Source organism: Neocloeon triangulifer, unplaced genomic scaffold (genome assembly GCF_031216515.1).
Source record: "Neocloeon triangulifer isolate White Clay Creek 2 clone unplaced genomic scaffold, ASM3121651v1 ptg000017l, whole genome shotgun sequence".
In the NCBI taxonomy this organism is placed as follows: domain Eukaryota; kingdom Metazoa; phylum Arthropoda; class Insecta; order Ephemeroptera; family Baetidae; genus Neocloeon; species Neocloeon triangulifer.
The window spans coordinates 3759180-3973737 of record NW_026775559.1 but is presented as its reverse complement, the minus strand read 5'-3'; the positions used below and the strand labels follow the sequence as shown (position 1 = coordinate 3973737).

The 214558-nt window shown below is 37.5% G+C and overlaps 25 protein-coding genes, 2 long non-coding RNA genes and 1 other non-coding gene across 69 annotated transcripts; 14 read left to right on the top strand and 14 right to left on the bottom strand.

The window, feature by feature from the left end:
* Nucleotides 1–273: 273 nt before the first annotated feature.
* On the bottom strand, nucleotides 274–13064 carry LOC132203161 (rho guanine nucleotide exchange factor 18-like). Of its 8 annotated transcripts, none has more exons than XM_059630703.1 (27): nucleotides 12852–13064; nucleotides 10911–11063; nucleotides 8978–9154; nucleotides 8837–8919; nucleotides 8596–8773; nucleotides 8424–8544; nucleotides 8123–8360; nucleotides 7926–8068; nucleotides 7764–7817; nucleotides 7469–7579; nucleotides 7303–7372; nucleotides 7144–7255; nucleotides 6884–6957; nucleotides 6712–6815; nucleotides 5351–5416; nucleotides 5247–5293; nucleotides 5093–5184; nucleotides 4696–5036; nucleotides 4412–4643; nucleotides 4194–4351; nucleotides 3735–4135; nucleotides 3398–3418; nucleotides 2817–2998; nucleotides 2480–2758; nucleotides 2219–2421; nucleotides 1626–2157; nucleotides 274–1332 (listed from the first exon to the last, which is right to left on the bottom strand). In XM_059630703.1, the coding sequence occupies exons 2-27, from the start codon at nucleotides 10984–10986 to the stop codon at nucleotides 922–924; spliced, it is 4506 nt and encodes a 1501-aa protein (XP_059486686.1). In that variant the 5' UTR covers nucleotides 10987–11063; nucleotides 12852–13064; the 3' UTR covers nucleotides 274–921. The 8 variants fall into 8 exon arrangements, with proteins under 8 accessions (XP_059486686.1, XP_059486688.1, XP_059486687.1 ...); XM_059630705.1 differs by having other exon boundaries at nucleotides 7469–7576; XM_059630704.1 differs by lacking the exon at nucleotides 12852–13064 and adding an exon at nucleotides 12016–12171.
* A 189-nt stretch (nucleotides 13065–13253) lies between these two features.
* On the top strand, nucleotides 13254–16146 carry LOC132203164 (protein brambleberry-like). Of its 5 annotated transcripts, none has more exons than XM_059630716.1 (10): nucleotides 13254–13368; nucleotides 13691–13997; nucleotides 14052–14433; nucleotides 14492–14714; nucleotides 14768–14884; nucleotides 14933–15112; nucleotides 15174–15506; nucleotides 15551–15660; nucleotides 15731–15792; nucleotides 15856–16146. In XM_059630716.1, exons 2-10 carry the CDS (start codon nucleotides 13789–13791, stop codon nucleotides 15977–15979), a joined length of 1740 nt encoding a protein of 579 aa, XP_059486699.1. In that variant the 5' UTR covers nucleotides 13254–13368; nucleotides 13691–13788; the 3' UTR covers nucleotides 15980–16146. The 5 variants fall into 5 exon arrangements, with proteins under 5 accessions (XP_059486699.1, XP_059486697.1, XP_059486701.1 ...); XM_059630714.1 differs by having other exon boundaries at nucleotides 13356–13485; XM_059630718.1 differs by lacking the exon at nucleotides 13254–13368 and adding an exon at nucleotides 13376–13625 and having other exon boundaries at nucleotides 15557–15660.
* A 34-nt stretch (nucleotides 16147–16180) lies between these two features.
* LOC132203172 (protein SCO1 homolog, mitochondrial) lies at nucleotides 16181–17647 on the bottom strand. Its single transcript, XM_059630728.1, has 5 exons — nucleotides 17384–17647; nucleotides 17017–17176; nucleotides 16761–16958; nucleotides 16504–16709; nucleotides 16181–16452 (listed from the first exon to the last, which is right to left on the bottom strand). Exons 1-5 carry the CDS (start codon nucleotides 17543–17545, stop codon nucleotides 16303–16305), a joined length of 876 nt encoding a protein of 291 aa, XP_059486711.1. The 5' UTR covers nucleotides 17546–17647; the 3' UTR covers nucleotides 16181–16302.
* Nucleotides 17648–17666: 19 nt separating this feature from the next.
* Nucleotides 17667–22202, top strand: LOC132203165 (organic cation transporter protein). The gene is made up of 10 exons (XM_059630719.1): nucleotides 17667–18107; nucleotides 19613–20007; nucleotides 20230–20333; nucleotides 20386–20540; nucleotides 20601–20769; nucleotides 20821–21060; nucleotides 21118–21332; nucleotides 21387–21568; nucleotides 21624–21763; nucleotides 21815–22202. The coding sequence occupies exons 2-10, from the start codon at nucleotides 19633–19635 to the stop codon at nucleotides 21858–21860; spliced, it is 1626 nt and encodes a 541-aa protein (XP_059486702.1). The 5' UTR covers nucleotides 17667–18107; nucleotides 19613–19632; the 3' UTR covers nucleotides 21861–22202.
* Nucleotides 22203–22328: 126 nt separating this feature from the next.
* LOC132203167 (synaptotagmin-11) lies at nucleotides 22329–27233 on the bottom strand. The gene is made up of 8 exons (XM_059630722.1): nucleotides 27059–27233; nucleotides 25716–26031; nucleotides 25278–25514; nucleotides 24587–24803; nucleotides 24371–24526; nucleotides 24194–24317; nucleotides 23866–24059; nucleotides 22329–23773 (listed from the first exon to the last, which is right to left on the bottom strand). The coding sequence occupies exons 1-8, from the start codon at nucleotides 27111–27113 to the stop codon at nucleotides 23654–23656; spliced, it is 1419 nt and encodes a 472-aa protein (XP_059486705.1). The 5' UTR covers nucleotides 27114–27233; the 3' UTR covers nucleotides 22329–23653.
* A 1004-nt stretch (nucleotides 27234–28237) lies between these two features.
* Nucleotides 28238–30755, top strand: LOC132203166 (methyltransferase-like protein 25B). 2 transcript variants are annotated; one of them, XM_059630721.1, is made up of 11 exons: nucleotides 28238–28501; nucleotides 28599–28821; nucleotides 28887–29002; nucleotides 29092–29323; nucleotides 29375–29523; nucleotides 29595–29709; nucleotides 29762–29934; nucleotides 29980–30130; nucleotides 30183–30292; nucleotides 30346–30533; nucleotides 30589–30755. In XM_059630721.1, the coding sequence occupies exons 2-11, from the start codon at nucleotides 28705–28707 to the stop codon at nucleotides 30690–30692; spliced, it is 1455 nt and encodes a 484-aa protein (XP_059486704.1). In that variant the 5' UTR covers nucleotides 28238–28501; nucleotides 28599–28704; the 3' UTR covers nucleotides 30693–30755. The 2 variants fall into 2 exon arrangements, with proteins under 2 accessions (XP_059486704.1, XP_059486703.1); XM_059630720.1 differs by having other exon boundaries at nucleotides 28240–28510.
* On the top strand, nucleotides 30614–33086 carry LOC132203168 (uncharacterized). 2 transcript variants are annotated; one of them, XM_059630724.1, is made up of 10 exons: nucleotides 30614–30699; nucleotides 30925–31100; nucleotides 31149–31301; nucleotides 31352–31485; nucleotides 31537–31669; nucleotides 31722–31841; nucleotides 31902–31973; nucleotides 32026–32148; nucleotides 32199–32324; nucleotides 32381–33086. In XM_059630724.1, the coding sequence occupies exons 2-10, from the start codon at nucleotides 30965–30967 to the stop codon at nucleotides 32485–32487; spliced, it is 1104 nt and encodes a 367-aa protein (XP_059486707.1). In that variant the 5' UTR covers nucleotides 30614–30699; nucleotides 30925–30964; the 3' UTR covers nucleotides 32488–33086. The 2 variants fall into 2 exon arrangements, with proteins under 2 accessions (XP_059486707.1, XP_059486706.1); XM_059630723.1 differs by lacking the exon at nucleotides 30614–30699 and having other exon boundaries at nucleotides 30893–31100.
* Nucleotides 32489–35316, bottom strand: LOC132203171 (regulator of microtubule dynamics protein 1-like). 2 transcript variants are annotated; one of them, XM_059630727.1, is made up of 9 exons: nucleotides 34984–35316; nucleotides 34753–34928; nucleotides 34479–34652; nucleotides 34240–34366; nucleotides 34088–34187; nucleotides 33826–34040; nucleotides 33453–33692; nucleotides 33315–33382; nucleotides 32489–33256 (listed from the first exon to the last, which is right to left on the bottom strand). In XM_059630727.1, the coding sequence occupies exons 2-8, from the start codon at nucleotides 34926–34928 to the stop codon at nucleotides 33317–33319; spliced, it is 1098 nt and encodes a 365-aa protein (XP_059486710.1). In that variant the 5' UTR covers nucleotides 34984–35316; the 3' UTR covers nucleotides 32489–33256; nucleotides 33315–33316. The 2 variants fall into 2 exon arrangements, with proteins under 2 accessions (XP_059486710.1, XP_059486709.1); XM_059630726.1 differs by having other exon boundaries at nucleotides 32557–33382.
* LOC132203173 (uncharacterized) lies at nucleotides 34641–41356 on the top strand. Of its 5 annotated transcripts, XM_059630735.1 has the most exons (3): nucleotides 40603–40774; nucleotides 40866–41081; nucleotides 41139–41356. In XM_059630735.1, the coding sequence occupies exons 1-3, from the start codon at nucleotides 40770–40772 to the stop codon at nucleotides 41194–41196; spliced, it is 279 nt and encodes a 92-aa protein (XP_059486718.1). In that variant the 5' UTR covers nucleotides 40603–40769; the 3' UTR covers nucleotides 41197–41356. The 5 variants fall into 5 exon arrangements, with proteins under 5 accessions (XP_059486717.1, XP_059486718.1, XP_059486715.1 ...); XM_059630734.1 differs by lacking the exon at nucleotides 40603–40774 and adding an exon at nucleotides 34641–34673 and having other exon boundaries at nucleotides 40866–41356; XM_059630732.1 differs by having other exon boundaries at nucleotides 40603–40748; nucleotides 40866–41356.
* Nucleotides 35525–37950, bottom strand: LOC132203094 (CXXC-type zinc finger protein 1-like). The gene is made up of 9 exons (XM_059630562.1): nucleotides 37759–37950; nucleotides 37426–37559; nucleotides 37268–37358; nucleotides 37042–37201; nucleotides 36844–36983; nucleotides 36583–36789; nucleotides 36392–36529; nucleotides 36063–36335; nucleotides 35525–35948 (listed from the first exon to the last, which is right to left on the bottom strand). The coding sequence occupies exons 1-9, from the start codon at nucleotides 37786–37788 to the stop codon at nucleotides 35583–35585; spliced, it is 1539 nt and encodes a 512-aa protein (XP_059486545.1). The 5' UTR covers nucleotides 37789–37950; the 3' UTR covers nucleotides 35525–35582.
* Nucleotides 41357–47914: 6558 nt separating the features above from the next.
* Nucleotides 47915–70045, top strand: LOC132203618 (calpain-A-like). 3 transcript variants are annotated; one of them, XM_059631518.1, is made up of 14 exons: nucleotides 47915–48115; nucleotides 48627–48729; nucleotides 66350–66397; nucleotides 66458–66625; nucleotides 66926–67128; nucleotides 67190–67333; nucleotides 67388–67556; nucleotides 67617–67804; nucleotides 67871–67938; nucleotides 68017–68121; nucleotides 68176–68336; nucleotides 68390–68601; nucleotides 68655–68851; nucleotides 69475–70045. In XM_059631518.1, exons 3-13 carry the CDS (start codon nucleotides 66353–66355, stop codon nucleotides 68809–68811), a joined length of 1620 nt encoding a protein of 539 aa, XP_059487501.1. In that variant the 5' UTR covers nucleotides 47915–48115; nucleotides 48627–48729; nucleotides 66350–66352; the 3' UTR covers nucleotides 68812–68851; nucleotides 69475–70045. The 3 variants fall into 3 exon arrangements, with proteins under 3 accessions (XP_059487501.1, XP_059487499.1, XP_059487500.1); XM_059631516.1 differs by having other exon boundaries at nucleotides 67871–68121; XM_059631517.1 differs by having other exon boundaries at nucleotides 67871–68121; nucleotides 68655–68855.
* LOC132203616 (golgin subfamily A member 5) lies at nucleotides 70038–74805 on the bottom strand. Of its 2 annotated transcripts, none has more exons than XM_059631512.1 (13): nucleotides 74661–74805; nucleotides 74162–74326; nucleotides 73333–73830; nucleotides 73152–73279; nucleotides 72810–72973; nucleotides 72278–72490; nucleotides 71972–72226; nucleotides 71701–71829; nucleotides 71418–71644; nucleotides 71146–71365; nucleotides 70980–71093; nucleotides 70877–70927; nucleotides 70038–70761 (listed from the first exon to the last, which is right to left on the bottom strand). In XM_059631512.1, exons 2-13 carry the CDS (start codon nucleotides 74302–74304, stop codon nucleotides 70636–70638), a joined length of 2268 nt encoding a protein of 755 aa, XP_059487495.1. In that variant the 5' UTR covers nucleotides 74305–74326; nucleotides 74661–74805; the 3' UTR covers nucleotides 70038–70635. The 2 variants fall into 2 exon arrangements, with proteins under 2 accessions (XP_059487495.1, XP_059487496.1); XM_059631513.1 differs by lacking the exon at nucleotides 74661–74805 and adding an exon at nucleotides 74508–74526.
* A 31-nt stretch (nucleotides 74806–74836) lies between these two features.
* Nucleotides 74837–78025, top strand: LOC132203617 (solute carrier family 15 member 4-like). 2 transcript variants are annotated; one of them, XM_059631515.1, is made up of 7 exons: nucleotides 74837–74876; nucleotides 75073–75153; nucleotides 75477–76012; nucleotides 76193–76500; nucleotides 76560–76833; nucleotides 76888–77096; nucleotides 77168–78025. In XM_059631515.1, exons 3-7 carry the CDS (start codon nucleotides 75503–75505, stop codon nucleotides 77583–77585), a joined length of 1719 nt encoding a protein of 572 aa, XP_059487498.1. In that variant the 5' UTR covers nucleotides 74837–74876; nucleotides 75073–75153; nucleotides 75477–75502; the 3' UTR covers nucleotides 77586–78025. The 2 variants fall into 2 exon arrangements, with proteins under 2 accessions (XP_059487498.1, XP_059487497.1); XM_059631514.1 differs by having other exon boundaries at nucleotides 74870–75012.
* On the bottom strand, nucleotides 77856–94798 carry LOC132203613 (uncharacterized). 6 transcript variants are annotated; one of them, XM_059631501.1, is made up of 25 exons: nucleotides 94639–94798; nucleotides 89531–89718; nucleotides 89310–89462; nucleotides 88113–89256; nucleotides 86427–87850; nucleotides 85416–86268; nucleotides 84489–85068; nucleotides 84395–84432; nucleotides 83868–84060; nucleotides 83522–83812; nucleotides 83326–83456; nucleotides 83139–83273; nucleotides 82436–83080; nucleotides 82080–82379; nucleotides 81732–82024; nucleotides 81269–81674; nucleotides 80775–81208; nucleotides 80581–80719; nucleotides 80376–80519; nucleotides 80228–80324; nucleotides 80078–80171; nucleotides 79696–80013; nucleotides 79018–79615; nucleotides 78314–78826; nucleotides 77856–78257 (listed from the first exon to the last, which is right to left on the bottom strand). In XM_059631501.1, exons 2-25 carry the CDS (start codon nucleotides 89710–89712, stop codon nucleotides 78078–78080), a joined length of 9285 nt encoding a protein of 3094 aa, XP_059487484.1. In that variant the 5' UTR covers nucleotides 89713–89718; nucleotides 94639–94798; the 3' UTR covers nucleotides 77856–78077. The 6 variants fall into 6 exon arrangements, with proteins under 6 accessions (XP_059487484.1, XP_059487485.1, XP_059487482.1 ...); XM_059631502.1 differs by lacking the exon at nucleotides 94639–94798 and adding an exon at nucleotides 90016–91577; XM_059631499.1 differs by lacking the exon at nucleotides 94639–94798 and adding an exon at nucleotides 90098–91577.
* On the top strand, nucleotides 90820–96229 carry LOC132203624 (uncharacterized). 2 transcript variants are annotated; one of them, XR_009442453.1, is made up of 5 exons: nucleotides 90820–92419; nucleotides 93981–94140; nucleotides 94346–94672; nucleotides 94721–95058; nucleotides 95827–96229. It is a non-coding gene; the product is annotated as an uncharacterized LOC132203624 (long non-coding RNA). The 2 variants fall into 2 exon arrangements; XR_009442452.1 differs by lacking the exon at nucleotides 93981–94140 and having other exon boundaries at nucleotides 90831–92419.
* Nucleotides 96230–96327: 98 nt separating this feature from the next.
* On the bottom strand, nucleotides 96328–106446 carry LOC132203615 (eukaryotic translation initiation factor 4E transporter-like). 6 transcript variants are annotated; one of them, XM_059631511.1, is made up of 18 exons: nucleotides 106055–106446; nucleotides 101506–101680; nucleotides 101095–101451; nucleotides 100423–100847; nucleotides 100194–100372; nucleotides 99986–100136; nucleotides 99642–99934; nucleotides 99457–99516; nucleotides 99278–99371; nucleotides 99054–99220; nucleotides 98515–98884; nucleotides 98374–98457; nucleotides 97976–98105; nucleotides 97818–97921; nucleotides 97664–97759; nucleotides 97413–97610; nucleotides 97258–97359; nucleotides 96328–97204 (listed from the first exon to the last, which is right to left on the bottom strand). In XM_059631511.1, exons 1-18 carry the CDS (start codon nucleotides 106107–106109, stop codon nucleotides 97023–97025), a joined length of 3222 nt encoding a protein of 1073 aa, XP_059487494.1. In that variant the 5' UTR covers nucleotides 106110–106446; the 3' UTR covers nucleotides 96328–97022. The 6 variants fall into 6 exon arrangements, with proteins under 6 accessions (XP_059487494.1, XP_059487490.1, XP_059487488.1 ...); XM_059631507.1 differs by lacking the exon at nucleotides 106055–106446 and adding an exon at nucleotides 103537–103846 and having other exon boundaries at nucleotides 100194–100360; XM_059631505.1 differs by lacking the exon at nucleotides 106055–106446 and adding an exon at nucleotides 103537–103845.
* A 142-nt stretch (nucleotides 106447–106588) lies between these two features.
* Nucleotides 106589–108325, top strand: LOC132203622 (general transcription factor IIE subunit 2). The gene is made up of 7 exons (XM_059631524.1): nucleotides 106589–106789; nucleotides 106993–107116; nucleotides 107181–107288; nucleotides 107348–107510; nucleotides 107567–107776; nucleotides 107829–108002; nucleotides 108061–108325. The coding sequence occupies exons 2-7, from the start codon at nucleotides 107055–107057 to the stop codon at nucleotides 108202–108204; spliced, it is 861 nt and encodes a 286-aa protein (XP_059487507.1). The 5' UTR covers nucleotides 106589–106789; nucleotides 106993–107054; the 3' UTR covers nucleotides 108205–108325.
* LOC132203623 (transcription initiation factor TFIID subunit 9) lies at nucleotides 108227–110036 on the bottom strand. The gene is made up of 6 exons (XM_059631525.1): nucleotides 109883–110036; nucleotides 109340–109471; nucleotides 109154–109290; nucleotides 108952–109083; nucleotides 108699–108885; nucleotides 108227–108468 (listed from the first exon to the last, which is right to left on the bottom strand). The coding sequence occupies exons 2-6, from the start codon at nucleotides 109464–109466 to the stop codon at nucleotides 108332–108334; spliced, it is 720 nt and encodes a 239-aa protein (XP_059487508.1). The 5' UTR covers nucleotides 109467–109471; nucleotides 109883–110036; the 3' UTR covers nucleotides 108227–108331.
* A 208-nt stretch (nucleotides 110037–110244) lies between these two features.
* LOC132203621 (protein YIF1B-A) lies at nucleotides 110245–112418 on the top strand. Of its 3 annotated transcripts, none has more exons than XM_059631521.1 (7): nucleotides 110245–110406; nucleotides 111109–111294; nucleotides 111356–111573; nucleotides 111632–111771; nucleotides 111829–111984; nucleotides 112038–112131; nucleotides 112188–112418. In XM_059631521.1, the coding sequence occupies exons 1-7, from the start codon at nucleotides 110376–110378 to the stop codon at nucleotides 112350–112352; spliced, it is 990 nt and encodes a 329-aa protein (XP_059487504.1). In that variant the 5' UTR covers nucleotides 110245–110375; the 3' UTR covers nucleotides 112353–112418. The 3 variants fall into 3 exon arrangements, with proteins under 3 accessions (XP_059487504.1, XP_059487505.1, XP_059487503.1); XM_059631522.1 differs by having other exon boundaries at nucleotides 110264–110457; nucleotides 111205–111294; XM_059631520.1 differs by having other exon boundaries at nucleotides 110264–110457.
* A 569-nt stretch (nucleotides 112419–112987) lies between these two features.
* LOC132203620 (tubulin alpha-3 chain) lies at nucleotides 112988–118876 on the top strand. The gene is made up of 5 exons (XM_059631519.1): nucleotides 112988–113085; nucleotides 116726–116948; nucleotides 117173–117474; nucleotides 117538–118065; nucleotides 118287–118876. The coding sequence occupies exons 1-5, from the start codon at nucleotides 113083–113085 to the stop codon at nucleotides 118581–118583; spliced, it is 1353 nt and encodes a 450-aa protein (XP_059487502.1). The 5' UTR covers nucleotides 112988–113082; the 3' UTR covers nucleotides 118584–118876.
* A 653-nt stretch (nucleotides 118877–119529) lies between these two features.
* On the top strand, nucleotides 119530–128694 carry LOC132203748 (neuroplastin). Of its 2 annotated transcripts, none has more exons than XM_059631743.1 (8): nucleotides 119530–119620; nucleotides 124268–124540; nucleotides 125481–125589; nucleotides 125651–125856; nucleotides 125956–126066; nucleotides 126401–126577; nucleotides 126663–126798; nucleotides 126863–128694. In XM_059631743.1, the coding sequence occupies exons 1-8, from the start codon at nucleotides 119545–119547 to the stop codon at nucleotides 126912–126914; spliced, it is 1140 nt and encodes a 379-aa protein (XP_059487726.1). In that variant the 5' UTR covers nucleotides 119530–119544; the 3' UTR covers nucleotides 126915–128694. The 2 variants fall into 2 exon arrangements, with proteins under 2 accessions (XP_059487726.1, XP_059487727.1); XM_059631744.1 differs by lacking the exon at nucleotides 119530–119620 and adding an exon at nucleotides 122378–122623.
* Nucleotides 119682–122461, bottom strand: LOC132203749 (guanine nucleotide-binding protein subunit beta-5). Its single transcript, XM_059631746.1, has 8 exons — nucleotides 121875–122461; nucleotides 121664–121800; nucleotides 121457–121575; nucleotides 121273–121399; nucleotides 121072–121215; nucleotides 120880–121020; nucleotides 120564–120827; nucleotides 119682–120439 (listed from the first exon to the last, which is right to left on the bottom strand). Exons 1-8 carry the CDS (start codon nucleotides 122002–122004, stop codon nucleotides 120428–120430), a joined length of 1074 nt encoding a protein of 357 aa, XP_059487729.1. The 5' UTR covers nucleotides 122005–122461; the 3' UTR covers nucleotides 119682–120427.
* LOC132203746 (uncharacterized) lies at nucleotides 127550–134127 on the bottom strand. Of its 2 annotated transcripts, XM_059631742.1 has the most exons (16): nucleotides 134001–134127; nucleotides 131491–133411; nucleotides 131025–131104; nucleotides 130206–130446; nucleotides 129994–130149; nucleotides 129773–129898; nucleotides 129610–129711; nucleotides 129057–129547; nucleotides 128862–128999; nucleotides 128684–128808; nucleotides 128492–128616; nucleotides 128334–128431; nucleotides 128094–128264; nucleotides 127874–128041; nucleotides 127705–127815; nucleotides 127551–127649 (listed from the first exon to the last, which is right to left on the bottom strand). In XM_059631742.1, the coding sequence occupies exons 2-15, from the start codon at nucleotides 133364–133366 to the stop codon at nucleotides 127747–127749; spliced, it is 3966 nt and encodes a 1321-aa protein (XP_059487725.1). In that variant the 5' UTR covers nucleotides 133367–133411; nucleotides 134001–134127; the 3' UTR covers nucleotides 127551–127649; nucleotides 127705–127746. The 2 variants fall into 2 exon arrangements, with proteins under 2 accessions (XP_059487724.1, XP_059487725.1); XM_059631741.1 differs by having other exon boundaries at nucleotides 127550–127815.
* A 279-nt stretch (nucleotides 134128–134406) lies between these two features.
* Nucleotides 134407–137461, top strand: LOC132203082 (general transcription factor IIH subunit 1). Its single transcript, XM_059630543.1, has 9 exons — nucleotides 134407–134519; nucleotides 134770–134924; nucleotides 134982–135183; nucleotides 135239–135395; nucleotides 135453–135696; nucleotides 135808–135961; nucleotides 136019–136157; nucleotides 136211–136702; nucleotides 136765–137461. Exons 2-9 carry the CDS (start codon nucleotides 134774–134776, stop codon nucleotides 136888–136890), a joined length of 1665 nt encoding a protein of 554 aa, XP_059486526.1. The 5' UTR covers nucleotides 134407–134519; nucleotides 134770–134773; the 3' UTR covers nucleotides 136891–137461.
* A 154-nt stretch (nucleotides 137462–137615) lies between these two features.
* Nucleotides 137616–141739, top strand: LOC132203046 (FAM172 family protein homolog CG10038). Of its 4 annotated transcripts, XM_059630482.1 has the most exons (11): nucleotides 137616–137785; nucleotides 138088–138111; nucleotides 138431–138498; nucleotides 138555–138670; nucleotides 138732–138928; nucleotides 138978–139116; nucleotides 139178–139297; nucleotides 139372–139476; nucleotides 139594–139681; nucleotides 140834–141204; nucleotides 141323–141739. In XM_059630482.1, exons 1-11 carry the CDS (start codon nucleotides 137715–137717, stop codon nucleotides 141407–141409), a joined length of 1386 nt encoding a protein of 461 aa, XP_059486465.1. In that variant the 5' UTR covers nucleotides 137616–137714; the 3' UTR covers nucleotides 141410–141739. The 4 variants fall into 4 exon arrangements, with proteins under 4 accessions (XP_059486465.1, XP_059486466.1, XP_059486463.1 ...); XM_059630483.1 differs by lacking the exon at nucleotides 138088–138111 and having other exon boundaries at nucleotides 137617–137785; nucleotides 141323–141735; XM_059630480.1 differs by lacking the exon at nucleotides 137616–137785 and having other exon boundaries at nucleotides 137832–138111; nucleotides 141323–141738.
* On the bottom strand, nucleotides 139963–140049 carry Trnastop-uca (transfer RNA opal suppressor (anticodon UCA)). Its single transcript has one exon. It is a non-coding gene; the product is annotated as a tRNA-Sec (tRNA).
* Nucleotides 141740–147964: 6225 nt separating the features above from the next.
* LOC132203251 (steroid receptor seven-up, isoforms B/C) lies at nucleotides 147965–198549 on the bottom strand. Of its 2 annotated transcripts, XM_059630888.1 has the most exons (5): nucleotides 197959–198549; nucleotides 189581–189730; nucleotides 185599–185661; nucleotides 179418–179948; nucleotides 147965–149422 (listed from the first exon to the last, which is right to left on the bottom strand). In XM_059630888.1, the coding sequence occupies exons 1-5, from the start codon at nucleotides 198242–198244 to the stop codon at nucleotides 149148–149150; spliced, it is 1305 nt and encodes a 434-aa protein (XP_059486871.1). In that variant the 5' UTR covers nucleotides 198245–198549; the 3' UTR covers nucleotides 147965–149147. The 2 variants fall into 2 exon arrangements, with proteins under 2 accessions (XP_059486871.1, XP_059486872.1); XM_059630889.1 differs by lacking the exon at nucleotides 185599–185661.
* A 420-nt stretch (nucleotides 198550–198969) lies between these two features.
* Nucleotides 198970–199712, bottom strand: LOC132203477 (uncharacterized). The gene is made up of 3 exons (XR_009442441.1): nucleotides 199392–199712; nucleotides 199211–199285; nucleotides 198970–199149 (listed from the first exon to the last, which is right to left on the bottom strand). It is a non-coding gene; the product is annotated as an uncharacterized LOC132203477 (long non-coding RNA).
* Nucleotides 199713–214558: the final 14846 nt, after the last annotated feature.

Sequence of the window (214558 nt, the reverse complement as noted above, 5' to 3'; positions counted from 1 at the left end):
TCTCATTTGCAGATTTTTCATATTTTGTTTACCTTCAATAAAGAGATATGTATAGTCTAAAGTACGATCAATCATCTCATGTGACAACTTAATTGCTAAATTTGGTCCTATTTTTTGCACTATTTGTTGGCAAATGTATAATGTACCTTACCATTGAAATTTTTGCACACAGCATTACATGAGTTTAGACTCCAAGCCAGAAATTTGGTGTCCCAACCCAGTCGCAGACAATGTCACACAGGAATTAGGTGCATCAGAGCAAAACAATTATTTATATCTCCATAATTGTAATTTTTATTGGATTTTATTACATAATTATTAGTGTGTTGAGGGAAAATATAAATTAAATAATCGTAAATTAAGTGGTTTGAAAACAGTGGACAAAATGTAGCACATCTTGGTACATCTAATTATAATCAACTCAAATGGAAAGATTGTACAATTCTTATTTGCCTACGCTTTTCCAGTGAGGTTACACCTAACACTATTTACTTTGAACGGAATATGCTGGTATTGAGAAAGAGATGGCCTTTAAGAATTGTCAATAACATAATTTGAGTCATTTAAGTACATAATTATTATCCATCTCATATGCATTTCGCTTCATTTCCACGTTTATTGCAAGATTTTCTATATATGCATTTAATTAAAATTACACTTTTAGCCTTTCAATAGGAATTTCTACGAGCATGGTTTTTTTATTGCAAGGAAGATGTATAAAAATCTTTTTCATTAAGACAGACATGTTCTTCCTATTTGAAGAGATACTTTTAAATAAATATTATTGAATAATGTCAAAAGAGACTGGAATGTGTACCAAAACAATAGTGTACGATTGTATAATAATTGCAAAATAACATTAAGATTAAAAGCCACGAACAAACATTAGGCCTGTGTGAGTGACAAAATCTGCTGGAAGATTCAAAAGTAAATCACCTCCTCTTCATTAGACTTTTGAGTAGTTTTCGAGTTGGCTGGTAGCGTAGGGTTCTTGTCTGCATTTGACCACGGCAAGGTGCTGCCTGCCACTGATGGCACGCCGGGTTGGTGCGCCTGCATCATCGCCGGACTGCTGCCCGTTCGGACGTGCGTGGGTGCATTGGAAGAATGTGAGGCTGCCTCCTTGGGGCTTGCCGAGGCAGGGCCAAAGCTGTTTGAGCTGAGCCTGTGGTAGCCCCCTGGCGAAGTTGTCGGCTGCTTTGCATCGGCCTGACTGAGCTTCATGGGCAACATCTGCTGGACTCCATCACGCCCATGAGCGGGCAAAGAGGTGCTGCTCGAACTTGAGCTGCCACCCAATTTTGCCAGTTTTAACGGCAACTGCTGTTTGACCTACACATGAATTTGTAAATAAAATTTAATTTAATGGCTAAATCAATCATTTTTAAATTATAAACAGAAAAAACTGATAATTTAATTTATGAGCTTCCATGATTTGCAAGGAAAAAGTTGAAAATAATGTTCTTTTGAAATTTAAATATTATATTTGTAACAAGATATTTCTGGGAAAACTTCAGAGCTTCTATGCGTTAAAAATATTAAAATTAACAGAAGAATTAATAAATGATAAAGAGGAAAGAAAAAAATTATTAGGGAAAGTTCTCTGATTTAATTTGTATTATTACCTGCATGCCCTGTCCAGACTTCTGCATATTGGTGGCGCTAATCAGATTCAGCGGCAAGTTGCTTTTGCTCCCATTGCTTGGTGCCTGCGACTGCGATTTCCACTTGATGTCGAATTTCCTCCTCGACTCAGCAGGGGGTGAAGGGGTTGAAGCTGCAGCTGTACTGGCGTTTGAAAGATTTGAAGCATTTCCAGGTGACTCTGGTTCTTCAGAGTTGGCTGCAATAACCATAGGCATATTGGGGCTAATAAGGATGCCTTGGCTAGTGAGCATTTCCAGCCGGCGGTGCAGAGTTTCTCTCTGTTGTATGATGTCGGTTTGTTCTGAGTTGAGTCGGTCTTGCAGTTTAGTAAGCTCTGACCGCCTCTCCTCCAGGTCCCGTTCTTCGGCCTCCTTGACCCGACTCCACGCTTCTCGCTCTTGGGTCAGTTTGTCCTGCAGATTCCGCAACTCCTCCAGTTGCTGGTTGTGTCTGTAGACAGGCTTTTTGTCCTCCTGAGTGTGCTTGAAAGCTGAAAGGCTGGCTTGCATGCTGCAGAAATAAATGTACAAGTTAGTTTCATTTGCAAGTAATTATTAACTGTTAATTGTACCTATCTATGGTGGTCATTTGATGTGAAATTATGCTCAAAAGTGTGTACAGGTAATGGGACAGTCTGACTGCAGCCATTTGCTGCTCCTGACTCAAAGGCATCAGTTGGGGCATCTCACAAACACCGTCACTTGGTAGTTGGTTTGCATTTGTCAGCCCAGGCGTGACAGGCGAGAGATGAAAATTCTTCCACAACATTCGTTCCTGTTTTTAAATTAGATTTAGATTTAAAGATTCAAATATAAAAAATTTAACTTCTTACAGTTGGGGTTTTTTGTCCTTGAGGAGCAACTTTTCCTTCCGGAATGGAGGCTGAACTTCCATCGTACTGATCTTTTTGATTTTGTTTTTTACCAAACGCCTTATTTAAAAATGCTTGCAACTGCTCTTTGTTGGCATTGTCAAATCCTCCAAATGTTTCTGCCCGTTTTGGTAGTGTGGGCGAGATGTAAGCTTCGCTCTGGTGCTCACCCACAGAGCTTACGCTGCGAGAAAGGTTGGTGCCCGACGCATACAGGGTGCTTGCCAATTGGTTAACCTCCTGCATTCAATTGGTTATTTATAATTTATTTATATGTGATTACAATTATTTTTCGTACGTGGAAAGCAGTCAACACTTCTTTCCATAAAGCATTGGTGTCTGCATCTTCTGCAACGATATGACTGTACGTCGGAGGCTCGGGCAAGTTTTCCAAACCCGAAGCGGCCAACAGTTTCAACTGCAAGGCCATCTTTTCCTCAAGAATAAGCGCTTGTTCCAAATCCTTCTGCCTCAGGACGCCTGATGAAGCATTCAATAATTTTATAGGGAACATGGTTTATGAAAAATTGTGAAAACCCCACACTGCACCCCACAATCAAAGCAACATGCTAAACTTTGCTCATCTATGGTTAAGTTTCAAAAACAATGGGACAAGAATCTATTTTTTTTTAAACATGATATATTATGCTAATGAATCATGCGCTCTGAAATTTATTGTGTAGTTTAATCACTCTCACAAATCACAAGTATCCTAAAACCAAGTCCACTTAAACCACCAAGTACAAATAATTTGGAGTTGCTAATATTATTTGCGCACAGAATTAGGTAAAAATATTTTTTTAATTGCAATATTTCACATTCACTGCTATTAGTGTTATAGTGAATTTGTTAAAACACAGTGCTACATATAAAATTTACCTTCAAATCCTATACAGATGTCTTTGGATATACATATGAAAATGGGAAATGGCCATGTAAATATTTATGGTTGCAATAAAATGTACAAGCTTTGATTATTTAAATTCATACTATTTAGTTTTTTTGCGCTCTAATTTTAAATTAAATATTGGCAAAGCAAAATAATTCAGCGATCTTAGATAAAAATTATTTTTACTTCTTTTGTTCCCAGAGTAAGCATTTTTTATTTCATTTGGAGATTCAAAGATAATGATTAAATCTAAACGATTGATGACAAGACCGCCAGGACAGTTAGCATTTTTTTACAGCATCTAATTAAATTGTATATCCAACTCACCGACAATTTGCTGGATCTGCATTTGTTTTGTGTGGAGCAGCTTTTGCTTCTCCTCATTGCTAAGTGCAGGTTTCTCCTCGTCCTCCTCCGGACACTGCTGGACAGCTAGCCGGATTGCGTTGATCCATGCCAGCTTTTCTTTGGGCTTAATCACTTTTAGCTCAAACATTTCTGGGTCGTTAGGGTTTGATGAGATCAAATAAATGCCTCGAGACTCCTGGCCTGCCTTTTCACGGACCAGTAGTTTTTGCAGAGAGACAACGCCAGCCTTGTTGTCCGGCGTGAAGAATGTGTACTTGTTGTTGTTGTCGAGCAGGAAGAACAAGACATCAGAGAGAACAATAACCAGCACGAGTTGCATCTTGTTCCTCCCTTGCATCAGCGTTGCATAACCTTCAAACCTGAATTAAAATGAAGAAATAAATTATCATCTATCTAGGGCATGAAAACAAAACTCACTTTAATTTTCTGTTTGCTGAGAGAATGTCCGATTTTTTGAATTTTTGGCTTCCTCTATAAGTTGTAAAAGATTTAGCATCAATCCTGTTGTAAATCTCCAGCTTCCTGTCTTCCTTCTCCTTTTCTGCTACTTGTGCATCAACTTCAACTAGTATTTCCTGTGAAAATACGCAGATTGCAGAAAAAAGTATTGATAAAATGATCGACGATAAACTCACTTTGACCAAGGCTAGTGCCCTAGAGAGCTTCTCTTGCTCAGGCTTATTGTCTTTGGCAGTCTTGATGAGTGGTTCAATAAGAAGAGGGTACTTGGTAAGTCTTTGTGTGACAAAAAGAACACACTCAGGGATCCCCTTCTTCTTTAACAATGGGTTGGTCTGGCAATGCTTGACAAACTCTCCGAATCGCTGATCCTGGTGCAGGCAGTCCTTGTACAAGTCAACCGCGTCTCTGCAAATCAATAACAATAATGTGTGTGCGCTGCAAGAACAGCCGTTTTTACCTATGCCTGCTGCAGAACTCGCCGTAAGCCGATTTAAGCTTTGCAGCTTCCTCGCCTGAAAACTGTTCAAGTACAATGTCGGCAATAGACTCGATGACAGGAGTGCTCGACTTTTGTCTTTCACGCAATTTGTAGAGGAAGGAAAGGTGGATTTCTGTTAAATCTTGCAGACGTGGAAACATTCTGTCGACAAGGTTGCCCAGTTGGAAATACTTTTGCAGGCCCTCCACAAACACCTTTTGCATAACTCGAAGAGTCAAACAGTGTGTTTTTTCAGTCAGGATGAACTCGTAGATGTGTTCCTGTCTCTTAATCTCCTTATCTTTGAGTTTCCTAGTCACCTGATGACGGAATAAATGTTCTTTAAGAACATAAAAAACTTTTGCTATTATTTCACCTCCTTCCCAACAGTCGGTGTCCATGAGTCAGGCTCATCTTCATGAAGTCCAAGAAATGGGTCCGTCTCTAAGTCTTGCGCAGTAATTGGGCCTACGTGAGAGAATTTTTCAGTTCAAAATACAGGCTGCTTTGTGCTTATTTAGCAAACTTACTTTCATCTAAAAACTCAAAGTGAAGAAGCTGAGCCTCATCAGAAAAACTGAAATTGAAAATTTAGAACACGGAATCATTAAACTTAAAAATCAGGAAAACTCACTTATCATGGTGTCCGTGATGATGTCTGTGAAAGTGGTCTGCTTCCTTTTCCTCATTAATAATTTGGCTGTAACAAATTGAGCTCATTGCAACATCTTAAAATAAAAATTGCAATAACTATTCAGTAAATCTAAACTTGAAGAAGCATTAAAGAAAAATAATCATTAAAACAAGGTTATAACTTGTAATTATTCATTATTAATTAATAATTAAGATATTTGTGTGAGAATATGCATTGAGAATAAGTGTTTAGAACACGTTCTTCTAATTCTGTGGAATTTTGTATCTATGTCTTAGACTGTGTATGAAATAGAAAAATTTTAAATGCAATGTTGGATATTTTTTCAGTTCTGGTGCAAAGATAAATTGTGATTATAGTAGCTGCTGTTTATAATTTTCGTACGGGAATATTAGCTTTAAATTGCACAAAAAATAACTAGCATAATAGCAAAAGCATATCTTGACAAATTGCGCTTTTTATGTTTCCTAATCAATATTTCTTAACCCCGTCTTGATGTTAATTTTAGTTTCGGAAAATAATTAATTGTATGGAGCTCAGGGAAAAATAAAATTTAAGAGTTAGCGTTTGGAAGAGATGAAAAGTCACATGAACAAACGCTGATCAAAAACAATCAACAAGGAGAGATGTAATAAAAATAATTGAAGAGAAGAAGAAAAGTAGTCTTCGGATAGAAAAACTCTGCCATTGCTTTGGTTAGTGACTTACTTAACGCCGAGTTTTGTTGCTACTCTTCTCCACTGTGAATAGCAAGTACTTCTCCTATTTATCATGTGAGCATGTTGGAAAGCAACATAATTAGAGCACCAAAGTGGAAACTTATGTAACAAACAAGAACAGTCGCGTCTATTGAAACAAAGGCCAGACCGCTTTTGAAATGCAAAAAGCATGATCTCCTTAAAGAAAAACTATTCTTTTGCTGACAAGAGCAATTTTTTTTTGTATATTTGCATATGGCGCATTCTCTGCATCAACTTTTAAGCCCACTGCCAAGTAAAATTGCAATTTAAGCTGTGTGTGGCAAAATGATGTCAGTTTAGACAATGCTGGAAATTAATTTTTATGATTTGTGTGCAGTCATAATTTGCTGGGATTACCTACAGGTTTGTTTTAAATCTACTTAAAATTAGGGGAGTTTTAGTTTTAAAGACAAATCAACGGTAAAATTGCATTAAATCATACAACATGCAAAATAAATTTTTAAATATGCTAATAAAGGTGATTCCTCTAAACCTCAAAGTGTGCTGTGTTTTTTTTTTGCAAAAATTATTTTCAAGTTTCAAGTGAGCTGTAGCATGGTCTTACTATATATTATGAAAGAATAAAAAATAAAAAAGACCAACCTGTTGGTGTTTTGTGGTGGGGTTGAGCCTACGCTTCGCTTGCCTTGCATCTTGGTGCCTGGAAGATGACTACCTAAACCGCCGGCTACCTTTGCAAGGTTGCTCTGCAGACACGCACGACAAAATAAGTTTTAAGCAACCGAGGGGTGCTCATTTAATATTATTTGCTTACTTTTGTGGTTTTGGTCTTGGTACATTCTCCAATCTGGTCCATGCATGAATTTTGGTGCACTGTCACAGCACAGCCTAAAATTTCAACATAGTTAGACATAACTGAGAAACTGAGGCTCAACACGATTTACAGCAGGGATCCCGTTAAAAAAATGCAAGCGCTTGTCGGCTGATAAGATAAAAAGTTATTGGCAATTCAATAGCTCTCTATCTGCTGAGATATCTGAAAACTATTAACTTCAAATGGCATCCTACACTCACTTTCACAATATAGTGCTGGTTTGTTGGTAAGTACTTTTGAGCACCAGTCACAGCCATGTGGTGATCCATATGAAACGGCCACCCATTGATGCACAGTTTTTTTCGACTTGTCCTATTAATATTGGTTGTGAAAAATATCAAATACTAAGTAAGTAATACCTTTTTCTTTCTGAAGAATATGCTTCCTCTTTTTCTTTGCTTCCCTTCGTGAAGTTCAAAAGTTGAAGGTCTAAAATATGTTGATGCATGAATTAATAATAAAAAATAATCAGTTGAGAATTCAGAATTTGAATGATGTAAAAAGCTTTTACTAAAAATTACTTACTTGAGTGGATATGGAAACAATTTGTTGCTCCCAATATCCATTATAATATCACCCGGCACGTCCTCCTCTGTTTCACTCTCAGTACCGCTAGGCCTTTGTACTCCTCCACTACTGATCCAAAATAAAACAAAATAGCAACTAAAACTAAAATCAAATCTTACAACTAATAGCATAAATCATGCTGCTAGTAATTTTTCAAAAATTTAAGTTGCAAGACAAAAAGAGGAGAATGACTTAAAATAAATTCTTTAAAAAAAAAAATTATAAGCCAGAACCAACAGGCTATGAAACTTACTCATGCTTATCAGTAGGATTCAGAATGGAAGCATGCAGAGGCTCAGTTTTTTCACTGAAAATAATAAAACGAAAAAATAAAAACATAGTCCACGACAATCATGCCATAATCTTGCATTGGACAAACATAACAATTATTCAGCAGCTCTTAAGGTCCACTCACTCTGCAGTAGCAGCTGCTGCATTTTCATTTGCAACATCTCTGACAGCAATTATTGATGGTGTTGAAACTGATTTCTGCAGTGGAAGTCTGGCTGGCAACAACCTCTCTGCTTCTCTTGAAGCAACAATTTTGTTGAAGTCATTCTGCTCAGATTTAAAAAATTAGAATTTGACTGGCAACAAAAGCTAGAAACTTGCGAGAAGATCCTCCTCATTAAGGGAGTGAGTGGAGGCGCCACCAAGATTCCACAGGTTGCAGTTCACAGGACTCAAGGTGCCACTGGCGCGTCGATTTTTTGCGTTTGCAGTCGGCCTGATAAGTTTGGTGCCATTGTTGTTGTTGACCAAATACATTGTGCTGTTTGTAGCCTCTACTTCCGGTTGATCTGAGAACGGGTCATCCTGGTCCGAGTCCATGCTGCTCAGACTAATACTACTGCAAATCAAATTGAAAAATTCAAATTAAAAGTTAAATACAACACTTATAGTGTGCTCAAACCTCCTTTGCCTTTCAGTTTCCATTTTCTTTTTGTTAAAGTTAACATCACTCAGTGATGTCCAGCTCCTTCTCCTTTTGGGCTCTTCTCCATTCCTCTTTGTAAAAATTTCCTCTAAATTAACTGCAACAGAGAATGATTAACTCATCACAATATTGATATGGACCAGACTACCTCTAAAGGTAGATGAAGGTAATCCTTGTGGAGTATTATGTGCACTGCCAAACTGGCTGCCCGACTCCTGCTGGGTTGGAGACGAACTGACCGATGTTGTAAAGTCGGCCTCCGCAGTTCCATCGTTCAAAGTTGGGCACGACACACTCAATCGCGAGTACTGGTTCAGCTGCAGCATCTTTGATTACAAAACAGTGTGAATTTTCCAAGTGATTGGATCAGAAAAACAAAAAAATATTACCTGCTGGTTGAAGGCCTGCGCTGATGTCTCGCGCATTTGTTGAATGCACTCATGAATTGCGTGCAGCTGGTAAATATTGTCATCTGAGAAACAAATACACTTTCAATATTTTTTTTAATAATTAATTTTCAATAGACAAACCTAGTACAGGGTATTGCATTGATGCGGGAGAGTGTGGGGTGACGCTGATGATTGGCACCAGCGGCCCTGAGGTCTGGTGAGCCATGGCTCCGTCACAGCTCGTTGAGGCGCCCGTGATTGCAAGGTAGTCAGTGATCACGTCTTCATCACTATCGTCAGCACTGTTGTGGTACTCATCTGTGAACACAGATCAACAAGTTACTTTAACATTTACAATTAGATTAGAAGTCTGATATTTCCAATAATTTCTTTTAAAATTTCAAGACCCAAATCAATCAAATATGTAGTTTCAATTACTCAAAAAATAAAAAAAATAAATAAAAAAAATGGGAATCAAACGTGAAAAGATTTGGGAGGAGTGATATGTGATTTTGAACTAACAAATTTTAAGTGGAAATCTTATTGCCACATATGCTTGAAGTTCGACAAAGAGAAATTTTGGTAAATCAATCTATCTGGAACCTAAAAAGCATTTTATACTGTTCCGTTATTTGCAAATAATTTCAAAGACAACAATAAATTGGTTGTGAGTAATTTTCAATGATAAACAGCATGATGATTATATAAAACTCTATTCAGGAGTGAGCTTGCAAAAATTTTAACGCTAAACAATTGCACTTTTAAGAATGGTAATTAATTCAAATATCGATTTTTTTTATTCACTTGAACTAAAATTCAGCCCATACGGTCTTGAAAAATTTGCTTCTATTTTATATTTTAACTACAACAAGAGCCATTTGGCCCAAACACTTAGAAAGACGTCGACGCCAAGAATCCCTCCAAACAATTGTTGCCGAGAGGCACACAACGCTCTTGTCGTGTGTCACCAGTGGCTTGAACTGGCGCAGCCCCATTAGCGCGAGGAGAACGACCCTCTTGCCATCCCCACTGGCAAATGAACAAACCGGAACAAACTCCTTGACAAGGGCGCTTCCCGAAAAGTATGCAGAGCCAGCGACTCACCTGGGCTGGACACGGGTCGGCTGCCCTGCCTGAGCACCTTCGCCCCACCGACCGCGCTCTCGCTCTTCCTACATAAAGCCAAACGCGATCGATCTGCACCCTAAATGGTGCTTATAGCTCCGCGTTTGCAGCAACCCTTACCCAGAGCACGGCGCATGCCCGCACTTGTAAATCTTTAATATCAACAAGTGCATATCGTGCGACGAGAGCGGCAGTGCATCAAGTTGGTCCAAAGATTTGCATTGCGACGGAAAACACACGCCGAGAGTGGCCTTTGCTCGGCTTGCACTCAGCTCTCCACACAATTCCTCGTTAATAATTAAAAGTGCCTGCGAGGCATTTCTGAATGACACTCTGTTTGCTCCTTTAAGCATACAGAAAGAGACAATACATGAAAAAATATGCAAAATAATTAAAAATTTTGGCAAATTTCAAAGTTTTTCATTACGTCTTAAGGAATTTTTTAATCAATGTTTCTCAAATCAATTAAAATCACTCGCAAAATCTGACAAGTGGATCACCAATCACTCCCCCGGTAATTATTTACACTTGAGAAGTGCGATTAATCTATTAGCTTATCATGCTTGATAATGTGTCCAACGACTTCTGTTTTGAAGCTCAATACGCATTAGTAGGTTTTAACTCAAATCCTTTATTTCTTGTGAATATTTCAAAGCAATCCTCCATTCAGTTAATTTGAAAGTATGACTACAACCAGAACTAATACTTAAGCAACATGAAGCAAAGCTTCAAAGTGATTAAAAAAATTATATGAATCTTTTAGCGCTTAATTTTTGGGTCACAATGATAATTAAAATAAAAAAAAGCAAAAAAGATTACAAAAGAAGCCATGAAAGAAAAAGTATAAAAAACTAAAGAAACTCCACAACATATTTAATGAATTTTGTATTTTATCAATAGTCTTAAAAATCTAAAAAATTCATAAATAAACAAAAAAATGAAAACTCACCATTAGAAAAGGGATTGTTTTGCACAGAGTTCGCGTGCGCCTCGTTGAGGGCTGATGATTTTCTGCGGCCCGCCATCGCAGGTGCTGCAGTAAGACGGGCGGGCGCGCTCTTGAGCAGGACAGTCAGCCCCTGTGCCTCGATGTCACATTATCCTGCGAGACAAAGCAGCTGGGTTGAAAAGAGTGTCAAAGGTAAAAGGTGCTGCTGGAGCCCAGCGGCTCACCAAAAAGATAGCAAAAGTGAAAGGTCTGAACGCGCCTGTATAAACTCGGTATGGTAATCTTACAAGTGAGTCATGCGCTGAATTTAAATTCTTGTCATTTCCTGCCGTTCCCAAAAAGAGCAAAAATTTTAGTGACAAGAAAAAAACACAGAACGATCCTGGGAATTCAAAGTTGACAAGTTGGACATTTAATATTGACGTCAAACGAATTCCAAAACCGTTGACTGGTATCACGATGATGATGATGAATGCCAACATTTAATTAATCTAAATATGGATTGAAAAAAACACTGTAACTCTCAAGTTTGTAATTAATTATGCTATTTCTATAAATACAGTATTATTCGATAGCTTGAAATAAGGGCAAATAAATACCAAATATCCCAAAACAATTTGAAATTGTGAAATAACAAAAAATATTAAATGCTAAAAGACTTTCTCTTTTATTTTCAAAACACTTTTTTGATAGAACTTTCTGTGGATTAAAAATTATGTACCCGTCTTATCATAATGAAAATCTATACAATACCAAAATAATGAAGAGATATTTTTAGCATTACGTGTATTTATAACATAAACTGAATATTTTGAATTATCCCTAGAGTTCTAATCTTACAATTACCCGTTTTTTACAAAATCTTGTGCAGCTCTTTATTAAATTTATAATCTAATTAAATTTCTCATTACATTTTACTTTTCCAGTACAAAGTCATTAAAAATTGTCTAGAATGAAATCGCGATAAAAAATCTTCAACAAAAAATTTGAGAAGAAATTTATAGCGCATAGAATAATTAGCTAACCAAGCAAATAAAAATGTGCTGTTAATTTTGATTGATCTGCGTGGGTGGAAAGGCACTGCAACAACGTTCATATAGATCACCTTTGTGGAGCACACATCGTCATCATCAAACAGGTGGCCTCTTAAAAAGCTTAACTCCGACCCCGATCGTTGAAACGAATTCGCACGGCCGAAATTCCCGAGAGTTCGCACGAGAGGAATAATTAAAATGAAAGAAGCCCCGTTCTCCAAAACGCACGAACGCCTCGCCCGCTGCAGTTAAGGACTCCTTATTGCAATGCTAAGAGTACCAAGGAGGTTTTTTTTGATCGCACATATGCCCAATGTTATTTTTTTGCCCCATGAACCCTCAAATTTTTTCTGCTAATCTGTTTAGGGTCATTCGCTTATCATTTTGTGAAATTTTGAGCAAAAAATTTCGGGCAGTTTTTTTTTAATCACCAAAAACAAAAATTTCCATAAGACGCAATGTAAAAATTCAAAAAATCATATTTCAAGAATAATCGGCGCTACCCCCCATTTTTCTTTGTGCAATCAACTCTACTGATAGGTAGGAATCTATAAAAAAATCTGGGTCCAAAAATTTCGGGCCGATTTGCCGCAAATAGGAGTTGTAGATGTCAATAAGCAGGCCTTAAATTCTTGCTGACATGGACTTTAATTTTTGTAAACACGATTGACCTTGCGATAGTGCAAAACAAAACGCGAGGAAGACGATTAGAATTGTCTCGGGATATGAACGCCACGGATTCGTTTCCAGAAGAAAGTCTCAGGAGCTCAAAGACCGCGACCCCTTTACCGCAGGATTATAAATAATGATGATGTATACGCACTCACATAATCTCTTAATTGTCTCTCCACGGGCCGTAGCAAAGAGTATACGTGTGTTTGTAAAGATACAATTTACAGGAACTCACGGTGAAAGAAATCGAAGGCAGGGCACGTAAGAGGCGACGATCCCGTTCTGCTCCTGCGGGAAATGTCACGGAATGTTGTTTGTTGGCCACCCAGTGCTGATTAAAATCGCAACCACAAAGAGCTGGTTGAAGGAGCAGGCTCGGTTGGATGGGCAATGGCCGCGGCCGCTGGTGTAGCAGGTGGGAGATGGGTGGGAGGCCTCGTCGGCAGCAACCTTGGATTGGGAACTGCTTTTTAGAAAGAACAAGAAAGGGGTGATTCATAAGGAGGCACGATTTGTGCCCTCCTCCCCACACTCGGTTTTGGTACCGCGGAAATTTCAAAATTACTCTTGTCTTCAGAAAGGTAAATATGTACGTGACTCGATGAGGCGCCATCTTTCACTTAAAAAAATAATGAGAATTTAAATTTTGCGGGTTATTTTATGGCCATCGAGCGCATCTTGTTTGTAAAATTGGCTCTACTAGCTTTGTTTACATCAGTCGCATGGTGCTTGGGTTTTTTTTAGTTTTGCTGGTATTCGTTGAAATTTACTGCTGCAGATACCCCAGCTGCCAAAATCGAAAAATTATCCGGATATTACCCTCTCTGGAGAGGATAATATCCGGATAAAAGTCAGTTTTGGCAACTGGGGTATGTACTTTATTACAAAAATCAACTGAATTTAAGATCAAAAATTTTAACATAGTATTTTTGGGGATTTTCATGTGATATTTATATTTTATAATTTAAAATCTGCTTTCGTTACAAAATCGTCTCACCTGATTGAAGATGTGTGTTTTAAAAATGTTGCAATTTGATTATCGCTTGCTATTTTTAAATCTTTCGCAATTCTTAGGTAACCTTGGCCGTTCTCTTCGAGGGCAAATAAAATTAAATGCACAATCACAATCAACACCGTCACCACAGTAATCGGCATAAAGGGCGTGAAGAAAAATGCAGTCATTCTACAAGTTCCTCTTCTACCTATTTTTCACCACCACCTGTCTGCCATTCAGCACAACCTTCAGCATCGCAGACTGGATATGGGGTCAGAAAGGAGGATCGGGTCTGCAAGGATTTGATTTTGCCAGCAAGAATGTTGATGCTGAAAACATTGAGCTCCCTGCTGAAGTTCCTTTTGAGACTTTAACTGTTGACGAGCGGTAAAAATGTTAGAATTATTTTCTCATTTATTTTAATTATTTTAATTGTTGAAGATTTCTGCAAGAAGCACAATACTTTGGTTTGACGTTAGCCTCACCTCTTGAAAAATGTCAGCAGTCCATTGTTTTCAACCTCAAAACGTCCTGCTCCTCGCTAACAGAGGAACAGCTTGGCAAGATAAGTGTTGCTCTTCTCAATTGCCAGCTAGTTTATGAAGGACGCCCAGAGTTTAAATGCACTGATGAGATGAGATTGCGAAGATGCACAGAAGGAATGGACCCTGAGACGTGGAACACTTACCATCTGATGAATAACAGGGCTCGATCACTCTGTGTTGCAGCAAGAACGTCTCAGTTTAACGCACTTACTGAAATGACCATCAACAAATTGATGGCCTCAACAAAAGGACATATCGATTCACTTCAAGCCTTAAAGGTTGCTTTTATATTGCTATTTAATTGTCATCAATTCGATTTTATTATCCTAATTTTAGGCTGAGCAAGAGAAACTGGGCATCACAACGGATGAAATCGTTCACAAATTAGAAGAAGAACAAAATGCTTTTTTGCAGAAGCAGTTGATGTTAAAAAAGCTGCAAATGCAAACCGAGTTGTTTGTACAAAATAGGCTCCGTGATCTGGCCTACGAAAGGTCACTGCTTGTTTCGTTGCAAAGACAACTGACTGCCACTGCAAATTTGGTCACCCAAAAATTATGTAATGCTGCATATTTAAATGAGCTTGAATATCACAAGTATTTTTATTTTTAGATGACGCCAATGATGAGATTGATAAGCGCAACACTGAGTGGAAGTTTCACCAGGACTTGCTGGCTGCTGATGTGAAAAAGTTGCACGAAAGAGTGGCAGAAATTTGGAAAGAAATTGGTGAGAAAAAAAATGTTTTAAAGACAATTTTACTTCTTTATTTTTTAGATCAAGGGACGAAAAAGATGAAAAATCAACTCGAGTCAACTATGCACCTGAACGCGGCAACGCTGCAGAGCTTGCAGGTTATCAATGCTTCTGTTATTTACTTTCAAAATTTATTTTCTACAACGCACAACGAGATTAACATGAGACTGAATACTTTTGTTGAAATTTTGGGGGGATCAGGTATGTTGAATATTTAAGTAAAATGGTAAAAAAAATTACATTTTGTTACTTCAATTTTTAGATACTTATATTACTTCACTCATTCATTTGTGCTTCCTGCTCATCTCAATGCTGCTCATAGCCTTCATTGGAGCGCCATACTGCACAAAGGTACTCCTTGTTGTGCTGACCGCAAATAATATTTTTTTGCTCACAACGAATGGCGCCGAAGCAGCAATTCCATTGCCTGCAACTACGTTTTTGATAATTTTTGGATCACTACTGCACAAAATATTCATGCTTTTGCTGAGCTTGAGACCCAAATTGCCCAGTCAACCTCAACAAAATTTGACAAAACTCCAGTGGTATTTAAAACTGAAGAATAATGCGTGGGGAAAACTAGCACCATTTATAGGTAATGAAAAATAATGACTTGTATTCCGTTTAAAAAAATTTCAGCTTTAGGTGCAGGAAAGAAAGAAACTACTGCACAAAGAGTTGATGACTCTGATGAAATGTCAAGTGAGAGCGACAGTGGCTTGGCCGAGGAGACTGATAACTTGCCAAGCGTAAGTCAAGATTATTTTATAATTCCCATTTAGCCACTAAATGAGGTCACTGTTCTATTATTAATTCCAGATTATTAATCGTGAGAGCAACTTAGTCAGACGAGGATCTGTTTATTCCAGGCGCTCAAGAAAGTATGTCTTTATAATAAATTATATCCCGACTTATTGATGTGTTCTTTTAAACTACAATTTTAGCTCAACCCCGTCACGTTCAGGAACGCCTACAAGGCCACTGTGTAGCGCAAGGTGTGTTAATGGACAGCCATGTAGAATGTTTGCAAACACTTTGCAGGGTACTTGTGCTCGACATAGTTCCTAGCACCAATTAATTTAAAGCAAGTTATTTATAAAAAAAAAAAATTAACTTTATACTGTAACTGGAATTGTTACTATTTTAATCGATACGCTTGGATTTTTATGACCTGCCATTTTAAAAATGCTTCCATGTTTCAGATTATTGTAATAAAGTAGGTTAAGCCATGTAAATTTTAGTTGGATTTCTTTCAATTAGGCTACAAAATCAAATTTTTCTTGTTCTCATATGCATAGTTTTAATTAATTTGTTAGTTTCTCTCAGTGAATTTATACAGGAAATTAAATACCATCTCTGATATACAAGGCCAACAAGTAAATGCTAACAAATCAGAACCAGCCTGGATTATTCATTTTCTCATATTTAAGGGCATGGATATTTATGCTGTTGAAGATTTCCTCTGGCTTTCTGTTTTGGCCGTAATAGTCCACAAACTCTCCATCAGGATTGACTAAGTACATTATGATAGTGTGGTCCACCTTATTGAAAAGGATTTATAAAAAAAAATTTTAAATATTTGAAAGACTTACAATGTAATCATCTTCTTGATCTCGTGGACCAGCACTTGAATATACACGGTAGGCCTTACAAACTTCGTCAATTTGCTTTCTGGTGCCCGTCAATCCTAAAAGACGGGGTGAGAACTCTGCAACATATTTTCCAACTATTGCTGGCGTGTCTCTCTCAGGATCAACAGAGATGAAAATCGGCTGAATTTTTACTTGCTTTTCCTTATCTAAAAACATAATTTATAGATATTCAGGCTCTGATAATCTTAAGGCTTTACCAATTTTGTCAACAACGGCCACCATTTTCTCAATTTCATCTGGGCAGATGTCTGGACAGTGAGTGAATCCAAAGTAAATTAGACACCAGTGGCCTAAGTAATCCTCGGAGCTGCGAATTCTGCCTTTACAATCAGACAATTTGAATTTTCCTCCAATTGAGATCTTTCCCAAAGCTCTCTTTCTCTCTCTGGCGATCGCTACAATTTATATGATTTAATTTCATAATTAAAAATACTCATGTTTGAATTCACCTACCAAGTTCTTTTTCCTTTTTTATGTAAAGCATGAATGCTAAAAGTCCTCCTCCAATTACTGCAGTGATTCCAAATGTTTTCCACGTAATGATGCCCTTTTCCGACGCCTTTTCTCGTTTTGGTGGTTCAACATTTCTCAAGGCTGAAGTTGTGTTCAGTAACTAAAAGTTATATGAAAATACTAAATTAATAAGTTCAACATATATATATGTAATATTTTTTATTGTCAATGTATTACGTAAGATTTTTTAAGAATAATTAATAATATGTATAATAAATTTGAAAGCAACTATTTATTACGTTTATAAATTTTAATGATTTTCTTTAAGGGAACACGATGAAACAATCAAATATTTCCTTATCCTCACCCTATTAAACTTAAGCTGCCTTTGGAAGAATGCGTTCTGCGGTGTGATACCGGAGAGGTGAGCGAGGTTTCTTCTGCCCGTCTGAGCAAAATACGAGTCGATTACAAACTTGCTGCAAAGGCTGAACCTCTTCATTTCAAGCCTTAGGAGTGTAAAATTCATTTAAGGAACCCACGAGGCCAATTTCTCTCATGAATTTGGGAACCGCAAAATGTTCCTTGATGTTATTTTGATTCAAGCCAGACAGAAGGGGGCGTGTCAGCTGCACAAATTCTGCAACATTGAGGGCGTGGTACATTCCATTTTCGCGTAAACAGGAGTAGTCGTATCTCGCTGTAATACTCGCGGAAAACGTCGCGTTATCTGCTGTAAACAATTCCGCAAACATCGCCCGCCGATTTAAAACCACACGCGTGCAAATTTTTAAACATTCGCGGTGAAAAACTCGAGTACAAACGTCTCCTTTGCCTACACTATCTTGGACTTCATAAAAAGAGCCACAACCAAGAAGCCGGCATAGGCATACTCATAAAAGGGCATCGCCCGCTCATCTCATCTCAAAATCATACGACGAGCGGCTTCGAGTCGGACCGCTCAATATACGGCGAATTCCTTGAACTGAAATACACCGCACGCAGCGTCTGTCTGAAACTTTTTTATACTTACATCAAGCGCAAAATAAGTAAATTGCGCTTCATCGTCAACACCAAGGATCAGTCTTAAGGTATACATTTTAAAATCGCAATATTTTACTTAATACCAATTGAGATTATTTGACATTTTAGGCACTAAAGAATCAAACGATTTTTCACGATTTTTTTATTATTCATTCAGAAAGTGTATGTAGAGTAAATGCAATACTATTAAGTATGGAGGAGAAAAAAATCTTTTATAATTTTATATTATTCAACAAAATGCATAAAATATTGTTTTTTTCTATATTCTCATAATAATAACTTTACTTTATAAAGATGTTCAATCATACAACTTTTCTATCTTATAATTTTGTTTTGGAGAGTGCTCAGCAAAACCGCCGTTTACCCTTTAATCGCGACAGATTTCCGCTACGGGGGCCCCTCGACGACATTAATTTAATGTTTTAATATAGCTCAAGCCAGCAACTTGTGATGCCAGAGGTTAAGTGCTGGTTTTAAAATAATACAAGAAACAATTTTTATAAAAAAGGCATACATATTCTGACCTCTGACCAGGAAGTCAATTGATAACGCTTTGAGCCACAGTCAATTTTAAAATTTATGAGGATTTATACTTGGCTGGCCAATTAATTGATGACAAAATTCAGTCTCAATTCCTCTTGTATGTGTCAACATTTCAGGGTTTGAAGAAACTACCACCCATTTTTTGCAAGCGGGTATGAATTTGCATGTTTTTTTTTTATTAATTATGCATCATTTTTCTTCAAAAAGATCTTTTGAAGAGCGGATTTTTGCGAGCCCTGAAAAATTTTAAGGCCTTTTATGTATTACACGTACACTACAATAAAATACAGTTCAATTTATCTAAAAAGCTGAAACTTTTGGAAACTGAAGATTACCACTGATTTGACAGTATACGTCATAGAAACAGGATTGGATAAAAAAAACATAAAATGGGTTTGTAGATTAAGTCTTTATTTAGATTTAGGTTTCAAAATTGCGTGTTAAAATATAGTTGCAAATTAAATATACTAACGATTGAATTTTTATTCCTTATAATTTAGGATTAACTCAAAATATGAAAATTACTAATTAGTTGAAACTGCAAGCCCGATATATCAAATGTTTCACCTCTTTGACCTTTTCTATCAAATTCTGAAAATTTTAATACAATATCACGTCCAAAATTTGATTAACAAAGAAACATATTAATAAATTATTTGAAATTACTAAGACTTTAAATAAAATTAATTGGCTATGCTTCCTTTTCGTTTCTATTTACTTCTATATTAGACAAAATTCTTTTTTTTAGAGCTAGGTCCAAAAAATAGTTTTTAAACGTTATCGCAGGTCAATGTTTAAGCGTGAAGCATCAATGCTGCAGTGGTATTTTTATAGCGCGGCGCTCATTCGTATTAAATTACGTCTTTGAAAGTTCTCACATGAAAGTCAGACCATCTCATAATTTTTTTTCTTCAGATACACTATTATGTATCTAGATAAATGACTTTGTGCCCTCGTGACGACCATTAACAGACCACGTGTTTGATTGCATAAGTGCCTCTGTCTGCAGACCCGACCGACCGGACGACGATGGCGTTCGACGAGCTGCTGGTGCACCTGGGCGAGTTTGGCCGCTATCAAAAGCGGATCTACCTGCTGCTGTGCTTGCCGGCGATTTCATGTGCCCTCCACAAGCTGGCCTGGGTCTTCCTGGCCGCCAAGGCGCCGCACAGGTGCCTCATGCCCTTTGAACATGAGCGCAATGCCACCTGGAACGACATCAGCCCTCTATGGAACATGAGCTATCCGTTGGACTCGTTGACCCACACCTGGTCGCAGTGCCGACGTTTGGATGCAAATTTCACCGATGATTATTTTGAGGGAAACGTCCCAGCCACAAAGGAAGCGCCGTGCACACAATGGGTTTTTGACCACACAAAATATTTATCTAGCGCCGTTTTTGAAGTAAGTCAAACTTTTAGTTCCACTATATTATTTGCAAACGTTGTAACTTGTTTGTTAAACATAAACTATTTTTTTTTTCATTATTAATATTATTTAAAAATTAAAAATTATGCGGAGATTTAGGTAATTTAAATATTTGTTTAGCCTTCTGGTTGCAAAATAAATTGAAGTTAAAATTTTTATTAAAAAAAAAAAATGCTGATTACATACTTTTGGTTCCAGTGGAGTCTAGTTTGTGACAAGGCATGGGTTCGGTCAGCCGCAGACACAGTTTTCATGTTTGGCGTAATGATGGGCTCTATTGTTTTTGGCTACTTGTCTGACAGGTACAGTTCTGTTAACTTCCTATATTAAACCATTTAATTTAAAATTATGCAGATTCGGCCGAAGACCAATTTTCTTTACCTCCTTGGTTTTACAAGTGACGGGAGGCATTCTGGCAGGTTTGGCTCCAGAATATTTCAGCTTCGTGTTTGCCCGAATGTTAATTGGAGCAACAACGTCGGGTGTTTTCCTGGTCGCATATGTTATTGGTACAATAATCTGAAGTGTTTCTGCCTATCTTTGTAATATTGTATTAAAATAATTTATAGGCATGGAAATGGTTGGCCCTTCCAAACGATTTTACGCTGGTGTCGTTGTTCAATACTTTTTCACCTTGGGCTACATGTTGACCGCCCTCTTGGCTTACCTCATTACTGATTGGAGGCAACTCCAAATTGCTCTTTCCCTCCCTGGACTGCTCTTTCTGTTGTATTGGTGGTAACGATCAAATTATGTTATTTAATACTTGTGTCTATCCAGAAATTCAAGGTTCGTTCCTGAGTCGGCCCGGTGGCTTTTAACCAACAACCGAGAGGCTGAGGCAAGACAGGTGCTCAAGAATGCAGCAAAGGAGAACAACGTTGACTTGCCGGACGAAATGCTTGATAAATTCCTGAAGGAGGACACAAAGAAAGATGGGGATGAAACAACCGGAAAGAAGGGTTCATTGCTCGATTTGATGCGTTTTCCAAATCTGAGACGCAAAACCTTCATTATTTTATTTTTGTGGTAATATTAGTGCTTGTTTTTTTAAATTTGTATAAAATTCAGCCAAATTGGATTTAGGTTTGTCAACAGTGGCTCTTATTATGGTCTCTCGTGGAATACATCTAATTTGGGAGGCAACGATTTTCTTAACTTTTTTATATCCGGTGCTGTTGAAGTTCCGGCATATACATTCCTCTTGTTTGCACTCAACAAATATGGTCGCAAACTTACTCTGTGTGGCTCAATGTTAGTCGGGGGTGCAGCCCTCTTGCTCTGCGTCGTTGTTCCTGAAAGTAAGGATTTTTTTTTAAATTTGCCGAATGAAAATAAAATGTTCTCTTTGCTAGGCATGTCTTGGTTGTTGATTTCTCTTGCTATGTTTGGAAAGATGGCCATCACCGCTTCTTATGGAGCTGTCTACATTTTCTCTGCTGAGCAGTTCCCAACTGTGATTCGTAATGCTGGAATTGGAATCAGTTCAACCGCAGCTCGTGTTGGTGGAATGTTGGCACCGTTCGTTAACCAACTGGTAATTTTACTCTAATTACAATTTTCTGTTTCAATACATAACAAATTATCCTCAGGCTGATTACTGGAGGCCAGCCCCACTCATTTTAATTGGAGCTCTAGCATTTTCCGCTGGAATAATGTCTCTTCTTTTGCCAGAGACTTTGAACAAAAAGCTTCCAGAAACCATTGAAGATGGCGAGCTTTTTGGAAAAAAGTATGTCGCATATATAATTGGATGTTTTGATAATAATTTTAATTTTCAAAGGGAGGAAAAAGAGGAAACTAATAACGATGCTGAACTTCAAAATTGATGCTAGTCTACAACCTCAAAATGATGCCAACGACAAAAGCAGACGTCTTCTGCAACATTGACCTCACCATCTCTGCATGATTGCAAAGCCAAATATAAATCTCTAGCCTGGAATGCCTGGATTGGTAACTGCACGTGAGTCACTTGCACCGTTTTGTCCTTTTGGACCATTTCTATTTGCACTTCGTCTTTTTTACGCGCTTCTCTACTCATATATACCAAATTTTGAATCTCGTACTTTTTTTACTTTCAAAGTCAGTTATGTAATGACTGGAAAACTGTGTATGATCCTTGATCAACTCTGAATAAATATTGCCATTTTTATTTAAAAATTACAATTGAATCAAGGGAATTTGATTCACACGTCGAACATTTTAGCCACGATTTAGATGAAGGCAATGGACATGACGTCTCTGTGCGCCCGGTTGCATAGCCTTGCAAATCGCAGGCGCGCATGTGTTGTGAAGAATTTCAGAGTAGAAGTTCGTCACCAAAAGAAAAATTATATTATTTTTTGATGCGTCTTTATTTTGCACAGCTAACAATGATAGAGTAAAAGAAAAATTACAGTACCTTTGAGATAGCTAAAATTTGAGATGAAGAACAATTTTTAATGAAAAGTTAAAAAGACAGAGGAAACGCATTAGCATATTTTTTTTTTCAAGTAGAGTGGAAACAGTAAGAAACACGTCCGTGAGGTAGAAACTAAAGTTCTAATCAAGTGGCGCGTGTGCTTTTAATAACAGACTACATCATTGATTTAAGTTTTTGAGAGCCAATTTCTAGTTTGCACATTAAGTTGGAAATTATTTTTCTTGTTGAAAGAAAATAAATTAAAACTCCGCAGTGAGTCATATTATCCATATTATTCAAGCTCTTTAAAATATGTGGGCAAAAATGCCTCTTCTTGGCAAATATAAACTATAAAATTGCAAAAAGTAATTCTAGTAATTAGAAACTTTTTAATTGGAAAATTTAATTAGTTCAGAAATTTGAACGTAAATCAGATGAGATCTTTGTGATTAAAGTTAACACCTATTTCACACTGATTACGACAATAATGTGCAAATTCACTAAAGTTTGTCATGCGCTCTCTAAATGTATAGACGTGAACATAGTTTTTGCATGTTTATTTTTAATTGCATATTTTTTAAATTCAGTTTTAATAGCATTTTTAAATAGCCGATTAAGCGCTGCAGTTCATGAGCTTGTTTGCTTCCAAATACAATATCTTTGCAAATGATACTTTCCAACTGTCAATAATTTTACTTGCACTTGAAAAATGCAATAATTATCATATTTGATTTGCTCTGAAAATAATTTATACTTTTAGCAAAGCAACCTTAACATATTCAGCAGTTCTATGTATATATACCACCATTACGTGCTTATGATGATTATGCATCTTCTGCTCTCTCAGTATATATACATAACAATGATATCCTAACGTTAATATAATATAGAGCACTACTTTGAGATAAATTCAGCTCCTAAGATGTGATTTTCCATCCACCTCTCCATCAACTTATCAAAATATCAATCTCGCGTGTTTTAAATTTTTTTTGTCTCTTTTAAAATTTACTGCAAACAAATTCTGCGTTTTTCTGTTAACGAATTCAATCGCGCACATTTTCTTACTTGTATTTAATCAAATAGAGTGCATTTTTCTCATTAATTTTTTGTAAATTAGCTTGTTTGTTTGTACCAGCTTTTCGCCTTTCTTTTTCTTCAGTCTGCACTGCACGAAAATAAAGAAAGAAAACGTATCAAATTAAAGAATACGAGCGCTCGTATTTACTCTCGCAATTTGTGCCACTCTGCGATTTGTCGGCGCGGAGCGTTGCAAACCTCGTTCCAGTGGTGCAGTGCAGTTCCGGTGCTCTTAGTACTGCCCAGTTCCAGGCGACCAATGACCTGTTTAAGAAGAAAAATATTATTCCCTCTCAATTTATTCCCTATACTTATGATGAAATAATATAAATAAATTTTTGCTCTCAAATACGTACCTCATTTTTCGTTACTCTATCCCAGTCGAGCAGCATGAAATCGAGACTAACGCTGTCAAGTCCCTCGGCGCCTTGAGGGATGTCGAAAACAAAGCTCTCATTGAAGACTGGGTTCAGAGTCCGTTTTTTGACGTGGGTTTTCTTCTTAGCGATGCGTTGGTTGTTAAAAAGCAAATAAATTTTCACGTACGGATCTAAGTGAAAATAATTTAATGAATTAGAATAAATGTAAATTTGATTCAAGGAATTGTTACTCCTGTTAAATTCATTATTAACAGTAAGAACAATTGAGTAAATAACCAATTATTCCATTTTGTCCGTTAATTACCTGCCAGTCCAGTGACATCCATCTTTGGCAAGTTTCGGGCTTTGAGGACGACAACGGTCAGTCGGCTGGCGGCCGGCTGCCAGCAAAGAGAAACGAGCAGCTCTCCTCGTCCTTGAGAGCGAATCTGGAAAAAAAGTTGATTTTAAATTTGCACTAGATTTGGCTCTTGATTCTAACCTTTAAGCTCCTGGGTTGTATATTTCTGGTAAGGGACATCTGCTGACTCTCGGCTATCAGCAAATCTTCTTGGCCAAGTGGACAAAACAGTTCGCCGATGATGTCGTCCCGAGAGTACCGATCAAAGCTCAAAATCACGAAATGAAGCGTAATGGACTGAAACGTTGATTTTATGAATAGAACATAGTGGTCCCTTATTTCGATCAAGGATCAAACCTGCAATTGATTGAAACTAATGCCGTAGAAAGTGAAATCCTCATCGTAGACCGGGTTGTTGGTTTTGCGCAGCACGCGAGTCTTCACTTTGTGCTGCTTGTCAGGCAAAAGTTGCAGTTTTACGTAAGGGTCGCAACTGCCTATGTTAGGGTCGCGGGCCGGCAGATCTTGACATTTTACCACGGTCACGACCAACGCGTTTTTGTCGGACTTGTACCTGAAAGTTTATAAGTAAATAAATCTAGTTTTAAATTTATAATTGATTTGAAATTTATTATTTAATTTTTAATCGCAATTTCCTTATTTAATTAATTAATAATTTCACTACCGTATTAATTTAAATAACGTATATTGTTGCTTTAAAGTAGGAAAAAATTCCAATTTTAGAAAAAGAGCATGAAGATGGTGTTTATTTTCTTACTTAAAGAAATTAATAAAATCCATTACATTTTTTCAGCAGAATATTAATCATTTGCACGCTGATTGGCAATAGTTGGCAAATAATATTGAAATTGAAAATTTTAAGCCTCCCCACATGGAACATGAAAGCCATAAGTCTGTATTCAACGATGCGCCACACCAATTTCTGTGTTCTCCACATTATATTGATTGAATTTTTAGCTTTCTATATTTTTGCCCTCGCTTTTGTTTTGGAATAAACAAAAGTTCTCATTATGCGACTAATCAATACCTGAGTTTGAAAACAAGGGTCCCCAGCTTGGTGTTGTCCACGCCACCGCTGTCGTTGCGGACAAGGTCTGTGTTGCCGTTCACCAACTTTTCGGATGGTGCCGCTTCCGTCGAGGCCAGAATCTCGCGCTCAACTTCAACCATGCAGTTGGCCAGTAGTTTCTGCTTTTCCGAATCGTCCTTCTTAGCGTGCTGCGTGTCCACAAGCAGGGTTTTGTCCGATGCTACTGGACTTGTTCTTTTATTGAAAAATTAATAAAAATTAATAAACCCTTGTTTAAAACGTGGTTGAATAAATTCTATGGGAATTGTTACGTAAAAATATCTAACAATTTAATTAATATTATTATCCTAGCTGTTCAAATATTTCCCATCAATTTTAAGTAAAACCAAACCAGATTTTTTTAATATCATTTTTTGCATTGTAATAAAAAAGTACCTGCTGTGCCACCCCTTATTTCCGTTTCCATTCTCGAGCTCTGTTGGTGAAGATCTAGTGTCGCCGTTGCACATCCCCGGCGGTGCCTTATGGTCCGTCGGACTGGGGCTCTTTTTCAGATAATGAGTGGTGGGGCCGGAGCCAGGACTCTTGACCGCCGTCGGCTTGCGAAGGGTCACCGGCTTCTCGGTCCTTTTTGAGTACATCTTGGCGGTGTAAGGACTTCGGCGGCGGTAGCAGAAGCAAGTGGCCGCCGCCATGGCTACCAGGAAAAGGGTGGCCCCTAAGCAGATGCCCACTAGGGTGGGCGTCGTAACTGCAAAGGAAAAATAGAGAGCAAAAATTAATTTCTGCAGCTTTTGAAATTTAAAAATATTTTTAAGTCTTTCAATTTAGCTATTAGCTTATTTTATCATTTTTATTCCAATTGTTCTCAAATAATCAATAAGTCTTTCAGAGAGAGATAAAACAATTGTGTTGGTAGGGATAATTTTTTTAACAAAAATAATAAGGAATTTTGCATTGAAATTAACATATTCCATGATAGTTTTAAGCGCCACGAATTAGATTTTAATTTTCATCACTATTTTCCTTGCTTAATGATGAATTTTAAACTTCCATTTCAACTTTTACTATTTACTATTACATTTTACTAGTTTTCTGACATATGGTGCAATATGAAGAAGAAGGCAACAGAATCCTTTTAAAGAAAAGAAACGCGCGACGGTCTAATATTATTAGAAAGCCGATATTGCTGAAATTTGTGTTTTTCAAGTGAGGCGCGAGAAGGCAATTAAAAAGCGCTGCGGTGGTCGATTTTTTCCCATTAACCGTGTAAATAGAGAGCAAGCGTCCTCTTCTTTCAGTTGCTCTTACCCTCTTCTTTTTATGTCTTTGCGTATATACAGATCGCGAAAACGAAAAGTAGAGAAACACGTACCGTTGGCAAAAGAGGAAAAAAATAAAAACACCTCTCTTCGCTCAATAACCGAGGGCAAAAAAACATAAGTCCGCGCCTCAAAAAGAATATACATATAAGAAAAGAAGGTATCCTTCGCCGAGAAGTTTCCGCCCGCGATTATGCAAATTTTAGGGTTGACGTAAAAGTTAAGAAATCCAAAACACTTCTAGATTCCGACGAAAGAGAGTTTAATCTAGAAAAGTTTTGCAATAAACTGAGTCGGGCCGAATTGTCGATCGGCCATCCATCTTTTTTCGCAACCCTTATCGCCCACACACTCACGCTCGCACACATTGCGAAACGCACCCCCGTCCCTACTTGGTGTCGCGAATGAAATGCGTTTTTTTCGACGGCTGCGTTTGCTTTCTGCAAATCCACTTACCAGTGGTGCTGAGGACATTTTCGGCGGCCTCATCGCGCAGGGAGTCGCTGACCATAGTTGATTTCGGCCAGGGGCTGCGGGTCGGCCCAAAACTCTGACGCGTAGAAGAGGCTGCTCGAGTGCGTGCGTTCCTTCCTCCGTCTAACACCTACGACCACTCGCAACCTTCATTTTCCACTCGGCGCCGGGTCGATATTTATCCGGCGCCCGACTCGGCACGACCGACCCCGATTTCCCAACGCAAGGGAATTTTCCGCTTTTCATTCATTCATCTCCGCAAAGCGCGCCCACGCTCCCCAATGATATATGAGCCGACTTTACCTGAATCATATTAATTAAACGTCATTAATCGCACTGAAGCATTAAAAGTTCGGCCTATATGTCAGCAAAATTGATTGAGATTTTTTTTTTATAAATGCATTTTACAGAGCATATTTGTATTTTAGTGTATTTTAGGATGTTCTTTTCATATTTTTTAATTTCGGGAGTTAAATTTCAAATGGTAAGTTTTTATCAGGTTTTTATTGAAATTCTTAGTTGTGCGGATTAAAATTTTTGTAGAAAATTTATTTTTCACTTTTTTTAAGATGCCAATATTCAGGAAAAAAATTTAGATCATCTACGTATTCATGCCGTGAATCATGATTCTTTGAAAAAATCAACGCTATACAGATAATTTTTTTTAATTTATTGTGAAAAAAAATTAAATTAATATTTCGTTATTGTAATTAATTAAAGTAACCATTTTTAGAGAGAAAGAGGTAATTTTTCATTAAAACGGCAGCACCAGTGGCAAAGTTATATTAAAATACTTCATAGATATATCTCTGATATATTTTTATAAAAACACCCCATTTTTGTCGCTAAGTGAACCTCATTCCTATATCATTCAATTATTATTTATCTATAATTTAGCTTTATATATTATTTATATTGATATATATTATTTTACATATTGATGAAAATAAGAAAACCCTTTTTAATCTTTGTGTAACCTAATGGAATCGAATATTTATTATAAATAATTATTAATAATATATGAAAAAAATCTAAATATCGTTCAAGTAAAAAAAAAAATATAAATGCATGAAATTTATTTAAAAATAATAAATCTTGCAAGCTATTGAAATCCATTGGCAGCACAAAATAATGCACCATTTTTTTTAAGACGCTTAATTGAGAGGCACATTCAATAATTATTTTATGAATTATATTATGCGAGCCTGCGCGCCGCGTGGAAAGTAAATAAAGCCGCATGGATGGGGGCGTGGATCAGGGATCGGGGATCAATGAAATCGTAAACAAAAGGTCCACACTCCAAGTAAAAATTCAAAAAGTGCCTTTTATACTAATTCTATAATAACTGAGAACTGTGGGATCTGCACATAAGACAAAATATACTCTCATCAGTATCTCACCTTCCGGGTTCTTGGAAAAATGAAGGTGAGCCAGGTGAGGGATTTAACATTTTTCTAAAATTTTGTCAGTATGATTTATATTTGCATGTTACATATATGTGTAAACTTGATTTTTTTTCTAGTAAAATTCCTCTGCTGCGAGACGATTCAGGAGATGAGAGACGATGGCTCACAAAAGATTTTGCCATAAAAGATTCTAATTTGTACACGATAAAAAAATCTTAAAAGATGAGTTATTGCTGCGAGTGCAACGGTGCAAACGAGCCAAAAGTGATTGAGAAAACATTATTCAACCTTTTGGCCACCTGCGAAAAGAATGAAAATCTTCTAAAAGCTTACATGCTGGTATATGATTCTTTTGGACAATTAATATTAGTGAGGCACATTTAATTTTTAATTATCATTTTCAGGATTTCTTTGTGGAAAAGCATTGGGACATTTTGCCACAAAAATGGACCAAAGTTTTAGAAAAGCTTTCGCCGGAAGAACTTGGCCATTGGGTTTTGTACCCTGAGTTGTACAACAGGTACGCATTAAATAATATTTTTCTTTTCATTTTTTTACTAAGGCGCTTTTAAATTTCCCTACATAATATTGGATTTTTTTAAATTTTAGTTACAGTGACGTTTGGCCATTATCTTTGTTAGCACTGAGGAGCACTGTTCAGCACTTATCACTCGAGCGCCAGCCCTTGAAAGAAAACTGGAGCAAACCTCCTCTTGGATTTAGACAGAGCTGTCCACACAGAGACTTTTTGTTTAAGAGTAAGGAAGAGCCTCTGAACAAAAAACTTTTTTCCAAACACATCAAACCAAAGAAATTCCATGAGATAGAAATAATGGCCCAGGTAATAAATTATTGTTTATGGGGGAAAAATTTTAAGCCTTATTTATTTTAGATGACAGCAAATTGTGCTTCTCGACTTGGCTGTGAGTTTGTCATTGACATTGGTTCTGGGCTTGGTCATTTGGGTCGAATCTTGGCCTTCCACCATGGACTTCAAGTTTGCTGTCTGGAGGAGCAGAGGTGCCTCACAGAAAAAGCAAAGTATATAATATTAATCGCTATTGATAATCCTTTTTTGCATTTATTTAATAGTGAAACTTGTTTGTATTCAGAAAAATTGATGAGCAGTTAATAAGATGTCTTAAAAAAATTGAAAATGAGAAGAAACCGCCAGTGCACATCAATAAAAGCATCCACTCGGCACTCAACAAAGATGAATTGATAAAGGTTTTTTTAGTTAGTTTACTTATTTATCAATGAACTTAACCTTTATTCGCAGATTTTGATGGATGCTTTTGGACTGGAATCTGAAACAAAGCTGAAATTTGGCTTGGTCGGATTGCATCCCTGTGGTGACTTAGGACCTACCCTCATGCGGCTGCTTACCAATTGCGAAAATGCCGTGTTTCTAAATCTTGTTGGCTGTTGCTACATGAAGATGGCGGATCAAAAGTGTGTTTTACATTTTAAGTTTTTCAAATTATAAATTTAAAAAAGCAATGGTGAGGATATTCAGGGCTATCCAATGAGTGGGTTTGTTCAACACCACCCACAAAATATTTTGAGCTATGAGGCGCGAGAGGTTTCTTGCCACGCTCTAGAGATGTACTGTGACCGCCTTAAAAATGGATGTGTAGACGATCTGAAGGTAATTAACCATTTATTCTTTGTTAAAATGATATAAAAAATTAAAATTCTAGGTGCATTGTTATCGAGCTGCCTTGGAGTGTATTTTGGTAGAACGTATGCCCGAATTAAAACACTCTGGCTTGAAGAGCATTAAACATGTTCAGGAAATGAGCTTTGAAAAGTAAAAATTTCTTAAAAATAAAAATTGTGTTATAAACCATTCCATCTTTAAAGATACGCAGTCGAGGCAGTCGAAAAACTTAAAATCAAGTTGCCTGCTTGCGATCTTGACACTGACGATGTGAAGGAAAAATTGTCTCGTTGGATGAGGGTTGTTATTTTTTATTCTTTGCGGCTTTTGGTGGCCCCACTTGTTGAAGCAGTGATACTATTAGATCGACTTCTTTACATGGATGAAAAAGGTACTCTTTTTGTAATAAATTAATCAACTAACTTATATGACCAACGTTTTATCAGGGATGAACGCCATGCTTATCCCAGCTTTCGATCCGCGTTTTTCACCCAGAAATCATATTTTGGTTGCCTTGAAGGAAAAACAGAGCTCTCAAACTTGTGATTAATTCTTACGTCAGTTTAAAAAAAATTATATATATTTAATAAATCTGTTTTTAACATATGTGCTACGTATGTGCTGAGAAAATTAATTTGTTTGATCAAAAAGTTCAAGTTCGTCTGCGTCCTCCAGTTACATTTCAATTAGCACCTAAGTGAAGATGAGATAACTGTTATAGTTGCTCAGATCTTTGACACGCGCACATCCATGCTCATTTTCTTTTCTCCTTCGGGACACAGCAAAAGTTCAGAAAAGTTATCCAGTGAAATTCTAATTAATATGGATTACTTGGCTTTGATACTGATCACTGTTTTCCTCGGAGGCTGTTCACCCCTGCAAAACAGAGTTTTCCCAGAGTACCACAGCAAAAATCTCAACACTAGTGGGCTCCTCAATACAAGCCGGAGCGGAAAATGTAATTATTTCTAAATTGAACAAAAAAGGCATTAACATTTAATTATAGTTCTGCCATTTTACACCGTGGTGCGATTTAAGAATAGCGAGTGTGCTGCGACAAATGGCCTGACAGGCACATGCTACTTAAGATCTGATTGCCGAAACAAGCGAGGTGGTGAATTTGGCAAATGCTCAAAAGGATTGGGTACTTGCTGCGTTGGTAATTTTGCTGCATCTATAAAATTACCAGATCATCAATGAAATTTAAAGTTACTAGAAACTGTACCGGAACCGCATCTAACAGCAACAATACATATTTTCGCAGCCCTGGTTATCCTGACACGTACACCGGTGGCTCCGCTTGCACACTTTCCATAACAAAAAACAGAGCATCGGTCACCCACGTAAAAATTACTTTGTACAATTTAAGGACTACTTAAATATTAAATTTGCAGGTCCGCTTGACCTTTACGGAATTATCACTAGCTCAGCCAAATGCTAATGGTGTTTGCAACACTGACAAACTGTCCGTGTTGGGCGCTGATAATAATCCGCCAGCTATTTGTGGCGATAACACTGGCCAGCATAGTAATATATAAGTTATTTTCAGTAACAAATTAATAATAATTTTTTCTCCAAGTGTACCTAAAGTTTCTAGCGGATAGTTCAGCGATTCAAGTTGTGGTTGCAGTCAGTACAAGCTCTACCTTTAAAAGGCGATGGAGCATTTTGGTCACTCAACACGAACAAAACATGTCACGTAAAACATTCCAAGCTTCAAAATAAAGAGCCGATATGTTAAAAATAATTATTATTCCAGCTCCACCTGGTTGTTTGATGTACTTTACAGATAATGCTGGCCAAATTCAGAGCTTTAACTATGATGCTTCCGGTAAACATTATTGATTTAGAAAGTATAATTTTTTTATTTCAACATTACACAGCCACTGTCACAAGGCAGTTGACGGATTTGACGTACACCGCTTGCATCAGAACTAATGCCGGTTATTGCTCCATCGAGTGGACCAGAGCCGGCACCAATCAATTCTCACTCTCAGGAGATCCAGGTAAAGTAAATTAAAATAAAAATAATTAAAATCTGACACCAAATATCTAGCGACCGCCACAAACCTCCAAGGAAACTCATGCAATTCAGATTTCATTATAATCCCCAATGCACGTGTCACCTCTACAGGCACACGCAGTGACAGATTTTGTGGGACGGATTTCCTCACAACCCGAAGTAAAATCATATTTGCTTAAATAAACCAAATTATGATAAACATATATTTTCTACAGCCTTGCAAATGCCGTTTACTTTGGGTGTGGTAACAGATGGGAATGAAAATGGAGACAGAGCCAATTTGGGATTCAATCTGGCATACCAACAGTTACTTTGTCAGTAATGCAGCTTTTTTTTTAAAAAAAAAGGGATGCAGATTTTGGTGATGGGCGGTGAAGGGGGGTATTATAATATTGAAGTTAATTCGCAAGTAAAAAAGTAGTGTTTTTATTGTAAAAAATAAAAATATTTAATAATATATGTGTACACCTAAAATGGTTATAGCAGCACTAAATTTATCAACCAAAAACAACAAAAACAGACACCAGCTTCTTCAGGAAGATAAAAACGCAGCACTGCTTACAAATTAATTGAGCAAAATTTGCAACCCATGCAACTTAATCAATTTTAACGCTAGTGCTTTGTAAAAGGAACTTCTGCAAATTGTGAATTAAATTCAGAATTCAGTTAAATGATAATTGTGTGTCATGATTTCTTAGATTACTTAACATTTTGCAAAGATTATTGATTAATAAGCCAAAGTTGCAGAGTATTAAGCTGATTAACCACATTGGAGGTAATCTTGAAATATGACATTTAGTGTGGATAATTAACAAATTTTTGTATGGAATCAATATATTATTAAGTCACTCGTTTGAAACAACTAAAACAATTTCATTATTTTTTGCAAGTTACATATTCACTTGCTGTGAAAAATTATCATATTACCCACAATCATGTTTGTTTCTTGTTCCAAGTTCCAATATATATATCTCTCATATGAGACACTAGCTACATATAGCTGACATGAATGTCAATGCACTCAATTAAATGCTTGTCATAGCAACAAATTTCCAAGATCAATTTTTGTGAGGCAGGATAGGACTTGACGTCTTGAATATTTAATGCCTTTATCAAAATTTAACTCCTTTATCTTGGGAAATTTAATACCTTTATACTCTTCTGTAGCCTTCGTATTTAGTGAGCAGCCCATGGATTTCCTTGTCACTCTCCACATCCTTAAAAATTAATATAATAATGAAATCAGTTATAACCCACAAGGAAAATCAAGGAAAATGATGAAAATACCTCCGCACTAGTGTTTGACACAGCAGTCGCACTATCAAGCCACCTCACAGCTTCAGCTAAATTGTTCAGTTGGATGTGGCACTTGGCAATGAAAAGTTTGTTCTCCTTCCAAGGGTTTGACTCGCCCCGAAGTTCATCAGCCTTAAGGAAGTGTTGCAAGGCGCTGTCAAATGTTCCCGACGGAGGTGCTTGGAATAAGCTAGAGGCAACACTCCTTTCCAGCCAGGAGAGGTTTGCAACCTAAATATATTTAAAAATTAAATTATTTAGCAATATTTGAAGTGAAATAAAATAATGGCATCATTTCCTATTTTTTAGGATAGTAATGACAATTTCCGGTGGTAAATTTATATTAAATATACCGGAAATATACCTCAAATTCGAATCTTCCTAGCAAATGATAAAGAGAAAAGTCTGTCGGTCTGAGAGAGATGGCTTTGTCCACATGTGTTTTGAAGACGAACCCATTGCCAATTTTTTCTTTGATGGGCAGGAAGTCTCCGGAGCTGCCTAAAGTTATGGCATACCATTTGTGACAATCAGCGTTGGTGTCGTCCAATGCGAGTGCTTGCTTTGCATACTCGAGACCTAAATTTTTTTTCTTTCAACTCTTCATTTAAAATTTAGAGACATACCTTCAAATATGAAGTCCTTCTTTTTGTCTGCCTGGATGCTGCTCATAAAATGACAGGCTTTTGAAATACGCCAAAGTAGGTTGACGGGCGGGCGTTTTTCCTAAGAAATATTAATTATACACAGCGCCTATACTATATTTAAATTAACAAACCTTATTTCTCCTTTCATGCAGAATCTGATAGGCCAGGAATTTGTCTTCTGAGGTTCCATTGAAAAGTGTGTCAACCTGTAGCAGTAGCTCGTCTAAAGGTTCACTTTCCATAATGATGTCGTTTTCTCTATGAAGTTATTTTTTAAATTTCAGTTATTGTGAAAAAGGTGTTTGTTTTTTAATATCCAGTGCAAAAAAGGAAAGGTGCGGATAAAAACTAATTTCCTTTTCAATCATACCCCGCGTCCCCAGAGATCTGGATGATCATTTCATCATCGGAGATGTCAAAGAATTCACTCTCCTCATCATCCTCGTCAAGCTTGCTGACAGTCGAGAACATGTCCACATCTGAGAGACTGCGAGCTTCACTTCTGTGTCGACTTCTTGATGAACCACCTAATGGTCTGGACTCACTAAAGCACACAAGGACAGAGGTAAATACCAAAACCCTCAAAAAAGAATAAGTGACCCCTACTGCATGCAAAAAAAGTAGAAATAGCCTGTAAATTTCACCTCTTAAGTGTCTCAAGTTCTCTTCTGAGGAGGGACACGCTGGACGCAACTTTGTCCAGCCTCTTCTTCTCGGCCATCATCTGCTGGAAAAGCAAAATCCCAGCGGCGCCGATTAAAATTCCAGCCCCGACAGCAGCGGCGACCACCCCCTTTGTTCTGAACCATTCTCCGTTCATCTGAAATTTTCAAAATTGACCAAAATTTAGCATGCCACACAAAAAATTCTCTCACCTCTGGTTGTTATGGGTAACAGCAAAAGTCAGAAAAGGTGAAGCGGCACAGATTTTCCAAGCTCCACACAACAGGATATTATCGGCGCGTCTGTGACGCCACAATAATGTCAGTGTTGCTCCTATTTGCAAGGTTGCAATCGCAATTATGACAACGCCGAGGACTTCCCAAGCAATTTTTCATAACGGGGACGTTCGCCGCTTACCGCTTTTACGGACAGACCATCCACACACCACACACAAAAAAATCTGTTTTCTCTTTTTCTTCTGGCGATACCTGCAGCAGACAAATCTCTTGAATGTTGGCCAGCTGTTTGCTTGTTATTTTTTGTTATTTGCGAGTGTAAGAGAGGAGAGAGTAGGGGAAAATAAAATCCCCTCTTAGAGTTTTACGAGGGAGGAACCCCATCGTGAAGAAGAGGCCTAATAATCTAGTAAATCAATGGAGGAACCCCTCCACTTTTCATATGGTACTGCTGCCAATCTTGATAATCAGGATTAGATTATTAGACCAATTGTGTAAAAAATTACAGACATTATTAAATTATTTTTCACACCGATTTAGCAACTTACTTTTATTTACAAACTAAAAAAATAATTTTAACAATTCAAATTAGAATTAGCCGCTTTGTTGACTTCCTCTTTCTGCTGCTGAGCAAGTCTTTCATACAAATCGTGGTTGTACGTTGAATGCAGCATGAGTCCCAGCACGCCCGCTCGGCTTGACATGGAGTGTCGAATTTGCCGTTCTTGTTCAATCAACTCGTCAATTTTCAACCACTGCCGCACTCTTTCCATGTCAATCTCAGCCCTGCGCAGTTTTTCCCAGCAGTAGTGGCGCACACACTTTTTCTTTGCCACTCGGCAGAGCTCGCCAGATTCTTCAAAAACGTCTTTGACAAGGGGACACCCACAGACTTCCCAATCAGATAGTTTTGGGTCTTTAGCGTGCTCTGGGCACAAAACCTGCAAAATTCAGATTTTTTTTAATCAAGTTTATTTTTTTTCAATCATAATATCTTGATAAAAATAATAATAATAATAATTTTGAAAATAAATTAACATTGTTTCGGTTTGTACCTTGAGTCTTTTGCAGTATGTCCCGTTGGCCGGATTGAAAAAGTCGCAGAACATATTGTTGCCCTCAATTCGGGTTTTGTAAATGGAGCCAAAAGAGGCCTGGCTCTCGTACTTGTTGAAGCAGCGCTCCATATGTCTAATGGCTGTCCTTGTGTGGATTTCGTGGCCACAAGTGATGCAGTACATGCTCATTTCAGCCTCATCGTCGCCCTCACCATCTGCATCAGGGTCGAGCTCCACCATGCTGCCCTTTTCCAACAACCTATCCAGCTCCTTCAAAAGAAGACAATTATCATTATTTTTAAATTTATTATAAACAGTTAGCAAACCTGGTGCTTTTTGTCCAGTTTCTCCAAATTCTTTCTCACTTCCATTTGCTGTTTCCTGATTTTCTCAAGTTGCTTCCGGTTTCTATCGTCAGCAACACTTTGGGTCATATTCCACTCTTGAATTCTCTGGGGTAAAACCTAGGAACAAAATTTTTTTTGCAACAAAAAGAAAGATTTAACAGAAATTTTACTGAGAGAATTCTGTGGCTGGCCAGCGTAAGTCCGCACTTCTCACTGCAATATTTGGACCCAACGCGTGCTGCATGAATACACTTAGGCCCGTAACACTGCCGGGCTGATCTAGTGAAAAGTTTTGGATTGACCATCTCCCCATCACTGTCCGAGTCCTTTCTCTTCCTCTTTGGAACCACAACTTGGTGGTTACTCCATCCCTGACTCTGAAGAAATTAATTAAATTATGGCAATTCAAATTTACAATTCAAAGAACTAACCAAACATTGCCGTTGTCTGCACTTTTGTTTGAGCCTGGCCGGGCCTCCATACTTTTTCATGTCTTTACAATAATCACAACGCCCGCAATCTTCCTTTTGGCAGCAATTGACGCAGTTCCCACAAGAACGAGATTGGCCACCTTAAAAAATGTTTCATTAGCTCGTATTTGTCAATTTTTGAACATTTTTAATACATACACCCCTCAGCAGCCTTTTCCTTCTTTTTCTGTCTCTTCTCCTCATTTCGCTCATTGCGCTTTTTTGACTGAGATGATGACGGAGTTAGGGGTGTTGATCCCTTTTCCTTTTTCCTTGGTTTGTAGACAATTTTCAGACTTCCATCATCCTCTTGACAACGCTAAAAAATAAAGAATCAAATTTAAACATGAAAACCTTTAAAGCAAATCTAGGTTAGTTTCATTACCAAGCAAAAATATTGCTTTATGTACTTGGCATCTTTTTCCGAAATGTTAATGCAGTCCCCATGGTACCATTCCTCGCAGTTGTCACAAGCACTGCAATTAATTTAAAATAATTGTCGGTCTGATTACAACAAATTTGCAATCAATTATAATTATATACATCATAAAACGGTTGGAGTCGGAAGATCTGCAAATACAGTAAGCTTCCTTGGTATTTTCTTCTTGCTTCAACAAAGTTGCAATCTTCGACTTCCGCTCCGGAAGGTAATTGAACTGTCGGGCGATCTCTTCTTTCTGAAATTATCATCAAATAGAAGCTCATAAAAATTAAACCATTAAAATTAATAGTAATCATAGAGATGATTGATTTAATTCAAGAGTTTGCACAAGAGCTTGCGGCAGATAAATGCAGACGACAAAAGTAGAAAATACGTAAAAGACGCATTTTTACGAAAACATAATAAGTGGTTTTTAAAAAAGTTGCTGCACTTACAGATAAACCAGAATATTCTTTGTCCGTCATATTCCCGCAAAAAATTTCTGACGGTGGTCAATGCAGTACTCTATGCATTTAATACTTAAGGCTTTTCGTCTTCGCCTCAAGTTTTATTACATATATTGTTTGAAACTCTTTCTGTTTGTTTGGGGTCTCGTCTCAAAGGCCCGGGAAGCCAGGTTCAGAGCTTCTGAGGTTCAGAGATCGTAACAACAACCGGTTATCGGCCGATCGTCAATTGTTTTTTTTTTTAACAAAAGCAAAAGTACCGCAGGCCGCAGGCAGTAGAGCCCGCTGTCCGCTAGGCTGCAAGGATTAGATCGCTCGATCGCGTATATCATTAATATCATATTATATCATTCAATATATCAATAGATGATTCATATTGTCAAATTATTTAATTATCGACCTTTTAAAAGGGGCAATTGCCCCATTTTGGCCTTTTTGCGACTGCATTCTTTTCAAAAAGCATTATTAATTACGATTAATTATTCTCATAATTTAGTATTTAGTAATTTAAATTTTTCAAAATTCAAACATGAAAAAAAGCCCATTGCAATTGCGGAAAGCATAATGCAATCTTAATCTGAAATCATTTTTTTAATCCAATTAATCCTATAGCTCTGCACTCTGCGCGGTCGTTAAATTGCATAGTTGAAGCGAAAATCTTTATTCCCAAACTTTTATCAATATAAAGATTAAAGAAGCTAAAAATAGTAAAATAATTATTTATTTATGGGTGCCCGGTGCATCGTGGTTGGGTCAACTCGCGATCCGCGATGATAACACGCATAAGTTCAAGAAGCTAATTGTAAAAAAAATTCATAAATCTCAACTATATTTATTTTCCAATTTTAACTAATTTTAACAGCTTTTATCAATAATTATTTGTTAAAATTAAAATTATATATATTTTATTCTCATATTTATTTCAAATAAAGTTTGGAAAATTTAAACACGTTATAATTATTATAAATTCCTTATATTTACACTCACTTTTTTAATTATTTAAATATTTTTGTCACGATCGACCGCGACACAAGACGAGTGGCGAGAATCATACTTGTTTATCAGAGGATGGCCGCGGCCTCACTAACTAAACAGATCGGTCGCTTGCTGCTGCCTGCTTTGGAGATTTTTGTGGGGGTGGAAGAAGAGAAGGAAGCATGTCAGGTATAGGCAATCGTCAATAACAATAGAGAACACAAAAAACAGGTGATCCAAGGAGACTTAAAAATGTTGAAAATCTCACAAAGCGTATATACAAATAGCATGAGAATGCGCTCCTAACTTATTCTCCTAAATTATTTATTAATTTTACAAAATATAATTATGTGGGTGCACAATTTTTGATACGGCCAATATTAGGTTTGTTGAAATCAGCATTAAAATTGTCAAATTTTGATGAAAGTTAATTTGAAATTAAAAACCAGAGGTCAAGAGGGCAGCGGGTGACCTAGGGCACTTAGAGCTTTAACAATACCTTCTTGCTCTGGAGCTTAAAATTTTGAATCAACCATCGTTAGAATTATGCGATTCGGACCAGTGGGAGCAAAGTATTTGCGCTCGGCAGTTTAGTATGAACATCACATTTTTAAGAAGGTTGAATTAAATTTAAATTATTCTATTAACGCCATTGACAAGAACGCTTGAAGTGTTTTGAGCCAAGTCTTTAAGCAACTAATCATAATTTATTTGTGTTTTTTACTTGAAATCTATGTGCTGCAGTCAAAGTTGAAGTGGAAAAAACACTGTAATAATTTTGAATAGCTGTTTCAGAATCTGAATTCTCACAATAAAAAAACAATAGATGTATTTGAGCTTAGTTGTGAATTTTCTCAATTTTTACTTCATTAGCAGGCGAGATAATTAATAAAAACTCCGCGACCCGCCCCAAAAATTTTTGGACTAAAAAGCCGCGGTCGTCTCACACAAGAGAGACATCGGCGTTATTGCGCTGTTCAAGTTTCTGTAAAAACGAAAACTCAAAAAATCGTAACTTTGGTCCTATTGATCCGAATAATTAAATTTTTGAAATATATAAAAGATTTTTCAATCTCAAAAAATTGGTATCAACATTTGATTAAATATAAAAGATAACAAGGAAGCTATTAGGCAAATATCTCTTTTATGAATACATAGCTTGTAAAATTTAAAAAAAAAAAATATGTATAAATTTGTTCAGAACAGTGGAAAAAATTTGAGACTTAAACAAGTAAAAGAAGGAATCAATAAGGCTCTTTTAAATAATCATCTGTGCTAAATATGACCGTAATCCAAATATTAAAAAAAAATTATAATTATAAAAATATCAACTCAATAAAATTATAAAAATTTTACCTTCCGCGTTTGTGTTAAACCAAAACATTTTTATACTTTGATCTCATACAATACACCACAGCCTAATTAAAATGAATGCCCGTAATATTCTTATTTTATTTGGGTTTAATTCACTTATTTTATTTTGACCATGTTCGTAAAAATATTCTGCTGATAATTATATAATATTATTTCTAAATTTAAATTTAAGAAGGTGATGAAATATGACATATATTTTTTAATTTTATTAAATATGCATGCATAAAAATACTAGTTCCTGAGACGCGGAAAAGGTAGTACGCAGTGAACTATAAATTCCAGCTCGGGTGTCATTCGCGTGTGCTTTTGGATTCAAATTATAAAAATACGTCGCGCCACCCCGCTCCACAAACAACCGGTTACCGATATCCCCGCCCCCTGCCGGTATAACCGTTTGAACCTGTGAACCTGGCTTCACGCTCGCTCGTCTCAATTAATTTGCTGCAGTGAATGGGCGGTGGGCGGGTCGCGCTGGGCCGCGATCACATGACCTGCGACGTTACTGCCACTGTTGACTGTTCGCGAAACGACGAGACCGACGAGTAAACTCACTAAAAAACGCGCGCAAGGAGAAGGAAGGGAGCAGCAGGGAGCAGATTATTCTTTCTTAATTGTCGACCATAAAAACGGTTAGATGGACACATCATGTGATGACGTGATTATCTTTCAAATAAGATTTTGAGAATATAAACGTTCAAATTGTTTGACTTATGAATGAAAATATGTATAATGTATTATATTTGCAGAGTTCCTTCTAAAAGAAACATGGCATCGTCTTCTTTGAACAACCAGTACATCAACGATCAAATGGAGCTGGACGAGCTTGCTGTCCTCAACGATCTAAATGACATGAAGCGCACTTTGATGGACTGCGGCCACCGAAATGATGAGCTTCGAATAAAAGCTTCTGAACTTCTGGCAGAAATGGCCGTTCTGCATGACCCAAAAATGGACCTGAAAAGGTTTAACTACTTGGAATTCCTGGATGACATCGAAATTACTGCTCTCAAAATTGATAGCCCTGAAGTCCAAGCTGTCCTTGACGCTGAATCAAAGGAGGACCAAAGGGTTGGTTAGCCTGAAACCCTTGCAGCTAAAAAGGAGCTCTTTGAATTCAGGGTCCTTCCAACAATGGAGACAAAAGTCAAGCTCAGTGATTCCACTTCTTGAGAATTTGAGTTATAAATGAAAGCATAAAATTAATTATAAATTCCTTTGAGGATGTGCAGCCAATGAAGATATATTTAATTTTTAATTGTTTAATTTGACAGGTATATAAAATAAACTTATCGTTTGGTCCAATAATTATCATTTATTTGATTTTTGCAACATAATTATTTTATGAGAAATCTCTCGGTCACACAAATTAATTAAAATTGCAGATTTTAAAATGCATGCTATAAAATTTGAAGTGATGATAACCCAGATTAAAATAAAGCACCTCATAACGCAAAACTGCAAGTTTGATATTGATGGCCTGAGGATAATATAGTGAGGATTGATTGATATACTTCAAATCTAATATACAGGCGTTTTTAAAATGGTATTGAAATTGGGACACTCTTTTGCTTTAATTTCATCAGGAAGTTTAGGAACTTGACAGTACTATAATCTCTTTCAATTCAAGTATACTATATATAGTTGTGATAATAAATGAATAATTAGTATTAAATTGCACGTTGACATTGAGGAACCGTGCTGATGGTTTTTTGTAGCTCGTCAATATAGATTTACTGATAGTTTTCTTATACGTGTATTTTATACGTTTGCAATTTGCATCACTCCAAGCAAGTGAATACACAATAATGTAGAATTATAAATGTCGAAAGTTAAAAATCACGATTTTTAGGGGTAATGGTCCCAAATAAACACAAATCCAGAGGGTCGGCATTTCGAAATTCTCTTTATTTCTAATATTTACCCTTAATGTGCAAAAGAAACCTAAATCACGTGGAAATAAAAATCTAATAATAATATTGCTGGAGGGGTGGATCTTGAAACAACAACGTAATTTTAAATTTTTTCCATATTTGCTGCGAATAAACCATTCTCACACAAAAATCCACGTTATTTGGTCAATTTCTCGGCTTCTATGGGAGCTAATATAACAAACTTATTGGTGATTCTGAAGCTGATTTAACTTCCTATCTTTTTTTCTGCGCACACTAAGTTTCCAATAATGGCTGCAAAGTGAAGTAAAAAAAATACTTATTTTTCCCAGAAGTAGACCCAGAGAGGGCAGAGAGTATGCAACCCGCAACATAAATAAGTCGCTAAATAAGCTAAACTGTAGCATGTTCTTTGGCAAAAGACACCCCAAAAATTTCAAAACTTTTCTCCAGCCGTTTTTCCGCAATTGCAGTGTTTCCCGACACATTTTGAGGAAAGCAATACTTTTCCGGATCCGGAAGGTATACATGTCTGATACAACATTTGATTTGGCATATATCAAGGAGATGCTTTAAAAATCAACCTTCATCAAAATCGGATATATTCTCAAATTTTTACAGCGTTTTATGATAGGTTGAAAAATTATTAGATTTTAAAACGCTTAAACAAGTTGAAAATCGATTCGATTTGGAAGAAAATTGATTTTTAGCAGCTACTTGATATGCCGAATAGAATTATGCATGTATCTAACATACCTTTCCAGGAAAGTTATGATTTCCTAAAAAAGGGGTCGGGAAAATTGGCGATTGCGGCAAACAGCTGTAGGAAATGTTTTGAAATTTTTGAGGATTTTCTTGCCAAAGAACCAATATTTATTTGCTATTTAGCGATTTCTGTTGCGGATTGTCTACTCTGTGGAAAAATAAGGTAGTTTTTTTTACCTTTTTGCTAGTCTAACGATTTTCTTCAAGACCTGGTAAGACCCGCGGGAAATTGCGGCATTCGCCCCTAGTAATCACGAACGCTGTACGAACTCTATTTTGACGTTGCCAAACGCTATTTGAACGCATCAGCGTTTGACAGAGTTCCCCAGCGTTCAAACTTATGCCCCTTTTGACACGGGTTGAAGTGGCCGCTGGCCGCCCTGCCTTCATCAGCGTTCAGCAGCGTTCGCCAAAGCTTAGCAGCGTTAATGCTAGCGTTGTTTGGTAGCGTTCGTGGACATATTCGTCCCGGACAGTGTCCACCAACGTTTGCCAGCGTTCCGCAGCGTTTGCCAGCGTTGGTGCCTGGTGGACAAAATCGTCCCGGACGGAGTTAACTAACGTTTGGGCAGCTTTTAGCACCCCTCGGCAGCGTTGTCAAAAGTGTATATATATTATTAAAGAGTTGAAGTAATAATAATGTTACAGTGTACACGCTAATTGCGATAAAAGATTTTTTCTAGAACACATGAGAATAAATAACAATTTTTAAATTGCTAGGAAATATTTATTATAATTTTATAACAATTTTTATACTTTTGAGACTATAATTTTGTAAAAAAAAATCGTTTGAACCACGCGTCTTCACATAAAATCAAGTGCGACATTTTAAAGCAAATTTGAGTTATATAGGCAACTTGCGTGACGGCCACGTCAGACGTGTTAAATAACTCGTAAAAACGCAGACGCTTATTACTACACGAAGTGGAAAGAAATTTTTGTTCGGATAAAAAAGCCGCTCACAGAACTATATGTTGAATTTTAATTTTTGGATAGTTCTACAAAATTTCTGTGTTTTTTTTTTATGCTGCGCTCTCGTCGATTCTTAACTTTTGAATAGTATTTCTTGCTTTTAATAATATGAAGCGTTGTTCAAATATTATTTGATATTGTACGAATGATAGTTGATTTTTATAAATGAATATATATATATAAATGACATGTATTAATTTTAAACGTACATGTACTAGTTTTCGAACTAATAAATAAATATTAAATCAAATCAAAAATTAATCTACAATATTTTTGTATTAATAAATCAAATGAATAAGAGATGTAAACTTTCATCTCATTTTTTTTTAAATGCATTATTGGTTTTATTTTTATATTTCCATGTGTACAAATGTTAGTTGGGACTCAGCATTATGATTTGCTATATTAATGTCCATAATTTATACATGCAATTACATCAAGGTCTGTGAACATCAATAAATGTACATATAATCATATTGCAATATAAAAGAATAATATACATTTTACTTTGATTTTCAAGGATCTCTTTAACTATATAATAAAACACAAAACAATTCATAACGGTAAATGTTCTCATCAAATTTTAAAAATAAAAAAAAAACGTGAAGTCAAGATAATTATATTTTAGTCTCTGTCAAAAGGATTTACCAATGGTGAAGCAGAAGGCTAAATGCCACAATCAATCACAACTAGTTTTTTATCCAGGTCTTCAATTTTTAAAAACTCAATTTGTTTCTCCTCCACAATTTTTCTTATAAAGCGCGTCGAAACTATTCCTAATGCCTTGTCTTTTGCAAAAATTTTGTTCAGCAGGCGAAATGGGCGACAATTTGCTTTGATTTGCTTGATTCCTTGTTTTTCCAACACAAAAAAAATCTTTATTGTCACGAATTATCCTTGCTTTGTAGTAAATGCATAGTTCTTGCGACCTTTCAATTTCTTAGAGTCATGGGCTTGAATAAGTACCCAATCTTGTGTAATGACTTTTAGAAAAATGTCAACTATTACTCCCGCAGTTTGAGCAATTTCCTTCTCCAATACAAGTCTATCCGCCGAGCCCCCCGAATATGTGGCGGCTTGCGCGAGCGTAGGCAAGAAATACTCTGAAAATCGCTAAAAATGTTGATACAGTCATATGTATTTTAAAAATTGAAATTTGAGTCCTAGTTTTTTTGTTAGGTCTGGCAGGACTAGCATTCTGCCAAATTTGACCCAAGCAGTTAAACCTCGTAATCCTAAAATAAAACATTGATTAATATTTAATTCAAAAAATACGACTCTCGCCGTCTAAACTAAATGACTTGGGAATACACTATAAAAAATATCTTACAGTCGCGTATTTTGAAAATTGAAATTTGAGTCCTAGTTTTTTTGTTAGGTCTGGCAGGACTAGCATTCTGCCAAATTTGACCCAAGCAGTTAAACCTCGTAATCCTAAAATAAAACATCGATTAATATTTAATTTAAAAAACACGACTCTCGTCGTCTAAACTAAATGACTTGGGAATACACTATAAAAAATATCTTACAGTCGCGTATTTTGAAAATTGAAATTTGAGTCCTAGTTTTTTTGTTAGGTCTGGCAGGACTAGCATTCTGCCAAATTTGACCCATGCAGTTAAACCTCGTAATCCTAAAATAAAACATCGATTAATATTTAATTTAAAAAATACGACTCTCGCCGTCTAAACTAAATGACTTGGGAATACACTATAAAAATTTCTTACACTCGCGTATTTTGAAAATTGAAATTTGAGTCCTAGTTTTTTTGTTAGGTCTGGCAGGACTTGCATTCTGCCAAATTTGACCCAAGCAGTTAAACCTCGTAATCCTAAAATAAAACATCGATTAATATTTAATTTAAAAAACACGACTCTCGTCGTCTAAACTAAATGACTTGGGAATACACTATAAAAAATATCTTACAGTCGCGTATTTTGAAAATTGAAATTTGAGTCCTAGTTTTTTTGTTAGGTCTGGCAGGACTAGCATTCTGCCAAATTTGACCCAACCAGTTAAACCTCGTAATCCTTAAATAAAACATCGATTAATATTTAATTTAAAAAATACGACTCTCGCCGTCTAAATAAGCTAAATGACTTGGGAATACACTATAAAAAATATCTTTCAGTCGCGTATTTTGAAAATTGAAATTTGAGTCCTAGTTTCTTTGTTAGGTCTGGCAGGACTAGCATTCTGCCAAATTTGACCCAAGCAGTTAAACCTCGTAATCCTAAAATAAAACATCGATTAATATTTAATTTAAAAAACGCGACTCTCGTCGTCTAAACTAAATGACTTGGGAATACACTATAAAAAATATCTTACAGTCGCGTATTTTGAAAATTGAAATTTGAGTCCTAGTTTTTTTGTTAGGTCTGGCAGGACTAGCATTCTGCCAAATTTGACCCAAGCAGTTAAACCTCGTAATCCTAAAATAAAACATCGATTAATATTTAATTTAAAAAATACGACTCTCGCCGTCTAAACTAAATGACTTGGGAATACACTATAAAAAATATCTTACAGTCGCGTATTTTGAAAATTGAAGTTTGAGTCCTAGTTTTTTTGTTAGGACTGGCAGGACTAGCATTCTTCCAAATTTGACCAAGCAGTTAAACTTCCTTGTAATCCAAACAAATTTCAAGAAGAGAACCAAAGAAAGCAATTCATTCTTTTCTTGTTATTTACTCGCGTACCTCAGTAATTAGACAAAGGTCCGAGGGAGGTAAGTGGACATGAAACTTTATTCCTTGGTTGTCTCGCACATTTTCAATGTTCGATCCACGTAAAAATCGTTTTTTAAAAACAAACCCTGAAACCTGAAACTGAAATAACGCCAATAACGGTCAACAACACAACCATAAATACTTCTCTGAAGTACTTAATCAACCCTAAATTGAAACATTTTGAAAATTGGTGGAATAATAAAAAAACTTGTTTTTTTTTTTAATTTGATTTTTACGTCTAATTTTTGTTGACTCTTTTGGTTTTGCAAAGTAATAAAGAATTATAAAATTTCACTACAAATAATAAATAAACTTGAGAACTTTTTTGCAGTCTGGATATTCAACACGCATATAATTTCAAAGAAAAAAATAAATTAATTCGCCTATTTTGCTTCGATGAAAAGTTCTTTAAATATTTGTTCAAATAAAATATAAGAACAATTTCAAATTTAATTTCTCACAGATTTTTATGTTCGCTTTGGATATTAATTTTTTCATAATTTTCATATCCTCGCCAAATTCTGATTTGAAAAAGTTTTTTGTTTATTGCAATTGGCCGAAATTTAAAACGTTCACGACAGGTTCACGAGTTGTTTAAAAAAAAAGCAGCTGATTTGATTATAGTGCGGGCTAAATATTTATCCCGCCGACGCGGAGTTAAAAAGAAGTTATGGAAGTTATCTCGAGCAAAAAATTTAAGGCGGGATGAAAAATATTTAGTCCGGGTCGGGGAGCTAAAATTTATCCTGTCGGATTTATCCCAGGATAACTTTTAGACCAGGAGAACTAAATCAAGAGAATAGCGCCCATTAATATTGCAACCTCGGAAGTTTTATCAAAAGTTTTGCTAGTGGTGGTGCTGTTTTTCCAACAATTGCTTTTTTTAATTGTTTTCAATGTGATTAATGTATTTGTTACAATGTAAACGACTATGCATAATGCATAATGATAATTACAAAATTATTATATCATTTTTTTCTCTGCAAAAATAAAAGATTCAAACCCCGTTTAGGAAAAAAATCCAGTAAATTTCTAAAAATTCTCAATGACATATTATTATTCCATTTATTATATATTTTATTTTTATTTCTTTTTAGTTATTATTTATCATTCTTTTGTATTTCTTTCGCTTTTATTATTTTTAGTTCAACATTCGTTGCTGGAGCATCATGTACCAGCAAAAATTAATTATATTTTTACACCATTAAGCGGTTTGAAACAAAAGCATACATCAGGAATGTCTTTAATAGAGTAGCAATAAATCACAAAATATTTCTCCCGCCATGAAAATCAGAAAGAGTTTTCCTCTTTGGCGCGATCTTTCCGTTTCCCCCTCCACATTGTGCCAGTTGCAGCCATGCAGCCTGGAAGAAGTGGTGTGGTGGTCAGTGTGGTGCTAACTGCGAAGTGCGAGTCGAGGATCGAGAGTCGAGTCGCAGTGTCGCAGTCGCCGCTTGGATCAAGCATCAAGCAAGGACTCGCAGCGCTTCTCTTCTCTTCTTAGGCCGCATCCAAAACTGTCTTGTGTCGTGTGTTCTTTGGACGGCAGTTCAGAATCCGTAGTTTCTACTTCATCCATCTCGCGCTGATCGGTGATGTATCCGCGGCCTCTTCCGCCCTTCAAAGACTCATAGGGAAAAGGTAAGTGGCGGCGGCGTTCCCTCGTTTTCCAAATTTTTTACACACTTATGATGTTTGTATAACTAAATGAATGCCAAAATGAGGTTAAAATTTAACAGTCTAGTCTAGAGTGATTTAGGGCTTAAAATATTGCATTTCGTAGCTATGTTTTTGACACGTATGTACTTAAAATATGTTATTATTTATTGCTAACAAATTATGCAGCCCCGCCGTTTTTTCCGTTTGTCGGCTGTGCCGGCGGGTGGGGGCGCGAGGAGAAGAAGTGAAAAGGCAGATTGATCTTGTTTTGCTGACAATATCGTGTCTAGACAAGAACGTTCGTGTTAATTCCTGGTCTAGTCGGTCGCCGGCGGTCAGAAAAAATTGAATTTATTATCAATGGGAATGCACAGCATGGTTTGCTTCCGCATGATTATTCTCCATAAAATGCTAAAACAGATAAAATACACAGAACATAACACATTTTTATGGATTTTTTTTTAATGTTCTTTTCTTCTATGTTCACTTCCAGAGTTCTCTATTTCTGGTACCGCTGACTACCTGCTGCACCGGCGTCACCTGCCTGTTTCGGATAAGAAAGCTAGTTTGACAATAGACGAAACTCCTAAAATTGAGTGAGTACCACGGTATCATATTTATAATTCTGCTTGTTCTTCATGCATTTTTTTATTCGGATTATCGTTTATTGCCTATTTATTTTTTTAATTTCACATAAAATGGGTTGAAAACGAAAGCAAGACTTGAGCTGGGATGTTTGTGATGTGAACTGCTGCTATATCCAGCCTTCAAAAAAGAATAAACCTAAGTGTAGTTAACAAGTGGCTTCTTAAGTGCATCGTCATTAGCACTAGAAAAACTACTAAATATTTTCCGCAATGCAAAAATGTAAATTACTTGAGTTTTCCTTTTGATATTTTTTTTAAATGCATTTTTTTCCTCGGAATAATGTATCCTACACTTTCAGCTGCATTGCTTTTTTCATTAGTAAAATTGCTGTTGTTCATTCTGGTTAGGCCTAACGATTTAACTTTCAAGACCTGGTGAGACCCGCCGGAAATTGCGATAGTCGCACATTTTGAAAATTTAATAATTGAGCCACATTTTTTTTAGGTCTACGTGGTCTAGAAATTTTAAATTCTGTAGGTCTACAGAGTGAAAATGCTAGACCAGAGAGACCTAAAATTTTAATGGATTAATTTTCATTTTCAATAAATTTTAAATTTTCCGACTATTGCTTGCTGCCGTCTAACGATTTAACTTTCAAGACCTGGTGAGACCCGCCGGAAATTGCGATAGTCGCACATTTTGAAAATTTAATAATTGAGCCACAATTTTTTTAGGTCTACGTGGTCTAGAAATTTCAAATTCTGTAGGTCTACAGAGTGAAAATGCTAGACCAGAGAGACCTAAAATTTTAATGGATTAATTTTCATTTTCAATAAATTTTAAATTTTCCGACTATTGCTTTCTGCCGTCTAACGATTTAACTTTCAAGACCTGGTGAGACCCGCCGGAAATTGCGATAGTCGCACATTTTGAAAATTTAATAATTGAGCCACAATTTTTTTAGGTCTACGTGGTCTAGAAATTTCAAATTCTGTAGGTCTACAGAGTGAAAATGCTAGACCAGAGAGACCTAAAATTTTAATGGATTAATTTTCATTTTCAATAAATTTTAAATTTTCCGACTGTTGATTTCTGCGGTCTAACGATATAACTTTCAAGACCTGGTGAGACCCGCCGGAAATTGCGATAGTCGCACATTTTGAAAATTTAATAATTGAGCCACATTTTTTTTAGGTCTACGTGGTCTAGAAATTTCAAATTCTGTAGGTCTACAGAGTGAAAATGCTAGACCAGAGAGACCTAAAATTTTAATGGATTAATTTTCATTTTAAATTAATTTTAAATTTTCCGACTATTGCTTGCTGCCGTCTAACGATTTAACTTTCAAGACCTGGTGAGACCCGCCGGAAATTGCGATAGTCGCACATTTTGAAAATTTAATAATTGAGCCACAATTTTTTTAGGTCTACGTGGTCTAGAAATTTCAAATTCTGTAGGTCTACAGAGTGAAAATGCTAGACCAGAGAGACCTAAAATTTTAATGGATTAATTTTCATTTTCAATAAATTTTAAATTTTCCGACTCTTGATTTCTGCGGTCTAACGATATAACTTTCAAGACCTGGTGAGACCCGCCGGAAATTGCGATAGTCGCACATTTTGACAATTTAATAATTGAGCCACATTTTTTTTAGGTCTACGTGGTCTAGAAATTTCAAATTCTGTAGGTCTACAGAGTGAAAATGCTAGACCAGAGAGACCTAAAATTTTATTGGATTAATTTTCATTTTCAATAAATTTTAAATTTTCCGACTATTGCTTTCTGCCGTCTAACGATTTAACTTTCAAGACCTGGTGAGACCCGCCGGAAATTGCGATAGTCGCACATTTTGAAAATTTAATAATTGAGCCACATTTTTTTTAGGTCTACGTGGTCTAGAAATTTCAAATTCTGTAGGTCTACAGAGTGAAAATGCTAGACCAGAGAGACCTAAAATTTTATTGGATTAATTTTCATTTTCAATAAATTTTAAATTTTCCGACTATTGCTTTCTGCCGTCTAACGATTTAACTTTCAAGACCTGGTGAGACCCGCCGGAAATTGCGATAGTCGCACATTTTGAAAATTTAATAATTGAGCCACATTTTTTTTAGGTCTACGTGGTCTAGAAATTTCAAATTCTGTAGGTCTACAGAGTGAAAATGCTAGACCAGAGAGACCTAAAATTTTAATGGATTAATTTTCATTTTAAATAAATTTTAAATTTTCCGACTATTGCTTGCTGCCGTCTAACGATTTAACTTTCAAGACCTGGTGAGACCCGCCGGAAATTGCGATAGTCGCACATTTTGAAAATTTAATAATTGAGCCACAATTTTTTTAGGTCTACGTGGTCTAGAAATTTCAAATTCTGTAGGTCTACAGAGTGAAAATGCTAGACCAGAGAGACCTAAAATTTTAATGGATTAATTTTCATTTTCAATAAATTTTAAATTTTCCGACTCTTGATTTCTGCGGTCTAACGATATAACTTTCAAGACCTGGTGAGACCCGCCGGAAATTGCGATAGTCGCACATTTTGACAATTTAATAATTGAGCCACATTTTTTTTAGGTCTACGTGGTCTAGAAATTTCAAATTCTGTAGGTCTACAGAGTGAAAATGCTAGACCAGAGAGACCTAAAATTTTATTGGATTAATTTTCATTTTCAATAAATTTTAAATTTTCCGACTATTGCTTTCTGCCGTCTAACGATTTAACTTTCAAGACCTGGTGAGACCCGCCGGAAATTGCGATAGTCGCACATTTTGAAAATTTAATAATTGAGCCACAATTTTTTTAGGTCTACGTGGTCTAGAAATTTCAAATTCTGTAGGTCTACAGAGTGAAAATGCTAGACCAGAGAGACCTAAAATTTTAATGGATTAATTTTCATTTTCAATAAATTTTAAATTTTCCGACTGTTGATTTCTGCGGTCTAACGATATAACTTTCAAGACCTGGAGAGACCCGCCGGAAATTGCGATAGTCGCACATTTTGACAATTTAATAATTGAGCCACATTTTTTTTAGGTCTACGTGGTCTAGAAATTTCAAATTCTGTAGGTCTACAGAGTGAAAATGCTAGACCAGAGAGACCTAAAATTTTAATGGATTAATTTTCATTTTAAATAAATTTTAAATTTTCCGACTATTGCTTGCTGCCGTCTAACGATTTAACTTTCAAGACCTGGTGAGACCCGCCGGAAATTGCGATAGTCGCACATTTTGAAAATTTAATAATTGAGCCACAATTTTTTTAGGTCTACGTGGTCTAGAAATTTCAAATTCTGTAGGTCTACAGAGTGAAAATGCTAGACCAGAGAGACCTAAAATTTTAATGGATTAATTTTCATTTTCAATAAATTTTAAATTTTCCGACTGTTGATTTCTGCGGTCTAACGATATAACTTTCAAGACCTGGTGAGACCCGCCGGAAATTGCGATAGTCGCACATTTTGACAATTTAATAATTGAGCCACATTTTTTTTAGGTCTACGTGGTCTAGAAATTTCAAATTCTGTAGGTCTACAGAGTGAAAATGCTAGACCAGAGAGACCTAAAATTTTATTGGATTAATTTTCATTTTCAATAAATTTTAAATTTTCCGACTATTGCTTTCTGCCGTCTAACGATTTAACTTTCAAGACCTGGTGAGACCCGCCGGAAATTGCGATAGTCGCACATTTTGAAAATTTAATAATTGAGCCACAATTTTTTTAGGTCTACGTGGTCTAGAAATTTCAAATTCTGTAGGTCTACAGAGTGAAAATGCTAGACCAGAGAGACCTAAAATTTTAATGGATTAATTTTCATTTTCAATAAATTTTAAATTTTCCGACTCTTGATTTCTGCAGTCTAACGATATAACTTTCAAGACCTGGTGAGACCCGCCGGAAATTGCGATAGTCGCACATTTTGACAATTTAATAATTGAGCCACATTTTTTTTAGGTCTACGTGGTCTAGAAATTTCAAATTCTGTAGGTCTACAGAGTGAAAATGCTAGACCAGAGAGACCTAAAATTTTATTGGATTAATTTTCATTTTCAACAAATTTTAAATTTTCCGCCTATTGCTTTCTGCCGTCTAACGATTTAACTTTCAAGACCTGGTGAGACCCGCCGGAAATTGCGATAGTCGCACATTTTGAAAATTTAATAATTGAGCCACATTTTTTTTAGGTCTACGTGGTCTAGAAATTTCAAATTCTGTAGGTCTACAGAGTGAAAATGCTAGACCAGAGAGACCTAAAATTTTAATGGATTAATTTTCATTTTAAATAAATTTTAAATTTTCCGACTATTGCTTGCTGCCGTCTAACGATTTAACTTTCAAGACCTGGTGAGACCCGCCGGAAATTGCGATAGTCGCACATTTTGAAAATTTAATAATTGAGCCATAATTTTTTTAGGTCTACGTGGTCTAGAAATTTCAAATTCTGTAGGTCTACAGAGTGAAAATGCTAGACCAGAGAGACCTAAAATTTTAATGGATTAATTTTCATTTTCAATAAATTTTAAATTTTCCGACTCTTGATTTCTGCGGTCTAACGATATAACTTTCAAGACCTGGTGAGACCCGCCGGAAATTGCGATAGTCGCACATTTTGACAATTTAATAATTGAGCCACATTTTTTTTAGGTCTACGTGGTCTAGAAATTTCAAATTCTGTAGGTCTACAGAGTGAAAATGCTAGACCAGAGAGACCTAAAATTTTATTGGATTAATTTTCATTTTCAATAAATTTTAAATTTTCCGACTATTGCTTTCTGCCGTCTAACGATTTAACTTTCAAGACCTGGTGAGACCCGCCGGAAATTGCGATAGTCGCACATTTTGAAAATTTAATAATTGAGCCACATTTTTTTTAGGTCTACGTGGTCTAGAAATTTCAAATTCTGTAGGTCTACAGAGTGAAAATGCTAGACCAGAGAGACCTAAAATTTTAATGGATTAATTTTCATTTTAAATAAATTTTAAATTTTCCGACTATTGCATGTTGCCGTCTAACGATTTAACTTTCAAGACCTGGTGAGACCCGCCGGAAATTGCGATAGTCGCACATTTTGAAAATTTAATAATTGAGCCACAATTTTTTTAGGTCTACGTGGTCTAGAAATTTCAAATTCTGTAGGTCTACAGAGTGAAAATGCTAGACCAGAGAGACCTAAAATTTTAATGGATTAATTTTCATTTTCAATAAATTTTAAATTTTCCGACTCTTGATTTCTGCGGTCTAACGATATAACTTTCAAGACCTGGTGAGACCCGCCGGAAATTGCGATAGTCGCACATTTTGACAATTTAATAATTGAGCCACATTTTTTTTAGGTCTACGTGGTCTAGAAATTTCAAATTCTGTAGGTCTACAGAGTGAAAATGCTAGACCAGAGAGACCTAAAATTTTATTGGATTAATTTTCATTTTCAATAAATTTTAAATTTTCCGACTATTGCTTTCTGCCGTCTAACGATTTAACTTTCAAGACCTGGTGAGACCCGCCGGAAATTGCGATAGTCGCACATTTTGAAAATTTAATAATTGAGCCACAATTTTTTTAGGTCTACGTGGTCTAGAAATTTCAAATTCTGTAGGTCTACAGAGTGAAAATGCTAGACCAGAGAGACCTAAAATTTTAATGGATTAATTTTCATTTTCAATAAATTTTAAATTTTCCGACTGTTGATTTCTGCGGTCTAACGATATAACTTTCAAGACCTGGAGAGACCCGCCGGAAATTGCGATAGTCGCACATTTTGACAATTTAATAATTGAGCCACATTTTTTTTAGGTCTACGTGGTCTAGAAATTTCAAATTCTGTAGGTCTACAGAGTGAAAATGCTAGACCAGAGAGACCTAAAATTTTAATGGATTAATTTTCATTTTAAATAAATTTTAAATTTTCCGACTATTGCTTGCTGCCGTCTAACGATTTAACTTTCAAGACCTGGTGAGACCCGCCGGAAATTGCGATAGTCGCACATTTTGAAAATTTAATAATTGAGCCACAATTTTTTTAGGTCTACGTGGTCTAGAAATTTCAAATTCTGTAGGTCTACAGAGTGAAAATGCTAGACCAGAGAGACCTAAAATTTTAATGGATTAATTTTCATTTTCAATAAATTTTAAATTTTCCGACTGTTGATTTCTGCGGTCTAACGATATAACTTTCAAGACCTGGTGAGACCCGCCGGAAATTGCGATAGTCGCACATTTTGACAATTTAATAATTGAGCCACATTTTTTTTAGGTCTACGTGGTCTAGAAATTTCAAATTCTGTAGGTCTACAGAGTGAAAATGCTAGACCAGAGAGACCTAAAATTTTATTGGATTAATTTTCATTATAAATAAATTTTAAATTTTCCGACTATTGCTTTCTGCCGTCTAACGATTTAACTTTCAAGACCTGGTGAGACCCGCCGGAAATTGCGATAGTCGCACATTTTGAAAATTTAATAATTGAGCCACAATTTTTTTAGGTCTACGTGGTCTAGAAATTTCAAATTCTGTAGGTCTACAGAGTGAAAATGCTAGACCAGAGAGACCTAAAATTTTAATGGATTAATTTTCATTTTCAATAAATTTTAAATTTTCCGACTCTTGATTTCTGCAGTCTAACGATATAACTTTCAAGACCTGGTGAGACCCGCCGGAAATTGCGATAGTCGCACATTTTGACAATTTAATAATTGAGCCACATTTTTTTTAGGTCTACGTGGTCTAGAAATTTCAAATTCTGTAGGTCTACAGAGTGAAAATGCTAGACCAGAGAGACCTAAAATTTTATTGGATTAATTTTCATTTTCAACAAATTTTAAATTTTCCGCCTATTGCTTTCTGCCGTCTAACGATTTAACTTTCAAGACCTGGTGAGACCCGCCGGAAATTGCGATAGTCGCACATTTTGAAAATTTAATAATTGAGCCACATTTTTTTTAGGTCTACGTGGTCTAGAAATTTCAAATTCTGTAGGTCTACAGAGTGAAAATGCTAGACCAGAGAGACCTAAAATTTTATTGGATTAATTTTCATTTTCAATAAAGTTTAAATTTTCCGACTATTGCTTTCTGCCGTCTAACGATTTAACTTTCAAGACCTGGTGAGACCCGCCGGAAATTGCGATAGTCGCACATTTTGAAAATTTAATAATTGAGCCACAATTTTTTTAGGTCTACGTGGTCTAGAAATTTCAAATTCTGTAGGTCTACAGAGTGAAAATGCTAGACCAGAGAGACCTAAAATTTTAATGGATTAATTTTCATTTTCAATAAATTTTAAATTTTCCGACTGTTGATTTCTGCGGTCTAACGATATAACTTTCAAGACCTGGTGAGACCCGCCGGAAATTGCGATAGTCGCACATTTTGAAAATTTAATAATTGAGCCACATTTTTTTTAGGTCTACGTGGTCTAGAAATTTCAAATTCTGTAGGTCTACAGAGTGAAAATGCTAGACCAGAGAAACCTAAAATTTTAATGGATTAATTTTCATTTTAAATAAATTTTAAATTTTCCGACTATTGCTTGCTGCCGTCTAACGATTTAACTTTCAAGACCTGGTGAGACCCGCCGGAAATTGCAATAGTCGCACATTTTGAAAATTTAATAATTGAGCCACAATTTTTTTAGGTCTACGTGGTCTAGAAATTTCAAATTCTGTAGGTCTACAGAGTGAAAATGCTAGACCAGAGAGACCTAAAATTTTAATGGATTAATTTTCATTTTCAATAAATTTTAAATTTTCCGACTGTTGATTTCTGCGGTCTAACGATATAACTTTCAAGACCTGGTGAGACCCGCCGGAAATTGCGATAGTCGCACATTTTGACAATTTAATAATTGAGCCACATTTTTTTTAGGTCTACGTGGTCTAGAAATTTCAAATTCTGTAGGTCTACAGAGTGAAAATGCTAGACCAGAGAGACCTAAAATTTTATTGGATTAATTTTCATTTTCAATAAATTTTAAATTTTCCGACTATTGCTTTCTGCCGTCTAACGATTTAACTTTCAAGACCTGGTGAGACCCGCCGGAAATTGCGATAGTCGCACATTTTGAAAATTTAATAATTGAGCCACAATTTTTTTAGGTCTACGTGGTCTAGAAATTTCAAATTCTGTAGGTCTACAGAGTGAAAATGCTAGACCAGAGAGACCTAAAATATTAATGGATTAATTTTCATTTTCAATAAATTTTAAATTTTCCGACTGTTGATTTCTGCGGTCTAACGATATAACTTTCAAGACCTGGTGAGACCCGCCGGAAATTGCGATAGTCGCACATTTTGACAATTTAATAATTGAGCCACATTTTTTTTAGGTCTACGTGGTCTAGAAATTTCAAATTCTGTAGGTCTACAGAGTGAAAATGCTAGACCAGAGAGACCTAAAATTTTATTGGATTAATTTTCATTTTCAACAAATTTTAAATTTTCCGCCTATTGCTTTCTGCCGTCTAACGATTTAACTTTCAAGACCTGGTGAGACCCGCCGGAAATTGCGATAGTCGCACATTTTGAAAATTTAATAATTGAGCCACATTTTTTTTAGGTCTACGTGGTCTAGAAATTTCAAATTCTGTAGGTCTACAGAGTGAAAATGCTAGACCAGAGAGACCTAAAATTTTAATGGATTAATTTTCATTTTAAATAAATTTTAAATTTTCCGACTATTGCTTGCTGCCGTCTAACGATTTAACTTTCAAGACCTGGTGAGACCCGCCGGAAATTGCGATAGTCGCACATTTTGAAAATTTAATAATTGAGCCACAATTTTTTTAGGTCTACGTGGTCTAGAAATTTCAAATTCTGTAGGTCTACAGAGTGAAAATGCTAGACCAGAGAGACCTAAAATTTTAATGGATTAATTTTCATTTTCAATAAATTTTAAATTTTCCGACTGTTGATTTCTGCGGTCTAACGATATAACTTTCAAGACCTGGTGAGACCCGCCGGAAATTGCGGTAGTCGCACATTTTGAAAATTTAATAATTGCGCCACATTTTTTTTAGGTCTACGTGGTCTAGAAATTTCAAATTCTGTAGGTCTACAGAGTGAAAATGCTAGACCAGAGAAACCTAAAATTTTAATGGATTAATTTTCATTTTAAATAAATTTTAAATTTTCCGACTATTGCTTGCTGCCGTCTAACGATTTAACTTTCAAGACCTGGTGAGACCCGCCGGAAATTGCGATAGTCGCACATTTTGAAAATTTAATAATTGAGCCACAATTTTTTTAGGTCTACGTGGTCTAGAAATTTCAAATTCTGTAGGTCTACAGAGTGAAAATGCTAGACCAGAGAGACCTAAAATTTTAATGGATTAATTTTCATTTTCAATAAATTTTAAATTTTCCGACTGTTGATTTCTGCGGTCCAACGATATAACTTTCAAGACCTGGTGAGACCCGCCGGAAATTGCGATAGTCGCACATTTTGACAATTTAATAATTGAGCCACATTTTTTTTAGGTCTACGTGGTCTAGAAATTTCAAATTCTGTAGGTCTACAGAGTGAAAATGCTAGACCAGAGAGACCTAAAATTTTATTGGATTAATTTTCATTTTCAATAAATTTTAAATTTTCCGACTGTTGATTTCTGCGGTCTAACGATATAACTTTCAAGACCTGGTGAGACCCGCCGGAAATTGCGATAGTCGCACATTTTGACAATTTAATAATTGAGCCACAATTTTTTTAGGTCTACGTGGTCTAGAAATTTCAAATTCTGTAGGTCTACAGAGTGAAAATGCTAGACCAGAGAGACCTAAAATTTTATTGGATTAATTTTCATTTTCAATAAATTTTAAATTTTCCGACTATTGCTTTCTGCCGTCTAACGATTTAACTTTCAAGACCTGGTGAGACCCGCCGGAAATTGCGATAGTCGCACATTTTGACAATTTAATAATTGTGCCACATTTTTTTTAGGTCTACGTGGTCTAGAAATTTCAAATTCTGTAGGTCTACAGAGTGAAAATGCTAGACCATAGAGACCTAAAATTTTATTGGACTAATTTTCATTTTCAATAAATTTTAAATTTTCCGACTATTGCTTTCTGCCGTCTAACGATTTAACTTTCAAGACCTGGTGAGACCCGCCGGAAATTGCGATAGTAGCACATTTTGAAAATTTAATAATTGAACCACATTTTTTTTAGGTCTACGTGGTCTAGAAATTTCAAATTCTGTAGGTCTACAGAGTGAAAATGCTAGACCAGAGAGACCTAAAATTTTATTGGATTAATTTTCATTTTCAACAAATTTTAAATTTTCCGACTATTGCTTTCTGCCGTCTAACGATTTAACTTTCAAGACCTGGTGAGACCCGCCGGAAATTGCGATAGTCGCACATTTTGACAATTTAATAATTGAGCCACATTTTATTTAGGTCTACGTGGTCTAGAAATTTCAAATTCTGTAGGTCTACAGAGTGAAAATGCTAGACCAGAGAGACCTAAAATTTTAATGGATTAATTTTCATTTTCAATAAATTTTAAATTTTCCGACTGTTGATTTCTGCGGTCTAACGATATAACTTTCAAGACCTGGTGAGACCCGCCGGAAATTGCGATAGTCGCACATTTTGACAATTTAATAATTGAGCCACATTTTTTTTAGGTCTACGTGGTCTAGAAATTTCAAATTCTGTAGGTCTACAGAGTGAAAATGCTAGACCAGAGAGACCTAAAATTTTATTGGATTAATTTTCATTTTCAATAAATTTTAAATTTTCCGACTATTGCTTTCTGCCGTCTAACGATTTAACTTTCAAGACCTTGTGAGACCCGCCGGAAATTGCGATAGTCGCACATTTTGAAAATTTAATAATTGAGCCACAATTTTTTTAGGTCTACGTGGTCTAGAAATTTCAAATTCTGTAGGTCTACAGAGTGAAAATGCTAGACCAGAGAGACCTAAAATTTTAATGGATTAATTTTCATTTTCAATAAATTTTAAATTTTCCGACTGTTGATTTCTGCGGTCTAACGATATAACTTTCTAGACCTGGTGAGACCCGCCGGAAATTGCGATAGTCGCACATTTTGACAATTTAATAATTGAGCCACATTTTTTTTAGGTCTACGTGGTCTAGAAATTTCAAATTCTGTAGGTCTACAGAGTGAAAATGCTAGACCAGAGAGACCTAAAATTTTAATGGATTAATTTTCATTATAAATAAATTTTAAATTTTCCGACTATTGCTTTCTGCCGTCTAACGATTTAACTTTCAAGACCTGGTGAGACCCGCCGGAAATTGCGATAGTCGCACATTTTGAAAATTTAATAATTGAGCCACAATTTTTTTAGGTCTACGTGGTCTAGAAATTTCAAATTCTGTAGGTCTACAGAGTGAAAATGCTAGACCAGAGAGACCTAAAATTTTAATGGATTAATTTTCATTTTCAATAAATTTTAAATTTTCCGACTGTTGATTTCTGCGGTCTAACGATATAACTTTCAAGACCTGGTGAGACCCGCCGGAAATTGCGATAGTCGCACATTTTGAAAATGTAATAATTGAACCACATATTTTTTAGGTCTATGATTCATTTTTTCAGGGGCTGAAATTAAATTATTATTGCCTGCAAATTGTTTTCTGGTGAATACATTGTAGGATGAATATGTTGATGTTCTGATAAATTATTTCCGATTAAATATCTTTGGAAAAATAATGAAAACAATGGATGGCTTTTTTCAGTCCTTTTTTTTATTGTTTATCCCACTTGGGAATCTTATATGGATCTCCAAAAAATCTTCTAAATATCCAAAGTTCAAATTTTACAAAGTTCAAATTAAAATCTTATTTGAGTTCAATCTTTAATTTTATTATTTTCCCTTACAAAACGGTTATTATAAACAATTAACTCGTCAATTGAAAAGAGCTGGCGTAGGAATGACGTTCCTCTTCCAGCTCGAGTCCTGGCAAGAGGCGCTTATAGCCTCAATTTGTTTGGATTTGTCAAATTTAGCACATTTCTTCGGGACTCCTCCCAGAACGATGTCGTCAGACCCTGGGAAAACTCCGCCATATCAGCGTTTTTCTCATAAGGATGTTTTTGAGAAATGGGCGGAAATTCTCAAAAGAAATTGTTCATGAAAATTTACTCGAATATAATATTCTATGCATTTCCCTTCTGCCAAAAGTTGGCAGAGGGCAGCTTCAAAACCCTGTCGTAAAACACATGAACACACAATGCATCTTATTGCACTCAGGTAGCGCTATCCAGGAGGGATGCGCGACCCTTTCTCACAATCAGATAGACCGACGATTCCATTATTGGCTCTCGCGCGCGGCTTATTGCACTCGGCGCCGGCCGTCTTCCTTCTTTTCTCATGTCGCTTTTGCTGACCTCGCTCAAGTATTTAATTTTATGCAGAACCAATTTTTTATGCTTTGAGAAAAAATTCCTCCCGCGGCACATTCTATACTTTAATTTTGATATTTTTTCTTTGGGATTAAATTTCTTAATTGGTATATTTGTCGAATTAAATTTATTCTCATTTGATTAATATTGACTGATAAATTAATTTCACTGATTTTTTTATTTTTAGAATATACCCTAGAAGTGTATTGCAAAATTTACTTCACCGCTTTTCGCATCTCATGATTTACGTTATTCCTTAATTTTTGTACTCGTCAACAAGTTTTTTATTTGCAGAGTTATATTTCATCTTTTTGTGTAAACGCGTTCTCTCTTTAATTAGCTCTTTGTGTCGCGGTGTTATCCATAGTTTGTCCATTCTTTTTTTGTATGAAGTGTTTTTTTTTTTTTTTTTTTTTTCAAAAGTAATGACATCTTATAAATTTTTATAATTGTCGAACAATTTTTTAGCGTCTCGTTTTGGTTCTTTTTGATCACGCAGAGATTCCAATCAAAAGTTGATTAATCTTGATTTACAACTTTGAAATCAGCAAATGTATTTAAGCTTAAATTTTAGGTCCTACCGATTGGTCATAGACGAAAGTTAATTTCGTTTTGTGATCAGAGGCGTCTCACTCTATTTTCAAAACTATAAATTAATCCTGAAAAAATATGTTTAGGGTAGAGGAGGAATTCAAACCAAAGACGGCTTCTCTAGTTGAATGTTGCATTGTTGCATAAGTATTGAATGTAGAGTAACAACTAAGATTCCGGCATTTCTGGCCATTCACTTCACTCTTGATTGCCATTGTCAAAATATAAACGCCACCAATGTGATCCCAAGAAATTAATTAAATTGCACTGAAAGATGATTTTAAGAAAATAACACGATGTTTCCCCTTTTTTTCTTTTTATTAGAAGAAATTGTGTCTATACATTATGCCCTATCTCCAGGGTGGAAATTATTTAAGTCCGCCACCTGTGGGACAGGTATGCTTCACCGGTTGCATATCTTTAAAAATCAAAGTCAATGATCTGCAACTAGAAATGCTGAAGTAACACACTTGTTTAATCGAGATTTAAAATTTAATAAAATGTTTTTTTCTCACAATGCACCCTCCAAATTTTTAGCATTGCTTTCTAAGTGCAATTTTTATCGTAAATGATCAATTGATTAAAGCAACAACAACAAAATCGCTCTTAAGATCGCTTTGCTCTTAATCGTATTTTGGGAAAAACAGGCTTTTCCAACAAAATAGGCTTAATGGTCTAACCAGTTGCAAATATATCATTTTTAGATGTTTATAGACGCGCGATTTTGGTGAAGCAGCTGGCTTTAGCTGACAGCCGTTGTCAAAATTTTGCTTGATGGTGGAAGTTGGTGTGGCTGGTTGTCATAATTGCTGCTTTCGGCCAGCTAAAGAGGAAACTCTGTTTGTGAAAAATTCTTGAATACCAAAATTTAGTGACGAGGCTGTCCTTAGCAATACAACTGCATATACGATTTTTCCGCCTACAACCCTACAAGTGATTTTCTTTGAAAATTTAGAGATGAAATTTTCTTCTTAGTAAATAATCATCATTAAATAATAGTAAGGCCATTTTACAGTGGTGAAATAATGGCGATTTCTTGAGAAGAAAATTAAAAAGTTGACCTCTGCTTCTGTGAATTAAATACAAAATTCCTGTTTTGTTTTTTAAATTAAAGTTTGCCAGAACTATACCCTCTTCGCTCTCCAGACAAAAGAATTGTGCAGTAAATTTCATTCACCCTGAATAATAGCTTGACATCGGACTTTTAAACAAATTATAAAAGGTTAGATCTGATGGGTATTTCGCTGACGTTGAGAGTTTTCACAGGCGAGACAGGCTCAACGATCGGGAGGGTTGTTTTCCGTTCACGTCTCGGTAACATCACGGGTTGAGTTTAACCAGCGAAGCGCTTCACCCCTTAACTGCAAGTGAATTCTCCAAATAATGATTAAAATATAAATTCAAAGAAAAATTCCGCAACGAGCCTCGCTAACTGCATCTCCAATTAACTTCCAAAAGATAGACGGTTGCCATAATTCTTATTTCTAAATGATCTAAAAATAATTTAATTCAGTCAATGAGTGAGTTTACAAATGAAAAAGGGACATTTTGGTCTTGAGTTTTTTTATTTGCACGAAAAATTAGATACAAACATGCAAACGATCATTTATAAACTTCAAGTACAATAACTTGCAGGAAAAGCCTTAAGATGCATTACGTAATACATTATTTTAAATAAAAAAAGGTCACACGCGATTTCTCCTTAATCCTATAGGCACACCGCTGCCTGTCTCTGCGCCCCAAACGCGCGCGAGCGATGTCACTTGAGGCCAAGGCCAAGGACCTCCTTGCTTGAGGCAGCCCGGCAGTGCCCAACAGGGAGCTGGCAGCGGTCCTGGGATCCCGCAATCCAAGCTCGCTCTAGGCGGGCAGCAGCAACTGTTCCTTCACTTTAGCTTCATTTAACTTATTCACTCAAATTCAATTAAACACACCGACAAGCAACGGGCAACTACCAAAAGATGAATTAGTCCATCGAGTTTTTAAAAAATCGTCCCTTCCACCTTTTCTGCATCCTCACTTTTTCAGCGGTGCAAGGAGAAAGTGTCACGTGACCTCTGGTTGAATGTTATGTATTTTTTAAATTAAGGCTGCTTTGCGACAATTTCAAATCTGCAAAGAAGCGGTAGGACACGGTGGAAGATTTTGCTCGTAAATTTCAAGCACCGCCGAATGTTCCCCCGTAGATAACATGTATACGGGCAACAGCTTCTGCTTGGATCATGAATTATACATCAAGATAGTGTTTGTATGAAATTATATAAGACGGAAAAATAGTTTCGGGGAAATCATGGACACTTGGTGAAGTTGCGGCAACGTGCAAAGTCAAGGTGCCGCTGGCATATATCGATCCGCTCAGCAAAAATATTTGCCTGACACAAGTTGCTCTAAAAAACGTGCATCTAGGGGTGCACGCTCCTATCTCTTTCTTAGCTCGATTATACACAGGACATTAATGTATAATGTTGAGAAAGAAATCATTAGTCTGAACTGGATGGTTGATGTTGCATATGAAGAATATTTAATTCGTTAAATACAAATATTGTATTATAATATTAACATATAAATGTTATTCTCCCCAATTTTGCTATAACTATTCACTAATTTTTTCCGACTCATTTAGATTATTTTCTAATTTGAATTGATTTGAATTTTCAACTATCAATTTTCCCAGTAAAAATTCTTGGATAGCATGTTTCTCACGGAGAAATCTGCAGATTAAAAAATGACTACCATAAGTCAAAAATTTTTTTAATGATAACGCCGATAACTACCTGTCTATAGGTCACCCCCTTGAGGTTATAAAAATTCAAATATGTTTTGCATTTTTAAAAATTATTTTGGAAAATCTCAAGGATAGCGTTTTTAAATTTTCTTTTTCAGATTAAAACTTCTAAGTGAGGAGTGAGCAACTTTTCCATATCACTTTTGCAACGCCCGACAACTATCAATAGAGTGACAAAACTTGTAGGAACGTTTCTAGGTCATGCTTTGCTAGGTTTTGACTTTAAGTCAAATTTTCGAAATTTATGCGCCACGCGCCCCCCTTTTGATTTTTTGGAGGTATATGCAAAAATTTAGCCGGTCTTCTTTAAAATATATTATGGTGATTTACAAAAATGAAATATTTTTCATTCATAATTTATGATTAATTGATTCATACATGCGTGCGCTCAACAATTTTGCGCTCGCGCTCACTGGCAACAATGCGCTCGCGCTCAAGATTTTGAAAATGTTGCGCTCGCGCTCAATTTTTTGAAAGTCTCGCGCTTTGCGCTCAAAAATATTTTCAAGTAAAAGTGCGACTTTTCTACAAATTTTTAAAATTAAAAAACCCATCGGCAATTTGAAATGATATAGTTGAACTTAAATTACTAGAATTGGGATCAGTGATCAGTTTTGAAGTTTTTGGTATAAGAACACTGTTTTTTTTGTTATCAAGTTTCTAAATTTCTACTTTTGGTTTACGCGCAAAATGAGCGCTCACGAAGTCACGATTTTGAAAATCGTGCGATCGCGCTCATGAGCGCAGAGTGCTAGCGCAGATTGCAAAGTGCGCTCTGCCCATGTATTTAATGATTCATGATTATTTCCTTGCATGTATTCTGGAAAACTTGACGCAAAGTTTACCTCAAAGTGGGCTCTGCCTGTGTAATTAGTTCAGACAAATCATTGTTACTAAAGATCAAATATTAAACCTCAAAAATGTATCCGGTGGCTGGCGCCGCTGAGCCACAACCACAGCGGCATCCACGTTTGCTCACGAACTTTGAACTTACCAGTTTCATTTTTCTCAATTTTTCCCAAGCAAATATGATAAATTTTTTTTTTTTATAATTGAACTTCATCGCCTCCGCGAGTCACAACTTCTACTCCGCAGCTTAGCATTCTTTGAGACTTGAGACCTTAATTTCTTTTAATTAGCATCAACTTAAAAATTTCATTTTTAAGTGATTTTCATTTTTTTTTGTCTCACATTTGCGCAGCAGGAAAATGGTTCCCCTCTTAATTACTTTATTTTTAGGCTTATTTTAGTGATTCATTTGTGACGCTGTATTTTTCAGGTGTGTTTTTGTGTGAGATATAATATTACTTTTTTCACGTATTTTTTTTTTTTTTTTTTTTTTTTTTTTTTTTTTTTTATTAACGAATTGTGCATGTCATTTATTATGAATTTTTTAAACGATGAAATTTAGCCGCAAAGGCTGAGGTTAAAACCTTTTAGCCGAAAAAGTCGCTGCCAGATTACATTTTTGAGAGCGATATCTAAAAAGGGATAAAAGTTACAGTTACTGAAACTTTTTGAATTATAAATTTTCCATTATAAGATAATTTGGCTTTCGGCTTATCTCAACGCGGACCTCTCTTGAGGCCCTGCGTTTTAGCAACTTGTTTGCCAGAGGTGTTGCCGTTTTCATTGCATTTTTATTTGTCATTTTTACTTCTTTATTTTTGATGATTTGTGAAGAACTAACAACAATAATAATATTAATAATGAACATAACTTGAAACAAGATTTTTTACCTTTTTTACATTTAAAAAATGATGTTGAAATTAGAAAATTTATGTGCAGACTTGGAGTTTTGCTTTTACAATGAGCCAGTTTCTTTGTTATTTTTATTTTTGAAATGCGCAATACTAAAATTTCACCAAATTTGTTTCCAGGAAATGGAGATTGTCAAGTACAGGTCATATGAAAGAGTTGTGTATACGGTGAGTTGGCAATTTTAAAAAATTATAAAATTTATTTACATAGTGCTTTTTAAACTTTAGGCTGGTATTTGTGGTACTGGTAAAATCGGATGTAAAGTGCAAGTCTTTGAAGAAATTCAAAGAGAAAACTTGGCGCTACCTTATTTCTTTGATGATAAGGAATTTCATGCCGAGGATCTTCACTGCTTGGGGCCCCACATTGGCAACGTGTTCTTGAAACATGCTGTGGTAAGCATATAATATATATATATACATAAGTATGTAATAATATGTATGTGTGTGTGTCTATATATACATATTATATTATACATGGTCTGACTTGTCTTGTCCACAAGTGAACCTATGAAAGTCATCTAGATGACCTGCGGACGTCCTTGACAAGAGACGTACATCTCCAACCGGCCTTACGTCTCAAGGACGTCCCCAGGAACATGATTCTCTCTCCAAATTTTCACTATGCCCTGCAATATAAGCAAAAAAAAATTTTGAATTATTTAATGTGTCTATATATTTTGCGTGAACTTCCAGATGATCGACCCAGAGATGCGCCTTCGAGGTGCGAAGCCAAATGAATTTGACCGCGATCATTTTGCACAGGGCTTCGTAGGCAATTGCTGGCTTTTGTCAGCTCTGGCTGCTGTAGTGTCTGACACCGAGACCATGAAAACGATCTTCCCGGATTCAAATGCAGAAATTGGATCTGATTTGCACACTGGCGCTCTAAAAATTAGGTGAGACAAATTAATAAAAAGCAAGCAAATATTTTATTTGATAAAAAAAACTACGCTGAAGGGTGTGCGTTGAAGGCACCTGGGAGGCAGGCGTCGTTGACACCAAAGTCCTTAGAGCAGGAGAAGATTTTGTTGGTTGCCAACCAGTCCTCAAAGCTGAGAACTTAATTTTGTGGCCGTTGATGATCGAGAAGTATCTCTTTAAGTAAAGTGCATTTTAAATTTATTAAGTTATTATATAATGCTATTTTGTTTATAGGAGGTATGGGTTGTGCCTTCTGGACGGAGGGTATATGTGTGAAGGGTTTACCCTCCTGACAGAAGGCACCACCATCACCTTGAGGACATTCGAATCCTGTCCCATAAAACTGCTCGAGCTAATGCAGCACATGTTTGAACACAATGGTTTTGTCTGTGCTGCCACGGAAGTAAAAGATTATTTAAAGTAAATGACCACTCTTTTGATTACTAATTTTCTGCTGTCCCAGAATGCAGTAGAAGGCTCCAATTCCACCTCACAACTCACGGCTGGCCATGCATACTCCGTTTTAGGAGTATACTTTGTAGAAGTCCAACCTACATCAGAAATGAGAGACAATGGTTTCAAAGAAATTCTAATAAAATTGCGTGACCCTTGGGCGGATCGAGAGCCCAAATATCCTTGGTCTAAAAAGAGGTATGCTTATAAAATATATTTATGTAATTTTTGTTGTGTTACAAAATTATATTTTACTGCGCGCAGCGACCCTCTATGGAAGAGAGTTTCAGACGCAGAAAAACAAGAAATTGGATATTGTGAGCTTGGTAATGGTCAGTTCTGCATACCCTACAGACATTTCTTTCGGTTGTTCGAGTTTCTGCAACTATGTAACAGCTCTCTACCTCCAGCCACTCCTGGCATCTATAACAGATATGATGGGCTGACTTCTCAAGTGTTTATGTTGAATTCCCTCTGGGAACCAGAATATTCGGCTGGTGGAGACCGACGCTTTGGTATAATAACTTCGATTATTGCATTTTTATGTATTAAACATTCAATTATTTTAGAGACTTATTCTACAAATCCACGACTCTACTTTACTGTGCCCAAGAATGAAAATGGATCTACGTCTTGCACGTGGGTCCGACTGATTCAGCAAGGGCAGCGAGAATGCTCCAATAATGATCCCAACTATTACCAGTTTTGCTACGGATTCGACATTTTCCATGTTTGCTATTAATTAAAATTTTCCACTAAAGAAATCTGACTAAAATTTGATAGGTTGGGTCCGACAACACGATTGTGAACTCAAACTGGTTGCAAAACAACAATCCAGTTTTCAGTACAATCCCCGACTTCTTAAGTCAGACTTCTGCCATGGTTGAATTAAAACCAGGATACTACTTGGTCATCCCCTACACAGAAACTCCGGAAAGCAAGGCTTATCAGTTCTCCCTCAAGGTGGTCGTCGAAAGTGACAAGTGCCTCTCTTGGTATGTTCCCAAAATTATCAAGTATTATTTTCTTCAACTTTGGCAACTTTTAGCACAAAACTGGATGAGGAGTATTGGGAGTGGATCGAAGACCGTGTGAGTATGTATGAAAAATCCTCCAAAGCTGATGAGCACAAAGAGCTGGGCAAGTCTGACCAACGCAGAGCACACGATGAGCTCTTGAGAGCTAGAAGAAAGAGATGGGTCTAAAAAATGTCTACAAGATTTCTGCCCTCTGGAAGCTGCATTTGTAAGTACGTGTAAAACATATGTGAAATATCAATTTAATTATTTTTAATTGACTGCTACCTAAAAATTTCAAACTTTTTTTGTGGTTTAATGTGGTTTACCAATATAGAGAGTGAACCCATGCATGTTGATGGCTCAAAAAAAAAAAACAAAAGCAAATTTTGAACAATTTGAGGGAAAGCCAGACAAACTATATAATCATGTCCACGGCTAGGCAAATCTTGCAGTTACACGCTATTTTTCATTTAATATTTGCTCTGTGGTTAACATTTTCAATTTCATTTTTATGCACTTGCTCTCCATCCCGGAGATTGTGGGCTCGATTCCCACTCCAGGCGGATTTTTCTCGGGGGAACCTCTATGAGTGATTTCTCATGCTGGGACTGCGAGTGAAGGGTTGTTCTTTGCTGAAGTCGGCCGGAGGCCGCAGGATTTTGTGTCAAGAAGGGTACACTTGGCACCCCAGTTGTACGCAAAAGAGTTTATTACAAATATCCTTATTTTTTTTTACCATCAAAACGGTTAGATGGACTCATGTGATAACGTGATTATCTTCGAATAAGATTTTGAAAATATCTATCAAATTGTGTGACTTGAATGAAAATATATGTATTATATTTGCAGATTCTAAATTAAACATGGCATCGTCTTCTTTGAACAACCAGTACATCAATGATCAAACGGAGCTGGACGAGCTTGCTGTCCTCAACAATCTAAATGACATGAAGCGCACTTTGATGGACTGCGGCCACCGAAAATGATGAGCTTTCGATAAAAGCTTCTGAATACTTCTGGCAGAAATGGCCGCTCTGCATGACCCAACGATGGAACTGAAAAGGTTCAACTATTTGGAATTCCTGGATGACATCGAAATTTCTACTCTCAAAACTGATAGCCCTGAAGTCCAAGCTGTCCTTGACGCTGAATCAAAGGAGGACCAAAGGGTTGTTTAGCCTGAAACCCTTGCAGCTAGCTAAAAAGGAACTCTTTGAATTCAGGGTCCTTCCATTAATGATGACAAAAGTCAAGCTCAGTGATTCCACTTCTTGAGAATTTAAGTTATAAATGAAAGCATAAATTTAATTTAATCCCCTTAAGGATATACAGCCACAGCTAATTGAGATAGCTTAATTTAATTTTTAAAGTTGTTTGATTTGATGGGTATAAAATAAACTTATCAATTGCCCAATTGGTTCAATAATTCTCATTTATTTAATTTTCGCACCAGTATTATTATGAGAAATCTCCTGTCATTCATAAAAATTAATTATAATTGCAGAATAAAAGAATGCATGCTATAAAATTTGAAGTGATGATAAACCCATAAAAAAGCGCCTCAAAACGCAAAACTGCAAGTTTGATATTGATGCCGAGGATTGATTTACATGAGCTCAACTGTTCATTTCTACACAAGCTTTTAAAATAGTATTGAAATTGGCACACATGCTTTAGTTTCATCAGGAACTTGAAAGTAACTAAAATCTCTTTCAGTTCAAGTAATTGTTATAATAAATGCATTCTTTTTAAATTGCACGTAGCCATTGAGGAACCGTGCTAATGGTTTTTTGAGCTCACGAATTTACTGATGGTTTTCTTATTTTATACATGTTTGCATCACTCCAAGTGAATACACAATAGTGCATGGAAAATTTCAATACTTCTGTGAGGTATAATTATACGACATAATAGGTTAACAATGCAATAATATTCAGACCGTCGCATTTAAAGATCTATGCACACCTACACCTAAAATAGCTTTCAGTCACATTGGAAGAATTTCAGCTTTTATGCTGGTTTCCAGGGCGGTTTTTGACTTGTGTCCTTAGACGATTTGTTTTTATCATTCAGTGTCAACTTGGACAGATCTAACTCGGCGGCAAATGATCCTGAAGGTCTTTCACGTCTTAAACTCTATGAAAAGTTTTATAAATATTTGAATAAATGACAGACACGATAAGAATGAAATAATATATAAGGTCGTAAAATAATTATAATGACAACTATTTAATTAACTAGAAATATTGACCTGGCTGTCCGAGTCTTGCATAAGGGGGTCACCGACTGGTCTTGTAAGCAACTGGAACATAAATTTCTTGAGACTATTGACCTTTATCAAAATTAAACCCCACCATTTCAATATATTTCTTCAACTGGTCCTGTTCCGTTCGACTTTCATTAACACTCGAGGTAACTGGCATATCATTACTCAACCACGATCGAGTGTCATGCACTTTTGAATCAGCCTAGATATTTTCTATTCAGTTAAAATTTATGGCAACAATATTAATTTACAACCGATGAGGTCGGCTGCTCCCAGATCAAGGTAGTTGCTTGCTGGTATTGACTCTGCAACAGACTCCGCATTTTGGATGCGAGCTGCTCTTTGTGCTTTTCTTGCTTTTCCAACTCAGACGTCAGTTCTTGGATTTGTTCCATCGCCTTTGCCAATGATCGTTTCCACCAACCGACATCTCTTGTGTGTCTCTCCTCAACCTGCTTCAGCTCGTTCAGATGCCTACAAAAATCACAGTTATTATTTACTTAAAGAAATTCTGGTTCTGTAATACCTTTGCTCCATCTCACTGAGCACCTTAGCATGCTTAGCAGCCATCTCGGCTTCCTTATTTTCCCACTGGTTGCGAATAGCTGCTTCGGCTTGATCAAGTTGGGTTTGAAATTCGCTCAACTTGGACCGCACAACCTGGTCTAGCTGAGATTGGTACTGCTCCTTCAGAGTACTCCTGCTCTGCTCCATTGCTTGGGTCAACTCTTTAATCTCCTGTCTAGCCGTTTTCTAGGATTTAAGAACAATAGGATTTTTAAATTATTTTTAATTTTTATTAGTAGTACCTCTTTGCTTCGAGCATCATCTAATGATTGCTGAAGGGAATCAACCTTCTGCCTGAGGTCTTTGGCTTCCAAAATTAATGACTCATCTCGTTTGTACTGCGTCTCAAGTGCAAGTCTTTCTTTTCTCTCCTGAAAATATTTCCAGTTTATTTATTAATAGCATATTGCTACACAGTTCATGATAAACTCACCCAATATCCCTTGATTTAGCAAGGAAAATTAATTCCATCAATTTAACATTTTGCTAAAGGAATAAATTAAAATAACTTACATCATCAAGAGTATTTTGGAGTGAAGCTAGCTGGTCAGATCTTTTGTTCTCGTGTCGATCGGAGATTTCTGCAGCTGCCCTCAATTTCAACACTTCCTGTTCAAGGGATCGGCACTCTCTCTCCAAAGCGGCCTCTTTGGCTTTGGCCACCGAATCAAACTCTGCTTTATCCCTCTCTAGTGAGAGTGCTCTTTGTTGAAAGCCACTGGCGAGATCAAGTGCTTTTGACAACTCTTTCTCGCAATTCCGCAGACGCTACGCAAAAATGATTAATCTTCTTTCCTTCAGAGGATTTTCTCAACCCACTTGAATGGTAGCGGAGCACATTTCATGCTTCTCTGTCAATTCCAAGAGCATTCTTTCTCTCTCTGTCTGCCACTGCCGAGCAGTTCCTTCATAGCGGGTCCTAAGCTTTGACAAATAGTCGTCCTTTCTGGCATCGACTTGTGTGGCCACAGCAACTCGTTCACTCTCCCGCAGCAATTTTTGCTGGAGATCACCAATCACTTGTTCACAATGCTGAAAATTAAGAATATTTAGATAAATAGGCAACCAAGAACAATTAAATAATTTTCTAGCATATCCGAATGCTTTAAGGGACTGTTTATTAAACGAGCAAGAGTTGCTGTTATGTACAACGTGGCATACCAAGGGCTCAGGGACTCTACTAGCTAGACATTGAAAGCCACACAAGCGTTAGAAACACATTTTAGGTCAGTACCTGCTTTTGCCCTTGCGCAGCCTACAAACACATAACATGGATCATGTAACATTTAGAGTCATTCGTGGTGGAATTATGAACAAAATAAGACAAAATGCTCAGAGCAAAAGGACTTGCCATTCGCTTGTAAACTTCTTCCTCAAGTTTTTGAGAAAGGAGCAGAGGATCAACAGGGCCTTGCTGGGACGGTTCCGAAGGCCCGAGCGGTTGAACTTCAGAATCTCGCCACATTTGGCTGAGACTCGGCAATGGAGTGCCAGGAGAGCTGCCTCTTTGCAAATCTTTAAAATTAAAACAAAAACTATTTACTAAAAGGAAACAAAATAAATTTTTGTGCCAAATGAAGAAGATTTGGTTAATACTCTTAATGTTTCATCTTCTATTTAATTACTCAAAGAAGAAAATTTGAAATTAATTTAAAGAAAATAGCACAAAATTTAATTTTTGACTATTTCTTACCTGCGACTCTTGGGACTGCCTCGGCCGAGACTGGAACAAATGCACTCGGTCTCTTCATGTAACTTCCCATTTTTTCAGCACTTCCCCTGACTGGAGAAGAATCATCAAACTCCAGCTGCCGCTTTGCGCTGAAGTTAAGTAATCAATAACAGGCAACCAAAATTTGAAAAAAAAAACTTACGCAGCCAAGGCGGAGGCGTTTTCGGAGCCCCCGACTGAGTAGTAGTACTTTTTGGTGCAGGGGTCTTCGTGGACGGGCAGTCGGCTTGGTGAGTCTTGAGAATGCGTCTTGCAATGGTGCTGCGGAGGGCCTAGACTGGCCAAGAAGGCTCGGAGGCCAAAACCAAGGTCAGGGACCGACCCAATGTTGTCACCGCACACATAAGGGTGGCTTTGGGGTGACGTCGGCTCTCGAGTCTCCTCCTTATTGGGCTCCCCTTGCTTTGGTGTGTCACCCATTGTGGGCAAATCGCTGGTGCTGCGTCTGAACTTGGAAGAGTCGAAGCCATTGCTCTTGGCCATCAGGTTGGACGTGAAGTCGGCGCTATAGCGGGGCCCAGAGGCACTCGAGGGTTCCTCTGGCTTGTAGTAGAGCGATGAAGGAGGCACATTTTTCTGTGGAGTGTTGTCGGCCGAGCTTAGCATCTTGCTCAAGTCGCCTGTACTGCCGGGTTTGGACCTGTGTCATTCAAGATGGGACAAGTGATTAGATTTTTTTTGCAAGGGTTTTGTCGTTTATTTTAGTAGCTTGGCAATTAAATAAAATTCATGAAAAAACATCTCAACCTCTCAAGATTTATGATAAATTCTAAAGATATAGATGCAACTGCAATGCTATACTGCTACGGATGAGTAATAATCTTATATTTAATTTTATTCAAATGGCAAAGAAATACTTAGAAAAATTTCTAAATTATATCAAATAAAAAGAAAAATTTCCAATTGAGGTAATTAAAATCTTCTAAATTCATTTAAATGAAAAAAAATATGATTGCGGCAATTTTTTTTACCTGTCTTGCGACATTTTGGAGTAAAACCTTGCTCGTTTGGTATGAGACCTACTGCGATGCTGGTCGTCCTCTGAGCTGCTGGACACTGTGAAAAAGTCGTGGGGGATCAGAACGAGGACGTCGGTGTCGTCAGTCTCGCTCATCGCAGCTGCGCGCCTGCAGCATCTAGGGACACGAAAGATGCAGTCAGACGTGTGGACATTGACCCATTTCCTATTCCTTCTAGTGCATTCGTCCTATTTTTAGAAATCAGGGAGTGGTGTGTTTTTCGAGTGCATTCTGGCGATATAAAAGTGGACCAAAGCCAAAATAATATTATGCGTGCTTCCTGCTTTAAGGCACGTACGCAGGATTTTTGTCTTGTCGAACGGGGAAAATCAGGGGTTGAAAAGGATGCGTGCAAAAAGGCGAAATGCACTGCAGCGATCGGAAAAGTTAGCGAATGATCACAGAAAACAAACAATTTCTCTCCGTTCTAAACAATATAATGAAAACTCACATTCCCTGTGGTGCTTGCGGGCGGTATCGATTAAATAAGTGGCTTCGAAAGGCCCAATAAAATCAGAGAAATGCTAATAATTTTGTTTACGTTTTTCACGCCCCAGTGGCTACTCCCCCTTGTTATGCCAGGGCAGACGACGTCATTGGCGCTATAGTGGAGGCAAAAGAAAAAGTGGAGAGGAGAGGAGCCGATCGACTGAGCAAGGAAGCTCACGTCAGGATGAGTTCCATTGATCAAAAAAGCGTTTATCAAACATTGAAGAATATCCTTTTGCCAGCTTTTTGTTCCAATCATATGTGCTATGTGGCCTATGTGCATGTTGTGTTGACAAAGTTCACAAGTTGCAAAGGTGCGTCATGGTCACGTTTCGTTTTCATATTGATAATCTTTATTATTTCTCTGTTGCCAGACAATACAAATTTAAACAAAAAAATTAAAATGACATTGAGACGGACGAGAGGAGGTAATGTGAAGCGTACTTAAAAGTTAGGTATGTATTTAAAATAATAGACCAGTTCAGTGTACTTAGCTATTATGTTCTACACCATTGAAAAAAATTTTATGGATACAAATTAACAAATTAATATCAAAACATTATGTTGAAAAAGCTCAGATATCAAATTACTTAAGTATAATTTTTCATTTACTAATTTTTTATTATATTTTGATGTACATATATTAGTATTTCTTTTACACAGACAAAATTATTTATTAAAAATTGCATATACTCTGTAGTTTTTTATTAATTTTAATAATTTGAGGTAATAACAAATAAATTTGTTATGATGATATATAATTTTTTAACTTTTATAGGCTATCTCCAACTCTCACTGGGCTAGATGGAAAGTCCTAGCGAGGATCGAGAGACATTGCTGGCGTCGCTGCGACGTAGGACAAGCGCCCTTCTTACACCTTGGAGTCGGCAGAGAAGTCTCTTGGCTGGCGGTCTCGTGCTGTCCACCCTCTTCTTGGAACGCCTCGCCTTCTACTCGGTGCTCAGCAACCTGTACATCTTCCTGACTAACGAGGGTCGTACCGCCTGGAGCTCGGACGAGGCCCTTTCGGCCACCTTGCTATTGACAGGTCTGGCCTATTTTTCAGCCCTTCCTGCAGGGTGGTTAGCGGACGCCGTAGTTGGCCGCTACTGGACCATCACAGGCGGTCTCTGTTTGTACGTATTGGCCTACGGCAGCCTGACCGCTCTAGCCTTTGATGGCCTCGCCTCAGTGGGCTGCAGCAAAGACTTGGACGGTCCTTGGTGTTCGTTCTACATCTACTCAACAATTACCGCCATTGGGCTTGCTGTGGGCACCATCAAAGCCAATGTGCCTGCTTTTGGCGCAGAACAGGTGAATTTGAAAAAGCGGAAAAAAGGAACCGTCTATAGGGAAATGATTATTCGCTAGAAAAAATTAAGATTTTTATTAAAAATGGAAAAGCTTTTTGCATTGTTATAATGCGTTTTTCAAACTAAGGTTTAAAAAAAAGATTTGAATTAACTTTTCTAACTTTTTATTATACTTTTTTAGATGCGCCAGGGTGGCTCCTTACGAGTTTTCTTCAACTGGTATTACTGGTGCATAAACGGTGGAGCCCTTCTTGGAGTTGGCGGCATGGCGTATTGGGAACAGGCGTCCACCAGAGGATTTCCACCAGCCTTTGCTGTGGCTACCGGCATCCTTGTGCTTGCCCTCTTGCTAATGCTCTTTGGAAAGAGGTACTTTGTGGTTCATCGACCTTCAGAGACCTCGGTCCTTGGAAGCCTCTTGCACATGGTCAAGGAGGGCCTGACAGGAAGAATTGCAGCTGGTCGAATCGCCATTGGCTGCATTCAGAGGTAGAATTTTATAAAAAAAAAAAAATGTATTCTGTTAATGAAAGGCTAAAAAATTGTAGCTCGCCAATTTTGAACTCTCCAGCAGACGAAGAGGTGTACGAGTCTTTGGGGTCCCCAACAAGCTCTGTTGAAACAGTACCTGAGTGGCTAGATTTTGCAAAAATTCGCTATGGTGGAAGTCACAGCGACGAGGCAGTTGATGAGGCCAAAAAATTGGGACCAGTTTTGCTACTACTAATACTGATGGTGCCCTATTGGCTCATATTTTTACAATCAAATTCTGGTTTCCAAGCCCAAGCTGTACACCTGAAAGTTGATTTAGGAACATTTTTGGTATGTTTCTCTGACGTGCTTTATAAAATAATTTCACCAGAAAAATCTTTTCAGTTTCCAACAGCGTGGCTTGGTTTAGTGGACCAGCTGTTTGTCCTGACTTTGATTCCTCTTGTAAACGGAGCCCTGATTCCGCTTTTGGAGAGACAGGGTCTCAGAATATCACTTGCTACCAGAATTGCGATTGGAATGGTTTTTGCTTCATTAGCAATGTTTGCTGCTGGGGGACTAGAAACCGCATCTATCAGCACTTGGAAGAATGGGTATGCTAATGCTATTAAAAATTACTCTGATTTTTATTTATTAAATTTGATAATATATTCTTTGTATTTAGTGAATATGTGACACAGACAATTGGTCATGCAACCTACAATGCAAGCACAGTATCAATTTTGTGGCAGGCACCCCAGTACTGCTTATTGGGCACATCTGAAGTGTTTGCCACTATTGGTGGACTAGAATTTGCCCACTCTCTGGCTCCACGAGCACTTCAAGGTCTAGTAATGGGCCTGCTTTCGGCCTTCGAAGGCATGGCCTCATTTTTGGGCATTGGACTCTTGGCTGTTTTGACTCCTATTTGGATTCAGCCAGATGCGACCCACTTTGAAGGCCATTATGATTTTTATTTCTTCCTTCTGGCAGCTGTTCAGGTTACTACCATAGTTACTTGTTCTTTGGCCGTCTGCATTCGGAGACGAGCCAGAAGACGAACTCGAAGACGTCAGTTGCCTGATGAACCAATGTTGAGCTAATTTCTGTGATCCCCAGAATATTAACATCATTCTGACTTGTGCCAAATATTATTCAAGAATCAAGTTATTTATAACTGATATAATTTACTACTTGATCTACAATTATCAGACTTGAATTAGTATTATTTCATTAATAAGCCATGCTACCCATGGTAATAAAAGACGTTAAAGTTAGACAAAATATTTGCTTCTAATTGAAAATTTCTACCTTTTTTCTATTTTTCCTGCCGAAAAACCTGAAAAATATATTTTTTTATTGAAACAGGGTGATATCTTAACAATGAGCTGCTCATCAGTTTATTTTACATAGGATAATTTGCAAAATCTACAATTGTAAGCTGCCATAAACAGCAATACTACTTATATCGTAATTGTAGACAGAGATCTCGTAACATCTAAGCGATATAACTCCGAGAGTACAAAAAATGGTAAATGCAGCAAATACATATATGTTAACTAATGAAAAATGGTTTATTTATTTAATCTTCTTTTTCATTTTTCTGCTTTAACAACCGGAGACCCTGCGGCTAGTTCATCACCTTCCCTTCTCACAGACTTCATATATTCTTTAACGTCATCCTCAAATTTGATGATGTTCTGCGAAGGGTTTGATCCAGGCTCGCGGTGCTCAACAAGGTGGTGCATTTTAGCAGCAATGTCATTCAATAATACCTAAAAAAATTATCAGAAAGAAATAAAGAATGCAAACAAATTTGCATATTTCGCACCTGTTTGCAATCAACACACCAAAGACGAGCATGGAATTCTCTAACATGCTCCTCCATTCCTTTCAAAGTCTTTTTCTTCTCAGGGCATGGGGGACAGGGGCACACATATTGTCGCCGCACGCCAGGTAGCAGGGCTGGCGAGGTAGCTGCTTCTGCTGCTGCTTGCGCTTCAGTCTTCACGTGTGGGTGTGCCTTCATTGTCACCTCCTTGACGTCATCTGCTCTTCCAATCTCTCGCACAACTTTGCACTTTTTTTCATTGAAAACAGCAAACCTGGGTGAGAGGTCGCTGTGCATGGTTTTGCAGTGCTCGATCATGCTCTGTTCACTGTCCGAGTCAAACTTCTGGCAGTGCAAACAGTAGCACCACACTTGTTTGTAACCAAGCAGTTTCTTCTCTACATCGCAGCCCACGGAAGGGTCAGAGCCCACATGTGCATGTTGCAGAAGAATGTGGTCAAAAACTTCTTCTTGACTGTCGGAGCGCCATGCGCAGATTTTGCACTTGTAGATCTGAAATTACAATAATATTTATTATGTTAATTATCTATATCTAATAAGAGGAAAACGGGCTTCATCCCCGTTTTTTTTTTTTTTTTTTAACAAATGGCACTACCAGATTTGGTTACGGTCTGCGACCCTTTTTCATAAGGAAATTTGCTGCTTGCCGACTAATGTTTATTTCAAAAATATGTAACAATTACCTTGAAAGTGATGTTGACATACTGAGGGTGGCTTTCTATGAAGTGTGCGTCCATGTTTTTCTGCAATGAGAACACCATGTTGCAGTGGATGCATTTCTTCCCTGCTTTCACATGGGTATAGGAGAACTTGTGACCAGTTTCCTTGTGGGTTTCTTCCCAGTGTTTGAGCAACTTTTTCAGTTTGTCCTCTGTTACGTTTTTACAGTAGTTGCAAGTGTAGAGCAATGGTACTTTTTTAGCTTGTTGATCAAGCGAGGAAGTTGAGGGTACTGGAGAAGGCGCCGAAGGTGCCGGCGATGTACAGGGTGTGATTGAAGTCAAAATGGCAGGAGACGGAGCAAGTGGCGTTTCTACAACAGGAGAGACCTGTGGCAGTGGCACCGATGGCACAAGGACAAGTGTTGCAGGTTGGACAGAGTTTATTGCTTGGGTGGAGGGCAGCTTGATTTTGGTGGAGTCGTCAAGCTTGCGTACTTTGCTTGGACGCCCTCCCTGAAGGATTTGCTGAACATCCACTTGCTTGTTGGGGTGCTTCTGTTGGGAATGGTTTCTTACGTCTGCAGAATGCTCACTTTCAAAGTTGTTACAAATTCCACACCTAAGCAAATTTAAATTACTTATTAGAAAAATTTCTTAAACAGAGCAGATGATTTTTTTCTTATTGTGAAAGGAACTTACCCATACGTAAATTTGTGGGTAACAGAGTGTCTCTTGAGTGCAGCAGCGTACAATGTCCGGAAGTCACAGTGCCTGCAGTCAAATTGAACACTCTGTGCCGGTTGCTCTAATTGGAGCTGCTCTGATTCTCGCATCTTCCAGCCGTCTTTAGCTAGGTAGATTCCGTAGTTATCACTCCAGAAGCGTTCGTCAAATGTTATCTTTTCCCAGTCCGGATTTTCCACGGCTTTTGGTTCATTTGTTGGGTGCTTTTTCATACTGTGTTTGTTGATGATGTTCACAGAGTTGGCACTCACCGCACAATAGGCACAGACGAATCTATGAACAATATGATTTTGGGATGCACCTCAAAAAAAAAAAAAAAAAAAAATTTAAAAATTACTTTCCGCTCTTGAAGTGAAACAGTCTAATGTGCATCATCAGTGCCATCAGCGTTTTAAATGACTCCATGCAATGTTTGCAGACGTTGCTGCCCACTAGGAAAAACCCATGTTATCAAACCAGGAAATTGTTATTATCATTGACCTATCACCTTTTTGCATGCTCTTTTTCCTCACACTTGGTGTGTCGTGATACACTTTGACTGGACTACCACTGGTCGATGGTTCAGACTCGCTCTCACTGAAATCCTAGTATGAAATTCATTTTAAGGTAAGCCAGAATACTTATCAGACTATTACCATAATAACATCGTCAGCGAATGCATAGGCTTCCCTAATACCCGGCTTAGGTTGTTCGGGCTGCAAGGAGATACTGTCTACAATAACAGGTTCAAAAGTTTCCACAGGCATTTTATCGCTTTGATATTGAAGTACTTCTTTGACCTGAAAAATAATACCATTAAATACATCTATATTCAAAAATATAAATTCAGAAAATACTTACCAAGTCTTCCAGCTCTTGTCTTCCGTCATTAACCAAGATGTGTTTTGAAAGGTCAGCATCAATATGGTGAATTTTCTGCAAATGTGTCTGCATCGACAACTTTGAAACCACACTAATATTGCATTCCGAGCATGTGAACCTGATATATAAAAAAATTAAATTTACAAAATTAACAATTCCTAACTCAAAGTTACTTCTTGTACTGAAAGTGTTTATATATGTGCTCCTCCATTTTTGATTTCTGCCTGTTTTTGTAAGACGTGCATTGAGGGCACACATAAAACAAACCATCAGGCTCAGGGAATGGCTTGGAAAGGCCCATAATATCTTCTAGTTTCTGGCCGGAACCTTTCACAGGTGTGCGTTTTTTCTCTGCTGGTGTCTTCTTCTCTTTGCCACCAACTTCTTCAATTCGAATCATTCTGATGTGCCTTACAGTCTCAGAATCGGCAGGCGTTAAGGTTGAAACTCCAGTAGACACTCGTGGGTCGTGGTAGCCTATGGGATAAAAGGCAGCTATGGCGTGGACAATCTTACCAGGGTGTTCCTTGGGAAAGTGGTTTTCAAATATGTGAGGAAGAGCAGGTGCGCGGTAGCTGCAAAGGCTGCAGCGAAACTGGTAATTAATCTGAAAAATATAATAAAATAATAATGATTAAATATTTGATAGCTTCCTACAGTAATTTACATTATGAACAGAAGAGCAGTGACTCTTAATGTCTTCCAGGCTGAATCGCGTCTGTTTGCACTCAGAGCAACACCAAGTGGCCCCTTCTTCATCCAATGTTTCTTCTCTGATCACCTGGAACGAGTTTTCAATCTCGTGTTCTTCGTTGGTATGCTTGCTGATTTCATCCTTGCAAGTGTCCACATGTTTGCAGATAAGACACACAAACAAGTTAGGGCCATGCTGCTTCATGTGTTGAACGCTCTTCTTGATCAACGTCAAATCAGGCTGCTCCAGTTGCCAGTCTTGTGACGGACAGTGAACACACAAAAATTCTTCTGTGTCTGGGTGCAAATTTTCCAAATGCATGGCTAGCATCTCCACATCAGAACACTTGTAAGAGCAGTTTGGGACGCCACAAGCATATCTGCAAGTAAACAATTTATATATAAAAGTTATGCTTAATTTTAGTGGACACACAAACCTCCACATCTCAACAATGTATCTAGGAAGTTTGCTAACAACTTCAGCTGGCAATTCTTGACTAGATCTTCTCACAGGAATAAGTGGAGTTCCGTCTGACGAGACATGAGAGCTCTGAGCCCAGTTGTTCATTTTGTCAAAGTGTTTCTCGTTTGCTTTCAGACAAGGCATGGGATTTATTGGGATGGAAGCAGAGCTTGCTTGATCTCCCTTTTCTTCGTGTTCTCTGATGTGCCGTAGGAAGTTTATTTTCACCCTTGTTTTGAATGTACAAATAGAACACTGCACATGGTCCTAGGATTAATTTCAATAGAAAATTGCTGTCAATGAAATTAAATACGATAAATACTTGAAATATAGGAGTTGATGGAAGTTCTTTTTCATCCCCTGGACCATATCTTTTAATTGAGCCAGGCTTGTTGGCAGGCTTTGCTATTGGTGCAATCTTCGGCAACACTGTAAACTGATCCTCATCCTGGTCTGTTTTATACGGGTCGTTGGCCTTAACAATGACTTGGTAAACACTATGCGACTGCTTGAGATGCTTCTTGACAATATTAATGTTTGCGCTCTTGAACTCAGTACAGACACCACAAGTGTACCTCAATGGTCCATGAACTATTTTCAGATGTTCGACTAATGGTGAGACCTAACAAAAAATACTTCTTGGTAAAAAAAATTAGAGTCTATAGATGCTTTTTGTACCTGTTTGAAAGGTTTCTTGCAGTGAAAGCAGAGCAAAATTGTGCAGTCACACATGATAAGATGATCATTCAGCTGCGAGCTTTTCTCGCTTGTAAAATCACAACCTGGTTTGCAGCAGATATAAAGACGATGACCCGATAAATTGGTCACTCTCGACTCCCCTTCATCATTTTCGTAAGGTCGATCGCTGCCTACAGTTCTAGAAAAAGTTGAAAGAGGAAGAGTGACTGGTGGCGGTGCAACAGGAGCATCAGAGTCTTTCAGTCTTGAAATTGTAGCAGATAAAGTGGGAAACGAGCTTGCCACATGAGTAGGAGTGGCAGCCAAGTTGGTGCCTGAAGTACTTGGAAGTTCCTTCCATGGGTTCAAAGGTGATTGAGTGCTTGCTGTTGTCTCGATTACATTTTGCAGGCGAGAGAATGGTGTTGCTGCAGATGCAAGGGTTTTTTCAATTGCGCTCAAAGTTCGGGAAAAAACTGGCTTTGGAGCACTCAATCTTAAGGATTCAGAAGACTTTGATGCAAGATCCTCATCATCAGATTCACTCTCTTCAGATTCCACTGGTGGTTGATAGACTGAGGTCACCGTTTTTATTTCCATCCTTCTCAGCGCACCCGCAAGAAGATTCTTTTCAGTTTTTGAGCCCTAAAAGATTTTTTCTTATAATTTTTTGTTATTAAATTTTTTTTATAGAAGTTTATACCAATAAATGTCGAACGGCATAGCAGGGAGCATGATTGGCATGCTTGCACATGTGGTTGTAGATCAATCTCTGTTCATCAGATCCATACTTGCAAAGTAAACAGTGGAATTCACAGTAGATGTGGTCTTTGTAGTGCTAAAAATATTCATTTTGAAAAATTTCATCAAGAATTACAACAGAAAATTACCTCGATGAGATCGACAATGCTGGAACTACTCGCATTGCATTCGTGGCAAAGGAACTCTTTCATATTAGGGTGATTGATAGCAAAGTGATCCATGAATTCATCAGTCTTATAAAAAGTAATTCCACAACCACCTATATAGGATGCAATGAAAATAATTAAATATAATGCTCAATTAGATTAATAAATACTCTCTTACTATCTGAGCAAATGAAGGGCAAGATGAATTTTCCAATTACTCCTACAAATGGTGGTTGGTCTACTTTTGGCTGCTCTTTTTGGCACACATATGTTTTGGGCCCTTCTTCTGGAGAATGAGCTATCTTTTGATGGAAAAAGACATGGCTGTCAGTGGCTGCTCTGAAGAAACACAACGAGCACTGGAAGACAAACTTGTTGTGCTCTTTGTGAATGTGGTCAATCAACTGCTGGCCAGAGCCGTAGAGTTCCATGCAGTATACACACTCTTGCCAGTCTTTGATTCTACCAACTGTCAAAATAAAAAATTAAAATTTTAAAATAAAAGTTTAGCAAAAAATATTTACCTGACAGAGATTTGTGTTTGTCAATGTGTTTGATGAACTTTTCAGGGATGACGCTGCTAAATGAACAATTTCTGGCCATGCACTTGTACATTTTCTGCAGCCTGCCAGGCTCAAGCATGCTTGCATATACTGCGCTGTTTTTTACTGTTCGAGCGTGTTGAAATGCTTTTGGTTGCTCATCTGAAGAAATGTCCTGGAAAATTAAATAAAAATAAGACATTAGTTGAAAATATGATATGTAATTTTGTATTGATTACAACTCAGCGTAGCGTTTGAAATGATAAAGAAATAGATGAGATATTATAATGAGTGCAGTATATTTTTTGTTAAAAATCCTAACAAACTTTATTAAAAAAAAGAAAAAAATCACAAGAAAATATGGAAACAAAAACGTGCATTTATTACAAAGTAGTGATTTAAAGTTTACAAGAAGAAGCCATGTAGATAAAAATCCATAGCCAAAGGCAACAAAAGTGAATAAGTAGCATAGTCTAGGAGCTGATGATAATTGGGAGATGAAGACTCACCACATAATCTGAAACAGCTTTCTTTGCAGCATCAGAGGCTAAATTAGGGGACAATTTTTTTAATTCACACTTTTCCGTTTTTAAGAAAAATTACCGTTGTCCAGAGATTCTATTGATTTGAGATTTCTTCCTGATGGCATCGGCTTCCAGAAATCCAGAAGGGCATCTCGCACACTCATCGGAACATGTTCTTCAATCATATGCCTGATGGCCTTATCAGTTCCCGATAAAGGTCTTGAGCAGTCAGGACAGTTGCCTCGCTTTTCTGGCGGATGCGTGTCTTTCATGTGGCGGAAGAGGTTGTTGATGTCGTGACCTTCAGTGTGGCCGCAAGCATAACAAATGCCAACAATCATTTTATTGCGCTTTCGATTTTCGTGCAGCTTTGCATTTTGGGGAGATTCAATGACATCAAGTTCGATATACTCTAGAGGTGGCTCGGGTGTAACTTCACGAATAGGTCGCGGCGTTGATGAAAGAGGGATTCGCGCAATCTCAATCTTCTTGACCTCAGATTCCTCTCCTATTTTTGTTTTTGATCGACGTATTGATTCCAGAAATGATTTTCCAGTCAATTGATTTTTAGGCTGATCGTGAATGAGGTCATCAAGCATTGTCATGAAATTGTGGTCCTCTACTGGCTCTTCTTTTTCTTCATTTTTTTCATTTTCACCCTAATAGAATAATAATTTCAAAACCTATCCATATTGAATTATCTACTCTTCTAATAATATAAATGATTTAAGTTTTTTTAGTAGAAACGGTAGACAGATTAATTTGACTTTCCAAGCACTTCTTCAATAGTGATAGTCATTGATTTGCAATACCAATACAAATACCATCGTTTTTTTATTATCAAATTTACCAATCAAATAAATAATAAATTCAAAACCACACTCTTGTTATTAAATGTTAATCAATTTTCCAATATTATGGGTTTGCAAGTTCTGCACGACGGAGAATGCCTTATATATTATGATACTTATTTATAAGAAGCAAAAGTTGGACTTTTCATAATTACCTCAATTTCCACAAGCTCCATCTTTTCTGGTAGCGACGGTGCTTCTTCCAGCTCATCTTCTTGGCTCTCAACTCTGGACATGTTGATTTCATTGGACTCATCCATGCCTGGCCTGCAAACAGCGTCCACCTCATGCCGGTGCCTCAGTTCAATGTGTTGTGTGACTGTGGCCTCGCTCAGCTGAACAAAATTGCAAAAGCCGCAAAGGTACCCAGTGACGCAGTTCTTTTCAATAATTCCTTGCATGTCAATCTGACTCACAGCCTGTTTGTCAGTGCGGTGCTGCTTACGGGTGTGGTAAATAATTGCATCTTTTTTGGGTCGTTTAAAAGGGCAGACTGCACATTTCAGCCGGTACTCGCCAGTGTGCTCTGTTACATGATCATAGAACTCAGTCAATTTTGTGCTGTTGTACTTGCAAAATCGACACTGCAGCACTGGTGACTTGCAATTATTGGGTTGAAGAACTGCTTGAATGGCCTCGTTGTTTGGCAATCTTGAAATGAGCACTTCACTGTCCGGATGAACAGTAATATAGTGATCGACAATTTTCTTTCCTTCATACATGCAAATTTTGCAGGGGAGAATTTCGAGAGGCTTCCAGGTGTAGCTAGCGTCTGTCAGATTGGCGTCTTCTCGGGGAGCATAGCCTTCCATAATGTTTCGACGCCCTTTGCCTCCGCGACCACGGCCGCGTCCTCGTCTGCCTGAAGGTGAGCCTCGCTGGGCTGTAGGAAAATCGGGAAAGCATCCAGAGACAGAGCTGTCTTCCGAGGCCAGGGATGTGAGATCAGAATCAGTTTCATCTACCAAAGCAGTCTCTGTGCACGAGGATGAAGGTCTACTTGCCTGACTGGAAAATAAACAGACGGACAACGGACATGAAATTTTATAGTTTGAATATTGAGATAGGAATTAATTTAATTCTAAAATCAGATTTATAATTATATCTCCTTAAATAATTAATATAAATGACAAAAACTTTGAATTATTTAATAAATTATTCCTTACCCAAAAGCTTTTCCTCTCTTAGCAACAGCTTTTCTGATTGGAGCAGTCCTTCCTTCTTCGGAAAATTTTGACACTATTTCCATTTCAAATGAGGCAGAATTTTCTTCCTCGCAAGATTTAGAGAGTCTTTCTAATCTAACCACCAAATTCTTTGAGCCCAACGCAACTAGGGCATTTTCAGAGTCATGATCCATTTCTTTGATCTCAGCAGGCATTTGCTCTTCACGCGCCGCCTCCTTTTCCTTTGCTAATGGAGCAGAATAACGCATCACTGGGTGTCTTGTTCTTGCCCCAGTTGCACTCATGACACCTTCACTGATGAAGCTGTCCCGCAGATCGTCTTGCAGTTTGTCGAGCTCGCTTTTCTTGTGAGCTTTCTGCTTACGGACTTCATTCTCGACCGCTGTTTTCAGATCAAAGTTTTCATTTTTGGATGAATCCACTGGTTTTTGGACCTCTGGACTTCCTACATCAGCTGGTATTGGAATTGGAGGTGTGACGGTCTTAGGAACTTCAGCCTTTTCTTTGGCAGGGGGGATGGTTGGAGACTCACTTGCCGAATTGTCTGCTAGGGGTGTAATTGATGAGCTATCGGAGGTGTCCATAATTTCTGGTTGTGCAGTGCTTGGAGTTGATTCTGCCAAAGGCACTGACACAGTAGCTTTGATTTTGTTTAGTTCTTCTTGGACGACACTTCTGATGATCTGCTCCAAATGACTCTTGTTTAAGCCGACAAAGTTCGTTAATGAGGATTCTGCACTGCTGTTGGTGTTTGTTTGTGCCTGCACCATGGATCGAATGTGTTCTTTGATCTCAATTATTTTATCACTCGAACCAGTCCCAACAGCTGGCATCTCTTCTGCAGGCTTTACCTTTAGAGGAATATTGTCTCTTTTAACTACCTCATCCAGAGAATTGTCCGAGTCATCTCTGGGTGGTGTACCTGGACTGACAGAATTGTTTTCATCATCAGAGCCTATGTCAGGTGGTGGTGGACTTGCAGATCTTTTCCTTTGGGGAGGAGCCTGTTGTTTTGCACGCTGAGCTGTGGGCTTTTTCGGAATTCGAAAAATATTCTTTGAGGGTTGAGGCATTTCTCCATATAAAGAATTGAGAGGAGATGTTTTTTCCAACGACTTGTCCACATTCTTTTCTTTTGAACAAGAAGCACCAGAATCAGAGTCTGTTGATGACCTTCTGTCCTCGCTAGCTCTCCTTGGGATCTTCTTTATTTCGCTTGCAGGTGCAGGCAAAGGGTCTATCACTTGCACACGACTGGTTGGTTTTGCAAGACTGCGGACTTTCACGAGTTCAGTTTTGCGCTGCAAGAGCCGTTCTTGGTTGCTGCGATCCTCTTGGCGCTGGGCTGCCTCCTTTCGACGCTTCTCATCCAGCTCTAACCTCTTTTTTTCTGCGAGTGACATCTGTAAAACAATGATTTGCAAATAAGCTAGAAAATACTTTTGAGGAAATTTGTTTAAAAGAAACAAAAATTACATAATTAAATTCCCATAAAACGGGCATCAATCATTTATTTTTATTTTTAACCCATGATTAATTTTAAAAAGATGACAAGTTAAAATTTTTTAGCTTTATATCCTGGTCAACGTCCCCGTGGATGTTAAATGTAAAAAAAAAAATAAAAAAATTGAATGAAGTAATAATTAAAAGAAAAAAAATACACACCTCTTCTCTCCGTTGCTTGTTCCTTTCCTCTCTCATTCTTCTCTCTTCTTCAGCTTTCATGGCTTTATGTTCCCTGTAGGTCTTAGGTGGCTGACTCTTGACTATGGCCACTTGCTTACTGTTGTGCGGTCTTTCTTGTGTCCGCGGGTCTCTAATATTTCTACAATTTTGCTGCTGCTGCGGTGGATGAGATATCCTTTGCCTGGGGTCCCGTGAACCAACATCCCTAGGCTGAGGAGGTTGAGTCCTTTGAGGAGGTGCAAACAAGGGCTGCTGAGGAGGAACAAAGTCTGACAGAGTAATGGGTGGCCGAGCTGCAGTAGCTGGAGGAGAAAGTGTTGCATTTGGGGACTCGGGGCCCGATCTGGGTTGTGGTGGGCAAATGCTGACTGGCTTGCTTGGTGCGCCAAACTGGTACTTCGGACCAGGTGCTTCCGGACTAAAAAGGTCAACGAGTGTGAAAGCAGGAGATGGAGCTACCCGTACTGAGGATGGTCGAGGGGACGGCATAGGTTTGGTTGTACCCGTCTTACTGGCCATGAGGCTACTGTGGACGCGAGACATCTGTCTGCCTGGAATAAAATCATCTGCCGGATTGGGACTTTCCTGGGTGCTCTTCTCTTGCCTAGCCACCAGCGTAGCATTATCAGCCAATGAGGCAAACTCCTTCATTCCAATGGTAAGTGCTGCTGGTGGTTTAGGAGGTGGAAGTAAAGGTGGAAGCTGTTTGTGTAATGTTTCTTTTGGTGGACTTTTCTTGAAGCTGCCTTCGTCTATCACAAGATCATCATCGTCATCACTGTTCAGTTCAATATCTTCTTGAGGTGGTGATGGCGCCTCAAAATATTCAGCGGGCTCAAAGGAATTGTGAGTCTCTGGCTCCTGATGAGTGTGCATGTCCATATCTCTGCGCATTCCAAATTGGGACACACCCTGGATCAGGTTTGCGATTGGTTGGGGCAGAATTGGAGGGCCAGGAGATGTTCGCACCGAATCGTCGTCTGAACTGGAATCATCCCTCGGCATTGGAAGGCTCAGAATTGAACTCCGTTTTTCAACAGGAATCAATTTTGGAGTTTGCTGGGGAGTGGCCATCTTTTCCAATTCAGGGCTTGGGCTACGGGGGCAACTGTCCAAACTACTCCTAAAATATTTTCAAAATTATTAAAATATTTTAGTTAAAATATTTTTTATTACTGCCTGTTCTGAATACGCTTGACTTCAATGATTTGGCAGTCTTCACCGCTATCACTTTTGGGGGCTAAATTGTTGGTCGTATCCAGTTTCGGACGTCTGCTATCCAACCTCTGTAAAATGCCTTCAGTTCGCTCCAAGAAGGGCATGTGCGGTCTAGAAAAGAGATATTAAAAAACTAATTTAATACATTTGGGATTATAACATGTGAATAGAAAACATACATCTCTTCCTCGTTAGTAATTATATTACGGAGAACTGACAATTTCTTGGCAGCTTCGTGCATCTCTCTATTCTTCTGCTCTCCGATGTTTGTTTCAATAATGGCCAAATACTTTTTACGTAACTCTCGCATTTTCTGGATCCGAGCTTCTGTATCATCTGCTCCTCCATCTCCGTTGTCCATTTTGCCCTGAAAAAAGTATTGTTACTTATAAAGAGGGTCCATATTTTTGTTCAATTAATGTACATGGACAGTAGCATAATTATTCTTGCAAAATGGAATTTATTCTTTCATGCATATCAAATTAAATGATGGAATATTTCAAAATATTATGTAAATAATTTAAAATAAGTTGTGAGAAAAAGTTGTAAAAACTGCCATGTAAAAAATTTGCAGAATAAATATTCAATAATTGAAAATAAAGACAGATTTTCGTTTTTTTTTTTTTTTAAATGCATTTCTTTGAAAATGATTATTAAATTATACAGCCCCAGCCACAAAGGCCTCGTGGTAGGCGCGCAGAGCGACTTTGCGCGGCACTGCCGCGAAGCTTCACGAGTGACGTAACTGGGGAAGGAAAACCCATGCCGCTCCCAGCTGCTCCCATCTAAATGCATTGTTTTGCACTCTTTGCCGCGTTTTCCGGTCAAATATTGTCGATTCAAGGCGGTTTTGAACATAATCTGCAGGTGTCAGACTAGTTCGGAACCTAGGGAAGCTTTGGCAACGAAGAAAAAGCATCTCAAATCAGCTGGAAGCACGAAAAGCCACGAAAATTCGGCCAATATCTCCGTGACGGCGAAGTTGCGGCTCAAAAAAGCAGCGGAAAACTCGGATTTTTTACGTTTTGTGAGTCGATATGTGCTTCAGTGCCGGGATGTCAACAAATTAAGTCGTTTCTGATCATATTTGTGCATGTCCGATTGTTTTTTGTGAGAGAAAAGCGGAAACGAGTTTAGCAACCGGACAAGTTGTCCCACGGAATTAACCAATATCTCGCTCTGATTCAATGTTTTAGAATTTTGGCGATTGAAAAGTTTATATTTATAGAATAATTAAAGCATGAGGAAAATCGCTGTGTTATTTATTTTTTAATCCGAGCAGCCGTTGTCTCGCTATGAGCATAATTACGCGGCGGCCACTGCTTTGTTGCTTCGCTCGGCTCTCTCTCGCTCGAGTCGCCCGACTGCTGCACTCGCGGGTGGAGAGCGGCGCGCTCGATTAATTAGACGTTTGCGCGAATTTTTTATTTTATTAGTAAGCGTTGAGATAAATCGTTCAAATTTTCAGCATTGGTAGCAAACTAACTGAATTAATTTTTTATTTTTTATTCTTAAAAAAATATTTATCTGGAACAAAGTTATTAATGTTTCCGCGAGAATTTTGTTCTTTTAATTTTTAAATTAGACAAAAAATTTTAAAAGTACAAACCCTAACAGAAAATTGTAGCTAATTAAATTCTCTACAATTTACTTTGCATTCGTTTTGTTGTCAAAATTTTTTTAATTTACCAACGGGATGACCAAAGTCAAAACATTACTTTTTCTCATTGAAATAAATTTTTTAGATTTTTTCTGAGATAGCCAATCGATTGGAAATTTAATTTTGATTTAAGAACTAAAATTTCATCACAATATGTTGAGCCGTTTAGAAATCACAAAGTACTAACTGCTCCCTAAAACTGCCGTCGAGGCTGATTAGCAGGTTTTAGTTCAGACGCTCTTATTTCTAAACGGCTCAACATATTGTGATGAAATTTTAGTTCTTAGATCAAAATTAAATTTCCAATCGATTGGCTATCTCAGAAAAAATCTAAAAAATTTATTTCAATGAGAAAAAGTAATGTTTTGACTTTGGTCATCCCGTTGGTAAATTAAAAAAATTTTGACAACAAAACGAATGCAAAGTAAATTGTAGAGAATTTAATTAGCTACAATTTTCTGTTAGGGTTTGTACTTTTAAAATTTTTTGTCTAATTTAAAAATTAAAAGAACAAAATTCTCGCGGAAACATTAATAACTTTGTTCCAGATAAATATTTTTTTAAGAATAAAAAATAAAAAATTAATTCAGTTAGTTTGCTACCAATGCTGAAAATTTGAACGATTTATCTCAACGCTTACTAATAAAATAAAAAATTCGCGCAAACGTCTAATTAATCGAGCGCGCCGCTCTCCACCCGCGAGTGCAGCAGTCGGGCGACTCGAGCGAGAGAGAGCCGAGCGAAGCAACAAAGCAGTGGCCGCCGCGTAATTATGCTCATAGCGAGACAACGGCTGCTCGGATTAAAAAATAAATAACACAGCGATTTTCCTCATGCTTTAATTATTCTATAAATATAAACTTTTCAGTCGCCAAAATTCTAAAACATTGAATCAGAGCGAGATATTGGTTAATTCCGTGGGACAACTTGTCCGGTTGCTAAACTCGTTTCCGCTTTTCTCTCACAAAAAACAATCGGACATGCACAAATATGATCAGAAACGACTTAATTTGTTGACATCCCGGCACTGAAGCACATATCGACTCACAAAACGTAAAAAATCCGAGTTTTCCGCTGCTTTTTTGAGCCGCAACTTCGCCGTCACGGAGATATTGGCCGAATTTTCGTGGCTTTTCGTGCTTCCAGCTGATTTGAGATGCTTTTTCTTCGTTGCCAAAGCTTCCCTAGGTTCCGAACTAGTCTGACACCTGCAGATTATGTTCAAAACCGCCTTGAATCGACAATATTTGACCGGAAAACGCGGCAAAGAGTGCAAAACAATGCATTTAGATGGGAGCAGCTGGGAGCGGCATGGGTTTTCCTTCCCCAGTTACGTCACTGGGAAAGCAACAGCAGCGCCAGCAAAACTCGCTCTCCCCCACCACGTCTCCTGCTCATGCGTGGCTGGGTCTGAAATTATACATCTATTTTTATATCTTTATTTCTGACAAACAATACCAAAATACTCCAATCTACAATGACGTAATCAGTGTAACAAACTTATTGCAACATAATTTTAAAAAGAAAGAGCAAGCCCTAAAACATGATTTTAAATATATTAGAAAAATTGCAATTCATAAATTATAAATATGTAAACGCTCTTCTGCGTGCCTCTTTGCCTGTTGTGGTCAAAATTCACTTAATCCAATTTTGGGTAGTTCCAACTTGATAATTTGAAAAACTCATTTTGCAAATATTTTCATTAATTTAATGTTAAAATTTAAATATTTTCTAAAATTATCACGAAATGTAATTAATAAGATAAAAAGAATGACTTTAAGCATTCAATTTGTAACAAATATCTCCACAAACAACAAATGATTTACTTATATTTTGGGATTTGGCAATAATGACTTAACGAATTCGAATCTGGTAGTCTGTGCTGTGGCATGCAATAAAAAATCGGAAATTTATTTTAAATATTACATTACAATAAAGAAAAAAATTGTAATAATTACAGTCTTATAGGTAGCATATATAATTACAAAAAATATTATTTAAATTTCAAGCACGATAATTAATATAAATATTATTGTTGATTTTTTAATCAGAATTATATAATTTTTAAAAGCAGATTATTATTTTTAATATTCAGTTTAGGTTCCTCTTCCTCTTATTGATACAAAGAAATAGCCTCTGAGAATTTTGTGACTCAGCTTTTGCTTGATGAGAGAAACACGCGCACCAGAAGGCAAATGAAAAGGAACACTTTTGTTTCTTTTTTCAAGCCTCTACACAGAGAAATTTATATTAAAATATTTCAATTTTTTATATAGGCCATCAATGTGTAAAACCAGAAATGCAAAGGAAAATATAAAATAAAAAGTTTACTTAGAAAAAGGAGAAACACGTTGATTATGGAAGCCGCACAACGAAGATATAAATTCCAGCCAAACAAGTTAAAACATAAAAAATATCTGGAACATTTGCATTATTTGCACACAAAATGCAGAGAGGAAACTTTTTTGGCATTACTATATATTTAAGTGTCGGCGTTGGCAGGTTAATCGAAAGATGACAGAATATATGAAAGGGGGCGATTGCCCAATTTTTATGAATGTGCTCTGCTGGGAGTTTTTATTTATTTTTTTTTATTATTTTTAAATAAGTGCGTAACTGCGCATTTAATAAAATTTTTGGAACATTTTTTTTCGCAGAGCGACCAGAGCGTTATAATCTCAAAAATAAATAAAAATTGTCTTCAAACATTTTCATACCAATTTCATAAGAATTAAATAAGCCAAATAAATTAAACTGAAACTTAAGAATTCATTATTGCAAAAAAGTTTTGATGTCTTTGGATCGCCAATTTTTTTTATATTTTTTTATATTAGTATTTAAAGCCATATTTGAAAGATTTTAAAAATTTGAGCCAAAAATTTTGAACAGATTTTTTAGCATACAAATTTCCAAAAGACGCTGTGTTTACTAGAAAAATTAGAAGCCATATTTATTTATTACTTTCATAGAAACATCAATCTTCAAGAAAAATTCGCAGTCTAAATTTTCCGGCCGAAAATTGTCAATTAGAAGACGATATTTTGTGATGAAGTTAAATCTGGCATCAACATAATATTTTTGGAAATTTTATCTGCATTGGAAGTAGACTGGGGAAAAATGGCAGGCAAGGTTTGAAACAATTTTTCTTGGCTAGTTCGCTGTAAAATATATACATGTAATTTTTTTTTATAAACTATAAAAAGAATAAGGATATTTTTTTTTTAAATTTACAGCTGTCGTGCTAAAAATGCACTTATACCTTTTTCTATCGCTACGCATACGCACCACGCGCACGAGAACTAATATTAAGATATGGATACCCTACACTTTTTAGGTCCTTATGGAAGCCGAAATTGCAAGAACAAAAAATAGCAATCCATGATCCCGTCAAAAGAATTTCCAGGCACCACCCTTCAAAGATATTTGTGCACTGCTTAAATGCGCAACTCACAGTGAAAGGTTTTCGGCTGAAACTAACTGGCTGCGAATTCTTAGAGGCCGAAAATTTGGGCTAACCACATGAATCCCCGTCGCAACATGTAGCCCCCATACCCTGATCATAACAAATTCAGTAAAATTGAACCTCCCCCTTGCCTTTTTGGAGCTCGGGCGCTGAACCTAACTGACCTGTGAGGCTGCAGTTCGAACGTGAGGAATTCAGGTTTGGGCTAATTTGTTGAAATTTTTCGGACTAAAAACTGAAATTCAGAAATCACCGGAACGAAACTGTTCTCGTTCCGTTGATAAGATGGCTCCGGGACACTTGCCGACTGCTGTTTTTGGTATCAAAAGGCGCCGATCGCGGCGCTCAGGTTCGCATCGCAGCATACTGATTGCGCGCTGGACGACGGCGCATTAGCCATAATGGTTGCCGCAGCCCAATCGAAGATCGCCGCGACCCTGCTGACGCCAAGGCTGACGCATGGAAACAGGGCGGAAAGAGCAGGCCCAGGGGTGTCACCCGAGCAGGCGCCTTCTTCAGCGCCCATCGCACATCCAGAAGAAGAAAAGTTGTAGCGAGCCATACCAGGTCATTATAGCAGAGAGGTACGTTATTCAATTTTTTGCATTTATATGAATTTGAAGTTTCGTTTTATATTGAGAATTGTTCTGAATCTTTTATAGATTTTTGTATGTGTAGTATTTTTTTCATAGTGGTTAGTGAAGCAAGAACAGAATCAGCGTCAATCATTTAAAATAATATGTTGCGAATTACGAATCAAGATCCAAATATAGCACGCAAGAAGTAACAAAATAATATTATAGGAGTTCGTCAAAACACTGTAAACATTGAAGTAAAATATGTGTGCTAATTTTTCTCGGGCGTGGATAAAAATGAATACATAATGCATTTGAATTCATGCATTTTATATAAATAATATTTAAATATTTTACTTTTCCTTTCACACAAAGATAACTTTTTAAATTTTGCATCTCAGAATGGCTGCTAAATTATATTTTGATGCAAAGGAAAATCTATAAAATAAACTCTCAGCCGCCGCCCCTCTGTAATACACGCCCTATTTTGGAAATGTGCCACTTCAAAAGCTATAGCTATAACTAGATAATATTGTTTTTTGTTCCCAGCTGTTAGTGCTGTTTCAATTATTTTTCCCCCATATCAAAGACTGAACTGTTATTTTATATTACAAAATATGGTGGCTGTTAACGAAAACTTGCTAGTATTTTAACTATTTTATTTGCGTACTGTGTGTATTTGAAGAGTTGCGCTTCACATTTTATGCCACCTTCATTTTGATATCTTTAAATTTAGAATATTATCAAATATAATTTGAAATCTTCGTGTTGTTGCAGAAACCCATCAACCCAAGGAAATTATTAACGAGGGATGCAATATGGATCATGGTGAAGTTGAATAGATGAGGGTCTGTCAAATCAATAACTGTGAAAGCCCTGCTTCTGAAATATTGATTTATTTTATAAAAATATTTTTACAATAAAATGATATTCGCTGTCTTATTTGAAAATTGTCACAAAAACTGATTTTTTTTAACATGCAAGCAATGCAAAATGCAACAATGTAAAAGAGACTATGGTCATGCTATTTTTTTTTTTAATGTTAATTAAGGCTGCTCTGCTACGGTCTCGGTTTTCATGAGCATCGCATTGCCTACTTGCAGAAACGTTTTCATTGTCACTAGGTAGTAGCTTAATTGTAAAATCTATTGATTAGCATTCAATAAAAATTTGAATAAAACCGTTATACTTTTTATGTACGCCCACTTTGAAAATAATAATCCACAATGATTCACTTTGATTGCCGACAAAGGGTAAATATATAATAAAAATAATGCATTGTTTGAAAAAAATGTTTATTTGTTTTGAGTTCAAGTCAAACTTGACCTTCTGTAACTGCTACGTTCAATTTTTTGAACAAGAAAAGAAAATAATCCTAAAAATTGAAACAATTTGAGCTTCCACAATAAGGAATCGCTGACAAAAAGTAAATTATGTATACCAGTCTTCTCACCTTCTCTTTATTACTGATTTTCTTTTTTACGGAATGACGTTGGATTTTATTCAGAATGCCAACTGAAGTCAAGAGTTAAGCGCGCACGTCCAGAATAATTTCAAACCTTGGATCAGTTCTCGCTTGGTTGGTTGTTAGGGTTGCCGACTAGCAGACAATTTAGGAGAGGAGGGTTCGTTTGATTCAACTATCGAGTATTCGGCCACAAGTGTTGGCACCAAACTTAAAAATACGGTATGCGAGTAATTTTCTTCCTTCGAATCTTCCTAACGCTAAACGATCATTAATAATAATTAGTCAGCCTCTCTCAGTTGCAATCTGTAGCAGGACAATGATTCCTCTGCTCTTTGTACAAGTCTAAAATTACTCAACAATCTAGCAGACACCCGGCTTGCATTCATTCTTTATCACATTGATGCCTGGCCCAGATTCGGCCTGCTGAATTTTTGCCAGTTTGCTTGCACTTGCTGGATGATAGTTTGTTCCCAACTCGGATATCTACTCAACTTATTTGATAGGTTTAGTTGTGCACTGGGGTGGCAGTCGAGGGCTGCTGCCGGCGCTCCAGCTCCTCCACACTGAATGTATTAGATGTGGGAATGGGCGGCATGACTCCCATCTGACCGGCGCCTGAGAACCACTGAGACAGGTTTGAGCTTCCAGACCCATCAACCTGCTGACCACGTAGAGGACGAGGAACGCCTGCCAGTCAAAGAGTTTTTGATGAGTTGTAACTTATAAAAACTCCTACAAACCATGAGGTTGTTGCTGAGCCATGTTGATCGAGTTGATAGACCTTTGGCCTGACAATAGCTGTTGCAGCAGAATGCTGCTTCCACTATTTTCCATCTGGATGTCTGCAATAAAATTATGTCATTACAAAAAATCAAATGTTTATTTGCGTGCGAACCTCTATTTTGCTGAGGAAAAACGTTCTGCTGATCCATGAAAGCCTGTTGCTGCATGGAATTCTGAGGTCCAATTTTTTGGGCGCCCATCATGCGTTGCTGCATGCCCATCATGTTAGGCTGGGGCACTCGACCCATCTCAGGAGGGAAGTTGTAAGGGGGTTGTTGCTGGCTGCCACTGCCCTTCACTATTGGTCGACCTGAAGAACAGTTGATTAATGATCAATTTTATTAAGTTCATATTTTTACGCACCCTGATGAGGCTTTGGTACAATAGGCTCAATCGGCTTCCAGTTGCTGTGCTGCTCCAATTGCATGTGAGAACGAGCTACTGATTTTGCGTCAGCTCCTAGAAAAGAGCAATTGGTGAAAAGTCAAGCAGTTTCTATAAAACTACTATTACTAACCTCCATCAAAGTCTTTCTCAGCAGTCATTTTGCGGAGGACAGAAGTTGGGGTGAAAGCAAGGGGGGACGACGAAGATGGTTTAACATTGGCAGGAGACATGGCTCTGTAAGTTTACAAATTATATTTATATAACTTTGTAGAAGAATATTTTTTTTACCTCTGCCTCTCCTGTTTGCGATGATAGTTCTCAGACTGCTCTTCCAGCTTTTTCTTCAGCAAAGCATTTTGCATTATCTGGCGAGTGTGCAAGATAAGCTCATGTGGGGATGGAACGCGATGAGGAATTCCTAAAATCAGATTATTTATTTCATAGAGTCTAAATTATATTTTTGCCACAAAAGTGTTTAAAAGTTATTTTTTAACCCAATGATACCAAAATACATAAAATTAAGCCAAGAACACGTAAAATCAACTTTTTACATAGTTCATACCTTTAGAAAGTATAAAAAAACCTGTAAAGATTTCAAAAGTAAATGTATCCCCAATTTTTAAATTAAATTACTAGTAAAAATGTTATTAATTAAAAATATAATAATTGATTATTAATCTGGGTACCTGAGTGCTGCACCGTCAGAGAAGAGCTCTGCATGGGTGGCACAGGACTGGTGCCTAGAACACCTCCCAAGGTTGGACACAAACCTGTAAATCCACCACCATTCTCACCCGCAACCAAGAAAAGCGTTTGCGCAGACATACCTTGATGCATGAGATCGCCACCGTTCATGGGTGAAGTGATTCGCATCTGCTGGTGCATGGGTGGCACATGTGGAGATACAGCTCGAGCCTGTTGCTGTTGCAGGTGCAATTTGAGCACACCTGCTACAGTCTCCCTAATGCGAGGGTTGATGTTCTGACTGTGCAGCTGGTGCACCAAGTTCTGGACAGTAAATTTGCCATGACGAAGGCCGTCCATAATGTTCTGTGCCTCAGGTCTCATCAGCAGTTCATGGTTAGGGTGCACATTGTGCACAAGAGCCTGCACATCAGCAGGAATTGGGGATGTCATGGCTGTGCTGCCAAATATTCCACGGCCAAGCATCTTGTTTTCCTGCTGCTGCCTCTGCGACTGATGGTAGGAAAATTACTAATTGCACATAGATTCATGCATCTTTATTTCGTTTGAGAAATGAAAGTAATTATGTATTTATGAATAAATGAGTCTAAAGGAGGAAATATATCATAAATCTAAAAAAATCAACTAAATCAACTGGCTATTATATCAAAGTCTAGATTACCTGATGCTGGTGCTGTTGTTGCTGTTGAAGTTCAAGCAACTTGAGCAATACGTCCTGAGGGACCGCAGGCATCTGCTGTTGCTGCTGCGGCTGTTGGGGTTGTTGAGGAGGAGGATGCATCTGTTGATGAGGGTGCCCCTGATGTTCAGAATAAGCACCAAACATAGCTAAGAAGAAACATGTTTTAATACTTTCTTTAGTTTACTTTCAAATCTATATCCAACCTGGATCAATGTCCTTGTTGCCCTGTGAAATGATGCGGCCAGAGAGTCGAGAAGCAGGGTTCGGTTTATTAAGGTGCATGTCTTTGCGATCCTGCTGTAGACAAACGAACATTGCTTTTATTTGTCAATCATATCAAATAGACCTTATGCACTAAACATCAAGGCACACAGAAACACACCTTGTTGACATCAGACTGTTCAGCTGGTTCCGGTCCTCCACTCTGCGATGCCTGCATGAACTGTAATTACCAACCACTAAATTATCATGCAAATGCACATAGACCATTTCTTTAAACAAATATTTATGCTACTGACACCATATTGTTACTAATCTTGCAATCTGATGTTAAATTTATTTGCTCACCAGTTTTTGGAATGCCTCTTGATCCTTCTCAGACTGGCGTGGGGCATTTAAGTTGTGCTGCAGCATTTTTGCTTCTAATTCCTCCACACTGTGCAGTCGGCCACTTCTCTCAAGCTCCCTTATCTTTGGGACCTTTTCCTGTTGCTGGCCTCTCTGAAGCATAGCAAGCAGGTTGCTTGACTTGTCGCTATCAGCTGCAGGCCCACTACTTCCAGCAGCTGCTGGAGAAATTGGGGCAAAATAGGCCTCCGAGCCACCAGGCGCAGGGATATTCACTTTAGGCTCATCCAATTCTAGAAGAAGAAAATGAAGAAAAGAAATTATCTCTATAAAAAAAATTTTACCTTTCATGAAACTGCCAATGAACTCATCCTGAATTGATGATCTCCTGTGTTCAGTTGGGCTATCTGGCTTGAAAAAGCGGCTAAACCGTGATCCACCGCCGCCGCCGCCACCACTTTGTTCAGCAGGAGCCTCATTCTGAAATCCAGAGGCCTGAAAGTATTGTTGTTACCATTTTTCAACTTTTTTATTTAAAAACTCTCTTCTTACAAACACTTGGCTGAAGTCATGCATGTCTTGCTTGAGAAATTCCTCAATGTTGAATGACTCCTTCGGCACATCTCGCTGTGGCTGTATATTTTCTTTGCCAACAACTTCCTTTGGCTCCTCTCTCTTTTCAATGACCTTTTCCTCCACCTTCCTCTCCTCGACCTCATCTTTGGGAGCAGCTAAGTGTTAACTTTAAGTTTCATCAAAAAATTTTAATTCCAAATTTTACCAGGAGATTTTGCTTTTGGTGGTGTTCCTTGCTTCTTCTTCTTCTTGCCCTCTCCTTCGTCAAAGCCGTGCAGCTCAATAGTGTCATGTTGAGAAGTAGGGCCGCCTGAGAACCACTCCGGTTCATCGTCCTTATGACTGCGCCGGTCGCCATATCTGGAACCTTGAGCGCCACGTCGCTCCTTGTCATTCCTCTCAAACTCGCGGCCGAACGAGCGGCGTTCAAATCGTTCGTCTCGATCGCGTTCGCGGAGACCTCGGAAAGAGGAGAAGTCATCCTTCTCGCTACTGATGCGGCCGCTGCTACGGTCGTTGAAGTCCCAGCCACGTCCACCACTTCCAGTGCTACTCTCAGATTCCCTTTCGCGGTTCATGATTCTGCCTGAACCAATGCGACGAGAGGGAATTTCCCTAATTGCGTTATCTCTGTGAACAAAAGCAAAACAAAGTGAATGCAAAAAGATGCTCTGTTTAAGGTTTTAGTTGTTTACCAGTGAATCGAGAGGGCATGGGGTGAGAGTTTTAATAACAATAATATTTTTTTGGAAATTTTCATTATTATAAATTATAATCATTAACAAATTAAGAATTTGAATAGGGTATTGCAACAGTAAAAAAACTTCAGTGTTAATGACTGAAATTAAAATTTCAAAAAAGGTAATAGTTTCTTTACCTGCTATCTCCTTTGCCCAGTGGACTCTCAGGCCTCCTGGGGGCATTGGGGGCAACAGCGTTGGCCCCCATGCCGCACCCTGCAGCCAAACCCCCACCAGGTACAAAACACCCAGAGTTGAAGCTGCGCCTCTGTGGGCTGAGCACAATGCCATCTTGCTCCTTGCGAATCCGCTCACGTGGGTCCCCTACCTTTCGAACCTTCTCAGGTCCAAGCACGATGGCGTTGGGGTCATCACTGGGAGGTGGAGAGTCCTGCTTACCTCGCTCCCAGGAGCGGCTGCCCCCGCCGCCCCCACCTTGGCTAGCGGCGGCCGCTTGACCAAAGTCCTTGATACAGCTTAAGTTGGCAATTCGCCTGGAGACAAATAAATCAAAGTGTGAAAAAATCAGAAATAATAAATCTTTTTACTTGTTCCTGCTTGGGTCAAAACAATCGGGTCGTAGGATGGACAAAGGGTGTGCCTTCAAGGCCATCAGTTCATCTCTCGAATACTGAAGCCGAGGCTCCTTTGGTCCCTCACAAACGACCTCCTGCTCTCCCGACAGCTCCTCAATCTCATCATTTTTAGGCGTGCCTGATTGCTCTGTAACATAAAGAATAGATCCATCAATAAAAGATCTACTTCAATTTTTTTTTAACAATTGAATAATATGATTAATGTCATAGATTCATGATTATTTAAATTAATTACTCATTTCATTTGAAGTAAGAATAAAAAGATTTCTGGCAGAAAAATATTTTTAATTCCCATAGTGCAATGCAGTGCTATGATAAAAATAGTTTAAAATAGATGAAACTGATCATTGATTGTACTTGATTGTTGTGGAAACTTAAGTTTCTGAAAAAAATTTAGTTCTGCTTAGTTCTACAAATTGTTCCAATAATTTACAATACATTTTATAGGGTACTTGAGATTTTTTTATTATTTTAAATGTACAATAATTTATTAAATTTACTAGCTTTATTTAACATGTAAAGAAAGTGCTGTAAAAAATTATAAGAAATGAAAATGTTATCTTCCTAAACCTGAAGATTTTTTTTTAACATGGCTCATAATTTTTGCTCGACTTTGGCAAGAGACCGACCCAATAGCCTAATAAGCTCATGGGTGCCATAAGCAAAAAAAAATGTATGCTTTTCATATTAACACACTGTCTTTAAAAGTTAGAATAATATGTGATATCATTGAAATCCTCTCCGAATTAATATAAATAAATTAAATTACTCTTGAATTTATTGACTTTCTGTTCCTAAATTATAAAATTACTTTGGGTAATTATAATGATGTATACATATAATATATAAAATCTTTAGCAGACATAATGTTAGCTCTATAAGCATTCCAGCAATTCTATCAGAAATTGAATAAACATAAAAATAATAAAGTTAAATCATAAAAGTTATATTGTCGTTTTCCAACAGATTCATGAGAAATTCGAACGATTTGGAGCAGGCAGACAGCGACAAGGTAGAAATTATTGGTGCTCAATATGAACGCATTCCAACGACCAGCCAACGTTTGAAAAGGGAAAAACGACACTGCAAGCAGAGCGTGAGCAAGCCTGTGCATGTCCGAGTTTGACGCAGGCAGCACATCGCACTGCTGCGTCAGAATTCGTTGGAGCTGCGAATCTGATTTTCAGAAATCAGATGAAGGTGACTTGAGGTCACTGAGAGCCGTTTTATGCAATTCCAAAAATACAAGAGCACTTCTTGGCTGACGTACAAACAAAATATAAAATGTAAAATTGCGTGCATATTTCAAATAATTATGTATTCTACATGAGCAAGCAAAAGTTTGCAGTTATTATGACATGAACTTTGAATCTCAGCATTTTTGTTATTTATGCATTTTAATACAATTGCAATGAATTCCTGTTTGCTGCAAAATTATCTAGTTTTAATTTTTTTAATAAGTTATATTTAAATTATAACGCAGTTGTTTATTTAAAAAAAAAAAAGCTTTTGAAATTAGAATGGATGAAATTAGATTCAAACGGAGAATCCAGAAATAGCTTAAGCAGAAATAACATTATTTATTTTATCTCTCTTCAATGGTGACATTTTTGATACGGATTGAACGAAACAAAATTACTGTGACAAAAAATGACGCTTCAAATAAAAATTTAATATGAAAATTTCTAATATATACATAAAATTCAAAACTTATGTTTAAACACAAATGAACATTAAATAGTGGTAGTAATCAGCAGACTTGGGGAATTTCAGATAAATTCTATCAGTCTTAACTGATATCTGGAGGAATGAGATCCGAAAATGATCATCGTGTGCTCAGGAAGTTCAGGAACGTGTTAGCGAGCGCAGGAATTCGCAAAAAACAGCCCATGTCAGCCAGGCAGGTCAAGTGCGCGTCGCAGGCCGATCGATTCATTTGTCCGGGGTTGGCCCGCGCGACTCTTTCGGGGGCGGCAAACTTACTCGTGCGAGGGTTGCGTCGATTGCGACTGCGACGAGGCCTCGGGGGCTGCTTTGGGGGCTCGTCGGAGGCAGCCCCTGCGGAGACGGCAGGGGTCGTCTCGCGTGGCCCCGCCGCTTTTTTGCACTTGCCGGCGGGCTCCGACTTTTGAGCGTTGCGCGAACGTTTGACCCCGGTGACCACTTTGGTGACCTCCATGTCGCAGATTAGATGGCCGCTGCTGTCCGACAGGAGAGTACTCGAGTGCTCTGCTCGCTTGACTTTAGCTCGCTGCACTCGCTGCAGTTGCAGGCAGCTCGACGACGCAAGAGAAAGAGGAGCAGGGAAGGCAGACGGTGGCGGCGACGGGGCAGGGGGTGCGGGAGGGAGGGCAGGGGCAGACGCTTCGCCTGCTGCCCATTGGCTGGCCAACGCCTGCGCGCCAATTCTGCCGCCCGAAAGGGAAAATTCGCAAACGCCAAACGCGCCATCAGCCCATCAATCACGCCTCAGGGTTTTCCTGCTTCCATTTATTTGGTTTAAAATTATAAAAATGGGAGAAATTTGCACCACGCACCATACTCGAACTTCTTATTGAACCTTTGGGATTATAATTTAATTAAATTTCACAGCTGTCTTTATAATTTCTTTTTCATTTAAAAGTAAAGTGAGTAGAGTGAAAGGTCAATTATTAATATGTCAATCACATATATGTAGCACAACAATTGTCGTTTCATTGGCTCAATTGTATAAAAGCAGCACACATTTTAATTTGAAAATTAAGGATGTACAAATATCAGCATAATTCAAATCAATATAAATTCAGTGTATAATTACACTTCAGCAATCTACAGCTCTACACTATACATAATTCATTTCACTTCAGGTATGGCGTTAATCAGGCGTTAATGGTAAACGTATCACTATCAGTGATTTAAGGCAGACCCGTACTGGCAAAAATTTTTCGGTTTTCGTTTTAGTTGCAAATTGTGTAAATTGTGTTTTATTTTTATTAGCCCCCTTAATTCTGACACATTTGAACAGATTTTTATTTTTGAAAAGGTGAAATTAAAATACAGTGGACTTTTACAGATTTTATTTTAAATTCATATTATAATTGAATAATAAGTCAACTAACAAGGCTCACTTCAGTGGATAGGAACTTTTTGACCTCAGAAGTCTTTTAATATCAATGGATGACTTAAACAGTACACTACTGAAATAAAAATTAATCAAAATGAAAGTCCTCTGCTAATTACATATTACATTTTGGACATGCTTGGTATTTATTGTTAATTCAAAATTTAAAATGCGATTCCAACAAAAAACAAGCTGCTTCCATTTCCGTTAGATATGAAGTGGACCACCAAACAACTCAATAACAAAAAGCTACATTTCCATTTTTGGTCCATCTTATCATCTAATGAGACTTTCTGTTTTCTACGTTAAGGAGAAACCTCTGATAAAAGTCAGGTCCAGCCCTTCCATGATTTTGGCGATTGGCTGAAAAGAGCGAGTCCCCCTTCTAGTAAAGGACTCTCATTGAATCATGCTGTGACTTTTTGAAAAATGTTCACTTAGTTTCCAAGATCGATGAATGGTAATAAGACACAAAAATGTAGGCAAAAGTTTTAAGAAAAAATTTACCTCAATAAATGAATTAAAAAAATTGTATTTTATCACAAAGAAGATGTAAAAATAAATTTTAAGCTTAAGATTAATTAATTGTACAATTATTACAATTTTATAAGATAAAGTGGCTTTCCAATAGATAAAATTTGTGCTACATTCGGCATTACATAAAAAAAACGCACTAATCACTGCAAAATCTCACACAATTAAACTATTTTTCTGATTTATTTAGATTCAATGTAAATTATTAGGGCTTAATTATGAGATATTGATCACCAAGTTTACCATCGTGCGCATTTACGCAACTACATTAAATTTGATGCTGAAGTGTGAAAATTTTTTAATGCAGTCTGCAAGTTCACTTTTTGAGATCAAATTTCTTCCTTTGACAAACGGCGCAAGCGAGGACACTTAGGAGATGCAGCTATCACGTTGAGAGAGCGCTTTCTCGAAACTAATGCAGCTGCCGAATTCTAAAAATAGAGGAGCACCGTGAGACCCTCCTCGCAGAGAAGCGGAATAGGCGCTTATCAATTTCTATGCTAATTATTTGGCTGGATTCAATATAATTCAGAGCCACTTTTTGCGTCTAAAAATCCTTCAACCAGTTCCTTCCTGTTGCCCTTCACTCGCAACATAGGCCTATACTCAGAGGCCTACTTATGTATACGTACAAAACGGCACTAATATTTAAACTTGGTTTCTCAGTTACAATAGTTGAATAACGTAGCGGTGTGTTTTGATATTTGAATAAAAAAAAACTCCGATCCTGTTTTTGTTTTGAGCGAAAATTTTGTCAGTAGTTTTTAAGTGGCGAGATTGGCGAAAACGAGCGAAGTCGGCGCGCGAGAGATCGCTTGTTGGTGACGTCGCAAGAAAAAAAATAACAACAAAATAATATGATATTACCTGGCGATTGATTGTTGTACTCCAATTGCTGATTGCTGACTGTCTCCTCAGACATGATAGCGTGCGTGGCCAAAAAGGTGGCGAAACAAGTTTGAGTAAAACAAGTCTAGTTTAGGTGCGAAAAGTATGTAAAAGCAGTTGGCGAAAGAGCGAGAGAGTTGCTGGTTCGATGCCTTTGTTTACAGTTGCTTATCAATAAGAAAATATCACAGACGGTTCACGATTAAAATACTAGGATCGCGCGCGGCTCGATCGGGCGCGCTCCGGCAATGATCAATCCGCGCGGCGAATTCTACTAAATTACGGCTAAATGTGCTCGCGTGCAAAATAAAAGATTCACTCAGAGAAAATGTCGGCTGTTGTTATGAAAAGGTGCGCGACCTCTTTTGTCAGAGTGGATTCGAAAACATGCCCCGACCGCCGGAAACCGAAGGCCTCGCTCGTTCAGAGCATCAAAGATTCTCAGTGGGCTGCGCACAATGCATAATATGTCTACTGCGCAGAGGGTCAATACGAGAGTCTAGAATCACAACAAGCTTGCTGGTGGACTAATCCGCTTTCGGAACTAGTTGGAAATATAGTGGCGCTGCGTACAAAAAGTACAAAAACAAAAACAATTTGGAAGGAAAATTTAGGAATTTGCAAACGTGAAGCCGTGAAGTTTGTGAATTGAAACGATAAGCAACTAAAACAAAACGAAGAAATTTACTGAAAAATTGGTTGATTTGAGCTGAGGTATTATTTGTTGCATTGCCACTTGCTGTATTTTTTCGGACACAATTCTGAGAACTTTTTCGAGAAACATAATTGACCTAATAAAATTACATATTATTACTGCAGGTATAATATAATGTATGACGGAATTTACAATCATTAATTATTTGATTATATCTTATGACCTATAATTTTTAATCATTGTCTTCCTTTCTTATTGACAGCCGCTCACAAGTAGGTTTGCTGGGTTTTTTTTGCTGCAAACTGCACAATTAATTAAAGGAAAATGGATTCCGCCTTGTCAAAGTCACTCGAGAATTTCAAAAGGAGAGCCATCGCCACGCCAACGTACGTACTATTATTAATATTATGATTGTTACTGAAATTCTATTAACTTTGGTCTAATTTTCAGAGTTGAAACAAAAAAGCGTGAGACAGCTGACTCCAGCAAAGATGCAAAAAAGCCCAAGCTGTCCCAGTCTTCTTCTTCATCGTCTGCCCCAAAACTTGATGGCAACAAGTGAGAAACTTCATATATATTTATTGATTTTTTAATGTTCTTAATTATTTATTGTGCAGCTTGTCGTCTATGTCAGGAACCTCACAATATAATTTTGGCATTCTTGCTAAAATTGTGAAGTACATGAGACAAAGGCACCAGCGTGGTGAAACGCACTCTCTGACATTAGAAGATATTTTAGACGAAACGCAGCAGCTCACTGTTCGTCCAAAAGTCAAACAGGTGCCCTTTGGATTTTCAATTAAGTTTTATAATTGAATCATGTGTACATTTTGTAGTGGCTAGCTACAGAGGCTTTGATAAACAACCCTAAAATTGAGGTTGTTCAGGAAGGAATAGAAAATAAATTTCTGTTCAAAGCACCTTACAAACTGAAGGATAAAAAAACACTTCTTCGACTTCTGAAGCAGCAAGATCTCAAAGGCTTGGGAGGAGTTTTGCTTGATGATGTCCAAGAATCATTACCTAATTGTGAAAAAGCATTGAAGGTTTGCTGTTGTTTGTTTCTATTACACTTATTTATCTATTTTAATTTTTTAGTCATTGCAAAATGAGATTATCTACATCACAAGGCCCATCGATAAAAAGAAAGTTCTATTTTTCAATGATAGAACTGCAAACTTCAATGTTGACGAAGAGTTCCAAAAGCAATGGAGAGCTGTTGCAGTCGAGTCAATGGATGATGCAAAAATCGAGGAGTATCTTGAAAAACAGGTTAGGGAAAGCTAATTTACTTCTTTCGGTTGACTTTTATCACCTCAAAAATTTGCAGGGTATCCGCTCTATGCAAGATCATGGTATCAAAAAGCCAGTCATGCCAATCAAGAGAAAGAAGGCCAACAAGAGGAAGAACACCAAGCCCCGAGACAATGATCACTTGGCTGATGTGCTTGAAAGCTATGACGATGATAAATAATGAAAAATCGACTGAATATTGGAGAAAGAAAAATTTCCACTATGTTATACTTTATTTGCACTGGAAAATAGTTCATTAAAACCACATTAACTAATATATAATAAATCCTTTTTCTACGCTTCAAAATTTAATTTGTGTCCATCGGCTCCGGAGTCTCCGAGGGCTTGCTGGCTGAACTATCAATTGTGGCTGGCACAATAGACTGAGGAGTCGAAGGGGTGCTGGTTGCAATCTGGATCTTGGGCATGGTGGTAGGCGGATAAACTAAAATGACAGCATTCAGTTAAAAAAATAAGGAAAAATAAATAGAGCAATCCAAAAGCCTAACCTGGCCCAGGTGTATGTCTTTATGTAACCTCTATTCAAATTGCTTGACAGGTTAAGTAAGCCTTTTAGATTGCCCCAAATATAAGTATGATAGGGTAGAGGCACCAGTTACTGTGCAGCGCTGCACAGTTTACCATAACTGGTGTACCCATCATTGGCCATCATACCTGAAGAAGATGAGATCTTGATGACAGGTTTGGGTTGGCTGATGATTTTGGTCTTCAGAGGTGTTGCTGGCTGCAGAGAAGACACCATTGTCATTCCAGAGGAAGGCATACTGGACTTTGATCCCATAGACCTTTGCTGCACTCCTCCCCGATTTGATATGAGACTTGAGTTTATTTTAGAAACAGGCTAAAGATGAATCAGAGTAAAATAAATAATTTTGATGGAATTCAATTATGATATTATGAACCATACTTTCTTTGCTATTTGGAGTTTGTAGTTGCAAGAAGACAGACAGAATCTATCGGGGGGTAGACGAAGACCATTCTGCAGCTTTACAGGTGGAAGCGGGTTGCTGTTTCTGCTCTTTGCTATTTCCATCAATACCTATTGATATGTTAAAAATACTTTTATTGAAATGAATTTATTTAAAAATAAATAAAACTATGCAATTTACGTCTCTAGGTGGAGCTGCTGTATTCACTTTATCAGTTTGCATGGTGATAGCAAGCTTAACATCATCCAAATCTATTACTTTTTTCTTCGCATGCAGAGCATAGACCCTGGATTCGTCTAGTAGGCTGGTCACATATCCTACAATGATATCATTAAACATTATTCATAAAAAAGAGTGATACATTACTATAGGTAAATTCGAGCAATTGGTTCACTACCCGAGGTTCGTATTCTGCTACTCCTGCCTCCGACAACATTGAAATGATGACTTGAGCATCTTTTGGTGTGCGCGCTGAACTGCCAGTTGAAGCCATTTTACCTGAAGTGCGAATTGACGTTTTTTTATTTTACAATAATGCAAACATACACATACAAACGAAAGAATGAATATAGTGTATGAACTATGAAATGTAAATATAATACATACATATATCTCAATTAAAATTGAACACCAACACTAAATATTATGTAAACACTAGGATTTGTTTGAGCACTTTTAGTACAATATTCATAAATATTATTATGTATGAAGTTGAAATTATGCAAAATATGTACACATAAAATAATCAATTTTAGAAAGATGTTAACAATATGTAATTAAAAGTTATGTATGATGTATGATTGGTATGTAATTAATGTTTGTATGCGTAAAATAGCATACAATCATATTATGTATGTAATTAAATGGTACATTATGAATATTTACATTTTCAACGTTTAGTAATCTTACCTTAAAATCTATCTTAACTAACGGTAAAAATCCTCAAAATATTTGTCCACACGACGCTAAAAATCAAGTACCATAAGAATCAACAAAAGATTAGTCCAAAATAACAGGCGACATGGGCGTGCCTGTTGTCGTAGCGTCTAGAAGTAGAGGGCGTGGTTGCGTGTTTGCTTGATGCTGTGTAATAATCGAGGAGTTAAAAATAAATTACACCCTCAATAGTTGCTAAAGTTGCATTACCATATTGTTACATTTTAAACATTTAATAGTAACTTAAAATTTACATAATCAATATTATTATTAACATTTTAACGTTTTTATGCTGGTGCCCTAATAGTACCTGTAAATTTTAGAGCTCTTTATCAAAACCACCTTGACTTCCAACACCACACCACATCGCCAGCTGGCAAAAAGACAAAAGACGAGAAATGTTTTTCTTGTAATCTGATCTATTTTGCACTTTTTCAATCTCTAAATCAATTTCAAGAGCATAGAAATGAATTTCAACGCGTCCGATGCTCGTCACCGTAAGCCAAATTTTCCTCCTGAAAATCTGGAAACCAACGACGGGCGCAAAAGTAGGCTGGGTGCAATAATGTTTTAGCATTTAATTTGGGAATGCCAATTTTGATGTTTTCGTTTTCATAAGTAGTCTCTTATAGAATTAATTGGTTTTATTTTGTTTTGTTTCGAGTCACTAACATTGTTTTTATTTGGTCCCTCTTCACAAAACCTCTTATCAAAATTACAAGAGTGATTGTTTTGGACAGTTTTGGAGTGAATTGTATTCACAAAATTTATTAAAAATTTTGTTTTGTACATTCATAGGACACATTATAAGTTGTCATTTTGCTTTGTATTTGTTTGAATATTTACCACAAAATTTTCAAATGCAAGTAATTGAATTTATTTTCATATGTATTCGCATACATATCTAATGTTTCCATCAGTATGTAGAGCTTTAAACAACAGTTTATTTTCCTTTTTTTTTTGGTAATGTATAAAAGATTTTTTATTCATTTGTATTTTTATGTATAATTTGTGTATTGAGGTACATAATTATGTTACATAGTCTGGAATTTCTGCATTATATTCTCTTGACATTCCTAATGTAATATGCTTCTTGTATTTTTGAGCCTATTTTTGTGCGACTTGTTGAAGGCCAGTTAAATTTGTTGCATTAATTGATTGACTGCTTGGAATTAACAGTTTTGATTTGAATGATTTAGCACCCCGAAAAATGAAGCATGGTGGTCCCCCTATGCCTCCTCAACAAATGCCCCAACCTTATTACGGAGCGCCTTACGGAAATCCTATGACTCCAGACCCTATGTACAACCCGAACTATGGGGGTTATGCACAGGACGGAATTTACGGTGCCCAGCCTAATCAACCTTACCAACCAATGCCACAAGGTATAACATTTTGAGAAAAATTTGAAACAAAATTTGTAAATAAAGTTTAAAAAAAAAATAGAGTACAGTGCTCCAGGATTTGCAATGCCAGGCTTGACAGACCCAATGGCAAATGCTGCCTTTCAGTACGGCCAGGTGCTGATGGGCCAAGGAACCCAGGCAGTTGGAAGAGAGTTCGAGAAATACGTTCCCGTTTCTCGGCTCAAATACTACTTTGCAGTGGACACCGGTTACGTAGTCAAAAAAATGCAACTTCTTTTGTTTCCATTTTGGCATTCAGTAAATGATTTTGAAATATATATTGGAATTACAGTTTGATTTAAAACACGATTCTTAGGATTGGTCTATCAAATACGAAGCCGACAGTCAGCCAGTGCAACCGAGGTACGAGCTGAATGCTCCAGATCTGTATATACCCCTCATGGCCTACGTGACCTATGTCTTAGTTGCAGGATTGGTGCTGGGCACCCAGGAGAGGTTTGAAAATTTGTTGAATTTTTTATGCGCTAACTAATTTGTTAAAAAAAAATGCAGATTTACACCAGAAATGTTGGGAATACAGGCTAGCTCGGCGCTGGCTTGGACGTTGCTGGAGTTGGCTGTCATTTCTGTTGCCATGTACATAACGAGCATCAAATCCAACCTGAAAATGCTAGACATGCTCTCTTACAGTGGATATAAATTTATAGGGTAAGACTGAAATTAATTTTGTGAAATAAAATTAAATTTCGATTATTTTTTAGAGCTTTGTCAGCTGTCATGGCGGGACTACTTTTTAAAAGTGCAGGATACTATGTAGTTCTCGTTTACTTCAGTTTTGCACTTGGATTTTTCCAGGTTAGGTGCACTTTGTTTTGGGAAAAATGGAATCTTATTAAAATAGATGATTACAGATGCGCTCCCTGAAGTGGCAGCTGCAGTCTGATGGCACTGCTAACCACTCTGATCCATATGGCTCAAGTACAGGTACAAAGCGGCGGTTCAACTTGCTGATCCTGATGGTGGCCTTGCAAACGGTGATCATGTGGCGACTTTCGGCTCACCTAATTACTCCATAAAACTGTTGGAAATAATCAATACCAAAGTGCCAATTCGTGTACTGTTTTGATTTGAAAATTTTCAGTCTCAACTAACCACACAAAATTTTGATTGATTCGATTCTGCTTTACTCATAGTCTTTAAGTGCATTTTGTAATTTGATGTCGGGCTTGTAAGAATAATTAAATTTATTTAAAAGATTTCCAATCAAAAGCAAAATTATTTATGTGTTTAATTTACTTATTTCCAAAGAAGTGACACCAAGATAATGATTTTGTCAATTTTAAAATATCTATTAATTTTTAAAAATATCAGAGTAACTCATTCAATGGTATAAACTGATTTTAATGATGTGGCTGAAGACTAGAAGAGGTCTATAGAATATCAAACAATTAATTTAAAGCAACTAGTCTTGACAGAAGCCATGCATGAAATTCACATTCTGACAAAAATGTCATGAAAAATTGGCATTGCTATGAATCTCCTCTCTCGCTGCCAACAAAAATTGAGACCGAAAAAACACGGTCATTGGGAGGTGCTGCGGTGGCGCGATCGAGGGTGGTTTCTGACACGGTCGCCGAATTTCATCAATTAAACTCCCCACTCTACAACTTGCGGCTGTGCATAAAAGCAGACAGGAGCTCCAGGTTTCGCTCAGAGCTACAATAGCCGTGTTGCATTACAAGGCACTGCTTTAGCAGCTTCATCAGCCTAATCGTCTCTTGTCTGAAGGTCTGCTTTTCTTTAAAAATGGTGAGCAATATTTTTTATTTCAATAACATAACTTACGATTTCTAGGATTTTTTGATTAAATAAGTTAAAATTTTTAATAAAATAAGATAATTATAATAATCATAATATAATAGCGGATAAAATATAAAAAATATATTTAACAATAAAAATTATATTAACGCAGCCCACAATGTTAAAATGCTTTTTTTATTATTTAATGTTGGAATCGTGATTGAACAATTTATTCACTAAATCTTATGTTATTTCGAACCTAAATCTTTTATCGCTCAATCAACGTTACTTGAGATTTATCTCATTTTTACTCTTCTCACGCAATATTGCATTTAAGCCGGTGCCATTGCACAAACAGTGTTTTTATAACACCTTGTGTATAATTTGCCTACCGCTAGCATTTGTCTGAGCCCAAAATTTCATCCATTAGATTTTATGGAAAAATCAATGCCGGGTCACCTCAGTCCGTCAAAAGAGAGTGCGAAAAACTTCAGCGCCGCAATTTTATGCGGCCTCCCTTCATATGGCAGACATATAGCGCTGAATATTAATGGATTAGCGCGGTGGTTTGAGCGCACACGTGCTCTCGCAGTTGAGAATTAAAAGGTAGACTGTAGCCTGGAGCTAATTACCATGATAATATAACCGAATATTACTAAAAGTTGGAAGGGCTTTTTTTATTTGCATAGCGATTTACCTTATCTGATGATTTTTTGAAGGCGCATATAATATGCGTGTGTCATTTAATGGAAATATTCTGATAACAGGAGCAGCTCATTAACATAATTATATACATACATTATATTACATTTTGTGTGTTGGAAAAGCTACAATATTATATTTGTATGATTGGACTTTCAATTCTTTCATTTTTCTTATCCACTTCGGTTTTTAATCAAGTCTGTCACTTATCATTGATTTTACAACATCTTTGTATTCTTTGTCCATCGTCTTGCAGTGCAATTTGTAATGAGGTATTCTATCGATTGAACTGCGCACAACTCCAATAGAGCCGAATTCATTATTTTCTTTTGGTTTACCAATGAGAAGTGAGAAATTTGACAGTTTAAACAAAATTTAAAACTGATAAGTTTCTTTTGATCATATTCAAATTTAATTAAATGAGGCGGCTATTCAACAAATATTTCAAAAATATATATTTGGTTTTAAGCTAGATAAGAGCAAATAATCTTAAGTTTGCACAAAAGCAGAATTCTTGCGACTGCAGCTCAATACAGCCAGTCATCACAGTGCAGGTTAAATTTGCTTTGAACGCTGGGTAAATTATATTCTGGTGCCATGGCACCAACCATTTTCATCCTTGTACCTGGCACCACACACAAAAATTTATTGCCTATAGCATGGCGTGCGCTCAAGCTCATTGCTGCAGACTATGGTTAAAAATCACTCTCGGCCCACCATTGTTTAAGAAATGACGAATTAAGCAAAAGGTAATTGATACTTTTTAAGTTAATTGTAAGATGACTCTCATTTGATAATGGTTAACGCCGATTAAAATAGGATAAAAAGTAAAAATTAAATTCAGGCTATAATAATTACAATTATTGAATTGCATTCATACGCATTTAGTACTCGACGTTAATTTTTCTGGATTCTCATGTCGCTCAAAAAATTTAAGCCTCATCATCAGGCAGAAGTTAACTCTGAGAAAATTAGGACACGGTCAGAAGTGGTGTATCATGTAATTTCTATGCGGTAGACTGATTTCCGAGGGATCTAGAGCGTTTTTTCCATAATTATCTATAGACTCTATAGTGCGCATTCTATGAGAACATTGAGAACAAAAAGAAGCAGCCTTGTAATAAAGCTACAGAGTCAAAATAATGACTAAGCTTTTTTTCTTTTAAACGAAAATATGATTTGGTTTGGTTTTTGCGGTATGAAAGCATCTTGCAAAGCAACATAATAATTTAATTTCTTATTTCTTCCACACCACGGGCGTGCGGCAAAAAACGGTCTGCGGCAGGTGAGGAATCGTTTGAATGATTTCACCACCATTCAGTCGGAAATTTTAAATAAAATAAAAATGAATCATTCTCTCTTTGTGGGAGACGGCAGAAACAGGAGTATAGGTATATTAATTGAGCAAATTGCCTCTTCCCACACACCGTAACAAAAAAAAATCCAACCAAAAATCACAGTGACGCGACAGTTTCCTTTTCTCCTCTGCTCTGCGTGCGCGCGGGATTAAATATATAGCTTCCTCTGCAGGAAGAAAAGTAATTATTATTGTTTTCGGGGCAATTAAAGAATGTTGCATGAGGTAATCGAAATGATTCGGCGGCTCACAGGAAGGGTGTTCACCGCGCGACTGGGTGTTCAGCGTTTTGCTGCCTCTAGCCTCCACATCTCCTAGCCCTTCACGCTTGGTTAGGTCTGTGGAACAGAAATCACCGTGCCAGAACCAGCAGCCACGAGCAATGTGCAAACGATATCTTTCGTACGGCACTCATTTTTATACACGTCTGCTTGGATTACCTGTAGTATCATCATTATAGCTTTGCCACTTTTTAAAATTTTGTGCGAACAACTGTGCACTCTTGTTTACCTGCGTGACCTTATTTTTACAAAAAGGTTTTAAATAGTGCAAAGTTTATTTTTCGCACGTTTAATTAGAGATTAAACGCAAGGCACATCAGAATGCATATATTTGATCAATATTAAATGAAATCTTAAAATTTTTTTATTAAAAAGGAAGAAACGCGTTAAGTATAATTATTTTGCTAGAATTTTATGTTAAGGTAGCAGGAAGCATATTTTTATAAAAATTCAAACATCTAAACAAGGATAGAAAATTGAGCCAAATATCGATAGATGTTTGTCTCAAAAGAAAATGAACGTTTTTATTAAAATTTCCATTATTCCATCATTAAATTTTTGGAACATCCTTTTTCAAATAAATATTTAAAATCACTCAATGGGAAATTCGCCCGCTTCTCATTTTAAGCGCCTCATATACACCATAATAAATAATAAAAAAATAAGCAAAATATCATTTGCAGCGATAATTATTTTTTCATTACACTCAATTACACTCTCACGATTTTGCACGCTCGTTGGTTTTCTGGTAATTCGAATCTCATTTAAGTTTAGTCACACTTTAAGTGCATTTACTAATGCGCAGCATTTAAAAAAAGAAATTAGCAAAGGAAATGAACTATGATGAAAATAATTTTTTTATCATTTTTTGCTCAAACCAGACAGATTGTAGGAACGTGCAAAAAGTAGATCAGGTATCAGGTTATGGGGTGATTCGTGCAAACGGCCAATAAAACAATTCATCCGGATTCCATGATGAGAGAGGAACCAGCTTTTAATAATACGCGATTTTATATTTATGCAACCATCTGGACGTTCGTGCAGCGTGGGTTGCATGATGTGAATTTATAAGGTAGGAAGTAAGAACGACTGTTCGCTGGTTGCGAGTGGGTTTAAAGGGGAGAGAGCAGAGATTAAACGCCCTGCAATTATTTTCCTGTGGGCCCAGGAAGAAGTACTGGAGTGGAAAATATTATTGCAGCCAAGCCCTTTAAAAAAAATATAAAAATAAAGTATTCTTCAGTGCCAGAAAGTGGCAAATAAATTCATTTATTCATGAATAAATGTCAATTGCTTTATATTGTTCTAGCGCGAGTGCATTTCCGTCCACATTGGCCAGGCTGGCGTCCAGATTGGTAATGCCTGCTGGGAATTGTACTGCCTTGAGCACGGCATCCAGCCAGATGGTCAGATGCCTTCGGATAAAACCATTGGCGGTGGCGATGACAGTTTTAACACCTTCTTCAGCGAAACCGGTGCCGGAAAGCACGTGCCACGAGCCGTCTTTGTTGATTTGGAACCAACCGTCGTCGGTATGATTTTAAAGATAAATAATAATTAATATGTCTTTAAACTTATGTATTTCATATTTACCATGCTTGTTAAAATTAAGATTTTTTTTAAGTAAACTTTTTGATTTATCATTTAAATTTTTTAAAGTCCAATGATCCTCTCTTAGATTTCCAAAGTAAAAAATTGCAAGATAAAAAGTTAAATTATTTAGACTGAATTAATAATTCATTGTTTCTTTCATCAGACGAGGTTCGCACTGGAACATACCGCCAGTTGTTCCATCCGGAGCAGTTGATCACTGGCAAGGAAGACGCGGCTAACAACTATGCTCGCGGTCACTATACCATCGGCAAAGAAATCGTGGACATTGTCCTGGATAGAATCCGCAAGCTGGCTGACATGTGCACAGGTCTCCAAGGATTCCTCATCTTCCACTCCTTCGGCGGCGGCACTGGTTCAGGTTTCACTTCCCTACTGATGGAGCGCCTGTCGGTCGACTATGGCAAGAAAAGCAAACTTGAGTTCTCCATCTACCCTGCCCCTCAGGTCAAAATTCCCAAACCTCAAAAGTGGAAAAAATTTATTGATGTAATTTTTTCATGATTCCAGGTTTCAACAGCGGTGGTAGAGCCTTACAACTCGATTCTGACAACACACACCACTTTGGAGCACTCAGACTGCGCCTTCATGGTGGACAACGAGGCCATCTATGACATCTGCCGCCGCAACCTGGACATTGAGCGTCCCACCTATACTAACCTGAACCGTCTGATCGGCCAGATAGTGTCCAGCATCACAGCGTCGCTGCGTTTTGACGGCGCCCTCAACGTCGACCTGACTGAGTTCCAGACCAACTTGGTACCCTATCCACGCATCCACTTCCCACTGGCCACGTACGCACCAGTTATTTCTGCCGAAAAGGCCTACCACGAGCAGCTGACCGTAGCCGAAATCACAAACGCCTGTTTTGAACCGGCCAACCAGATGGTCAAATGCGATCCCCGCCAGGGCAAATACATGGCCTGCTGCATGCTGTACAGAGGCGACGTTGTGCCTAAGGACGTAAACGCTGCTATCGCAACCATCAAGACTAAGAGGTCCATCCAGTTTGTTGATTGGTGTCCTACCGGCTTCAAGGTTATTCTTTTTATCTATAAATTATTTAAATATTATTGCATTTTTAAATACTCAGTTAAATATTTACTCAACCTGCTTCTTGAATAGGTTGCTTATAATGTTGGAAAAAAATACTGAAATATTATTAATTAATTTAATATACTTTACTGATTTTTTTTGGTAAAAAATTTTGGTACTTAAATAAAAAAGTTACACTCAATTAATGCAATTAATTTTTTCAGGTGGGAATTAACTACCAGCCCCCAACCGTGGTCCCTGGCGGTGACCTGGCCAAGGTCCAGCGCGCCGTTTGCATGTTGAGCAACACAACTGCCATTGCCGAGGCCTGGGCTCGTTTGGACCACAAATTTGATCTGATGTACGCCAAGCGCGCCTTCGTGCACTGGTATGTGGGCGAGGGAATGGAAGAAGGCGAATTCTCAGAGGCTAGAGAGGACTTGGCTGCCCTTGAGAAGGACTACGAGGAGGTCGGCGTTGACTCAGTTGATGGAGAAGCCGACGAAGGAGACGAGTACTAGAGTTTCACTGCTGAAAGGCTCCGAGAAAGAGCACGGCAGTTCCATTTTTATACTCATTTTTCAAAGTTAACAATCCATTGCATGAACTTTAATTCTACACACAAGCTTCTAATTGTCTTTGGGTTTGTTTTGCATTGCCAGCCACGCACGCACGTTTCATGCAGTAATGATAATGTGTCCCATTTGCATTTTATTTAAATTTTGGTGTTTTGTTTCTAAGCTTCATGTTGCTGGACTTGCTGGTGACTTCCGATTTGAGTGTTGTCAAAAAAAAAAAAAAAAAAAATCAATAAAAATAAACATAATTAAAAAATCTGTCGTCTTTTATGAAATAAAATTCATGTTTTTTGCACAGATTTGAAGGTGCACGCCTGATTTCCAGATTTTTTTTTACTGGGCCACGGTTTTTTAATCGTTACTCTATTCTCTGACATTCTCTGATAATAGTAAACAATCGCAAATAAAAAATATTGCTAAGTATTTAAAAATACATTATTATAATGTGTAACACAAAATATCAATAATGAAAAATGCAAACCGTCAATAATTAGTGGATTAATTGATAAAATTTATTTTTATCCCTCTTCTTGTTGACATCTAGCCTTTGTTTAAGCACTTAAAAAAATTGTGGTTTGGATGGCAAGCATTTCGGTATCCATAAATAAAGAATCTAAAAGGCTTATCAATTTAAACCTATCGTCACACACCAAGGAAGTAAATACTCTAAAAATGAGTATATAGTTTAAATGAAATATTACGTAGAAAATGTTTGGGTGATTCATCGTCCCTGATTTCCAGCAGCACTGAAAAAATGTACAGTTTAAAAAGAGAAGAAGGCGGAGCATAGGATATCAGTTTAACCCGTTTTTTAAATTAGTCATGAAGCTATAATTGTATACGACATAGCGGAAACACCCAGCATATTGTACTGTAAGATATCACAAGTATCCATATCGGCAAAATGAAGGCTCGACTGAGGTTCTCTTTACTCTGTGAAATTCTACTGCTCCACAATCATCTATATACTGTAGCAGCAGGTAGGCATATTTTTTCTGTTAGCAAAGGAATGCGTTTTTTAATTAAAGTTTTTGATATAAATTGGTTGATCAGTAGCAGATTTATTTTGCTTTTAAATAAAATATCACAAACATATAATTGGTAGAATACTGATGACAATCTGTGATGGTAAATATGGCTGTGTAATTTTATTGATAATTTAAACAATAAAATTAAGCTTAAATGTGCGTTTGGGAGTAGAACTTCAAGATAACTAAAAATTCACTCACTTTAAACTTACATAATTCATAATTAGACACTCGTTATATCAGTATGTATTTTTGTTAGAGCTATTATAAAACAACCTACTCTTTGGCATCTTTTTTAAAATCAATGTTTTATATATAATATTGCGCCACCTTTGTTGATAAGAGTTAGAATAAGTAAGTAAAATTAATTCAGTATTTGTGAGACTCATTGCGTTTCTTCAAAGTATTAAATGCATGCAAATTTGTGCTGAGATGTTTTTCATCAAGACAATCAATAATTCATAAATCTTCTCAAAGTTACTAACAGTATGGCACAAAATGCTTCACTAAACCACTAACTTTGTGCAGTATTTTAATATCTTTGGTTTTTCTTACATTTGATAAAATGCATTTGATGGTTACTAATTTTGGCTGATAGACAGAACATCAAATGATGAGTGTGTACATAATTTGAATGTTAAAATATTAGAGACGACAGATTTGATCAAAGCTTGATCAGTAGGGATGGGGAAACTTCTACGTAATATATTGTTACTTGCAACGAAGTAAATGCCTTCAAGCACAGCTTGGAGATCAATTTTATGCCCATACCTAAACACAAATGTGGCAACAAATCAGTATTAGCAAGATTATGAAACCCTTTAAATGAAATGGATCAATCAGCCTTAAAAAACACTAAGGCCTTTAAATCAGGTAAAAAAAATTTTGTACTCACCCTTAAATTGCAGTCCCAGCTTCCAGTAGCAAAAGCACATCCATCTGGAGAGACTTTCAAACAAGACACCCTGTTCTCGTGCCCATACAGCATGGCCACCCTGACCGTCTTCAGGGTGTCCCATATGTTGACAGTGTAATCGTTATAACCAGCAAAAAGCAGTCGACCACTGACAGAGAAGTCAACAGCATTGACTCCAAATATTATGCTTTCCTTGTTGTAAACTGCGACTTCTCTATCAGCTCGTAGATCAAATAGGCGGCACTAAAAAATTTTTATTTTTATTTTGTAATGAGAGAAAAATTAAGAATATTACTGTTGCGTCATCAGAGCCTGTAGCAATTGCATCTCCGCCAGGGTGGAATTTTACGCTATTAACGTCTGACTCATGACCTTCAAAAGCTTGGACGCACTGTCCAGTCCGCATGTCCCAAACCAGAGCAAGACGGTCACAACTCTATAAAAAACAATTTATTTTGAGGGAAATTACAGATTTTAGTGTTCTTACCCCTGATACGAAAGTGTTCCCAGTTTCTGAAGGGGCCAAGTCAATAGCCATAATGTCTCCTTGATGACTTTGGAAGCTCTGCAGCTGTTGACCAGACTCTACGTCCCACAGGGCGCAAGTCGAGTCACCACTTCCGGTCAAAATCTAAATTGGATTTTGTTATTATAGAATAAATTATGTATGAAGGTAGAACAATCTTACCTGTTGGTCAGAATTGGGAAAAAGGCAACACGACATGTAGCTTGTGTGTGTTCCAACAGTTTTCTTTTTGGCTAAAACGTCTTCCTCCATGCTCAATGGGTAAACTGTTATTTTATTGTCGAGACCGCTGAAAAAAGTAAAACTTAAGTACGGACAATTATGCATTTATCGGATGGTGACTGACCCGCAAGCTACCAGGTTTCCAGAGGGAGCGTAAGCACAGGCCATCACCCAAGTTGTGGGCATTGTCACTGCATGCTCTTTGTTAGTGGTAAACGCATCCCAAATAATCATTTTCCCATCCTGCACCAAAATTTTGAATTTCATGCGTTTTGTTTTTTAATTTTTTAAAATAAAATTAAAATCGTAAAATTGCATAAAGACGCCAAACCTGAGAAGACGAAACGATATGCCTCTTGTCCTGCGACCAATCTAAACAAAGAACCTTAGCTTGATGGCCCTTCAGAAGTCGCCTAGGTTTTATGTTGACACCGGTCATGTTCTCGATCCGCTCAGCAACTGTCGCCACTGCAAGGTTGAGGAAAAAAATTTCAAATTCTGTGTCATCCTTCCATGCAAAGTTTGTAAAAAAGTGGTCTTACAAGCAACATCATTCAACTTCTGTCGCTCCTCCTCGAGTTTGGCTTTGAGCGAGGCCGCCTCCTTCGACAACGACTCGAGGGTGTCGGTGCTCTGGTTCGCGCTGGCCGCGTTCGCTTTGTCGCTCGCCATCGTCGCTATGTTTTGCTCCAGAATTAGAGATGCATTGATATGAAGCGATTTCTGGCGCTCAACTTTTGGTGTCAGTCAGCATCGATTTTGGGCTGTTCGGGAATGCCTAGGCGCAAACTCATTCCAGACTCGGCTGACTTGTTTTTTGTTTTTGTCCTAGTGGGGTTTAGAAAAGGAGCTAAGCGTTTATGTGATTTAACCCAACATGGAACTTTAAAAAAATTTTAATATTACTTTCGAAATTACTCTTTGCTCATATTTATTTGTATTATATGTCTCAATTAAATATGAAGGGTTAACTTTGCAGTATTTAGTTTCAAAAATGATAAAATTTTAGCACTCCTTAATGTACATCCAGCCTATTATTGACTAGATCAGCTGCTGCATCGCCCTGGCTTGACTAATCGAGTTTTGTCCCGCAATATCTCTGGCGACCGCTGTCCTCAATCTTAAAGCAATCTTTTAATCGTCGATAATTAAGCATTATCGCCATTTTTGGCCCTTATTAAACCTTTTTTGCCGCCAACTTGTTGAAGATTCGACCCGAAAATGGTTGCGAGGTCGCTGATCGCGTTTTCGGCAGCGGCGGTTTTCCTCGTCGTCGGTGCTGCAGCGGACGGTGAGAAACCCTATAAGTCTAAACGCCTTTTCATTTCGACATTTGGCTTCACACACCCGGTCTTGCACAATTTCGGTGCCAATTCCTATAAAATTTTGAAAGATTCATATTTTATTGCTACACATTTCATGTATGGGTAAATTTCCATGCACCAAAATTGGACAAAGTTAATACTGTGCAGTGTGCAGATGCTCTCTGCTGGATATTAGTTTGCATAGCCTTTTGCGTTTTGAAACAAATATAAAAACAATAATATTTGAGGGATACTGATGAAAAAAAAACACGGGGTCTGGCATGAGTTTTACATGAATAAAATACTACTTTTATATTATTACAATACGCAAATATGTACATAAAATAACTTCATTGGTCACATAACAAAAACACTATTGAACTTTGGTATCTTATTTGTGTGTCCAATCATTTAAATTAACTGTGATTTTCCTTGTTGAATATTTTTTTTTTAAATGAGGGTGCATTGAGAAAATTGTTATATTTAATTAAACATTCATCAATAATTCAAAAAAATATCAATTAAGATTGTGAAATTCAAATTGCAATTTCCCAGAAAGATATTTCTATTTCTTTACTCTCTATACAAACTATTCAATGAGATATGTACTAGATACTTTTGCCAATTTTGTGTCCCCACAAGTAATGTATTGTTTATTTTTGGAATAAGAGTTTAATAAAAATTTAATATAATTTTAATTTATTCTCAATAAATGCATGATTTTCAATTCTTATGAACATATCTGAATCTCAATATAAATAGAATATTATATTTTATTTTGATAATATTTGATACTGTTTAAGATTTTTTTAACTATAAGAATTTTTTATTTAATTAACACTCTTATATTATTAACTTATATGTTAACCATCTATATTTTACATGCACTGGTTACAATTATTCGTAAGTGTTTTGTGCATTCAGTGTAGCTAAAAGTACTAACCATTTTGTGTACACACAATGTTCTATGATTGGTACAACAAGTACAAAGGCCTTCTAAGGTTAGTGTTTGCTTTGTGACTAAGCTGTCTTGCTGCCATTTTAAGTATAAAGCAACTTACTATCTCTGTACACGCCTTTTTTGCCTTATCATGTCGTCGTCTGGAAATTTATTTATTTTCCTAGACCGATATTTTATCATTTTTTATAATCTGGCTTCGAGTCTCAATTTTAGCAAGTTGATTTTGAAAAATCCTTTTGTTCTTGCCCTCGAACGTCTCAAATTTAAATTTTAAATTCTATACTATCCAACATTATTTAATTATCTAATTTGTTTATGGTGCGTCTATATAGTGAACCGTATGATGAATGATGAAGCAATCACATTTTTACAACATTATAGTTATTTGGAAATCAACCAAGATAATCATGATAGGGCGTACCTAATAAAAAAATTAACTGGTATCTTTATTAATAAAGCTATGAAAATACAATTAAAAAATTCAAGGATCTATCCAGGAAAAATTCAGCTTTGAGAAAAAGAATGTTAAAAAAAAAATTAATAAATTTGGCGCAGAAATTTTCAACTATTCAGGTCGAAAACATATTTTGCTGAGCGAACTATGAAATTTACTTGAATTAAAAAAATGCATGTTTATTAATAAAAACATGTTCCATCGATGGCTTTTTAGAAGCGACAAATGTATACGGCGCCGACTTTGCCTTGCGTGAGGGAAGTCACTTTGTCATTCATTGCAACGTGACCAACTTTGAGACCCTCAAGTGGCAGAAGGACAATGTCGACATCGAGGAAACCACAACCAACAACATCACCCTGCTTGAGGCGAAGACGCCGTGGGGCAAAACGGCCGAGCTAAGGGTGTCTTACGCCACCACGGGCCACACAGGCTCCTACCGCTGCAACTCTTTCCACAACCGCGGCCAACATATCTACGTCATAGGCCGTAACGAAATTTTTAAGAATTTCTGCTTCTTTAACAAGATGCGAGAGAAAAATGCTATGAGTAACACGTTTGCACCTTTTCCTGTGGTTCTTTGAAATTGATCAACACAAAAAGAGTCTAACAATACATGGCCTATAATATATTGGTCATGATCGAAACACATGTTATCCTGAACTATTTTCATTAAAAAAAAAAATCGAAAACCTTTTTTGTTGAGCAAATAAAAAGGATTAATAATTTGATTTGAACAACGATTTTGTGACTAAATATGATAAACTGCATGTAATTGATTTACCAATTAATGCTTAAATTAACCTAATAACCTTCAATATCTGAAATCTGGAAACGCATGCAGATTTTGTAGCCGTGTTGACAGTGAATATATGACGGTAATGAGTAATCTGACATTTTTAAATCCTGTGCTGATTGATGAATTGTTTGTTTTTAATTTGGAACTTGTGTAAATTGCTTTAAATATCATGTAAATATTCTTAATTTTCAAAAATATAATAATTACATGTATATTATATTAACAAAGCTTATGAAATTGATTTGCTATGTATGTACATGTGCACTTGTAATTTATTTCATATTAATATGTTAGTTGAATGCCTACTACTTTTATCGTGAGATAAATATTTAAAATTTTGAAAAATATTAAATTAGGGAATTTTTAAGTAAGGACGTCATAATTATGTTATAAATGAATTTTTTATTTAATCATCTTTTTTTGAATTAATTTGTTTTGAACCTTAATGATGAATCATTTTGGTTATTGTTACCAAATCAATTTCTGTTGTTTCTAAAATATTATGCTCTTTTACCATGCGATTTATTTGTGGGTTGTCGTTTTTTTGCCAATACATAATAATCATGCAAATCTAAATTTTGTCAACATCCCGGTGTTAACCTGGTGATAATATAATTATTTTTATTGCAGGTTCCTCAATCCTAACCAATAAAGACGAGGGCCAGCACATGGTCTTGAAACATGGCACTCCCTTAAGGTTGGAGTGCAATGTCACAGATGAGAATCCTCAGCTCACTTGGTGAAAATTGACTATTCAACATGGGATTTTTTCATAATCTCCAAATTATTGATTTTTGCAGGTCTCGAATCCACATTGATACTGAGAAAGAAGAGAAAATTGATGCGGAAAATGCCAGGTTTAAAGTGATTGCCAACCACCAGTCTAGCAGTTTGACGTTATTGAGACCAACGATTGATGACGCCTACTACGACTACTTGTGCAAACTGAGCAAGAAGAGCAATGTTGGCCAGACCATGACTGTCACAGAAACCTTTACTATGATTTGTAAGAATGAATTTTTTTTAAATTAATTAGCAAAACCTTGACTTCCTTAAATTTCATAATAATTTATAAAAATTTTCTATTTTCTTCTTCACATTTTAGGGCCCACCGCCTGCAAAATGGCAAAAGAGCATGTAGTTGTTGAAGGTGAAAGTATCACCATCAACTGCACTGTGTTCGGAAAGCCCAGACCTGACCTTGTTTGGGAGTTTGGTATGATATTTGATGTTTACAAGGTGTAATAAATTGGTAGAAGTTATTTTAACCAAGTGGACCTAGTTGTTCATTAAAAATTTATTTAGTCTCAGACGACTTAGTCCATACATAAAATTTTTATATTTTGAATTATCTCTTATGGTGATATTTGTTGTAGTATGGCTCCTAAAACATTTTTTTTTTATTTAATGTAACTGCTAACTATGAAATTGTATACATTTTGTCGGCTCTATGGAATAGCCAAAGATTTATAATTTAACTTTTGTGAAGTATTTAAAAAAAAACTGAAACTTGAGATTGAATTTATCATTATAAAATGTTTGTCCTGCAGAAAATGATACAATCTCTAACCTGACTCTTGAGAGTGATGGAGGAAGAGTGGAAGTGAATTATACTATTCTCACCATTAAAGACACTAAAATGACTGACAGAGGCACATATAGATGCAAGCCATCTATTCTCAAAGGAGCCTACGCAGTAAGCTGCCCAACTTACATCCGAGTTAAAGGTACAATATATTTTCATTGCATGCTTATAATTGAATTTGATAATAAAACCTTCTTTTTAACCTTCTGTTTTTAATTTTTTTCTAGACAAACTTTCTCCTTTGTGGCCATTCCTTGGAATTTGCGCCGAAGTGCTTGTTTTGTGTTGCATCATATTGATCTATGAGAAGCGGCGCAATAAGTCTGAACTGGATGAAAGTGACACAGACCAAACCCCAGAACAGTAAGTTATTTCTTTGAAAGATTGGTGATAATAATCAATTTGATTTTTGTTCTTCAACAATTAGGAAACAGACCCCTGATGCCGGTAAAGGTGTTCGCCAAAGAAGCAACAATTAGTGGTCAGTTTGATCTTTTTACGTCATTTTCTGCTGTACAATTTTTTCTTATCAATTGGCTCCAAGGGAGCTTTTTTGAAATTGTTTAACATAATTAACCACATCCACAAAATTTTTGCACCTTGCAACCAAGGAACGCTTGTTAATAGTTAGGATACTTGTAAATTATTATAATAATATAAAAAAATATTTAAAGGATTGAAAAAATGCCCATATGTTACTGTTACGCTTCTAAAATGTATGACTAGGAAATATGAGGTAATCTCTGTATGATGAGCAGAGCATTAGTTGTGAGCCACATTCGAATGAATTTTTCTTTTTGAATTCTTATCAGTTGTTAGTAATAATTATGTTAAAGCTTGCCACTCTGCTGGTCTCTGATAACAATTATTAATTATTATATTTACTTTGATAAAATTGTTTGCAAAGTGCATTTAATTTTTTCATAATTGACCATGCTATTGTTTGTTTGAATTTATCAGAGATCAGTTTAAGCAATGATTTAATGTATTTTTGACCTCATGTAACCTTTCTTATATAACTATGAAGTTATTAAGGCAGTTCCATTAGATTTGCCATAAAATCGATTCATATAATATTTCATCCGACTCTCATGTTGAAAATGTTAATAAAATCTCTCGGGGGTTGTTACAAGTGTGGTTTTATTTTGGGGACAAAACAGTTGGCAAAAAGATTTCATTATCTCGTTGTGACCCTAGCGATGACGTAAAATGCACTAATGTACATTATATAGGTACCAATTAACAAATTAACTAATTCAATCTATTTACCAGTGGCTTCATTCTTTTTGATAGTTACTTAAATTCCCAACTTTATTCAGTTGCACAGTTAGGATCTATGCTATCAACCAGCGCCCACAAATCCTTAAGATTGCCAAAAAGCTGTGAATTTTAGTACAGTTAATTTTAGGAATATTGCTGATGGTTCAAAATTACTTACATTTTCAAACCAAGATGAGTGGACTGTCTCCAAAATTTTACCAATCCTTGATGCAACATCATATTGTTCCATTTCTTTATGACACAACTGGTAGCAGTTTATCTTAAGATGGGCAATTTTACAGTATTTATAAACTCTCAAGGAGCATTTATGGCAGGCAATGAATTCCTGGAAAATTGCCAATTAGAAAATAAATTGCATTAATAATATTTATTATTACACTTTCATCAGCAGCAATTAGGTCTGGGTCTACAGGATTCAGTGATTGTTTACAATAAACATTTCCACAAGCTTCAAGGAGATGGATGGCATTTTCCTTTTGGCAGCACTGACATTTGTTGTAAACTGTTAAATTTTGTGGTCGGAACTGAGGCCATCGATCCAGCATATCCTGCATATCAACAAATTGTAAAAATAATATTGTGTAATAGTTAAGCTGAGAAACGCTGTGAAATCATACCAAGATTTGTTGAGGAAAATTATAGATACTCTGCAGTTTGTTTTTCCGTTGCTCATTCAGTTTGTCAATCTTTTCAATTGGAATAGTAAAGAGTGTTTCTGAAGATTCATGCAAGTTCAGTATAGCAGCAAATATGTTTATAATTGGTTTTTACTCACCCTTTTCTTCAAAAATCACTTGCAAAAATCCACCTTCGACAGCTTGTGACAAGAGCGCCTGGATGTAAGTTCGGAAAATGTCTTCCACCTCGGCTGTGGCAAAGACAGATTTGGTTTTGATGCCCCTGTTTGATTTTTTTTTAATTGTTGTGTGTATAGTGCAATAGTTACTTTTGAAATAAATATTCTTACCTTTTGGTTTTCTTCGGAGAATGTGGTAAAATCACCCTAACAATATTCATGTTTGCAGACTTTTTGTAAAACTCAATCTGTTCGACCTTAAACTCTCTATACGAGTCAAGATTCCAACTGCTATACTAAAATTTCAACAAAATTAGCTGCGATATTTAACTTACGCAATAATTATTACACTTGGCTTGCTTCTGTACAGAAGCTCTCCGTTTTCCATAAATGGCTCATAGACCTGTTTCATCTCTGGTCCGTCAACTCGATACAATCTGGGGTAGCCCTTTTCAGTGTCTTTCACATGAGTCATAAAAGTACCAGTCTGTTTAGTTTAGAATTATCTTTAAAATGAAAAATAGTATACAAAATAAAATTTTACCTTATACTTCCTCCTCCTCATATTCGGAGGAAGCTTTGGCTGAAGATCGCTTTCTTCCAATTCTGTCACCTCTTCCTTCACTTGTTTTGGGGCAATAGCTTCCATTTTTGAACGTTTTGGTCCAGGTTTAGATTTTGCACTGTGCATTCCTGGTAGCTTCCTCTTAACTGATGTACTCTCAATCTTTCGATTTTGCTTGATGTTGATGGACGGAAATGCTTTTTTGAAAGCATCCTCTGGTTTCATTTCTGCTTTGGTCTTAATCAAAAATTTCATTTTTGAGATGATGTTTTTGCCCAATAGAGTTTCCATTTCTTCATCAATTGTCTTGATATTAACAGGTAACTTGACTGGTCTATCAAGTGCCTCATTATTATCAGCCTTGATAGCCTTGCTATTTGAGAGAGAATTTTCAGGCATTTCTTGCTTTACTTTACAATTGATATTATTTTCTTGCATTATCTCCATCATCTCACTCTCAGGGTCAAATGCTAAAAAATTAATTAGTAAATTAAGATATTATTGTTTTTTGTCATTTGATCATGCAACATACTGGTAGATGGAACACAAAAGTTTTCACCACTTTTGCAGTTCTCAATATCTGTGTTGGATGTTCCGTAATAAGGATTTTGACTCAGCTTTACCCGTCTAAAGTCTAAAATTTTGAGGAAAATGTCATTTCAAACAAATTTAAGATTACATTAGAAAATTTAAACCTGTATCTGAGCCACTCTTACAATTAGCAGCCACTTTGAGATCCTGAATTGTGTCAGTCTTTTTATTTATGCAACTGATTGGTGGTAACATATGTTCCAATTTCTTATTTTCTCTCTCGGAAGATCCTGTCAAGTAAAATGTGGTAAAATATTGACACTACTTTCTGTTTATCTATCTAATGCTTGGCAGATATATAACTCGAAATATATTTTAACTTTACCTCCTTGCGCAGCTAACATTAAGGACTGACACCTGCTGCTATCTGATTCCAAACCATCTTTGATATCTACTTCAAATGGAAGCTCTCCAGAGAGACATTTCTCAAAGTCCTCCAGTAGAGAGGTTGGGCTCGTCCCAGACACAGTAATATTAACACCTGTTAAAATGCATAATTTTAATCAAGCAAAAACTTAAAACCCGACAATAATGTACCTTGCATTTGGAAGCAGTTCTCAATATTGTTCTCGTAATTAGGAATCTGCATTCCGCTTTCATCAGGCATTAGCTTGTATTTCTCGGGCAGAGAGAATACTTCATCTGCTGCATCAGCTACTGGCATACAGTCTTCGCTGTTGCTTTCATCCTCAGTTTGTGACAACCTCTTTAATTGATAGTCTGATATCCTTGATAGAACAACTCTTGGCTGGTACATTTTGTCAGTGCTATCTATATGCTGCAGGGAAAATCGTAACGGTGTAAATATAATGAACATAGTATGTTGGAGAGCAAGTATCTATCACATAAGGCATTTAATTTACTATAGTCATTGTGTTTTTTTAACTTAAAAAGACACCAGTTTTGTGAAAGTTTAATTTAATTACCGCACTTAGTGATTATTTTATAATTATTTAATAGTTGGAAAGGTCCAGAGTTAGATATTTCAAAGCACTAGTCAACCCAATCGAAATCTGTTGCTACAGTTGCTCCTCTGGGTCCTTTCCTTTCTTAAACCCCCAAATAAGCGGAGTTTTTGAAATGATACAACTGCCAATTCGAGTTGTAGACATTAGTTTATTAACAAATTATCTTTACAATTATACAAGAAGAGCATTTTTTGTCACAGTTCGATGGAAAAATAAAATTAAATGACACAAGGGAGCAATGGCTAACAACAGATCTGCGATTTATAAATTAATAATCTAACGCGAACATTATGCGGCTGCATGAAAAATGTTATTGCTCACTATAGGGTTAGCACAAGTGCTTTGCAATGAACAACTTGAGGCCTGCCCAACGAAAAAGGCTACTGACCTTGTCAGAACTCTGAGCGGCCAAATTGAACATAGCCTCGTTGCTACTGGATTGCGACTCGAATTCATCGGATGGACCACCTGGCATATAATAATAATGATGAAAATCTTTAAAGCTTGGTGGAAAAATGTGGCAAATTTTCTAATTAAGGGGAGGAAAAGCAACTTTTTGAGAGGAGGATTTTCCACCAAGCTCAAAGAGCAAGCAATTCTTTGTACTGAATTCGCAGACAAATAAAAAACCAAAGAGACACAGCAGTAAAAAAACAATCACTGCTCTTCAGGTTATCTCATGGACCAAGGGTTGTCCCTTGACAAGGGTGTCTGTGGGGGCGCCCAAAACATGGGTAACCACGACGGGTAAGAGTTCGAATTGGCAAACGCGGCGGGGGAATTATTGGACTGGTTCTGCATGGAGGTTGAGGGGTTCTGGTGGTTATTTGCGGTCTGTAAAGAGTGAAACACACCTTCGTTCAGGTTCTCTGGCGGAAGAGAGCGCTTTCTACCGCGGCCACTAAGCTCACCACTTTCCTCCCTAAGACCGGCGTTTTCGAGTTGCGGCACCTGGTGGATCTGATAGCCTGGGTGTTGCAGCTCCGGCGGCTGTTGCTGCATTTGAACTTGCTGCGGAATGTGCTGATGCGGCTGAGGCGGTACTGCCACTTCTGGGCAAGGAGGCTTCTGTGGAATGGTGCGGCCCCTTTGCTTAGGAGGCGACTTTCGTCCACTACCTCGCACACCAGAACTACTGCCCATTGAGTTTTCCTGATCACCATTGAGAAACTTAATGAAACTATCCATGAACCCAGGCGTCTCCTTCTTGAGCTGCACTGTTGGCCCAGAGGAGGTGTTGCCCTTTTTGTTGGCGTTAGACATTTCTAGGAACCCAAGTTCTTCGTCAATCAGAGACCCAACAGATTTTGATTGCGGCTGCTCTGGCTGGTGATAATTATTGTTTTGTGGCACCACCTGCTGAGGGGGTTGTTGGTGGTGCTGGGCGTTCTGTTGGTGCACCTGGGTTTGGTGCTGGGGCAAAGGCGGGAAGGCTACCCTCGAGTGGAAACCAAGGGCTGACGCAGCGTATCCGTCTTCAGCGTGCACCGGTTGAAGAAGAGTGAGCTGCCGGTTTATTTTCTCGGGGCTGTCGCTTTTTCTGGCCCGTTTGTTGCGCCGCTGCCGCTTGCTGCTGCTCCGTTCGTAGTCTTCGCTATCAGAACCACCATGCGTTAGCAACTCGTCCGAACCGCCATGCAAATCAGCTAAGTTGATGGTAGAGTGGTAGTGCTGCTGCTGCTGATCTGAAACATTAAAAGCATTATTGTTCTCTGCTTCGGCGTAGTTGTTGTAGCTGCGGCTGTGCGCGGGCACCGTCCGCTTCTCTTCCCAGTTGTTGTGCGGTTTCATAGGGAATTGGTGGTGTGGGGGAGGGACTTGGGCTTGTTGTTGCGGCTGGGGTTGGCGTTCGAGAGTGGGTTTGGAGTAGACGCAAGAATCAGGAGATGCCATATTGTAATAGGGACTGCTTGGATTGGGACTCGGCCGCTCCATGGACATGTGGCAGTCAGAATCGCCATACGGTCCTGATGAAGATACGCTGTCCGGTGTGTTTCGCTGCTGATAGTCGCTGTCCGGACTTGGATAGCTGCGACAGTGGGGTTGAAGATGAGGAGGGAAGCTGCGATGGACAATTATGTTGGAGGCTTTTGTGTTGTTGATCACAGCCGACGCAGCAGCCATAGCCGCGGCTGCCGAAGGATTGTAACGAGGCTCTGAAGGGGGTGGCGGGGCAGCCTTGTGCTTCGGAGGGGCTTTGGGGGTGAAAATGGGCACCTTGGGCGCCGTTTTCTGTGGCACAAAGGGCAAATTGGGGGCACCAGCGTTGCCATAGTTAGAGGCCGAGTGAGCGAACGGGGGGATGATGTGAGCGGAGAAAGTGTTTTCGCCTTTGTTGGGGCTAACGTTGGTTTTTTGAGAGGCCTGGTGGGGCAAGACACCAAACGGATTGCCCAGGCTGTTTGTCTGCGGGGTCCAAGGCGAGGACTGCTCCATTTGGACGGGCTGACCAACAGCCTGGTGAGATCGGTGGTGTTGCTGCTTTTGGTGGTGAAACAGCGAGCTGAACATGGCTGAGTCGTAGTTTCCCAGCTGAAAAGACGAATTGGCCGCCACTGCAACCGCCGCTGGACTCATTCCAGCCAGAAGCAGTTGCGAGTTGCCCATGGCTTGCAGGTCCGCCACAGTCCGCTGTCCTGCAGAGGATGAGGCCAAAGTGCCCGGCGGAGGAGCTTGTGAGGGGGGTAGCCCATTGTACGTGTATGAAGCCCACGGTCCACTTGAATCCATCGTGGCCGTGTGCTTCACATTACAGACAAGCAAGTAGAGAGATACCTATAACACAAGTTTCAAATTAGTTGCAAATTATTAATAAACAACCTTTTAATAAATTCAAAAGTCCAGCCAAGGACGTTGTGAAAGCAAAAATAAAAAATAAAAAAAGTAAAAAAAAGTAAAACAGAATAAGGATATTGAAACAATTTACGTTTAAAACTCTAATGAATTTCATTTTTAACATTTAAAAATATTGAAAATGATGCAACGTATGTAGAATTTTCATTCATAGAATAATCTTAGCTCAATATCGAAGAAGCTTGTCACATTTTTGTGTTTTGTATATACTTCACGAGCATCATGCAATTAGGGCCCCACACTGACCCACTCGGAGGTCAGAGGCGACTGCATACAAGCTGACATTAACACGAAAAACGTATTTACGTAGGTGTAGAAAATTTTGATTAATTCATTTAGTTAATAATATGGCACTTCAAACCAAAAACTAAAATAAGAACAAATTGAAATGCCAAAAAAGTAAGCCCACCCTGAGAGGAACAAACAGTCCTAATTTCTACAAAATTTCGCGATTCCCACAGCTCTATGAGCGTTCAAATGACGGAGCATACAAATAAGAAACAATATTTACCTTTTTAGTATGACGATCGGCTAAATTTACGGCGAAATCGAAATTTCTCGACGCTGGAGTCACTCCTTGGGTAACGCCATCTTGGACTCCTCAATACCTCGTTTTCTATTATTTCTGTTTTGATTCAATGGATCAATTCTGGCGTTGGCCGTTGAGGCGCTGTAGTCAAATTTTTTCAAAGAAACCGGTCGATATTACCGATTTTAATTTATATCACTTTGTTTGAAGTTATTATTTCAATTCGTATCACATATTTAATAAATTTAAATTTAACTAGTTTTAATAAATCGCTTTCAATATAATAGAAAATATAAATCGTTTTCAAATGTAAATACAAAGTTTTTATTTTATTTAAAATACCGGTTTTCTTAACTTTCAAAGATGATAATCGCCAGTGTTTTTTGTTTTTTTTTTCATGTCAACCCAAGTTGCCGACGGATGGAAGTTTTCACAAGAGACTCCAACAAAATTAAATTTTACCGTGTAATTTTTGTACATCAGAAAACTTTAACAGGCTAGGTATTTATTATGTATGACTTAGAACATAATCTTGCAAAAGCTGTATTAATTTCTTGACGGTAAAATTTAATTTGAGGAAAAATGCAAAAATTTTCACTTGCAAGAAATATGCATCGTTAATGAGTGCAAACATCAAAAATGATTTTTACGCTTTTTATTTAGTTCTTTGTAATTTCTTACTATATTTTCATAAAGTTAATTCCACTCACTAAAACTGTTTGTCAATGAAACATCATATTATAAATTTCAGGAAAATGACGTCCTCCGAGGATGTGTTGCTGCAAGTGTCCAACGTGCGATACCAAAAGAAAACCGGCACTCTTTACGTAATGAACGAGAGATTGGCCTGGATGATGGACAATAGGGACACGGTTTCTGTCAGTACTCGCTACGCTGATATCAAAAGTAAGTAATGTTGCAAAAATTATTGAAATGTATTTACCAGGCTTTACATTTTTTCAGTGCAAAAAATTAGTCCGGAGGGAAAAGCAAAAATTCAGCTACAAGCAGTTTTGCACGATGGCACGGCGTCCACATTTCAGTTCACCAACCCAGCCGGGCAAACGGAGCAAGTTCGCGAGCGTGACAGTGTAAAAGACTTGTTGCAGCAGCTTTTACCAAAGTTCAAACGTAAAGTAAATAAGGAACTTGAAGAGAAAAATAAGTAAATTAAAACTACTCGTTTTTATAATGGGAAAATATATTTCGTATACTTTTAGGTTATTGACAGAAAATCCAACTCTATTGCAACTTTATAAGGATCTTGTGATTTCGAAAGTAATTACATCAGAGGAATTTTGGGCACAGCATGCCTCAAAATATACTAAGGACACCGCAACCAATAAACAGCCTATTGGCGTTTCTGGAGCATTTTTGGTAAACCTCAAGGCATAATAATATGGGAAGTCCTCAAGGATAAAATAAACATTTTAGGCTGATATCAAACCTCAAGCAGATGGATGCAATGGCCTTAAGTACAAATTGACCTCTGACATCATTGAATCAATCTTCAAAACATACCCAGCCGTCAGAAGGAAGCACATGGAATATGTTCCCCACAAAATGACTGAATCGGAGTTTTGGACAAAGTTTTTCCAGTCGCATTATTTTCATAGAGACAGAATTCACGCAGGCAATAAAGATATTTTCACCGAATGTGCCAAAATAGACGACCAAGGCAAGTTGTTTGTTTTTGTTTAAAATCAATAAAATATATTTTTTTACACCAATGAAAAAATAATACACCCTGTTTAAGATTATAATCAATTTATGTGTTTGCTTTTTTCAGATATGAACAAGGACATTGATGCTGGCATCAAAGACCCGCTTGTTGATATTACTAGCTTTGGGGACACAAATTTGGCTGAGGGTTTTGGGGACGATGTTGAAACTCCAGGAACGTCACATGCTGGAAACATTGTTCATCAAAATATGATCAAAAGGTCGGGATTCAATTTTGATTGAAATCACAAATTAACAAGCAGATTCAAACTTTACAGATTCAATCAACATTCCTTCATGGTTCTCAAGGCTTGCCATCAATCAATAAAAGATGACGGAGTTGCGGAAAATGGTCAAGAAGAAGCACAAAGTTCTAGTAAACCTGTAGAAGAGGAAGATGAAACTGTTGTCAAAAAGGTTCGACCAGATGTTCTAAATTAATGTTTCATTAATCTTAATCTTTACTTCAGAGACGAATTCAAGAAAAGCTCTCCTATGACGATCTCGAGGACTCTTCGGAAAAAATCACTGCTTGTCTCAATTTATCCAAAGTAGAGCGGTACCTCCATGGTCCCATCACTGACCCAGTAAATAATTCTGAGGCGCCAGCGGAGCGAGTGAGTTTGACGGTGCTTCGGGAACTGATCAAAGCATTGCAGACGCCTCTTGGCTCGTCACACCAAAACCCAGCGGCCTTAATCACCCCAGCTCAGGCTATCAATGCCATAGGAGAACTTACACCTGGTGGCTCTTTAATGAAAGGCTTCCAGCATGAGGCAATCGCAAGCATGACCCCTGCGGACATCGAGGCGGACCTCAAGACGCTATACCTGTCAATTTGTGAATTGTTGCGGCATTTTTGGGCTTGTTTTCCACCCACTACTCCACAACTTGAGGAAAAAGCTACCACGATGCATGAAACGTTGCATCGTTTTCATGCAGCTAAACTGAAACCATTTGAAGTAAGAAGTTTTTTGTTCTATATAGCAATTATGAGTAATTTTAACTAATAATTATTTTTAAGGATCGAGTTTTGCGTGAATGCTCCCCACTCAGCCACAACATCACTAGTCATCTGAACCAACTTTTGAACTCAGCCTACAGGAAATTTGCTATTTGGCAACAGCGCAAGATGCAACACTTCAGATAGCAGATTCCAATCAATGCCTAAAACTACCATGTTAAAATAAACACACGTTGAAAATTGCTCTGGAAGATTGAAAACATTTGAAATAATATACATAGTACACACTCAAGAAACTAAAGAATTGTGAGAAATTTGTCGGGAAAAATGGCACAATCATATTTTCGGCAGAGGACCAAAATCTGTTGTAATGAACCGTAAACCAAAATAAATTAGAAAAATATTTGAAGTATCTTACAGTGAAAGTTTGAAATCATATTATATCTGCAGCCAGCCTTCAATTTAATAAAATTACAGTACTGATTGTGAGTGTGAGAGGATAGCAAATTGTCATGAAATTATTGTACAGTTTCTTTAAATTTCTTTAGAATTTTGAAAAACATAAATACAGTTATAAATGCAATTATATTTCAGTATATTGCGTATATTGTTTTTCTAGATAATTACGAAAAAATAACCATTTTTACAGGAAAAAAGTACACATACAAATAATTTAATAATATAATGCCATATAGTATCATTCTTGCACAGCCATTGCAGGTTTTTTTATGTGACTTTGGTGGTTACCATGCAGCCAATAAAGCGTTAAATTTTTCAATAAAGAAATTTAAAATTTTGCTTTGTCCTTCGCAACCTAAAACTTTCAGCGCGCTTGTTTGAATTCAAAATGCAAGGAGGCAAGCGTAGGAGAGGAGGGAGGGGCATGCAAGGAATGCATGTAAATAAACAAACACTTTTATTCTAGTTTTAAAGTGCAGCGCCGCAGAAAGCAGGATTAGCAGGATGCAAAGTCTTAGCCAATTTTAATATTTCATTATTGCGAATATGTCATGCTCGCGGTTAGACTGACTAGAATTATAAAAGTGTGGCAAATTTCCCATCTTTTCATAGTCACAGCAAGGTGATAAATGATAAAACACTTTTTTTTATGTGCTGTTTTATGTTTGTGTAATACTTAATTAAAGTCTTACGTTATTTGACTTTGCATAGCATCGATCTGATTACTTCTTATCTTATTGCAAAACCTTTGAAAGTATTTTGTAGTATCTAAAATATCTTAGACTTTTTGATAATATTTAAGCTGATCACCACTTTAGCACTCGACTTTCCTTAGTCTAAAGTTATAATGAACATTCATTACTTTTTCTTTGACTATTTTACGCAACTTTTACGTACCATTCGTCGTATTTTCCTCCCAATCAGAAACGCCGTGGCGTTTAATTCTTGGTAGGCGCACTATTTAATTATGTATGTATGCTAATTCAATTTCACAGCCACACACAACGCTGATCTTTGCTTTCATTCATATTTGTTGCAAAATACAAATCATGCATAATCTTCTGTGAATATGGGTGTTATTAATTTGTCCTGTTGTGTCTTGAAACATTTTTATTTTATCAGGCAGCTGATATATTTTATTTCAATTGGTTCTCTTGTGTGTCTATTATTTTTGAATGATTCATTATTGATTATGCTGGTTTGCGTTAATATAATATTCTAATTCATACATTTATGACCAATAAATTAATTAACATATAAATTTCAGGATTACGATGGCTGCACCTGATAATTTCCCGTCCACTCTTGAGGGGTTTGGTTATGCCTTCAACATCAGTGAGTTTTCTACTTATTCATTGTGGACATTTTAAAATTTATTTGAAAATTTCCAGATGGACAATTGGTGAAAATAAATCCAGAAAATAACCAACTAACAGATAAACCGTTTGAATTTAACGTCAGTGACAACCATAAACACAACCAACTGCACTATGAAGCTCTCGGAGAAGTATTAATTTTTTTTTAAATTTCTGTTTAATTATTTTCCTAACTATTTATTTGGGAAATAGGTCATCGATCAATTTGTGTTCAAACTGTTAGAGGAGGAAGGCCTGAAACGATTTCCTGTTCCTGTTGATCCTGAAGACGGAGAACCCCAGACCTTTGTGTTTGCAACCCCAGATTTCTTGACTTCCTCAAAAGAGAAGCCTCTGCTGATTTTGATTCATGGAAGTGGTGTTGTACGAGCTGGGCAGTGGGCTAGAAGGCGTGAATTTGAATTTTTACAAGCTGAAAATTAATAAATTATTCTGCAGACTCATAATCAATGACTGTCTGGATACAGGGACACAGATACCTTATATTAAGGAGGGCCAAGAACTTGGCTACAACATTCTAGTTCTTAACACAAATGACAACAAAAGAACCATCGACACTGAAGAATTTCGAATTAGGGTAACATCTTAGTGGGTTTTTGAAATTTTGTACTGAAGCAATTATTTTATTTCTATCACAGGGAAGCGAAGAACCTGTTGGCCACGCTTTATATGTCTGGGACAAGTACGTGATGAATGCAAATCCTGAGAAAATTGCTATTGTGGCACACAGTTTTGGAGGGATTTGTACCAGCTTGCTGGTAAGCTCAGCTCATGATTTTCAAATGATTTGACTGCTTGCTCTTGTAAATTAAATTTTTGTAATATTTTCCAGGCAGCAAAAAGAAATGAGTCTTTTGCTGAAAAGGTTTTTGCTGTGGCTTTTACTGATTCGGCCCACTTTGCTCTCCGTGGTGATGACTTTTCACATTTGCGAAAGGTAAATTGCCATATACATAAATAATTGATTTCCAAATTTAACATTTTTTTTTTATTCTTCTTAATGGAATTTATTCATGAAACTTGACCTATTTTTTGTTATAATAATAATTTTTAGGTTGGTAGAAACTGGTGTTCATCCGACTTGCCGTTGGATACGTTGTTGGACGATGATATCTCGGAAGATGTGGAATTTGTCTCTGCAGGTACTGTGAACAGTATTTTCCCCACATACAATTTTCCAAAATTCATAATAGCCTCGTATTGTAAATTGTCATTGAAAATTTGATTAGCAAGAGAAATGGAAAAAAAAGATCCAATCAATTGTTGTTATTTTTGTATTAGCTTTTCTGGAAATTTTAAATCACTTTGAATTGCTTTGAATTTGGGCTATAAATTAATGTCATAAAAACTAAAGTCAGAAAACAGATAGCAATCTTAATTTCATAATGTCAGAGTCTATCCATGCATAAAGGGGTGCATCATTCACTCAGCAGGTGGAATCGAACCACTCCGCCGTTAGGCGGCTACAGGTTTGAAGCCTGCACTCCGGACCACCGAAGCTCAGCTGAGCAACAAAATTTTGTGTCTAGTGAATTACTTAAATTCAACTGCACCTTGGTGGTCGTATTTACATCAAAAACCAATTTAACTTTGCTTTATTTAATGCTCCTATAGATTTGATCAAAAAGCATTTATTTTGCTAGCGGCTGGTTTTTTGCTGTAAAAGAATTACCAATTTAAGTATATTCTGGTATTACAGAGTTGATATGCTTTGAGTAAAAGGTCTCTCAAAATTGCATGCATTTTCCCATTGCCCCTGTAAAGTAGGCTTCTATGCATTGGCTGGCTGGTAGTTCCGTCTTATCAATAATTTAATTTGTGCCCACATACGATTTTATCTAGGACACAACATAAGTCTACAATATGACTTAAAAAATAAATACTTCGCCCGAATAACTGAAATTTGATGATTACATTAAATTAATGTGGTAATTTATTTTATTTCTGTAGTTATTATTCTCTCTTTTTATCACATAAAAGATACGAGTGGTTTTGACTCTATTTTCCTTATTATTTTTTTGCCACTTGTTCGATTCAATAATTCCACCCCTTTACTGGAAAGGGTGTCCTTCAGAGGTCCACTCAAATCAAATCCCCACACAAATGGAGGCAACGGCTCAGAGTCAAAGCAAGTCAAACAATGAGCGCGCCAAGTGGTCGTGGCTTTTCGAGTACCACGAGTGCTCTGACCAACTAGCAGAGTGCATTTTTGCGGCCACTCGACTCGCCTTTTGCGACAGATGTGTGCACAAAGTGTCACAGATGGCCAATGATGAACTTTTGCTCTTCGACAGGTCACACTCAGCATGAGATGACCTCAGCCACCTCGTTCGAGTCGGTCTTCAAGTACATTGAGCATCTGAGGCGGGAGCCTGTGAAGACAGACAGTCCAGTGAAGAGGACTTCAGATCCTTCCTTGAGTCCAGGGGTTGCGGAGGGTGACTTTGATGTTAGGCCGCAGCCAGAGGGACAATCGTTCATTGAAGAGCAGGTAGCCTTGGAGGAAAATAGCGCAGAAACTATGGAAGAAAAGGGCTTAGAAGCTATGGAAGAAAAGTGCGTTGAAGCTACAGTGGTAAAGGGTGTTGAAGCTATGGAGGAAAGCGGCTTAGAAGCCTCGGAAGAAAAAGGTGTAGAAAGTGTCCAGGAAAGCGGCAATGAACCTGTAAGTTACATTATTTTATTCAAAATTTTTATTTTCAATTTTATAATATTTATTTATATAAAAAAAATTAAAAGATGTTTTGCCATTAAAAATTTTCTAATTTAAATTTGTGCCTCAGGCAGAGGCAATTGCTTCTGTTGCAGAAGCTGAAGACTCTAAGATGCAGACTGACATCGAGATTGATAACAAAGCACAAAAAAAGTGATGAAGGAAAAGTGAAGGTAGATGATGAACTTTAAGAAATTGGTATTTAATTTGTCATTAATGTAAGCAAATCGGCACAGGCATTTTAATTTTTTTTTCATTGTCATTAAAATTTTGTAAATGATGAAAAAGGTAATGAATAATACCGTTTTTAAATTGAAATAATACTAGTTGCTTTTAATTGCATTGACCAGCTGTTTAAAAATAATACCATACAATAATTTATTTGTCTTGCACTTCTATTATAATTAAAGAAGGAAATTTGACCCACATTAATGCATGTGGAATAATTTGAGAGAAAACTTAAATTAACTGGGGGAATTTATTATAACTATATTCTAAAAATATTTAAATAAAAAATCAATCCTACCTCATATATATCTAAGAAAAATGTTGCTTTTGAGGTTCATCTTAAAATTATTATGACCATATACATCTAATTTCAAGTAAATTAAGGGAGAAGTATGATTATATTTTTCAGTCGAATATTTAGCTTGATTTAAAAAAAAACCACGTAATTATACAAGGAGAAAAATTTAACAGTTTACTCACAGCATCTTGTTTTTTAGCGTCTCTCAGAAAAATTTACTCAATAAATTTACTGAATCATATAATCACGCTTTGCGTTTTCCTTGTTAATGGCTGCCGTTTATCAGTAGTTTGACCCGACGACTCCCTGCTCCATCAGTATGGATTCGAGACGGTGCACGAAAATAAATTTATCAAATATCATTTAAAAGATTCAACATTTTCCTCCATAACGAGCACTACTATTGTTAAACTTTGGAGCATTATTAAATCCATATTCCCACGGAAAAGGCGTTTTTGATTGATTTGCGTTGGATGGGCTTCCCAAGTCTTTTCTTTTCATAATATTATTTTCGGCAAACGCCAACGGACGAAAATGAGTTTTCATGCATGATCAAAAAGTAAATCACAAGGCAGATTGCTTGCTGCCTCCTACATGCTCGTTTTCATTGTTGTTGCTGGACCATAAGAGTGAACGAGAGATGCTGCTCCGCTAAAACAATGGGATGTTGTTGCTTAGCCGCGCACTCAGTTCTTCCCACGGCGACTGATTGGAGCCTCATTCTTTTTATCTGCTGGACAAAGGGCCTCTTTCATTGCCACGCTCTTTTCTCCATCTTGGATCGCCAAACGAACATGCTCTGCTTTGACGCACTCTGATAAAGTGGAGATGTTTATTTCAAATTTTGTTGCGGGTGCGACCAGGCCACAAAAGGAAGCATTCATTTCTAATTTGTTCATTATGGATTATGATATATTGCTACATTTTTATTAACAACAGACTAGTGACTTATAGTGAGAAATGATTTAATGGTATAAATAATTTAAAATATTTCCTCCTCAATTGGCTCCCCCGACTTTAAAATATATATTTTTTTTTAAATAAAATTTGACGACCTATAAATCAATTGTATTAGCAAGTGCTTTGATTAGACGCACTCAGCCAGAATAATCCTCTGGCAATCCGGCCCTAATTTTAAAATCTATGACTTTGAGCTTCAGAGTTCAATTTGTACGCATCACAGTTCATTAGAGAGAAACAAATTACACCGCCGACAGCGTCAGTTGGACTACGCTTCTTACGTAGAATTGCGTTAATTTGTCACACGTCTCTCGCACTAGATTTCTTGAAACAATCAGGCCAACATTGCTCCAAATTTAAATTTACATTGGTCGCCTGTGAGTGTAAATAATTACAAAAGTGACGTAAACGAGCTTTTGTAGCAACTAAATAAAATTCTTTTGATATATGTATATTTGTAGATATTAGTTTTCTTACAATTAATTTTAACGAGTATATAAGCTAGCTTGTGGGATTTGCTGGTGCGAACAGCTAATATCTCCCATTATATTTTGCATTATATTGCTTGCTTTTATTAAATATTATTATCATTATTATTGTTTTTGATTTATTTGTAAGTTTATTTCTATAAATCATAAGAAATGCAGCAGTTCTGCTGTTAAAAGTTAAAATATTTATGTATTTTGTACATCTTTTGATATTAATAATTGTCAGAAATACATCTATCTAGTTGAAGAAATTGATTAAAATTCATTTTAAGTGAAGGATTTAAAAAAAAAATATTACACAATTGACAATTTACAGCAGTATCATGCGGCATTCATAGATTTTCTTTTATAACTGTTAAAAGTAGCTCTTGTATTATTTGTATTATTCAGTATAAAAGTTAAATCATTAATAATTCTTCCTATTCCTATATAAAATTTTTGCGCTCCGCTGGACACGGCAAAAATAATAATAGAAAAAAATGGTGCACAGCACCCAATAACACACCGCAGAGCCATTTCTTTAAACATGAGAAATTTGCATTCAAGACGTCTAATTAGTAGAGGTTGTAATAGAGATCTTAACCTCTCGCGCTTGTAATGCATTCAACGTACTCGCGGCTAATAAGAAAGAGACGAAGAAAAAGGCGCATGAGAATGATAATCATTGTTCCTTTGTCGGGTGCGCAACTAACAGACCCACGTCATTTTTCGTGTGCTTCTGAATTTTTTAATTACGCTTTGAAACTTTGAATGTACTTGTATGCTAATGCAATAAAATCTCCGTGCTATCTTGATGCACTTTAATTGTTACAAGCACCAAAAAAAGAAAATAATAGGCTCAGGACAATTTAACTGTTTCATTTTTTCTTGCATGTGCAGTCTAAAGTCTTAATAAACAAGAATTTTCTGACAGATTCCGTTTATGTCAAGTACGAATTTGCGTGAAAATACTGTGTGAAATTTTCAGTTGTAATTAATCTTGTTGGGTATGATTAATTTTTGTTCTACTTCCACAGCACAAACCACCACAAATTGCTTGATTACTTAAAAAAAATATACAAGATTTTCTTTGAAATTATGTAGAAGAAATGAAACAAATTAAAATAAATTTTTACAAATTAATTTTATAACATCTGACGATCGCGTAAAAAACTTAATGAAATGATTAGCGTAGGATCAAGATATTGGAGTTATATTGCAGTAATGAATTGATTTTCATAATTTCATTGTACAACTAAGACGGTGTTTATGATAATGATTCGTCCGTTTTAAATCTCAACTTTCATGGCTTCAGTGAAATGAAATAAATAGTATTTGATGGCTCGGCTCTGCTCGCAACCCTTAATTTACTCCGCTAGGCCCAATATCTAAAAACACCGGAGCAAAAAAGTGTGTCTCGATCGGCGTCGCGCGGAGAGAGTCTGAGCTGCGTAATCACATTTTGTGCCAAATGCCCACTGCTTGCGTGTATATTTATTAGTGGTAGTGAGCTATTTAGACATGCTCTGGCCTTTAGCCTGAAAATACGGATATGTCGTGACCTCGGCGCGGAGTTTAGTTACTCGGCGGACGGACGCGGACGGACTCGGTGTGGCTGCACGGCTATTGATAGACCCCTTTAGAACAATGCTATTGTCTCTGGTGGACGATTCATTAGAAGTAAGCAGCGCAAGTAGCGAGTGTAACACTCTCTGTGCGGCGGCAGGCAGGGGTTACAAACTTTGTGAGAGCGAGAGCGCCGTTTCTTCTGCTGTTCAAATTCCTGGCGCAACCTCTTGTTTGCACGCACCATCAATTAAGCGCTTTTTCGCTTGGCTGAAACACTTCAAAAAGTCACAAGAGTCGTCGCGACTCGCCAATTTATACAACCACACAACATGCCGAGTGGAGTAATGCGACCGTTTCGCGAACTGCAACTACAATGTAAATCGCAAAATTGTTGTAAATAGAATGCTCCGATCCAAAATTATTAAAAATCATTTTATTAAACTTGTAATAAATAACTTATTGGTAAGATAATCAATTAAATTAAATTATTAACAATTGAATTACATGTTTGACTATTGTGTTATTTTTAACTTTTTTGTCTTTACTTGGTTTTATTTCATTTGTTTGATGTATTAAAAAAAATTTATGTTTTATTTTTTGTTTATTTATAAATTTTATCAACATATTTATGTTTCTTAAATTTTTTATGTGGTTCTAAAGGTAGTTTCCAAGTTAATTGGTATTTTTAATTACAATGAATCTAATTTGAGCTGATGAGAAGCATCACATACTAACTGTAAGTGATAGAAATATTTCAAATTTATTAATTATAAACTTTAGTCAAAGAAAAAGTAATGGTAAATTAATAAAAATTCTTTCAAGCGGCATTCTTTTCTGACAAGCTTGTAGCTCAAATTATTTTTTCAGCTTTATCTAAAATGATAAAACAAAATGAAAATTTTCATTCCAAAATTTCCAAGTAATTACAATTACTTAAAAAAATAACTCATAATTCAATTCATATTATTCATACCATTCAAATTGATTACAAACAAAAACCATAACTATGTTGTAAATATTTGCTTTAATTTCTTTTTGCAGAATTTTAGAAGTAAGACATATAAATTGGTACACACAATAGTATTTTCCTCTTTAATTCAACAATCTATAATTTTTATTTCGATTTCTTTTTAATATCAGTTCATATTTCATAATAATAATAAGTTCATATTTCAAACTAAAAGTTTGGATTTTAGCAAGCCCATTGTAGTAAAATTGTTTTATAAAATTGTAGTACACAAAAATTACATTCAGTCTTTTATTTTCTCCACTTGGATACGTTGCCATCAATAATTCCACGTCGAGAAAAGGGAGGTGGTCACATTTTTATTTTTTTATTCTAAAAAAAGGGATAAAATTGGTGCCTTGCTCTGTGCGAGCAGCGCACGTCAGCGTGAAGCACGCGTTGCCAGGGCTCCATAATCCCCGCCCGCTGGCCATCATCATTAGCGGCAGTGACACTTCGTAGTCGTCGTGATTCCGCGGCGCGTGTCCAATTGGACAAAGGTGGCCACCCGGAAGATGTCGACTTTCGACGGCACGGAATCAAGACCAACCGCCTCTTCTGCGAACCTTCCTATGTGGTCTGCGAGAGAGTATTATATTATCAGAGTGTTGCCGAAAACAAAATGCAATAGTAAAATAATGCAATACGACACACTAAGCAATTTGAACGTGTTCCGTTCGAAGCTTGGAAATTTTTTGAATAGAGCACTAATTAGTGCAGCTAGCCTTCAGAGAGCGGTATTATATAAAGTATACTTTCAAGCACTCAATTTCGCAGAAACCAGAAACCAAAGGAACATTAAGAGTCTTGACAAAGGGCAACATTTATTATTTCACTTAAATAGAATTCCTGAAAGTCTAATATTTCTGACAATAATTCAACTCAAGAAAAAATTTTTTTTTTGAAATTTATAAAAAATAAATGTACAAATAGCAGCAAATCAAAACTTTTAAGCAGATTTCTTGTATCCTCAAATGAGCTGCTTTTGAAGTTGCCGGCGTTTAATGTGTCCTCTCATATTTAATGATTTCCGCACTATAAAGAACATAATAGATTTGTCTCCTGGAAACCAATGAAAGCAGTGCCGAATATCAGAGAGTGCGAAACGTTTGAAAAAAATGTGAGCAAAATCAGCAGTGTTGGTACGAGGCACGTCTGCCTGCCTAATTACACATCATGCATTAAGCGCACAGATAAAGATCTTGCAGTCTACACGAAAACAAAGGCACCAGCGGTGTTGTAAAGAAGAACGAGCGGTGCAAGCAGTATAACCCACCTTAAAAGAGCTCGCTAGGATAATAATAATAATAATAATAGCAGTAACAATAACGAAAAAGAGAATTATATATAAAGCTCTCGGTGCAAAGAGAGAAGAAAGGATTATAAAAAAAAAGAAGGAAGCGACCGCTTTTTTAAGATAAATTTGTGTGCCTTCTTATCTAATTAAAACGTGAACAATTTTGCTAAAAGCTTTGTATGTCGGCCTGTTATCGAGATTTTAATGTTCACTTTTGCATTTACACCCCGTGGCGAGGATGCTGCTGGCTGCTGCTTATTATAGCGTCGCGCGCTTTAATTACTCTCTGGTCTCTCTGCATGAAGGTTATTATGATTTTCCGAAAGCCACTCGAGTCAGAGATGTGCCTCACGATAGCGCTCTAATTGAAAATCAAGGTTGCACATGTTCAAATTTCTGATTCGCTGTGCACAAAGGTGACTCTGGAGCTACCGGATTTTTTTTTATATTTTCATTTTATCTTGGATCTATTTACAGCGTAAACTTCGTGCGAAAACTGGGCGTGCTTGGACGAGTTCAGAAGTGCCAAAAGTCAGCTCGTAAATATGCCACGCATGGATATAATAATTGGTATCTTCCTTTTCTTTTGTGGTATATGAGCCGTCTAGACTATAGCCCAGTTCTTAATAAGTGACCTAAATCTTTATATTTATAGGTCCTTTCAAATTAAACTAATTTATCCAATCATTTCACAAAGTATGTTTCACTTGAAGGAAAAATATCTAAATTGAATTTACTATAATTGAAAACATTATATATAGTCTTCTGGGTACTGCCTGATAATTTTCATTTCTTGATAAAATTTTCTAACTTTCTTTTCTTAATTTGTTAACTTATAAGGTGCTTTTTAAAGGTTTTTATTTTTAAATAAAAGCAGTAGGTTTTATTTTCTTATCAATGACATTTTAATGACACATGTGTATACCTTTTCTTCACAATATAATTGTATTATTTAAAAGTTTTACAATTATTGGTTTTGCATCTAGAGCGCGTTGCCTTCTCTCATATTCACAAAAAAAATCATATATCATATCATAAAGTAATACACCTCGATTTTTTAAGTGAGAAAGTGAGTGTGTCTTCATGTGATGCGTCATGTTTATATTTTACAATTTACAAATATTTGCTTATCCGTCTGGGCCACTTCTCTTCTAATGCGTTAAATTTATACAAAAAATGCACGCGCTGCTTGAGAGAGAAACAACAGATTTTACTTCAGAGACAACCATGCGTGCTGTTGCTGATTTTCAACAAATTGTCACTATAATAATTTATGAAGATAGTTATGCACATTTTTTTTTTTTTTTTAAATATCTTTCAACACCAATTTCTCACATTTTTTTTGCTTAACTCTCCCTTTCTACTTTTTTGGAATATTTTTTGATAATAAAAATTACTTTTTATTCAGGGTGTGTATCAAGTCTTTGGCTTCCAAAAAGGTCACCGAGCTTTTTGAGACTTCCTTTTGAGACTAAACAGATTTTCCACTATAAATTTAAGATAATGTAACAAACAGTACAAAAACATTCTTCTAACAGATATATCCAAAAACAGCTTCACAATCTTTGCTAGAGACTTTGGGCGGAGATTTGCAAATTCTGTAAAAGGAGGAGATTCTTCAAAAATCCACCTTACACGGTATTATAAATTTCAGTATAACCTAAAATTTCTGTACTTAAAGAGTTGAAAAGCGGACTTTGAAAGCTAACAACCTTTCAACTGACTGAAATGGCACGAAATTGCAAAATAAAAATAACTCATCCTTAAAAGTTACAAAATTCATAATAATTCTAACGAAATGATGCCAGAAGTAGAGAAACTTCAGAATTTGCAAACCCACCAAAAGAATAAAAAACGGGGTGGATGCCAAAGGTTTGTGTGTTGAGGGGGCGGTCAGCAGCGAGTACAAAAATATGTACGCATATAATAAATTTGAAAACGTTCTTCGCTCGGGTGGCGCTAGAAAAGAGAAGCGTTCGTGCGGGGGCGGCCGTTGGGGGCAGGAGCCGGCGACGGGCGCTAGGGCGGGGGCGGCGGGGCCGAGCACGCGATCTGGCGCCACACCGAGTGTCACATGGAGCTCATGTAGGGCCAAGAGAAGGAGCTGCCGCTGAGCAGCATGTCCCTGATGAGCGTCTCGATCGGCGTCTTGCCCACAAGCCGTACGAAAAAGAGCTGCTCGATCACCTGCGAGCTCACAGTGCGCAGCGACGGCAGCCGCAGCAGCAGCTTGCCGAACCGCGTTGGCTGGTTCGGGTACTGCGTGCGGCAGTACTCCTCCAGCGCGCACTGCGACTTCTCCTGCAGACCCTCGATGTGCCCGACGTCCGAGAGACCGCAAGCATCTGTAGACAAAAAATGGAAAAATTTAGTTCTCGATTTTGGCAGATTTAACTGTTTTTATATTAAATCAGGAGAAAAAGCAACAAATTCAATTGGTCAATTGCATTTGTATGCACCCTGCTGGACACTGGTGCAGCGCGTGTTGCATAAAACTAGTTCTCTATCCAAGAGGAAATTCATTACGCACGAAAAAAAACGATTTCTGGTGTTCCTTTTATTATACAATAAAAATTGATAAGTCTTTGAAATAACAAGCTTTTTTCAGAAAAATTGGTGAATTTTTTTTAGTTCATTACAATTCAAAGTTAGTTTTAAAAGTAAATTTATTACATTTTCCTCTTTGAGATTTGTAAAATTTAGACTGTTTTTGTCAGTCTGGTTCGTTTGTCAATTTTCATATCTTCCACTTAATGGGATACAAATTTTGCATTTCCTCTTTATTTTTTACTCCCTATTAATTATGAAATTTAAAAACCCTGTCAGAAAATTAATGCATGTTCTTTAAAAGCACATAAAATAATTAAAGGAATTAGTCTTTGCAGAGAGATTTTACTCTGATAGTTTTCCCTGGAACTTGAGCAGCAGTCAATAAAAATCGTGACGTTCTCATTGCTTTTTAAAACACTCAAGTTAGAATTTTACACTTATGAGAAACATCGTGCCCGTGCGGCTGCCGACGGAAAGAATATAATTCCGTCATTGTGCATGCGATAGAATAAGGATCTCAATTAAAAGCGATCCTCTGAGTTTCCGTTACTACAGATTTGAATTGTTCAAAGTTAAAACAAATTGGGGAAAATAAATAAATGAATAAAGAAAACTTTGTTCGATCGCTTCCTATAATTTCAATGGAAAATCGTGACGAGAAATCGGCAAGAAAAGCAGGAGCAAATAACAGACCGTGCGATAGATCCAGTAATGGACATCGAGCAGTTGCCTTCGGAATGGCCGGGAGATGCGTTATTTTATTGTCGCGTCACGACTGCAGCATATAAATTTGTGCCTTTATGCAAGTCTCTCATATTTCGCCGCAATCAGCGAGCAACGAAAGAGAATATTAAAGGATGAGAGAAGAAAAATCCAACGCAGAGCAGAGAGACGTGTATAAATTTTATGTTATTGTTCTTGAGAGATGCTGCGGTGGTGGGACGAGTACATAACAAAGTTAAATTGCAGCACGTGTCCCCAGGGATTGCGTCACTCGCGGCGCCGTGAATCACATCCAGGGCGACGACGACCAAGGACCAGAAACATAAGTATGCCTAGCGACGGTGTGCGACGCATGAGACGCATGAGATGTGCACGCCACAGCATTTTAAAAAATTGATTTGATTGGGTCCAATTGGTGCGTCAGCACGACCGCGTGCTCAGTAGTTTACAGCCCTGATTACTGGCGCCAAAGAGGAATTATATTTATGGAAAACTAGCCCGATTAATCGAATGAAAAAGCGATTTTTTTTCAAGGTGGAGAATTTTAGTCAAAATGCATCTAGGTGAAAGAGATTTCGCTACGTAACTAATTAGTAACTCATTTATTTGTACTTCCTTCAAAATTAAGAGCTTGACAATTTTCAACGGTCATTTCTGCATAAAGGTTAATTATCTGGTCAACAAGAAATTTTAACTGAATTTTAAAATTAATCATTTCCTGTAGCTCGACTTTCTAATGATTTCGGTTTAATTAAATTTTGAAGCATGAATTTGATTCTTAATTTAAACTCTTTGATAATAGGTTAACAATTAGATGGCAGTTATATGTGATATTTCTTTTGATATCTATCCTGAGCGTTAAATATTGTGAAGATCTCTGTATAATTTATAATTTTTTAATAATTATTTTGAATTATCAAATTGAAGTTAAGTATCTCTTATAAATATATTTATTTCATAAAATCAATTTTAAAATTTTTATTTGCGCACATAAAAATAATTAATTAAAATAAAATTTGTTTTAAAAATTATATAAAATAACAGGAAATTATAAAAAAAAACAATTATTAAAGGTTGTTAATTAAATTATTTTAATTTTTATTTACATTATAGCTTTGTGAAAAATCCTAACCCGCTCAATCACTAAAAAATTCTCCCACTCGTTCAAAATAATGACGCACTCGCCAACAAACCCTCATCGCCGCGACTATGACAATGACTGGATTTCATATTTTCAAGTAAAAGTGGCTCACTGCATGAGGGCCCCATAATTCGATTTTAAACAACAAGAGGGGAATCGGTTTCACGCACAGCAACCACCCATATAATATTCAGCGCACAAAATTATGCCCCCGTTCGCTCGGCAGGCGTTTTTTAAGTTCGCTCCTCTGGCTCTTTTTCTCTTTCCTTTGATAAAGGCGACGCAAATCGAACTATTCGTGCGTGTCATCCAACCCATCTCTCGGCACAAGGGGATTAGAATTTGTCTTTTTGATATTAAAACACCCTTGTGGGATAACGCAGCATTATTTCGGCGCAGGTAATCAAGCGGAAAAGCTGCGGGGCGAGCAGCCCTTTACGGTTTGATCAGGTCAGCAGTTCATAGCTGACCGCTTTTGTTGGGAAATTTATACGAATATATAAAAATTGCCGTCCTGTTTCATATATAATTGAGATGGAAAACCTACACGTGCGTGGAGCGTAATAGACAGACATTAGGCGTATGTGAAACGTCTGGCTGATTTATGAAATGTGAAAATTATGGAAGCAGTCCTTTGTCGCCTCATGGAAATTAAAAGAGAATGTGTGGACGTATTTAATTGAGCGTGGAAATAAAAAGATGCTGCCTAGCTGCGAGATGATGTCACATATGCTGCTGGCTCGTCCTTTTAATACCAACTCCTCTCTCGTGCCTGTCACGTTAATCTGTTTAAATTCATCTCGGCTCATTTGTCTCAATTTTTCATCTCGACTTCTCGGCCTCTTCAAGCTTCCAAAAGCTGGCGACTGAATTTCTACTACAATATTCATCCCGGGATTCGGCGGCAAAAAATTAATGTTCTTCTGTGCAAAGTTTTTGTTGGCCCCGTATTTGACCCGGCGAAATCAATTTGGAGTAATTTACGAGCCGATTCAAATGAGGTGGAAGAGGTTGAAAAAGCGGTGGTCTTATTTTTTCACTCTTGGCTCTTCTCCCGGCGCGCCATCGATTATCAGATCGCATAAATCGCACATAAAGTGCAGGTGCCGAAATTCAAGAAATCCGCCGCTTTTTGCTCGAGCGTGTCCCTGATGCTGTCGAGAGAGCGGCTCGACCCTCTCTCTCTGTGGCGGTCGAGCCCGCAGGCACGCTAAGGTCACAAACGTCATGCATATTCAATTCGCCGCCAACTGAGAAGCACTGCACACTACTTTGTCATCAAGCTTTGTTACACTTTAATTCGCGCTTTACAATTCTGATTGCTCGCACTGGGTGTCGGGCAGCCTTTTTGGGGTGTTCCTTTGGATAAGCAGGGTGTCATTCTCAAAAGCTTCCACGTTTAATACATTCAGACTATCAGGGCCTGATATTTATCAATTAATAAAAATTTGGAAATTTATACAATCACACAATTTTCCGTTAGCGAATCAGATGGATGCAATTAAGCTTATTTATTTTGTTATAAATAAATTTTTGTTCAAATCTACAATATTATAGATTATAGAATGCGTTAAAAATAAATTATAATTATCTAATTTATTATAAAAATTTGAAACAATAATTTGATTGAAAAATCAGTTTTAAAATTATTATTCCTGTTATTGTTGATATAAATTGTATTTGACTAAACTTTTGTACTTATCTTAAAAATATTGCAATAAAAAGTACCTAAAAATCTCTTCAGCGGTTTCTACAATAATTTGTGCAGTCCAAAAGAGCAGCTGTTCTTGTTAAAGCACACCGTTCTCTGCTTTCTCCTTCGGCATTATGCATGCAATTCCAAATTTTCCACCGCTTGCCGGACTGTTTGCATTTTCCGCCGCTTTTCCTTCTCTTTGCTCAATCAATCACACGGGACGGACGCAGAGAGTGGACCCGAAAAGACCGTCCGTCCGACTCTTGGCTTGCGGGGTTTTAATTAGTGTGTATTGTGCATTTCCATATTCTGTCACCCAACACTTTCTCGTCATTTCCTCTGCGCTCATCCCGCCGTGCAGCGTCCCGCAGGCCACTCTTATTAGCATATTTACATAGCAAACATGAAAATCAATAGCGCAGAGGACTGACCCTGGGGGTCTGTGCTTTTAAAAAATTCGAAAGCCCTTTTTTCCCGGCCCAACTGCACTCACAGACAAAAAGCCATTGCTGTGATAATTATCATCATCTTTGCGGCGCGGGGACAAAAGAATAACGTTTTGACTTCTGTCTGTCACTCCGCTCAAGAGTAATTTGACTTTAAAATCTCGCAGAGAAAAATCTCCTTTTAAAAAGCGATGCTCTGCGGTCGGGATGAGACAAAAAATCGCCCCGTCGCCTCATATTGTAATCGGGGTTGATGCGAGGGAGGGTGAAAATGTAATCTGCTGACTTGACACTGAACCTCCCCATTGATGTTAAAAAGGAAGGTTCATTCGCCCTCTTGTAATGCAGAGACTCCTTATTTAACGCTCAATATCTCACTCTCTCTCGGAGGCACAGGCGACGGCGGATATTGTTCGCAAATTAAAAAAGAGAGCGAGAGAAGCAGCTTTTCGCCTTCTTTACGCACAGCGCACCAATGTGTAAAACAAGAGAGAAAGATAGACAATCGAAATTTGAGCCGCCGCTCGCGACTTTTCGCAAAAGTCAGACTCGGCTGCGTGACCGCCGAAGCGTGAAAACACATGTTAAAGCAGCGGGAGCGGCAAAAGTTAAAGTCTAAAGACTCATTTCATATATTGATTGAGCAGGAAAAGCAACGTGTCTTTTAAAGGGCAGAGAGACACATACATCATGTATGATATGACGAGAGGGGAGAAAAATCACCAGGGAGGAAAATTCTTCAAAATGGGACAAAGAAACAGGTGATTTTTTTGTAGTTCAGCTCTTATAAATAAGAAAATAATATAAAAAGTACATAGAGAGTATTTTTTTTATATAAACTTTTTTGTACCCTCAATTTTCTTGATCCTAAAGGTGAAAAAATTGAATGTGAATAAAGTGATGAAAAAATTGTACAAATAAACAACAATAATTTAGCTATTAATTTATTTTTTATTGATTTGGCAATTTTATCCGACTGATTTGAAATGAACCTTTATCTTTTCAGCTTTCTCGTCTAATGGAAATGCAGAAAATCATGAAAATATCTAGACTGATTTCTAGAATGAGTGGCAAAAAATTATCTCGCACATTTTTTCTCCAAGGTGAAGGTGCAAAAATCCACTCTTAGCAGTTAAGCCGCTTTTGATTCAAATTTTGTGCAAACAGAGACAAGAAGCTGTTTTTTTTCTTAATATTTTTTCTCTCCTCATTCCCGAGAGCAATAAATTCGAGGATTGCCTCCTTTTTAATAAACCGCCGACGTGCTGCAGCAGCTGAAAAGGTTCGCTAACCTTAGCTGACCCGAAGGTGAGGGCCAAGGCCGTTTTTACTACGAACGCGCACAGTGACCTGCGAGTCAGAGGTCCTGCCGTCAGCACGCGACAAACGCCCCCGAGTCGCGAGAGGTCTCGCGTGTATGTGTTTGCATCTCTCTCAAATTTTTTCCTTCTTTCCTGCTGCCGGCGACGATTTCGCACTCGAGGTGCACTTGTGCCGCTTTTCTGCCATTTTTCAGCGGAGAGAGTGGCTGCCGTTATTGTGCTTATTTACACCGCCGCGGGGCACACCTGACACTCTTCACATGGTACAACGCCCTCTCAACCAAAGGTCACGACTCTAATATAATACCGGTCCGGTCGAGAGCAGCATCTCTCTCCGCGCGGCGCGCATCGGAATCTTCCGCCTCCTCCGTAATGACCTTTTGGCTGGAGCACGAGCTGCACACAACTCATTGTTCGCCGCCGCCGCCGATTGGGTTTTTGTGCAGTTTGTGTGTGCCTTGTAAGGCGGCCGAGAGTTCCATGGGAAAATCGGCCTGTCCCTCTTCCGCTTGTCTGCAGCCGATTCTGGGTCAGAATGAGCATTTAATCGGAATTGAGGGCGGATGGGACGCATGGTAAGCAGCGTTAAAATACGATGTAAGCTCAAATTTCAGCCTTGCAAAATGCAAAAATCTCTACCGATCGATGTGAAATATTTTTTTCAAATCCTATATTTCGATTTTTAACATTTTAAATTTCATACTAAAATGAATACTTTTGACATCTCTTGTAGCACTATAAAAATATTTAATACTGTTCCTAACTAAAAAATATTCAATACTTATTATTTAATTTAACAACAGCTTTAGTATACTGCTTAGCAAAACTCTTTCACGCTCTTCAGGAAAATTATTTCATATTTTAATACAAAAATTTATTTTCATTGTCTTTGTTCTTCAAACCTTATATGAAATAAATAAAAATTGATAATATTGGTAAAGAATTTTATTTCAGAATTAATCAGATTTTAATTTGCAAGGATTTTTCTAACCGCGGCCATTACTAATTGGAAAGAATGGAAAGCGCCGACTAGCTCAAATCCTGGTATACGGATGAGCCTGTTTGAGCCACTTCGAGGGCAGGGTTTAGTAAACAGTCGATTTTTTGCTTTGTTTTCATTGGTTTCTCTTCACACTTTGTGACTAAACTTGTCGGTCTTCTAAATGGAGACGTCGTTGAAATTTAAACAAGCAGTCTGCGACGATGGCATTTGAACTCGAATGCACTTGCGGGGGCATCACAGCGCAGCAGAGTGTTTTAAAAATGCATGTCGTGTGCCTCCGTGTTTGTTAAAAAAGCGGTTTAACCACCAGCACATCCAATTTAATTAACGTTTCGTTACGTTCCACTTTTCTGATAAAATATAAAAATCATGTACGCGGGGTTTATTGCCAATTTATGCAAATTTTCGGCTAATTTATTTGACGTCTCGTTAAAAATCTCACACACTTGCGCGGCATGAGACATTGGGAGATGGAAATTTTAAAGTAAGTCTCTTGGTACTCCTCACTCTTCTTGCACTGTCACGACCTTTTTATTCAGCAAGAGAGGAGAATACATACCGAAAGAAAGAAGAAAGAACATGACATAGAAAAACTCTTCTTCATTCTTTCGCTCTCTTCTCTGCCGCCGCCGCCGTGCTTTCCGATTCTCCCCTTAAAATAAAAAGACGCCAGAACAAGCTGACGCGATGTGCAAATAATGATTATAAATGTGGGTTTCATTTTTAGATGCTGTCCAAAGGGCGCGCAGATAAATCACAATAAGATGAAGAAGTCTATGCCTCCGAGATTAGCACCAGAGATTTCTGCTTTCCCTTCTCATGCCTGCTGCATGTACGAAGATGCACGTAATATAATATAGCTAACTGACGCATGACGTGCGGGATGAACTTTTTGCTCAGCCAGAGATTGTTATTTTGAGCTTACAAATTCAGGTATAACTGAACTCTTTGAAAAAGTTTATCTTGCCAAGTTTGATGCGAAAAAGTTTGTCACCAAAGTTGCTTTAAAAGTTTTAATTTAAATGAAATAATATGAAATTTACACAAATATAGAGAATATAAAATTTATGATGGATAAAAAAAGCAATTTGAAGCGATGCTAATATAAAAATCAAATCATTAAACTGAGTATATGATTTTAAACTTTTAAATTGAAAGATTCTAATGTAAAAAAACTTTTCTCTTTTGAAACCACTACTGAATCATCTTTCCAAATTTCTTTATTCTGCGAAACGTTTTAAATTTATTCCGTCTTTATTTAGCGGCGTCACCTCCGCATCATAACAAAAAAAGAAACGCTGCAATTCCTTTGTCTCCTTTGTCGCCGAGCCGGTAAGCAAGTGCACAGTGTGGCATGATAATCGCCGGTTTAAATGACACGCACACGACACACACAGGTCTGCGTGTGTGCGCAAGAAATGACCCCTGGATGCCCGTCTGACCGGTCCATCCAGAGTTCTGGGTCAGTGGCCTTTGTCCGCCGATTTGTGCACGCTCCGCCACCCCGACCACTCACCAAACACATGCACACACACGCTGTATGTATATATTTATATTTGGCCGGCGCGTACAGAAGCTGATAGTGCAGGCCGCCGCAAAATGTGTACAGGGCGCATATCTTGTGGCAGCATTTAATAATTCTCTCGCCCCGCCGCATAAAACACGTCCAGGCGGCGAACAAAAGCCCTCCAGAGTCGGTCCATTGATGCGTGCACGGCGCTGAATTTTATTATATCTCTCTCGCTCGCCACGGCTACGATGAAAACTGGCGCTTTTGTTTCGCACAAAGCGAAACAATGGACCCTCTGTTTTGCGATAAAGCAGCAGCAGCGACCGACCGACCAACTCTGGTCGGCGCGCTCCGCCGATCTCAACGCGAATTTATTCGCACCGGCTGATCCCGAATGAAGTGTGTTTTGACACCCCGCGAGAGTTTTAGATTTTGCGTATAATCGCGGATGTATCATGTGAAGCGGCGGGTGTTTATTTGTTGTTTGCTCTTGCGACAACGCGTGTGCCATTAGAACTGGTTCTGCGGTGATGCGAAGTGACACCTTGGCGAGCAAGTTGGTCTGCGGCTTGTGTTGATTTGGTCTTTCTCGTCCATTTCGTATATATATATATATGGCGCGAGCGCGTGTAAGTGGGGCCTAATTTGAGACGAATGCCTCCCAAAAGGCACCTGTTGCCACCAATGGAAAACGATGAAACGAGCCGCCCGAAGCGCTTTTGCGAAAAAAAAGAGGTGGCGAAATCTGCTGCCCAATAACATATATAAGATCGAATAAATCGTAAATTATTTTATGGAATTTTAAGAACCAGCAGATTTCTACATTCCTTTCAATTAACAGAATTTTGGGCATAAATTATTTCAGACATCAAAATTTCAATCATTGAAAAGATTAACCAACTGTTTGACAACTCCGAATAAGAGGATTTTAAGTTCGTATTAATAAAAATCCAACGATGCATAAATTAAAAAGATCCACCGCAATCCCCATATCCAATGGGCATATAATAAGTGTCCCCTAAAAATTTATAAATACTTTACTACTTTTTAATCGTGCAGGTTTGAGAGCGCCCCGAAAATCACAGATGGGCGATAACAATCACCCGAGGCGATAAAATTTTGAGAGTGTGTCTCTCATCATTGCAGCATGACGAGAGGAGCGACGACGATCCACTCTCCTTTGTGATGCTAATCACCGCGAGAGCCTCCATAATATGACGATGTAAAGCGGCAGCATTATTTTTTTATTGTATTTTATTGCCGCGCACTTAGACGCCGAAAAAAGGGAAGAACGCCGCGCCAAAGGTGTATTGCATTAATTTTATGCGTGCGTCCGAAAAGATGAGAATAAATAAAGAGCCACTCGCGCGCTAATAAGAGGTGAAATATTCCGCAGAAACTTCGAAAGCGCGCATCATTTTGAGGGTTTTACTGGGCTATAAATTAGAGTAGCAAGGCGCGTTGAATATTAAATAAAATCAAAGTCGTGTCTGCTCATGTCGCGTCAGATATTTACGACTGCCTTTTATTGGACATTTCTCTCGGCGGCTGCTTTTTCTTCAAGAGCGCCGACCGCGACCTCAAAGGTTGGGCAGGGTGAGAAAAACACGAGGAAAACCGGTTGTGCCGCGCGCTATCATTAATAAAATACTCGCGCGCAGACGTTGCTTGTGGGTGGTGTATCAGAATATTAAGATAGAGAAAGAAAGGCAGGCATATCAAAACCATGATTGTTCTTTTTTTTTAAATAGTGTGGGTTCACGCGGTGGCCGATTTCTTTTTGATGTCGGGCGTTTTAGCAGACCTCTGCTAGTTGTGATACCCTTTCTGCTCATTTTTTCCAATTTAATTTTTTTCATGTATGACTTGAGTAGAATAAACAACAACAAATATTCCAAACAGATCCGCCGGCCCAAAGTAATGATGGCATGACTTTGGAAAAAATAATGAGGGGGTCGGACGCTGGCTTGTCAGACGCACAAATTTTTCTTTGCCAGACGGGCGGACCCCCTTCAATATTTGATATGCATAAAAACTCCCCCGAGATCATTTCTGGGGGTGCGTCAGGCGTGCACAAGAAGGGTGGCCGCGAGCTATTTATGCGTGCAGGAGAGAGACGTGCGAATAATTTCCCAGTGTGTGAAATTTCCAGATTGAAATGCTGCTCGTTCGAGTGAAATTTTGGTGCGGTTATTTTTCATTTAATAATTCGCACCGCCGAGAGATTATGGACCGAAGAAAAACATTTTCCCAGAGACCGGGGATTTTCACGCCGCTTTCTGATATTGAAACCCCCCGCCCGCCTTGTGTGTGAGTATAATATTGCCAGGGCCCCTTGGGCAATAATAATGCGACGTGTGATGCTTTGCAGGATTTTCTGTAATAAGGTTGTCAGAAAATTTGCTTGAAATAATGTTAGCCGGCGCGCGTATAAAAAGATAAATAGCTGCTGGCAGGTTCGCACAGTGGATCTTGCTGAGTATAATGGAGCCAGTTATTGTTTGCACGACCAGAGCGATGATGGAAAAAAGACCGACACGCTGCATGATTGCATTTTACTCTCTGCCAAAATTTGCGGAAGATTAAACTGCATAAGCAGCATGAAAAAAAATGTAAATTTAGAGCTCGAAGATAAAATTATTAAAAAAAAATGACATTCAATTAGAATAAATTGGAACTTGTCACCAAATTTTAATGATTTCTTACCGACTGAACTTAAGAAGATTTTCATGAAATGAAATGTGATAAGGAAGTTCAATTTATTTAAAAAAAAAAAGAATTATACAAAGAGGAAGATGTCTGTTTTTATACATAAATTTTCAATTTTTTTTTTTTAACTATCGCCACTCAAATTAAATGTCTTAAATTAATCTAAATTCTTATACCACGAACTTAAATTCAGAAAAACCACAATTTCGCTGACACATAAATGCAAAGAAGCAACTTCGATCTCTCCTCAGCGGTGTGTCCCGTTAATTCAAATCGACTGCCACTCGCTGCTGTGCACATCCCGTATGGCACGACATTATATAAACACACACACACTAACTGCGTGTGGGCGGCCGAGGAGACTTTAATGAAAGAGATCACGTGAGCCTAATTGAGTTGAAATACACTTCTACGGCTAAATGCACACAGGGACGAAACTCAAGTGACGCGACGACGATGACGGGACGCATGCGGCCGCAGATATCGAATTTCAAGTCGAGTGCTGATGCAACTCGCCGCCAGTTTCATATTCATGCACGTCCGTCCGTCGTACCCCTTTGCTCGGCCGGGAGCATTGCGATTTGAATAATAGAAAGAACGGACAGAGAAGCCCTCCAACATTGCGCGGAGAAACTCTAGAAATGAAGTTAATTGCATATAGAGCGAGTAGCCAACTACGGACTGTCAGAGTTGAGAGAATTTTCATCGCCTTTGTCTTGTTTTGCTCGGGCGGAAGGGGTTAAGCGAATCGAAAACCGTAACCCTTTCGCCTGTTAGGACTTACACAAACGGCAGACACGCGAAATTCCAACGCCACGTGACGTATCGTTGGAATAAGATTTAAATAAAAAAATTGATTTTCATCATATTTTGTTTTGCTATAACTTCTTTTAAAAACGCATTTAATAGGAGGATCATGTGTTGATAACCGTCATACTGTTGTTTACAGATTTTTAAATGGCCAGTTAAAAAAAAAACTGATTATGAAGCTGGATGGCCGTTTGTCCCACCAAGAGAATGAATGTCTCTGCACGAAATTTCAGTTGGCCCGTTTCGAAGTGAGGAAAAAATGGCCAAGAAGGACGTTGGCCGCTTCCAGACAAAAGATTTAAAGGTCCAGCCGCTGCGTTACAAACAATCAACCCCTTCGTCTCGGGAGATTTAAATCTTGTCTGCAATGGTCCACGGCGATTTTTTCACGCGACGGACGGACGAGCCCTTGTGTCCATCGCTCGTGAGACTTTCCGTTAGTGAATCAGATAAAGACCGTAAAAAAAATACCAAATTTGAATAGCGTACAGGCGACCCCTGAGCGCAAAACGGTCAGTGGCAGGAAAAAAAACTCACCCGAGGTGCTTGGAGATTCTTGCCGGACAGGAATTAGTCGGCTCTCGGGAGAGGAAAGACATTAGTTTTTTGCCACGCGGTAATAAAGGGTGGACGCAAAAAACGGACAAAGCGGGTCATCGCGACGGGCCGGTCTTTCTCATTATAATCTCGCGCGCGAGGGGCGAAGAAAATCTTTCTTTCAAATCACAAAGGAGAGTTTGAAAGCCCGGCTGTCCGTCCCGGACCGGCCAGTACAAACTGCAACCCCTTTTGCCAGTTGGATATGGATTGAAGCAACCGCTAATTCTGCGTTTATTTAAGAAATCGTATGTGCCGCTCGGGTCGGAAACCTTTGCTCCGAAATGTCACGCGCGCCAAAATGTCAAACACCAAACACGGCGGCATTTAATCGCGGCTATTTAGTCCTGGGTGTTTCAGTCGGCTTCGTTTTATTGATGCATGATACGCGACGTGCACTCTTGGGGGTGGTAATAATAATCGATATCTCGGCCCCACAGACATCGTTTCAGCGGTGGCACCCTCGTGCCGAGATCGAGATTAAAGTAGTGTGCGAAAGGAAAATTGATTAGGAAGGCTCATCTGTACAACGACATTTTGGTTTGTCAACGTTGCTTTGCACACCACAGCTGAGAGTGAAGAGTGATAATAGATTAAAGTGTGCATTTAATGTTTTATTATAATTCCTCTTTTTAAATTATTTTTTCAATAAAAAAATTTAATATTTTTATTTTCATCAAACGGTTTGTATAGAATAGACACGTGAATTAATTGATTGAGCAGGAAAAAAATAGGAAAATTATAAAAATAGTTATATATTGTTTAAAAAAATTATAATCATATGTAACAATCATGAACTCAGAAGTTACTTGTTTCTGATAGAATGAATAGAATGTGATGATTTACCATTTATAATAAAATAATATAATAATAATAAATTTCTAACGAAACTGGCAACAATACATATCAGTAACTTCAGAGTAGAATGAGAGCTCAATAATTGAATATAAATATAAACCACATGAAAAATTCGATTTCCTCAAATTTTTACTACATTTGAAGATCATTTCAAATGAAAACCACCATCCTCTATTTTGTATTCGTAAACCAGAGAAGCAATTTCAGAGCGAGGTGTGGAGCAAAGGAGAGTATTATTTATTTTATGCATATTCATCCAGAGAGCACCCCAACACCCCTATTCAAATTCAAGCAGCATCAAAGTATCGCAACCCTTTCGGCAGGAGATAAGGGCTGATCGCGCGCGCCGATAATGAATGGCAGAGAGCAGAGATCTTTTATTGCGCTCTCTCGTGCATTTACAGCGGCAGAAGGACGTAATTCCGTGGAGCGATCGACTGCTCTTTTCGCATTATTTCGAGCGCTGATGAAACGACGTTTAAAACCGCATGCTCCGTTTTGCTGATTGCAAACAACGCGGTGTGTGCAAATAAAAAGGTCGCGCTGAGTGCAGCCGCTCAGCAAATAATAATGCCAACACACAATAGCATCACCGCGAAGCAGGCCACTCTCCAGCGGCAGTCGATTTTTTTTCATCCTGTCGGCAAACATCACCCGGCGTTCACCGCACAAATCTCGAATATTATACACGCCGAGAGAGAAAAAGTCTGGAGTGTGCAATAAATTACACGGAATTTTTCTGCGTTTTTGAGCTGTTTCCATTTTCCTTTACGTCCTGCTGAGAGTGCCGGCTGATTTTTATTGCGCAGAGCAAATCACCGTTTAAAAAGCGGCGGTGTTTAATATTTTGATTGCGGCCGCGAGAGCCGGAGAGAGGTCATTAAAGTGATTGGACACGCACTAATTCCATATAATATTATATATTTGACCCGTCGTCATGCAGCGGGACGAGCGAGCAATCAACCAGCTCCTCTTCCCAGGTGTTTGCACCTTTCAAATTTGTCGGCTGTTGAGCGTGAATTTTTAATTGGATATCAGCAGGGCGAATTAATTTATGTGAGAGGATAAAAGCTTTGGGTGATACACTGACAGAGTGGCTCTCAAACGTTTATTTCTCACAATGTGAAGAATAATTTGTCCCAGCACAAGCTTTGTAAAAATATAGTAGGAAATAAGAGAGAAGTTGAAAATTACGTTATTAAAATATTTCTTGAACTAGTACTCTTGATTCTAATATGATTGAAAGCGGTAAAAATTAATTAAAATTCATTATAAAATTAAACTTTGGTTTCTCTCAATTCGTTTCAAAATTGAATTTCTCTCTATAAAAATTAAGTTTTTTTCACTCCACGGTTATACATTTTGTGCTAAACTAAAAAATAGAATAAATTGTACCTTATTGATTTTTGTAAGGAAGAAAATTATTTTGAAATGTCTTAATTTATGTAATTATTTCCTGGTCATATAATTACAATATTTTACTCAAAGTTAATTCAATATACATTACTCTCAATTCAATTCGCTCTTTCCATCACAGTTATGGTTTTGCGAACACAATTAATGAATACAGTTTAAATTGCACTCCTTTTCATCTGTTTGAAAATTCAGCTCTCGTATAGTCTCCTCTGCAATCATTAAAAAGTGAAAGTCGTAAATCTGAGGGCCGGCAGCGACCGATTTGCTTCACGAGTACCAAACGACGGACGCGAGAATTGCTAATTTCAAACTTCCCACGTCTCATGCGAACTAACAGGCGCGAAGAATCAATTTTCCGCCTCAGTCGACCTTTTTCCTTTTAGGCCGAGTGAAAAATTACGAGCGCGAAATTAACCCCGAGAGCCGAACGTACGAGTGAGGGTCAAGCGATTACACCCGGCTGGATAAAAAAGGGTCAAGCTTGCTTTCGGCCACAACGGTTTGTATGTAAATGGCGGAGCAAAGTCGTGTATTGTTCCCTTCGGATGCGGCGCGTCGGTGGCATAATGGTAATAAGGGTTGAATGTGCTTATTATTGCGGCACGCAGTAATCAGCCGCAATTGTCCCGCCCGTGCGGCCAGTAGTAGTAGTAGTGACCCTTGCTTGTTCGGCGGCACACAATGCGCCGGCCGAGGACCCCGGTGCAAAAGGGGTATAAGCGGCATTCCATTTCACGCATAAATCATCACCCCCCGCCGAGAGAGAGTGCGAGCTATCTCTGTACTGCTTTCATGCAGGTACGCGGGCCATAAAGTAAAAAAAGCGCGTGCACGTATCATTATCTCTCGCGCAGAGAGACGCCGAGTCGTTTTGTCACCCCTCTTGTTTGTTTTTAAATGGAAAAACGCACGCCAATATTATCGATTTGGCGCTGGGAAATTCATCAAATAGAACGTGCGTGTTTAATTTGGGACATGTTGCATTTTATTTGCGTGCACGCTAATTGAAATCACGACCGGCTAATGGGACTGCCGGTGTCACGAATGCTCTGTTTTTAAGCTCAAATCGCTGTCAATTTCCTGTACAGATTTATCACTGCTCCCCCTAATTATTCCGGCCACTTTTGCTAATTGTGCAACATTAACATGGGGGGGGGGAAGTTAAATACATATTTAATATGCTTTTGTTGGAAAAACTTTTTTATTCAATAATTAAAACTGATCTCGCCATTAAAACAAGAAAAATACAAAAATATCAAAAATATTGCATTAGTTTGTGTTAATATTTCAAATTTTAATTTAATGTACAAATTTTGATCGTTACATTTTTGTGTTTTCATTGAGAAATTAAATAATTTGTTATTTCCATCGCAATAAACTATAGTAATGTAAAAATATTGAGCATAAAATTTGAATCACCAATTTTTTTATTTTTCATTTTTTACTCCCTTTTGAGTTGAAAAAAATCTTGCACCATTTCCAAACTCTTAAAAGCACTAATAAATATTTATCCCTCTCATTATCAGTTCAGATCCTGCATGGGCCGTTGAAAAACAACGGGTTGTAAATAGAAAGCGCACAATGCTCGCCGAAATCGACGTTTCGGCGATCTTTATCTGAGCTTTGTGGCAGACGCTGGCAAAAAAAGAGCCGGGCGTAATTTATTAATGTGTATATATGGCGTCCGATGTTTTCCTTTTTGAAACCGCGCCGCGACCTGTGAGCTGCGCGAGCCGGGGCGCACCACTGCAGAGAGATTTATTTTCCGTGTCGGCCAATCGGGCACGCACACAATGGAATGGACATGTGAATTTTTGAATCGATGTATGTATATAGACGTTAGTTTTCTTCTTCTTCTTACACAAGAGAGACTCCGATCGCCGCTCGGACAGGCGTGAACCCATGTTATTCGGGTGTCCGTTTGAAATAAATACTGCTTCCGGGTTCTGATTGATCGTAAAAATGAATGCGGATCGTGGAATCTAATCTAATAAACTGAAGTTTCAAAAATTAAAGCGCTAACTTATAATTTGGAAATTTTAATCGCAACCATAAAAATTTTGATTTCTGCCACAAAGAGAATTTTTCTAAGAATTATAAGCATTTACAAGTATTAAAATTCACATTAAAAGAAATAACCGTTTCCATGAAAATCCATTAAATTTTAATCTCCATTCCTCAGGTTTCACGTTCGTGTCTTAAAAATAAATTCCACTACCCACAAATTATACCAACATTTGCCCATTGTGTGTTTGTGTCGCCAGTGTGCAAATGGTTCCGACAAAACACGTCGTTTAATAGCGCTTTTAAGAAAGGAGACGCACAATAAAAAGACGTACGCTGGTCCAGCTTTGTGCTTTGAATGAGAAAAGTCACAATTTAAGGGACATTTCACGCCACCTTTTCGTTGTCGCGTCCGTCGGAGAAAAATAATAAATTGGCCCCGACCGGCAGCATCACCTCGAGTGTGAACAAACATTCGGGGGTGCGATCCCAGCTGAGCTGAAAAAGCGCTCAGGGGTCAACATCTCAGCAAATAACGGCCCTTTGTTGCCGCGAACTCGCTCAAGACAGACTTCCGCGCCATTGAATGTTATTAAAGAGTCCCGTGCATCTACGCTGCGTGCGTATCGGCGATTATGATTTGGTATTTATGGGCTCCGAGCATATTGCCTCATCGCTCCGAAGGCACTTTTGCATCGCGCGCAGGAAAAGAATCCAACGCTATATTTATGTGACATCAGCACCGTGTTTTCCCCTCGTAACTGGGTATTTATTACATGAGAAATGCATCTTCCTAAAAGTGCATTTGTAACTTCAAAATATTTTTTCCTAAATAATTGCAATGCAATTTATGATTAATGCTTTTGCAAATAAATGTGTCCCCAATCGTTTTGTTTTTGTTTAAATGAACCTATCTTCATATATTCATAAATTGTGAAAATTAAAATTATGTATCTTGGTACAATACAAATGTTTTGCTCTTACCTAGAGTTAAGCTTGTTTTTTATGCATAACTTAAAATTCTTTTCTACTCACGAACATAATTTTGTATTCAACCAAATATATGTTGTTTAAGTATAAAGAAATTTATGTAATTTAATTTGTATAATTATTAAAAGCAAAAATGTATTGCAGTACTAAATTATTAAAATATTAAAAGATGTAAAAATAAAAATTCAAAGTATATAGTAAAAAGAATGTGGATGATTATTAAATGCTCTAATTTTTTTAAATTTTAATAGTATTCAAGCTTGCATTAAATTATGTAACAAACATTTTAAACTACTGTAAAATCTAAATAGTTCCATTCTCTTAATCCGCGGTGCATGAACAAAAAATTAACTCCGAGTACATCTCTGTCGGTTTTATTGCTCGCGTAAAGCGTTATTTGTACCTTCTCAGCGATTCTTTGCGCGCGGCGGCGGATTTTATTGCCCTCCTTGTCGCAGCAAAACAATCTCGCGCCATACATGGTTGTTAACATCTTAAATTGGCGCGCACAATTAAATTTGGCAGCTCGCATAAATCCCCTCGCACACGCGGTACACGCTGATTTTTAATTAAAATTCGCCATTAAAAGCGAGCGGGCGGGCGGGCGCGGAAGAATACATAAGATAATTTAACGGCCGCAAACGCGCCACTTTGAATTTATATTTCGTTTGGAATAAATGGCCGAGCATGCGGGGAGCCAATTCGCCGAAACCAAAAAGAAGCAGAGTAAATCACCGCCGAAACACACATTCCTCTGCTCACGTGAGTGGTTCTTGTGAGTATATTTTTTTTCGGCCCCATTGTGTTTCCACTCGAGCATAAAGGCAGAGGAAAAAAGTACCAACGGATTACAAAATATAAATAAAATTTCCATCGTGCGCGCTTGGATTCTTTGTATAATCTGGCCGCTTGTTAAGTTTTATCTTTATTGAGGTGTTTCCATTAACGCGCTCGTGTTTGTTTGTTTTTTTTTTTTTTTTTTCGCCTCTCGGGCGCAATTGGTCAGTCCCAATAAATATTCACCGCTTAATGGTGATTTTGTTTTCATTATTATTTGTCATCAAGCAGAGGATTATTTTTATTACACAGGCCTTGAATTATCTCGGTAATGCGTCAAGAGTTGTCGCCTGGTTCTTAAGAGCCAATTAATGGTCGATTAAACGGCATTCTGAAGCTCGTAAATTTGGACGCAATGGATCTGTAAGATGCGGCTAGAGAATTATAAAATTCGTAGAATGGAATGCATAGCTACTCACGATGAGTAGCAAAAGCTCTTAAGCGTAGCAAGTTCGGCGGAAAGGTCAAAAGTTACATTTTAAAAAATATGTAAAAAAATTCAGCTTGTGAATTAAAATGAAAAACAATTATGATTGATTTCAAATCAAGTTCAGCAGCTATTCAAATTTTGCAACGATCTTTTGTGATTTTTTTATATTGTTAGCTGCATTCGGCGGTGGCGAAAAATTTCCGCCTCATTCTCCACGCCAGAGTTTGCGTTTCGAATGCAAGCCGTTCTTTGTCTTCGCTCTTATCGTCCGCGGCGAGATTTTGACGCGGACGCGCAATTAATTTATAGCCGGGCTTTTTCTTTGCGCGGCTACTGTTTCCTTGAGCGCCGGATGTGTGCGTCTCCTCACCCTTTGCTCCCTCGGCTGATTTATATAATATATTGCCAGTCGAGATAACGAGAAACTCGTCACTTGAATTCAACGTATATCAGAACGTGTGCGGTGTGCGAGAGAAAAAAATCGCGAATAAATCAAGCAGGGGCCACTTTTTGCGCTCGCACACCCCAAACGACATTGCGAATATTTTTTGCGCCACCCCAGGTATGCAAATGATCCTCGGCTTGACTGAGTTTGGAGTTTTTTCGCTCACAGCAGGGAGACGCCTCGGGCTTATTTTATTATACACCGATTCTTTTAATAAAGTTCCGTTGGAATGGACCGTGTGGGGCTTTACTTACAAAGTCTAAGAGCACAATAAAAAGATATTGGCTTTTTATTGGCGCTTTGGACTTTGATTTGTGGAAATGGGATTGATTTGTTGTTTTTTAAGTATCTTGAATTAGACAATATTTCATTCCATTCAGGATGTGGTTGATTGCGCGCGGCATTTCATGAATCGTGTTTCGTACTTAAAACTATCCGAGCCATCGAGATGAATGAAGCGACCGGTTGGAATTTTCCTCGATTTTATCACCATCGAAGATAAAACAATATTTAAATGCGTTCGAGATTTTTTTTTCAACATACGCACCGCTATTAAAAATAAACATCAATGAGGAATTTTATTTATTATTTGAATCTATAAATCTTTTTCTAGCTGCATTAAGCCCTTTTTTGGTAATCATGTTCAGCATTAATCTTCCGCAGCTAAACAACGTACACATTTTCCTTACTTGCGCATCACCCACCTAAAGGTTCAGGCTTGCAAATTACCAATTAGCGAGTCCAACGTCCGTTTCTCTAATTAAGCACACAACGCACCGGAGAAAAAGGACGGAGCAGTACATTTATTTATTTATTTAATAATATACCTCTGCGTGATTTTCCCGTACCTAAGGCACTCCTTTTGGCCGAGAAAAGAAAAGAATAAAAATATATATACATTTTCTCATGCGCTCAAAGTCGCGCAAAATCATTAATAAATATGCAAATGGTGACGTCACCTGGTGACCTTGGCCGCTCTCTGCGAGTGTGGCTGATTGTGTGTGCGTGCGTTCAGCTTTTGCCAATTAATCACTTTACTTGCATCCTCCAACTATATAATAAAGCATAGTTTTTTTCGTGATGATAAAACGCACAAACGAGTTGGGAAAAATAATGCAGAGCTTTCGGATGAACAGATTCGGGCAAAATAATAGGCGCCGGTTAACATTTAATGCCTTTGTACTTCATTTAGATGTTCGGGCAGAGATAAGCGCACCACGGACATACAAACTACCACCCTCTGCACAAGGGGATGCGAGGAGGTTAATCTTTGTGGGCAAAACAACAAACTCCATGCGAGGAATATCAGGACCCGGCCGACCGTTTTAATATATACAGGGAGCAAAGTCTAAATTGAAACCTTATCTAATGCAATGTCTGTCGTTTTATACACAAACACCTATAACAGCAGCAACGCCAAAAGCCTCCCTGCCCTCTCGCACCCTTTCGCTGCCTCTCTCTCATCCCTTGCTTTGGAAACGCTTGAGTACCGTGTCGACGGAGCAAATTTATTTCAAAAGTTAAAATTTGCTCCGTAAGTTTAAAACGTATGCCATAATATATAGAAGTGTAAAAAAAATAGGGAAAAAGGGGTGGCAACCTGTTGGGCGCAAGTGATGAGCGTGTTGCCTAACTTCAAATTTACCCTCTAGCATATTTTTGCTAAAATAAATTTTTCATAATAAATTAAACCAGAACGAAAAACGAGTGGATCTTAATGCAGCACGTTTCCCGTAGGTTAGAGGTCAAATTACATCTTGAACTTCGAAACCTACAAATTGACACCAAACACGCCCACCTTTTGTCAGAGCAATAATTAAAAAAAAAACCAGGAAGGCATCATTCGTGTAAAATTGTATCTGTTTTCAGATAAAAATTTCCATTCTTCAGATGAATTATTGTATATTATAAATTTATTTGTTCAGAAAAATCTGAAATCATCAGTCACGCTTCTCGCTTTTTGCAGGGGCCCAGCTGCGACGGTAGGAGGCGAGGATTTTATCACGGCGCTCTGCATAACCGCAGAGAGCACCCAGTTATCGTCGTCATCAACATGGGCTCCCAGAATGACCAGCGCTCGCCATTGTGCCTCTCTCTTGGTACAATTTCCACCGCTGGCCCGCCGCAACAAAATGTTTTATCTGTTTGTTTAAGTAAGGCGGCGCGCGCGAGTATTTATTCTCCATTGTTTCGCAAGACGCGTAATCGCATCAGCTCGAGAGAGCAGCCCACGCTCAACCCTCTCGGCCGCAGGGTTATCAGCCGAGGGGGAGGATTAAACAATTTTAAATTCAAACAATGTGACACGTCATGTTGGTCGCGGCGGCGACGACACACATTCCTAATGAGACGCGCGCCGGCTTTGTTCGGTGTCAGGGGTGAAGTGTTTGCCGATGTGCGCCGGGGCTACTTTTTATTTTCGTCCTTTCAGCCCGCCGCTCTAATTAAAGCGAGCAAAATTGATTTTGTGACAGGCGGTGGTTTTTTTCCTAAAGGGTGCTGTTGTTTGGATAGAGAGGTGCGTGGCGTTTGATTAGGTTTTCGAAGGGCACTTTTTGTGAGTCAAAGAGTGGTTTGTTATTTGCTGGGATTTATCTTTGTTACAGTTTTAAATTATTCCTCTTTTAAATTTAACGGAATGTGACATTTGTGTGAATAAATTTTAAATTTAACAAATTTAATATTTATTAATTAACGTGGATCCATTAAAATAAAGAAATATTCAAAACAAAATAAAAATTTTATTGCTTGTTTATAATCGGATTATTTTTTATTTTTTGTTATTTTTACTAATTATCTTTTGGGAAAATTGTCCAAAATCATTTGTTCTGCCATCCACCAAACCTCAACTCTAGCAATTATATTATTTTTTTTTGTAAATCCAATAATTTTTTTGTAAATTATATTCCCAATAATCGTGATCATCCTTAAATTTCAAAGATTAATCGAATGTCAAAAGGATGAAAATCTTTGTTCAATAGAGTTTCTTCGCCTCTGAATTTGCTCAGTTTCTCAACTTGCATTACATATATAAAAAAGAGGAAGAACTAAAGGTGCATATCACGTGTTTGATTAGAGGGGACTCTCGTCATTCACGGCGAGCCTTTTTTTTCACTCTCTTAACAAATATTCTATTATTCATTTGAAGAATGTTTGCTCTTTGAAGGGCCATTGTTATAAAAGTAGTTCTTTAGCAATTCTCTTTGTGTTTGAGTGCAGCGCAGCAAAAAGCGGCGAAACTGCCGCATTCTCTTGTACTTACCCGATGTTAATTGGCGCGTGAAACAACCCTCCCTTAAAAAGCTTAACGGGGTGGTGTTCCGTGCGCACAGTTCAGCAGGAGCCGGGCCAAGCGAAAGGTCGTGTGCTCTTTGCCAAAGGTCACCCATGACCGAATCCTGGGCAGAAGTTCGTCGCGATAAATCACAAAATGCGCACAAAAGTCGCCGGCTGGATTTTGTTTTTTATACTCGCGTCGGGGGATTTCAATAAAAGCCCCGTCACCGATGAAATATGTATAATAATCGTACGCGTGCATGCAATGGAAGAGAGAGGGAGAGAGGGAAACATTCAATATCGGGCAATGAGTCAAAAAATCACTCCTCTCTGATGGTCAGAAAAAGGGGCGCAAAAAAGCTGCTTCTCGCGATATTATATTGACGGCCGTAAAGCGGAATGGCAGCAAATAATACTTTGGTGTGATATTATTACAACAGCTGCAATTGTGGCGGCAATTGTGTAAAATGCTCCGCATATGTGTGAAGCATAATATGGCGATATAGAATAGAAAGTGACAAATTTACTTCTATATTTAATAAAAGTTAAATACAATGTAAATATTCATTTATTAACACAGGTTTTAGAAACATTTTAAAACCAATATTTATTTAAATAATTAAAATCATTATGCTAATTTTTATTTTAAAAAAATTGTAGATATTATATTAAAAGCTACTTATCTTGATTTTGTGCAAAAATTTATTTAAACGATAATCAAAGAATATTATTTACACTTCAGTCATGAAAACTTATAATGATCCAATATATCCCCAGTTCTGTTCCATGTTGCTTAGGTCGTTTAAATTTCATCAGTAGATGTAAAAATCTTATAATTCTGCCAACGAGATCGTAAACCAAGAATTTAATTAAATATCAACCCCTTCGTGAGTTTACAATCATAATCAGAAGTGGACGCGCTGGCTTATAACAGACACAAAGAGCAACATATATGAATAAAAACAAAAAGGAAACAAGAGCGTGCGCAGATAAGGCTTTATGGCTGTGAGAAGGTTTGTTATTGTTATTTTATATTTAAAACTGACTGACGGATGGACGGACCCGACTTGCAGCAAGAGTCAGTTTTGCCCTGCCGGCCGATTAATTTATGCGCCGGGGGATGAAATGAGTCACAGCAGCGTTAGAAAGAACAGGGTTTGCGGGCAGCCGCAGAATAACCACCCTCTCTCCTCCTCCTATGTATAATGAAGGGGGTGCACCAAGGGATGCTTTGGCTGCATGTGTGATGGCATAAAAAATTATTATATTGGCCGCCGAGGGGGCGAAAGACGAAGTGTGAGAGAGAGGAGGGGGATGCGATTTTGTGTCACTTTCCGCCCATACATCACATCTGCACCACGTGTTACTCCCGAGAGCGGCTTTGCTTTGCGCCGAGAGTGGATTATTGCCCCTTTAAACAAATATATAATGACATTTACAAGGATATGTGCGGCTAGACTTTGTTTATTTTTCAATTTCACGCCGCAACCTGATGTGCTCTTTTGCAAAAGAAAATCATAAATTATATTTGAAGCTCCTGATTTGTGATAAGAACTTTTTTCAATCATCTTAAATTTAATAAAATTATTTGAAAAAAAAGGATAGCGTTTTGAGATTTTCATATGAATTTTCAAATTGAACGCTGTAAAGAAAATATTTCAAAGTTACAAGCCTTATATTGTAATAAAAGAGAATTTTTTGACGTTTACGAATTTTAGCCATCTAGACCATACTTTGCCACCTTCTGTGAAACAATAAGAAATAATTGCGTTTGTAAAAAAATTAGTTTAATTCAATAGGATCTAGAAAATTTAAAATTTGATTTTTAAGTAACAATGAAAATAAATTCATTGCTAATGGAGTCATCAGACAAAATTTATGGCAATAACAAAATTGGTCACGCTCAAACAAGCAATTTTATAATTTCTTTTCATGAAATAGGCGTGTGCACAAATCTTGTGTGAAGCAGCAGCCGGTCGCGTCTTTTTCGCTCTCCGACGCAATTTTTTATTGACTCGCGCCACACCTGGGAAACGTATCAATTTTCCGTTAGCATTTTCGTATACATAATTGTGTTTATTCAGCCACGTCAAAAGTCACAGAGAAACGTTATGGATATTTTCAACATTTTTCCTGCTCAAAAATTGGAAATAAATGCGTTTTTCTGATGTGACCGCGCCGAACTTATACAAAGGCCTTTTTTTGACAAAAGGAAAGCGCATCTCATTTTTAACATTCAGATCGGCGGCCCGAATATTGACCGTTCACAAATGTTGGACAATGCTCGTTTCTTCCGCATTCAAAAGACGGCGGAGACCAGCTGTTTACTTTTAATAATAATTGTAGTCTTTCTCGGTGGGCGTGTGCTTGGATGCAGAGTCATCGCATCGTTCACCGTGAGGCATCATTCATTAATTTATTTCTATTCAATCGCCTTCACAATAATGTTAAATATGTAATTTGGTCGGTGTGGGGCGGCGTTGTGTGAATAGTCGCTCGCGGTTCATTTGCCGACCGACGTCTGCGCGCCTTGATTATCGTTTTCGTTGTTAGCCCATAGACGTGACAAAAGTCGCAAAAGCGTGACTGAATCAATTGACGTTTAGAAATGAAAAAAAAAAACAAGCTCTTTCTGTTCAGTCAGTCTTGATTAACCAACCTGATTCAAAGAGATTTTTTTTTGCATTATCACTTCTTTGAACTGAATTAAAAGACTGGTGAAATCTAAATTTGATTCTTTTACTTTTAATTAATGCCTCCAAAGATTATTCTAACAACGGATATTTTCAAACTGTAACATTCGAGAATAAAATAATATATTTAATTTCAGCCAACTTCTAGGATTTTTTTTTCATAAAAAGCGCTTTTCTAATTATTTTTAATGATATTTAATTGATCTCTTATTATGAAATTATATTGCAAATAAGTTTTAATTTTTTTCTTCTTTAATATTCTTACAGGTTGACAATATTTAATTAAGATCAAAAATGAAACTGCATGAAACCAAATCTTACGCAAAAGTACTTTTTAAGTTACCTCATATTTCTTTTATGTAAACGACAACTTTTAACATTATGATAAATTTTATACATCTTTAAATAGTAAAAATTTCCGATTTTTTTACTATTCTTCAAGAAATACATTCTAATTTTTACTTCGGCTCACCTGTGTATATAATTTTCTGCAAGACATAAATTTTTATGACTTTATTCTCACTCCTCGTCTCTACAGAATCAGCATTTCGCTTTTCGGAATGTGTTTGCAGGAGCATCACGTTATTATTTCTCGGGCCAATTTGCCCTTCACTCTATCCATCTTCGGCTGCACGGAAAGCGCCGCCACACACTAATCGAAAGCCAATTTGGAGCCGAAAAATAACAGCACCGAGTGAAAAATGGGAGGATCGAGCAGTGAAAAGACGTGACTCAAGAAAGAAAAACTCGCCTCTCTCGGAATCTATTTTATTATATGATTATTGAAAAGCAACGTGCGGCCGAGTGGGAGCATCGCTCACAATATATCGCGTGTTTCTGGGCAATCACTCTCTCGTGCATTTTGGTCAGCACTGACTGAGAAAGGGTCACGGATGGAGGATCTCTGTGCAGCCCCTGCAACCATCCCATTCAGATTATTACATTTCGTTTTAATTGCCGGAGAGCAATTTGATTTTCGGATGATTTCACTCCAGATTCCCACGCCGACCGCCGCATTAATTAGCGCACGCAGCTCGCACGATATATTTCGGCTGCACCAGTTTAGTTCCTGCGGGGTGAGCATGAAAATCGTGCCGATTTGTTTAGTCGCACATTTACCGTTCTGGCCGAGTGAACGGGGTGCTGCCGCCGCTTTTGTTTATTATCAATCGCACATGCATGGCTGATTGCATACCCTTTTGCCGCCACGGCGCGTGCATTTCATCGTCGAAAAAAAAATGAACTTGTCTAATTTATCATTGTGATTTATATGCGGAGATGTTTGTGTTATTGGCGGGGGAGCGGTTCTGCGAGAATTTATTTAATTTAAACCGACCAGGGTGGTAAAATGCAAAATATTTGCACGTTTCGCCAGCGTAAACAATTTTGTTAGGCAGTGCTTGTGAGATATAAAAGTTAGCTGAATCAGTTAAAATTTAAGGGAAGAATTTATCATAAATTAATTCAATTTTTCCCTCAGATTTCCCTGCAGGAGAGATATTTATCAGGTTCATAATTTGCATGTAAAATCTTATTTTATAATACATTTCATTACGATTAGTTCATGCCTGGTTCATGCCTGCTTGACTCATACATTTATCTTTTTAATCTTAGTTAAAAATTCTATCTCAAAATAATCATAAAAAATCGCTGGCATTTTTTTAAACTAATTAATTTCTCATGTAAAATAATATTTTTATATATTTTTGCAACGTTAAAAATACTAGTAAAATTATTCAAAGTTCAAATTTTAATAATAAAAAACGTTAATTGCAAATAAAGAAAAAACGTCATCAGATTATAATTATACTTTGTTTAAAATGCAAATTACTATGTTATTTTTTGCCTATATTTTTGGAACCAATTTAAAGAAATAATTATTAATCTCATTTAAAATAAATGTATATTTAGAAGAGCACATTGACTTAATCCAAAATTTTCTTTCTTTCTCTTGAGTGAATGGCGCTTTTGGAGCAGTCGTATGGGCAAAGTACAAAAGTCTCCTACGCCCAGAGCCCGCAGACGTGCGCGCGCGTTGAAAAGAATAAGTGAAAACCCATCACGAATTATTAAATTACATCGGTTGTTGCATTTTCATTGTATTTCGGGATGAGATGTGCTGAGTGAGCCAGCGAGAGTCGTGGCTGGATTTGGGCGTTTGTTCGCGCGGCTATGGGACCAACGCCTTTGTTTGGTTCATTCGCGTATAGAAAATAGTATGTATATTTGTGAAGGCGCATATACACCTTGGCCGAGATAAAACTCTCTCGCGAGAGAGGCTCATCTCAGGCCCCTGCGGCCATCTCGGCGGACGAACAATACCTGCTGAATGCTGCTCGTCCCATTACCGAAGTCAACTGTACTTTTCTCTGTGTATGTAAGAGACGAGCTAAAGTATTACTCTCTCGCGGTTTATCAAGGGCAAAAAAGTTGGGAGAGAGAGAGAGATATTGCGGCGGAATACAACAATGCGCGGACAATGAGTATAGAGTCATGACTCGAGGTTTTGGTGCTGGTGGCTTTTTTGTCAAAGGGAAAACGATTCAAATGAATAATCGAAATTAAATTTCCATTAAATTTATTTGTCACAATGGAAAAAACGGACGAGTATTAAAAAGGTCTGAAAGTATTCCTTGAAACTAGCGCCATCATATTTTTAAAACAGACATATAATATTTTCTATTTAACAATTTAAAATGCTGCATAATTTTTTCCTTTATTGATGTCTTTCAACTAAAATCTGGGCCTGAAAGTTTTAATTTCTCTCTTTTTTTACTTTTTCATCTAAGGACATAAAATTTCATAACCATGAAATTTTAATTATGAAATTTTTAAATTTCAATTTATTTCTCCATGATTGGCTAATTGATGTCTTGAATTCCGATTGTTACCCGACCTGCCGGTAAAACAAAGGAGTAAATTTCTCCTTCGTGCGGATAGAATTCTCTCCTTGCCAGGTCCACCCACCCCTGCCCACATCTCAAATATGCTGTGCGCTTTGCAGCCTAAAATTAAATTACAACGTGATTTATTGATTCCACGCCGCGGCGGTCATTGTGTTTGCAACGAAATAATAATTACGTTCCTCTTCTCCATTCATTCTCTCGGCAGCGTGCGCGCACATTTTTTTTTCGCCGAGAAACCACCCGCGGCAAAGTGCTCCAGTAATGAATATGGAGTCCATTCATGCACCCAACCCGTTGCTTCTTCTCCGTGTATTTATATTGATTGAGACGCGAGATTAAAAAGGCCGTTTCGCTCACTCTGAATATGAAGGAGAGGGGAAGTAACAATCATACACATACAAAAGGTGACTCTTCGTCTTTCGTACTTAACTTTTTATAAACGGCTTTAATCCCCTAATAAATCTCCCAAGGCTGGGGAGTTTTTAATTTTTTACATCTCCTCAACGGAGATTTACGAGAGTTTCTCACAGGTACAATATGAATATGAATAGTATATAAAAATTTACGATTTCACTTTGGCAATAATAATACAAGGTCATAAATTAATTACAGCCAAACTATCGCTTATGAGTGATGCTTGCTCTGATATAACAATACTATTTGCCGCCTGTTTTGATTTTTTTTTGCGCGCGAAAACAAAAAGAATAAGCGAGTGGATGAAGCGCGCAGCATAAATTACACAGACAAGAAAGAGACGCGACGTGATTTATTTCAGCTTTAATGTGCCTGTTTTTGATCAATATAAGCACACAAGCGGCGGCAGCTCGCTCTCTTTTGTTTCGCTATCAATACACAGAGCACGTTGTTTTATAGCCGAAGAGACGGCAGGAAATTTTCCATAAATCTTTGCGCATCAAAACAAGACCGAGAGGAGAATGACGTCTCGAGAGCAGCATCTTCCAGCAGCACAACAATGAGACGAGTTGAAAAACTCTTTCCTGGAAATAACACCTGTCCGGCCAAGCGTGCGCCGAATAGCAAGAAGTTTCGCAGTGCAATTTGCTGTGTTCGATTACAAATTGATGTAAAAGACGTTATTTCATTTTTTTCTTCTTTTAATTCTAAATTGAAAGAGAGGTTTCAATTCTTTTTGAGAACCGTGTCAGCTGCTGATTAAAATGGCAGATATTGAAGAGTGTGATGCAAAAAGTCTGCTGCCGGCGGAGGGAAAATATCTAAAGAAAGAAACTCACCGTGTCTCTCTTGTAAAACGTCCATTCATGTTAATGGAAATGAAAGTGAAAAGAATGGAGACACTGCAACCTTTGATCTTTCTGAGTCTCCGGCTGTGGGACAAATATTTTGAGCTCTCGCGGTCAGAGACTTTTCTAATGCAGATTGGAGTGCCCGTATTTAGAACGGGTGCATCAATATGAAAGGGTAATTGGCTCGCTTTGTGCAAATTCTTGTAGAACGAAGTGCACCGTTCAGACTGTCAAGAACGTTCATAAAAAATATTAAAAAATTCCTGTTTTCATTTTTGTTGATGTAATTATTCTAGAAGGAAATGCAAATCTTTAATTAATTTTGTAAAATAAATTAAAGTGGATGTGTCAGACTGGAATCTGATAAAAGAACTGGTGAAATGGACACATTGATTATTAATTCACTCTAATAATTTTATAGAAAATTAAATTAAGATATAACTTGAAGAATAATGGTGCCTAAATTCAATGTGCGTTCAAAATGAAACTTAATTATCTCAAATGAATTTAAAAAATTATCATCTCACTGCCAATGCCAAATAAACAAAGTGAAATTTTTGTGCTGATTTGAACAAAAAATATTTTCCTTTTTGCCTAAACCCTTTCTTCAACTTAAACTAATAAAATTAAAATTAAATTAAATTTCTTATTTTCTTTAAATTTTTTTCCAGATAATGATAAAAATCTTAATAAAAAAAATCAGGGTGCCCTACCTGTGGTGAAGAGGACGATGGCTTTGAGGCAGCTGTACTCGGCCGAGTCGACGTGCAGTGCCTTGAGTTTCTCGACTTGCTCCTGGAAGATGCGGATGTGGTCCATGAAGGCGACCACCCTGTCGGCGGCCATCGGCGACGCGTGCAGACCGGCCGCCGCCAGCAGGGGCGCCACGTGCAGGGGCATGGAGCACTGGGACGCGTTCAGAACAAACAGTTCGCTCCACACAAGCCTCAAAAGGGCCACCTGGTCGGTCACCTGCAGGTCAGGGAAAAAGGGGATGTTCCTGGCCCACTCGACCGCCGAGAAGAGCAGCCGCGCCGCCAGTTCGCAAATATTGTCGATGCCCATGATATTGTTGGGCTGCATGCACTGGCCGTAGCGCGACGTCGGGTACGGCTCGGCGCGCAGCAGCAACGAGATGTAGCTCGAGAGGTACGAGTGTCCGTTCATAGGGTCGCCGTTCGTGATGGCCAGTTGGCTTGGAAACCCTGACGGCTGCGACGGCGGCACCCTGCCCCGTTGAACAGCTACAACACAAAACAAAATAACAATCAACGTCAAATTTTTTATTATTTTTTATTCTATAATAAAAAGTCCGTTATTAAAAATTAAAAATTTTCCTCATAATATTCAATAAAAATTAATTAATTTTGTTACATTTTCATATTTTACAAATTTTTATTTTATAAAATAAAATAAATGCGTCAGTTAATAATTTGTGAATTAACTTTATGCGTTGGTTTGGATAATAATTTCAACAGTAATGTTTTGAAACCTAGATATATATGAAATTATTTTAGCTGTAGACAAGCTGCTTACAATAAATTATTTGAACAGTATATTAAATTTAAAATTATTAACTTCAAAATGTAATTATCTAGTAACGAGTGTTAAGACATTACTATTATAAGATTAATTTATTACGTTCATTACTAAAGAATAGGATCAAAATGAGTTTAGAGGTTAATAGAAAAATGTTTAAATCCAGAAACTCCTAATGCCTTAATAATAAGTTTTAGATTTTGTGTGGATGCATGTTTTTGTAATGATAATTTTTTTATAAGAAGTTTAACTGCTTAATTAAATTAAGCCAAGAAAAAACTGATTTCTTTAAAAACGAATATTAGTACTAGAATTTCAAATTATTATTAAAAAATATAATTAGATTGAAGAAATTGGCCCTCAAGAAGATGATCAGGGAATCAAAGAAAACAAACGGGCTTGGTCCTCGTTAAAAAAATTCTAATTTTTTTTTTATTAAAAAAGCAATTTTTTCAAATTTCATGTGCATTTTTCAAAGATAAATATTTAGTTTTAACATTTTCTGTTGCTAATGTGGTATTTGAAACTATGAATTGAGCACTAAACTCATTTCTGTTTGTAAGTTAATAGCGGTTGTTGACACCCGCGACCTTAACATGTGGTGAACCCTATCTAACTAAAGTATATTCCGCGACAAAGCTTGGCAAACGGACACAAAGGAAATATATTCTCATACAGCATTTTCCGCAGTTTTTCCGTCACCAAAGCGGCCGCGGTCAACGAACCGCCGCGCAGAACCGAAATAAACTTTTTCGGAACGAAAATAGATTTGGAAATGGGTGATGCACATCCCGGCGTGCACGGCAGCTCTCGTTGCAAAAAGCCGCGCTCTAGCTCGGAGTCACTGACCCTCGCTGTGCGTGATAAAAGCAAGCGCAGCCAGCCTCCGAATCACAATTGTGCCCCAGCTGGAAATTTGATGGCACCGCTGGACTGTTTGATCTGATTCGAAAGTTAAACAAAAATAGACACGCTAAGCACGTGTGAGGTGTATTTTTTATACTGATAATTGACAACACACTTTGGTGATGGTGTAAATTGTAAATCTAAAAATAGCTCGGCAACAATTTTTGTTGTTTTGGTTGTACTATTTTTTCAAAATATTTAAAAGACAGGAAGCTGATTTTAGATTCATGCTATTTTGTGTTCTGGCTAGTTCATAAAACCTTATATGATGGTCAAATAAATTTGCTTTTTAGGTAGAGACTAGATAGGAATAACTTCAATTGAAACATTTAAAACGTACAAAGTTGAGGAAATTTTGAAACGTCCCGATTTATTTTTACATTATTATTTTTTAACAAATTTTGTCAGTTTCAAAACTAATTAATATTCTTCCAAGCTGCAAAAATCAATTTTCCTCTCATCACTTTTGAAGAAAGTTTGAAAGTCACTTAAGGCTGCACGATATTTTGAAACCCTCTACTTGCCAATACTCTGTCTGTTTCCATTGTGTCAAAAAGGAACATTTGCTTCGCGGAAACTTTCTGCAATTTTTCATCTGGAATGAGCGCCGACGCGAGAGATAAGATTCGCGAGTCATGTTTTTTCGGCCGGCATCATTTTTTACGCCAGCCTCGTTGTTTCGCCTGCTGTGAGACGCAGCTTGTTATGACAAATTGGCGCCGGCGAACCACCAGCCAGCACCCAGCCATAGTCATTTGGGTCATTCCGCGAGCTGATAATCGCTCCTAATGCGGCAGCGCCAGAATTCGTTTCGACCCAGTCACGCCGCTACATGCATGGATCTTCCCAATAAGCCACGGTTGCACTCGTTTCTGTTACAATAATTCCACAACGCCCTCGCGCTACGTTAGGTTTGCTGTCGAAAAGCGGCTCGTGGTGTGAATTTCCACACGTTTAATGATCCTCTAGAGCTCACACATAACTGATGTTGTTGTCGACAGGCGTTCCCACACTAGGGAGCAAATTTTGGATAAAACGTGCAATTTCCTCTAAAAATAGAACTAGGCTTTTGAGCAACTGTTTTATTTTAATTGCGGGTTCTCAAAATTAGAAAAGCTCTATCTATTTAATTGCGCACAGCATTTAAATTAAATGAGTGAGAAAAAAATTTATATTTTTTAAATTAAATAATATTATTATTTCGACAGATTTTTTAGTTAAAAAAATATATAGCCAATTTTGAATTTCCCCCCATCCAGTGAAATGAAAAAATTAAAAATTAATTATTTTCTCTTAATTTTAACTAATACCTTATACTTTTGATTATCTGGCAAACGCAAACAGTTTAATTCTGAAACTTTATGTATTTTCACAATGACATTATTTCACTTCAACTATTTCATTTAAAGCTTATAATTATATTGTCTTTCATTGATGAAAAATAATAAAATAATTTTTGTACACAAATTTTCTTAGCTCTTAATTGTAAGGTGATCTCTTTTTTAAGAAGGTCAAGTACATCCTAACCCATTTCCATGAGCATTAATTTGCAATAAATTCCGTCGTCCGACAGACACCTCATCCTCAGACTCAACAATTAATTTTCTGCTTTCTAATTCAACATTAATTTGCAATAAAACCGCTCCTCTCGTTACTATATACGCGGCCAGTACAGCACGGAGAAATTCCAAAGTGTAAAATCAACGCTTCATGGGCGAGTCTTTAGCTATCTTTCGTATACAGTGCTCTCATGTGAGAAAGAATAAATCTTGGAGAGATGCAGCACAGCAACGGGGCAATTGATATATAATTCTTCCGCCAGCCAGCACTCGAGCGAGAGAAGAATTATAGAGTTGGAATGTGGCTCGCTATTATTATTTTCATTCCCGCGCGCACGGGTGAAATATGAAAGTTGCCGTGTTGGTAAACAATCCTGCGCGGAGGAGCTCCATAAGCTGATGTCACTTTGAGTAGCACCGTTAAGTTCGTCTTGTGCCCAAGAGATAAGTAATATTAATGAGCCGATTTGTGCTTTAACCGTTTTTTATAAAAACATTAGTGCTGCATCTATTTAATTTTGTGCAATTGGGTGAGCGACCGCAGATGTCAAAGAGTGAAAGGAATTTTCGGTGAAAGGTCGCCGGTTCAAATAGTATTGCTTTTGGCGGTGGTTTTGGTTCGAGGAAAAAAATTTAGCGGCGGTCCATTATGTTTGGAGACCGTGAGTGAGCTTTTAAAATTTATTAATAATATGCGCAGGAACGTTCTCATGTGTGAAATATGACTGCGGCGAATCGACTTTTATTCTTTCGTTTCTCATGTTGAGTTTGGGAGCAACCTTAAGGGTTATGGCTGAAAAGAAATATACGATCTCGTTCGCAGACATTGGTGGTTATGCTACAGATACAAGGAATTCGCAATTTCAAATCGTGCCCTCATTTTTTCCGTAAGCATAATGAAAAATTTCCTAATTTACCTAATGGTGTTAGCCTAACAAAACTTCGAGCAAGAAATATGAAAGAAATATTTTACTGAAAAAAAAAAACACTGACCTTATCAATGGTTTGAGGATTAATATTTAGACTAATCATTTTAGTGTAAAGCTTCCTGAAGCTTCCAATTTTAACAAAAATCTGTAATAAAATTGCTTTCAATCTCATTTTATTGGTCTAAAATTAATTATTACACTTTTAGTCGCTTTTCTTCACAATTTTATTAAATTTAGGCCGATATTTTAAATGAGTCAATTGTTTATAACTGAGTTTAACATTTTTTTTAATTTTAAAATTAAATTTGCATGGTTTGTTCTACATTAGTGATTTAGAGGAATTTTAAAAAATATATTTGAAGAGTAGATTTTACAAGTTATTGGTTATTTCCTATATGGTTTTCTACTTGCAAAGCATGGCTAAACATGAAAAGGTCTTTCCTTAAAAATTTAAAAAAATAATTCTTGCACTCTTGTCTGTCTGAAAAGAGGCCTAAATCTTTACTGTGCCAAACCAAAAAGTCAAGTTCCGTTTGACCGATCTTTCTCATTCTTTTCACATGTAAGCTCGACGGTGTGCGCGCCCGAAAAGGAATAACGAACGACGAAAAGGAGAGAGATCTGTTTCGGCGCGGAGAGAAAGAAAAGGCATCTCACATCATTAAGTGGAGTCATGTTTGTGGCGGGCCGCGAGAATGTGGCGTGACGTAATACGATCAAAAGAGAATAAAAAAGGTAGAAAATTCCGTGGCCAGCATCGCACCGGCGCAGAGATGGATCCGCGGGGGGTCACCGCGCGCGTCTCTCTCTCTCTTTCCTTCGCCAGATGGATGTGGAGGTTCTGGCGCAGCATCTTTCACTCGCGGTCCATTGTTGCAAGTGTCCGTCCGTAGCGGTACTGCGCACTATGATGTATGCGCCCAGCGGGACACCGTGATCCTCATTAATAGCCCAGCGAGCGCGTTCTCCAAAGCAGCACCAAAGCGCCAAATTTCTCAGAGGAGAATTTATCTTTTTGGCCATTTCCAGCCACTCGACCGGGACAAAATAATCGAAAAGAAGCTATGCCATATATCCACGTCCAGTTATTAGCCGGGGTGACGCTGCACTTTGCACACTCCGCTGCCAATCAATTTGACACCGAGCACGGCCAAAAACAATGACTCGGAAAAGAGGCTGTCATTAGTTTTCGGATTTTGTCAGAGTGTGACGCGCCAATCCGGCAGTATGCGGTGTTTGTTTTTTTGAGCAGTCGTGCACACCAGATTTTCTGTCAAAGTGAGATTTGAGAGAATTGGGAATGCGAAGGAAAAACGGACCATTAGAGGAAAAAAAAAATTAATAAATAAGTTGGTCACAGCTGGAAATTTGGTTTTTAAATTGTAGTTGGTGTTATTAATTACAACCAAAAGATTTTAATAAAATATAATTAAATAAAGAACTAAATGCTTAATTTTTATTTTATGCATTTATTAAAAAATTTATAGCATGTTTTTAAAATAAAACATGATTTGATTCAGTATTAGCCTATTTAAATAAATTAACTACAATTTATATAACTATGGACTTATCAATATTATATTAGGCAAAATGAAATTTTAATCTTAAGAATAAGGACAGTACATATTTGATTTAACATTAAACCCCAGATTAATTAAGATTGTGCATTTTTAATTTGCTGGCATCAATATTAAGCCCAATTTGGTTCTGCCATTAATTAATAAGCCGTGTATGGATGCACACGTGGATAAAAGTCATGTCGTTCTACTTACTTATACAGCAACATAATTGAAAAAGCAAATATAACACACGCTGCCGAGGCTGATTGATTAATAACGCGGTCCGGCGCAGGAGTTAATTAAATCAGAAACAAGATCCACCTCGCCGCCGCGGCGCGAGCGGGGCATACACACTAGCAAACTGAACACAGAAATTAATCTGATAAATAGGCAGGCACCTACTTGGAAAACGCGGCAGCGGCGCGCATTTCTGCTGTTGACCCCATCGTCCAGCAGCATGAGATGCTGATATGAAACACACCAGAGCACAAAACGCGAGATCAGCCAGTGGACCATTTCATCAAATATCACGAGAGAGAGAGAGAGAAAAAAAAATAACACGAGACCCAAATTTAATTATAATAAAATGCTTGCAATTGAGAGCAGAGAGGGATCGGTGGCCGCCGCTAATGTTATTGGAAATTTTCCCAATGTTAATAACAGGCTCTTGAGAGAGCCCTCAACCCTCTAATTCTGAAAATCTTGTAGTCTGATAGATGGTTTTATAATGCCTTGCCCTCTGATTAGGCAGAGCCTTTTTTCCTCTCAAAAAAACGCCCCCGCCATGTAATAATATTCCAGGTGGATTTATTTTTATGAACGTGCCGTATTTATTATAGCAGTGAGAGTAGCCCGAGTTGAGTGAGTGAGACTCGTGTTCCTTTATTTTTTATAAAAGCAGAGCTGGCTGAGAGAGGAGAGCTACAACGTATTGCTGCACCGACTGGGTTAAAATATAGCCGCGTGTTCCCACGCTGGCCAAATATTATTAAAAAGCAGCGCCTGCGGCCCGACTTGTTGCTTTCCAAATGGGAAATAATGTACAAGAAAAAAAAAACAATCCGCTCTGGGCCAGCACGTGAGTTTTATTTCGCGTCTCGATTCTCTTTCATTCATTCCTCTGGGGATCGATTGCGGAGAAACTGGGTCAGAAATTTTTTTCCCACAAAAATGTGATTTTCGTTTTGTTTTAAAAGCAACTTCCCCCGGCGACTCAGTTGGTGAATCGGCGCATTTTTAACGCGGCGAGATGTGTAGCGGTGATATCAACGGTGGAGCCGGCGTTTAATTTTCCAAGTTGTTGCCCACCATGAATGACCATAGCAGAGCAAACGTATGACCCCTGCACCGGAAGTCAAGCAAGAGCTGCGTCTGCGTCATTGTTGCGTGCGACCCACCGAGTTTTTGATTCGGCCGGTATAATTTTTATTTTATTTACAGTGCACGGTGCGTACTCGCGTAATGTACCTTTTCATTCACCTCTGAAGGTGCTTGTTGGAGAAAATTATTTTCGCGTGTGATAAGAACAAGTCGTGTTCTTTCATTAAGAAAATTCTCTGCTCTTTAGCAGATTTTTATCGCGCAGTGTGTGTGTGTATGACTTTTGCACTAATTGTTATAATTGACGATTCGCGTTCGCGGATGTCTGATTTTATCAATTAAATAAATTAATTGTTCTACTTGCCTTTCGTCGGTGTATGTAATTATTTTGAACTCTTCGCCCATTCCTTTTTTATGCCGCGGATAATTGCTGTGGCAGTAAAAATAAAATGCAATTTCAGAGGAAAAAATCAACAAGTGCGCCGCAGTTTGAATATTATTGGCGTCCAATAAATTTTATGAGTCGATCAAGGCTGAGGAAAAGGAAGATTCTCCCAACCCGCATATTACATATTTGCACAAAGTTATATGACCTCTTAACGATGCTTGACGAGAGCTGGATTCCACGGAAGATTGGTTCGCAACGTTATATAATTTTTTTTTTAAGATTACAGGCGATTAACTTTAAAATCTCATATTTTTAATAATTTAAAACAAAATCCAATTTCATGGATTGAAACTTTTTTCTGAGAAAATTCGCAGACGTCCAACAGCACCTCGTGTCTTTGCTGGATTAAATTTTCTTTTTCTCGTCCGGCGCACGAAAAAGCTCTTGGTGATGTCGTGAGTTGCAGTCCGAAAGGCGTTTCCTCAAACCGAGAGATGCTGCTGGAAGATGATGTTGAGGCCGCCGATGTAGGCAGAGATATTATTATTTCGCCGATGCTTTGTTATATAAAACAGCATGCGAGCTAGAGGAGATCTCCTTTTGGTCGTGACTCGTCTTCCCTGCTTTCCTCGTTCTGATCGCGCGCGTCCACATTTATCATAACGAGAAACAAAAACAGAAATTTAATGTGTATAGAATTTCTACGCGGTGCATATCCTCCTTCTTCTCTGCCAACCTAATTTTCTGTGCTGTTTTCGCAATCGATTCATTCCCACGCCGCGAGTTTTTATTTAAGAATCATTTTATAGTTTTTTTTTTATTGACGGGGATTTATATATTTTCTGAAGGCTGTCGATCCTTGCTTAAAACATCTTTTGAACGCGACAGGCCGAAAAGTGATTATTCCTGGCCAATAATATATCCATCACTTTTAAAATAATTGACGGTTCATTTCACTAAAAAAGTCAGCAATTAACTGCGAAAAAAATAAAGTTAAAAAAGTACAGGTATTTTTTTAATTTTAATGGTAATTTTCTTACGTCCGAAAAAGTTTTAAATCTTGGCAATATAATTAACAGACACATGCTGGAGTTAAAAATTTAACGCCGTTTCCGCTGCCGAGAGATAAAAAGAGGTTAATTAAGGTGATCATTGTTGTGTATGAGAGAGAAAAATTATATAAAACGCGCGATAATAATAAAAGTTGAAAAAAAAGAGTGTGGTGCTCATGCACCGTAAAAAACGCACTCGTAAACAACCCGTAGCTACACGCTTCTCTCGGAGAGGTGCCTTTTATCGTCGGCAAAAAATCGAGACACAATGTATAACGAGCGGCGGGTCAAATTATTTTCGCTGCAGACGAGGCCCAGACTGCTGTCGCGCAAATTAATTAATAAGAAGAGCGCGCACTTGCAGCTCTCACGTCGCGCGAATACGTCGTATAATTAAAGGCGTAATATGCTAATTTAATGAGCTTTACAGGCGAGATGGGCTCACCTGATTTCCAGCAGCACCTTATTAAATTTAAAAAATCCGGACGGAGTGAGAGAGGCAGATTGTGCCCTTTCACAGAAACTCCGTCACGGGTAACACTTTTAATTGAGAGAGCGGTCAATTTACAGCAATTGCATTTAAATAAATCAAAGGTCATAGGTGCAACTGTTAAAAAATGAATGAATGAATAAATAATAATGCAAAAGAATTTTACCCATGTTTATGTTATGTAAATTAAAGCAAAAATATGATTCTTTTAAAACATTTTTTTAACACCATAATTCTTTTAAGGAAAATTTAGGGCCGATTATTATCAACAATCCAGCGCTTCATGATTATTTCTTTTTTTATTTTTATTATTATTGTCTGCCTCAAATCCAGAGACAGATATTAAAGTTAAATGTTTAAAATTTGGCATTTATGTTAAAATTACTTTTTTTAAATACAATTTTTTTCTACAGCCGATTTTCAGCACAATCTATGCCGACAGAATGAAAATAATTACACCTTCTGCAAGGAATTCGCAAAGAATGTGAATAAAATTTGCTCCTCAGGTGGCTCCCCTGACCAGATTTATGGATGGCTCAACCAAACGTCTGACAGGTGCCTGGGAATGTTATCAGCTGTTGCTGTTATTCAGCGATTGATGGGCTGCACGAGAGGGACAAGGAATTGGATGTCAACGGAAAGCAGTTCTCTCTGAAATAACACGCATCCTTTTTTACTTTGCTCGGCGTGTGTTTTCGTGTAGTGTCTGCGAGACTGACTTGTGCGCGTCACGAGAGCAGGAAGATACACGGCGACGTCAAAAAGTGTTGGTTTTTATTAATGCTGAACGATGACGAGATGGACCTTTTTCCTTTCCTCTCCGCGTCTATTTATTCATAATGGAATATATTGTCTAAATTAACGAAAGGAGGACGAGCGCCTGATTTGACAGCTCAATCCTTGCTCGGCTCCGGCGGGTATATTAATTTTCAAAATGTTTTGTTTGAGTTGCTTTCGGACGATGTTTTTTCTCACACAAAACTCTGATGGGAATGTTAAATCTCAAAATGGAAATGTCATCGGCAATCAAAATATTACCTCATACATTCCATACGATTATAGTTTAATAGAATTTAAATTGCAAAATAAAATTTTAACCTTTTTTTCAGATTCAAAATCGAAATTTTTTCTTACCTTCTCTCCTCATGCCCATTTTGAGACAGGTTTTCAGTCTGCAGTACTGGCACTGATTGCGGTGGTGCTGATCAATCGGGCAATTTCGGTTCCCTCGACACGAGTAGGTCAGGTTCCGCCGCACGCTCCTCTTGAAAAAACTCTTGCATCCTGTCAAAACAGAGAATGAATATTTTAAAAATTGCCCTGCCATTTTGGATTAAAAATACGAAAGCAGAGGTACGTTTGTGGGAAAACGAACGGAAATGTAACAGGATCCGAGCAGAACAGGAATAGTTTTTGATTTTAAATTCTGACGTGCTCAGGGACGCGCATTGGCGAGTTTTTAGAAAAAATGGTTGAATTCAAAACTGAGAGTGATGATAACGCTATAGTTGAAGCACAGGGAAAAAGGACATTTTTATGACAAAAATAAGTTCCCGTGCGTTGACGTTGAAATTTAATATAACAGCTTTTAAAACTGGTATTATATCATTTAAATTAATAGAATTCCTATATCATTTTAAAACAATTGAAATTAAAATTTTCAAAAGTTAAAAATTTGCTAATTTATGTAGCAAACCTGAAATAAATAATAAAAAGATGTTTTTTTTATTGCTGGGGCAATTTTTTTTTTATTAAATTAAATTAAGTTCAAAATCACTTAGAAACGTGCTTCCCCGCATCATTTTTGCGAATGTAACAGCAGAATCAATCTGTTTATAAATAGACAACTCGTTCTATATATCCTGTTCGTTTGTACAATTGTGTAAAATGCAAATTCCCCAGCATAGAATAAACGGCACTGCAGCCTCGCATGACGAGCAAACAAATCCGAAGCCACTGAAGCATCCAATGGAAATTTCGATCACGCAAAACGCGAGTGCTCTCCACGTCCATTGAGCGTGGTAATGACGCGATAATTATTACTTCATTAGCCATGAGAGAATTAACGTCAAGAGTTAATTTTGGTCGCGTTTTTCATCATTATTACTTTTCAGCAGCGAGCGTGCACAGAACAAGAGAGGTAATTTAATTTGGCCCATTGTTTCCCGCGCGGCCCTTTGCTAAGATGCAATTAGAGTGAGAAAATAAACACGCCGGCTCTGAACTCTAACGCTATTTTTTAACGCATAGGGGCTGCGTGGGTCGCTGTTTTGATGGCGGATCAGCACTGTTGTTGATGGAGACATTGGCACCTCTTATTATATGCATCGTAATTTGAAGAAAGAAAGTTTACGGCTTAATTTGCTGCTACGCCGTGTGAAAATTCCTCGCCCATTAGGAATTATTGTTGTACCTCCCGCTGCGTTAATTGCGCGGCCAAAAAACTCCTGCCGTTGTAAAAAGTCAACAAAGAGGCAATTAATAAAGAAAAATTTATAACTGCTCTTGATATCTTAGTCTGCGAGTCTCTTGACCCGTTTTGATAAAATAAATTTGAATTGGCTGTTTTCCTCCGGTTCTGACAATATTATTGTATTGTGAGAAAATGCAAGTGACAGATTCGAGAGCGATTTTACTTTCAATTAGGAGTCGTTCGTTCGCCTGTCAGCCTGCAGAGCCAGAAATTAATTGCACACAGCGAGAGAGCAGGAAAATCGCTGCACGCCGGAGAGGAATTTAATTGACAACCGCTGGAAGTGAACAAATACACACCGCGCAATTGTCAAGTTTTGTTTTAAAGAGAGAGAAAAGTATTACTTGTCACACAAACAAAGGCCAATAACGGGCAATGTGTGTTTGTTTTTCTTTCACAGAGAGACGAAAATCCGTGCAGAGAGAAAAAAAGGAGCAGCGGAGCAAGAAAGAAGCCACAAGTGAATAAATCGCTAAGCCGTCCCCCGGTGAGCTCGATTGATTTTGATGTAGTTGAGCCAATTTAACTTTTTATTCTTCGGCCACAGAGGCAATAAAAATTTCGAATCACGGAAACGTGGAATATCAACAAACAGGTGAACCGCGACCAGCCGGCCTTTTGGATGCGGCAAAAAATCTAGTTTGGAGCAAGTGGGTCTGAACTAATCGGTGTCGGAATAAAAAATGTGGTGAGAGAGCAAGCGGAAAGATGTGCCAAGTCGATTCGTTTTCGTGCACAATTTATGAATAATTTTGTATATTTCACGGTCACTTTTTTTCGCAACTGCCACTTATAATTTTGAGAAATTTGCTCCAGTTTTCACAGCTGTAATTTTTAAATAATAATTACAAAATTAAAGGAAGGATAATTTTGTAATTAATGATTGCAGTTATTTTTAATAATTTAATTCTTTAAAAAGTATAAATTTATTTTTTCCTCCCACTCCAATCTGCCTTGTTTATACCTGCACTGATGAATGCTCGTTCGGCCCCTAGGGGGATAATAATTCCATCTGTGTGCGGCACATTTTCACATCATATACGTATATAAAATCTCGGCGGGAGATCGAGGGTGTGAAAATCCAGCGGTGCTGCACCAAAACGGCATTCCGTGCACATTAACGATCTGTCCAGAGGAGGAAAGAGATGCTCTGTCTGATACATTTTTTACTTCTTTGGTGTAAAAATGACGAGACTTAAGGTGGCGTGTGATACACTTGTTCCATCACACCTGCGATTTGGCCGCGAGGGACAGGAAGGTGATATGGGAGCAAAAACACAGAAATGATCTATGTATGGGTGCCACACTCTGGTTAACAATTATTGCTTTCAAATATTTGATGTATTGCTTTTAGACTTTAGAGAAAGCCTAGGGAAAAAGACGTAATAATGGAAATTGATTAAGTGACGTGTCAATTTAGAAGAATCAAAATAATTATCTTTTCCTATATATCATGTGATGTTTTTATGATCAAATGATTTTTATGAAATTTTTTTAATAATTATTGTATTTGTAGTATAACATGTTCTAATAAGTTCAATAAAAAAAATTAATTTTATAAGAACTCAATTTTTTAATTGATAAAATAACTACACTTTGCAAAAAGGTATTCTCAAAGAATGTTTGACTTCTTATCTCTAATTATTCATTTAATTATTTGAATTAATTTAAGATTTAATATTTTTAACATTAAAAATAGGCAAACATAGCTGACACAGAAAAAAATCAATAAATGAAAAATTTTTTTGTAAAATTTTTTATGTCAATAATCATAACATAATAAAATAACATTTTTTCATTAAATTTTCAATAAAATTGATCCTAAAAATTATATTTTTTGCAATTAAAGATGTTTAACTAAGTAAGAGTCACAGGAGATACCTTGCGTTCAATAGTACAGGCGGCAGCATCAAGATAAAAATTAAAGAGCGTCCTCGAGCCATCATCTGAATTATTTTCCCTCTCTGCATGACTCCGTGAGCTCGAGAGAGAAAAGAGCGACGAGTCATATATCTCCCAGCTCCATCGGTCGATGAATTAAATTAACTCGGAAGAATTAAAAGTCACAGGAATAATTATGCCGTTGAAATTGGCCGCACGTCTCTGCCGACTGAGCATAATGAATGAATTCATCTTGATTGCTCGCGGACAGCGCTCTCAAAATAAGCCTTCGTGGGTGGCATTCGTCATCACGTAATTACCAACAAATCCAAAAGAGCTGCAGAGAAAGAAAAAAAGATATCTTTGCTCTCTTTCGAGAGTTTGGAATAAATTTGCGTGCCGGTCGAGGCAAAAAGGACGAAGTTACGCATGCATGCACACGGGGAAAGATGATTTTTGTGGCTATCTCTTTGCCTAATTGGGACGACCAGAGTAATAAATTGAAGGTGCACTCGGATGCGCACCAACAAGTAACCCGGCAGTGTGTCCAATTAAGAGACACGTGAGATGATTGCTGTTAAATAATAATAATAACGTGCTGCCCGGCTGTTGTGGAAAATATTAAAGGCTCAAGATTCACACTCGGTGACTCCGTTAGAACGTGTTATTTCGCCATAATTATACCGGCCGGAGCATAGAGGTGCACCCGGCTATAAAAATAGACTAATGAACAAATTTCTTGCCTCCTCTCGATTGGCGGTCAGCGGTTTAATTAACGCCGCCGCGGACCTTTTCAATAATAATCGCTTTGCATGCTGGAGATATATTAGAAAGACGAATAACCGCACGCGGAGATAAATTCTTCGTATATAGGATGGAGATGCACATCTTTGGCGAAGGAGCAAAGTTTCACTTTGTGGCATTTTGGATTAATTTGTTTTGATTGAGGAAATTCCGTACTAATTGGTTTTATTATGATTAGATGATAATTAAATTAAAAGGACTTTAAGGAAAGAATAAATTTTAGTAAAAAAATTTAATTGATGCCACAATAGTTTTTAATGGGATTTAAAGTTTCCTTCTTCATTTTATAGCAATTACAAGAGAAAATTGTTAAATGAGCGAGTTTGATTGAAAAAGATGGGAATTTTCTAAAAATTTGTCAATGGATGTAAATTGTTTGAAAGCTTTCATTATTAAAACAATAAAATTGATCTGCTTTAAACTGTCTGGCTATTTTTCAATTATTTTTCGTTCAACTATTCAAAAAATGAAGATAGTAAAATTATTATTGAAGATTATTGATTTAGTATAATACATAAATTGTTTAGGCATTTTTTTTGCTAATTCAATAATAGTGATGTTTTTTTTATTATATTTTGACTGAATTTCATCTTTAAATTTTAGTGTGTTTGAGTAACTTTTATTTATATGACCGCAGAAAATAAATATTCAAGAGCAGTGATTTTTTTAAAGGCTTTAATTAAAGTTTTTAAGGAAATAAATGTTGATCAGTATTTTACAATACCATAATATTGTATATCTAAATTTGCTCACTTCTTTCTCTCTCTATACCGATCAATACTTAATATTTATCTCTTCCTCCGATTGAAAAATCTGCGCCGCCCCAATCGCGCGAATTTCGTTTTCGCCCCGTGCCGCTGCAATTTCCCTTTCCGAATCACCCGCAAATCACATCAAAGTGCGTGGGGTTGGAATTGCACACCCCAATCGCGTCACCGCATCAAGTGCCATAATTCACCCCGACCCCCTCCGCACTGACAAATGCGCGTTTTATCTACGCCGTGCAAGATTTCCGCACGTCTCTTTCTCATATTTTTATGAAGGTGAGCAAGCCGCGGCTCCTCTCTCTCGCAGCGATAAAAACTCGCGGTGTTCGAAAAATATAATATTAAGCGCGCTCGCGTCGAGAGATGTTTTATAATGCCGGATGTAAATCTCCGCCGCGAAGCATCTTCTGCGAAATATTATTAGCTCGAGAGAGGATGAAAATATGTTTGCCCGCGCGCTTTGTGTGTGTGCTGGAAAATGCGACGTTAAAATTTAATCTCGTCGTGGCGGCTGAGTAATATTTTATTACAAAATTAAAGTGCCGATAAAGAGGCTCTCCGACGTGCGTATATATTTATTTTCTCCAAAATAACTCGGGTGCTTCATTTTTTTATGATTTTAAAAGCTCCATGAAAATTTTAACCCCCGGCAGGTTTAATATAGAAAATCATCTCGTCGGCACGTCGTAAATCGGAAGTCATCATTTTCTTAAACACAGAGAAAAGCAGCAGGCTTCTTAACCTTTGGGTTTCGTGACCCCCGGGTGACCCGTGCGCTGGGCACCCGACCGGCAGCGGCTAAGGGGGAACCCATCCATGTACCTTCCGCGAGCAGTGGGTTAGTGGGTCGTGACTCTCACACATTTGATCTTTTCTTTGATGATATGTGATCGAGATAAACCACACCATAGTGTTCATATCAGAGATGAGCGAGGGACCTGCACAGATTTTTGTTCCCTCTCGGCCTCGAATGGAATAAGAAAAGTGGCGGTTTCGCTGGATAGCTTTTTGCCAACTTTTATTACGCCCACGCAATAAAATAACAAAAAGATCGTGGCTGTTTCGTGCGGTGCAGTAAAATTATCTCTGCAAAACGATCTCAGTCAGGTTGAAGTCCAAAAACGTTTCCATAGAAATTTCAAGCTTCAGAAATACACGAGAAATTTAATATACAGCAAAGTATTTTTCCTCCTTTATAATTATTATAGTAAAAGAAGTTTACATTTAAATGTTAAATTTCTGTTAATTATAAAATTAAAAGGCAAATTAATTTTCATTAAATAGGGTGTTAGTGAAGATTTTTTCCAACCCATCCAAGTCTTTTGGAAGTTTGCACTAAAAGATATAATTTTATTTTAATTTTTGTGGCTAAAGAAAAGAGCCCGGCCTTTTTTAATAAATAAAGAACAAATCACAAAAAAAAACTTTAAATACCAAAAAAAAAAATATAATTTTAATTAATGCAAAACCAATTTTCTGTTTCTATATCAACACATAGAACTCTCTTTTTAGTTTATTTTTTTTCTAACAGATTAGGCAACCCATAAAATGTTTTCTCCGATCTCAAATTTCCACTCTGATGTATTAAAAAGCACAAACCACAACTCCTCATGTTCTATCTTTCCCAGTGAAACCCGACGACGGCGCAGGCCATCAAAACTAAAAACAATGGGCCACGCCGAGCAATAAACAAACAGTTTATTACGATTTAAATCAAGAGCGATGCCTGTGCGGCCGGTTACCTGCTGATGCCCAGGTCAACTCACGGCAGCGGGCAGGTGTTAATACATGCATTAGATTCAAATACACGATATATACTCTCTTCACATCAGGTTCGTATAAAAATATACGTCTGCTCTGCTCGCCCACCCGTGGGTCAGCGCCGGCAACGCAATTGAAAATCACGGCGCTCTGCTTTCCATGCCAATGTCAAATCGCATTAAGCGCCTGAACGTGGGAAAATTTTGCGCTCGGTGAAAGAAACGCGCGAGTTTCGCAACCTGTGATACAGATTAAGGGTCGTCTGATTTATGACGCCGGCGAGTGCTTTGCGTTTTAGAGCTTTAATTGAAAAGAAAGCTGTTGCGAGAGTTAAATATATTTACAACTTGGAACTCTGGACTCGTATTTGCATAAACGATGTATGCCCATAAAGAAAAAGAATAAATATATCCGTTTTAAATTGTGCAATTTTTCATGCCGCGCGTTTATACTCATTTTTTATTCAATGCTTTGAATACCTGTGGGACAACATAAGCCACTCGGAATAAAAGTAATCCCGCTTGCCATATATTGGGGATTTGCCGCTTATTAATGGCACTGCTTGTGTGTGTGTACGTGGGGGTGCGCTCTGCTGAGCTTTGAGCTGCTTTTTGTCCCCCTGGTTGGTCGACTGATTGACTGACCGCGGCATCAACCACCGCAAGCCGCCCCACCCACCAAATAAATCCAGATTAAGACGTGCAATCCCTCGCGGCGATTTCGCTCTTTTTCTCTTCTTGAGAGAGGCTAATTATTTCGGCTCGGCGGGAGGCGCGAGAGCAAATGTGGGCAAAAAAGTGACCCTCCGACAACGCTTGCACGATATGCAGCTTTTTTATATGCAGAGGAAAACATGATTGAGCTCACGTTTCGCTAATTAAGATTATGTGTTGTGTTCTTCGTGAAAATAAGTGAGTCGAGCCACATGATTTACTTCTGCATGTTAAGTTGCCGATTAATGTCTCTTTATCGAGATGCTGCATCTGCTCGCGAGACTCGCTCAAAACCTTTGTTACGAATTTGGCCGGACTATAATAAAGCAGACAAGAGAGCAAGGGAGAGGAAGAAGTGCACATTGATTTGTATAATTTTCGGAAGATAGGAAAAAATATTCAATGATATAAAAATGTTGAAGTTCTTTAGCATCAATTGTGTGTAAAATTTAAACAAAATAAATCTTTTTTTTTTGCAATTTTAAAAAATATTAAGAATTACAACAAATTTACATTTCAAAATTATTTGTATAGTTTTAAAATATTTTTATTTAAAAATAAGTTTCAATAAGCTAATTTTTTTTAAATGAAGATTATGTGTAAATATATTATTTTGTAAAATTAAAACAATTAAATGTAGTGAAAGTATATAATAAATGTTATCCATCATCAATCCTATTGAATGAGATATTTATCAATAAATCTCTCACTGAAGATTTTGTCCTAGCGCATGACATAATATAAAGATTTTGCAATGTCCAGATATCTGATATATTATAATTGTAATGTTAGTCTAAAATAAATAAAAAATAAATAAATTTTGAGGATAAAATATTGGATTAAAAGGAAATTAGTTTAAGTCCCTTTCATTTTTAAATTAAATTTCAATTTTTGACTCATTGTTAGAATTTGAGGTCTGGTCCTTAGTGAGATTTATGGACCTTTTTGTGACCGGGGTGTCCTGCTGCGGTCACAAGCCGCACTCGTCTGACCCCACGGGGCAAGAGGGTCGGCCACTCGGTGACCCCGGGCGCGCGTTGTCAAGCCGGTCTGACCGTTCGGGGGGCGGGTAAAGAGGTCATTGAATAAGTTTTTGTTTGCGCCGGTACTTACCCTCGCAGGTGAACTGTCCGTAGTGTTTGCCACTGGACTTGTCGCCACACACAACACACTCAATGTTCTGGTTTTTGTCCACTGCACCCTGCTGCGAATGGGACGAGCTGCCGCCGCTCGAGTGTTGCGAGTGCGTGGAGGCGGAGGCGACGAGGCCGCCGGTGCCAGGGGTGCTCTGGATGTCCCTGGAGATGTCCTCGGCCGTCGTGGGTGTGATCGGCGGGCCGGAGGTGACGACGGCGCCTGTCGACTCTCGCCAGGTGCCTGGCGGGGCGACAAGCGCCATACTTCTCGGGAACCCCAGCTCCAACGTGGTGACCACCCCTGATGACCTGTCCGCGGCCCACGGCAAGAAGCAGGGGCTGGAGTAGAGGGCGTCGACGCCGGGCAGCCCCGATGGCGGCGCCGCGGGATGCGGAATCGCTGTAGCTGCCAGGCTTACACTCGCTTTGGCGGAGAGCTGAACGACGACCCTGAGGTCAGGGTGGCGTCAGGATCGCGAAGGGCTGTGCGGCCGGGTGTGTTGTATACTCGTCAGGCGCTGTCGGCTGCAGGTCGGAAGCACGTCTCGGTGAGCGCAACAGCACGGCACGACTGAGCACCGGCGGACAGGCGGCCGCGCGCCACGGCCCCCACTCCCACCCCGCTAACCCCGTCACCATGGCTACGGTAGGCAGAGAGCAGCGCCCCGGACCAGAGGGCACGCCTCTGATTGGCCCGCCATCACTCAGCCTGCCTTTGCGAGCCCCTCCACCAGCTCTACACTGTTTAAAATGGAATGGTCGATTTTACGTATCTGTGGTGCAAACTATTGTTCTGGCGTATGCCGTAAAAGTACGTCTCTTCTCAAGAAGGGATTTTACCTGAGCGCCCGCACTTTTCCGCCTCCCCTCCCGTAGATGCATTTTACGGATTTGTTACAGAAAATTTCTTCCTTCGCACAGAATATTACGTACTGTGTCCGTATTTTTGTTTTACTACTTTCTTACGTATTTTTATGGTAGTTTTACAGAAAATCACAAAATTTATTTTTGCTATAAATGGCTACTTTTATTTTCAATAAATTAATAATCACGGATTTACAGAGAACTCACATGAAGTAAAAATTAATATTGAGGTAGATGAAACTCTTGACGTAGTCTTTTTCAGAAAATCCTTTTGGATCGTATCTTGCGTTGATGAAAACACTGTCTGAAAAATAAAAATAAATTTCTTAAGCAAAACATTGATGAGAAATCTCTGTATAAAATACCTTTTGCGCATTGCCAACACAACTTCCATTGACGAGGGACGAGTTTATTCCAAAAGTTCTCACTTCAAATCCAATCTAAAAAAATAAAAATAATATGCATAAATTTTAGCTGCGCGCGACTTTTTAATAACCATTAAATAAACGTATTTTCTTCTAATAAAAATGATTAATCCAAACTTACATTTTTCAAGTACTCGCGGAGGCCTCCAACTGGAAATTAAGCGGCTTCGCTGCAAAATATTCCATGATTTTAAGAGATGTTGTGCCCGATGCAGCAAAGAGGAGTTCTCTTTGTGGCGAAAGACGCTAAACTGATTGCAGCCGAGGCGCGAGGGTTGAATTTTGTCAGTTGCTGGCGTGGGTGATGACGTTTTCAGCCTCTCTCCCTATTCTCTCCTGAGCTTTCCTCCCCTAACATGCATGCACTCAGGTAAAAGTCCGAAAGCGAGATGTAAAATTACGGATCTGTTACAGAGACTTGCGCTACATCCCAAATACGTAAAATCGCACATCAATTTCATCCGTAAAGGTATTTTACGACGCAAAGTACAGAAAATTATGTCTGTCCGTACTATTTTTACTTCGTTTCTGCCGTGACACGGACGTAATTTTCCGATTTTTTTTGACAGTGTAGCGCTCGCTCGCTCGCTCGCGCTTGCTTTCTTTCTCGCACCTCGTCGGCGCTGCCGTCGACCCTGCTGCCTCGACGGGGTCGTCCGTTGCCAGCCAGGGGTGACGCCCCGGCAGGGGTCGGCAGGGGCACACGCGCTAGTTCCGCAGGGGTAGCCGAGATGGCACGCCACGCCACGAGCAGGCCCTCCACCCCCGCCACCGCCACCAATGACAGCCACGGGGGCAGGGCTACGCCAAGGGTGTTCACCGGTCAGAACCTCGGGGTGAGAGCACCGCTTGACCTGAGACCACCGGCTTGATAAGCTCGGATCGCTCGCTCGCCCTAGCGGCTCAGGTTGCGCCCTTCTACGATTCAATCCCAACTTTTTATAAACTCTTTTTCTGTAATGAAATATAATGCTAACGCGCGGTGCAGTGGTTTTTTGTTTCATAAAAAAGTAGAAAATAAAGATTATAGTTTTATTATTTTCAAAAAATAAAGCATGACTGTATAAAAATACGCATAAATTATAATTTAAATGCATACTTAATTTTCAAATTTATTCAACAATCTAACAATATTAAAAAACTTAATTTTCTTAATAATGTTGGTTATTTGTTATCGGTGACCACAAATTATTATTAATATAAATTGATTTAAATTTTTGTTAATCTAGATTTCAATAATAGTTTTTAAGTTAGAACAAGTATGTGAATTCTGGCAAGGAGCAATTAAATGAAATACAAATTACAGAATGTTATAAAAACTTAAATTTTTGCTTCAGGAAATTATTTTTAATTATTTGATTTTGACTGATAGGATTAAACATTAATTTCTTTTTAATACTATTCACTTTATACAAACAGAGAAACGCCGGAATATTGAATTTGAGATAAGCATGTTGTATTTATAGCAGGGATTTTGTATTGACGGGACAATAACATTTTTAGAGCATTTGAATGTGTGCAACTCGTCGCTCTCAATTCTCAATAACATTGTAGTGGGACAAAACGTGCACGCATCAGATTTGTCACACCTGGATGTAATATCTTAAACACACATACAAAGTCTCAATAACCGACAATAAAAGGGGTAATATCGCACACTTGGCGGCACCGCGTAATAACATGTTTTAAAATTCGGCCTAATAAAAGCAGCACACGGCTGCTGTGCTCTCTGCGTGCGTGCCGCTCTATGTTATTATTATTATTCCCCTTTAATGGATTATCACAAAGGCGAGCGCGCAGCATCCCGCAGATTTCAACCCCTTTTCGTTGCACCACCAGACCACATTACACACGCGGCGCGCTCGCAAAGCAAAGAGTGAATGACTATGTGGCCACAATCTCTCTCCTTTTGACTAAAGCATTCAAAAGTTTTATGTGCATTCAAATTAAATATGGGGCTCCCACTGATAAATTTATATTATAAAGAACTGCATTCATTTGTTCCGAAAGTTCTGAAAAAAGGCTCTAGAATAAATAGTATGTTAGCCCCTTTTTCTATATAAATTGAAATATGTGCCAATTGCCACTAACGACTGCGCCACGGACTCTAAAAGTCCAAATAAATTGCGTAAATCAAGAATTAATTCAATATCAAAGACAATTAGTGAAAGTATTTATTATCGGGACACAATCAAAATTAAAATTATATACATTTTATTTTCCACACAGTACATTTTGAATTTCAATTTTTTTTTTTTTATAGCTAATTGTTGATTGATTTATATGTTTTTCCTGCTGATGAGTTTCATTCAAATTTATGCTTTTTGAATGTATGAACTATTTTTGGGCAGTAATTGCCTATATGATATATCATTAATAAAGACACTTTTCAACTAAAATTAAGCTTGTCCAAATATTAAGTTCCAATTAGTTTCAATTCAATAATTCTAGGTTTGATTATTTCAAAATGTTTAATCAAATCAATGCAAGTTTTTAATTTTCACAGCCGCAGAGCTTCTGATCGAACGCATACAGTTTACAGATTGCCTTATATATATATATTAATATTTTGCCAACACACAGCATTTTTTCCATGTAAATTGAACAATTTATATTCGAAAAAATCAACAACCAGCTATACCACAGTGGTGGCGGCTGATAAAATCAAAGCTGCGGGGCTTTATGAGCGCGTTGAGCAGGCAGCGGCAGGGAAATTATTACTGTTTCCCACCCCAATGCCGAATAGAGTATAACAGTGCAGGGAATGCACACGGCCGCGGCGACGGACTTCCTGAAATACACTCCCCTGATATCATCTTCGCATGCGGCGGCTATTGACGTGAAAAAGCAAGCTGGGGATATTATTCGACTGATCCTTTTTAAATAACAAATGCGCGACCGACCAACTCTCCAAAGTGATGCAAAAGATGATAATCACCGCGAAAGCATAGCAAAAGCTCCTTCACTCTCTAGGCCGCTTTTATTCTTTCACTGCAGCCACTTATTGTGTATGTCATTGTAAAATAGTATTGCATGAAAGAGATATTCATTCGATTTATAATATAGGGGTTGATTTTCAAGCACGGACGCTCGAGGTTCGACTGTGAGAAAAAAGATGAAAATTGTCTGATTGCCATGTCAAATAATTTGAAATTACATAAGAGAGATCATCTGCAATGATGACGTCTGATTGAATATATATGTATATTTGCAGCACTCATCTTGAGAAATCGAAATCATTCCATGAATTTATTTCAAAACTGAATCAATATAAAAGTCATAACAATAAATTGTTATTTGCAATATGCGGAGAGCCTTTTAAAGTGATATTATAAGCCATATGACATGCAGAGAGCGCAGTTTAATGCAAAAAGGTCAACATCTTTCGGTGCGAAAAGTGTCAACCTCATCATGACTATTTAAAGCAGAATTACATTTATGGTGGGCGTTTGTTCGGCATGCACAATAATAAGAACCTCTCCTTGCGGTTATTGCCAGGCTGATAATAAATCTGGTTTGGCCAAAAGTTATGTGCTTTGTCACTTTGGGGCCTCCATCCCAGGTGTGGCCCATATGGCTCGCTCGTCATTTCACGCCTCGCGCCAGCGCAAATCTCTCGCATGTAAAAAGCAAAAAGTCACCTCAAAGTTTATTTTATTACCTCGAGCTAGCGCGTCTGCTGGCTGAAGAGGTGCATTCCATTTTCATCTTGCGGCGGTCTATTTTGAGAGCAAATATTGAAGAGAAAAGGCGGCGCGTGGCTTGTTTTGAAAACAGCCTCATCCATTTGTCTGGCGACTCCATTGCTTTTGGGGCTAATTTTAAACACGGCGATTTGTAGGGTTGGGAAACATAGTCAATTGTTTGACTTTTTATTTTGATTCTTCACACAAAAATCAGTATACAATTGATTCCCACTTTAGTTACGTACAATAATGTACACAAAAGCTGCATCTCATTTTAAAATCGTCAAAAATGCTAATTTGAATCAAAATTGTAAGTTTTTGGATAATGATTAAAAATTTATATAAAAATTTAGGAATGCCTCAAAGGGAAATACTGAAATTAAATTTTTTTATCAGGTTTTCAAAACAGGAGGATGTTCTTGCATGGTTCTTAACGCATCTTCTTTTGAACGAATCAAGCGCAAGAAAGATATATTATTATTTTATTTTGCATCAGAGACATAATCTATATAATTTGTCTAATAATTATACTTGTTATTTTTTGCCAAGAAAAATACTAAGTTTCCCAACCCCAGATTTGTCTGGTGCAAGAAAATGTGAAAATCCCCGTGCGTTCAAATAATAATCGACTTCATTAGGCAGTCGCTTCTTTTCTTCCTTACGCCTTTTCTTATCTGCCGCCGGCGGCTTTTGTGCAAAATTAGCTCGGATGAATTTATCTCTGTTCGCGTGGTGCCCGCGTCGCCGCCTTTTGTTCTTGTCGCGCACTCCCTCGTCCTAATTAATTCGTTTTCTTGCCGAGCACTTTCTTCAAGGTACACATTATCATCTCCTTTGTCTGCTTTGTGCCTCCTCCTCGTATTATTATTATTTGATAAAAAAGCGGCGGCGGCGGCGCAGCGTCTTTTTGCTTTGGAGGAAAGACTAGATGCCTCCCTCCTGATTAGCTTGCTGAATTTCTCAGTGTGTTTATACTTATAATACCCTCTTTCGCTTGACTCGGGCATAAAATTCGCGCCAGGAGTTAACCGCATGCAACGAACTCCTCTTTTCTTCTTTCTTTCTTTCTCTCTTGCTTCACGCTCTCGCGATGTTAATTAAAAGCAGCAAATGCTAACGAGCTTTAAAGAGAAATTGATTGCATTTAGATTACAGCGCAGCACCACCGGCGCGTGTTTTTTCAGCTGAAAACGTGCTAAAAATTCTGTATACATTAGCATTTACATAATAGCGCATTAGCACATGTTCCTTATTCTTTTTATTTACGCTTGCTTGTGTACACTCCCTCGAGGAAATTTCAGAGGTTGCGCTGCTTTTTTATACTTAAAAATAAAAACCGCAGCGTCTTCTTCTTTTACACCGCGCGCTCGACTTCTGCTGGTTGGTTGCTGCTGGCGTGTGTGTTAATTAAAGAAGCTTTAAGAAATTTCGCAGAGAGACGACGCTCTCAATGCTTATCCACGTTATTAAGTGGTCGCATTCCTTTCAGCGAGACAGAATGCTGCCTTTCAACAATTTGCAGAGTCACTTAACTTTTTCACCTCACTGTTCTTATTTTAAATGTTCAGCACGTAGATAATTAATGCGATTCAAATGAACGAGAGGTTTCGCCCTGAGGCCAATTGATTTTGTCTAAATTACTGTAAAACAATCACCGTAAAAAGTAAAATTTTATTTATTTTTTTTTTTTAATTAAAATAAAAAAAATAAAAAGGGAGTTTAAAAAAATTAATACTTCAAATAAAATAAGTTTATCTGTTATATTTAATTTTGTATTTTAATATAATTAAAAATATTTTTTGAATTGTCTGAATATTGATTGAAAAATATTTTTTGAATACGTAATCTTTTAAAGTTTTAATTTATTAAATTAAAAACAATTTAAAAAACTAAAAAATATATTATCCAATTACAATGATGCCAACAAGAAAGGCAAAATGTTAATTGATTTGCATCTGGGAATATTATGTTTAGTTAATTTGTATTCAATAATATAAATATTAGACGCAGTTTATTTAATTTTTAACTTGAACTGTTCAATGGATCAATTGGAATCTGGAATGAGAGCTACTGGCAAACATTTGACTAATTGATGTGTTGCCCTCTCTCACACAGCAGGTCGTCGCGGTCGCGTTGCTCGAAATTATTGTTTGCACTTTCCGGCTATTGAAACACAGTATATTTGTCATTAATCTGACCTGGCTCATTTTAGTTTTGACAGTGGCTCTCATGTTATAGGGCATGCAAAATCAATGAACATAGAGTAACCCTTTGCTGCGCGCCATGGCTTAATGGACATCATACTTGTTTGGCTCGTCACATCATCGAGAGCAAACTGTCAGCAGAGGTGGAAGGAAGCCCTGTTGGGCCCGATTTTTAGCTCTTCAAAAAGTTGAGGATATGCATATTTTTTTTTTATTCTCTATGCTTCATCTACTCATCGTGCGATGTGTATTTATTTCAATTTTTCATTTCAATTATCGCACTCTCGCCGTGCCATTTTCTCACCCGCGTCAAATCGCTCTTTTCCATCAACCGTTCGCTGCAATTTGTCTTTCTCGGTGCGCGAGAGAGCTCATTCTCACCCATCATCTCTTTTCTCTCTCGCGCCGTTTTGTTCGCGCGTACACATTAATATAATTGGCTGCGAGAGATGCTGTGCGCGCGAGATGTGAATGATGATGATGAAAAACGACGCACATTATTAAGCATTACATGCATCGCGCGCACGCTGCAAGGAAAACGCTGCGCGGCTGTATTATTATATGCCCGCCGCCTCAAGGTGAAATGACACTTGATTTGAATCTGCCGTGACTGCTCCGACACCCAGCGCGTGAATTTCCCTGCCAGGCACTCCACACCAGTCATACACGGAGACACAATACAAGTACGGGAATATGAGATATGCAGTTATTATTAGGCGAAAAGTCTGCATTTCTGTCCCTTTCCAGCTCTATTGTTTCACAGATGCTCTGCGGGCAAAAAAAGATGAAAAGAAGTCAAAATTAACACCTCATTGTGCCAAGTGTCACGCTTTTTGTTCTTTGAAAATCAGGATGAAATCTATAGGGGGGAAAGATAATTTAATTTAGAATTAATTTTTATGCTCAACCCTCAAAAAGTATAATTTAGGCAACTGATTAGACACAAATGTTGATCAGGTTGCGTTTCTTCAAAGTTTTTGTTTCATTTATTATTTTCATTTTTATTTAGATAATTAGAAGAAACGGAGAGGCCTGAATGAAAAAAGAAAAAATTGAAATCTTGAGCATTAAGTTCTTAGATTGTTATGTGTTATATACCTTAAAATTTCTAATGACAATTGTTGGAAAAAATGGAAAAAATTATGTTTTATAATTTTTCCAAAACTCAATTTCTAAGGATTGATCTGCAAATGCAAATTATGTGATTCTAATTTAGATTTAGCTACACATTATGTTATAATAAAAAAAGATACTACCTTTAATAACTCCAAATTATTTTATTTGTTATATCTGGAATAACATGAATTTACTTTTCATTTTCTGACGTTATTTGAGTGATTTTTTTTTCAAGTAAATAAATAAATTGTATTCGAAATGCTTTCATTTACTGTCGATATTATAAATAATTAGTTTGTGCTTCGCAACCCATGCACTGTAAACTATATTTTAATAATGATTATCATTAAATATTTAAAATGAGTTTGAGAAATTTTTATTTAATCCCTCCCTAATTTTTTAATATGAATGCACAATATCGCCGCAAGGTATTTATGGCAAAAGTTAATAAATTGTGTGTGTGTGGGCAGAAAAATGGTTTTTCTCTTTTTCAACAAGGCATGTTCCTCTGCTTAGAGCAAGGAAAACGAACTGAATCCGATGTTGTTTTTAACCATTCTCGGCGTTGAAACTCTTCTGGTTCGCCACTATTTATGTGCGTTTACCGAGACCATTACACGACGTAAAAATGCTGCGACTACTTTTCACTCCTGCGGTTGGAAGCTGCAGGTTTGTTTGTCTGTTTGTCGTCTGGGCAGCATTTAATACGTCACAAGAAGTTGGTATAAAATAACATCGCAACCCTTTCTCGCTATCCAATTGAATAAAAAAAAACATGCATCCACAGAAGGAGAAATACACATAAGAGAGAAAGAGACAAATTACAAGGGAAGGGTTGCGTTTAAACGTCGGCGCCTCTCGATTAATGGCTCACCGGCGGAGCTCCTTGTAATGCCCAATTAAAAATCAAATTACACCGCAGATAAATAAACCACCGCATGCTCTTTTATATTCGCAACTGCTTGTTTATTTTCCTCAACTGGCGAGAGGAATGAAAAGATGCTGCAGCAGCAGGATGCTAATAAAGCAATTATTTCTTGACATTCAACAGTCGCGCTTTATTCTGAGTATTGGCCTCCTTAATCGCTTTTATAAATTTATGTTATGGTGACTTCACAGGTTTTCATTGAATGCAATATTCAGTCATGAAGAAATTCTGGAAGGAAAATTAATAAAATGAAATGCGTTGTTTGTGAAGTTTCATTGCTTTCAAAGTCTTTAAATTCTCTTTATTATTTATTTTCTGTGAAAATAACTATAACATAAGATTAAAGATTATTTTCTAAGTAACTATCCCTAAATAATTGATTTGATTTGCAAACTCAGTGTTCACTACTGATTGGGTTTAGGTTTAAATTTAAGTTGTAGGTTTGTTTGCTGCAAATCACTGCTTTTGATGAAGCAGAACAACAGGGGCCTCTGATAGAATTTATGAAAATCAGCTAACGGGGCGATCGTATAGTGAATCGCGTTGGCACGTCGCGCGTTCCGAGAAAACTTTTCACATAATGAAAATGACAAGGTGTGAACCGATGACACACGCTGATATCGAGACAAACAAGCTAACAACAAGCGCACCTGATAATCTCCCGCGGTGGTCCAGCGCCTCTCTCGATGACAGCGGGCGGAGAGATTTTTCTGTGTGTGGGAGAGACTTTTGCATGCACTTTTCGTTTTCGTTTCGCGCAACCGGCGTCAGCCAGACTGTCGATCGGGCTTTTTATGGAGCAGCCTACTTATGCAAAACAAATTCAGCAGACGCTTTTTATAATAGACCATAAAGAATTTCAGTCAAAAAGAAGCCACTTAAAATAATAATTTCATAATTATTTTTTTTTATCGAATTTTTTTTTTTTTGCAAGATTAAGCCCGATTTCTATTTATAATAATAATTTTGTAACAATTTATAAAAGTTCCGAAAATTCATATCTTTGAATATTTATTAGTAAATTGCAAAAAATATTAGAATATAGTACACACCCTTTAAGTATCTTGTATTTCTCTTCTCTTATTTTCTAGATTTTTTTTATATACATATAAATTGATTAATATAAAGTTTTATGAAAATTACTATGCTCTTCCCAGAAATCCACGTTACAAAATTGCCTGCACTTCCTGATCCAATTTAATAAAGCCGCAATCTTCCCCTAGTTCATTCTCCTTCTCATTGCAATACGTCACCAGAGCTCGTGCCCATTTCTTTCTTTTCTGCTCTGCAACTACCATCAGCTTGAAAAATGCACTGCGAGTGTAAAAAAAGTGAGCACTCCATTTATCAACCCCGGCTGCACCATATAACTTTACAAATAAATATAGACCTTTGCGTCTGTCTGCAGTCCTGGAAAAATGGGGAGGCGCGACAGCATATTTTTTTTATTTATCTCTTAAAAAACGGCAACCTTCTTTACGACTTTTCACCCCCAGCGATCATCTTCTGTCTGTCTGGATCGCGTTTATTGAGGGTGCAGAGAATAAGAGCAACATCCCCTGCTTTAACTATTCTTTTTTTAAACATATACAAATAGTAATTCCATTTAATTTATAATAAAGGTATTACATGAAACATGAACCAAATTAATTGTCTGTCACTCTGAAAGCAATATTTTCTTTACTATTTGATCGCCCATATCATTTCTTTGTTTTTATTATTAAAAAAAAAATCATAAAATGAATTATTAAAAAAAAATGTATAAATGGCTAAAGCAATATGTAGCAACTTTGCGCTTTAAAAATTTATTGACTAAAACACAATTTACAGCTACGTCTAAACAGGTTGGAGCCAGTTATGTGATTTATGAGAGTCTTTTGAGTGCATCACCAACCTTAATCAGCAGCGTGCTGGTCAAATAGCAATAATGTGATGGGAAAATCAAGTTTGGAGCTGATTACTTTGATGAGCTGGGCTGACCAATGCACATTAGCCGCATGTTTTACTTTTTCATGCTTCATCGGCGGCGGTTCGTTAGCTTTGGCTCGGTAATGAATATATTTGAAAGAGATTCATTTTGCTGGCAAATTGATATCATTAATGAAAATGCAGCCATACAACACCGCATACAACAGTTTGCATCTCGCAGCCAATGGTGATTTTGTTCGTGATTATTTTATCAGAGACGGTTAATGATTTTTTGAGGTTTCGCCCAGATGAATTTCTAATTTATTTTCTGCGGGGACCAAATTTTTCACACAATCATGTGAGGGTATTAACACTCAGAGCATCTACTTAATTCCGCCTCGTTCCCATGAAAATCTAATTATGGTGTTACAAGTCAGCAGAAGATATAATTTTCCATCTCCAAAGGGTGAAAATGTTGCTATTTTTATCTACCAAATATCATTTTGGTAACCAATAATTTATGGTTTTTGTTAAATTGATTTTTTTTTTCAAATATAGGCAGATTTGTATATACATTTTCCATTTTGGTTACTCATTAAAATATTTTATCTGTACTTGTTTTGCTTTTATTTATATTACAACAGTTGCACATAATATTTTGAAATTTGAAACAGAAATAAATTTCTAAAAAGGAAAGTTTGTGAAACTCATTAAGTGAAGAATATGGATCCTCAACAATAGATGGATGTGTGTAATAAAAAAAGAAATTTTTTGAAATACAATTGAAGGCAATCAAAAAGCCTTAACCTGACCCAGGCTCATTTGGTCCACCATTGAATTAACTTGGAGTTATATAAATTATCCTGGGCCAGGATGAGCTTTTTAATCGCCCTCATCATTCCTTTTCCTTATTTTCATCAATTTTTACTTTATTTTTCAGGCTCATGTTTCACTCTGTAAGGCTACAAAGTACAGAAACAATACAGTGAAATTTAAAAAAATTATCAATTTTGGAATTTGCTTTTATAATAATTGGTGCTGTAGCACGATTTTTTTTTAAATAGTGCATTAAATTTTATGAATAGCCAATAAAACAGGCATTAATTTAAAGACAATTTTAATGCGATAGAAAAGTGAAAAGTACCATAAATGATCATCAGGATGAAATTATTTTATATACATTTTTTTGGTTTGATACACACGCATTTAGCACTGATGCTCTCTCGTCGTCAGACTAAATAAATAAACTGATGTATAACCGCAAACGTGGCTGGCGTAGACCGTGATGTGTGTGTGCTTTTAATCTTTGATCATATATTCATCATGTGCTCGACGAGGCTCGAATTTCCCATTAACCAGCAGCGCGGCAGAGGAAAAAGCAGCAAAAGCGGCGGCTGCTCTCCTCTCCGTCGCTAATTATTCGCGGTTAATTACTGCGAAACATAAAAAGGGAGGCTGTTTGAGAGGTGGAGCGCGCTGACTGTGTGTGTGTGTATATTAATGTTCGGCTCAATTTGACTCTGATGCCGTGAGGATGGATTTCACAAAGGGTTGTTGGTTTTGTTTTGGTCTCTCCGCATTCATTTCACAGTGGGATGCCACGCTGCGGAGAGAGAGGCTGCGTAGGTGATCTGCCTACATCCACCCCCTGATGATTCAGATCCAACAAAAAGATAAACATCGCATCTGTGCTGGCTGGATGTAGATCAACATCATGAAAATGAAAAATTAAATCTAGATAACCTTGATAGACATCCTATCACGGAAAAATTAGGAAAATAATGCTTGTTGGATAAAAATGTTAGATAATTTGATTGTTTTACTTAACAATATTTATTTTATAAAAATAAACCTATATTTAAAAAAAAATAAATTACATTACTTATTAGCTGCTTAATAGTATAAATAGAAACAAAAAAAATTGAATTTAGCAAGAAATATTTGCTATTTTAAAGATAATTTAACAATATTATTAATTAAAATGTGCAGCATTTTGCGATTCAAAGATCTATTTTGCAATGGAAAATCTCTATATCATATATAACATTTCTCCTTTGGGATTACATATTATAATAGCAGCTGACTATAATGTCTCTCTCTCTCTCTTTTGAGAACGCCGTTGTATTTTTTGATTAAAAAATATATTCCTCGGTGAACATACACGTACGTGCTATGTGTTTATTATTATTCCGGGCCATCTGCTTCGAAAAGAGGTGCATATTGCGCGAGTGCAAAAACCCGTGCGCTCATTTTTCCGCCGCTCTCATGCGGTGCCGCTTGCATTATTTTTTCTCTCTCGGACGCGCGCGGCGGCGGCTCATTCACTCATACATACATGTACGTTTTTCGCGCTATTATTAAATCCGCGCAGCACTGGCGGCGAAGCAAAGTGCACCGAACCTTGGTTTTCCTATTCCGTGTCAACCACATGTTCCTCTCTCATTATCATTTGCGCGCTTCTCAACTCGCGCGCAGCTTTTCACAGATTTCATTATTTATCTCGCGGCAGATTGCACACAGCAGCCGCTCAATAGAAAACGGCGCTTTGTTGCCGATTTTTTAAAGTGATCTCACCCAGAAAATGATATCAAAAGAACGAAATTCACGGAAAGTCCTAACGAGTTGCGACACCAAAGAAATCTTTCCTTTTTTTTTTAAATAAAATAAAAAACAATTCAAGAAGCACAATTTATTTTTGTTTCGCAGGAGATTAATTGTGTGCAGAAAGTACCGTTTTTCTAATTACAAATATCATCTGTTGCTCTGCAAAGGCGTTTGTTTTAATCAGTTACGAGACAGCAGCAGTTGGCTGATTTGAATTTTAATTACTTTTTTGAGCCTTATGGACTCTTCATGGAAATTTCATTAGATTTTTTTCTTTAACTGCTCTCCAAGCAAGGATTGTGATTCTTGAATCTTATTTCAAGACGCGGTTTTGGTGAAAATCTCAATAATTTAGTCTCTCACAAGAATTTAGAAGATTTTTTGAAGTTTCATTTTTACATCACTATTTTAATAAAAATTGTGACACAAATAAAAAAATTTATATCAATTAATAATACTTTAATTTTCTGCACTGCAAGCACAAGTGCTTAATAAAATAATCATTCTTTATGCATTTTCCAGATTTAATATGAAGATCAGAAAAAAATTGTCGATCATGTCAGAAGTTTTACGCAGCCGTACTCAATGCTCTCTCAAAAAAGAATGCAAGTTTGAGAATATTTTAAAAATTTCAACGGTTTCTCATTATTTTTAATGGAGAGGAAATGTGTCCCTTTTGACCAAATTTTTATAAAGCGGATCCGAAATTCCCACGGAAGTACACATGTAGCTTTTCGCAACCCCTTTTTCCCAACCACAAACACGACCAACACATCAACAACAGCCAGTGTGTGTCAGATTTGGCTCGGAAAGCCCCAAGAGAGGTTGGTTGCTTAGTGTGGGATGAGAAGAAGGTTGCCGGGTGTTGTGTCTGCGAGTCACATTTCCAGCGTGACATAATTAACCCCAGAGACACTGGGGTGGCTCATTCATTTCGGGGCCACCGCGCACATGCGGCCGTTCCAAGGCGTGGGATCGAAGATTATCATCTCGTTGCTTGCGGTCCAGACTGGCGGGGGTGAGAAGCACTTGCACCCCCTCGGGTCGGCGGGCGAGATGTAAGAAAACCACCTTGCGGAAACCGGAGACGGGACAAGAAAAGATGAAATAACTAGCGGAGACCCTGCAGTTTTGACACTACACACATGTGAGATGAAAAAGATAAAGAGTTACAGATATGCTTGATTAATAATGTGTATATTGGATCTAACTGCACTTTCTCATAATGATTGATAATTCAAAATTAGAGGAAAACAAATAAGTTTTGTATCGATATTATTTTATATTAAATTCATAATTGCTCCATATTGATTGGAAAGATGACAAACATGAGATTCAAATTAGGAGTTTGCATGAAGAGCTTAAGGGCATGGTGAAACATTGATTACAGTGATTTTATAAGATTGTAGAATAACAAATACTTTTTATTTAATTGAAAAAAATTCCATCAATTTATCAATTAATCAATATTCAAATTAATATTTTATAATTGTAATTCAATGTACGAAAATATCACAAAATATTTTAACTTATTTATTTTTAATTTATTTGATTTTGTAAAAAACTATTAAATAAACAATTTATTGTCTGCTTATTTAATTAGAAATATATTACAATATTAAAAAGTAGTGCGTGAAAAAACTGCAATTTGAGCCATGTTGCAATGTTAGCTAAAACTTAACAATTTCACAAAAAAATACGTAGCATATTGTCTCAGCTGGCCCCATATTTAATGTAATTATGAAATAAATCGTTTTACTTTAATGTAATAAATAATTTTCTCTTTGTCAAAAGAACTTAACAAAATTTTTGAATTATTTATAATATTTACTGCAAATTTAAATTTTATATTTTACTCCCCAAAACCGAGACGCTACCGTTATGAATACCCAGCACAATATCTTGTTCTCTCAAAATATAAACCTCCCAAGAGGAAATAAATGTACAACACGCAAAGTTGTGAGAGAGGTGTATAATCGCATTGGGACTGTATGAATTGGAAAGGTTTTAGGTGCTAAATCCCTGGTCCGACCGTAATTTACAAAGTGAATTATGAGCAGTTGTGCGCGCAGTGCTTTTGCTCAACAGAAATTCTGCCACAATAAATTACAATGCATTATTAGCGGTGGCAGTCCAACAAGTACACTAACATCTGTCTTCTCACATTGCCGCCGCCGAGAGTTTCTTTCCCATATAAGCTGCACCCTCTCTCTATTGAAAATAATCTGTCCTCCTTAAATCATCCCCATAATAATGCGGCAGCCAACATCGAAATGCTGGCGGCGGCAACACAAATAATAAACAAAGATTGCGGTCACCTTTTTGGCAAAAGCAAAGAAAACAAACTCGTATAAAAGAGCAGCAAAAGGCCATTGTGCCGCGGCAAAGGGCAACGAGAGAAAAATCGGCCGATGTACTTTTATGCGAGTTTTATGAACTGAGCAGGCGATATTTTTAATAGAAAAGAGAATTTATACAACAGAGCTCTCGGGTTACATGTTTTGGAAATGTTGCGGAGCACTGCTATTAATAAAGATTCGGCAGAATGGTCCGGCGGTTATCAAAGTGCGAGCGCAAGGCATCTCCACAAAACACCAATAATTCACAGTCCCGTTATGGAAACGATCGCTTCGATTCTCACGCACCTACTTTATTTTTACTAGGAACACATTTGGGAAAATTCTAATCATCTTATAAGTACGGAATTTTTAAATACCTGTATCAGAACTATTTCTTACCTTCACCTAAACTTAAAAAAAATACGCTTTAAATTCAAAATTAGCTGTAATTAGGCCAACATATTTTCCCTCTTAGACCTTGGTTTGCTTCTTTCCCTGGACAT

What these genes read in the sequence shown, in the direction of transcription:
- LOC132203161 (XM_059630703.1), bottom strand. Translation starts at nt 10,986, where the DNA reads ATGGCGGGCCGCAGAAAATCATCAGCCCTCAACGAGGCGCACGCGAAC. An exon ending in GGGCACTAGCCTTGGTCAAA is followed by an intron (nt 4,352 to 4,411) that starts GTGAGTTTATCG and finishes GTATTTTCACAG; the next exon opens with GAAATACTAGTTGAAGTTGA. An exon ending in AAGTGTTGACTGCTTTCCAC is followed by an intron (nt 2,759 to 2,816) that starts GTACGAAAAATA and finishes AATTGAATGCAG; the next exon opens with GAGGTTAACCAATTGGCAAG.
- LOC132203164 (XM_059630716.1), top strand. Translation starts at nt 13,789, where the DNA reads ATGCAGTCATTCTACAAGTTCCTCTTCTACCTATTTTTCACCACCACC. An exon ending in TTTGGTCACCCAAAAATTAT is followed by an intron (nt 14,715 to 14,767) that starts GTAATGCTGCAT and finishes TTTTATTTTTAG; the next exon opens with ATGACGCCAATGATGAGATT. An exon ending in AGAAATTTGGAAAGAAATTG is followed by an intron (nt 14,885 to 14,932) that starts GTGAGAAAAAAA and finishes TTTATTTTTTAG; the next exon opens with ATCAAGGGACGAAAAAGATG.
- LOC132203172 (XM_059630728.1), bottom strand. Translation starts at nt 17,545, where the DNA reads ATGAATTTTACACTCCTAAGGCTTGAAATGAAGAGGTTCAGCCTTTGC. An exon ending in GGCAGCTTAAGTTTAATAGG is followed by an intron (nt 17,177 to 17,383) that starts GTGAGGATAAGG and finishes TATAACTTTTAG; the next exon opens with TTACTGAACACAACTTCAGC. An exon ending in GGCCGTTGTTGACAAAATTG is followed by an intron (nt 16,710 to 16,760) that starts GTAAAGCCTTAA and finishes TTATGTTTTTAG; the next exon opens with ATAAGGAAAAGCAAGTAAAA.
- LOC132203165 (XM_059630719.1), top strand. Translation starts at nt 19,633, where the DNA reads ATGGCGTTCGACGAGCTGCTGGTGCACCTGGGCGAGTTTGGCCGCTAT. An exon ending in TTTGGCTACTTGTCTGACAG is followed by an intron (nt 20,334 to 20,385) that starts GTACAGTTCTGT and finishes AAAATTATGCAG; the next exon opens with ATTCGGCCGAAGACCAATTT. An exon ending in TTCATTATTTTATTTTTGTG is followed by an intron (nt 21,061 to 21,117) that starts GTAATATTAGTG and finishes AATTGGATTTAG; the next exon opens with GTTTGTCAACAGTGGCTCTT.
- LOC132203167 (XM_059630722.1), bottom strand. Translation starts at nt 27,113, where the DNA reads ATGGTCAGCGACTCCCTGCGCGATGAGGCCGCCGAAAATGTCCTCAGC. An exon ending in ACCCTTGTTTTCAAACTCAG is followed by an intron (nt 24,804 to 25,277) that starts GTATTGATTAGT and finishes ATAAACTTTCAG; the next exon opens with GTACAAGTCCGACAAAAACG. An exon ending in TTAGTTTCAATCAATTGCAG is followed by an intron (nt 24,527 to 24,586) that starts GTTTGATCCTTG and finishes TCAACGTTTCAG; the next exon opens with TCCATTACGCTTCATTTCGT.
- LOC132203166 (XM_059630721.1), top strand. Translation starts at nt 28,705, where the DNA reads ATGAGTTATTGCTGCGAGTGCAACGGTGCAAACGAGCCAAAAGTGATT. An exon ending in TACCCTGAGTTGTACAACAG is followed by an intron (nt 29,003 to 29,091) that starts GTACGCATTAAA and finishes TTTAAATTTTAG; the next exon opens with TTACAGTGACGTTTGGCCAT. An exon ending in GATGTGTAGACGATCTGAAG is followed by an intron (nt 30,131 to 30,182) that starts GTAATTAACCAT and finishes TTAAAATTCTAG; the next exon opens with GTGCATTGTTATCGAGCTGC.
- LOC132203168 (XM_059630723.1), top strand. Translation starts at nt 30,893, where the DNA reads ATGCTCATTTTCTTTTCTCCTTCGGGACACAGCAAAAGTTCAGAAAAG. An exon ending in ACACGAACAAAACATGTCAC is followed by an intron (nt 31,842 to 31,901) that starts GTAAAACATTCC and finishes TTATTATTCCAG; the next exon opens with CTCCACCTGGTTGTTTGATG. An exon ending in CTCACTCTCAGGAGATCCAG is followed by an intron (nt 32,149 to 32,198) that starts GTAAAGTAAATT and finishes CCAAATATCTAG; the next exon opens with CGACCGCCACAAACCTCCAA.
- LOC132203171 (XM_059630727.1), bottom strand. Translation starts at nt 34,928, where the DNA reads ATGAACGGAGAATGGTTCAGAACAAAGGGGGTGGTCGCCGCTGCTGTC. An exon ending in CAGATCTCTGGGGACGCGGG is followed by an intron (nt 34,367 to 34,478) that starts GTATGATTGAAA and finishes ATAACTTCATAG; the next exon opens with AGAAAACGACATCATTATGG. An exon ending in TAGGAAGATTCGAATTTGAG is followed by an intron (nt 33,693 to 33,825) that starts GTATATTTCCGG and finishes AAATATATTTAG; the next exon opens with GTTGCAAACCTCTCCTGGCT.
- LOC132203094 (XM_059630562.1), bottom strand. Translation starts at nt 37,788, where the DNA reads ATGACGGACAAAGAATATTCTGGTTTATCT. An exon ending in AAGAATATTCTGGTTTATCT is followed by an intron (nt 37,560 to 37,758) that starts GTAAGTGCAGCA and finishes TGATAATTTCAG; the next exon opens with AAAGAAGAGATCGCCCGACA. An exon ending in GGAAAAGGCTGCTGAGGGGT is followed by an intron (nt 36,984 to 37,041) that starts GTATGTATTAAA and finishes ACATTTTTTAAG; the next exon opens with GTGGCCAATCTCGTTCTTGT.
- LOC132203618 (XM_059631516.1), top strand. Translation starts at nt 66,353, where the DNA reads ATGGAGATTGTCAAGTACAGGTCATATGAAAGAGTTGTGTATACG. An exon ending in ATCGAGAAGTATCTCTTTAA is followed by an intron (nt 67,334 to 67,387) that starts GTAAAGTGCATT and finishes TTTTGTTTATAG; the next exon opens with GAGGTATGGGTTGTGCCTTC. An exon ending in TTGTCTGTGCTGCCACGGAA is followed by an intron (nt 67,557 to 67,616) that starts GTAAAAGATTAT and finishes CTGCTGTCCCAG; the next exon opens with AATGCAGTAGAAGGCTCCAA.
- LOC132203616 (XM_059631512.1), bottom strand. Translation starts at nt 74,304, where the DNA reads ATGAGCGAGACTGACGACACCGACGTCCTCGTTCTGATCCCCCACGAC. An exon ending in TCCAAAATGTCGCAAGACAG is followed by an intron (nt 73,831 to 74,161) that starts GTAAAAAAAATT and finishes TGAATGACACAG; the next exon opens with GTCCAAACCCGGCAGTACAG. An exon ending in TGCAAGACTCGGACAGCCAG is followed by an intron (nt 70,762 to 70,876) that starts GTCAATATTTCT and finishes AACTTTTCATAG; the next exon opens with AGTTTAAGACGTGAAAGACC.
- LOC132203617 (XM_059631515.1), top strand. Translation starts at nt 75,503, where the DNA reads ATGGAAAGTCCTAGCGAGGATCGAGAGACATTGCTGGCGTCGCTGCGA. An exon ending in CTGCTTTTGGCGCAGAACAG is followed by an intron (nt 76,013 to 76,192) that starts GTGAATTTGAAA and finishes ATACTTTTTTAG; the next exon opens with ATGCGCCAGGGTGGCTCCTT. An exon ending in GCCATTGGCTGCATTCAGAG is followed by an intron (nt 76,501 to 76,559) that starts GTAGAATTTTAT and finishes AAAAAATTGTAG; the next exon opens with CTCGCCAATTTTGAACTCTC.
- LOC132203613 (XM_059631499.1), bottom strand. Translation starts at nt 90,136, where the DNA reads ATGGGAGCAGCTGGGAGCGGCATGGGTTTTCCTTCCCCA. An exon ending in AAGAGAGGAAAAGCTTTTGG is followed by an intron (nt 86,269 to 86,426) that starts GTAAGGAATAAT and finishes TTTATTTTCCAG; the next exon opens with TCAGGCAAGTAGACCTTCAT. An exon ending in GACAAGAGCTGGAAGACTTG is followed by an intron (nt 80,520 to 80,580) that starts GTAAGTATTTTC and finishes ATTATTTTTCAG; the next exon opens with GTCAAAGAAGTACTTCAATA.
- LOC132203615 (XM_059631505.1), bottom strand. Translation starts at nt 103,732, where the DNA reads ATGGAGGTCACCAAAGTGGTCACCGGGGTCAAACGTTCGCGCAACGCT. An exon ending in TCGACGCAACCCTCGCACGA is followed by an intron (nt 101,681 to 103,536) that starts GTAAGTTTGCCG and finishes TTTATGTTACAG; the next exon opens with AGCAATCAGGCACGCCTAAA. An exon ending in CTGGGCAAAGGAGATAGCAG is followed by an intron (nt 100,848 to 101,094) that starts GTAAAGAAACTA and finishes TTTTGTTCACAG; the next exon opens with AGATAACGCAATTAGGGAAA.
- LOC132203622 (XM_059631524.1), top strand. Translation starts at nt 107,055, where the DNA reads ATGGATTCCGCCTTGTCAAAGTCACTCGAGAATTTCAAAAGGAGAGCC. An exon ending in CCAAAACTTGATGGCAACAA is followed by an intron (nt 107,289 to 107,347) that starts GTGAGAAACTTC and finishes TTTATTGTGCAG; the next exon opens with CTTGTCGTCTATGTCAGGAA. An exon ending in TTCGTCCAAAAGTCAAACAG is followed by an intron (nt 107,511 to 107,566) that starts GTGCCCTTTGGA and finishes TACATTTTGTAG; the next exon opens with TGGCTAGCTACAGAGGCTTT.
- LOC132203623 (XM_059631525.1), bottom strand. Translation starts at nt 109,466, where the DNA reads ATGGCTTCAACTGGCAGTTCAGCGCGCACACCAAAAGATGCTCAAGTC. An exon ending in ATTGCTCGAATTTACCTATA is followed by an intron (nt 109,291 to 109,339) that starts GTAATGTATCAC and finishes ATATCATTGTAG; the next exon opens with GATATGTGACCAGCCTACTA. An exon ending in CAGCAGCTCCACCTAGAGAC is followed by an intron (nt 109,084 to 109,153) that starts GTAAATTGCATA and finishes ACATATCAATAG; the next exon opens with GTATTGATGGAAATAGCAAA.
- LOC132203621 (XM_059631520.1), top strand. Translation starts at nt 110,376, where the DNA reads ATGAATTTCAACGCGTCCGATGCTCGTCACCGTAAGCCAAATTTTCCT. An exon ending in TTACCAACCAATGCCACAAG is followed by an intron (nt 111,295 to 111,355) that starts GTATAACATTTT and finishes AAAAAAAAATAG; the next exon opens with AGTACAGTGCTCCAGGATTT. An exon ending in TGTTTCCATTTTGGCATTCA is followed by an intron (nt 111,574 to 111,631) that starts GTAAATGATTTT and finishes CACGATTCTTAG; the next exon opens with GATTGGTCTATCAAATACGA.
- LOC132203620 (XM_059631519.1), top strand. An exon ending in CCATCTACCCTGCCCCTCAG is followed by an intron (nt 117,475 to 117,537) that starts GTCAAAATTCCC and finishes TCATGATTCCAG; the next exon opens with GTTTCAACAGCGGTGGTAGA. An exon ending in GGTGTCCTACCGGCTTCAAG is followed by an intron (nt 118,066 to 118,286) that starts GTTATTCTTTTT and finishes TAATTTTTTCAG; the next exon opens with GTGGGAATTAACTACCAGCC.
- LOC132203748 (XM_059631743.1), top strand. Translation starts at nt 119,545, where the DNA reads ATGAAGGCTCGACTGAGGTTCTCTTTACTCTGTGAAATTCTACTGCTC. An exon ending in AGAAACCTTTACTATGATTT is followed by an intron (nt 125,857 to 125,955) that starts GTAAGAATGAAT and finishes TTCACATTTTAG; the next exon opens with GGCCCACCGCCTGCAAAATG. An exon ending in TGACCTTGTTTGGGAGTTTG is followed by an intron (nt 126,067 to 126,400) that starts GTATGATATTTG and finishes TTTGTCCTGCAG; the next exon opens with AAAATGATACAATCTCTAAC.
- LOC132203749 (XM_059631746.1), bottom strand. Translation starts at nt 122,004, where the DNA reads ATGGCGAGCGACAAAGCGAACGCGGCCAGCGCGAACCAGAGCACCGAC. An exon ending in GAAGTTGAATGATGTTGCTT is followed by an intron (nt 121,801 to 121,874) that starts GTAAGACCACTT and finishes TCAACCTTGCAG; the next exon opens with TGGCGACAGTTGCTGAGCGG. An exon ending in GGAAACCTGGTAGCTTGCGG is followed by an intron (nt 121,400 to 121,456) that starts GTCAGTCACCAT and finishes TACTTTTTTCAG; the next exon opens with CGGTCTCGACAATAAAATAA.
- LOC132203746 (XM_059631741.1), bottom strand. Translation starts at nt 133,366, where the DNA reads ATGGATTCAAGTGGACCGTGGGCTTCATACACGTACAATGGGCTACCC. An exon ending in CCGCTCAGAGTTCTGACAAG is followed by an intron (nt 130,447 to 131,024) that starts GTCAGTAGCCTT and finishes TTTTCCCTGCAG; the next exon opens with CATATAGATAGCACTGACAA. An exon ending in GAACTGCTTCCAAATGCAAG is followed by an intron (nt 130,150 to 130,205) that starts GTACATTATTGT and finishes GCATTTTAACAG; the next exon opens with GTGTTAATATTACTGTGTCT.
- LOC132203082 (XM_059630543.1), top strand. Translation starts at nt 134,774, where the DNA reads ATGACGTCCTCCGAGGATGTGTTGCTGCAAGTGTCCAACGTGCGATAC. An exon ending in TCGCTACGCTGATATCAAAA is followed by an intron (nt 134,925 to 134,981) that starts GTAAGTAATGTT and finishes ACATTTTTTCAG; the next exon opens with TGCAAAAAATTAGTCCGGAG. An exon ending in ATGAAACTGTTGTCAAAAAG is followed by an intron (nt 136,158 to 136,210) that starts GTTCGACCAGAT and finishes TCTTTACTTCAG; the next exon opens with AGACGAATTCAAGAAAAGCT.
- LOC132203046 (XM_059630480.1), top strand. Translation starts at nt 138,011, where the DNA reads ATGAACATTCATTACTTTTTCTTTGACTATTTTACGCAACTTTTACGT. An exon ending in GCCGTGGCGTTTAATTCTTG is followed by an intron (nt 138,112 to 138,430) that starts GTAGGCGCACTA and finishes TATAAATTTCAG; the next exon opens with GATTACGATGGCTGCACCTG. An exon ending in CTGAAGAATTTCGAATTAGG is followed by an intron (nt 139,117 to 139,177) that starts GTAACATCTTAG and finishes TTTCTATCACAG; the next exon opens with GGAAGCGAAGAACCTGTTGG.
- LOC132203251 (XM_059630888.1), bottom strand. Translation starts at nt 198,244, where the DNA reads ATGGCGCTTGTCGCCCCGCCAGGCACCTGGCGAGAGTCGACAGGCGCC. An exon ending in AATGGGCATGAGGAGAGAAG is followed by an intron (nt 185,662 to 189,580) that starts GTAAGAAAAAAT and finishes GTTTCATATCAG; the next exon opens with CATCTCATGCTGCTGGACGA. An exon ending in GCCGCTGCCGCGTTTTCCAA is followed by an intron (nt 179,949 to 185,598) that starts GTAGGTGCCTGC and finishes TTTGTGTTGTAG; the next exon opens with CTGTTCAACGGGGCAGGGTG.